Source organism: Strongylocentrotus purpuratus, unplaced genomic scaffold, assembly GCF_000002235.5.
Source record: "Strongylocentrotus purpuratus isolate Spur 01 unplaced genomic scaffold, Spur_5.0 spur5_scaffold_13, whole genome shotgun sequence".
Classification (NCBI taxonomy): domain Eukaryota; kingdom Metazoa; phylum Echinodermata; class Echinoidea; order Camarodonta; family Strongylocentrotidae; genus Strongylocentrotus; species Strongylocentrotus purpuratus.
This window is the reverse complement of record NW_022145598.1, coordinates 16,603,757-16,888,078: the sequence shown is the minus strand read 5'-3', so window position 1 is coordinate 16,888,078 and position 284,322 is coordinate 16,603,757. Positions and strand designations below refer to the sequence as shown.

The 284,322-nt window shown below is 37.6% G+C and overlaps 7 protein-coding genes across 20 annotated transcripts in view; 6 read left to right on the top strand and 1 right to left on the bottom strand.

Moving 5' to 3' along the window:
* The first annotated feature begins 227 nt into the window (after positions 1-227).
* Positions 228-27,278, top strand: LOC587169 (transmembrane 9 superfamily member 4). 2 transcript variants are annotated; one of them, XM_030983035.1, is made up of 19 exons: positions 228-531; positions 2,430-2,540; positions 4,776-4,886; positions 5,222-5,260; positions 9,751-9,860; positions 10,709-10,811; positions 13,630-13,688; positions 14,497-14,636; positions 15,447-15,602; positions 16,712-16,779; positions 18,130-18,262; positions 18,673-18,754; positions 19,530-19,605; positions 20,513-20,692; positions 21,396-21,475; positions 22,199-22,262; positions 23,657-23,776; positions 25,220-25,309; positions 26,319-27,278. In XM_030983035.1, exons 1-19 carry the CDS (start codon positions 529-531, stop codon positions 26,466-26,468), a joined length of 1,875 nt encoding a protein of 624 aa, XP_030838895.1. In that variant the 5' UTR covers positions 228-528; the 3' UTR covers positions 26,469-27,278. The 2 variants fall into 2 exon arrangements, with proteins under 2 accessions (XP_030838895.1, XP_030838894.1); XM_030983034.1 differs by lacking the exon at positions 5,222-5,260 and having other exon boundaries at positions 4,776-4,925.
* A 16,356-nt stretch (positions 27,279-43,634) lies between these two features.
* On the top strand, positions 43,635-69,554 carry LOC100889997 (retinal-specific phospholipid-transporting ATPase ABCA4). Its single transcript, XM_030983566.1, has 10 exons — positions 43,635-43,882; positions 45,897-46,022; positions 47,330-47,423; positions 62,342-62,477; positions 63,956-64,098; positions 64,980-65,110; positions 66,054-66,251; positions 67,549-67,760; positions 68,687-68,814; positions 69,406-69,554. Exons 2-10 carry the CDS (start codon positions 45,957-45,959, stop codon positions 69,552-69,554), a joined length of 1,257 nt encoding a protein of 418 aa, XP_030839426.1. The 5' UTR covers positions 43,635-43,882; positions 45,897-45,956.
* Positions 69,555-69,939: 385 nt separating this feature from the next.
* LOC100889906 lies at positions 69,940-87,465 on the top strand. Its single transcript, XM_030983565.1, has 21 exons — positions 69,940-69,966; positions 70,482-70,676; positions 71,250-71,485; positions 72,209-72,339; positions 72,494-72,618; positions 73,304-73,483; positions 74,299-74,561; positions 75,234-75,364; positions 76,037-76,167; positions 76,723-76,908; positions 77,807-78,024; positions 78,494-78,550; positions 79,218-79,354; positions 81,088-81,206; positions 81,978-82,166; positions 82,982-83,202; positions 84,017-84,168; positions 84,635-84,765; positions 85,515-85,703; positions 86,388-86,512; positions 87,285-87,465. The coding sequence occupies exons 1-21, from the start codon at positions 69,940-69,942 to the stop codon at positions 87,463-87,465; spliced, it is 3,324 nt and encodes a 1,107-aa protein (XP_030839425.1).
* A 451-nt stretch (positions 87,466-87,916) lies between these two features.
* On the top strand, positions 87,917-197,527 carry LOC100890089. 13 transcript variants are annotated; one of them, XM_030983023.1, is made up of 103 exons: positions 87,917-88,045; positions 88,877-89,065; positions 90,078-90,220; positions 90,879-90,997; positions 91,645-91,781; positions 92,557-92,751; positions 93,215-93,444; positions 94,118-94,254; positions 94,779-94,900; positions 95,693-95,872; positions 96,862-97,046; positions 98,301-98,440; positions 99,365-99,498; positions 100,021-100,215; positions 100,967-101,205; positions 101,872-101,999; positions 102,680-102,816; positions 103,321-103,533; positions 104,035-104,162; positions 104,714-104,844; positions 106,328-106,461; positions 106,808-107,002; positions 107,648-107,775; positions 108,115-108,245; positions 108,821-108,954; positions 109,509-109,703; positions 110,173-110,300; positions 111,097-111,224; positions 111,848-111,981; positions 113,403-113,597; positions 114,780-114,907; positions 115,338-115,468; positions 116,135-116,268; positions 118,617-118,811; positions 119,876-120,003; positions 120,423-120,553; positions 121,403-121,536; positions 121,852-122,046; positions 122,472-122,599; positions 123,550-123,680; positions 124,441-124,562; positions 125,281-125,490; positions 125,767-125,963; positions 126,603-126,728; positions 127,808-127,935; positions 128,752-128,876; positions 129,608-129,790; positions 130,151-130,347; positions 130,848-130,978; positions 131,617-131,738; positions 132,504-132,701; positions 133,614-133,792; positions 134,174-134,313; positions 135,412-135,548; positions 136,357-136,572; positions 137,220-137,428; positions 137,988-138,139; positions 138,671-138,801; positions 139,594-139,788; positions 140,432-140,637; positions 141,793-141,920; positions 142,809-142,930; positions 143,712-143,906; positions 144,728-144,928; positions 145,322-145,433; positions 146,877-147,016; positions 148,065-148,178; positions 148,682-148,801; positions 149,669-149,913; positions 150,649-150,825; positions 151,649-151,763; positions 152,504-152,694; positions 153,341-153,482; positions 155,528-155,732; positions 155,932-156,075; positions 157,442-157,625; positions 158,279-158,410; positions 158,996-159,076; positions 160,181-160,377; positions 160,769-161,065; positions 161,590-161,804; positions 162,896-163,022; positions 164,232-164,273; positions 165,214-165,237; positions 167,161-167,362; positions 168,180-168,275; positions 169,050-169,310; positions 170,389-170,443; positions 171,210-171,312; positions 182,827-182,884; positions 184,222-184,402; positions 184,911-185,026; positions 185,936-186,074; positions 187,180-187,445; positions 189,520-189,649; positions 190,443-190,514; positions 190,844-190,950; positions 191,327-191,435; positions 192,002-192,136; positions 193,186-193,289; positions 193,913-194,114; positions 194,924-195,061; positions 195,713-197,527. In XM_030983023.1, exons 1-103 carry the CDS (start codon positions 87,938-87,940, stop codon positions 195,878-195,880), a joined length of 15,723 nt encoding a protein of 5,240 aa, XP_030838883.1. In that variant the 5' UTR covers positions 87,917-87,937; the 3' UTR covers positions 195,881-197,527. The 13 variants fall into 13 exon arrangements, with proteins under 13 accessions (XP_030838883.1, XP_030838881.1, XP_030838882.1 ...); XM_030983021.1 differs by lacking the exons at positions 118,617-118,811; positions 119,876-120,003 and adding exons at positions 116,555-116,749; positions 117,139-117,266; XM_030983022.1 differs by lacking the exons at positions 118,617-118,811; positions 119,876-120,003; positions 120,423-120,553 and adding exons at positions 116,555-116,749; positions 117,139-117,266; positions 117,700-117,830.
* Positions 197,528-204,935: 7,408 nt separating this feature from the next.
* LOC105441189 (40S ribosomal protein S21) lies at positions 204,936-218,999 on the top strand. The gene is made up of 6 exons (XM_030983020.1): positions 204,936-204,989; positions 205,119-205,184; positions 216,138-216,201; positions 216,915-216,986; positions 217,940-217,995; positions 218,800-218,999. Exons 2-6 carry the CDS (start codon positions 205,135-205,137, stop codon positions 218,807-218,809), a joined length of 252 nt encoding a protein of 83 aa, XP_030838880.1. The 5' UTR covers positions 204,936-204,989; positions 205,119-205,134; the 3' UTR covers positions 218,810-218,999.
* Positions 219,000-223,841: 4,842 nt separating this feature from the next.
* LOC100890130 (muscle M-line assembly protein unc-89) lies at positions 223,842-258,603 on the bottom strand. Its single transcript, XM_030983019.1, has 4 exons — positions 258,429-258,603; positions 245,189-245,550; positions 232,796-236,801; positions 223,842-224,146 (listed from the first exon to the last, which is right to left on the bottom strand). The coding sequence occupies exon 3, from the start codon at positions 236,757-236,759 to the stop codon at positions 232,827-232,829; it is 3,933 nt and encodes a 1,310-aa protein (XP_030838879.1). The 5' UTR covers positions 236,760-236,801; positions 245,189-245,550; positions 258,429-258,603; the 3' UTR covers positions 223,842-224,146; positions 232,796-232,826.
* A 20,081-nt stretch (positions 258,604-278,684) lies between these two features.
* Positions 278,685-284,322, top strand: part of LOC115923020 (low-density lipoprotein receptor 2-like) — a 7,683-nt gene continuing 2,045 nt past the window's right edge. The window contains exons 1-5 of the mRNA XM_030983018.1: positions 278,685-278,954; positions 279,849-279,887; positions 282,286-282,510; positions 283,317-283,500; positions 283,982-284,112. Of these exons, the coding sequence (XP_030838878.1) occupies positions 278,804-278,954; positions 279,849-279,887; positions 282,286-282,510; positions 283,317-283,500; positions 283,982-284,112 (730 nt within the window). The 5' untranslated portion in view covers positions 278,685-278,803. The remainder of the gene's footprint in view (positions 278,955-279,848; positions 279,888-282,285; positions 282,511-283,316; positions 283,501-283,981; positions 284,113-284,322) is intronic.

Genomic DNA, 284,322 nt, shown 5'->3' with positions numbered 1-284,322 from the left:
TTTATTCAATCAATTATATATTCACTGTCTAGTCTATTCGGTCTTTTTTATATACATTTTTTAATTTCTTTCTTTATTTAGTTATGTATTTATCCTTTTTTTTTATAATTCATTTATTGATCTCGTATTAGCCTACATTAGATTTTTGTTGTTTGTGTTTTAGTGGTGATACCTCTACTTGCGCAGCTAGTCGAGTTCAATATGTGTGAGTTGAGTCAGGACGAGTTACACTGCATTACTCATGCAGTGCCAAGTGCCAAGTTGGATTCCTCCATCCTTCCTCCACGTATGCAAGCGTTACACGGTACACTAGTTAGCGACCTATGTAACGGATCTTCAGCTCGCGCTCATCATCAGTGCCGAGACTTCAGGCGACAGCCAACGTCAACGAAACCGGTCAAGAATTGAATTTTTCACCGCGGAAAGTGACTGATTAGTGTCTGTTGTTGGCAGTTTTGAGAGCTATAAACAGCTTAACCGTAACGCATATATTTGATCAGTTCTATTCCAGCTCGCAAGATAAATGAAATGGTAAGGATGAAATTCTATGTTGTCGGTTGTATGATTGAATTTGATTTTAATTTTTATAAAAATTGATTGTCGGATTGAGTGACATTCACATTGTTGTCAGATTGTGACTTTTGTGTCTTTGTCAGTTTGTGATTGTCAATCAAAAGCTATTTCTATTTCTTTTTAATATGACTGGCAATATCACTGACAGTCGACTAACCTACACTAGATCTATAGACTCTACCTAGATCTACAGACGCGTCCAAAAAAAATATGGATCATCCGCATTTTCACTGACAATTCTGATTTTCGATCAGCGCATTGCCGATGATTCCGCAATGATATTCTTGATGCATTTTACATTGACTTTGTACAGAGACTTTCATTTTATGAGCGATAATCCTCGCGAAGACGGACAACCAGGACTAAATGTCGACGGCGAACTGGGAGTAGACTATTTCATTAAGACTAAGACTTAAGAGGAATCCGTTTTGCGTGGATCGTGAACCCGAAACCCACAGAGCTCCGAAGAAAACAAATGTCAGTGAAAATGTGGACAATCCTTACTTTTAGGACGCATTTTGTCCGCTCATACCATACCGAAATACAAGGATATTCTCCTTTATGCAAACGATCTTCATTCTCTAACCAGCGGCCCTAAGTACTGGTGAATTGTATGTCATTCAATAATTTTAGTCTTTACTTGGCTGCAAGTTCAAAATCTTCAAAAATGAACAGTTACGGTAGGGGCGCTTATCCGAGAATAAGGATCGTCCGCATAAAACAAAAGAGGATATCCTCATAAACGCTGAGAAATCGCATTTTAAAACATAAGACGATCCTATTACCGATCAGTGCGTTGGCGGTGTGAAAAACGGATTCCGTGATGATGCCCCTAGACTGAAATTCTGTCTTTTTCGTTCGTTAGCCTCTTATTTTAATTTGGGTCGGATCGGCTCCTCTCTTTTTACAGACAGAAGCAGACCCTGTCTCTAAAGAGAAGAGCCGACCCTACCCAAATAAGAGGCTAACGAACGAAAGAGACACAAATTTTGGGTCTATGATGCCCATGTGCAAGTCTCACTTAGGCAGCACAGAGACTTTCATGTTATGAGCGATAAATCCTCGTAAAAGTAGACGATGAACTGGGGATATTTTATTTAAATCTAGATCTACTGTTCCGATACATATCCTGGCCAGACACACAACTTCTGGGTATATACATGTACTGTAATACTACCATTGGTGATAACTGTAAACTTCACCATTATTGAACGTACCTGTTTGTGTTTTGGGAAGAAAAATGTGAATTTTCTTAGCCCGAACAGAGACTGTCTTCATTGTCAGAGATAAATGTACATGAACATATGTAGATTGGTGATTGAAAGATAATGATACTACATGTACATATACTTTTACTATTATCACCAAGTCAGGCCTTAAATTTCAATATTTTTAGGGCAAGGCCACTTTTCTGTAGGGCACATTCCTATATTACAGCACAAATAGGAAGAATTGGAAAGGGCGCACAAAATCTCCAAGGCCAATGAGAGGGGCATTAAGGTCAATCAAAAGGGCATCCACGGCCATGGCCTTGGTGGCCTTGGATTAATTTAAGCCCTGCTAAGTGTTCATCGTTTATTAATTCTGGTGATATTGCAATCTCAAAATTCTATGTTGGATCAACGCATTTCTCATGTCCTTTTGTGAGGTAAATCATTAATTTGAAACACTCTCTCTAAAGTGGGGGCCTTGCACCTCAACTTCCAAACGTATAAAATTTCCTAATACCCAACTTCTTGGGCAGAATTAGCACAGCTACTCATGCCATGGCAGGTGTTCATGTCTTAATTTTTGTTTAATTTATTACATCATATTTGAACCATTAATGATCCATCATTTTTTATTTTTTTCTTCAGATGCTGTCAGTTGCAGTACTTCTGCTCGTAGCCAGCAGGCTAACCGATGCCTTCTATGTTCCTGGTGTTGCCCCTGTAGAGTTCACAGAAGGTCAAGCAGTAGCCATCAAGGTAATTTCATTTACATTGCTTGTATAAAGGCATTTAAAGATAAAGTTGAGTTCTGGTCATGCGATTGCATTGTGAAAGAAACGTTGTGGAATCGATCAGAAAAAGTTGATCATACTGCAAGGTTCTGGAAGCATCAAAAGGATAAGAATTTTGGCCTAGTCTTGGTAAACTTACAAGCACTGTACACCGAAAGATGTGTATGGGACTACACGAATATGGGGCATACAAATCTGTCCCGATTTTTATGATGTTACATGCCATATTTAGAATATTAAGGCATTTGAAGAGCCATGCTTTTCAGGGAACATTTTTTTATAGACTGATGTTCTTTCACACTTGCATAATACAATGATAATGCTCACAATTTTTTTCCTCACCTCTTCCCAGAACTCATCCTTCACTTTAAAGCCATATAGGTCAACTAAGTACAGACTGGTTAAAAGAGAAGGTTGAGGTCTCAGGTTTGGGCAAGATGAAAAACAATTTCTTAACGCTGTATCTGAACAAGCCTTTATCTGTACTTGTCAGTCACTTCATTAAACTTTTATTTCCCTAAATTCCTTGAACATTTTTTCTCTCTCTCTCTGTGTAGACATTGAACTAGTAGAATTATGTACAAATAAAGATTAATTTCAGAAGGTATATCTGCACAATAGTTAGCTAAATTAGTTATCTTAAAAATAGTGTTCAGGGAAAAATGACAGCTACATGTACATGTAATGAGCTCTTTTTTGCTGGTAATAGTTGAATGCTTGGCATATTTGTGTTCACAGACTACATCATACAGTACATGTGATGTACAGGTGTACACGTGATATTTGAGTCACTCTTTGTACAGGTAATACCAGTAGAATTTACAACCACTAAATGTGATGGTGTGTAAGAGCCACAGGAGGCAAAGGTTAGAATACATCATGTACATGCGAGAAGCTAATTAATGAACAGCCATTGATCTTGAATTTCATGCCCATTTCATGGTTTAAATTTTCATTCTACTAAAATCCTAGTTTCGGCGGAAGTTGCTTAAATGGACAAAGTTTTTAATGAGCTTTGTCGTTTTGACATTTTTTCAATATTGCCTATTTATACCCTCATTATACTGGTCCCCCCTCCCTCCTTACATAATATGACGTCATTGGGTCATTCCATGTCAAACCACCCAGCAATTTTTTATTTTTATGAAATTTAAGTGTTCTTGTTGAGTGTGATCTCATAGCACCAAATCTCAAATTTTATGTTCAGTAAATAGGGTGAGGGTTTGTCGGTTTGGGAGATACAGCCCATCAAATTTTGAAATTTTCTGCAACAATGGGCATGGCCACATACCTTTGAATCCATGTACCTCAGGAACTAATCGGTCAATCTTCACAAAATTCAATAAGGATTCCAAATCTACCATCATGTTGAAGATTGGTACATGTTGGGGTACCTTGACTTTACTTTTGACCTAAGATTTGACCTTAAAATTGACCTTGTGGCTTGTGGATCATGTGACATTGACAATATTTTCATGAAATGTAATATCTGACATGTTCACTCTTTAGCTATTCATAATATTTCATTTACCCCTTAAAATGTTTATTGTATTATGAGCCTGTACATTTCGATGATTGTAAGATGGAGGTGTTTTTTTTTTACTGTATTGTAGATAGGGGTTTGGGTTATTTTCAACTGAGAGTGAATCTAACAATTCTTATATTCTCTAAAAAGTCTGTTGGAGAGCTATTGCTTCATGTACACCTGTACATGTACATGCACATTGTAGATACCAGGGGCCTGTTCCTCGAAACGTCTAACTTCTTGACAGTCCCATTGAAATGCGTCTAATTCTATAACACACGTTTTAATGGGATAGTCAAGAAGTTAGACTTATGACGGTTTTCAGGAACAGGCCTCTGTACCCCCCCCCCCCCCCCCCCCCTTTCACCTCCATAAATACTGCACACCCTGTACATGTCAGGCATTCATACAACAATAAATATTTTGCACATCCAAATTTTAAAAAGAAAATTCAGCAATTTTTTTTTTTTTTTTTGGGGGGGGGGGGGGGCTGTTTATTGCATCATGTCTGAATGAACCTTCAGAATGTCAGGCATTCATACAACAATAAATATTTTGCAACATCCAAATTTTAAAAAGAAAATTCACCAACTTTTTTTTTTTTTTTTGGGGGGGGGGGCTGTTTATTGCATCATGTCTGAATGAACCTTCATTTTATTGTATTCATTTTTACAGGGAGTGAAGCTGACAAGTACAAAGACACAGCTACCTTATGAATACTACTCTGTGAAGCTGTGCCCTCCTGTTGCTGGTAACATCGTCCATGAATCCGAGAATCTCGGAGAGGTCTTGAGAGGGGACAGGATTGTCAATACCAACTATGTGGTTAGTCCATTTGCTATTAAAGTCTCTCTGCCACAGTCAAACCTGTCTATAGCGACCACCCAAGGGAAACACAAAAAGTGGCCTTTGTAGACAGGTTCCTTTGAAACATGATTCAATGAGAAACCATTTTCAAGGGAAACAATAAATGTGGCCTTTGTAGACAGGTGGTCTTTGTAGACAGGTGGTCACTAAAGCAGGTTTGACTACACTTGACAAATGTGGTCCGTTTGGAGCCAGAAGGTTGTTAACTCTGTGTGATATGGTATGAGTTAATGCCTTTCTGGCTCCGAATAGAGGTCTTGAGAGGGGACAGGATTGTCAATACCAACTATGTGGTACTTAAGTCCCTTTGCTTCTTGTCAAATGTGGTCTGTTCGAAGCCAGAAGGCTGTTAACTCTGTGTTTCATGATATGAGTTAATGCCCGTCTCGCTCCGAATAGAGGCCTTGAGAGGGGATAGGGTTGTCAATACCAACTATTTGGTAAGTCCATTTGCTAAGTCCCTCTGCTACTTGACAAATGTGGTCTGTTTGGAGCCAGAAGGTTGTTAACTCTGTGTATTTGGTATGAGTTAATGCCCTTCTGGCTCCGAATAGGGGTCTTGAGAGGGGATAGGATTGTCAATACCAACTACAAGTACATGTACATGTACATGTGTGTGGTAAGTCCCTTCTTGTCAAATGTGGTCTGTTCAGAGCCAGAAGGGTGTTAACTCTGTGTGATATGGTATACAAATATTGACTGCTCAATCGGATGATGGTGGGAACTACGACTCCCTCGGTGGTGTTCACACCGGCCCTTCTATCACCCCCTCGGCTTTGCCTCGGGGGTGATAGAAGGGCTGGTGTGGACACCACCGAGGGAGTGGTAGTTCCCACCATCATCCGATTACAGAGCAGTCCATATTTGTTTTATATACATGTACCTCATCCTTTTTATTGATTCATGATTAGGTCTAGCTGTAGGTCTAGATAGATCTAGCTCTAACAACAGGAAACGAGATCAAGAGGAATTTACTCACCAGAATAAGAAAAATCCAAGGCAAGAGTATTGAATTCCTACGCGCTGCGCGTAACCGTGTGATTGCGGTAGCCTAGCAACTAAAAAACTTGGTGTGCGCAAAAGTCGAGGAGGGGTTAGGAGTCCTATCCCAGGGTTTGATAGTAGCTATCAAACCCTCTGACGCAATGATACTTGATAGATCGAAATGCTCCTTGTCATGTGATATAGTTTTGACCAATCACTGAATGACAATCTATGTACGAGGTATATAATATGAGTTAATGCCCTTCTGGCTCTGAATAGAGGTCTTGAGAGGGAATAGGATTGTCAATACCAACTATGTGGTAAGTCCCTCTGCTTCTTGACAAATGTGATCTGTTTGGAGCCAGAAGGATGTTAACTAATGCCCTTCTGTATGTACAGCATGATTGTGCCTGAACATGTTACTTTAGAAAATTGGAGGTCTGAAATGCGACAGTACAACCTGTAATACAGTGGCAATATTGTTAATGTATTGAATTAAATTTGCGATCGGTGAGTGATAAGCAAAATTCTCGAAAAAATAAAATTCATGTGAAATAACAGCCTAGATTCAGTCAATGCATCTACATGTGAACTGTGCTGTAATATTGTATCATGGGCTTGGATACTGTACACTGTAGTACACACCAACAGGAGCTTACATGTACCTGAGAAATTTTACTATTTTGTCTAAAATCACAAATTTTGGCACATTTGTGAAGTAAAATACTGATTAATAACAGATGTGAACGCAGACTGTTCAAGAAATGGTTTTCAGCAATGCCTTTCCATGAAATTGTGATGTTTTTCTTGTACTACTCGACTAGTAAAAATCTCGGCGCCCATAAAAAGTTAAAAACCTTTGGATACTACATGTACCACTACATGATAAATGGATATACACTGTAGAGGTCAGTGGGAAGGCATCCCTCTACCAGTAATCACTTGAGATTCATTCCCTTTCAGAAGTTAAACTATAACCTCTGAATTCACCTTAGGTCCCGTATAATCAATGCATGTTTCTAAAGAGAGCAGAGCTTGATTCGTAAACATGGTATTAAACAATAATGCTGAAAATAGCAATGATATTTATTCTTGTCATATTTTTTTTATTGTGTGAAGGTATCATTTATGATTTACTCATGAACCGTGCAGTCTGGAAATATGAAGCGTCCACTCAAATCAAACAAAAAAAGTTCTTTGTTTGTTGAAAGATGATACAGAGACGTATTCAGGGAAATTCTATAAACCAAGCTGGCTCCCCATTTATGGGCCCCAAAAATTAAAAAGCTAGACAAAAATAAAACACACTCATTCCTCTGAAAATTATTTACATGTAGCAGGGAGCGCCTCACAAAATCAGGAAATTGTTCATGTTTGAGTTAAGGAGGAGCATACATTTGAAGAAGAAAAAACATAATGAATGGTGGTGGTTATTTTACCTGACTGCTAAGAAAGCATAAATGCTTGTAAGTAAGCAATCAGAGGACCAATGGCTTTAGGTCCTCTCCGAGAGACCTGGTAATGAGGATTAATGCCTTACCAAAGGGCACTAGCGCATCGCCTTGGTTTCGAACCCGGGTCACCGGATTACGAGACCACTGCTCTACCAACTGAGCTATCGCGCCTTTCACATGTTACAAAGTGAAAGGAAACCACACCAACAAAAGCAATCAGTAACGGCATTGAGATCATGAGAAATCTTTATTATTTACTCATTAGTATTGTTATTCATGTGATTTTTATTAAAGGTTTAATTAAGGATTGTAAAGAAAAATGAAAAAGGGAGGGGATAACATTGCAAATGTAGAGTACTGTCTTATGGGGCATTGCGAGAAAGTTGCAATGAAGTGCAAATCCCCAAAATCAAGCATAAGGCCATTAAAAAAAATATACATGTTTAGCGTCCCCGCCCGCTTCCTTTTGGGGGGCCGCCTCCTATTTTTTTTTCTTTTTTTTTGAAATTTTTTTTTGAAATTTTTTTTTTTTTGAATTTTTTTTTTGAAATTTAAAAAAAAACCCATCAAAAACACTGCTAAAATGGATCTATTTCTGATATAAAAAATAAATAAAAATTGTTGGACGCCGTCTTGAAAAATAGCCGGAATGTCAGAGAAAATTTTGAGGCCATGGCCATTTTGAGCGGCCATTTTGAAAGAAAAAAAAAAGGGCCTCCTCCTTCCTATTTTTCGAAAAAACAGGATGCTAAACATGTTTTTTTTTTATTTGGCCTAAGTGATCAATTGCAAATTTGCAATTGATCACAAATCAACTTTCTTGCAATGCCCCATTATTAAGAGAGAGGGAGATAGAGAGAGAGAGAGAGAGAGAGAAAGAGGAGAATAAAAGCTACATGTAGATCTAGTTAACTTAATTTAATAGTTAAAACTTAAATCCTAACAAAATCCTAGGAAATCTAGGAGACTAGTGGGGCATTGCGAGAAAGTTGAGTTGCAATCGATTGCAAATATCAGTTGCCAATTTGCAACCTGCAGTCAATAGCAACGCCCCCGTTGTACTCATTAGTGCTGCACATGTTAGAGACATTGAACATGCATGTACCTTCAGAACACTATGCCTCAAATTATTACCACGTGGCAGTTGATGGCACCAGTATATTCAGAGAGCACTGTTTATCGGTCCAATAACTTTCAATTGCCACCAAATATTGACTCTAGGTTTCAGCAGTATTGTCACAGCCAGTAGAGCAATTGTTGCCGGTATGAGTGTGAGAGCTTACTTATAAAGAGGTGAAATCCAGGGTAGGTGAATGGTAATGGGGGGGGGGGGGGTGGGGTCATGGGAGACCATGTACATGGCGGTTGTGGCTCATTGATTTGATAAACCGGCATGAACATGGGTGAAAACTGTATTATAATTCATTTAGAAAGTTCTATGAATACATGTTTATCTGTACATTTAGTTCAGTTCAGTTCATTTTATTGGACATACATGTGTACAGGTTGTACGCCAGGAGTGTCACGTATATACTATTATTGATTATATAAATCATTCTCTGGCTGTTTCTGTAAAAATACAAAATGTTAAATGACATGCATTAACACATGAAAATAACACATAACAAATATACATGTATACAACAGTATACATTGTATATCACATTATAATTATATCACATTGAAAATGTATATATAAGACAGAAATATAACTAATTTAACATCCAGTTATATGTCCATGAAAAAGTAAATAGGAATTAGAAACACATCACAGTAGTGTTAGAGAAATCAAAGCCCAGTGACTTTTAATAGCACAGTGTACATAGTTACATTAACTATTGCCATGTTGTAGAACATGGTCTACATGTACATGTAGACAGCTGATCTATTAATTAATTGATTGATGGATTGGTTGGTTAATTGGTCTGTTGATTGACTGATTGATTGATTGATTGATTGATTGATGTGTTGGTTGATTGGTTGGTTGGTTTATTGATTGATTGATTGATTGATGTGTTTGTTGATTGAATAATTGATTGATTGATCAATCAGTTGATTGAATCAGTTGATTGATTGATTAATAATTTGATTATTAGATTGTTAATTTGTTTTTATTTATTCATTTAGACTTAGACAGTTAGACTCCTTTAGACTTCTTTTCATTATTTTACGTAATAAGATTTCATTATTTTTGTTCTTTCTATTTTTTCATTACTGTCCTTTTTAAAATTCAGTGACTCTTTTGTTCCCCTACAGTATTTCCCAGGTACCTGTACATGTAACTATTTTCATTCATTCATTCATTCAATTTCTACATCCTTTTTCTCTATTTTTTCCTGTTTTAGGTGAAGATGAAGACATACCATAGTTGTCTGGTCCTGTGTGAAGTTGAGTTTGACAAGAAAGAGTTAAAGACTCTGGTTGATCGCATCAAAGAAGATTACAATGTTCATTTGTAAGTACAGCCAGTATTTTTGTATACTGTCTTAATACATGTAGTTTAAGATTTATGGAATCATACAGTGAGTACATGTATTTGGGTACATCTATTATGTACAGGCATGTCACATACATGTATGTTTATACAAAGTGTTATTAAATTGTATTATAGAAATGTGGACATCATTGATTTTAAAACACCAGTTTATGTGACGTTTGCCTGATCCAAGATCTAGTACTGTAGGGATATCAGTTTAATACAGTTATCATAGAAATGCATGTATTACACTGTATACTGAAATCTCGATGTGGTTAGTAACAGTTGTGACAAAAAAGCTTGGAATCGCCCATTTTGCAATTTATGAAGTATTGTTGTCCAAATTGGAGATTCAATATTCATATTTAACCCTGTAAGTTGTGGCTTTGATCGGATCGGAAGATCAGAGCGACACCCTCGCACCTTTGATCGGTATCGGATCGGAAGATCGATCAAAAAAATCGGCCAATTTAAAAAAAAAAATTTTAAAGACGAAAATTTTCAAGTTTTTGGCTATCAAATGCTAAAAAAAATTCATGGCTGGGATTATTTTGTCATTTGGAGTTGTTGTAGACCATGTTTGTTGATATTTTGTGCCTTTTCATGACTTTGAAATTAATAATATTGGTCTAAGAGCAGAGGCAAAACATGCGGGCCGCCATCTTGGACTATAATGCACCTACATTATAATATGAATATGAAGTGTTCAAAATGGCTGCTCATTTGTTTAGTATCATGATGTAAACAGATTATTGTTGTACTGTACATCAATGAAGTTAAATAAATACAATATAATACATGGTCAATTTTACCACGCTTTAATACAGGATCGCAGACAACCTTCCAGCTGCTACCAAAATTCAAATAGACAAAGATGAGGAGTTTCAGTACGCTCATGGCTACAAGATGGGATTCGTTGCTAATAAAAAGGTGAGTTGAGTAGTCCTTCAGCTCTTCGAACCCTAAATCATTAATGATGAGATAATAATACAGGCCTGATAATTACCCGATTTAAATCGATTTCCCGATTTTTTTCCTGATTTCTTTTCTATTTTTTTTCTTCTCGACTTTATCCCAATTTTCCAGATGTTTCCCTTAGTTTCTCTATTCTTCCCTATTTTTCCCTATTTTTTCTCCAATTTTCTTCATCAAAAGGGGGGAATGTTGTTCGATGCCATTTTTTCCCGCAAATTCTCCTTTTTTTTTTTTACTCAAGGGGGGCGTGGTAGAGGAACCCCCCCCCCCCTTTTTTTTTTTTTAGTGCTCACTATCACCCCTGATAATAATAATAATATTTGGTTCTTGTATAGCTCATATCACATTATATAACGTCTCTATGCGCTTCCAAAGAGCTTTGGATATTATTACCCTAGCTTTAGCTCTGGCAGCCATAATCAGCGCACAGTGCATTTCAAGGAATCCTACCCGGTACCCATTTACCTCACCTGGGTCGAGTGTGGCAAATGTAGATTAATATCTTACCAAAGGACATAAGAGATGCACATCTACTCCATGAATGTGTGTGCTTAAAGGGAAATCCAATCCTTGTAATAAGTAGATTTGTATGAAAGCAGAAAAATAACAGAAACAGAATGGCAAAAGTTTGAAACGAATCGGACCCACAGAAAGGAAGTTATGAATGTTTGAAATATGAGATCACTAAGTCTATGGGTATCTCAAATTGGTAATTTGGTTTATAGTGAATTGTGACGTAGGATGTGGATAAATCTCCCATTTGATGTGTACAATTTCTCGTAAGTTTCTTCTCCATTGGGGCACTACTCAAAATATATTATAGAAAACATATTATTATAGGTCCTTTAAAAAGAATAGACCCCTCCTGAGCCATGTATTTTTGAAAGATTTAAAGTTTAGTTATTTTATATGTTGGAACAGATGGGAAAGTAGCCGGCACTACATCACATTGACATTATCGCTTCAGCCAATTTGAAGTGCCCATACGTGTAGTGATTACAAGTTTCAAACATTTATAACATTCCTATATTTAGTCAGATTTAATTAAAATTTTCATCAGTTTGCTTCTCTGATTTTTTCTGCTTTCGTTTATTTTCCCTTTAATTACAAGCTGGGTATAGAAACCAGAATCTTTTCACATGAAACAATTGATTTTGACAGCTGTTCTCTGTTTCATGTCGTGATTTAATCAATCAAATTTGAACGATTTGCAGCATGATACTCATCAGTCATTCAGAAAATTAATGGGGATTCTAATTATAAGTAAATCTGGACATGTTTTTTTTTAGCAGATGTTTCTGCATATATTGATAAATCAAATATAAAACATTCAAATAACAATAACAGTATATAATATAATTGATTTACATAGAGAGTGACAAAATACACATACAACCCCCTGTACATCAAAATGCATATATTTTTATAATTGAAAGCTTGAAAGTATGGAGGTAAGTAAAATAATCAAGATAAATGCAGAGGCCAACTATCAAAAGCAAGAATGTTTGAGTCAATAGCATTCAATCTAAGCAGCCTTTCAAATCAAAATTAAAATTCTTTCTACTTGATTCTTATACTATGTGTTGAAAGATGATATAGAGAGTTGTATTCAGAATAGCTCTGGCAGAGCTGGCATACCCCCTCCCCCCCCCCCCCCCAACCAGCTCCCCCCTTATAGACCTCCAAAATTAAAAAAGCTAGATCAAAATAAAACACACTCATCCCCAGGTTCTCATCCCTCTGAAAATTAAAGTGACTCAGTAATTTTCTCAGATTTTGAAACAAAATCCTGGATTAAGCTCATGCTGCAATCATAATTATAAACCTTTAGGTCAGTCAGGAACCCTATGACTTGTTTAAGCCGACCGCCTGTCGGATTATCAAGATATTTATGATTAGAAATCCAAATCAAATTTTCTATTTTCATAACAGTACAGTCTATTGGGGAAAATGAGTATGGTAAAACCGGTCACTGAAAGATTTTTACTTTTTTGAGGCACTTCTTTATCATTTTGAAGCGCAATTTTATTTAGGGCATCAATATTATACCATATCACAGACACTGATAACACGTAGGGCCATGCATCTCAGATTTAACATCGTTAAGTGATGCCTTCAAGAACAGGTAGTAGGAAGCACCTCACAAAATCAGAAAATGTTTCATGTTTGTGTTAAGGAGGAGCATACTATATCGCAATTATTTGAGGAAAAAAAAATCATATTACAAAGGGAAAGGGAACATCACCAACAAACACGATTAGCAAGACCAAAGATATCATGAGACACGACAAGCTGGGGGCGTTTCACAAAACTTGTCATCAGTGACAAATGAAAGATTTTGTTATAAGCTACTGAAATCCTTGCTTCTGATTGGTTAATTTTATCAGCAGATTTGTCACTGATTTTTGTCATTTGTCATTGAAAATAGGCTTTGTGAAATGCTCCCCTGGAGTCTCTGCAGATCTTAGAAAGGATGTTCATGTATAGTACATTATGACAATAAAACGTACAGTTAACAACTTAATTATTCATACCCCTTGTAAATTTGATGGTTTTACGTTTTTTGTAACTCAACAATGACAGGCGGACTGGTTGAATTCAGCACTTTGTTGAATACTTTTAGATGTAAGCTTTAATATGTCACATTCTCAAGATACATAAATCAAATTTTCACATAATTAAAAAAATATGAAACTTGGTAAGAGTATGAATAATTTAGTTGTTTACTGTATATATATATATATATATATTTTTTTTTAAATTTTGATTTCAGATTTACTTGAACAATCACCTTGAGCTGGATATGAAGTCACATAAACTCACCCCAGAAGGGTAAGTTTTGATAGAAAGAAAAAAAGTTTATTGGTTTGTGATTATTAATTAATATAGTGTGACAGTTCCTTCTCAGGAATCTAAGTGTGATGCTTTGTATCTTTACAAATGCAACCCATATTCAAGATTGATCAATAAAATACATTGGAACTGTCTCATACATGAATGACTGAGTAAACACAAAGAAAGAAATAGATATAAGCTAAATAGCAGTTTTTCCCTAGATGCTTTTCATTCTCTGTTTGAACTAAATCGCTTGTCACTGTTATTTCTACCTGTTTAATACATTTACGTTGTGATTGAAGGGGAAGTCCATCCTGGTATAAAGTTGGTTTTAATAAAAGCAGAAGAGTGAGAGGGACAGATCAGTGAGTTTAATACACTTTAAACCAATTGAAAAGATGTGAAAATGAACTGTCTGCAATGGGTAAAAGAACAGTTCTCTGGGGGGTGTTTCACAAAGACTAAGACTTTAAGTTGGACTTAACTGTGGCAGGCCACCATTATGATCTTTAGATAATTGTTTCCCCTTCAATAATGAATTATCAAAAACTGTTAATCCTGTAGATTTGTGACCATGATCTGTACGTCTCTTGAGAGACCAATGCTAGTAAATGGTGAGAGCAAACAGTGGCATGAATATCCTGCTATAGTTAAATAGTTAATTCAACTCAAAGTCGATCTTAGTCTTTGTGAAACACCCCCTGGTCCTGTTTACATGTAGATATTGCTTTTAATCTGCCTTTTGTTGCTAGTAAGAAGTAGAAGCAATCACTTAGAAGTTTTGATTTTTCTCGTTTTCATACAGGAATGAGTATCGCATCGTTGGCTTTGAGGTTCGTGCTCGCAGTCTCAAGCATGAAACAGGCAAGAAGGCGGAGGATGAGTGTGTCGCCACGCCCCCAGAACAGGAGCCCCCTGCAGATGCCATGGAAATAATAGAAGGAGGTCAGTAATATTAAATAATTAATTATTTTCAAATTGACAAATTGATGTGAGGAGGCGCGATAGCTCAGTTGGTACAGCAGTGCTCTCGTAATCCGGCAACACGAGTTTGAAACCAAGGCAATGTGCTAGTGCCCTTTGGTAAGGCATTAATCCTCATTACCAGGTCTTTCTGATTGCTTACTAACAAGCAATTTATCCTTTCTTAGCAGTCAGGTAAAATAATCACCACTAATCACCACTAATCAGTTTCCTTTAGATTATACTCTCTGCCAAGCATGATATATTGACATTTCTGAAATGGTATTTTGAAAAATTAATAGTTCAAAGTGAAGTTGAATGCTTAAAGGTGGATGTAAAGGGTGAAAGCGGAAAGTCCTTATTTTAAATGTTACAGGTTTTAAATACAATGACCCTCATGAGCACTATTAAGATAAGAATCGGAGAAGATTTCATGCAACCATGATAATAAAGAGTGGATTATGAAAATATGATTAGTCAGGAAAAATCTTAAATTGATACACCATGTGTGTAGTTCAACCTGGGATACATATCGTTTTTAGTTTTATCCTGCCTCATGTACCTCACCATGCAAACCTTTGAAGAACAATTGGAACTATAATTGTGCTGATAGTCGTTATCGTTATAACAGTATTACCCTTCAAAAAGAAATCACTATATTCTTTATGTGTTTTGAGATATTTTATATATATCAAATGAATTCACTGATTCCTGCTGTCATCTTTGTTTTAGTTATCGTCACAGTATACTAATATATTCCTTTATTTCTATTCTCTTTCTTTGTCATACCAGCTGAAAAGCAAACCATTGTGTTCTCGTACGGTGTTCACTGGGAGGACAGTGACATAGTCTGGGCATCACGATGGGACATATACCTTGCAATGAGTGATGTACAGATTCATTGGTTCTCAATCATCAATTCGCTCGTCGTTATCTTCTTTTTAGCTGGTAAGTTGATAGCGATTCGCTTTGAAACCCCACTGCACTACTTATAGCTACTTGCGCCCTCTATATAGAAAGCAATACCTAATCAGTGCCCATTGGTCCCCCATGATTCCCTTTTTCTTACGTTAATTAAGAACTGAATTGATGAGATAACCACCTGTCGGTGAGCTTGCAGGGAGGTCTAATCCCCCCTGGCCAAACTAGTGCAGACAGGCTTTAAATGAAAAGATGTGCTTCTAGTTTTGATTAAAAGTGATTTCCTCATTTCAGTTTTAGGGCTTGCGCATGCAAATGCCTTATTTCCCAACATTGAATTTATTATATGTGATGGGGATTGCAATAAGGGCTATCTTGGGAACTACACAGGTTGTGGGTATGCTTGTGAAACTTTAGTTTAAACAATTCTACAATATAACTAGGGGCTTGGCCGATTAGTGCAGAAAATCAACAGAATTTTGAATGATATATTTTGAAGAGATGTAGTGGTCTAGTGGTTAAGTCTCCGGACTGTGAACCTTAATGTACAGGGTTCGAGTCCCACTGCCTGCAGCACTAATGTCATTTGGCAAGACATCAATCTACATTTGCCACACTAAACCCATGTGTAGTAAAGTGGGTAAGGTTAGGATTTATTCCTTGAATGCTCCGAGTGCTACGGTTGCCGGAGCTAAAGTCGGGGTAATATCCAAAGTCCTTTGGAAGCACATTGAGACGTTGTATCATAATGTGATATGTTCTATACATGAACGGTCTACTGGTATTATTATTATTTATGTATTTTTAATATTGTTCTAATAATAATAGTAATAATAGGCATTTCTACAGCGCCGTCTATCTAGAAATTCTATTCCGAGGTGCATTTATTATTACACCGGCTTTAGCCTAGCTGCCATTACAGTGCTCCAGCATTTCAAGGAATTAATTCTTGCCAGGTACCCATTTACATCACCTGGGTTGAGTGTGGCAAATGTAAATCAATGTCTTGCCAAGGGACATTAGTGCCGCGGCAGAATTCGAACCGTGGACCTTGGGTTCAACAGTCCGGCGCCGTATCCACTCGACCACGACACGTCTAACATAAAAATGATGTGGTATGCTTCCTTCTTCTACAGGTATACTGACCATGATTATGATCAGGACACTCAGAAGAGACATTGCAAGATACACCGATGAAGATGGGGTAAGTCTTATTAAAGCCCCACTGCACTACTGATAGCTACTTCCGCCCTCTATATAGCAAACAATGCCTTATCGGTGACCATTGGTCCCCCATGATCCTCTTTTTCTTATGTTAATTGAGAGCTGATTGGATGAGATAACCACCTGTCATCTGACTTGGCAGGGTGGTCTAATCCCTCCTGTCTAGTACAGATGGGCATTAAATAACCTAACCAATGAAAATACAACTTTATATCAATGGAAAGTTATATGAAATTATAACAAAAATATAAAAGAATAAGAAATGATTTCCCTTTAGTATTGCACAAAAGCAAATTAAAATCTCTTTTTCTGCACCCCTCCAAATTACGGGCCAACAGGGTTTAAATTTGCTGCAGTTACTGTAAAAAGTGGTCAAAAGAGATGATTGGCACTACAAAATCAATGAATAGCAACAAACACAGACATACTAAAAATTTCTGTTTCAATTAGCGGAGTAAAACTCCCAAGAATGAACAGAAATTTGAAATCAGACAATATAAACAGGGGGGCTGTTTCACAATGAGTTAAGTCCGACTTAAAGTCATGCGTAAGTGCCAATGCACATACACTTAACATGTAATCTCATTGAAAAGACTTCTAATACTACAGTGTATTAGTAATAACGCGGGCCTCTCGACCTTGATCTGACCAATGCAACGATGTGTAATATACCGCGCTCAAGTAGAAACTTAGGCGTGACTTTAAGTCCAACTGAACTCTCTGTGAAACACCCCCCGGAAGTATTTTTGCGATTTACTGTGACGACAGACCTGCCAACCAGTACGATTTAGTCGTATTTCGTACAATTTTTAGAAGCAAATACGACAGTAAGATTTTCCTCGATAAAATATGATTTTTAAAAAAACAATTTGGGGGGAGGGGGGGGGGGGGGTTGTATTTTATTTTGTGTGTGTGTGTGTGTGTGCCATTTGCAATGGCAAAATGCCCATTCTGTTCTGTCAAGTATCCTACAAGCATCTCACATGGACAATGTTCATTGGTTCATCAAACACAACAGTCGTGGCGAAATCATGCACATTCAACCAATGATCCATAAAAAAAATTCTTCCTGTATGTAGGAACTGTATTACAGTTCCTACATACAGGCATTGATCCGCGTAACAGTACATGTTTATTTTTAAGAATACAACTTTTCTCAGTAAAATTCAACTTTGGGGAACAAAGAATACAGTTTTTGAATTCCAGAGGATGGCAGGTCTGTGATGTGTGCAAGACGAGAAGCTATATTATTCTTAAAAAAAGTGATCCATACACATGAATTGTCCTGTCTCCTGTTGTGACCGAATGAAATCTTGTGTTTGGTTGGCAGGAGGACACGACAGAAGAGACCGGTTGGAAACTGGTTCATGGTGATGTCTTCAGACCACCCAGGTACAAACAGCTCTTAGCAGCTCTTGTAGGTGCTGGGGTGCAGATCTTCAGTATGGCTCTTATAACAATAGGTAAGCTGTTGGTAGGTACTGAGGTACAGTTATTCACTCAATTTGATATCATTGTGTCAATGGCTCTGCTCTACAGTACAATATTACCTTGATAAATCATTACATTCTGGACTTGGGGTCTGTGCAGACAATTTTATATATGTGAACGCTTATGGATGCATGAAATAATCTATAGATACTACTTAAATTTGCAATATCTCTTTATAAAAGTAACATTTGAAGCTCATGTTTTGAATATAGCAAAAAGGAACGTCGAAAACTGAACATAGAAAGCAAAATAAATTTGATGATTGGTACATTTGTGATTTGGTGATTTGACCACATCCATACACTTTTTTCTATGTATACATGAGCTGCTCTTTTCCCTAATGTGACCCTCTTTACTCATTACATTTCTAATTAATTTACAGTGATCGCTATGTTTGGTATGCTGTCTCCAAGCAGTCGAGGAGCTCTGCTGAATGCTGCCCTCTTTGGCTTCGTCTTCTTTGGGTAAGTCAAGATGGAAGTGATAATTTTGTGACTTGAAACCAACCTGTTATTGTGTTGATTTGTTTAGTCTAGCTGCATGTCACTTGGTCAGCTCTCTGTCTTCGCCTACAAACCGGCTCGGGCGACCAAGGCTCAAAACTGAGTCACATCTTTTAGATGGTGACGTTAAAGGACGATCCCCTGACGTAAATAATCATATCTGATATCTGATACAAATCGATTACACACACACATACATACAATGAGATTTATTTATTTCTCTTTGTGGTCCTTTTCCATATTTACCTTACAAACTGCTTGATACATCATCAAAGGAAAGGTATTACCTTATAGTGTTAAATAAGGATCATAAAGAAGGAGGGTTAGGAGCCGCTCAGCATGTTTTACAAAGTAATCCGTATTTTTAGCTTGCCTGTACTTTTGCTCTAAACAAGATATACCGGGTATGTTATTTTCAGAACACATGATGTGAGAAAGGTTCTTGCAAAAGTTTATGAATATATATCACTGAGAGAAAAGATAAAGAAGTGCTCAGAAAAGCAAGAGTAAAGACATCAATACCAGCTGATTAAGAACAGCAGAGAATGGAAAAAATTCAGTTGTTGGCATTACATAAAGCACATGAACAATATACAATAGAAAATAATATACACAAATAGATAATAGACAGTAGCAAATTTGTGGAAACACAGATATAAATCGTTTCACGGCTGTGAAATGTATTTGTATATGGGTGACGTCACTTTCACATTTTCTTGCCTTTCGTTGTTTCCAGTGTGTTTGCAGGCTACTTCTCTGGTAGACTTTACAAGACGATGAAAGGAACAAGATGGACTACAGCTGGTTTCATGGTAAGATCATAGACATACTTGGGCCCACTGGGAGTGTCGTGGTCGAGTGGTTTAAGGCGCTTGACTGGAGATGCGAAGGTCGAGGGTTTGAATCCCGACACGGCACTAATATCCTTTGGCAAGATATTAACCTACACTTGCTACTCTCCACCCAGGTGTTAAAAAAATGGGTACCCGATAGGATGCGACCGTCATCATTGGTCAAACAGTTTTTGAGCGTCAAGTCATGCCTGGCTGGAATGCTCCCCAGGGAGTGGAGATTGTGCATACAGTGTGTGGGGGCAAGCACTGAATCCAATGACCGGGGTAATAATATATCTGTAAAGCGCTTAGAGACGTCTGAGATGTATTAAGCGCTATATAAAAACTGAATATTATTACATAATTATTATTAATTCACAAAGCGGCTTAACCTCCACAAGTATAGTACACACGTATCCTTGCATCCAATGAATATATGAAGGAATATATACAATTCAGTATGCTTGGATTACACTTATTTTAGTTCAGAGTGAGGTTTAACTTGTAGTTTAAACAGTGGGTAAAATTTAAAAATCTTTTGTGAATTTGGCCCTTTGATGATAATGACCCAACAATCATGTGTCCGTTCCTGACTCTCCTTGGAAATTTGCTCCACATTTATGAAGAATAAAGTACACATCTACATGTTTCATTTGTAGTTTAACAAAGCCAGGGCTCCGTCTTCCAAAGAGTTACGATCGATCCAAATCAATCGCAAGTCCTCCAACCAATCGCAAGTTTGCAGTCTCCTATCTCTATGTACATAGTCACGGTTGATAACAAATCTTTGTAAGACGGGGCCCTGGTGTCCTGGTATTCACACACTCTGGAATATCAATTTTCTGTTTATACAATGTTCTGAAATTTCTAATCATTATTCTCACAGACTGCAACCATCTATCCTGCCATCATGTTCGGTACGGCGTTCTTCCTCAATTTCTTCATTATGGGCAAGCATTCGTCCGGAGCCGTACCGTTCACGACGCTCCTAGCCCTGCTATGCATGTGGTTTGGTATCTCACTACCTCTCATCTTTGTGGGGTACTTCTTTGGCTACAGAAAACAGGTGAGACGCAAAGCTGTAGTGAGACAGAAAAAGAGATGGAGAGATGAAGGGGGTAACAGAGAGAGAGAGAGGGAGAGAGAGGGATAGAGAGAGAGGAGGAGAGAGATAGAGAGAGAGGAGGAGAGAGAGGGGGAGAGAGGGAGAAAGAGAGAGGGATAGCGAGAGAGGAGGAGAGAGAGGGGAGAGAGAGAGAGAGCGAGAGAGCATGAGGCCATTCACAATATGGTGTGGTGTGGTGTGGTTCAAATTTTCAGTTGTCTGCTTGTCTTTATGGGGTTTAACTTTGGCTACAGAAAACCGGATAAAACCGGACCTGTAGGGACAAACATTTAAAGCAATAAAACATAGAAGAAGAGCAACAGTGTATGAGAGAAAGAGAGAATTAAGTGGATTTGGGTACAGATGGAAAAAAGTATTAAATAGACTCTCCTCATGGGTGGATGATGTTGATAATAAAGGTGATGGGGTGATGAGGCTCTGGCCAGATAAATATTTAGATGTAGAATGTTATCAAGAAGGCCTTGAAGGATTGGGATATTGTGCTTTTGTGTCAGTGTCATTGTAATTCTGCTGTTTATTTCACCCGTACAAAGACGAGTCCCTGAACAAATCATGATTCCATTAAGAAGGAGTAGTACATGTACATATAGATTTTGCTGATGTTGTTGATGTTTTAATATAACTTGATTGCATTTTATTTCAGCCATACGACCATCCGGTGAGAACCAATCAGATTCCAAGACAGGTCCCCGAGCAGATCTGGTACATGAATCCCTTCCTCAGGTGAGAAACCCTCCAACCTATTACTGCTCCAACATTTCATGTTTTCATGTTTTATAAACACGGATACAAATGCGTACTAGATTTAAGATATGACAACACTAATTTGAATGAAATAATATGTAACGCGGCACTTAACAAAGATTTGAGCTTTAAATTTTAATACATTACGAAAATGGCCTATTGATGTGTCATGGTATGATGGAGATGTCATGGTGGTTCATTGCCTTGACTCTCAATCCTAGGGTTGAGGGTTCAAATCTCAGCCCAGCACAAATGTCCTTGTTCAAGACATTTTTTTCTTCTTTTTTTCTTCTTTTAAAACTTTTATTATCAAGTAATTCGTACATACATCATGATAACAATAATCATAAAAATCACTGCACCATAAATACAAAAGGTTAAAACAGATGAAAAACATCAAACAATACAGAAATAGTGGGTAACAATTTCTTTTCTACAGTGTATATCATAGGATTATAATCAAAATACTTCTTCCACAGGGGACCATTTCTTATAGTGCATTCCTTCTTTGTCAAGACATTAATCCACATTTACAACTCTCCAACCAGATGTAAATGAGTACCTGGCAATTGCTGGGTAATTACAGGGCCCTCGGGAATAACAGCAATGAAGCTGATGAGGCTACGCTGGGTAAACAAAATATTATGATTATTAATTTTGTTTGATACCAAAACATTAACTTTCTTTGTTTTTCTTCGGTAGTACCCTGATGGCTGGAATTCTACCGTTTGGAGCTGTTTTCATCGAGCTCTTCTTTATTCTCACCGTGAGTAAACATTTTACAATCCTCCTGCGATCCGATTTTAGAAGAAATGGCAATCACGTTAGACATGGAAATCCAAACAAAATTCATCTTCCCGATTTACTTTCTGGAAGATGATAAGAGTTTTAACACTCCAAATGTTAGGGCATTGATCTCTTCTAGACTCAATAAAAGCCGTATCAGCTTTAAATCGTAGACTTTCGCACTTTTAGTTAAAAATAATAATAATAATAATAATAATAGCCTAATAGTCCACTCCAAATTTTATTGAACCGAAACGGAAATTCTTTTTGCCCAATTGATCGTGAGCCCGGCAGTCACTGAACAGCGCCAGATCGACGTTGCTCTATCCCTTATTGTTGAATGCCAAACAAGGTAGCAATTACTCCCATTTTTTAACGTCTTTTGGTATGACGCGGCCGGGGTTCGAACCCACGACCTCCCGGTTGTGAGGTGGACACTCTACTGACTGAGCCAACACTCCGGTTTGATGTCACTGTAATTCTGTGCCGATTTAGCCTTTTTTCCCCCTACAGGAAATCTTGACATCCATTGAATTTTAGATTTTATTTATCATATGACTATCCAGATCCTTGATCATTAAGATTTTAGAATGTTGAATGTTCACATCAAATACTTTTGCAAATCGGATTGTAATCAGATCGTATAGTGTGCAGTAGTTTTAAAATTAAGATTTTAAAACGTTGAATGTTCACATCAAATGCTTTTGCAAATCGGATTGTAATCAGATCGTATAGTGTGCAGTAGTTTTAAGATTAAGATTTTAGAACGTTGAATGTTCACGTCAAATGCTATTGCAAATCTGATCATAGTCCGATCGTATAGTGTGCAGTAGACATATGAGAGTGTTCACAAATTGATTCTTTGTGTAGTTTCTTTGAATGTTACTTTGTTGTTGAGTTTATGTAGTGTAGTGACACAGATCCAATCAAATGATATTGAAACAAGATATTGGATCATCTTAGATTGTTTACGGCAAGTTTACCCCATCTTAGTTTTGCTAACAATTCTGGCATAGATACCTCTGCAATTCAGAGTTTGGCCATGGCTGAAATTGACTGCCCTACAAAGTGATGATTCTGCAATAGGATACTGGAATGTTGTTCAGTCACCATTGTTAGTTTTACTACCAACATGCACCATGACTCTTTTTGTGAATAATGTGAATAATGAATAATGATACAAATAATAGATAGTAACAAATCATAGATATGACTAGATGGTTAATAGTATAAATACAAGTGATAGAGACAACTCATACGAATAGAGATGAAAATTAAAATAAATGAATTAAATAATATGAATATAAATGATATGCTTGAATGTGTTACATGGATATATCTTGCTATGTTTTTGTTTTTATTTTTGTTCTTCAGGCAATCTGGGAGAATCAGTTCTACTACATGTTTGGTTTCCTGTTCTTGGTATTTGGTATCCTCATCGTATCGTGCGGACAGATTGCAATCGTCATGGTTTACTTCCAGTTATGTGGAGAGGTCAGCAAATTCAATTCAATGTATTAATTTCATAAAATACGAAGATATAATATCTAATTAAATTGTGCCAGGGAAATCGCCATAAATAGCTAGTGGCTTCCCCTTACAATCATAGTGACAAAAACAACAAGTACAGAATACCAACAAAGCGTAAAGGAAATCATTAGCACATTACAAACATTAAACAAGTAAATAAAGAAATGTAGAACATTTTTTATATTTATATATATATATATATATATATATATATATATATGTATGCATGTTGTCAATGATGGAAACAAAAATGGGAGTGTGAAGCTACATGTAGTAGATACATGTATGTATAAAGGTTTGATTAAACTTAGATTTAAACACCTTTTTGGAGCGTATGTTTTTTAAATGAGATTCAAGAGCATTCCATATTTTAGTACATTTATTAATTACAGAGTTTATTCATGGTGTTGAATTTAAATAGCAGTATGAAAAGATAATATCATGTTTATTTTGTGTATCAAATGAAATTAGTCAGTGTATTGAATGAATAGTAATCAGCTCCAGCAATTTCTCAAATAGCTATGATAATCTTTTAAAAGATCTATTGTGAAAATTAGAAATTTTGGCTGTGCAGGAGAATGATGCAAATACTATGTTCACTTTGATTTTTTTTTTTTTTTTTTTGCTCTCTCTCTCTCTCTCCCGCACTTCATTTCCTGTCTTAATACATGTATGTTGATGTTTAATGTTCTTGTTATTGTACATCGCATAGACTTAACATAACATTTGAAGAATTTGAGCTCATTTGCTTAATGAAGTGTAACAACTGTGATTTACGCTCATGATTACTAGGGAGTGAATTTGAAAGAAAGTTTGTTTGCGATATCTAATTGGACTTACCTGTATGATCATTGCCAAGGAAATCAACATTCTTTTAACACCAATTATTTGTCGAACTGACTTAAGTGATTGCAATCACCTAAGTAATAGTCAGATTTTCAGATCCTTTTACCGAATGGTCGTACGTTTTGTGCTGCTCAAAGATTCAATCAGTTTAATTTTGGCCATTACCATTAGTGGGTTATTGATGTAGACAAATGCTCATGTACCTGTTAGATCTCATTTTATGTATATTACCAAAGAAAAAAAGATGTTAGTCAGTCAGTCACTCACTAGTGTCTGACAGTGAAGTCTAGAAGGTAAACATGTTTCCTTGCATAATATGAATATTAGGACACTGCTAGCATTTAAATTTCACAGATAGGACATACATGACATATTCATAATTCCTTCAAAGTTCTACAGAATTTGATGTTGGCTGCAAAAGGGAAATAGTATCTTTAAGCAGTATTTGATGATAAATTTAAATACAATTCCATTAAGTACAGTACATTATAAGGGACTATGTTCAAGATTTTGGTGCATTTAAAGAGATTTAATGAGCCTTTTGTTTTTATTTGTTAACAGGACTACCACTGGTGGTGGAGATCCTTCATAGTATCTGGTGGATCAGCATTTTATGTCTTTATATATTCCGTCTTCTACTTCATTACCAAGGTAAGTACTTTGTATTTTCTTCTGCTAATCAGTAGTTTTAAAGCCCCACTGCACTAGTTTGTCCAGGAGGGATTAGACCACCCTGCATGGTAACTGACTGGTGATTATCTCATCAAATAAGCTCTCAATTAACATAAGAAAAAGGGGATCATAGGTTAGGCATTGTTTGCTATATAGAGGGCACAAGTAGCTATAAGTAGTGCAGTGGGGCTTTAAAGATGTATTGAAAATGAGGTATACTTTGGAGGATGGTATGAAAAAATAGTTAGGGGAACTGGAGAAATTGTTGTGAAGACTTGAAAGGATGCGCAACATCTGTTTTGTTGGGAGTTACTTTGCTTAGATGCCGACATACTCTGAATTATGATTTGCAACGTAATGATTTTCTGTTATTGATACTACATGGGGAAAGATTCAGAATAACTTTAAGGCAGCTTCTCTTAAAGGGAGACGGTCGTCACTTTCCATGTGCAGTAGTTCATAATTTGCTAGAACCAGACTCTGGAAATACCATTGATGGGTATACAAGTCTCTCGACACAGCAAACCCGTAGTCCCATCAAAAATATCCCCCAGTCTCTCGGAGAGTCCTTGGGTGAGGGAATGTAAGATAATGACTTTCCCCATATGGGTATGGGTGGTAAATGCAGAGCATTTAAACATAAAGCCTGTTGGTCATTAAACTAAAGGCTAACCCTGGTGATTGAAAAAACCTGTTAATTAGATTAACGCCCAAATTGTATCGAATTGCCCATTAGAGCCCACCACTATGCGTCTTTAGGCCTGGCAGCTGGCACTATGCGCTAACGCTTAGCAAAATATCTTGAGCTAATTTCTTGAGGTCGAGTCTCGAGCTGATGAAGACGCTATTTGTAACTTCAGGATTATTTTCCAAATCAGAAATTAGCAGGCTATTTGGCAATCGCGAGCTGACGAAGACATACCTTGAGAGATAAAATGCAGTTTCATTTTGATTACTTACAGTTTTATTTGATGATTTATTTTTTCAGCTTGAAATCACCCAGTTTGTTCCTGGTCTCCTTTACTTCGGTTACACCTTCATGATGGTGCTTACGTTCTGGATATTGACCGGTACGATAGGATTCTACGCGTCTTATTGGTTCGTATCCAAGATATACAGCGCCGTCAAGATAGACTGAACACACTGTTAGGGGTTTCCCCCACACCCTGTCAGGGGATTCCCCCATACCCTTCCCATCTTTTGAGCGAAAGACCTGTGGTTGTACATAGTAAATAAAGAAGTAAATAAAAGAGTAAATAAATTGGTATACAGACCTTCTATCGTTTTACCACAACTAGTGCAACAACGGTATCGGCCCATGAACCTCTTACCGTGCTTAAACAACGTTGTTGGTCTAAATCCTAGAGATTAACAGATTTTTTAGAGTGATGTTAAGTTTGGCAGCTTTTGGTGTATATTTATATTAGAGCTCTCTGCCCTATTAGATTAAATTTCTTTTCGATTTGATGTGTGTCAGGCGAAGGGATGCAAACGATTGCTTTATCGATGAATGTACTTATTGATGATGACACATTTTAAAGTTCAACCTTTAGGCGACTATATCTACACAACACTTCATAGTCTATATATCATCTAAATTATTACCAGTGATCGGTAAAGTATGCTTGTATCTTTATTATTTGTTCATCCTTTCCTAAGAAACCAAAAAAACAAAAATATGACAGCAGTATGTATTTGAGCCTTTCTACCGAGAACACACAATGAATGTTGCATATATAGGAAAGAGCACTAGGAAATGTTTCTTATTCACACTATGGCTTAAAATTTATTATTTTCATTTTTATTTATGTAAGTGAAGTCTAGTTCAGTCTTGGATAGTTTGTTTTTATTTTCTGCTGTTTGGGTGATAGTTTGTTGTAGATGCACCTATTTTGTAGATAACATATATTTTTAAAGTGGAGAACATGGCCAAAAAATGCTCTGTGTGGCAATTTTTTATACTATGGAATTGACATGTATGATATGAATATTTAAATAGTACCACGGATGAAGAACATTATCATAGCCTTTATTTACCAGGCTTTTCTAAAAGGCATTAAATCAATGATCAATACTAATGTAGATAACACCTCAAATGTAATTACTTTGATTTTATTAATTTATTAGATTAGAGTATTAGATGATTTCCATAAGGTCTTGTAAAAAGAAGAAGGAACATTAATGAAGCTCTCAATGTGCTATACATTCAGCAATATTAAAGCCTGTCTGCACTAGTTTGGCCAGGATGGATTAGACCTCCCTGCATGGTCACTGGCAGGTGGTTATCTCATCAAATCAGCTTTCAATTAACATTAGAAAAAGAGGGTCATGGGGGACCAATGATCACTGATTAGGCATTGTTTGCTATATAGAGGGCGCATGCAGCTATAAGTAGTTGCAGTGGGGCTTTAAATCTATTGTAATCAAGAGCGACAGCCTTGGAGCATTTTATGTAACATAGAGAGTGCATGATGGACGCTGCACTACATTCAGATATGCTACGATAAACTGGCAGTTTTTATGATCAGGTAAAGTGTAATACACATCACATTTCTTTATTATATGATACAGAGCTGAGTGAATATGCATGGGAATTTTGTTGCGCACAGTTGCCATTTTTTCATATTAAGAAATAAAAAACCACCACCGTTTACTGGGGCATATCTAAGTGAGCCTTGCTAGACATTACTTGTGGTTTGAATAAAGGTCTGGTTGATTTATCACTTGCATATTAAAGAGCGAGACATATGAAAGCGTTAAAATACATATTCAGCTTGTATTCCTACACTACCGCACAATAACCTCATCCGTTTGGAGCTCGAAGGGCATCAACCAGGGGGGTGTTTCACAAAGAGCCTAAGTAGAACTTAACTCTAAGTTGGACTTAAAAATTATGGACAGCCATTGGATTCTTAAAATGAAATATATTCAAAAGCAGAAATTCAAGTATTTTAGACTTTTTATGAATTCCACATCCAGAACATGAAATCTCCTTGATGATAGACAATAAGGATGATTTGAATAAACAATTAATGCCTTTCAAAATAACTTTTACAAAATATTTTCAAAGATGCTAATGGCTTTCCATAATTTTTAAGTCCAACTTAGAGATAAGTTCAACTTAGGGTCTTTGTGAAACACCCCCCTGGTCCAATTTGCGCAGAGTTAACTCCCTTCTGGCACCAAACAGATGATGTGTTCGTTTGATGATGCTGAATATTGAAATCCTTTGTTGGTTTCCTGTGTATGCAGATTGGTGTGTCGGCTGTAAAGTAATATTTTGGTCTGTAAATTTTGGATGCTTGCAATCTTTGTCAAAAGACATCATTTTGTATGTACCTTTTTTCTATTCTCGTGTCCTGTTGTCTATATCAAAGACATTTTATGCATGGACTTAGTTTATAAGTCCATGGGTTATGTAAGTTTATACTTAAGATATGCCGGCATCGTATAATAGGCTGCATTTGTAACTAAGTATTAAATTGAGATGTACTTCATGAGAGTAAAAATGATGAGAACATTTCGTCGCCCGGCTGACAGAAGGGCGTTACCGACTCGAAAACGACTTTTCAAATTATTCACATTTAAAGATTTGTTTTATATTAAAATTGCTTTCCATCCCGAAAATTGGTTTAAAACTTAAAAGACTACAGGTAATAGAAATGTTATAGTAGAACACGGCCACAATTTTTTTCTCGGAAATAAGTCAGTTTTATAAAAGTTTGAGGCAATTTAGTCCTAACGCCCTTCTGCTTAGCGCTTCGTTTTTGACCTGAAATTCGAGCTAACACCCTTCTGCCAGCCAGGCGACGATTTGTCATAATGTAGAATGGTTCTTAGATATATTTGACATTGCTGAACCACTTGGAGTATTACATATGTATGAGCCTTGATCTAAACTATTATGTTCATGTATCCGTCTCACACATTCTTAAGATCAGGACAAAAAAAGTGATCTGAATCAAAAAAATAAAGTATTAAGCTTTGCAATTTGTGGCAATGTAATTGTTTTCTTCATCTATTGCGAGGCTAGAGTCGGTGTCATTGTAGTACACGGAGTAGTGTATGATCTACGTGTGATGGATTATGTCGATGTCAATGATACATTGTAACATGTCATTACATCTAATAAATCTACATGATGTGGAAATCAAGATTATACATTCTGTTTGACCATTACGATTCTATAATTCTATTTTTTTTTAAAGTTTAATTTTAAGTGTATTAAGTTTTGATTTGTAACAAAAATATGATTTTTAATTTTTATTTGTTATGATATATGAGCAGCAGTGCTTCGATGCTGGTTTGTCAAATGGCATTTTACTACAGGGCCAGTATTCAATTCAATACTTAAATTTGAAATATGAGTATTTTACTTAGTCTTCGGCTTAGATAAAATACTTAGCCAATTTTGGTATTCAATTCAAACTTTTGACTTGGTATTTGACTCTAAATTTAAGACAGCTCCCTACCAGACTTGAGCCAATTATTTGGAGGCCTTGATTGGCAGGCATATAGTTTTCTAACGCAGTATCATAACTTGCGCATAATTATGTTAGCGCGCATTTATTGTGATGCATTAATTGCGCATTACCGGTACTTTTGATTGACCTTGTGATGTCACAATGCTAATATCAGTAAGTAGTCTACTTAGATTTTGTTGTATGTATGTTAAAGTCCAAAATGCGATTTGAATGCGAAATAAGTTAAGTTCTTAGCTTAGTAAATTACTTACATTTTCTAAGTATTGAATTGAATACCGGCCCAGGAGTTCAAATACCTTTCAGTTTGGGACTTTCCAGAGTTTTCCAGGTACACGTTTCTGTAGAAACGCACCGTAATGTGATTAAATCGCTAAAGTTAACAGAAAAGCTTACCCGTCTCCAGAGGTTGATTTTTCTTGTATGCTGGCTTTCATAGTTCTCTAGAAACGTGCCTCTTATTAAATAGGTCGTTACACAATATATTGCTGCGTCCAGCGCCTACTCTCCTGACATCCAGTCAACCCGCTGCTAAACACTACTAAAATCAGTTTCTACAGAAGCGCAGAAGCTGAGTTTAGCTGTCTTTGGAGGGCTGTCTGGATGTTTGGATAGTGGTCCTAGTAGCAAAGTCCGCTTTTGTGCGCTTCCGTAGAAACATTCCGTTAGCATTTATTTCTCCGGGTCCATTCTGGGTTCCTTCAATGTCCGGTTCTCCAGTAGAAACGTTCTGAAAGAAAGAAGAAAAGCCAACATTTTCATGATAAATAGAACCTTGTATTTGCCTAAGTGAATCTGTATCAAAAGTGCTTGCAGATCGAGTGCTTGTTTAGTACCACATTTGATCTGTTGGAAAGCAAGAAGGGCACTAACTTGTAACACAGAGGTAAAGCCCTTCTGGGTCTCAAATCTCAATGGATTATTTGTTAATCGGGTTATAATATTCTTTATCTGTATGGACACACTGTGAACTCTGTACACCGATGTTTCTCCTAATCAATTAATCGATCAGTCATTCGGTCAATCGTTATTCTATCTATCAAGGTACATGTTTCTGATTCTCAATGGACTATATGCTAATCAGGTTATAATATTCTTTATCTGTTTGGACACACTGTGAACTCTGTACACTGATGTTTCTCCTAATCAATTAATCGATCAATCAATCGGTCATTTGTTATTCTATCTATCAAGGTACATGTTTCTGATTCTCAATGGACTATATGCTAATCAGGTTATAATATTCTTTATCTGTATGGACACACTGTGAACTCTGTACACCGATGTTTCTCCCAGCTCAGATGCTAATTGCAACATTTTTTAATCAAACGAGAGAAAAAAGAAGAAAAAACATACAATGAGTCGAGCCTTTGTTAAGCGTCATTATACGAGACACAACCCAAACTTCCTTTCAAATTCATTCCAGTAGACATGAATAGCATACTGCCCCGGGCTATTTATCATGAACTACATCTTTCAGAGTTATTCATCTCTGTACCCTTGAATAAATGATGATTTGACTTAACCAGTGCATGAATTCTAAAATATTTAAGCGGTAAACAATTCTTAAATAGCTGAATGGGTTCTGTTCCTGCATGTATCATGCTGGTATTGTGTTTGTGGAATTCATCTACGTTCATGTTTTTCAGTTGTATGTGTCTCTTATTTTGACAAAGGAACCAATGGCATCTTTTGATCTAAATGCCTCCTCAAAGTTTAGTGGAAAATGTTTTGGAGACATAAATGTCGATGATAATAACGTTGTGCTGTGTACACTGGAGTTGTATCAGAAAATTTATGCTCATTTCTTACTTTGTAAAGCCTCGTTAAGTTATGAGGCGTTTTTAAATTATTGTTTTCATTATGACCCAAGTGTAATAAGCTTCATCCTTCCGTATCTTATATTAAACACAGAGCTGAGTGAATGTGCGCAGGACCTTTTTTTTGTGTGCAGTAGTCATTCACTTACACCTTTTTTTAAAACTGCAGCAGTTTAGTTTGTTGTCGTTGTTTTTTTTTTGGGGGGGGGGCAGCTGTGTATCGCGTCATATCTGAACGTGCTGACTGTTTGAAAATGCTTTTGTGTCTTTGTAACATAAATAAAAGAAATTAAAAAATATTTGACTACTTTGTCAAGACTTGATGGAAGAATGTTTTGAAGACAGAATGTTAAAGATGATAAGGTTATGAATGTTTACACAGTTAACTAAATTATTCACACCCCTTGTAAACTTGATGTTTGTGTGTTTTTTATAAATCAGAATGACAGATGGACTGGTTGAATTGGGGCCTTTGTTGAATGCTTTTAGATGTAAGCTTCGATATGTCACATTCTCAAGAAACATAAATCGGCACAAATTAATTTTTCATAATACTTAAAAATATTACAAAACTTGGTAAGGGTATGCATAATTCAGTTGTTAACTCTATGTGTTTTTACATGTTGAATGATTAATAAATTGAAATTGAAATTGAACATTGAATTAGTTAATTTCACACAAGCTCATCCTTCATTTCATTCTGTCAAAGGAGCTCATTTAGAAACCATTGAATTTCTCTGTATCGAGAATCACCCATCAAATAAGAAATTAATGATCCATGTACATCCTATGAAATGGGCGTTCGGACTCCCGCATATATCCGTTGGTCAGGATTGCATGTGCTCCAGAAAAAGACAGAATATTCTCTTGAGGACTTTATCAAACCATATAGATGGGAATTGATTGAAGAGAGAGAACATTATAGAGAGTTTGCATATTTATGAGAAAAAATATGTATTTGACATACCGTACAATGTATACATGTATGTTTGTGCTACACATACATTGACGTAGAATGTATGTGGCGGATTCCATGTAAACTAATCAGAAAACATTGAGCCTTTTAACATTTTTAACTCAGTTTGTGTATCTATATTTGCTGTCTGTCTCTTTCTCTCTATCTCTCTCTCTCTCTCTCTCTCCCTTTCTCTCTCTCTCTCTCTCTCTCTCTCTCTCTCTCTATCTCTCCCTCCCTCTCTCTCTCTCTCCTTTTTTACCTACTTTTAATATTCCTCTCTTCTTCCTGTATATTATGTTATATTCCCTCAACTTTTTTTCTTTCTGTGAAGTGTTTCTAAAAAAAAGAACTAAAGTGGAAAAAAAATATTGAGAAGTAAATCAAATATTTGATAGCAATTTTTCTCATTGTCACCAAATGTACTTTGTCCACCACAAGAATCTGGCTTGAAAGTCTTTTTCTTATTTGGTAGTCCTTGATTACCGTTTGCTTAAAAGTGCAAATAATACTGAAACAAATACAAACAGAGATACAATGCATGGTCTGTGCTGCATTTTATCATACAGACCGTGAGACATAGTTTAGTCAAGGCATGTCACAAAAACTCAAAAACCCTGACCAAGGAAAACTCTTGTTGAGTACAATGTCAAGTAACATGTGTTCTATGCATACACAGTATTTATTCTATGCTCTACACTAGTCAGACTTCAGTTTTAATTTTGTCATTCAGGAATGACAGTAGGACATAACAGAATCAGCATCACTTTGGCCCTTAACCCCTTTACCCCCCCCCCCCCCTCTCTCTCTCTCTCCTCCCCCTCTCACTCGATCTGTGGAACAACTAACCTTTGTAGTTAAAAATACAACATCATTTTAGAGAGTTTCAAGCCAAGTTGAAAAGCTACCTTTTTGTAGCAATGCTTGACACAAGAACATTCTATCTATCTATTTTTACTTGTGCACCTTAGAATTTAAGTTCTAGATAGATGGCGAAATACAAATGCCTATTATAATTAATAGTATTATTATCTGTCTGTCTGTCTTTCCTTCTCTCACTCTCCTTGCTCTTTATTCTACTAAAATTTAAATCCGAATCTGGTTAAGCTTTTGTCCAAAATCTGTTTTAACAAAGGAAGTTAGCCTGAGGTCTACGTTTTCTGATATTAAATGTTATCATAGACACTAGGTCAGGTTGAACTGAATTATTATAACACAGAGTTTTGATTATTTTTTCTTCATATTTTTATTCTTATTCTGAATCTGTTCCCGAACAAAATGATTATTTGTTGGCCCTATGTAGACGTGATTACCTAATAAAGAGATATATTATTAGTAGTATTAAAGCATTTAATTCATGCTGCTGAGGTATATACATTTTAAATTATATATTTTATGTATAACACTGAGAACACATAAGCAAAGACTTTTGAAAAATCGACCTAAGGCTGATTTCAGTGCCCTCGCCTATCACCTCCAGAAATTTTCAAACATTACAGTAAGGCATGAAGTAATCTGAACTTGATTTCTACAGGCTGTACCATAAGGTATTGGAATCGCTCTTGGATCGATTTCTTGAAAGTCTTTCTGATTGCATTTCAAGTACTGTACATTACGATGATTGTTTGAAGACTGGAGTCAAAAGGGGATTCAGTAGTAATTATGTCAGAAAGTGAGTTTTGCCAAATGCAGATTTTAAGTGAATACACCATTGCATACCAGGTGGATAGTATGAAAATCATTGCTTTAGCACAATTCCTTGTATGAGATTTTTTTATTCAAGAATAAGGTATATTTCTATTGAAATCATACTAATGAGGTTGCTAATGTGCATGGTTATTTCATACATGACCAAATTATTGTAAAGTTTTACAATTAAGATTGTCAAGTAATGATTTCTTTCATTTTCTGCTGAAGCATGATTATGAGATGTCTAAATATTTTTTGAAGTCTCTATCCGTAACGATATTTACCAATATAATAATATAGTTCTTTTGAAAATAATTTCTAACTTTTCAGATAACTTCTTGAAACAAAGGTGTATGAAAATTTACTAAGAATAGTTGATGTGAATTATATTTTTTGTTAGGTATTTTAATTTGTTTAATGTTAATCACAAATGTTAATTAATGCCACATCTGAAAGCTGGAACGTTTTCAAGTAATGTAAATTTATATTTTGATTCACCTAGTCTTCATGGGATTGGATAAGAGGGGTGTTTTTGTTTTGTTCATGCTCTGTTATTTCCTGCTTTGTTGTGAATTAAATGGGACAAAGATGTACATATTTCTACACAAAATACATCACAGATTGAGTGCCTTATTGTGTCCAAGTATTTGTCTATATCTTGAATGCCAGTCAACATTGTGTTGTATTAGCTAATCACTTGACATGCAGTCAAGATTGAGCTAAACAGTTCTCCATCTCTTTCTTTCTGTCTCCCCCCCCCCCTTCCCCCTGCCTCATCTCTCCCCTCGATCCCTCCCCTCTACCTCTCCCTACCCCTCCTCTTCCTCTTCCCTTTTCCTCTTCCCTCTCCCCTCCCTCCTCACTTTCTATAATTCCAACTTGCTGCATTGCTATCTTTATGAATGATGTCATACTTTGATGATGCCATTAAAGGCACACTGTCCTACTTGCAGCTACTTGCTCCCTCTATATAGAAAACTTCCCCAATCGGTGCCTGTTGGTCCCCCATGATCCTCTTTTTCTTATGTTAAATGAGAGCTGAGTTAATGAGATAGCCACCTGTCACAGTGACCTCGATGGCTCGCGGTGTGGACTAATCCCTTCTGGCTGAAGTAGTAAAGCCTCCCTTTAAAGCTACAGTCCCATATACGTCCCGGACCGTCCCGGACCATCCCGGACCCCATCCGGTGTGATCCGGGATTCGGTCCGTGTTGACACCGTGTTGGCACCGGGGTGGTCCTGGATGGTCCTGGATGGTCCTGGATGGTCCTGGATGGTCCTGGGCGGTCCGGGAGTCGACCCCGGATGTTTTTGACGGTCAAAAACTGCCGGGGTGGTCCGGGACGGTCCGGGACAATAGTTTGATCCGGGGTGATCCGTGTAGCCACCGTGCTGGGTCCGGGGTCATCCGTAGTGGCGTCGGGGCGGTCCGTGTTGATCCGTGGCAGTCCGGGAGTGAGTTATTGACCGCCCAGGACCATCCAGGACCATCCAGGACCACCCCGGTGCCAACACGGTGTCAACACGGACCGAATCCCGGATCACCCCGGATGGGGTCCGGGATGGTCCGGGACGGTCCGGGACGTATATGGGACTGTATAGCTTAAAGCCCCAGTCCCATATAAAGCCGGACCAGCACGGACGAGCACGGACCACTCCGGACCATCCCGGACCATGGTCTGGGGTGATCCGGGATGGTCCGGGATGTTTTGTTCAAAAAAGTGTGATGCTTTTAAGCTACAGTCCCATATACGTCCCGGACCGTCCCGGACCATCCCGGACTCCATCCGGGGTGATCCGGGATTCGGTCCGTGTTGACACCGTGTTGGCACCGGGGTGGTCCTGGATGGTCCTGGATGGTCCTGGATGGTCCTGGATGGTCCTGGGCGGTCAATAACTCACTCCCGGACTGCCACGGATCAACACGGACCGCCCCGGCGCCACTACGGATGACCCCGGACCCAGCACGGTGGCTACACGGATCACCCCGGATCAAACTATTGTCCCGGACCGTCCCGGACCACCCCGGCAGTTTTTGACCGTCAAAAACATCCGGGGTCGACTCCCGGACCGCCCAGGACCATCCAGGACCATCCAGGACCATCCAGGACCACCCCGGTGCCAACACGGTGTCAACACGGACCGAATCCCGGATCACCCCGGATGGGGTCCGGGATGGTCCGGGACGGTCCGGGACGTATATGGGACTGTAGCTTAAAAGCATCACACTTTTTTGAACAAAACATCCCGGACCATCCCGGATCACCCCAGACCATGGTCCGGGATGGTCCGGAGTGGTCCGTGCTCGTCCGTGCTCGTCCGGCTTTATATGGGACTGGGGCTTAAGGTAACAACAAATAATCTAGATTTGAACTTCGTACCAATCAAACAAGTTTGTATAAATTATTTTTTCATGAAAAGCAGCCGAAGTTTAATCAATCAAATCATGTTTGCATGTGATATAAGAACATGAACTTGAAATTGAAAAAAAATAATGTATTATCCTGTCAGGATTTCTAACAGATTTTGCGTCCAGGCAAATACCAAGGACAACCATTATGTTACTGCACGTGATGTCTCTCTGCCTCGTTGGTTTGTGAAGTTATTTTTTTCTTTATAAAGTGAATTTATGATGTTCAATTCCCACCATATCAATATCCTCCCTCTTCTCTCTCTCTCTCTCTCTGCTCTCTCTCTCTATCTCTCTCCCTCCCTCCCTCCTTCCCTCCCTTCCTTCTTTCTGTATGTCTCTCTCTCCATCTCCCCTTCTTTCTCTCTCTCTCTCTCTCTCTTCCCCCTCTTTCTCTCTCTCTCCTTCTCTCTTCCTCCCTCCCTCCTTCCCTCCCTCCCTTCTTTCTGTCTGTCTCTCTCTCTCTCCATCCCCCCTCTCTCTCTCTATCTCTCTCCCTCTCTCTCTCTATCTCCCTCCCTCTCTCTCTCTCTCTCTCTCTCACTTTGCATGTTCCTCACAAAACGATCACTACTTTCGAAAAATCAAGCTAAGGCAATTTCAATAGCCTTGTGTGTCACCTATATGAATATGCAAAAATATGACGATGAGGTATTACGTAATCCCAACGTGATATATATGGGATGTACAATGGGGTATTGAACATGCCATTTACGTAATGTAACCAAATGTAAAGCATTCGTCTTTGTGAAGTGCCTCAATACATATTATTTCATTCACCTGAAAAGAATAATAGTATTTCAATAGACAGAATCCGAACTGCATACATTAGTTGTTGCCCGGTTGGACAAACATTATGGCTAATTGACCTACCTAGTAACACTTAATATATGCAGTTTGCATTCTGACTATTGAAATACTATTATTCTTATCAGGTGGATGGAATACCTTGTATTGAGGCACTTCACAAAGACTTATGCATTACATTTGGTTACATTACGAAAATGGCCTATTGCCCTTGAGTTGAATTGAACATAGTTGCCATCATGTTCCCCTTAAAGTAAGCTCAGAATACAAATATATCAACATGGTCACCTACAAGTGACTGTCAATTCAATTTTCATCAGCATAAACCATTTTTTGTGATGATGTATGTGGTACCTGGATGCAAAAAATAAATTTGTAAAGAATCCTTCACAATGTCAAGTGAGACATTGAAGGCTTTTCTGCAGTAGTACAATAATGTACAATAATAAAGGCCTTCATCGCTTTGAATACGATTGTGTTTTCAGTCAGGACTTGGTGATGATGATGAGGAGGTCTGGTGGTTAACAATACAACTTTTACAAAGTGGAACATTTTTTCTGACTCACTCTGTACATGTGAAGCTCAATGTCGTGGGAATCAAAGATCATGAATTCAATTTGTAAAGAGAAAATGACATAAAAACCACTGAGGCAAAGACACATCACGTGCAGTAACATAATGGCTGACCTTGTGACCTTGGTACTAAGCTGGAAGCAATTCCTATTATTAATCATGACAAGATAATATATTTTTTTTTGGATACATTTTTAGTATGATATCTGATTGTTATTTATAACATGTTCTTATCTTTGTTAAAGGCTTACGTCGAAACATCGGGTCATCGCGTCCGGTCGGGTGGTCTCGTCACCTTTCGTAGATTTGCCTTGGGTTTTTTCCACAAAGTGTCGGGTATATTTGTACGAGACCATTTGTAGATGAGAGGGTTTATTTCACAAACATTACCGCCGACATTTCGTGAATAAAGGACCATGTTTTATCACTAAAGGTCGGGTAACCCGATGATTGAAGTAAGCCTGAATGATCCAGCTTCGGCTGCTTATCATGGAACATAATTATTTGTACAAACATGGTTTGATTGCATTAGTAAACCATTGTTGAATTCAATTGAATTGAATTGTGTAAGGTTAATCATACGTGAGTGACAGAGATATCTTTAAATCAAGACATGTTTATATAGCGTGATTAAACTTTTTGTCACGACTAGAATTGCCTCTCTACCCAAAAGGAAAAGTAACATTTATTCCTATTTTCTCATCCCAATTTTTCGAAACGGGTGCCAGGGTGTTCTATGTGTTTAATATTTTCCTGTATTTATACAATAATAATGAGGATGGTGATGACAATGATGATGGTGATAATAATAATGATAATAATAGTGACAATAATCGAAATAATATTAATAACAGTAGTAGTAGTAGTGGTAGTAGTAGTAGTAGTAGTAGTAGTAGTAGTAGTAGTAGTAGTAGTAGTAGTAGTAGTATTAATAGTAGTAGTAGTTGTAGAAGTAGTTGTAGAAGAAGTAGTAGTAGTAGTAGTAGTAGTAGTAGTAGTAGTAGTAGTAGTAGTAGTAGTAGTGGTAGTAGCAGAAGTAGAAGTAGTAATAATAATAATAATAATTATAATAATAATAATAACAATAATAATAATAATAATAATAATAACAATTATAGTAGCTCATGAAGCCTTGTCGTACAACACTCGTGTCTTACCGACTTGACATTCATGTAAAAAGATCACATTCTATTTTCGAAACAAAGTCACTATATTAATGAGCCTCAATGACATCAAAAAAGTATGACATCATCGATAAAGATAGCAGTGATAAAATGATAAAAGTTACCCGACTATACATGATTTCTCTCCGTCTCTCTCTCTCTCTCTCTCTCTCTCTCTCTCTCTCTCTCTCTCTCTTCTCATCGATAAAGATAGCAGTGATGAAATGCAGCAAGTTGAAATTATAGAATTCACCTGACTAACAATTATTTTAATGCCTATTGGTGCATGGATGAGTACGTTAATTAGGATGTCATTGTTATCAGTGGTTCAGGGTATGACATTGTGGTCTGTGGGTACAAACCGTTTGGGGAAAAAAAGGGCTACTTGTCATTAGTGTGACTGCCAATATTGAAAACAAAAGTGAAACGCCCCGGACTCTCAGCTTAATATATTCAGGTTCAAATTTTGAGAGGAATTATAGTTATGTCGAACTGTGATCCTAATTCGCTTGTCTGATTTTTTATCTCTCACTCTCTCTCTCTCTTACTCTCTCTCCGTTTTACCTTCTTTCGTTTTTTTTTGTTTTTGTTTATTCCTCTCTTCTTCCTGTATATGTTATATTCCCTTTTTTATGTGAAGTGTTTCAAGAAAATTCCTCAAGTGAAAATAAATATTGAGAAGTAAATCAAATATTTGATAGCCTTTTTCTCATTGTCACCAAGCGTACTTTGTCCACCACAAGAATCTGGCTTGAATTTCTTTTTCTTCTCTGGTAGTCCTCTCTCTCTCTCTCTCTCTTTCTCATCGATAAAGATAGCAATGATGAAATGCAGCAAGTTGGAATTATAGAATTTACCTGACTAACAATTATTTATTGTGTATTAGTGCATGGATGAGTAAGTTGGTGATGGTATCATTGTTATCAGTGGTTTGGAGTATAACAATTGTGGTCTGTGCATGGGTACCATGATGATAAGTAGTTTTTTCCCACTGACGGTTTGCCCTGCCTCTGTAACATTTTCACGCGTTGGGTATCAAATCTTATACCGGATCTTTTAAAGTAGCCTACATAATTATGTTAGATTTACATGTCATTATTAATATCTGAAACAAAAGTGAAACGCCCCAGGCTCTCCGCTTAATTAATATATTCGGGTTCTAATTTTGATCGAATTATAATTATGTTGAACTGTGATCCTGATACGACGCGTTATAGATAACATAAGTATGCTTATGCTATACTTGATTGGTGGCTAAGTTTTAAAGTATGATCGATAACAGTAGAGAGTGATCGAGTGGAGGAGAGTAGAACCAGATGGATAGATAGATTGACTGATTGAGAGGTGGTAAGACATAAAGAGAGGGAGAAAGAGAGACAGAGAGAGAGAGAGAGACAGAGAGACAGAGAGAGAGAGAGAGAGAGAGAGAGGGAGAGGGGTGCAGGTATAGGCCTATAGAGACGGGAGAAGAAAAAAGGGGAGGGAGGGAAATACAGCAGAGAGGGGAAGGGGTGGATGGTAGTAAAGGAGGGTGAGATACAGAGTAGGAGATGGAGTCGGGGAAAGAGGGAGTGAGAGAGATAGAGAGAGACAGAGAGAGACAGAGAGAGACAGAGAGACAGAGAGAGAGAGGGGAGAAAGAGAGAGAGAGATAGAGAGAGAGAGAGAGAGAGGTGGATGAGAAAGGTCTCCGCAAATACAAACCATTAACATTCTTCGGTAAGCCAATATAAAAATTAAGATATTACAATATCACCATTTTATGACATATTAATGTTGACCCAATCGTCCGCAAGCTAAATACATCGAGATGGAAGAAAAAAATGCCTTGTGGCAACAATTTTTTTCACCGATACATAACTGTTGGTCATAGCAAACGGATTATAAACCTTAACGAGTCGGTAGCCTCTTATAATTACGATAAATGACCATCAACTAGTTTGCTCAGAGAAGAAATTATTGCTAGTTGTAAACATCATCATCAATACGGAAACAACTGTGATATAAATACACGATTACTCAATAGGGGCTGAGTTGATATTTATAACTGAAAAAGACAAAAGACAAAGACAGGCATGTAAAACGATTAGACGGCTTGAGAAAGTATGCAATATAAACCATCACCAAGCAACAATATAATACTGGAGATAGAAATAAAAGGCCTACATGTTTATTGTTTATATTGCATATAAGGGTCACATGTTCAATGTCGTTGAATGTTCACATTATAAATGTATTTTGCACCATGCGATATATTGATAAAGACGAATAAAGATGTCACTGTTTGGATCTAAATTATCCTGATTGATATTCATGAATTCATTCGTTATTGTCATACAGTGTCCCTTTCAGGGCCAAACCCTTTCGATACAAAAGAATTAATCATCACTTTTTTGGTATCCCAGACACAAGCAAAGGCTATTACCGTCAGCATTCGGGTTGGCGTGTCTCCACGTAAAGCAATCAATTTAAGTGCAGGAATTATTCAGGAAATTGAACAACATGAACCCACATAAAACAAGGCGCGAAACAAGAATTAGTAACATTAGGAAGGGGGAGTTACTAGGTATTAATCTTTGACAAGCAAATTACTAAAAGAAAGATAGGGGGGAAATATATATATATATGTCCTGCTGCCTTTTAGGACTAAATTTTTAAAACACAACAAGGACGGATCAGTTTAGTCTTACGATATGCACGATTGGGTTTTAAAATTTGAGGGAGGGGGAGGGGCACGGGCCTCTTTTGCCCCCGAATTCCGCCAATATCCCGAATTACCTTATAAGCTTGTGCTCGCGGCTTGAGTCACCAAAAATGTCTTTGACATCAATAATTATAATACTTCTGGACACTGTCTTATAAAGTTGCGATTGATCTAAATCGATCAAAAATCCTCTAATCAGTCGTTATTTTGCAGTCTGCTATCTTTTGTGTACCTATGAATACGATTGATATCAATCGCCCAAAATATAAAATTATAAGGCGGTGATATTAAAAAAAAAAAAAAAAGTAGTGTAACATACTCAGTTAATTTGAAAAAATGATTACAAGTAGTTCTTAAGTATCTGCCTCTACATTGCCATAACGTCATAAGGGAATTATCTGCGATACCACACCCTTAATTTTCCCTCACTTAATTAGTGTAAAGCAGAGGCGGCAGATCCATGGGGAGGAGGCACAGTGATCCCCTACTTTTTCAAGAACCCCCTAAATTGCCCCTTTTTACTTAGTAAAAGGGCCTCCTTTTACTTCAGATAAGTACCCCTTTTTATTTCTTATAGGTGCCCGTTCCACATATCTTATAAGTGCTCCTTACCACCTCTGATAAGCGCCCCCTTCACCAATAATAATTGCCCACATTCAAATCTGAGAGGTGCCCTTTTTACTTTAACAAGTGCCCTTTGCATTTGTAATAAGTGCTCCCTTTTCATCTCTGATAAGTGCCCCTTTTAACCTCTGATAAGTGCCCTCTTTTTCTAATAAGTGCCCTTTTCCCTTCTGATAAATGCCCCTTTTCTGTTTTGATAAGATCTCCTTCCCCTTTTCACAAATGCCCCGTCTCACATCTCTGATAAATGCCTCTATTACAATCTGATAGGTGTCTCTTATATTTTGACAAGTGCATCTCTCCCTTTGTATGCCCCCTTTTCAATCTTATAAGTGCCCCTTTTTCATCTCCGATGAGTGCCCTTATTCAAATTTTAAAGGTGCCCTTTTTACCTTTGAAATAATGGCCCCTTTTAATCTCTGATAAGTGCCCTTTTATTTTGACACGAGCCCCTTATCCTTTCTAATAAGTGCCACTTTCTTTCTGATAATCGCCCCCTATTTCTTTGTAATAAGTGCCCCTTCCCCGTTCTCACAATTGTGCCATGTGTCCCATTTTCACTTCAGACAATTCCACATTTTACTTTGAAACTTGCTTCTTTTCTTTCTAATAAGACTCTTTTCCTTTTGGATAAATGCCCCGCCGTTTCCTTTTACCATAAAATGTACCTCAATTTAAGGCGACTAAGAGCACATTTTTCTGTAATGGGTCACATGTCAATATATAAACAATATGTTGGAGTATAATGTCGTTGAATTTTCACATAGTAAATGCATTTTGCACCATGAAGGCGTGGCAATATATTTCATACACCTCATAAGTTTATTCGTACTCCTCAAATCATAGGCGTTCCGCACGAAGCCTCCTCGCTTGAGCGCACACATTTTTTGACGCAAATATCACGTCAACACGCGGGTTGCTGTCAGAGCTATTTTTGGTCGTCATACTTTCAATGACGAAATGAATAACGAAAAAAAAAAAATCATCCACTCTACATAGAATCTCTTTAGATGTACGCTCCGGTAAAAAGCTGGTTAAAGTTCATCAAACTTTTGTTTGAGAGGGGAGAAATCAAACTTTACTCTAGATCAAGTGGCCCAACGGAGTAGAGAGTGAGGGTCTTTTTCCATCAGGTTTCAGTAGCCAAGCGGAGTGCGACCAAGTATACACTGCTCAGTACCGGGCGCCGCTTTTAATGTAATCGATGATTAAAAGTCGTATTGCATAGGACGGTGTTTTATAGTGTGTTCTCAGTTGGTTCCTGAATATTATTGGGGGAAATTACCCTGGATTTACGTTTGTATCTTGCATTGAAGAACCACAAAGGTGAGTTAAACAGTATGTATTTAAAATTTACTATATATTGTTTAAGATTTATCACATTTTTTTAAAAGATACCTTATAATATAGCATGTGGTAGAGATCGAGAGGGGGAGCAAGAGAGGGAATATAATGATAATAATAGTAGACATTGGTAAATTGCTTAATATTACGTTTCTAAGCGCTAAATTAATTTCCGTCATAGTACATTGTTTGATCTTTTCCCAGTGCTGAATTAATATTCAATATTATTTCCAGATTTCTAAAAACACCCATCACTTTATTTCATAACTCCCGTACACTTATATAAGTTTTCTGTGTCAGGCGTATTTATATCAACATAGTTTCATTTTCATCATCATTATCATCAACACTATCATCATCATCATTAACATCACCAGTTTTTATTTGTTTTTAAGTATCCTTTTTAGAAAGATGAAAAAAAAGAAAAAGGCAGAGACGGGAAATAATTGAGGGAGCAAGAGAGAGAGTGGGGGGAAGCGAGGAGGAGAGAGTGGAAGTGAGAGAGGATCACCAGTTTTTATTTGTTTTTAAGTATCCTTTTTAGAAAGATGAAAGAAAAGAAAAAGGCAGAGACGGGAAATAATTGAGGGAGCAAGAGAGAGTGGGGGGAAGCGAGGAGGAGAGAGTGGAAGCGAGAGAGCAAAAGAGAGAAAAAGAAGAGGAGGGAAGAGAAAGAAAGAGAGAGAGAGAGAGAGAGAGAGGGGGGGGGGGAGAGGGGGGGGGGGGGGAGGCTAAGAAAGGTTAGATAGAAGAGAGAAATGAAGAGAAAGTCGAACACACATTACATTTTCGTGTGTTTATAAAATGCATATAAAAAAAAGTGTACCCAACTTTGGTAGCTCCTAATTAAAAAGTCATAACCAATATGAATTTGGACTTGATTTCATGATAAAGAGTAACCCTTTTTCTGCCCAATGATACCCTATTCATAATATTTATGCCACTGGTGACTGAGCACCGGGGTCTTTAAAAAGTGTTGCCAAAGTCGCCTTGTTCCAAGTTTGGGCTTAAGGAACCAATGAGGGTCAGGCCAGGCATATTTGTGCTTCTTTGGTCTTTAATCTTTTTAAAAGTTAAATTAATATGTATCGTGCTTCAGAGCTTCATTGTTTAAAATGGTGCAATGTATCTAGGCTTTCACAGAGCCTTGTTTCTATCTTCAGGATAACCTTTAACTATTTGTAAAAGCCTATACTAACTTCTTGTGTCATGATATCTAAGTTTTGTCATCACTTGTCCACGGCGCCATTTCACACGCGTATTATGATGAGCATTCGGTGTTTATCTCGATTAGCGAATGAAACTCAAAGGTTAATACTAAACCCAAACGCCAAAAAGAACACATGATGATAAATATCCAAGAATATATTGACAGCAGACTTTCATGAAAAAAGATAACATCCCAAATAAATGTTATCCATTGTGTATCACTCAATGAGGAGGTAACCTTAAACAAGGGATGAAACTGAATTCAAGATTGTAATCATCATTTGCTTTTAATAAATATTTCCTAGAGTTTGATTTGATATTACCACCATTTTTTTAATCAACTCCCGAATAGTCGATGTAAATAAATGCGCAAATATTGTATTGGAACGATAGCACACACTTTTGACCCACATTCATTGCTTCAGTTCAAACTTGGTTCAAGAGGATTTTGAGAATAATTTTTGAAATGCCTGCTGTTCAGTCATCCTTAGCAGCATAATTATAAACATGGTATCAATTGACAGGGTATTAGTTCTTCCTTACAATAGAATATGATTCAAAGTCACAAAGGTTAAAGCTTTTTATTAGGAGCTACCAAAGTTGGGTAAACTTTTTGTTATACGTATTGTATAGGCCTAAACGTATATACAAATGAAATTGATTTCACGAGCAAACAAAAAAAAAAAAAAAAAACAAACAAACAAACAAGCAAAACACATCAAAAGGTTCACAAAATAGCATTAAATCAGTTACCGCGACATTAAACCTTTCTTCCCTCTTTACCTAGACAACCGAGGTTCACAAACCAGCAGAGCAGGGAGAATAACTCCCACCTCTCCCTTCAGTCATGGGTGTATTCGCTCAAGTAGGACTGCTTCTCTGGAAGAATGCTAAACTCAAGATCCGAAGCCCGGTAAGATTTTTCTCCATTTCTGTTAAATTTTAAAATGGTTGTGTTTTTCTTACACACATACACACACACACATCCCCTCCTCTCTTCTATGTCATTATATTCGAATGACATTATTGATTCGACTTGATATTTTATTAATATTACTAACTCCATAAATAATCCAGAAGCCTTTCTAGAAGATTTTTTTTTTTTTTTTTGGGGGGGGGGGGGGCCTTGAGTTGAGCCGCCATCCCCAAATCATCTAGTTTTGCTACTGAAATAATCTATACATTCAGCTGAAAAATGGATGATCAAGTAAGAAAACAAAAAAAACCTTAAGTCATGAAATAATGAAATGATTATACATGCATATTATGCATATTCATAAGACAAAATTGGGAGATGAAATAGAATTTTGGTGCATTTTATAGCACCACCGAGAAGTGTCTTTTACACTGCCACACTGTCATGAGTGACAGGAAAACATTTTATAGAGTGGCAACACATTTTTACTATGTTGAAACATTCATGTTGTGTTGATCTCCCTTAAAAAAAATAACATGGTTTTATTTCGTCCTGTCTTATACTCTATTATGATTTATAATCACAAGATCGACATATCGGAAATGCGCTAGGTCGTAAAAGAACCATAAATGAAGAACCATAAATGGTGGACTTTCGTTATAATTATTATCTCAGAAACCTTGCACGAAATGTCATTGGCGGCGATAGGGGTGGCAAGGGGGGGGGGGGGCGCTGTGAATTGAAAATGCATTCCCGATGAACATGACCAACATGATAAACTTTTTTTCCATACGTGTCAGCACTTTCCAAGACCTGTGTCCCCCACCCTATAAAAAAACCTTCTGAAGCCCCCTTCCCAGTAATATATTACTGTCCATGATTATAGAGATGGAGCAAAGTTAAAGATATAATACTGTACAGGTAAAAAGCCGTGCCTCAATCCTTATTCTTGTGCACAATTCAGATTCAATGTTCGAAGATTAAGGCAAAGATTTAAATCAATAAAGTTTGAATTTGAATTGAATTCGAATTTATTTGTTGATGGGTCGTCATGGGAGGGGGTTGCTTGGTATTCACTAGTCTTCCTATAATAATGGATGAGAAAATCTGGAAAGAGGCCATACCTTCACAAAATTATTTCCGCTTTACCCCCCCCCCCTTTTTTTTCCTCTCTCTCTCTCTCTCTCTCTCTCTCTCACACACTCTCCCCTCCGTTGATTTAATTCATACTTATGGTGCCTCATTTTTGAGCACTTTGAAATCATCATCCATAAAACCCTCACTTTTGACTTTCAATTCCACAGCTTCTGACGGTCACGACTCTTCTCTGGCCGATCGTGATCTTCGTCATAATCGCCGTCATACGAGACAAACTACCACCCGTACCCTCTAGAGAATGTAAGTATTTTAAAATCCAGTGGCGTATCCAACATAGGATGACGCCCCTCCCTGTTTGAAAGATCTTGAAAATACAATGAATAATTCCGTAGCTTATTACAACTAGTGAATAGGCGATAGGGTAAAGACTAGACCCATCCGTTTTTGTTGACCAGAGAAGAAGAAAATACCACTGCAGCAAGCATGGCCACCCATATACATTTTGCTACCATCCCTGTTTGTAAATGTGTGTGTGGAGGGGGGGGGGGGGGGGGAGTTCCACCCCATGGTGATCAAGAACTGGATATATACGCCACTGAACATAATAGAGTTTAATTGAAAGATATTGTGTCGTTTTAAACCTGTAATAGCCTAAGAAGTCGTTGTCTGAAAATTTCCAATGAGCACAAAACTTTTGATTGGATGAGGAGGGGTCATCATAATAGTATTCTGCGCTCATGTGTAATGGGTACAGGAAAAGGGGAGGTCATAGGAGTTGCTCAGGCTGGAAATGTGACACCTCTATACCTTTCCGGTCGACATACTTGATATCTTTAGAGCTTCACAGCATCAAGATGAGCCCTTAATTGCTATTACATTTTTTGCTCGTTGGAAATCTTTTTTGAACTTCTATCGGCAAATTTCGAATGTGGGAAAGCTTTTTTGTATCCCTTGTTGGTAATTTGAAAATCATACATCTTTACTTGGTGGCAGTGGTGCTTATAGCGACGGTGTGTGATCGTTCGGAGAGACACTAGGGCTGATTTGGACTGAATTATCAGTATTTTACAATGTTCTGAATACTTCGAACTTACTGTTTCATTGATAATAATAATAATAATGATTTAATGATTATGATGATGATAATGAGAACAAAAACAGCAACTTCAATAATCATAATTATAATAAAAATATTGATTATTATGATGATAATGATAATCAACATCATCGTCATCATCATAAGCATCATCATCATAATTATAGTAATAACATCGATTATTTAGGAGAGCTAAAAACAAAAAAGTACCATAGCGCTCACAAAATCACAAAACATATAGACTCATAAAATTATATACGTGCATCGCATTATATTACTGAGAGAAAATGTAGTATTATTAGCAATGTACAGGTAACAAAAGAACGCGCCTGTGCCAGGAGCCGGGTCTATTGTATGTGTGAGGATTCCCATTCAGAAGATAGGATACACCGCATCTATGCTGTCTGCGGTTATAAACTTTTGTTATTTAATTTGTAACGCATGACCCGGTGATTTTGGTTGAGGACAATTATGACTATTATATTTTCAATATCGCAGTGGGTTTTTCCACGCTGGTTTTACGTGACATTGGATCGGTTCACTAATTGTATACAAACGCTCTGAACAAAGTTCATATAGACGAATATAAAGATTGCCAGAGGCTTGTCTGACTTAGCAACAACTAATGCATGCAAGGTGGAGGCCATCCATTGAGATGCCGTTACCATAGGAGGTGAATCAAAAAGTTGGTAGCCTAGGCTTCGGGAGAGAAACATGCATACATTGAAATGCATTAGTAAACAGGTCTATTGCAAAAGCCAGTTCTTAAAGGAAACCTCACCCCAAGAAGTAACTTTACTTATTTTGATAGATCTATCATATTCTTGCCCATTAATCTACAAGATTCCCCTCCAAAGTATGAGAGAGGCCTAAAGCAAGAATAATGTACAGTTACTCAGCACGACGAGGCCATCACCAGTTTATTGATAACGTGACGTACTGTGTGAAGTCGTTTATCAAGTAAATGTATTCAAACTTATGGATGCTAACTTCCCAGGTGTGTGTGGTGATGAAGCATTTCATTCACCTGCTATTATCCTTTGTACAACGGTTGCCAGAACGCAAATTGCATAAATAAGTTGGTGCTCTTCTGGGTGAAGGTCTCTCAGAAATAGATTTGTCAACTGCTATGTTTTAGTATTTTTAAATGAATTGGCTACAATTCCTCCCCTATAATATATTATTCACCAAATATAATTTCTATCTTCTCAGCTATGATTTTTCCTCATTGAAAAGTAAAGGTTTTGTCATTGATTTAGAAAGTCTTTCCAACTGAAGCTTGGTGCATGATACATGTACAACTTTAACTGGTATCTGCGCCAATGTCATGTTAAAAGGCTTTCAGTGTCAATAGACAGGCTTACTAACATATTCAAATATATGGATGTGTCATTAATATTCATTTGCCACACTTGACCCAGGTGAGGTAAATGGGTACCTGGCAGGAATTAATTCCTTGAAATGCTAAAGGGCTGTAATGGCAGCTAGGCTAAAGCCGGGATAATAACTAATGTGCCTCGGGATAGAATTTCTGTATAGACGGCGCTATAGAAATGCCTATAATTCAGTATTATTATCATTAATGAATGAACTACAATACCTGGAATCCACTGTGCATACATTACTCGTTGCCATATGGGCATGCCTCGGGCAAGTTTTCAGGTTGTCAAGAACAACCTTTGTTGAAAAAAATTATGCATACAATTTGGAATATATTAATAAACCGGTCTGGTCCAAAGGATCTAGGTGCAGACTAACAATAGACCAGTTCACGGTTAGCACATTACTGCAATGACCCGGAATATCCACAGATCTTCAAAACATGAAGAGGTCCCACTTTGTACATTTTGAAATAATCACTCCTACAGCGATGGAGGTGCTACATAAATAGCCTTTGTTTCCCCTTTTCAAAGAATACTTCCACCTGTGTATCATGGAGTGCATAATTGAATAATGATTACATAACTTTCATGAGCACGTTTCCAGTATTTCGTCTCCGTGTATTTCACAATTTGTTCTGCAATGACCTTTATCTGCTCATGCGCAGACTGCAACCGTGAACTGGCTTATTACACGGGGAAGAGCTCTAATCAACAATAAGGGAGTTTACTGATACAATCTGCGCATGTGCAGATAAAGGTCATTTGTACTAAAATGGTAAAACCCACAGAGATGAATACTGGATATGCGCTCATGAAAGTTATGTAACCTTATTCATTTATGCACCAACGGTACATTCTATGATACGCAGGTGGAAGTATTCTTTTCAAGAGGGCAAACAAAAGGTATTCATGAAGCACATCTTTGGCAGTTATTATTCCAAGATGCTCAAAGTGGAACTTCTCCATGTGTAAAAGATCTGTGGATATTTGGGGTCATTTGTACCATGTGCTATCTGTAAACTCCCTTATTGTGGTTATAACGATTATGATAATCCACATTACTTTGAAATATATTATCATGATTATTATGAGGTGTAGGGATTAAGAAGCGATTTAAGAAGCGATTTATGTATTTATTTATTTATCTATTTAATTCTGCATGGTTCAACAGTTTACATACTATGAGCATGACCATCACGGTATACTAGTAAACACTAGATTACGACCATTATACATTTGTAATTGTAAATAATAAGGAAGCACACAGAAGGATGACAATATACAAGCTTAATGCTTGAGAGATTGCCACACATTATCATCTAACGACATATTTTTAAAGTGGTAGATTGAACCATGGACCTATTACGGATGGACATTCAACGTGATTCTTTCTTTGATCCAATGATAGTCACCGCCTTCTGATTATGTGCATCTTAATGAGAACATTCAGTTGTTTTAACAATAACGACTGCGTAAGCATTTTCAGTCATTGACAAAAGAGCAGTTTCCCTCTCTTGGGTTTCGTTTGGATGGTGTGCTCTGTAAGAGTGTGTCTTAAATAAAAACATACCCAATTGGAAGCAGCAAAGTTGAAAAGCAGACAATTTTGGTGATATGAAATATATTATTACTGATTTGCAAACTTTCGCACATACCCATGACCTTATAAAACAATTAGAAAGCCATGATCTTTATAAGCCTTGTGCGTTGTAACTCTGGAATATTTTGAGGAAATTGGAGGAAACGGATTTTAAATCACAACCATTCCAAATATAACCTCTATCTGGAAACATCAACATGTTTTTCAAAATAAAATACAGTACACGGAACAACAATTTCCGATTATAAACCAGAACTGCACATCGATTTTCCATGATTTAAGCGAGTTATTATCATCTGCGCATGTATGTTAACATGTGTAAAATCACTATCTTGATTCTGTCCCAGCTTTTTGGCGGTGACCATCATGAGATCAAAGTGAAGAGACATGTACAGATTGTCATTGTGACGACATTGACGGAGACAATCACAATGAATTCGTTAAGAAAACGATGAATGTCCATCCTTAATAAGTCCATGATTGAACTTATAGATTTAACATCGGGATGAACGGAAGTACCAAGGCTATTATGAATATCAATTGATTTAAACGAGGAAACTTCTTTTGTTTTCACACAAATTGTATTTCTTTATTCCAAACGTACAGGTAATGTTGGGAGTATAATTTTGTACCCTAACTACTCATTATTCTTTTTTTAGATTTCATTTAACAACACAACAATTTGATTATGAATGGAATCTATTGTTTCTGCCATAGTATCATGATTGATATCATTATTAGTATTTTTCAATCTATTTGTTTACCCCTTGTGGGATGGATAACCCCTCATCAGAACGAGTGCTGTTTTCCATAGGGGCCCAATGATTTCACAATAGGGACTTTTAGATTTGCGTGGACAGATACGTGTGACGTCCATCCAAGGCAGTGCATTAAAAGGACGTCGATCGTAGCAATCCCCAATGTCTTCATGCGAATCTAAAAGTCCCTATTGCTCTGAATATTGATGTATGCATATAATTAAATATTCAAGATCATTATTTCAAGAAAATCATTCAATGAAATATAACCCTTTATCTTTACAATGTGAAAACCTTAGTCTGATAACTTTTTAATCATTAACAAACAAAAGTATCAGATGCGGTTTTTTGCTTACAACTTTTACGAATATAATTGCAATTCATGCTCGCCAATTAAAATGATGAGGATTTCGAAAACATTCTTTCTATATTTTGCTCCTTTCCCTTGCTCTTCTGGAATACCATGTACATGTTCTTCTTATAGCAATGACAATGCACAAATACAATAATCGCGTAAATATGAAACGCGAAGTCTAAGAACATCAAACATACCTTTTGTCGATGCTCCTTTAGACCTTGGCTAGTGTTTGTTCAACTAATATTTGACTTCTACTTTTCAGAATTTGGTATTGTTCTTTTTCTTAAGAATATTTCCCGTGCATACTTTCTTGAATAAAAAACTACTTCTGTACAAGGCTGTGACAGCCAGCACAAATAGTAAGCATGGTTAATACATTCCTTCTTAACGATCTATGATATTCTAAAATGCCCATTAAAAACAGGATTTCGAAGGCCTGACATACATAATCATCATAACTATATGCGAATTCAATTTTACGTGTATTGGTTGTTCATTTTGATAGCGTTATGTAGCATTTATAAGGTCTTTAAAAACAAAATTCAAAGTTGATTATTACAGTATCACGTCCACAGTATACATCTCTCCACCCAGCTTAGAATGGGTACGCGTTAGGATACGACAGTCATAGTGGTTTGTTTTGCAATGTGAGGGTGTGGCGCGGCGCCTTCCAGGAATACTCCCCAGGGAGTGGAGAAAGTGCACACGCTGTTTGTGGATTTGCAAGCTTGAATCCGGGATTATGATATATCTGTAAAGCGCTAACCCTGAGACATCGTATATTTACACGGTTGTCCATAAAGTTAGATTTTGTTTTTTCCTTTCGGATGATAAATCTCCAAATAGTTTTAAAAGGTAAAAAAATAAATGAATAAGTGCCTTTAACCTCACTTAAGAAATCCAGCCATCTGATTGGTCGAAATTGCATTCATAAACTTTAACAATTCCTGTAAAATTCCCGGTAAAATTCCAAACCCATGTAATAGTTCAAAAAAATAGTTCTAAAATCCCAGTTACCATGGTTACCGGGAAAAAAGTTCCAAAAATTAGTTCGAAAATCCCAGTTACCATGGTTACCGGGAAAATAGTTCAGTCTTGGTGAAATACCCATAGGTTTACATGTTAAAAAAATGGTTTGAGCGATCGAGGATACCATACGTGTGCGAAGAATTGGTCGGTATTTTCATACAAGACAAGACAATTCCAAACAAGACAAAAATGGCTGAAGAAACTCTCCCAAGATTTCAACTTTTCAAATGCAAGACTCGCTGACAGCAAGAACAACAAAAAGGGTACGTGAAATTATCCATAAACATGTTCGTTAAGTTGCTGAAAATGCTTTTGACGAGTACCAGCATAGACGTAGACGAAAATATTAGTCTAGGGTGTGTGATCGCGCACCCGATGCTGTGTGCTAAAATTCTTCCCATAGAGATTGCACGCAATGCAGTCTCCGTGCATTGCGCGACCATGCAAAGAAAGTCAAGTTTTTTTTTTTCAATTCGAGATTCAAACCTTTATCTGTTGTGATCCTGAAGGTGATACTCAATAAGTGAGGTGTCATATGAAAGCGCAGGTTTTTTCCATAGTCCCCACAGGGCCGGCCCACCCCCAAAATTGTAAAAATATCTTGCTTAGACTAGAATCTATATCTAGTCTATACTCTCAAAGATACACTCATAAAAAACAACCGTGCAGATAAACTAGAGAAAGGCCAAGGTGGTGTCATAAGTTTACTTTTTTTTTTGGCATATAAAAGTATTAATGACTGCTTTAATATTCAAGAAATAGTTGTTTTTATACGCTCTCGGGAAGGTTACAATTGGGCTATTGCCCTCGGCACGCCTCGGGCAATAGTACAATTGTAACCTTCCCTTGAGCGTATAAAAACAACTATTTCTCTCAAAGCAGTCATTAATACTATACTAGGCCATTTTATTTGTCTGTTCTTCCTCTTTTTGCTATTTTTGTTAAGGGGGAGGGGAGGGCGGGGGTCAGGGGTCAGGGTCGGGGCGTGACCAGTGCCGCCGGATCCGGCGCTGTGCATATTCAACCTTTATACACATTTTCTTTTACAATGTGACCGCAAGACCAGGGATATGGCACGTACAACTTGTTACAATAACAAATGTTTTAATTTCTTTGACAACTTTGCTCTCAGCCAATCAAATGCCCAGCATATAAGTAGCTTGGAAAAGTTATTTGAACTTGTTATTGATGACAAGTTTTTTTTATTTAAAAAAAAAAAAAAAACAGGACCCTGGAGGCCTTTGATCAACTTATCCTTGGGCAGATTAATAGTCGCGCTCATCTTAAAAAAAAAAAAAAAAAAAAAAAAAAAAAAAAATCGTATGGGAATGTTCAAACTTTAATATATCTCACACAAACAACTCAAAGTTTGTTCACCTTTTTAAAAAGTTCCTGCGGTTATCTTTCATCCTCACGACATTGAACAGCCTTTTTTTCCCTTCCCCATTACATCAAATAAAGGAACCCCATTGTTCAGCTTTTCTGAGAAAAAATGTTGCTTTATCAAAAGAAAAACGTCATTATCCTTGGCATCATGGATCTCTAGCTGAGAATGTTGTTTCCGCACCCACGTTTCAACAGACCGTGAACATGATGGATAACAAATAAAGAATGATTTTTCTTTTCTTCTGTTTGTATCAGCCTAAGATAAAGCTGTTTTAAAGTAAGCATTTGTATGAACTTTATCTACTTTTACGACCCGAAAGAAGAGCAATGCGAACCAGGGCCCCAAGAAATGACACAATGGCCATGATGATAACCGTTCCAGAAATGCTTTCGGACAACAAATGATAATTAAAATCACTGTTAACAATGTAGTTGATTTGATTCGTCTCAGCATCACGTGCATCTTCATGATCTGCTTGAAGATTCTATTTAAACCGGATAAAAAAGAATCGGAGCGGAAGAAACAAAGAAAAAGAAGAAAATGGGAGGAAAAAACGAAAGAATGAAGAAGGGAAAATGAATCGCCTGCAAAACATACTACCCTGGGACTATTGCTCCATAATGAATTAACGCCATCTACCCCCCCCCCCCCCATAAACTTGGGGTGGAAAATTTTGTTTGTGTATGTATGTGTGTGTGTGGGGGGGGGAGGGGTCAATATCCCTGTTGCGCAGGAGATATCATTCGCCTGACGTCAGCAGATATTAGGGATTTTTAGATTTGCACGTCGACATAGAGGACTGCTACATGTGACGTCCTTCTTAGGCACTGGCAGTGCCTTAAAAGGACATCACAGTGCCTTAAAAGAACGTGACACGTAGCTGTCCAGTATGTCGACGTGCAAATCTAAAAGTCCCTATTGGTGCGCCTTGTGGGAGTGAAAATAGCGTTATTTATCCAGAGTTATAAAGCCACATCAGTAATGAAATTGCTCGTTCTGCGGGCCACGCAATTGTTATTTATACCCAGCTATTGCCGGGTGTCCATTCACCCCTGGGTGGAGGGTGGTAAATGTGGATTAATGCCTTTCCAAAAGACATGAGAGCCGGACTAGGATTCGAACCCTCAACCATTGGATTGAGAGTCAAGTGAAGGAACCTCTTTACCACGACACCTCCACCTTATTCTACATAATAGGGACTTTTCTTTATAGTGGACTGCTACGTGCAAATCGAAAAGTCCCTTATTACAGTGAATGTAAAATGAACAATGTCGACTATGGTTCGAATCAATTGGCGTATACATGCGTTTATTATGATGATCGATTAGCGTATGTGATTAACGCAATCGAAATGACGCCCCGCGCGCAACAGGCATAGGGGTAGTTTACCGAGAAGAAATTATAAAAGGGGGTAGAAGTTCCTGGGTCCTGTGTTATAAAGAGTTGCGATTGATTTGAATCAATCACAACTTATAATTAATCGCAACTGTGCGATAGGAGTTGCGATGACAGGGGCGGATCTAGCTTTTTGCTCAGGGGGGGGGGTTTGACCAATAATGACGATGCGGAGCATCGTCCACGAGCCGCGAAGCGGCGAGCCGATTTTCGGGGGGTGTTTATTTGAACCCCGTAAGTGATGTTTTCTTGGCATCTATTAACACAATGGAGACCATAAAAAGCAGTGCATGATAACGTCTTTTTAAATCAAGTAACAGTTAAATACACAGTTATATCCAGAGTTATCGTGTGTTTGGTTAAGTTACCAGATGAGTTGAATATCTTCTCACAATATTTGCACTTGAAAGGGTTTCTCTCCAGCGTGCGTTCTTTTTTCTTTTTTTTTTTTTTTTTTTTTTTCTTTATTTTTTCCTTTTTATTTTATTTTTTTTTTTAATGTGGGGATTTTGGGGATGAGAATCGGCAACGCTGGCCTAGCTTGTCACTTAATTCGGCGGTGGCCCGTGTCCTCAAAAAAGCTGATGGGGGGAGGGGGGGGGCAAGGGACTCTGTGACATTTGTTCGCCCAACCCCCCCCCCCCCCCCCCCCCAAAAAGAAATAATAATAATAATAATAATAATATAATAATAATAATAATAATAATAATAATAATAATAATAAATGAAATAAATACATAGAAATAGAATAAAATAAAATTACAAGTTTAAAAAAAAAGATAAGATTTAAAAAAATGGTCCCCGGATTTTTTTTTTTTTTTTTTTTGGGGGGGGGGGGGGGGGGTTGCAACCCCCCCAAACCCCCCCCCCCCCTCTAGATCCGCTTCTGGATGAATTTCTAAGACGGGGCCCTGGAATCGTGTTTCACCTTATGAACAGTATAGCATGGACTACATTGTATGGAAGTTGTGTTGAATTCATTACATTAATATTAATCACTGGTGGTCCTTTTTAATCAATAACAATTGATTTGAACTATGTATCGTGTCTGTTACGCCTTGCTTTCGTAAATCCATGTACTGTCCTGGCTATAATCTGCTATTTCGTGTTATTCGTATGCGATCTATTTTGTTCCACTGTCTATATTGATTATCAAATCTAACATGACTTTTTGTAAGTATTCTTTGGCCCGTAAAATTTAAGCCCACGGCTGGGTTTAAGCGTTTATCAATCTGCTGCTATATGCAATTGAGTGCATCTTTTCTCTTTCTTCAAAACTAAAATGATATTTTCTCTTTTAAACTTTATCTGAAAACGTGTACGTTTATAAACCCGCTGTGCTGTCTGGTTCCTAATCTTTTTACTAGATACACATTCACAAAAAAGTTAACAATATCTTCTAACTCTCTTTTACAAACAATTTGTTTCGTCATTAAAGATAAGCTTCAGTTCTGGTAACTAATGATCGAAAATAAATTCTCACATAGTCCAACAAAACTTACACTGAATATTCAAGATTAAAAACGAAATCCTATTTTCAATCTTGTATTGAAGATATCTTAATCCAATATCAGGGGTTAAACGAAATATTATAATAATTATGGTGTTTTTACATCTTTGAATTTTCAAGATTGAGTGCATACACTTTGTTTCTCCTAGAAGTGTTCTGTATGTATCTACAGCCTACTAGCATATAGGCCATGTATAAGCATTGTGATATGAGAAGGCATTATGGGGTCAAATAGATTCTTATCATATATTTCTCTATCCATATAATATATACACTTTTATTACTTGACGTATTGAGCGGTAGGACACATAATTCAGCTTCAAGCCTAAGGTTTAGATTACCCGTATTAGCAATCAAGTCATTGATACATCTGAGACCTTTTTCATACCAAGATCTATAAGAGAAAAAACTGTTTTATGACCAATTTGAATAGAGCTTTCTCTCCAAAAGCTAACCAATCCTTTCCTACTTCTGGACTCAGCAAAGATAAGTCAGCAAGGACTTCTTTCCAAAAATGGAGTAGCAACTTCATTAGATAGAGCGGGAAAAAAATATGCATCACCGAGGCATTTTACAAAGGTTTAGTGAACGCCTGCATCAAATGATTCATATTGAAAACCATTCTTCGGATCCATGCATGTAAGCTCTAATTATTTACAAAAGCACTTAACATTTGGAATGTTTAGCCCCTCTTCTTCAAATGTGACCACAATTTGTTTTTCGACTGATTTTATCTGATAATCTGGCATTCTTCCACATGAAATTTACAGAACCTTGTCCTTTATGTCTTTCGTTAACTTTGCTAGAAGGACCTGGGATTAACATGAACAAGTTATCGAACTGTGGCAATAATAACGATTGGGCAACCGTAACTCTTCCGAAAACCTTACTACTCCGTCTGATCCAAAAAATCATTTGGTGTTTCACTTTGTCAAAGATTCTATCATAATAACAATCGGGAATTTTAGAGATGACAATATGAAAATCTGTACTTAGGTAAAAAAAAATTTTTTTAAAAACTCACCATGCACAAAATTAACCTGTATCTCGTACGTCTAATTCCATATCTTGGTTATGTTTTGATGCAGACCTGTTTAGACTTGCTCTGTAGAAGAACATTTTCAAAATACGTTTAGTATACAGATATATCTAGGAATGCGCCATGTAAAAATGAACCACAAAGTTGGCTCATGATGCAGCGAATAATCACTTTCGATACACCTGGCACACCCAAATCAAATAATCAACTCAATTAGAAAGTGCATAATAAGTTACACCAGGCGCGTACGCAGGGGGTGGTTTTGGGGTTAAACCCCCCCCCCTCGAGTTTTTTTTGTGTATGTTTTTCTATGCTATTTTGGAAACCCTCCCCTTTTGATTTAATTTTTTTTTTTTTTTTAAATAAATAAAATATATAAATTGCCAATAGGTGACCTTTAAAAGGTGACCTTACCCCCCCCCCCAACTGGACAAAATGTCAAATTTTCAAATTTCGAGACCCCCCCCCCCCCAAAAAAAAAAAGTGTCCCCCCCCCCCCGCTTATTCAGCGGCTGGCTGAGTCACGTGCAATCACGTGCTTTGTCAATAGAGCTTGAAGTTGCCATTAATAATAAAAGAATCAAACTGCCCGTGAGGACCTTTGTTCATTTTGTATAGCCCTTTTCTGACGTTGACTTTTCGATTATCCCATTCTTCATAACTTGGCCACATGACCTATTTAACTCTTTCTCCTTTCATGCCCGTGTCGAGAATGGAGAATCCCGCCGAATAACTAGAATGTTTAATTTGACCTAGAATCGCTTATGATTGTATCTCACCGAAACAGGCTCTAGTACGTTCAATTCTTTCGTTTTCATTTACAGAAGTGCGTACACCAAGTTTAACTACAAAGTAACTTATTATCATGAACAAATGAGAAGAAAAAACTCAAATTACTATTTTGTTAGGTTTGACGGTTTATTTATTTTTACCCGACTGCCATTAAAGAAAGCTCATTTACAGAAGTGCTTACACCAAGTTTAACTACAAAATAACAAATTATCATGAAAAAACAACGACAACAACAAACTTAAATCACTGTTTTGTTAGGTTTGATAGTTTATTTTACCCGACTGCTAAGAAAGCTTGTATATATGCTCGTAAGTAAGCAGCCAGACGACCGACATGTTGATTATGCGACTCTCCGGAAAGTTTTTGCGATCATGGCATAATTTTTTTTTTAAGGGCTATGATTGTCTGGGATTATTGTCCCCGGGATAATTACCCGGGAATGACTCTCACTTGTCACACCGCCAAAGCAAAGCCATTCATAATGTGGAAAGAGATGGATTCTTATAGCTATTCGGGGTAATGCTATTTTGTCTGATCTGTTGCATGTCTGTTGTGGGTGTTCTCGCCGTGACATGGTACAAGGTGGTACGTTATCTATTGTATATCTATTGGAGTATTGCTTACTCCCTAACTCAGTCCAGAGAGAGAGAAAGAGGGAGTGAGAGAGAGAGAGAGAGAGAGAGAGAAGGGGGAGGGGAGAGAGAGAGAGAGAGAGAGAGAGAGAGAGAGAGAGAGAGAAGCGAGATAAGAGAGAGATAGAAAGATAGAGAGTTGAGAAAGAGAGAAAGAGAAAGAGAATGGAAAAAACTAGTTTTTACCTGTTCTCACGCTGTCGGAGTCAACTGCAATCTTTTAGAACGATTATATAAACCCAATGGTCTGTAATCATGCAATTCATTTCAATTCAATTCACGATAAAAGGACTATTGAACAGTAGTCTAATAACACACATCAATAAGAAAAAGGCTCTTTTCATCAGGTATTCAAAGAGGAGTAACAGCATAACTATGGGGTGTACGTGCGAAGAAAATAATTAGTCATTGCCCAACGTGTTTCACAAAGTGGTCTTGTGCACTATCTTGTCTAGTAGTCTCTCAACTTCTTAAGACAGCATGATGTACAACTGTTGGAGCCATTTTCAATCACGGACCTTTAAATGCATCTTTGGTCCAACAATGTAAAACGCTTTCAATTCGTTCGTTCGTTCGTTCGTACGAAGAATATCAAGGAGTACATCATCTAAATAGGAAGAAGAAGAGGAAGATGAAAGAGAAGAAGAAAACAAATGATGAAGATGAAGAAGAAGAAGAAGAAGAAGAAGACGAAGAAGAAGAACAAGAAGAAGAAGAAGAAGAAGAAGAAGAAGAAGAAGAAGAAGAAGAAGAAGAAGAAGAAAAAGAAGACTGAAGAAGAAGAAGAAGAAGAAGAAGAAGAAGAAGAAGAAGAAGAAGAAGAAGGAGAAGAGGACGATGAAAAAGAAGAAGAAACAAATGATGAAGAACAAGAAGAAGAAGAGGAAGAAGAAGAAGAAGAAGAAAAGAAGAAGAACAACAACAACAACAAAAAAGATGATGAAGAAGAAAAAGTAGAGGAAGATTAAATTAAAAGACCCACAATCAGACATATATAGCTAATTTTGGGTCAATTATTTGAGGGCTCATGATGCTGTCCTTCGACGGTGCGAGCGCAATTTTACTGAAAACAAACATTTGTGAGAATGTGGAAACAAACTTGTTGAGCTCAAACAAAGAGTTTTGTGGACCTTGAACCAAGTTTGACAAAGAGATGTAATTCATCATGATAATGTATGTGTTTATTCTGCGAAAGCACCGTCTACAAATAAAGCACGATCCAGGTATTGTCGCTTTCATTCCCAACTCCCAAGGATATCATAACGAGTCGTTTGCCCGACACCTTTTGTACTTGAAGTGCAAAAATAACGATGTAATAATTGTGATTGCCTAAATTTATTTGAAGTCTGACATGATTGGGTAACGTTAAATGGCAATCACTCAGTTTCGACTATTATCACCAACAAATAATAGGTAGATTTATATTATAAACTTTCATTATAAAACTTCGATATGCTGTCGTTTCTGCTCCCGTTTGACACGATTAAAAAAAGTATTGGTAACTTAAAGGTACACGAGTAGTACACTCTAAAAACAATTAGGCAAAAAATTGCACACATTTTACCCAACATGAGGGCAATTATGTGTCCGACCAACTATTGGGTAAATTAAAGATTTTGCATGGTTTACTCAGTGTTGGATAAAAAGAAAATACCCAACTTTTAACAGACAAAAGTATACCCAATCACACATTCATTAAATTCTCACCAAAATGACTGTGTAGCGTATTAGGCACTAATTAGGCAAATAAGTTGGATAAAATCTACCCAACTTATTTTGAACATTTGATTGCGAAATACATGTAGTAAATGGTTGGGAGAAAATAACCCAATTGTTGGACATAAATGGCCAACTTTAATTTGCCCAATAACATTACCCAATTATTTTATCGGTAACTCTATGGTTGTTAGAAGAAACAAAAACAATTATTGGACAACAATTGCCCAAGTCGATTTGCAAAGTAACACCTACCGAACCAATTTTTTACTTTTCATTAGGTAACTTCATATAGTAAATGGTTGGGAGAAAATAATCAAATTATTGGACAAAATTCGCCCAACTTTCGTTTACAGTGTCTACGAGTAATTTCTTTACTGCTATTAACTAAATTGCAATGCATTATGATTGAAATTAAAACAGAATGTATTCGTGTTATTGGTTATTATTCAAATGGAAATGTAAAGAAGATGGGTACAGTTTTTGTTCGCCATACTAATTTTTCCCCCTCCCTTCTTCTACAGGTCATTTCAAGCCACACGCCCTACCCAGTGTGGGCACAGTGGACTTCCTGCAGTCAATGATGTGTGATCTAGAAACAAAATGTGCGAGCGCTGATGAAGTACCGAAGTCAAATGAACCGCCGACATACGGAGCAAGGTAAGATGGTGATGAGATGATTATGATGATGGTGGTGGTGATGATGATGGTGGTGGTGGTGGTGGTGGTGGTGGTGGTGGTGGTGGAAGTGATGATGATGTCGATTGTGATGGTGATAATGGCCGGTGAAGAAGGTGGTGATGACGGTGATGATGATGGTGATGATGATGATGGGGGTGATTACAATGATAGAGATGATGATGATGATGCTAATGATGGTGATGATGGTGGTGGTGGTGGTGGAAGTGATGATGATGGTGGTGGTGGAAGTAATGATGATGTCGATTGTGATGGTGATGAGGGTGAAGAAAGTGATGATGGTGAAGAAGGCGATGATGACGGTGATGATGATGATGATGATGATGATGATAATGATAATGATAGTAATAATAATGATTCTGTGATTGTTACTACTACCTAACACAAGCAACGATGTGAGTTCTACAGAGAAAAATGCCCAAGTACTGATTGTTAAGCTAGTCAAACGAGCCATTAACTTGCGGAGAATGGTAAGATAATAAGAATGGTGTGGTAACCATGGAGATCTGTTCTTGTCCCCGTTGCATAAACAGATGCGATTGATTCAAATCGATCGAAATTCTTTATAAGACAGAGCGCTGCTATATCTGTTCATATTTAATATTGTTAGCTGAGAGCCAGAATGCTGTATGGGAGAGTATACGAGTCAACAACACCTTTTTGGCTCGTAGTAGATGGCATGAAAGAGATTAAAAGTACCTACAGAATTGTTAGTAGACAGATCGATAAAAACACTGTCATTTAGACTTCGAAGAATTTCGTACATAAATTATGGTCATGCATATTTTGAGTTCACGCATGTTTAATTATTTTCCTTCCTCCCTCCTTCTCTATTTCGTTCCTTTCTTTTTTGTGGACCTCTAGGAAAAACACAGCCATTAAATTAATGGCTCTAAATAGAGCGTTCCATCCGTATTCTTTTGAGGTTTTTGTCATATGTATGTTTATATGTTTTTTATAAGGAAAATAAAACCTAACCAAACCAAACCAAATCAATCCACGTACCAAGGATCGAGAATAAAAAACGTGCTTAAGGTACAGAAGTAGTATATATATATTGAATATGTATATATATATATATATATATATATATATATATATATATATATATATACATATATATGGAAACTTCTCTAACAATGTATAATGCAGTTGGAGGGCACCGTGCCCCACCGGGCAGAGCTGAGGATTGAAATGGGTGATACAAAGGTTGCAACATTTTTATTGAGTATCCGATGGTATAACTCTATTATCAAATAAAGATTTACTTTACTTGTATTAAAGAGAACTGTTGCTGAGCTAGCGCCATGAGCGTCCCTGGATAGTGTGAGAGGTATATAGGTTACAATAATACATGTGCTGACGCTGTCTGAAATATTGTCCACTCTCTGAATCTGAAATATCAACATACGTGTATTTTTCTTTCTCTCTCTTTGTAGTATCGGTGCGTTGCTCGACGACGTGGAGCCTTTGTTTTCAGAGGAGTCGTCTATTGTCGACGATCTGGAGTCACTCTCCGAGACCCTTGGCCCGTTGATTAATCTCACACAAGCATTGGAGGAAACATTCAACAAGATCAGCGGTAATGATTCATTTTAATCACTCCTCTGTATAGTAATCTGGGGAGTGTTTCACAAAGACTAAGATCACTTTTAAGTTGGACTTAACTATGACAGGCTGTTCATGCAACTGTTTTCTCTCACCATTTACTGACATTGGTCTCTCAAGGGACGTACAAAACATGGTTACAAATATATAGAATTAACATTTTTTGATTATTCACTATCGAAGACAAAAACATTATCATAGCGGTGAGAGCAACCAGTGGCATAAATGGCCTGCCATAGTTAAGTCGAACTTAAAGTCGATCTTAGACTTTGTGAAACACCCCCTGGAGTTATACAGCGCTATGCCTATACTAAATGCCGTCTCTAAGCAAATATTATTACCCCCATCATCGGAATAATTATGTGCACCATCTCCACTCCTAATTTCTCTACTTGTCGCTATTTGTTACAGTTTGCACGATATTCTAGAGGTGTAGCTTTTAAAAAGATTGTTTCTGAAAAACTACTGGTTTTTCCAAAACTGTGTAGAATGATTATCCATTATGATGATCCACAGGTGGTACACAGTCCAACCCCATCCCCCAAAACAAAAATGTATACGCAGTTGAGGGGGAAATTGTTGTATATACAGAGGGTATGCCAATTAGTTATCGAGGAGAGGGGGGAGGGGTGGGACGCGTCATTTGTGCCCCTTTAATCTGTAATTATCTACGTGTGCAAAGCATTTGTGGATTGATCGGTTATTTCAACTAATTTCAGATGGAGAAACTGACCACGTAAGTAAAAATGAAAGAAACATATATTAGACTGGAAAGTTGTAAATGTACCGAAAATCTGAATGCAATAAGAAGCCACAGCTGAATTCATTTCCTTTCAACATTCCTTTTTATCATAGAACAAAACTTTGGTCTTGGGGATTTCTTTACGAATCGTACCAAGTTGAAAGAAGATTTATACAAGACCTTTGAAGGTGCAGAGGCTGACTTGATCGAGGCGATGCTGGGAGCAAGAATCAACGTCCTGGAGGTAAACATGAGGGGAATTGGCCTTTCCTTCTCTTTCTCTCCCATTTCTTCCTCTACCATTATTTGTCCTGCCCCCTCCCTCGCCGAAACCATCTATCTCCATCTCTTTCTCACTATCCACTTCTCTCTCTTAATCCTCGATCCCCTCTCTAGCCCCTCGTTTCGTCGGCCAAATTGTTGTACAAAAATTGATATCATATTCTTAAGCCAACATAATCACACACCCCCCTCTCTCTCCCCTCCCTCAATTTGCCCCCCCCCCCGTTTATAGATCCTTGCTCCTTTCCCCACCTCTCTATCCTACACTCTTCTCTTGAAATCCCTTCGCATTTCCCTCTCCGTATCTCTGTCCCTCCCCCTCTCCCACTTGCTATTGCTTTGTGTCCAAGAAAGATTTTTATTTGAAGAAATTACTTAGGAACTGATAATTGTTTGGTATGTTAATTAAATCAGTCGGAATTCGTTGGAAACTAATACGCTGGCAAAGTAAATTGACGGTAAATGCTTGTAAAAAACATATTATGTCATCAAAGACTGTTTTCCCAAAAGAATGTGTATATGTTAAGACCGATGTAAGCAAACCCATCTGTATGGGCCAAAGTAAAGTCTACTCAATTTTACAGATGGAACACTTTTAACTTCTTTTGTTTGACTCAAATGATGTCGCATTGGTAACTACATGTAAAATGAACATTAATGTGTAAATGCAGGGATTATGAAATAATATTAAGCTTTTATATAGCGCTTAATACAAATGTCTATAAGCGCTTTACAAATATGATGTTACCCTGGTCATTGGATTCAGTGCTTGCCCACACACACTGTGTGCACCATCTCCACTCCCTGGGGAGCATTTCAGCCAGGTGTTACTTGACGCTCAAAAACTGTTTGACCCGAACAATGAAACTTATAATATTATTTTTTATTAAATCATTTATTGCCAGCTTCTTGATGTGATCGGTTACTCCGACTCAAGCAGCTTGGTGTGTAACGCCACAGCCCTGCAGACCTATGTCATCTTCCCTCCAAACACAAACGTTGACAATATCGCCAGTGCTCTCTGCAATCTGAAGAGAAAAGATATCGAGAACATCATCAATATCATCCTGCAAGAACTCGATGTACATTACATTGCTGATGAGGTAAACTTTTACTAAAGTTGTCGGATGCTCGGAAAAATGTTGAATTCATTATATTAAAACATCGAAGGAAGCCTTAACTTTGAATGGATTCAAATCAATTGTCAACAACTTTATACTGAATATTTACTAATTTGATTGAATCTCTATACCTTGTCTGTTGTTCACCTCTTTGACTCTACATATAAATGCATATTTTTTCTTGTGCGGTAACTGTATTTGTATATTTCCTCTGTGCATAGTGTACATATACATTATGATCATTTTTTCCTTTCATTTTCATAGCCAAAACATGTAATGTTTACGACAATACTTTTTGAATAGTCAGGGGGTCTAGATATTTTAAGCGAACTATAAGCTTCTCAAATCCCCCTCCACATTTCCCCATTACTCTCTTGTTCTAGTTCTCAATCAGTTCATTATTATCAGGCTGTAGCTTTTCTCATATCACTGTAAATATCTGTTACAAACTTAAATAATTCGTTTGAATATTAATAAATAAAAATGAATAAATCCTACATATAAAAATAGTTTATAGTTACCTTATATTATACGAGAACTATACAATGTGTATTTTTTTATACTCAAGTTGCTTAATTAACTGAAGACTTGAAAAAAGGGAGTATTACCGAGAGGAGAGATCCAATCGAGGGTAATTGAGTTCGTCTATCCCCTCCGAGGCTCTCTACCTACAACTGCACCTATGAGACGATCAAGCTTTCATTGACCGGCTTCTCAACTATGGGCGAGAAAAGAAAGAATAGGTCAAGAAAAGAGAAAGTTGAAAGAATCTATTTGGAAGAAAAGAATAATCGCCACGGAGAGATTTGTGCTATCGACTCCCCCCCCCCCAACAAAAAGGGGGGGGGGGGGTACCCGCCTAATGGGCCGCCCTATCGGGTCACTTTATTTTTTCCAAAAATAAATTCTAAAAAATTGGGAATGATTTGTGTTGGAAATGGCCCATTTATAATTTATATAGTTCTTCGCCTGAAACATATATTATATTCTTCAGAATAATACCTCACCCATAACCTCTTTTTAAAAATTTAAGTTCAACATTATATGAATCATTTCGTTTACCGGTATTCTTCCATTAAAAGTGGTCCGAACCTTGTACACCCCCTCCCCTTCTACGGATTCAAAACACTATCGCCCCCCCCCCCCCCGGGAATCAGTCACGCGTGACAGGCGCACGCTGGGTTCTGGTAAATCAGGGCTTGTAATAAACTAACAAGCCCTGGGTAAATCTCATCTCGATCTCAGCTCTAATTCAACCAATCATTATATTATGTAACAGGTGACAGCGTTTCTTCGTGCATTGGATCCCTACGGACTGGACAACTTCACCCGGGATGTGCTGGAGATCAGAAACCAGTTGGAAAACATCACAGGTCTGGGAGACTTCGTGGATGTTCTGCCCCAAGTCTTACAACTTACCGGGCTGGTCCCCGATATACAGAGATTCTTGGAGGCGATACAAGAAGTCAATATTGAGGAGACTCTCTATGTGTACGTATTCCTCCCCGAACTCATACCCAGAGGTTCCCCGTGTGTAGCCGTCGGTAATTCCCATCTCCATCCATGCCCACCCGAGCTGTATAGTATGCTGTTACACCTGTGTGCGTTCATGTGATATGCGCTCTTGCTGTCAATACCATAGCTACTTTTGGAGAGATAGTTCTTCACCGGAAGTTGTTCTTTTCCTGTCAGGCATTTCATGAGCTCCATAAGGCCTACACAAAAAGCTTGTTGTATTAATTGCCCTTTGCGACCGACCCAAAAATCTTATTTAAAAAACAAGAAAGTTTTTAGAGAAAAAAAATATTGAAGCATTCACAACTTAAAAATATCAGCCCAATTAAAGAGGGAGGAAAAAAGAAGAAAAAAAAGGTAAAAAAAAGAAAAGAAGGATTTCTGAACGACTGTATTTAGGCCTATTCTTGCTAATAGAGATTGCATGTGGAAAGGAACTATTTGGACCCTTAATGATTTAACCTACTATGACCCGTCTCACATATGTGCATTTGTCACAACTATCTCTCTGAGTACGCTATGGTCAATACCACTGGATCTATGTGATATCAAGTGGTTGAGTAGATGGTGATTGGTGTAGCTTACAGTGATCTTTGCCGACTATATGTATATATAGCATGATTATGGTTGGCATATACTGTAAACTTACAGCAGTAGGCCTACTGTACAAGCATGCTAAATGGGAGATGGTTGAAGTCGAGTGGCAACTGTTGAAAAATATGGAAAATGTGTCTATATAAATATATATATATATATATATTTAAACCAATAGTATATTTGACAAAAATAAGAACAAAGTTATCAATATTTTTACTATCTCTGGTCAGGTTATGAAAATTCTGTAATTCAAATTCAGCTCAATTCATCTCTTTCGTGATCATATTTATAAAAAATCCCACCAGGTTACGAAGAATTATTGCTAGTATCGATTGGGAAGGCTCTCCACCATGGTGGTCAGATGTCCAGGATATCTTATTCCGCATCACCGACATCGTTTCATCCGCCTTTGATATGATTCTTGATAACCAATGTAAGTTAACAGCTAGTACACAGGTATTTTAATTATGCAGAACTAAATTGTTATAGTATAGCAGATGATGACAATTTCTTGAAGTTCAGTTTGTCTTACATTCCTAAAAAGTAATATATATTTGTATTCCTTGAAGAAAAAAAAAAAAAAAAAAAAAAAATCAGGTTTTTCTCTCTTTCTCTATAATCTTATTACCACATGTCATCTCGAAATTGGGTGGGTGGGGGGGGGGGGGGAGTGTATTTTCTTTCATTACTTTTGTCCATACTTCCTCTTCTGTTGAGTCTTTTAAGAAGAACCAAATCCCAGTCAATTTCAAACCTGTCTTAGTGGCCACCTGTCTATAGTAGTCGCCTATATCATTCTCTCTAGGAAGAATTGTGTGTTGTAGTACCTGTCTAGAAAGGCCACCTGTCTACAAATGCCTGTTTTCCTGTTTCCCTTAAGTGGCCTCTATAGACAGGTTTGACTAGCTCAGTTTTTAGTTAGTTTGTCTCTTTATTATTATTTTTTAAAATCTAAAACATATTGTGCAACGTTTTAGAGTTTCCACTATATACAATGCAAGTGTATGTATGTTCATATGTACAGATGAAGATGTGACCTTTAAGGATATCTTCAGTGATGGGAAGGTGATAGAAAATGTCCTGAAGGTGTTCAACGTGAGCAGGGATTCTCTCGCAGGACTTCTTAACAGTACCATCAACTACGACACAGTAAGAATCTGTATTCAGCTGTAATGGCAAAAAGCAGTGTGTCTATACCGTATGAGAGAGATAATGAGTTAGTATTTGTAGCTAATGTAGAGGAGTTATTCTTGTTCGGGAGAGGACATGAAGAAGGGGAGAGAGCTTTTTTGCGATGGCAAGGTTTTAAATTGAAGATGTCCTGAAAGTGTTCAATGTGAGCAGGGATTCTCTAATTACAGTACCATCCACTTTGACAAGGTAATAATCTGTATTTAGCTGTAATGGCAAATTATAGTTTGAACGAATGAGTATAGAAGGAGATGGAGAGGGATTATTCTTCGCCGGGAAGGGACAGGGAGAAGGGGAGAAGGAGAGAGAGGGAGAAGAAGAGAGAGGGAGAAGGGGAGAGAGGGAGAAGGGCAAGAGCTCTTCAGTGATGGGAAGTTTAGAGTTTGTCCTCAAGGTGTTCATCATTAGCATAGATAGATTCTCTTGCAGGACTTCTTAATCCTTTGCCTACTGGAACCGGGTGGTCTCTGTATTAAGTCTATGGGCATGAGTGAATTCAGAAGTCAACAGGTTAACAGTGCCAGTAACAGAGAGAAAGAGAGAGGAAGAGAGAGAAGGACAGAGAGAGAGAGAGATCAAGAGAGAGAGAGAGATCACTAGAGAGAGAGAGAGAGAGAGAGAGGGGGGGGGGGGCAGAGATCAAGAGATCAAGAGAGAAAGAGAAAGAAAGAAAAGAGTGGGAGGGATGTGATCTTGTTAAAAAAAAGGTAAATATACATGTAAAATCCCCACTATTATAATTATTATTATTATTATTATCACTATAATTATTATTATCATCATTAGTATTACTATAACTATAATTATCAATGATGATTATTATTACTTTTACTATTATTATCATTATTACCAATATGATATCATTAATTGGATGATCATTCATTTTAATCATCCTTCTTCTATGTACAGATATCAGATTTCATTGTACTTCTAAATGATCCTGATGCATACTGCCGGGGAGAGACCAGCCTTGATGGCCTTCTGACTACAGAGGTCGCTGTTGACCGATCGAAGCTCAAGGATGTGTTGTGCAAACTCCAAAATGGAACATCTTTCCTGGAAGCTCTCCTTGATGAATTCAGTGCTGGAAGAAGGATAGATGAAGTAAGTGCTTCCCTTTCTGTCATTTTGGTCTAGATTCTACTCATTCAGATAAATTGGACTCAGATCAAAGATCTTATTTAACAGAGAAAAATTTAGACCTCAAACTAATGTCCTGTATTAAACCAGAGTTAAACCGGTCTTGTTTGCCTTTGGTTAACTGAATCTCTCCATATCTCAATCAGCAGATCCTTGAGAGCTTGAAAGCAATGGATCTAGGCCCCGTTTCACAAAACTTGTCATCAGTGACAAATTACAGTTGTTGTAATAAGCTACTGTAATCCTTGCTTCTGATTGGTTATCAGCAGATTTGTCACTGATTTTTGTCACTTGTCATTGAAAAAAGGCTTTGAGAAACGGGTCCCCGGTCTAGATCTACATGTAGGACCACTGATCAAAAAGACTTGTGGGATATTCATGGACATACACCTACTGCTACTAATAATGCACCAATCTTCTCATCTCCTGATCTACAGATCCTGGATAATCCAAAAGGATTGTTTCAGCCTGTTGGACCTGGTCTAGATCTATATAACCACTGATTTTGCTTTCATCTTTTCATCTCGTAATGTACAGATCCTGGAGAATCTGCAAGGGTTGTTCCAGCCTCTTGGACCTGGCCTAGATCTAGGACCACTGATCAACCAGACCCTTGAGATCTTCGAGGACATAGACCTACTACCAGACTTCATCAAAGAGCTTCCGTCGTTGTTAACAAATCTAGACGATCCTCAGCTATCTCCTCTCATCAATCTAATCACACTCTTCCAGAACCAATCCATTGGCAACCTACAAGGAGTTCTTATCGATTTGTAAGTCTATTTTGGCTTTTTCATACAGCTTGTGTTTTTTAGAGCTAAGTCACAAAATGATCATACTCAAGGATTTTTAATTATTTAAGTTTATGTGATCCCTTCGTTTTTCAGTTTCAATTTCATGTGGTGTAGTGTAATACTTGTATTATAATTGTTACAGTGTACAGGTTATTCAAGAAGAAATATCACATGAGCAAGAAAAATATTACATCTTCATTTAGAAGTGTAAATGATGTGATGCTCGGTAGAAAAACATTTAACCCTTGAATACCCAAACCTTTTGTAAGGCCTCATTGAGTTATGATGCCACAAAACCATGGCTGTTTTTTATGATGCTATAAAGTGTAATACACTTCACATTTCTGTATCTTATAATACAGAGCTAAGTGAATACACGCTGGACCTTTGTTGAGCTGAGTTGCCATTCATTTATACATAAAAGACTGTGGTAGTTAACCGTGTCGTAACTGAACGAGTCTCCAGCTTCCAAAGAGTGAAATCTGTATAAAGACCGCTTAAGGGAGACAAGAAAAATGGTCTTCATAGGGAGAGGGTCTAAATATCCAGGTACATTTTAGTATGTTTCAATTAGAAAAAATGTTCAAAGGAAAAGAAACCAACCTCTTTATAGACAGGAGTTGTTTGTTTACAGGTGGTCGGTAAGACAGTTTTGACTATATCAATTAACAATTTTTTTTTGGCCAATTTTTTCATTGCCAGACTTGTCCAGGGGTCTACGTTGGTCGAAAGCGTGTTCACACCGTATGATTTCTGGCCGATGATACAGGGGCAGTTGGCGTATCAGATTGTCATCATGGATGCAGTAACAGCAGTCGTTAGGAATGTCATTGGTAGGTTGCAGAAACGTCTATTCAGGTTAACTCGTTTACATCTTGAGACGTTTTATGTTTTCATATCCAAATGTGTTACGTCTTATTTGTTATTTCATTATTATTGTAATTCCAATTAAGATTACCTGAAATTCTGTCAATCCTGTCACACTAGATGGCGCTCTTGTGGATGCCTTCAAGGACGACCCCTTCACTCAGGTCGGAGAGCTGTTCCTTGAGTTTGGACCAAATATCACTGAAGCAATCGTCTCGACGTTCCTTGATCCTGCAAAACTTGAAGTAATCACCACTCCTATATTTTAAGTATACACCCCATCATGCATGCTGCTAAGTTTCTGAAGAATTCTCATAGAACATCTTTTAAGAGTTATATATTGACTCTAAATGCTCTATTACATTGTTGAATGAGGCATAAAATAATGACATACATGTAAGATCCATTGCATTTCCCCGTAAATTGTATGTAAAGATTGATAACGGAAGAGTAATTGCCCATTGTCGTTGGTTCTCCACATTTATGTATTACATCTCTGTAATTGTTTCTTCTATTACTCAACTAAAATTGTTTTTTCTAAAGAGATATTTTGTTTTTCTAGTGCAATAAGCCTAATATTCCTGAACATGCTCAATTGAATTTACCCTTGAATATTTATTGATATTGCCTGAATTACTTTGATAACTAATTATCCGTGTCTTTGATACATTGTTCTAAATCTTTATATAATATTGGATGGCTTTGAGTGTGATACAAGAATATATTGCTCGAGCTATGACAATGTTTGATTAATATTGTCATAGCAAGAGCAATATATTCTTGTATCACACGAAAACAAAGACATAAAGACTGACATTGAAAAGAAAGGCAAAGAATCAAGAAAGACATTTTCATTTCACACATGTTTGCAGTGCGCTTAAAGGTATTCTTGTTCTAAACCAGGGAACTTTTTTCCTCCATTGCTTTCAGGAACTTTTGTCGATGTCCCCAGAAGAACTGCAACTAGTCTTGTGTTCAGACTTCATCGAGTATCCTCCAGGATTAGATGCGACCTATGCCAAACAGGAATTGTGCAAACTCAACCCAGACGAGCTTTATCCAAGTCACGTTGAAGTCTGGACTTCTTACTTCCCTGAAGTGGTGTATGCTGTAAGTATTGATAATTAACCCTTTGGTTGCTTTCTTCACCATCTGCAGAGTCGCTTATTTGCAACACGTGCAATTTTGCACAAAACAATTTATTTATCTTGTATCCGTTTAGTTGGAAATGTCTCATTAATTTTTCTTGAGAGCTTTAGCGGTGCAACTGTATGAAGCATGGGATAAATGATTTGATCAATTGATTTGAATTGATTAGACTCGTTCGTTCGTATCTCCTTAGATCAAGATTAATGTAAAGTTCCTAAATTAAAGTAAATTAAATTACGTTCTTCCATCGACAATGGCTGCGATGGCCATCTCATTTGCAAGGGCCAGGTCTTCATCTGATTAGACTGACATGTATGAAAAATTCACTATTTTTTAAAGGATCATTAATATGGAATAGTATACCTCAGGAAATTCAAAAATGCAAAACTCTCAATCTTTTAAAATTAAATATAAACAATTTCTGTTAAATAAGTATAATAATCAGTATTAATAGCATGGGCAAGTTTGACACCTTTTTTTACTCTGATTGTACATGACAGTATGTTTTAGTATGTTTTTTGTTTGTTTTTGTTCTGTTCTTTTGATCTTGTTTCTTTTTTTCCTGTATGTTTGTGTTTTTAGGGGTAGGCTTTCATATAACGAATCCCTCCTTTCTGCCTATCCCAAATGCTCTCATAAATGGCCATTGTTATTTCTTATCACTATCTTGTTTTTGTATCATTCCATTCTGTATTTGTATGTTTTAAATGTTTTCATGAAGAGTGTTGAATAAACTTTGAATTGAATTGAATTTAATTAATTATGTGTCCATTTAGATTGAGTTGGGCCAACTGGTGTTTACTGGAAACCTCTCATCATACCCTCCTGAAATCCTTGCCAATGCGACCTTCAAGAATGTCATCGACAAGCAGTTGGAATTCCAGGAGCTTCTTGAAATTGCTTTCCAGACAGAGATTGATATAGACGAGTTCTTCGCTCGTCTGTCGGATGGTGTTGAAGTGGCGGGAACAGCCGACGAGTGGAATGCCATGTTGAATAGACTCCTAGCAAACTCCTTACCGGTCCTACAGGAATCTGTGTAAGTTTATTAACACTTCAGTTCATTTCTTTGCCTCTTTGTATGTCACCCATTTTCCCCATGTACAGTTTTGCACAATACAGTGCGCACCTATGAATGGAAGAAGCGCTCTGTGGCAACACAATAAATTTGCAAAATCACAAATTTTTGGTCATTCTTAGCTCAATGACAACTCTTTGAACACTTAATCGTGCACTTGAATCTAAGTAGCCTCATTTTTGAGTATTTTCATGTCATGTCACTTTTCTTTTGCATCTTGAGCACCTTAGTCATTCCCTTTTTATTGTTATACAATTCTTAATTTGTCACAGACTGGTATCTTTGTTAAAAATATTTCCCTTTTGAGACATTTTGAGGTGTTTCAAGGACGGGTATGTGCATATTATAAATGTTATTAATATAATCATCATTTTTCACCCGTCTGTCTCAAACGTATGAACACTTTCCATGCTGTGACTTCACTCCGACAACAGCTTGAAAATATATGTGGAGTGCTTTACAGACACACGCTGTCATACCTCGGTATTTAACATGCAGGGCCCCTCACCAACTTTTTTTCGAAATTTTTGTTGTTGAAATTTTAGGGGTCAAGACTTAAAATTCATCACATGTGCCTGTAATACTGTTGAGCTAAAGTGATCATACGTATATGTTTTTTAAATTTTTTTATAGTTTGATTGGAGATTGGGAGTCAGTGTTGGACTTCATAGAAGACATTCCTGAGGTTCATTCCTTCATAGCAGCAGTAGCCATTCAAGACATCATCATACAAGATCTCAATGACGTACTATCACTCTTCAACTGTAAGTTCAAATCTCAAACTATGATGATGTTTTAAAAATTAATTTTATGTTTCCATAAAGAGATTTGAAATGAAATAGATAAAGAAAAGAAACAGAAAGAAAGAAATAGAAAAGAGAAGAAAGTTAATTCCTCCATAGTGACAGAAGCCATTCAAGACATCTTTATACAAGATCTCAATATCGTACTATCCATATTTAACTGTAAGTTAAATCTCAAAGCATGATATATTTGCTTCGTTTAATTTGTATCCCTACTCAAGAGCTTCAAATGAACTATGTTGACAGATTTGAGAGAGAGAAAGAGAGAGAGAGAGAAATAGAAATGAAGAAAGGCGGGGAATGGTGATGAACATTCCAGAGAGAGGGAAATATTTAAAGAAACAGAAAAAATTATGATATTTTGCAAGTGTTTGATGTTTGGAGTAAGTTTAATCTTGTGAAATAATACAATAGCTTATAGAATGTTACAAGGTGCTATTAACGAAAAATGGGGGAAAATAATGGAGAAAGTTCCTGGATTTTTCTGTTATCAAGAATATAATACTTTGAAATGGAACTATCTGGATGTTTTTGTACCCAAAGTAATTTTGACCTAAATTACATAGCTATACATTTATGATAAAGATCATTTTTAAGAGTAATTGAAGTTTGTGCTTTTGATTTATGTTGCAGCTTTGAGTAGAGGAGAAGTTCTTCCATATGGTGGAGAGACTGAGAAGCTGCTTCGAGGTATTGTCTTCTTGACTCAACAAGGAAATGCAATCCAGGCGGCCATTTTGGAAGCTTACCAAGATCCTGCTAAGGTAAGGGATTAAATGTGCTCTTTTATACACCAAGAGAGAGAGAGAGAGAGAGAGAGAGACAGAGAAGGGGAGAGAGAAGGGGGTGGGGTGGAGAAATAGAGAGGTAGAGAGAGGTAGAAAGAGAGAGGGGGCACAGAAAGAGAGAAGATCGAGGGGCCGAGAGAAAGAGATTAATCTACATTTGCCACTCCATACCCAAGAGGGAAATGGGTACCTAGTAGGACGACAGAAGCCTTTGTGTTAATAATTGCCATATGCCTGCACAGTGACTATATGGTAGGAATACTCCCTAGGGAGTGGAGATGGTGCACATCTTGCATGAATGAATCCAATGACTAGGATAATAACATCTGTAAAGTGCTTAAAGATGGTATTTTTTATTAAGTGCTGTATAAATCCAGATTATTAGTATCATAATTTTAAAACCCAGAAAGTGAAGGTACTTGTAATTTCAAAAGGAAGAAAACTGCACTCTGATATCGATGTTCACATAAATGTATAGAAAGCAGAAATGTATTTGAATAAGAACAAAACAAATTTGTGTCTGACCCCTAGGCTCTGGTACTCGGTAGTACAACAGACATCACCCTGATCTTGTGTAATGCAACTCTTCGAGACTCGCTCCTGGATCTGACATCGATCGACGTTGATGTCCTGGACTACAGTCTCTGCAGTTTGGACTTCGACCTCTTGCTTCAAGAGACTGTCGATCTGCTGCAGGTTCCGAGACTCCATTACTTGGTATGTTCATGTTTGTATCAACCAATTCAATGGTGAAATAATGTATTCCAAAGCTCCCTTTCACATAAGTGGAATTTATAGATATGTGCATATAGTGCTTTTCACAAACATACACACACACACACAAACACACACCCTCATGCATCAGCGCATTCATTCACTCACGCACTCACTCGCATCACCCACACACACCTACACCCACACCCACACCCTCATGCATCAGCGCATTCATTCACTCACGCACGCACTCGCATCACCCACACCCACCTACACCCACAACCCACACCCACCTACACCCACCCACCAACACCCACCTACACCCACCTACACCCATCCACACCCATCAACACCCACCCACACAAACCTTCGTCATTGCTAATATCGTATGAAGGGTTCAGAGAAGACCAGGAAAGTGTGCATACATTACATGTTCCTGTGTGTTATATGTCTTTTGTAATTGTACCAGGATGACTGCATTCTTTCAAGAATGTACATCATGGTTGTACTATAATGACTGTGGCATTTCATTACATTGTTTTATAGTTCACACATTTGTCATTTGAACATAATTTTTTATTCAATTACCAGTTTATCAGTCAATACTCCCCACATGAACTGAAGTACTTTTTGAGTACCGGTATGTCAGCCCCCCCAAATAGGGAGGATCTCCTTTGCTTTAAAAAGAATAGATTTGACTCGTTCCATTTAACTCCATTCCATCATTAGTTGATTAATGGAACAAATAGTGGTCTGCCACAGGCAACGTTTGTCACACTGATAGTCTACATATATCATATATTCCAAAACAACATGACATTGTAGGCTTTTGAGCCATAGTGAAGAAAGAATGATGCTTAGTCCTTGTATTTCGTAGTAAAAATGCCTTTTCTGTCCACAGATTTACTATATCAAAGACAACAGGAGTGATCCCATAGACCTGAACATGACTGCGGTGTCTATACACACCAATAAACTGGTGAAAACCATTGGAGAACTGGATGAATCCTGGCAGAATGTGATTGAACTGGTTGGGAACGGTTCTGACTGGCTCTCTCTAGTACCTCAATTTACACCACAGCCATGGATGGATACATGGGACATGATGTTTTATAATGCGTAAGAAACACATATAATTTGATTGGAATACACCTAACACCTTATAAACACACAATACTTATTCCATGTGTATGCACCTACCCCCTAATACGCACACGATGCTTATGACTGATTATTTGTCTTATAATTTAACTTTTAATGTGTCAAAGAGCCTGTTTGTACAGTACACCCGATATAACAAAATATATTACTTTAAATGGTGTTGAATCTTTCAAATAGGCCTAAATTAATAATTCCCAATTGGTATGAAAAGTTGAACCCCACAGTGCGGGGGAATATACAGGTGCTTAACGATGATGATGAGGATGATGATCTGATAAATTTGTTTTTTCCATTTCAGGACCTTGCACATTATTAAAAAGGAAGGACACATGGCTTATCAATTGTTCAATTTTCAGATGTGCGGTTACTATTTTATATTTGATTTTTTTCCCAATCGCTTATTCTTTTTGCAAACTATTTCCTTCAGTTCTTTCAGTTCCTTTGAGAATTTGACTGCAATCCTTCAAGACTTCGATCCAAGGAAGTAAGTTACTAAATCAGTTGTTTTGATTATGGTTTATTTTGTATACACATATGGTGTATATCAGCTGAACAAAGAAATATGCAGTATTTGAACTACTGATATGTGTAATACCCATTATTGTTGCCATAGCCAAAAGTCTCGCAATTTATAGATACTTCTCCTTTTACTCATTAATTTAGAAATACCAAAATCATTGATTTAAGTATTAATAAGTACATGTACTATTACATTGTTATTCAACTGTGACAAATGCAAGATTAATCTACGGATGATAAAAGGGTTGTCATGGAGCTAATTTAGACCGGAAATGCGTAATTTTGCAAAGCCATGGTTTTACAAAAAGCAATCCTTTTGTCAAGTGGTGCCTAATCATTATGTGCAAAATCGCATTCGTGGCAAACAGTGACCACGCAGAGAGGTGAAGAAGGCATCCAAAGCGTTCAAGAGCATACATATACGTTAGTAAGAGGCTCGAACATATGTTGATGTCTATTCATGCTACATGTTAATGTATCCGCATACCGTAAATCTCTGTGTATGAGAGGCACCTGTGTATAAGACACACCCCTATTTTTAATACCAAATTGAAGATAGAAATTTTTTTTTTGTTTGTTTTTGTTTGTTACTGATTGTCAAGAACTAATACGTGACTCTACTTTCCTTCTAGTCTCACACTTCTAATCGAGGACCTTGTTATAATGATGATACCTGGTGGTGAAGTGCTTCTCCACAAAGCTGCTACGATGGAGTATATCGGTATATGGGCTATGCAGGGAGCCAACAATGCGTTCAAACTACTTCAAGGTAATTCTTTCTCATGGGCACTTTTTCGGTTATTGGCCATACAAGGATGAAACATGTGCCAAAGATCACCGATGCAGTATTAAACTGTTACCTAATATTGGAAACCAGGGGGTGTTTCACAAAGATCCTGAGTTGAGCTTTACTCTAAGTTGGACTTAAAACATTATGGAGAGTCATTTGTAGCCTTAAAATGAAATATATTCAAAAGCAAAAAGGCAAGTCATCTAGACTTTTCATAAATACCACATCAAGAACATGAAATCTCCTTGATAATAGAAAATATGAATGATTTGAATCAACATTTTATGCCTTTAAAATAATTTGTACAATATATTTGCAAAGATGCTGACGGCTTTCCATAACTGTCAAGTCCAAACTTAGAGTTAAGTTTAACTTAGGATCTTTGTGAAACACCCCCCCCTGGTGATCCAGGTATTAGCCTATAGGAATGAGAGAATTCGGGAGTCAAAAGTCAAAGATCGATTTTGGTGGGATGGAATTTATTCAAGAATTTGTTTATATGGACTTTGCACCAAATTTAGGATTCCCGAAATGAAAATGAATTAATAAAAATGAATTTTTCCTCATTCGTTTTGCATAATATATTCTAGATTTTCTAAGCTAGTCATGACCAGCATAGCAAAAGATAAATCCTACCGTTGTGCGAGGATAGAACCCTGTTGAATAAGTTATACCGTAAATCTCTGTGTATAAGATGCACCTTTATCCCGCCGAAAAAAAATGAAAGTTGAGGTGCGTCTTATACATAAAAAAAGAAGAAAAGAAGTGTCGATTTTAATGTGCTCCTCCACCTGACAATGTCTCCCAACTCAACGGTGTGTTGACTCATCACTCGGAAACTAGAACAACACTACCTGTAAGGCCGGATTGCTGTTGGACTTAAAGGAAATTTGTCTGTTATCTTTAGTTTTAAAAACAACATTGTTACTTTTATTTGTGACAAGTTCACAAGCACAAATCAGCGCCTTCAACTGCACCTCGCAGTAAAATAAAGGCCCTTATTTTGTTTTATGTTTGCCCCCAAAATAGGGGTGCGTAAGTCTTATACACAGAGATTTACGGTACTAAGAGCCTCTGAAACACCTGCAGGTGGATATACTAGCATTCAGAGACATCACCCTTTTTTCATATTGATCTGATTTTTGACTTACTGATTGTTATGAGTCAATGGCAAACCGATGATGAGGGAACATAGGAGCCACACTATGTTTGTTACCCGGATCAAGCACCATCATCATTATCATTAATGTATATGATATGATATACAGTCAAACCTGTCTTAGTGGCCAACTCTCTATAAAGGCCTCAGTTCTATTGTGGTCATGCATACTGTCTCTCCTGAGAAAGGAACATGTGTTACATAACCTGTCCAAAAAGGCCACCTGTCTACAGTGGCAAATTTCTATGTTTCCCTTGAGTTAAAGGGGGTGTAGCATGGCAAATACTGGTCAAAGCCATCTACGACTTCTTTTGGACAACTGCACGTAAACGAATGAACTTGATTATAACGGTCAGCGTGCGCTAGCGTTTTGCGAAACAGACCAAAGTTCTCTGCACGCTTTGGTTTCACGTATATTCACACACGTGAATACTGCGGTTGAGTCGTCCGAAGTCATATTATACCCGATTGGCCTGGAGTCAGGTTATTGGAAAGACACACAGTCTTGTCATGCTACACCCCCTATAAATGTTGAATGGTTCTGTTTTTCTAGGAGTGAGTGAAGGAATGATCATCCCAGACTTCCAGGGAACAGCAGTGGCTAAGTTCATTGAAGCTCTCTTAGAGGTGGATCTTATCCAACTGAGCAACGCTCTCTCTGACCCAGAAGTAGTGAGTCTTCCAGCAATTGCTGATGTAACAATTTTAATGAGTTTTTTTGGAAGGAAAATACCAAGTGGTATGTTGTCATTCCACTGGCAGAGGTCATAAGTGCTCTGTTCAACTCTTATGTTAAGCAGGAGGCCATTGCATTTAATGCCCATAACTTCAAAAATATGTGCTTATTTGATACACAACTATTTAAACAGCATAGTTACAATCCATTACTCCTTTTTTTATTACTTGATTAAGAGAGAAATCCCTGTCATGTTTTACATAATGGTATTATAAACATGTATAGAGCACTTAAAACTTTAAAACAAGTTATCGTTAATGTGCTGTGTGGCATGTGCATATATGCTAACATACTTTTACCAGTGGCACACCAAATTTGTCTGAATAGTTTTAATGGTGAATTGGCTCATTTTGGCAGCATTAGAATATCACTTGAGGTAACTTTTAACTGCTATTAGATAAGTGTTTCTAAAAAAGTTTATCCGTGTCTACAGTGGTAAATCATCTATAAGTTTTTATTTTTAATTTTTTATAGATTTATGTGAAAAAGTTGCATAAATGATTAAAAATATAATAGAAGTTCGACCAAAAACCGTATTTGCTGAAGATTGCTCATGAAGTGAGTGAAACTTAAATATGAATCTAGTGAATTTATAGGATGTTTCTCTGTATGCTTTGACTGCTCTTTTATCTTTACATGTATAATTCCTTTTTCCTCTTCCTTCTCTTCTCTTTCTATCTCTCTCTCTTTCTTTCTTTTTACAACAGATTACTGTGGTGTCACGAGTTGGTGTTCTACCATTCTTCTGCAATGCCACAATACGTGATGTCATTTTGGACTTACCTGGAAAAGGGATCGACACCAGTCTTTTTGATAGAACCATATGTACTGTTGAGTGGAACATAGCTGCTGAGGAGCTTTATGCATTTCTCTATGGACCTCAAGTTGAGCAATTGGTGAGCAGGCAAATTGGCTCAGTAGTTAAAACATTTGCCTTTCGAATCAAAGATCATGGGTCCGAATTCAACCCAGGTTGATGACTAAAGCCTGTGTTGTGCGTGTATTTCCCCTCTCCTGTTTCATAGAAGCAGGATAGGTCACAGTGGAAAACAGCAGTGGCTTTATTATTTCACACTGCAATTTATGCATATCGACAATGATTCAGTACTTTTCTCGTGCTGTTAAGCAATATCTTTTTTTTAAACAGCTATATGACTTTAGAAACACTAGTGCCCCAGAAAAAAAAAGAAAAAAAAAGAAAGATATAATAACACATGCAGCCTTCGGACATTGATTGGAATTACGGTACTAACAGAGGTGTCGAAGTTGAGTGGTTTAATCATTTGGCTAGAAATGCAAAGGTTGTGAATTGGATCCCCGACACGGCACTACTGTCCTTTGGTAAGACATTAATCTACATTTCCCACTCCATACCTAGGAAAAAAATAGGGGGGGGGGGCCCTGGTGGATGACGAAAGCCTTTGTGATAGAAATTGCCATATGCCCTCATGGTGACCATATGGTAGGTATACTCATCAGGGAGTGGAAATTGAGCACATTTTGTGTGTGCATGAATCTGATGACCAGGGCAATAATAATAATATGCTGTTCTTGTATAGCACATATCACATTATGATATAACATCTCTATGCACTTCCAGAGCACTTTGGATAGCAATTATCTGTAAAGTGCTTAGAGACTGTATTCTGTACTAAGCACTTTATAAATCAAGACTATTTATTGTTATTAAACAATCCTTTTCTTTTTACAGCTACAAGAGTTTACCAATGCTTCCAACGGATCATTGAAGCCCTCAGACATAGACTGGAATACAGGGGCAGCCATCTTGGATATCTTCATCAAGAATTTGGCCAACGTCACTGGGATCGTGCAGGGTTTAGGAGAACAGTTGGACATCCAGGGGACATTGGCGTACTTCGAGAAGCAGTGGATTACCAATTTGATTGGTGTCTACCCAACCAATGAAACAGAGTAAGAATTTTGTTATTTTCTTACATATGCGCAGAAGTGTTGGACATGAGCAAAACACAAGAAACTGATTGTCTTGTGATTTTTGTTATTGCCCTTCCCCTGCCCCTTCCCCTTCCCCACTCAATCTGTACCCCACGTCCCCAATGTCATCCTCTTTCATTGATATCTGTTTGGAAGACCTTTTTTTCCAAACCAGTTTCCATTGGAAAGGGGTTGAATCTGCCCCCTCCAGCAGAAGGAGCACCAATGATGCAGGCTTCTTAGGGATACTTAATTTTTGGGAAGGATATTCCAATTTTGAAAATGGGATCATCATTTTAAACAAAAGGCGAATATAAGGAGTACAGAGAAGAGCAATGGGGCGTTGTGGCATGCGCCTATAATCCAGCTAACAATGGAAGTTACAAACTGATTCAGCCGAGGACGCAGGTTCGAAACTGAGTCTCGTCTTTCGGATGGTGACGTTAAGGTCCGTCCCCAGACGTAAAAAAGTATATCTGATTGACACACGTCTGTAAAAACCCAAATACACACACACACGCAATTGAGAAACTTTCATGTTAGGTTTGATGGTTTGTTTTTTATCTTAACGTTAAGAAAACACGTGTATGCTTGTAAGTAAGTAATCACAGGATTGATGGATGGCTTTCAGTCCTTTAAGAGGGACTTGGTAATGTGGATTGACCCCTTACTAAAGGCCACAAGCACAACTCCTTGGTTTCAAACCATGCCCCTCCCTCTGCTCTATCATTGATCCGTCAGGCCTCCAGCTCTTACTGATTTTGATGGTTGATTTTTTTTCTTCATCTTTCAGCATTTTAGATGTTCTGGCCCGGCAGCTTAGCATGGTCTGGATGCAGCTGGATGATTCTCTTGGTGATATTCCTGGATGGGATCAGTATAGGACAAACGTCTACATCATTCTCTCATCCATTGAACAGATTACCAGTGGGAACGGAACTACAGGTGAGTTCTTATCCAACGATTATATCGTTCAATCAACCATTGAAGAGATTACCAGTGTGAATGGGACTACAGGCGAGTTCTTATCCAACATTTATATTATTCTATCAATCATCGAAAACAACAGTAGTATGAATGCAATAGTGAGTGACTTCATATCTGACACTGACATTCTTTTATCAGCCATTGAACAGTATGGACACAACCAAAAGTGAGTTCATATCCAACATTTATATTATTCATTCAGTCATTGAACAGATTAGCAGTGTGAATGTAACTGCCGGAAATCTTTCAATCTAACCTAGACAGTTTTATAAAAGAACACCAATTGAGAGCTCTGAATATGAACAGTAGTAACAATTTCGTGTGATAGATAATGGTGATAATGGTATATTATTTTCATCTGCATAGAATGTCTTCAAGCTCACTAAATTATTTTGTTTGGTATGTTGTTTATTTATATTCACAGGGGTAGAACCGTTTACTTTGGCCAGTATTGTTCCCAATGTAACAGAGCTGGTCATCATATTGAGGGAGATACCAAACCTTGGTGATGATATCATATACCAGCTCCTCTATGCACCCATTGATCCTGTGATGGTGAGTTTGGTTGTCAGTTTTGACCGGAGGAGAGAGTAGATGAGGATTAGGAATAGATGATGGTCGTGATGATGATGATGATGATGATGATGATAATAATGATGTTCTAGTGATGATATCATATACCAGCTCCTCTATGCACCCATTGATCCTGTGATAGTGAGTTTGGTTGTCAGCTTCCACCGGAGAATGGAGTAGATGAGGATTAGGAATAGATGATGGTGGTGATGATGATGATGGTGATGATGGTGAAGATGATGGTGATGATGATGATGGTGATGATGATGGTGATGATGATGATGATGATGATGGTGATGATGATGATGATGATGATGGTGGTGATGATGATGGTGATGGTGATGATGATGATGATGAAGATGATGGTGGTGATGATGATGATGGTGATGGTGATGATGATGATAATGATGATGGTGATGATGATGATGATGATGGTGATGATGATGATGATGATGACTATGATGATGGATATGATGATGAAGATTATGACGAAAACGAATATGACGATGATAATGTTGATGATGACGATCTTTATGATGATTATAATGCTGAAGAGATTATGATAAAAGAGATGTTGGTGATGATGGTGATGGTGGTTGTGATCATTTTGTTGGCGATGCTGATGGTGGTGGTAAAGGTTTTGATGATGATGTAGTTGCTCCTTACCAGAAAGTTTCCAGTGATATGTTTGTTGTCGCAAATAAAAGTTCTTATAATTTTTTTCAATACAGCTGATTGAATTGGCATCTTCAAACAGTTGGAATGAGACCCTTTGCAATGCAGATCTTTTGAGCGGCATCTTCATCGAACCAGCGGGACTGAACTTGACGCAGCTCCAGGGGGCGCTATGCAACATTGACTTTGAAGCTCTGATTGGTCAGTTGTCACAGGGAGTAGGCATTGAACATCTTATTTCCATGGTAAGCTGGGAAAATCATTTCGCGCCAGAAAGGCATTAACTCATGAGCATTAAAGTGACTCGGTAACATTGCCTCAGGTTCTGAAACAAAATCCTGGATTTAGCTCATGCTGCAATCATAATTATAAACCTTTAAGTCAGTCAAGAATTCAATGATCTATACAAGCCAATCACCTGTCGGATTATCAAGATATTTATGATTGGAAATCGCAATTTCATTTTTCGTTTTCCTCACAGTTTTGTATAACAATACAGTCTATTGGGAAAAATGAGTATGGTAAAACCGTCACTCAAAGAATTTTATTTTTTTGAGGCACTTCATGATCATTTTGAAGCGCAATTTGTTAAGGGCTTCAATATTACACCATATCACAGACACTGATAACACGTAGGGCCATGCATCTCAGATATAATATTATTAAACGATGCCTTTAAAACAGAATTAACACCTACTGACTCTGAACATATGACAATTGAAAGGATGAAGCTTAGGATACTGAAAAAAGATCTGTAAAACACATATTATCCTCATGAACTGTTCATAGTTTCCCTCTTTTGCCCACATATAACTGATAAGGTACATGCAGATCTATGTTAAAGGATTTGAGTGAAAGGTCCCTCTGGTTCCTTAGACAAATGATATGAGATTAATGCCCATTTATCACTTAATACTTTCCACCCCCAGATAATTGATCAGATCACTAGCTTCAATGGAGGCGATGATTTTGGCATTGGTGATTATGATCCGGCCCAGTGGGCTTCCAGACTCGAGCAGCTTATTCAGTCATATGACCTACAGAATGTACAGGGGTAAGTTCATTTTCACTTTGTTTAATATCGTCTTTTTTGATAATAATGACACTAATTGGGTCACATATTCAAAAGTACCATGCTTGATTAGCAATCATGCCATTTTCTGGTTCCTTTTATCCTTTTATGTTATTGTATAAAACTGTTTTTACCTATTGTTAGTGTTTATTATTGCATAATAAAATTCAAGCTCAGTTCAGTTCAGTTCAATAATAGTTATTCTAGTGTTCTGTTCTTGTAGGTGCATATCACATTTTATACTCACAATTTATATAACTCACTTCTACATGTAGATCCTAATCAAAGGATTGGTCAAACGATGCAACGTGTGATTGCTGAGACTTTCCCATGTTTTTTTTTTCAGGAAAAAGCGTTCAATAGTTTCCAGTACTATCCAACAATTTTTATGTACGTATTTTACAGCACTGCGCTTACCTTAGTGCTGTGTTAGTGCTATTATACTGTTTGTGGGCCTATGCTTGCGCAGCACTGCACATAAACACATATCGAGGTAAGTGTTCTTATCTCTGTGTGCACGCTAAAAGTAAGCATATTAAACTTAGATTTATTTGTCAGCGGTAATCTTGAAAACAATCATGAAATTGATTCTTTGATTTGATTTGATTTGAGTTGATAATTTCAAGGTTCATCCAATCACAGGCAGAGAGTTCCTGAGGATTTATGAATACACTGACAGCCTGCTTGAAGATGTTATTTTAATGATTTGGTGTGATTTGTTGATTAATTTGCTTTGATTTGATTTGTGCTAAAGGTTCATCCAATCATTGGCTAGTGAGTTCATGCTGATCTATGAAGACATTGAAGCCCAGCTGGTGAATGTGACAGGTTGGATGGAATTCAAAGCCGATCTTACTATTCTCATGACCGTGCTCAAGTACACAACACCATTCCTAGGCAATGGGACCAGTGGTAAGCTGAAGATTGTGATATAGTTCTCTTGTCTGTTACACTGTGACCCACATGGCTGTCCAAACATTACATGTATCATTCCGATCATAGCTGAGCGGCCAAATATAAAGCACTCTAGCATATTGGTAGTTTTATACCTCGGTGAGGGGGTAAATGTTAAAGCCTGTCTGCACTAGTTTGGCCCGGGGGGATTAGACCTCCATGCAAGGTCACTGACAGGTTATCTTATCTTATCAAATCAGCTCTCAATTAACATAAGAAAAAAGGGATCATGGGTGACGAACAGGACCGATTAGGCATTGTTTGCTACTTAGAGGGCACAAGTAGCTATAAGTAGTGCAATGGGGCTCTAATTAATTGTATTCACATATTTGATGCAGTATCTGTCTTAGAAACAATTAGGTATGATATTTGCTGATAATGGAGGTTATTGGTGTCTTGAGTATGCACATTTCCCCCTTTCTCTCAGCAGGTGATGTGCCCATCTCTCTGTCAATGCTGGTCCCTAACGCCACAGCGCTAGAGTTCCTCCTGGCTCAGCACACGCCCTTCAGTCGTGACCTCATCGATGCTTTCATCTACACTCCAATCAACCCAACAAAAGTGAGTATATCAATGATTAATAATGATAATAATGACGATGATACCGATGATGCTGATGGTTGGGGTGATGGTGATGATGATGATGGTGATGGTGATGGTGATGATGATGGTGAGGATGATTATGATGATGATGATAATGATGGTGATGGTGATGGTGATGGTGATGGTGATGGTGATGGTGATGGTGGTGGTGGTGGTGGTGGTGGTGATGGTGGTGGTGATGGTGGTTATGATGGTGGTTATGATGATTGTGGTGATAATGGTAGTGATGATGGTGAGGATGATGATGGTGATGATGGTGAGGATGATGATGGTGATGATGATGATGATGATGATGATGATGATGGTGATGATGGTGAGGATGATGATGGTGATGATGGTGAGGATGATGATGGTGATGATGATGATGATGATGATGATGATGATAATGGTGATTTTGATGATGGCAGTGATGATGATAGTGCTGGTGATGATGATGATGTCGATGATGGCGATGATGAGGATGATGATGTCGATGATGGCGATGATGAGGATGATGAAGGACACTCCCTTTAGTCCTGACATCATCAATATTTTCATCTACACTCCTATAACATTTGTAAGGTGCTAAATCCACTAGATAGCAAATTCTCATGGCGCACTTATTGAACCCCCCCCCCCCCAAAAAAAAAGAGAAAAGAAAAAGAGATCACATAAAAGCATCTACATTATAAACAAAGGAACACAAGTAAGATAAAACATGCAAAAATGAATGAACAATTTATTACATGTATATGCCAAATTAAACACATATGTTTTTAAGATAAAAAATGTATTCCTTTTATGTTGTAGCTCATTGAGCTGGCTATATCAGACAACTGGAACACGACTCTATGCACTGAAGAGGGTCTGAGGATGCTGTTTGTCTTGCCGGAGGGACTGAACGTGACGAACCTACAGGGGGCGCTGTGCAGTGTGGATTTTCAGAAAACCCTGACGGAATTGCTGGAAAATGGTGCAATTGAGAACATTATTTCTGTGGTAAGTAAGAGATAGACATGAAGATATGTTCTGGCATCTGGCATTAAATCCACAAGACTTTTAGTTTTCTTTTCCCTTTAAAGCCCCACTGCACTAATTATAGCTACTTGCGCTCTTTCTATATAGTAAACAATGCCTAAGCAGTGACCGTTGGTCCCCCATGGTCCCCTTTTTCTTATGATAATTGAGAATTGATTTGATGAGATATCCAACTGTCAGTTACCATGCAGGGAGGTCTAATATCTTTCGGCCAAACTAGAGCAGATAGGCTTTTAAATAAAAATAATAAAAAAGGGATTGATTGTAAATCATCAACCAACTTTATGTTATTAAGCCATTGTCTATATGTCTAAAGGATCCTGGAGGTTCCTGTGTTAAGCCTGTGGAAAGGATAAAGCCCGGCCCTCCACTCAGTGTTATTTAGGGTACACATATGCATGTTCCCTCCTTTTGAAAACACCCCCTAAATCCGGCGTGTAAAGTCAATAGGGCCAGATTTTTGTGTACTACGAGCCGGACTTTGGTGCGTGAAAAGTACCTCTTTACCGGACATTTTGGTAACACGCATGGTATCCCTCCACAGGTTAAAATTTAGTGCCAGTTTAAATTCTGGCTGTGCCACATTTTGAAAACTTTGAAAAGCTTATATAGCATTTTGTAACACTGATTCTATAATGTTGATTCAAATCCTGAATTTAATCAAAATGTTGTACCTGAGTATATGTATCAAATTACAGAGCCTCAATCAAAACATGTGGGACTTAAGATGAGGAAAGTGTCGACTAAAGTTCCATGTACAGTCAAACCTGTCTATATCGACCACCCAAGGGAATCACAAAAAGTGGTCTTTGTAGACAGGTTCCTTTAGTACATGTTTCAATGAGAAACCATTTTCAAGGGAAACAAAAAACTGTGGTCTTTGTAGACAGGTGGTCACTAAAGCAGGTTTGACTGTATAAATATCTTTTCCATGTCTATTCCATGCTATTTTTATTCTAAACATTCTCTTTAGATTATTGACCAGTTGTACCTGAGTATCATACCAGAGCTCACTCTTCCAGACTTTGATTTGACAGCCTTGACAGACCTCATCCCCAGGATAATCTCTGGGGTACGAACCGGAAACATGCAGAACATTGGCCAGTACTTTGAAAGGTTCGAGGAATACTCTCATTTTTTTCAAAGTTGATTATCTTGATGAATTTTTAATGCACATTTGTTTAGATAATCGGATGGCATTGTTTAATGCACTGACAAGAAGTATGCCATTGGTGTTGGAGGTAGGTCTTCTCTCCCTTCTGTGCCATTGGCGGCAAATCCAGCCCAAACATTACAATCATCATCTTTAAAAGATCATTTGTCATAAATTTGTTTGCCTAGAAACTCAAATGTGTATGTATCCTTCAATTTGTTCCCACGCAAGAGATTTTATCCCAATGTCAAGAATTAAACATAGAATGATCATTCACAATTTGACTCTTGAAAGTCTGTGTACCGGTTCAATCTGATTTGCCAGTCATAGTTCCAAATCTTATGATTCATTTCAATAACTGCCCTTCCTTATCATGATGCTACAATCTCTGCGATTTTCTTGAACCAGCTTAAAGATGTATAGAGCTTTTCACGTTCAAGTTAAGCTTCTAAGTCTTTTATATGAATCAAGGTTTGTTTTATGTCCCCGCAAAAAAGAAACTAGATTTCAGCTGTAGAATATTTTCTTTATTTGTATTTTCTGTAAAAACTGATAAGTATTTGATGCTGGCATTAAGCTTAATTTTTTGTGTGATTTATAATTCTCATTTTTATCATATAGCTTGAACAGCCTAACAGTGATGTTTTCCAATGAAACATGGTACCAAGATACCATCAGACAGCTCCAGTTTATGGATTTCATCACAAAGACATTCGCAGATAAAATCATAATGCTGGAAGGTAAGATTGCTCTACTTTTTACACTTGGGAAACTTAAAAAAGGGATGAATATGAACGTCTCTGTGAATAAGAACATAAGCTGGAGAAGTTTGACATGATTATTATTTTTCCCTCAGAAGTTAGGAGGCTCTGTTCAATTATGTTATGTAAATTAAATCAAGAACAAATTCTGCATTATTCCCTGAGACCAATATGCTAAAGATTTTTTTCTTTCCGATCCACTTTTTTTCCTATTCATGCCATGTTGGTACCACAATTATGGGCTGTATATAGTAAAATTATTGTTCATATTTTTGTAATCCATTCATTTCTCATTTTGGGTGTCAATAAGAAATATTGTACTGAGTTATTTGATAAGACAGTCGCTAATAAGTTGCGCTTAACATCAACTGTTCATAAGACGGAACCCAGGACTATATTATTGTAGTACATTGCATGTTAAAGATACAAAATGGAATGAAAAAAGGATCAAACACATTTTTCCCTCGAGGTTTTCTGTAAATTGCAACATGCCACTATCCTTCTGAACTTGATTGTACTCAGGTTGGTAGTCACTCTTACTTGAGCATAAAGGTGTAGTGTCAGATCTTAAAAGCAGCATGACAGTGCAATAGAAACGGTTAATTTGTTTCGCTTTGGTTATTCAGGCCGCTCCATTACTTTCCCTGAACTTGGTAACCTGCTGGCAAACTCCTCTGAGATTCAACGGATTCTTCTTGATGATTACAGCGTGAGCTTTGGCATTGTGGAAGCGATGATGACCCTCAGCCTTCAACCTGAGAAGGTAAATTGATTCGTTTTGTTAATTCAATTATCAGCGCCATGTTTCATAGAATTCGTTATCAATAACGAATGCCAAAATGCTTTGATAAATTTGCTCTCAGCCAATCAGATGCAATGATGACCCTCGGCCTTCAACCTGAGAAGGTAAATTGATTCCTTTTGTTAATTCAATCATCAGCGCCCTGTTTCATAGAACTTGTTATCAATAACAAATGCTAAAATGCTATGATAAATTTGCTCTCAGCCAATCAGATGCCAAGGTTTCAGTAGCTTATAACAGTTATTGTAACTTGTTATTGATATCAGGTTTCATGAAACAGGGCCCAGGTTTGTTTAAATCATTAGAAATCAGTTCTCTGACCTACCCACTTTGGGATGCTATGTATGCTGTCAACTATTGATTTATTATCTTTTGCATATTCTTAATGCATTTATCACCAGTTGAGAGTAGGATGCGCTGGATGTTGTGTCAGACTTTTATGCAGGTCTTTCTTTGTTATGAATACCCTAGATAGTTGAAAAAAACATGTTAAAAAGCAAGCCATCCAGGCATTACATCATGGCTTGTTTTGTGAACCGACGTATGCATATAGGGTTATGTATAGGAGATTCTTGGTTTGCTCAACCAAATAATGACTGCTAAGAAAGCATTTATATGCTGTTTTGTTTTTGTTTCACAAGTGCGGCTCAAGCATTTAGAATTCAAGTTGAATCAGCGCCTTATACATATCACATATATCATTTTTATTATTTAATGTGCTTTTATTCTTTTACAGTTGATATCGTTTTTCAACATGTCGAACCCCTTCGTCACGCTGTGTGCTACTGGCCAGTTCTCATCGTTCTTCTACTCGCCTCTCAATCCTGAGTTTGACATCAGCAGCCTCGAGCAGGCCGTTTGTAAGATTGACTTTGAACAACTGGTGATGGAATTCAAAGATCTTGTGTCTTTCGATGAAATTCTGGAACAGGTAAAATAATATACAAACGTATTGTCTCTTTGGAGACAGAAGGGCATTTAACATGTCAAACAATTTAACGCCCATCTGGCTCTTTTTGCACCTTTGTATTTTCAGATCCAACTCTTTGCCTCCACTCGACAAACTGCTTTCCTTTAACTGGACCTGAAATATGTAATAAATGAAAGATTAAACCAGGCCATCTCACAGCTAATCATGAATCCTTTAAAGCCCCACTGCACTACTTGTAGCTACTTTCTCCTTCTATATAGAAAACAATGCGTAAGAGGTGCCCGTTGGTCCCGTATGATCCTCTTTTTCTTTAATATGTTATTTGAGAGCTGAGTTGATAAGATAACCACTAGTCAGTGACCAGCAGGGTGGTCTAATCCCTCCTGGCGAAACTAGTATGGACGGTTTTTAACACTCATAAATTCACTTACAATTATCAAATGTTGTGCCTTTGCAATTACAGATCCAACTCTCGGCCTCCACTAACCAAACTGGTCCCTATAACTGGACAGCGGCCTATGTAACAGACGAGAGGTTGACCCAGGCCATATCACAGCTGACCGTGAACCCTCCACAGCTGACCTTGGATGAGGTCTGGGTCAACAAAACTCTGGAAACATTGATTAGTTTGGGTGACCGACTGAACAAGGCCCAGGAGAGGCTCAGTGGAGTTTCACCTTCAGATATATCAAGGTAAGAACTATTTGAATTTATCAAACATCTCTTTATTGATCAAACTTGCACAGAAAGATTAGACATCATAGCTCAAGACAATATCAAACTACAGGTAGATACAGGGCTTTAACAAATGACATCTTGGACAGCATAAAGAACATATGGTTATAGTAAAAAAAAAACTTCTTGAACAAAGCAATACCATATGAATTACATTTATCATGGTGCAGTGTATTAGTCATACACTAAAGGAGAGGCTTGTCAAGGTAATATATCATTTATTTGGAGTTAGAAGGGCATTAAATCTGTGTTAAAAGTGTATGAGTTAATATCCTTTTAGCTGTAAACAGATGATATATACCTAGATTCTAGGCAAGGATTAAAAAATCGATATTAAACCTTAGATATTAATCCTCATGGAGAGGCTTATTGGAGCAGTATCTTTGAATCTACCAAATTATGACAAAAGATATTAGCAATTGTATGACAGGCTTGTCAAGGAAATTCCTTGGATCTACCAAGTTCTCTGTATGAATCAAAGTCATGAATTCTGGCTTCTAGACGCTTTTTGAGCAAACCTTAGAATGGATTTGTATATATTCTGCTTAAAATAAAGACGTATGTCATTTCCCAAATGTGATAATAATGATTCAGTTGCTTTTTCAGTAAAACCTAAGTGTTTTTTCTCCAGTTCCTTTGATAGTCTAGCTGAGATTCTAGAGCAAGGCATTATGGCCAACCAGTCCTGGGCGATCGAGATGGCTTCTTCTCTCAGGACAATAAATGGTGTGCTGGGATACACCAACAACAAACTCTGGCCGCTTCCAGGTATACTCTTTAAGGCTTGTTGTTCAGATATGTTGCACAGACAATTTCAGTAGCTTATTACAGGTATTGTAACTTGTTAGTGATAACATGTTTTATGAAACAGGGCCTAGGTTGACTTTTTATTAACCAAATGTCTGCAGGACCATAGTTGTCATTTTGTTAGTCCTATAGGGATATTGGAATTCAGTATTTAATGGTTAAACAAAGGGAAATGAAAAAATTTCAATTGCCAACTAGTTGACATGGCAAATTTATTCAACTTGGTGAAAGTGGTGGTTATTTTACCTTTCTGCTAAGATAGCATAAACGCTTGTTAGTAAGCAACCAGAGGACCGACGGCTTTAGGTCCTCTCTGAGAGACCTGGTAATGAGGATTAATGCCTTACCAAAGGGCACTAGCACATCGCCTTGTTTTTCGAACCTGGGTTGCCGGATTACGAGACCACTGCTCTACAAACTGAGCTATCGCGCCTCCTTATTCATATAACAGCTTTGATTGAATGTTTGTGATTTCTATCTTGAAGGGAGGAACATCACACTGCAGGACCTGCTGCCACCTGACATCGCTACCTACATTGAATCAACCTCTGACCTCACCCCAGATGTCATAGCATTGCTTCTCCATTCGTCCGTCAATACTGCTTCAGTAAGTCGAGGGTTCAGTGACACAATGACGTAACTCCATATTTTGCCAAACGAGTATCTGATATTAAAAAATGTTCAGAAAATTGTGGGCTTTCCAGGAAACACATAGACTTAACTCCACCCAATACCCAATTGAAGTCAATGGCTAGTGAAACATAGACTTAACTCCTGAAGGCCCAAGTGGACTTCTATCTTTAAACCACTTTTTCTCAAAACGAAAATGGAGTTAGGCCTTTGTGTCACTGACCCTTCAAAGTCTTCTTTGTATTGTGTTTCTTGTGGAGGTGTCGTGGTACGGTGGTTCATTCACTTGACTCTCAATCCAAGGGTTGCTGGTTCAAATCTCAGCCCGGCACTAATGTCCTTTGGCAAGAACATTAATCCATGTTTAGCACTCTCCGACCAGGTGTAAATGGGTACCTGGCAATCGCTGGGATAATAATTATTGCAGGGCCTTTACGAAGAATAGCATTGAAGCTGATGAGGCTTCACTAGGTAAATAATAATATTATTATTATTATAATTATTATACTAAATTATGCAGTTAATACTAATTGAATACTCTGGGTTTCAGCAAACCTGTAGGCCTATCAAGAAATAGCCCCTCGTCTGTCGGAGAGTTTTCAGGTGAGGGAAAAGTGAGAAAATGACTTTACCATATGGGGAAATGTGAGGCATTACATAAAACTGAGTTAATCCTGGTGATTTCCAACACATGTTATTGGGTAAAGACACACGGAACGGTGTCAAATTCCAAATGAGAGCAAACTTCTATGTGTCTTTAACTCCACAGTTGCTTGTTGCTAATGCTACTTGGTTAGACGCGCTATGCTCGGATGCTCAAAGCCTTCCCTTGATGCTTCAGCTGCCTCCCGATGTGGACGTAGATGCGGCCCATCAAGCTATATGCTATATAGACTATGATCAATGGACTGATTCTTACGAGCAGGAGATACAGAGTATTCTGATTGAGGTAAGAATATGCAATAGGGAAAATTGTGGAAAGGAGGAGTAGGGGAAGAAGGAGAAAACTTTGGATGGACAGTCTGCTGAAATTGTTAGAAGAGAAAGGAGGGAAAAGCTGGGAGGGGTGCTAATAGAGAAGGCTAGGACCCGAGGGTTGTGGAACAGCATGATCGTCAAAGTAAATTGATATGGCACTTAAAGAGAGAGAGAGAAGATTATGTGTAAAGTCTCGTTTAGATATCAAGTGGTAAACCACCACAAAAACTAACGCAGCAGGTTTTTATGGTAAATTAATGGGGAGTGCATGCGACAAAATCCTACGCATATTCACTTACACATGTACCTTGTGTTAAAAGATTCATAAATGTGAAGTGTTTGCACTTTTATACGTCATGACATAAAAACATAGTAGTTTTGCTGAGTCATATCTGTATGAGGTGTTGTGGTCTAGTGATATGTCTCCCTGCTAGTACATGGTTCATATCCCTGTCCTTAAAGACTTTGATGTAGACTTTGTATCAATGGACTGTAGCCTACGTGCAGAAGATACAGAGTATCTTGATAGAGATGAGATTATGTGTAAAGGCTTGTTGAGATATGACTGGTAAACCATTTGAGTAGTGCCAAAAGGGAGAAGGCACTTAGAAAAAAAGAAAAAAAATTAATGATATTTTCATAATGACAAACAGGAGAGTTATCCGCAACTACGCCACAAACCACTGACCAAACTGTCGAATTTAGATTTGCATTCAGGTTTTGTGTGAGGATGCTAATGGAAATATACAGCTTTTACTTTATTTGCCCTTAAATCTTATGAAAACTAGAGCGCTAACCATCATAAATATTTTAAGATTCATGAAATACTGCATGTAAGCTTCTTTAAACTAGTGTTTGAAATCAACTGCCGAGATAACCCAGCTGTTTGGATACGTGTCGTTATGGGTACACATGATACCTCAGCACAATATAAAGTATATTGGGGTTTATATCTTTCAGGTTGAGAGCGGGAAAGAAGTGAACTTCACATCTATCACAGAGAACTTCCAGAAACTATCCCTTGGTATCCAGACCCTCATCGAGAATCCACCGACGCTGCTCAAGTACAACGAAGAATGGTTCCAGAGTATCATCCTACGAACCGGGGCTATTCTTCAGACCACCTTTAACGACACCCGGTTCTAGTAAGAATTATTCACGGTTGATCTCTATTTCTTTGTCGCTTTATTTTCCCTTTTCTATTAGTCTTGATGAAATACTTCAGGATAAATATGCCTGTGCGATACACAGAGATAAAACTACACATTGTTTTTACACAACGCTGTATGAGGTACACATATATGTATATTTCTTCATCAACATTCAACAAAGTGATTTCTTTTTAATGTATGAACAAACAAACAAGAGATTCTTGCAAGCAAAATAAAAAAGTTGCCAATTTCAGCATGATCTCAGCTTTCTTACCCTTGATTTTCTTCCGAAATTTCAGGGACCCGTTATGTCTTGTTTTATTTTTAAACCTATAAGATTTTAGAGAGGATTTCCCTCTTGATATTTTTTTTGCGCTCATAATTTTGTAGGTACTTCAGCAACATGTAGTTGTATGAAAACACACCCTCAGAGCCTAACATGCACAGAAGTTTAATTACTACTAGGTGAATCACAGGTTCATATTTGACATACATGTATGTACATGTATCTGAGGAAATTAAGGCACAAAGGTGCGTTTTAAAGGGGCAAGTTCCCCGTATTCCAGAGGGCGTTCAAAATACGTACGCACTGGCGGACGGTGCTATAGCTGCCTATTGACACCAACAGAATACGGCTCTTACGCAGATGGCATGTTCCGATAACTACACTGGCGGGAACATGCCCCTTTAATAGGACAAGTATGTCCCAGCCCCATATCCTAACAAAATGGTCCTACTGTATACCTATGTAATAAAATAATGATTTTCTTATAATGTGCATATCGCATTTAGAATTTGTCCATTTTTGTGCCAAGCTATATTTTATTGAGTTACAGAGAAGGTTGAGTTCTGGGAAGAGGTGAAAAATAATTTGTGAGCGTTTTCATTGTTATTATACAAGTGTGGAAGAACATCAGATAGAACATGTTCCCTGAGAAGCATGGCTCTTCAAATGCCTTTATGTTCTAAATATGGCATGTAACAGCATAAAAATTGTGACAGATTTTTATGCCACATGTTCATCTAGTCCCATATACATCTTTCTGTGTTCAGTGTAACTTTACCAAGACTGGGCTAAATTTCTTATCATTTTGATGATTCAAGAACCTTGCAATACACACAAATACGTATATGCTGGATTATCAACCTTTTCTGATCGATTCCTCACCGTTTCTTTCACAATGCAATCGCATGACCAGAACTCAAATTTTATTTTTAAGTGTTGGTATTCCTCTTGTTCTTCTGTAGCACGGACCCTAATAGCATATCTTTACTGTTGAATGAGATGTGGAATCAAATAGCAGTTTCCGATCCGTCGCTCTTGATTCAGGCCAGGATGAATGATTACTTCACACAAATAATCCTCGATAATCTCAAGATGTTTCCAGGTATGTACAGCACTCAAAGATTAAAGTGACTCGGTAAAATTGCCTCAGATTCTGAAACAAAATCCTGGATTTAGCTCATGCTGCAATCATAATTATCAACCTTTAGGTCAGTCAGGAATCCCATGACTTTTACAAGCCGATCACCTGTCTGATTATCAAGACATTTATGATTGGAAATAAAAATTCCTTTTTCTTTTTCTTATAGTTTTTATAACACTACAGTCTATTGGGTTAAATGAGTATGGTAAAACCAGTCACTCAAAGATTTTTCACTTTTTTGAGGCACTTCATGATCATTTTGAAACACAATTTTTTTAGGGTTTCAATATTACACAAGATCACAGACACAGATAACAGGTAGGGCCATGCATCTCAGATTTAATATTGATAAAGGATGCCTTTAACGGTTTGATGGTTTGTTTTTTAGCCTTGAGCAAATGTCGCCAGAGTGAATGTTGGATCACAGGAAAGCTCTGATCTATATGTATGCTTCTGTAGCAATCGCTACAGGCTTTATAATGATGTCAAAGATACAGGGCTAGGTTTAAATTTGCACTTGGACATAAGGTTGGGATTATAAGCAGTCAAACCTGCTTTAGTGACCATCTGTCTACAAAGACCACATTTTTAGTTTCCCTTGAATTTGGTTACTCAATGAAATTGTACTTAAGGAACCTGTTTACAAAGGCCACCTGTCTACAAAGACCACTTTTTGTGTTTCCCTTGGGCGGTCGCTATAGACAGGTTACACTGTAGTATTAGGATGAGGTATAATGTTTGGTAGAGGATTGAAGTTCGGAATACTTAAAGGTGTAAACATCTTTCTTATTCCCAGAAGACAATACTTGTATGTTAACATGATTTATAAGTATATTTAATAAATCAATGTATCTAATATTCACGTTTATCTATCACATTGCGCAGGCCGCACCTACACCTTCCCAAAACTGGATGAGCTGTTTGGTGATACAACATATGTGAGAGAACTTCTCAGTCACAGTGACATCGCCCCTGAGATCATTGACACATTCATGATCCTTGCCGTAGACCAACAGAAGGTAAAGCTTCATCATGCCCAAAATTCTGAAAAGACTGAGAAGTTTTTGAAGTGTTAGTCTTGAGATAGAGATGCCAAGTTTTTAAGCCCCTTGCATGGCTTTTCAGTGCTAATGGAAGGTATTTCTTTTCTACAAAAGTGTTCAAATGGATACTTGATATGCTGGCAATCTCATTGTGGTGTGAAAATATGTCAGTCTGGTCAGTTCTCAGCATTCTTCCAGCTTTCAACTGACCCGTCCAAAGACAGAATATTCCACATTATATTCCAAATACTAAGAATCTTGCTCTACTATTGGTCAAAAGTAGATCATGTGATGAAAGATAGTTTCGCCCATCAATCACTCTGTTGTAATTTGTGTTTCGCTGATCTCTCAAATTAATAGCTTTGATCCATAGAGTGACAATGCGCATTATCACTATTTGGAGTATCCGAAATGAAGGTGGGTTGCAGTGTGTACTATGCCATTTTCTCTCATGCAGGACTTTTAACAGTGTCCGACACTCCTATTCTTGTCTTTCAGATCGTGTACCTGGCAAGCACTCCTAATGTGTTCGTCGAGCTGTGTCAGACTGGTCAGTTCTCAACGTTCTTTCAGCTCCCTCCCGATTCACCTACCGATATCACTCTGGTTGAAGATGCATTCTGCAAGACAAACCTCACGTTGGTCCTAGCCGAGCTGGACCAGAAATTCAAGTTCTCTGAGACTGCTACTAAGGTTAGAAAACTAGGGCCTGTATTTCAAAAAAAAAATATTCTCTCTTTGGGCTGATATTTCTCAGCTTTGAATACTTTAATACATTTTTTCTCTAAAAAAATGGTAATTTCTATTTTTTTTTTAAAGCTGACCATACTTTTCAAGATTTTTAGATCGGTCGCAAAGGACAATACAACATTTTTTTTTAGGCCTAAGATGTTGTCATCAAGTTGCTAGCTAGGTTTTAGGTCGTCAACTTCCGATTTTCAAAGCTATAGATTTTGAGTTTTCAGAGAGCTGTTACTCCTCTGACAGATACTAAAATAGCATATATTGATATTGATATTGATATAATCTTTGGCTTATAAGCTCTCCCTCGTTTATATAATTCATCTATTTAATTCTCACTTCCGACAGGGTCTTTAATCTTTATTTGGTTTGTAATGAGTATTTTCAAACTTGGTATTTTGTTAATTAACCAAATAGTGTTTCAATCATGTGTCACATTTGAGAACTTGTGAGACAAGTTTTCAATCTTCATGCTATTTATTTGTTTAGTCTTTGCTGTTCAAAGAAATTTACGTTTAGAATTTGGGAACTCGCTTTCTATTTCAATTAGAAATATAAGCCTCTCCTTATCTGATAGGAATGAATATGCATTTTTGTATGAGATTTTAGGTAGTTAAACCTGCTTTATAGAGTTTTTAAAAGTTCTCATTGACAAGGACAGTGTGATCCAGCCCTCATTATTTTATCCTATTTCTCCATGAAGTTCCAACGCATCATCAGCAGCGACCCCACCCTGCCTCCATTCAACCAGACCGCTGCTTCTCTTCGCATGATAGAGCTCTCAAACCTCATCACGGCCCTCATTGAGACCCCACCAACAGTGACCGTTGACCTTGTCTGGTGGGAGAACGTCTATAACAGGTCCGAAGTCATTGTCATGCAGTGGCTGCAGAGACTGACCGAACAGGCCATGAACGGTAGCAGTGTACCTGGACTTGAGCTGTGAGTTAGATGTTTGAAACGTAAACATTTTGTGACAACTACGATCATGAAAAGGGACATTCATATGTCAGTAATTTTTTTTAATTGAAAACACATCTCTTCCCAATTTTGTAATTCCTTTCAATTTAATAATAATGTTAATAATTAGATAAATTTATATAGCACAGCTACTATATAAATATACTCTAATATGATGTGATTAAAACAAACCTCCTAACAGTGCGACTTTACAGACACACAATAACAAAAATATTCAAAAGCTCCTGAAAGCAAGTGCATCTTCAATAAAGCTCTGGAGACAGCAACAAATGAGACTTTTCTTATGTCGCTGGCAGGTTATTCCTAAGCTTTGGAGTGGTGCGACTGAAAGCGCAATCTGCAAGAGTTACTTTTGTTTTTGTTTGAGGTAGCTTGTCCTGAGTGTGTAATTTGCAAGTTACGTGCATATGGATGTGATTTAAATGATAATAATTAAGACGAGTAAGTCAGGGCTTGACCATTCAATGCTTTGTTATTAGTTATAGTGTAAATGTGTATACAGGAGGATATAACTTTAGGTTTTCTTATCTCTGATAGCTGCACAAGTTGTGAATATTGGAATATTGACACATACTTGCACATAAGTGTATATAATTGTGAATTTTATGGAATATATTCTGTTTCTAGTGTGCTTGCTCAGCTCGGGACGTTGGACATTCCTGGTTTTGATGTGGATCAGTTTGAGATGTGGATTGGACAGACTCAGCATATCCCAACTCTTATTACACAACTCCTCAGTGGTCAAGCAACCAATGGTAAATCATGCCCGTATTGTCGTAACGTCACTGTAAAAAAGCAATAGGGTGAATTTATGATTAACAGCACCCTCACTGGCAAGCATCGAGTGGCCAATTTTTCAGCTTGCGGGTGAACATCTTTCAACCAGTCCAGTGTGGCAAAATGCTAGCCACCTATTGAAAAAAGCAGTGTGGACTGTTTTTTCTTCAAACTAATCCAATGAGATTGATTGTTCTGATATCAGTGCATAGTTTCTATTGAATTTGGATGTCAAAACCCACCTATCACTGAAAAATTTGGCCTGACTTGTGGGCAAAATCAATACAAATGGCCATTTTGGGCAAATGACCATATTGTCGTTGACGGTGGTCAATTTGACCACTTTTTTTAGCATCAGGACACATTCTTACATGGAATAAGCCCATCAAATCTCCTTTCTTGATAATAATGATTGGAAAATAACTCCTCACTACAGGAGACCATAATGGTCAGTTTGGCCCAAAGAAGACTCATTCACATTTTCATTGACATATTTTTATATTCTGTTTGTGAATGACATATGTTATACTATTTTCTCTACTTGGAAATGAAATAGTTATATTAATTTTTGTTTTATTTGCATCAATTGAGATTCATCATAACAATATACATAATCACACAATTTTTGTTTACAAATGATTTATTTGCACATTTATAGTGAGTACAGCTGTCATTGTACCCATACTGCAAGAGCTCTTCCCCGATCCCGATCTCATGAGGGAGCTTCTCAACTCAACAGGACTACCTCAAGATGTCATAGAAGTCTTTCTACAGATGAGACTACAGCTTACAAAGGTATGGTAATTGAAGAATATATTTTATTCTGATGACTTTTATTTGTGACAGTACTCTAACCATTTCCAAATCTATCTGGTTTTAAAGAAAAAAGGGAGGGGGGGGGGGGTCTCTTCCCAGAACCAATTGTCATTGGGGTGCTTCTCAACTTGACTGAACTTCCTAGAGCTGTCACAGAAATCTTTCTACAGATGAGATTACAGCTTACAAAGCTGCAGCAACAATAGAATATATTTTGTTTGAAAGACTATATTTATGAGAAATGTTATATCTGTTAAAGATGTAAGGTGTTAGAATGACAAAATGATTGAAGGAAGGACTTCCTCAAGATGTCATATAAATCTTTCTACGGATGATATCACAAATAACAAAGGTATAGCAACAATGCTTTTTTAGAATTGATAAACCTTTAGAATGGATTACATTCTTTAACTTTGTAACCCTTAAAAGTATTTGCCCATCTAAAATTGATTTATTCATAATCCGTGTTATCTGTTCTCATAGTGGCTTCCGATGTTGACGAGTCCCGATCCACTTACTGCGGTGTGCGAGGGTGGACTCTTCAAAGATATCTTCATTCTTGCAAACACGTCCATCGACATCCAATCCATCGACATCCAATCGATCGAGGATCAAATCTGCTCTCTTAATCTCACAGACATTAATGGCCTTCTCAGTGAACTCTTCACGTCGGACCTTGATGCTGTTGTTCTTGAGGTAGGACAGTTAAACATAAAATGCATTCTGAACACACCATCATTTTTTAATTTCTAGAAAATGTACATGGACTTCAGGAAAATGCATGAAGGATTTTAATTGTTAATAATTAGTTATCATGATTGACTTTCATCCCCCATTTGTGTATTTATGCCTTTATTCCTCTTGTAATGATCAATATGAATTTTAAATTATCATACATTTTTATCTCAAATTTATGTTTTTATGTTTGTATTACAGGTTTTGTTCTAAAAGAATATTTGTTTGGAGGGAGTGGAATCTAGGGGTTAAGGGGCTTAAGAGTTCTTGTATTCATTTTCATTATGTGCCTCAAATTTGTGGGCGGTCTTGAGCCCCCTTCCCAACCGCTACTGTTTTGGCATTTCTGTTTACATTGTAAATTACACTTTCAGTCCATCAGTCCTTGGGCTGCAAACCTGAATTTTTGTAGCCAATCCAATTCAATTTAATTTGATTCATTTCATTTCTCTTATGATGCAGCTTGTTAAGGTTTTCTATCAAGTCCCAGGTCTCGATCTCCAGACTGCCCTCAATGTCAGCCGAGAGATTTCAGCGATCATCTCCAATCTGATCTCAGACCCTACTAACTTTGAATTAAATCCAATGAGGTATGTCTAAACCAGTGTAAAAAAGTACATTTATGTTCAATGGAGCTCTTTAAGGATATTAAAGCCTTTAATTTTTGATTTTTTTTTTTGACCTTCCAAGAGCTAGATTGCTCACTGCTCCTGGAAATGTCTTTGTTGATGTAAAAGTTTACCAAAGTCTGTTTGTAGTCATCAATATACTTTGTTTTGATCAAAATGCAGGTTTCATTGACCAGCATGTGCACATTGCTTGAGGGTACCGTAGATTGATGCACATAAGTATGTTTATATGTACATGTTATGTACGCAAGACTGTATAATGTATACATTGTTTCAGTCCTTTTGTTTGTGTACATTTTTAAGTAAGCTTTAGTATCGTTGAGATCCTTGCATTTTGTTGATGAAATAGCATGTTAAAAATATGTTTATATGTTTAACAGGTTACAAGTTAAATTTCATTTTTAACAACACTTTGATTATTTTTATAAAATCTAGTTTTGTTGTAGTCTTTTGAAATGACAGTGGCATTTCGATTGCTCTCTCTCACACCTTTATGTGTTTATTTCTTTCAGCATCATTGAGTTACTGCAGTCCCTTGACATTCCTGGTCTGAATGAAACCTCGGTCCAGGACTGGTTGAAGCAGGTCCAACTCATGCAGTACATTAATGACGTCATTGCAGATTTGTTGGCAAGCAACAATGGTAATAATAATAATTATAGTTACACTGTTAAATGTTACACTGTATTATTATAATTATTCTTTTCTTCTTTCACTTTCTCTCCTTGACATTCTCGACATTGACAATAGCCGCGCAGCCCTGATAAATGTAAATACCCCATTAACATACACAGATTTTTCTTATGAGTCGATCCTTAGGGATCGCCAACTCATATTTAATCGCAAGCATTCGTAAATAACTTGCTGGTATCCATAAATAACTTGTTGCAACAACTCACAGACATGCTTAAGGATCCGTGAAAGGATAGAAAAATTTGTTGACATGACAAAAATGTTCTTTTGATTGTTCACAGATTAAGTTTTCTGTAAATAAGTCGTAACAATCTGTAAGCATCGTAAACGACTCGTAAACTGCACACAACAACATGTAACCATCCGTAAACTGCTCGCAAGAATCTGTAAATGACTCGTAACAATTTTGTAAACGATTTGTTACGGTTGGTTTATGATTTGTTTCTGGATTATTTACAGATCATTATGAGTGCTTACGTGCTGTTTACGATTTCATGCTGGTTGTGTTACTATGGCTTTAAGTATTGTTATGAGTTATTACAAGCACTTTATGCGTAGTTACAAGTAATTTACAAATAGATACGTATACTTTACATATTCTTACGTAGTGTTTACGATTTGTGGAAAGGTTTAAAGGCTGCAAAATCGTAAGGACTAATAAAAAACTATTCCTAACAACACAGGTCGTAACTAACACATAAAAGCTTTGATGAATAGTTACATTTCGTAATATACTTGTAACAATCCCTAAAAAGCTTGTACAATGCCCGTAAGTTGCTTGTAGTTAACCATGACAACTCGTAACAAATCATGGAATTTTGCCGTAAATACATCGTAAGAACTCATAATAATCCATAATAAATCGTAAATAGCACATGATAACTCGTAACAACTTGTAAATCGATCGTAAAAATAAGGATCCGTGAAAGATCTGTGAATTTGTGCGATCCGTGAGGACTCTGTGTATGTGAAGGTGGAATAAAACAATATGTTAAGGGCCATACACTGAAAAGACAGACCTCATGTATTGAAGTCTATGGGAATGAACAATTTCACTAGTCAGTTCATATCACTTACATCTGTGTGTGTGTGTGTGTGTTTGTGTAATTTGGGTTTTTCAGACCTGTATAAGTCAGATATGATAATTAACATCCTGGGACCGACTTTTAAAGTGACCATTCAAAAGACGTGACTCAGTCTAGAACCAGGGTCTGCTGAGTCGGTTTTCAGGCAAAGACAGAGAGTTGACTATACCACAGACAGCACTTGCATGCGGTGATTAATGAGTATGTCAAGATGTCAAGAAAGAAAATGGTACATTATTGATTACATCTCACTCAGAGACTGCTTATTGTTCTTTCTTTAAAATATAGGCCTACCCCGATACCCTACATGTATATTTCATGAAATTATTATTTTTGTAATTGTTACAGGGACAGAGTTTGCCATCCCAACCTTCAATGAGCTATTCCCAGATCCTACTATTGTTGTACAGCTGTTGACTGATCTTGGTGTTCCTAATGACGTCACTGAAGCTTTCTTATACATGGCTGTTCAAGCGGATCAGGTATGTGTACATGACTGTACAATAATGTTGCATAACCATATAAGGAGGATAGGAGGGGGATGTGCAGATAAATGAAGCACTAAAACAAACTTTACAATCTTTGTTCTTCTTTTGTGTGGCGGGCTTCAAAAAAATGTGCAGGCTGCTTCAAAAATAATTAAAGCAGTCATCATATATCTTTGTACGAAGGAAGACAATTTTGATTACTAATTTTGTTAATCTATGTTACACTCTGGACATCTATCACAGTCAAATCATTAACATGTCGAAGCAGATCAGTGAAATAGTCATTCTTCTCTGCACACCTCCAGCTCATTCAATTGGATCCATTTTTAATCTATTTTAGTGGACAGAGATATGGATGAAGCCCGACCCTCTCCAAGCTGTCTGCAATACAAGTCTCTTTCAAGACATCTTCACCCAGACTCTCAACTCCTCCATTGATATCCAGACCATCCAGGCAACACTCTGCTCTCTTAACCTCTCTGACATTGATGCTTTACTGAATGATATCTTCAACGCAAACGGTATGATTGTTCAGGTAAGTAAGCTGACGGCTGTATTGGTCAGACGATTACTTTATCAGCAAGTAATGCAGGGCGCAATAAACTTCTTGGAAGTCTTAATGCTGGAGTCCTGTGTAAAGATTTCAAATTTGTTTGGGTTTGGGGGCCCAGACTTACGTATTGTTTTAACAAAATCGGTGTGCGATGTGTGCTTTGACAGTGATTGATTTGTTTGATTTCAGCGATGTGAATTTTTTTTTCTCGTTAGAAAGCTCCCGGGAATTTGATCGACTTGGGCGATTATTCTACATACAAAATTTGACTTACAAATTGCGACAGATGTTTTAACACATGTAAATGTATGATGAAAACTTTTGACTTATTATTTGCGTTGACTTGGGCAGTTATTCAACAGATACGAGGTTGACTTTTGCAAGGTTGACTGTATATATTTTATAGGGAGGAATTTGGGGTCTAGGGGGCTTGACGGTTCTTGCAGATTTCCTACATGTGTTCCAAACTTGGTTAGGCATGAGCCCCCCACCCCAATTCCTACAGAGTAACTGTTGTTGTGTTTTTTTACATGGTAAATGCCACTGTAATTCAGTCCTTGGGCTGCAAATGTGAAGTTTATTTTTAGCCAATCCAATTTAATTCGATTCATTTCTCTTATAATGCAGCTTGTTCAGGTTTTCTATCAAGTCCCAGATTTTGATCTGCAGACTGCCCTCAACGTCAGCCGAGAGATATCAGCGATCATCTCCAATCTGATCTCAGACCCTACTAACTTTGAATTAAATCCAATGAGGTATGTGTAAACCAGTGTTTAAAAAAAAGATAGATTTTTGAAGAAATGTGATTGTTTGAGTGATAGCTAAGTTTTTAGTTTTCTTGGAGCTCTTTTTGAGCTTTCAAGAGCTATATCGCTCAACGCTCCTATTAATATTTTTTCCGATGTTAGCATTTCCCAACGTCCTATGTAGTGATCAATATGATGTATTATATCATCAAGATAGCATGTTAAAAATTACAGAATAATGTGAATAAAGCAAATGAAACAAAAAGAAAATAACATTTAGCTGCTCTGACTTGTATACATCATATATCACTGGTTTTATTGATACCTTTATGTGTTTATTTCTTTTAGCATCATTGAGTTACTGCAGTCCCTTGACATTCGTGGTCTGAATGAAACCTCGGTCCAGGACTGGTTGAAGCAGGCCCAACTCATGCAGTACATTAATGACGTCATTGCAGATTTGTTGGCAAGCAACAATGGTAATAAATACAAAAATGATAATAATTCTTCTTCTCCTCCTGATCCTCCTTTTTCTCCTTCTCCTTCTCCTTTTGCTTTTTCTCGTTTTTTCTCCTTCTTGTTGTCCTCTTCTTTTGTTTCTTCCTTTTCTTCTTTTTTTCCTCTTCTTGTTCTTCTTAGTCATCTTCATCTTCTTCTTCTCTATTTTCCTCTTCTTCCTCCTCCCTCTTCCCTTTTGTTTATTTTATATTCTTCTTCTTGTTTTTCCTCCTCTTCTGTTGTACTATTATTACCCTGGTGTTAGCAAGGCAGCCCTGATAAGGAAACAATGTTAAAAAAAGGCATACAGACCCATGGTACTGAAAATACGGGAGCCTCATGTATTGAAGACTAAGGGAATATAAATGGCACTAGGTAGTCAGTTCACATCACTTGCATCTGTGTGTGTGTAATTTGGTTTTTACAGATGGGTATCAATCAGATATGATTATTTACATCTTTGGACCAACCTTTAATGTCACCATTTTTTTTGTTCTTTCTTTAGAATATAGGCCTACCCAACATGAAATGAATTTTTTATATTAAATTGTTACAGGGACAGAGTTTGCCATCCCAACCTTCAATGAGCTATTTCCAGATCCAACCGTCGTTGTACAACTGTTGACTGATCTTGGTGTTCCTAATGACATCACTGAAGCTTTCTTATACATGGCGGTTCAAGCGGATCAGGTATGTGTACATGACTGTTCAATGTAGATGTGTAACCATGGTGATAAGAAGGATGAGAAGGGGATATGCAAAAAAAATGAATCAGTAAAAGAAATATTACAATCCTTGTTATCCCCTAACCGACAAAGTCGGAGGGGATATAGTACGATGCCGTTTGTCCTTCTGTCCGGAGTTCCGTAACAAACCTGGTTTCTGTTCGATAACTTTAGTACTGTTTGACGGATTTCAATGAAATTCGATATGAAGGTACATGGTATAAAAACACAGCTTAAGATCAATTTCGGAATGTAGTTCAAAGGTCAAAGCTCATTGAATATGCACAAAATTGTAAATGTAGGCCATGTTTACCCAGCGAGGGGCTGCTACGCTTTGCATTGACTTGTTCTTCTTTGGTATGGTAATGCATGCAGGCTGCTTCAAAAAATAATGAAAGCAGTCAGCATTCATCTTCTTGCCAGGGAAGGCAATTATTATTAGTATTTTCTAAAGATCTCTTTTACTCTAGACATCTTTCACAATCAAATCCAATTGAATCTATTTCAAATTAATTTTAGTGGACAGAGATATGGATGAAACCTGACCCTCTCCAAGCTGTCTGCAATACAAGTCTCTTTCAAGACATCTTCACCCAGACTCTCAACTCCTCCATTGACATCCAGACCATCCAGGCAACACTCTGCTCTCTTAACCTCTCTGACATTGATGCTTTACTGAATGATATCTTCGAGGCAAACAGTATGATTGTTCAGGTAAGTGAGCAGATGGTGGATTACCTTATCAGTAAATAATGCAGGGCGTCACATCAACTTCTTGGAAAGGGGTCCTTATTACGTTTTGGAGTTTTTTTTTCTGGAGTCCTATGTGAAGATTTTAAAATTGAGGGTGGGGGCTGGAGGGGGAAGGGATGCCAAATAAAAATAGTAATTGTAAGTTATCATAATTGACCTTCATACCTCGAAGAATGTTGTTGTTGTTAGGGGGGGGGGTAAGGGAAGGGGGAGGAGGGGGGCAATTTTGGGGCTTTGGGGCTTTGGGGCTTGAGAGTTCTTGCAGTCATTTTGTACATGTGTTTCAAACTTGGGATGGGCTTGAGCCCCCAAACGCTGCAGAGTAACTGTTTTGGCATGTCTATAAATATTGTAAATCTCACTTTAATTCAGTCCTTAATTATTTTTTAGCCCATCCAATTCAATTCATTTCATTTCTCTTATAATGCAGCTTGTTCAGATTTTCTATCAAGTCCCAGATTTTGATCTGCAGACTGCCCTTAACGTCAGCCGAGAGATATCAGAGATCATCTCCAATCTGATCTCAAACCCTGCTAACTTTGAATTAGATCCACAGAGGTATGTGTAAACGAATGTTTAAAAAAAAGATATGGTGTTGAAGAAGTGTGATTTTCTTGTTGATATTTAAGTGTTTGTTACATTTTTTTGAAGAGCCCTTTGAGAGCTATTAAGAGCTATATCGCCCATTGCTTTCGTAAATGTCTTTGCAGATGTAAGCATTTTCTGAACATCCTATGTTGATATCAATACGTCATAGCATGTATTATATTATCAAAATAGCATGTTAGGAAATCACAGATAAATGTGATTATAGCAAATGAAAACATCATTTAGTTGCTTTGACCTACATGCATCAAACACTTGGTTTTATTTGCCAGCTTTTGGGTAGTGCTTGAGCGTAGATCCATTTATATATATATATATATATGAGACTAAAACAGTTGTGAGGCAGTTGACATTAGAAAATAGACAAGTGAAGATTGAGTGTAGGAGATACAGAGTACACACATTTTTGTCAAGCCTTTGTTAGAGTAACATGAGCATGTTTACATCTATATATGTACATGTTATGTACACAACACTGTATAATGTATACAATTTTCAATTTCTTTTATGTTTGTGTATATTGTGAAGCAAGCTTGTGTATTATGGGAAGTTATTGGTGAGAATCATGCATTTTCGGGACAAAATAGTACAAAACATGTTACATGTTTAACAGGCTACAAATAGCTATGATTTATTTTTAATGACACTTTGATAACTCATTTAATTTTGTTATTGTAAACGACAGTGGCCTGCAGTCATCACAAATTTAGATTGCACTCTCATGTTGTTATGTCTTTATTTCTTCCAGCATCATCAAGTTACTGCAGTCCCTTAGAGTTCCTGGTCTGAATGAAACCTGGGTCCAGGACTGGTTGAACCAGGTCCAACTCACGCAGTACGCTAATGACATCATTGGTTGGTTGGCAAGCGGCAATGGTAATTAATGAAAAAGAAATTAATTCTTCTTTATTTTCTTCTTCTGCTTCTCCTTATTTTCTCCCTCTTCTTCTTGTTCTTGTTCTTCTCCTTCCCCTTCTTTTCTTTTTTTTTCTCTTTTTCTTCTTCTTTTCTGCTTTTTCTTCTGCTTCTTCCTCTTCTTCTTTTTTTTTCTTTCTACTTCTCCTTTTCCTTCTCCTTCTCTTTTTTCTTCTCCTTCTTCTTTTTCCTTCTTTTTCTTTATTTGTTTTTTATTTCTGGAGATTTAATGATAATTTCTTCGCTCTAATCCACAATAAAATATTACAGATTTCAATATTAATTATTTCGACTAATCTATGAGAGTCTTTGGGAGAAAGATAAAATTTGTGCAAAAAAAATTACAAAAGACAAAACATCAGATGATTGACAAAAGTCTTTGATATATAAAATTAACAAGAGTGGGCCTAATATGCTACCTTGTGGAATGCCACAATTTATATTACAGAGATCTGAGGAGTTTTCATTTAAAAATGCATACTGCTTTCTATCCGAAAGATAGCTCACTCAGGGACTGCTTATTGTTCTTTATTTGAAATGATGGCATACCCTACCTGAAATTTCTTTTGTTTAAATTGTTACAGGAACAGAGTTTGCCATCCCAACCTTCAATGAGCTGTTCCCAGATCCTACTATCGTTGTACAACTGTTGACTGATCTTGGTGTTCCTTATGACATCACTGAAGCTTTCTTATACATGGCTGTTCAAGCAGATCAGGTACGTGTACATAAAGGAAGTGTTGTTGTAGTTCGATCCTACAGTTCAATGCTGTGCCATCACTATAACCCAGATGACAAATAGTGAGAGTACATTACTGTTGCAACTTTGTAACCTGGATTACAGATTATATAATCTAGTACAGTTTTACTGTGCCACTTCAAATAACTTCCTACAGTATCTTACTAGAATAAGACTGCCAAACTTCGGACACTTAAGACAAAACGGGGGAAAACATTAAATTCTTTTTTTAATTATTGAAAGATCAAATATACTATTATTGTGCAAATACTGTTTATGTATGTCATGAAAAGAAAATTAGTAAAGGAAATGGAAAACTAGAATTATTTACTTACCCGCCGAACCTGTTTTCATGCCAAGCTTCGGACGCACTTGCCAAGCTTCGGACGTTCATGTGTAGCGCACGTATAACGCACGTATAGCGCATAGCGCACGTACAGCGCACTTATGGCGCGCGCGCTAAAGTGCGCATTCATCGGAGGTTTGGAAACCGGATCAAAAATCGTTCGACGGGGGTAAGTTTGACTGCGTTGATTTCATGAAAAAAGTATTATTTTCTCGTTTTGGGTAGATTTATTTTAGGTAGAACTATCAGAAAGGTGTTTTTCACAACACTCACACAATATTTTGGTGCTAAAATCTTACGAAAGCGCTATTTTTGCGTAGTCAAAATGACACTCAATGTTGCCTGTCCGAAGTTTGGAAGAGCGTCATCATCTGGTAGGGGTACCTGTATAGTACCCCTAGGTCCGTGGTAACGGCCGCCATTATAAAATTTTCGCGATAGAGTGAAAAAGTATCTCATAAGCTCCCATAATTTTGGCAGAAACCACCTTAAATATGCCAACGATTTGTTTTTAATCGATATATTGGAGGCTCTATACCTTAACTCCCCTGTTAAGGAACTGTAAAAATCCAGGTAACCTGAAATCTGTCTCTGAATTCGATGTTTTTTGTGAGTTTTGCAGACGGCAACCTGCCCTAACTTTCTGTACTAACGATGTAGGTTAGTAGTAGTATCAAATGCATGCAAGTTACCCGCCTGACCTAGGCTCATATTTTGCGTTCGAGCCGTTGAAGTAATTTTTGTCCAAAGTTTGGCAACGTCCGAAGTTTGGCGGTTTTACTCTATGACTGTATTTGTGCAAAGGGTGAGTCAACACACCTTGTATGACTGAGCTGGGAGACATTGCCAGGCACAGTGCAGGTGGAGGAGGCATAAATCAACACTTAAATTATTATTATCTTTTTTTTGTACCTGTGGATAAGACGCACCCCCGATTTTCAAGAGAAGATCTTTCCACCCATGTATAAATTGTCCATAATTATCATGAATTTCCTTCAGATGACTACTTTAAGGAAATAGTCATTCAATTGAATCCAATTTTATTCCATTTTAGTGGACAGAGATATGGATGAAGCCTGACCCTCTCCAAGCTGTGTGCAATACGAGTCTCTTTCAAGACATCTTCACCCAGACTCTCAACTCGTCCATTGACATCCAGACCATCCAGGCAACACTCTGCTCTCTTAACCTCTCTGACATTGATGCTCTACTGAATGATATCTTCAAGACAAACGGTATGATTGTTCAGGTAAGTGAGCTGATGGTTGTTTTGGTAGGTGGATTACCTTATCAGTAATTAATAGCCCCTTCACATTCACACATTTTTCTTACGAGTCCTTACGAATCGCACAAATTCACGGATCTTTCACGGATCTTTACAATTTGGCCACTTATGCGATGGATTTAAGAGTTGCTACAAGTTATTATAAGCCATTAGGGTTTATTATGGATTATTACGAGTTATTACAGTGTATTTACGGCAAAATTCCACGATTTGTTACGAAATCTGAGAGCAACTAAAGTGTTAGTTACAACCTTTTTATGTGTTGTTACAAGTTAGTTCCAAGTATTTACGAGTCCTTTAGATATTTAGCCGAAAAATAACAACTGAGAATGTAGTGTTCGAATTTGCAGCTTTTAAACCTTTCCCCAAATCGTAAACAATTTGTAAGAAAACTTAAAGTGCTTGTAATAACCCTCTACAAATTGTAAAGCCATCGTAAGAGGACCCAAATGAAAACCATAAACAACAGGTGAGCACACGTAATAATCCGTAAATTAATCGTGAACTAACCATAAAAAAATTGTAAACAAATTTGTTACAAGTCATTTAGGGATTCTTGCGAGCAGTTTATGATACTTACAAATTGTTACGAGCTATTTGTAGAAAAATCAATCCGTGGACAATCGTAAGAAGATTGTTGACATGTCAACAACTTTGCCTCTCCTTTAAACGGATCCTTAAGAGTGTCTGGGAGTTGTTGCAAGTTGTGACAAGTTATTTACGGATGCTTACGATTGACTACGAGTTGGCGATCCGTAAGGACTCGTAAGAAAAAAACGTGTATGTAAAGGGGGTATTATGCAGGTCATCAGGTTAACTTCTTGGAAGGTGCTCTGAATTATTTTTGGAGTCTTTATGCTGGAGTCCTGTGTAAAGATTTTTGAAATTGGGTGGGGATGGGGGGGGGGGGGATAGGGGTTCCAGACATAGATTTTGGGTTCCCATGAGTCCTGGGCGCCTATCAGTTTCAACCCCTGAATGATGGGACCAATAATCTACTTCTGGAATACATCGTTGTGTATCAGGCAGACGGGTCTTAACACAAGTCAACTATCTGTTTATATTGTAAATTTCACTTTAATTCAGTCCTTAGGCTGTAAATGTAGCCAATCCTATTTAATTCAATTAATTTCTCTTATAATGCAGCTTGTTCAGGTTTTCTATCAAGTCCCAGATTTCGATCTGCAGACTGCCCTCAACGTCAGCCAAGAGATATCAGCAATCATCTCCAATCTGATCTCAAACCCTGCTAAGTTTGAATTAGATCCACAGAGGTATGTGTAAACCAATTTTTAAAAACAGGATATATTGTTGAAGAAGTGTGATTTTTCGAACGATATTTAAAAGGCGCCTCCAATCAAACAGGCTAGAAATTGAAGTAAAAAAGAAATGTAGAAGAGTTTTTGCCAAGAGATTTTTGAATTTGACAATGAAATCTTCAATAATTGTGGAATCTAGCTTTAAAAGAAGACGACTCTGACCATCAATGGTAATAGAACCCTGCATTTTGTTGTCTAAGTAGTACAAAATATGTTACATATTCAACAGGTTACAAGTTATATTTCATTTTTAATGAAACTTTTATCACTCACTTTACTTTTTGATGAAATCTTGTTTTGTTGGAATCTCTGGAAATGACAGTGGACTGGATTCATGATGTATTTAGATTGCTGACTCGAACCTTTATGTGTTTATTTCTTTCAGCATCATTGAGTTACTACAGTCCCTTGATGTTCCTGGTCTGAATGAAACCTGGGTCCAGGACTGGTTGAAGCAGGTCCAACTCATGCAGTACATTAATGATGTCTTTGCTGATTTGTTGGCAAGCAACAATGGTAATAAATACAAACATTATAATTCTTATTCTTCTCCTCCTGCTCCTTGTTCTTCTTCTCTTTCTCCTCTCCTTGTTCTTCATCTTCTTCCTCTACTTCTTCTCTATCCTCCTCTTCTACCTCCTCTTTTCGTATTTTCTTGTTTTTTCTTCTTCTTCTTCTTCTTTGCATTATAATTATTTCTGTGTCATTAACAGTGCACCCCTGGTATTAAGGGTACTATGTAAACAAAATATCCAATGCCATATACTGAAAATATGGGTGCCTCATATATTGAAGTCTATGGGAATGAAAAATTTCACTTGTCATTTCACATTACTTGCATGTGTGTGTGTGTGTGTGTGTGTGATTTGGGCTTTTACAGATGTGTATCAATCAAATAATTTTCACCTTCGAATCAACCTTAACGCCATCGTTTAAAAGATGAACAGGGGTCCGCTGAGTCATTTTTTAGGTTAAGACAGAGATCGAGCTGACCATACCACAGACAGCACTTGCATTTCACATCATATCTTCAAATCCAGTCTTGTTTTGATACAGTAAATGATGAGTTGATAATAAAACTGTACATTGATCAATTTATGTGACTGAGGGACTGCTTTTTGTTCTTTTGTAAAAATATAGGCCTTCCTTACATGAAATTGGTTTTTTAATTAATTGTTACAGGGACAGAGTTTGCCATCCCAACCTTCAATGACCTGTTCCCAGATCCGACCATCATTGTACAACTGTTGACTGATCTTGGTGTTCCTGATGACATTACTGAAGCTTTCTTATACATGGCTGTTCAAGCAGATCAGGTACGTGTTTATTAAATTCCAATGTAGATGCGTGGGGTTGTGCAAAAAAAATTAATCATTACATTTTTGTTGCAATCCTTGTTATTCTTTTGTGAGCTGATGCATGCAGCTTGCCTAAAAATAATGAAAGCAGTCATAATCTAATCTTCATGCCAAGGAAGACAATTTATATTGTTACATTTTGTATATCTCTGCTGCTCTGGACATCTATCACAATCAAATAAATGTAATTCTTCCTTGGACGTTTTCAATTCAATCAATTCAATCCATTTTTAATGCATTTAAGTGGACAGAGATATGGATGAAGCCCGACCCTCTCCAAGCTGTCTGCGATACGAGTCTCTTTCAAGACATCTTCACCCAGACTCTCAACTCCTCCGTTGACATCCAGACCATCCAGGCAACACTCTGCTCTCTTAATCTCTCTGACATTGATGCTCTACTAAATGATGTCTTCAAGGCAAACGGTGTGATTGTTCAGGTAAGTGACTTTGGTCCGTGGATTACCTTTTCAGCAAATAATGCAGGGCATCACATTCTCTTCTTGAAAGAGGGTCTGTATTACTTTTTTGAGTCTTTATGCTGGAGTCCTGTGTTCAGTTTTCAAATTAAGGTGGGGATGGGGGGGGGGGGGGATAGGTGTTCCAGACATAGATTTTGGGTTCCCATTAGTCCTGGGCGCCTATTAGTCTCAACCCCTGAACGATGGGACCAAAAATCTACTTCTGGAATACGTCGTTGTGTAGCAGGCAGATGGGCCTTAACACAAGTCAACTATCTGTTTATATTTCAAATTTCACTGTAATTCAGTCCTTGGGCTGTTAATGTAGCCAATCCTTTTTACTTCAGTTCATTTCTCTTTTAATGCAGCTTGTTCAGGTTTTCTATCAAGTCCCAGGTTTTGATCTGCAGACTGCCCTCAACATCAGCCAAGAAATATCAGCAATCATCTCCAAGCTGATTTCAGACCCTACTAACTTTGAGTTAAATCCACAGAGGTATGTGTAAACCAGTGTATAAAAAAGGATATAGTGTTGAAAAAGTGTGATTTTCTCAGTGATATTTAAAGTGCCCCTCCAATTAAAACGGGCTAAAAATTGAAAAAAAGAAGACATTAAGAAAAGTTTTTGACAGAAATTTCGAATATGACAATGATTTTTCTTAGAAATCATCAATAATTCTGGAATCCAGTTTTAAAAAATGACCAGTCAGACCGTTAATGGTAATGAAATCGTGCATTTTGTTGACTAAGTAGTACAAAATATGTTTCCACATTTAACAGGTTACAAGTTATACTTCTTTTTTAATGAAATCACTCATTTTACTTTTTGATGAAATCTAGTTTTATTGTAGTTTTTGAAATGACAGTAGCCTGGATTCATTATAAATTAAGATGGCTCTCTCACACCTTTATGTGTTTACTTCTTTCAGCATCATTGAGTTGCTGCAGTCCCTTGACATTCCTGGTCTGAATGAAACCTTGGTCCAGGACTGGTTGAAGCAGGCCCAACTCATGCAGTACATTAATGACGTCATTGCAGATTTGTTGGCAAGCAATAATGGTAATAAATACAAAAATGATAATAACTTTGCTTCTCCTCCTCCTCTTTCTTCTTTTCCTTCTCTTCTTGTTTTTTTTTTTTCTTCGTCTTCTTCTTTTGCTTGCTTCTCTTCTATTGTACTGTTATTTCCCTGGCATAAGCAACGCAGCCCTAATATTAAGGGTACCATGTAAAAAAATATATCATGGGCCATTATACTGAAAATGTGGGTGCCTCATGTATTTGAGTATTATAACTGTACATTGTAGAATATATGTGACTGAGGGTCTGCAATTTTGTTCTTTTTTAAAAAATATAGGCCTACCCTACATGATTTTTCAATATTTTTTTATTTGTTGTTACAGGGACAGGGTTTGCCATCCCAACCTTCAACGAGCTGTTCCCAGATCCAACTGTCATTGTACAACTATTGACTGATCTTGGTGTTCAACGTGACATCACTGAAGCTTTCTTATACATGGCTGTTCAAGCGGATCAGGTATGCGTTACCATGGTGATAAGGAGGATGGGAGTGGGATGTGCAAAAAAATGAATCAATAAAAGAAATTTTACAATTCTTGTTCTTGTTTGGTGTGGTGATGCATGCATGTAGACTGCTTCAAAAACAATTGAAGCAGTCATCATTAATCTTCATAGGAAGAAAATTTGAATTAAAGGGACTATATTTATAAATCTCTTTTAATACTCTGGACATCTAATATAATTCATTCATCATGTCAAAGCATTCCGGAAATATTAATTCTTCCCTGCACACCTCCAGTTCATTCCATTTTTAATTCATTTTAGTGGACGGAGATATGGATGAAGCCCGACCTTCTCCAAGCTGTCTGCGATACGAGTCTCTTTCAAGACATCTTCACCCAGACTCTCAACTCCTCCATTGACATCCAGACTATCCAAGCAACACTCTGCTCTCTTAACCTCTCTGACATCGATGCTTTACTGAATGATATCTTCAAGGCAAACGGCATGATTGTTCAGGTAAGTGGGCTGATGGCTGTTTTAATCCGTGGATTACCTTATTAGCAATCACCGCAGGGCGTCACAATGAATTCTTGGGAGGGGTCCACATCTTTTTTTAAAAGAGCCTTTATCTTTATGCTTGAGTCCTTTGTAAAGAAATTGAACTTTGGGTGGGGGGGGGGGGGGAAGGTCCACTATATTAATACCCTCCTGGAATACATCATTGTCAATTAGGGTGTAACACAAGTCAACTGCAAAATAATGATGCAGAACCAATATCAACAAAAGAAATAATATCACAAAGCATTGAATCAGAGCAGTTTTAGTCGTTGAAAACAAAGTTTGTAGCTTATGATCTCTCCTTAACATGTGTTGGTGGTTATTTTACCTGACTGCTAAGAAAGCATAAATGTTTGTTAGTCAGCAACCAGATGGCCGACGGCTTTAGTTCCTCCCCGAGGAACCTAGTAATGAGGATTCATGCCTTACCAAAGGGCACTAGCGCATTGACTTGGTTTCGAACCCGGGTCACCGGATTACGAGACCACTGCTCTACCGACTGAGCTATCGCGCATCCTCATATTGCCTTTCATCTCCTCTGATATCAATACTGCTCTTCAATGATCCAACTATGGATTAGACGATGATGGGGAACTTTAACAAAAAACACATTTTAACACAACAGTATATTTTAATTTCTAGAAAATGAACTTGTTCTTTAGTAAAATGCAATAAGTATTTTCATTGTTAATTGTTAGTTATCCTAATTGACTTTCATCCCCAGAAGAATATATATATATATAATAATTGGGGGTAGGGAGATATGGGGGGCTGGGAAATTTGGGCTTGGAGGGGGGGGGGGAGGATCAGGGGGCCAAGGGCTGGAGGGTTCTTGCATTTATTTTCAAAATGTGTTCCAAACTTGGTTGGTCTTGAGCCCCAAATGCTAAAGAGTACCTGTTAGCTGTTTTGACATGTCTGTTTATATGATAAATTTTTCACTTTTATTCAGCCCTTGGGCTGCAAATATGAATTTGTTTAACCAATCCAATTTAATTCAATTCATTTCTCTTACAATGCAGCTTGTTCAGGTTTTCTATCAAGTCCCAGATTTTGATCTGCAGACTGCCCTCAACATCAGCCGAGAGATATCAGCGATCATCTCCAATCTGCTCTCAGACCCTACTAACTATGAATTAAATCCACAGAGGTACGTGTAAACCAGTGTCTAAAAAAAGGATATGGTTTAAAGAAGTGTGATTTTCTCAGTGATATTTAGGGCCCCTCCAATCAAAATCTTAAAATTGAAAAAAAGACATGTAGAAGAGTTTTTGACAGAGTTTTTATATATGACAATGATGTTTCACAATGCACAATAATTCTGGAATCTAACTTAAAAAATGACGAATCAGACCGTCAATGGTAATATAACCCTAAATTTTGTTGACTAAGTAGTATAAAATATGTTACATATCCAACAGGTAATATTTAATTTTCAATGAAACTTTGATCACTCATTTTATTTTTGATGAAATCTAGTTTTGTTGTAGTCTTTTGAAATGACAGTGGCTTGGATTCATGATGTATTTAGATTGCTCTTTCACACCTTTATGTGTTTACTTCTTTCAGCATCATTGAGTTACTGCAGTCCCTTGACATTCCTGGTCTGAATGAAACCTGGGTCCAGGACTGGTTGAAGCAGGTCCAACTCATGCAGTACATTAATGATGTCATTGCGGATTTGTTGGCTAGCAACAATGGTAATTATATTAAAAAAATGATAATAATTCTTCTTCTGATCCTCCTCATCTTCTTTCTTCTTCTCCTCTTCTTGATTTTTCTTTTTCTTTTTCTTCTACCACATCGTTGGCGTCCCAGTTCATCGCAGGATGAAGATTAATCATTTTGGACTTTTCACCCGAGTCCGAAGACGTAAACTAACGACGCTAGAAATGTCAATTTTCGGGCATCTATTTTTCCTGAATCACAACAAAAGCATGTTTTGGGGTTATATCCCACCGCTGCCACCATGTTATGCCTTAACCCGTTGATTACTGAATTCTCTAATCCATATAGGCTTAACAAAGGGAACACCCGGTTCCAGTAGGCAATGGGTTGATGTGTTCTACGAGTCACTAAAGTAGCCAAGTTAGACGTGATGTTCAGGATTAATGTGTGTTTATTTGCTCCATGTTTTTCTAGTTGTCTGCGGAGTAATACGTGCATGCATACGTTTGCAATCGGTGTGTGGTGCACTAGTGGGATACATGTAAATACGCAAGAAGAAATATAGTTCTTAATCATAAGATATAACGTGTATCAATCAGGTATGATTATGTACATCTTGGGACTGACCTTTACCATCCAAAAAAGAATCGACTCGGTCTCAAACGGGGGTCCGCTGAGTCAGTTTTTAGGTAGAGACAGAGAGCTGACCATACCACGGACATCCAGTTTTGTTTTGATGCAGTGAATGATGAGTTGATGTCAAAAAAGAAAAACTTACATTATTAAACATATCCCACTCAGGGACTGCTTATTGTTCTTTAAAATCTTGGCCTACCCTACATGTATATTTCATGAAATTTATTTATTTTCAATTGTTACAGGGACAGAGTTTGCCATCCCAACCTTCAATGAGCTATTCTCAGATCCTACTATCGTTGTACAACTGTTGACAGATCTTGGTGTTCCTAGTGACATCACTGAAGCTTTCTTATACATGGCTGTTCAAGCAGATCAGGTACGTGTATATGACTGTCCAATGTAGATGTTAACCGTAGTGATAAGGAGGATGGGAGTGGTATGTGCAGAAAAATGAATCAGCAAAACAAAGTTTACAAAGATTGTTCTTCTTTGGTGTGGTGATGCATGCAGCATGCCTTAAAAAACTAATCAAAGCAGTCATTATAATCATTCATGACAAGGAAGACATTTTTATATACTATATTTTTGTATATATCTTTGCTACTTTGAATATCTATCACAATAAAATAATAGTGATTCTTCCCTGCACACTTCCGATTCATTTAATTAAATCTATTTTAAATCATTTTAGTGGACAGAGATATGGATGAAGCCCGACCCTCTCCAAGCTGTCTGCGATACGAGTCTCTTTCAAGACATCTTCACCCAGACTCTCAACTCCGCCATTGATATCCAGACCATCCAGGCAACACTCTGCTCTCTAAACCTCTCTGATATTGATGCTTTACTGAATGATATCTTCAAAGCAAACGGTATGATAGTTCAGGTAAGTGAACTGATGGTTGTTTTGGTTTGTGGATGTAGGGCGTCACATTAACTCCATGGAAGGGGGTCTGTATTACTGTTTTAGAATCGTTATGATGGAGTCCTGTGTAAATTTTCCATTTTTTTGTAGGATAGGGGTCCAGACTCAGATTTGGGGTCCCCGTGAGCCCTGCATGGGTGCCTATTGGTTTCAAGCTCTGAATAATGGGTCCAATTATCTACTCCTGGAATACATCGACATGTAGGAGGCAGAAGGGGCCTAAACATAAGTCAACTGCAAGATAATTATGCAGAACCGATTTCAACGTAAGAAATAATCACAAAGCATTGAATCAGAGGACTTTAAGCCTTTGAAAACAAAGTGTGTAACTTATGGCCACCCCTTAACATTAAAACACCTGTTTTTCATCTCTTCTGACCTTAAAGATATCTATACTCCTCTTCAATGATCCCACCATGGATTGGGCGACGGCATGGAACATCAGCATTTACTTCAGTCAAATGTTTGATGAGCTATTCCAGAATCCTCCCATGATAGAGCAAGACATAAAGCAGTAAGTATTACACAACTCACTCCTAGCTCCTAATAAAATGATTGAAAATGAAATAGCTCGTAACAATCCGTAAGTATCGTAATCCGCTCGCAACAACACTTAACCATCCATAAACTGCTTGCAAGAATCCATAATTGACTCGTATTTATTACGGTAAGTTTATGATTTGTTAAAGGATTAATTACGGATTATTACAAGTGCTTACGTGTTGTTTACGACTTCATTCGGGTAGTGTTACAATGGCTTTACGGATTGTTACAGGTTATTACGAGCACTTTACGTGTAGTTACAAATACTTTACAAAAAGATACGTGTACTTTACGTAGTCTTACAAACTGTTTACGATTTGGGGAAAGGTGTTAAAGCTGCAAATTCGAACACTTCATTGTTAGTTGTTATTTTTTGGTTAAAAATCCTAAGGACTCGTAAATACTTGTACCTAACACGTTAGTTGCTCATAGTTATCCGTGACAAATCGTAATAATCTGTAATAACCCGTAAATAGTTTGTAATAACTCATTGCAACTCTTAAATCGATCGTAAAAGTGGTCAAATCGTAAGGATCCATGAAAGATCTGTGTATTTGTGCGAACCGTAAGGATTCGTAAGAAAAATCTGTATACGTGAAGGGGGTATAAGGTGGTTGTTACAGTTTAAATACTAAACAAATTCTGATAAAAATATGTCAAATTATGTCTTTTGTATTCCAGGCTAACACTTTCTCTGTTTGGTGAACTGGAGAGTATGTTTAAGATGTATGGTGTTTGGGATGATGCTAAACATTATCTAAAATATGTTGAACTTTCTCTTCTCTTCCCTTTGCATTCCAGGCTAACACTTTCTCTGTTTAGTGAGCTGGAGAGTATGCTGAGGATGTATGGTGTTTGGGATGATGCTAAACATTATCTAAAATATGTTGAACTTTCTCTTCTCTTCCCTTTGCATTCCAGGCTAACACTTTCTCTGTTTAGTGAGCTGGAGAGTATGCTTAGGATGTATGGTGTTTGGGATGAGGCTGAACATTATCTGAAATATGTTGAATTCTATCTTCAAGTCGTAGGACATCACCTCGGCAACTCAAGTAAGTCATTTCTTATTGTTATTGTTATAGGGGATAGTAAATGGATAAGGGGCCAATAACCCATAGTAATCAGTTTATGGTTGTGTGCGCCATTTTAAACAAAGCCAATGACCTAGAGGTCAGTGGTATTTATGCGTAAATTAAGATTGTGCCCATGCAAATTATGATGTGAGCGCACAGAGCAGCGCACAGACAGTGATGTCATCATAATTTGCATGGGCGCAATCTTAATTTACGCATAAATACCACTGATCTCAGGTCATTGGCTTTGTTTCAAAGCCAATTACAAGTCTGCGCATGCGCACTGATGTAACCGTAAACTGGTGTATTCAGACTTTTTTGAACGTCAAAATGAATCAGCTTTTTCTCTTCAAATTGGCAACAATAATTTGTAACATAGTTACAAAAATCAGTAACAAAATAAATAAGTAGGAGTGTACATCGAATGAAACAGTGTGCATGAAACTTACAACAAAAAATTATTTCTGATTTTTATATTAAGAAAGAGTGATTATAGATTCATTTTTCATTGCTGATTTACAGACTTTAATGATTACTTATACTTTACAATTTTGAACTTGTTGGTATGTAAATTTCAACTGGATCTATGTGATGGAGTTAATGCAATTGAGATTAGAATATACTTTTTTTGGTGGACAGTTGCTAAAATCGATTTTGATTTATCATTATTGATTCACCAATAGAAGCCATTGGACATACCATGATCACTGTTGATGATGATTTGTTTATACTCTTTTAGACAACTTCTTGAAGGATTTATTTGATCCGACCGTCTCGCTGGATACCTTGGTACGCTACGTTGGCATGTCACCGGAAGAAATAAGAACCGCTTTACTTGGAGATGTCACAGATATATCCTTTGTATGTATACAAGTACACATGATATTAAAAGATGAACACCAAAATCATGTGTCATAGATTATGTTGAAAGCAAGTTGATATATGAATTAAAGCCCCAGTGCACTACTTATAGAGCTACTTGCGGCCTCTTTATAGCAAACAATGCCTAATCGGTGACCATTGGTCCCCCATGGTCCCCTTTTTCTTATGTTAATTGACAGCTGATTTGATGAGATAACCACCTGTCAGTGACTGACCATGCAGGGAGATCTAATCCCTCTTGGCCAAACTAGTACAGAGGGGCTTTAAATGACATGAAGATACTTTTAATCCTATGTGAGAAAACGTGTTATGATTTTACGTGTACATGTATTATGGTAGAGTATTATGATATGATATACTAGTTGAATTTAAGATTGCTATTTTATAGAGATGTTTACACGTTGGAGAGATTGTCGGAAGTGTGCATTTTCAAACGATGGCGTGACAGATGCCCTTGTGATGATTGAGGGGGGTGTTACACAAAGTCTTTTTTCAATGACAAATGACAAAAATCAGTCACAAATCAGTTGATAACCAATCAGAATCAAGGATTTCAGTAGCTTATAACAAAACCTGACACTTGTCACTGATGACAAGTTTTGTGAAACGCCCACCAGGTTCACTTTTAAGATGAAATTCCCAACTTCAACTATTGACCCAAAACTGTTATCTTTTTTTGTGGTTATTTTCTCCCTAGCTTGCTGAACTGTACTATGGGGACGGGGACTGGAACTACCTATTCTATTGCGATGACAAAGAACAGTTTGAATCTAATTATAACACTACCAACGATGGGTTCTTGGACCTGTTTGCTGTCAGAGAGGCCTTCTGTTCTCTGAACATCTCAGAGTTCTTTGAGACTGCCAAGAATATCTATGGCTTTGATTTCCTACGACTGGCAGAGCTGGTGAGTGTTGGATAACGCTTCGATCGATCGATTGATTGATTGATTTTATTTGTGAAGTACTTGAAAAGTGTCATTACATTTAAATCGTGAAAAAAACCTTTTGGATTGGACTGGATTAGACACTGTATAACTATGTAACATGACCTGTATTTGCGCTAATGTGAAGATATTGACTTGCCTGCACCTTTTAATGTTTTTTTTAGACAGAAATATGGCACCATGTAAATGCTTAGAATCATCATCATTTTCCTCATTGCTTTTTTAAATCCTATCTAGGAATCCATAAGGAGTAGGAACGGCTCAAGTCCTGGTCTTGATATCGAGTCTCTCGTAGATGTTGCAACTGACATAGCTCAGATGATCACAGATCTGGCTAATCTACCATCTATGCTGACCAAAGACCTGGACTTGGACTTCTTCTTGATGAGACTAACAAACTTGTCTAATGCGATTGACGAACAGGATTATGAGCAGTAAGGATACACATTGATTGTTACATCTTAAAATATAAAAGAATGATAAAGTACTTCTTCAATTTCCAGAGTTAGTGCATAAACCTGTATTTGGTTGATTTGATTTGATTTAATTCAGTTGACAGACCCTGTTCGTTACTGGCATTGAGTTTGTTAGGATGTTCACATTATTCTAGCAGATGGCAGGTTCGAATCCCTCTGGTTTTAAGATTTTTTTCTGACTTAATTGTTTTCAATTACAGATCGATCAATTAATCTTTATTTACTGGTTGTAAGCCTCAAATATGTTTAAACAATTGAAATTTCTCCCTGGAAGCATTACATTTATAAAACTTATTGTACTAATGGCAGACTGATGAATATTAACAAGTCAGAATGAGACAGGAGAGCTTGGGTTTTTGTTTCTTGTTCATCGTGACTGTGCCATGGACCAGTGATGGCCTGGTGGTAGAGTCGCTGCTCGGCAAGCAAATGATGGTTGGTTCATATCCCGCTGGTTACAAGATTCTTTCCGACTTGTTTTCAATTACAGATCGATCAGTTGATCTGTATTTACTGGGTGTAAGCCACAAATATATTTAAACAGTTATTCTAGCTGTTCTTTCAAAATGCAATGATTTGAGCATCATATCTTTTCAGGCTGATCGCACTCCTGGGCGAGCTTGCTCCGTTGCTTCGATCACCCGACATCGTCTACCAGATCCAGGCTTCTCTTATGTCAAGTAGTGATATCTTGTCATGGTTTGAATCTATAGATTCTACAGAGTGAGTGTTGGAATGATAATAATAATAATGTTGGAATATTAATAAATTGTTCTATAATAGAGCCACTCCTGCCACCCATCCTTTCCAAGCACTATAGTTCTCCTTAAAACTATAAGCTAAGAAAGATAACCAACAATCTTTCTCAAGACTACACCAACAGTCCTTTTCAGGACTACACACCCTCAAAAAAGATTACTGAGAGTCCTGAAAAGGACTAAATCCTCAATCCTCCCTCTCTCTCACATGGTGCATCCGCAAGCCTACTTCATAAATTGTTCTTGCATACATTACATTTTAGTTAACAGCACTATGTAATTCCTATTGGGTTGAATATTAGAACTCTAGCTTAAACTCCCATAGCTGTTAATGTACATGTACCGGCTCACAGTATTTTAAGGAATAAATCTTGCCAGGTACTCATTGGACTCGTAGGTTGAGAGAGAGAGACAACTGTAGAGTGCCTTGTTTATATTGTCAAAAGAATAGGGCTAGAGCTAGAGTTGAAATTGGATTTAGGTTAGATTAGGTTAAGGGTTAGTGTTTGTTATATAGTATCTGGTGCAGAGTTGAAATTTAGAATTTGTCTATTGTAGTTAATAGCAGTTTGTTACCAGTGCACATTCATGTATTTCACAAATGAGAAGCATATTCATATATTTCCAAAATTTGAGGAGACACGATGGGTCAGTGGTAGAGTAGTGATTTTCGGGAGGTCCTGGGTTCGAAACCAAGTCAATGCGCTCATGCCCTTTAGTAAGGCATTAGTCCTCATTACCAAGTCCCTTGGAGAGGACTTAAAGCCGTTGGTCTCCAGGTTTCTTACTTATAAGCAAATACATGCTTTCTTAATAATAACAATATTGGATATTTATATAGTGCACATATCCACCATGCAAGGTGCTCAAGGCGCTCCAATATTACCTGGCTCTGAATCAGCGCTCACAGCATTCAAGGAATTCCTTCCTCCTGGTACCCATTTAACACCTGAGCAGTCAGTAAAGCAATCCCCATCAAACAAATCAAACAAATGTACACTGTATCAATGTGTTTTGAGTTGTACATAGTTTATTTTTTTACAGCCCTGTGACGTGGTTAGAGCGTATCGAGGGAGCACTGAATGAAACACTCTTATGGCACACCATTCTCCCTGCTCTCAATTTTGTTGATCTTCTCATCGAAGTAGACCTTGATGCTCTCAACCCCCTTGGTAAGTTCCCTTGATTGGTTAATCAGCTATGGTAAGTTCCCTTGATTGGTTAATCAGCAATGGTAAGTTCCCTTAATTGGTTAATCAGCAATGGTACGTTCACTTGATTGGTTAATTAGCAATGGTAAGTTCCCTTAATTGGTTAATCAGCAATGGTACGTTCCCTTGATTGGCTAATCAGCAACATGTACGTGATGGCCCAAGATGGTGGGTTGTGGTCTGAGTGTACCTGTTGGTGCGCCACAATCTTGCCTTTCCTTATTAAATTGTAGATGTTCCTTCATTTTGTGCAAAATCTCACTGTAGAAACAAACTTGTATGTATTTTGAAATAGCTTTCAGTGAATCATAAGATTTATTTGAAGGTATGAATCAAACAAATTGAGACGATACAACTCTTGATTGGACGATGAAAAGTGGTTAGAAAGCGGGAGAGGGCAGGTGGGGGGGGGGGAAGTGGTAATATGGGCTGGTCAAGTGTTTCAAACTAAATATGCATGCTGGCCTATTACCTCCGTACAGCGAATGAGACATTAATTGGTTGATCATCTATTATCTTATTTGCCACTTAAAGCTTGAACATGATCAGAATTCTTCTAGCTATTGGCCTAGAGACATTAATTACAATTTAAAGGCTGAAGTAAAGACCTACCTTTTCACCCAGCAGAAAATTATCATTATTATTAATGTTTACTTGATTTCATATCTCTCAAACTTAAAATTCTTATCTTTAAATGTTTTGTTTATCCTCTAGGTTACAAGCAATATTAACTGATAAACATAAGATTTTTGTTGTTTTGTTCTTTAATATGTCTAGGTTACAAGTACTATGACTTGATAACCAATGAGACTGCCCTTCAACAGTACCTGACCGATCTTCTAGGCTTGGCCCCAGAGTACGCAGAGGCAATCACACTATCTGGAGTCAAAGATGTACTTGTGGTATGTCTGTTTGCTTTCGCAATTTTGTCTGATCTGTTTTTACTTAATTAAAATAAACAAATAGTGTCATTTTACTCTTGTGTACCAATTAATTCCCGAAGATAAATAATTGGTGTAAAGCTAGAATGTATAACGTCATCCTCAAAATACTTTACCTGGCATTATATCGACCACGGATAAGGAATATGAATGAGTTAAAGAATGATTCAAAGTCCCGCGCAAGGAAGCCAAGTTGGACTTGGGTTGCATGCAGGCCATATCTGTGAGCCCGTACAGGTACGTCTTGCAGTCTACTTGCAAGTCTCTTTGATAATAATTAACTCTTTATATGAGTAATATTTGAAGCTCATGTTTTGAATATCATGAATAATTGCCTCATGGAACCCCTAGCATACGGAACAAGATATTTTGTTGGCGATTGGTGCTCTTTAGACCTGAAAAGTGTTAATACGATTGTCATCCAGGTATGAGAAGTTTAGACTTAGGATAGCCAATACTTTTTTAAACAAGCTCTGGCTGTCTGACTGAATTCCAAATTTCCTAGATCAAACAATATCTAGAACCCTAACCTTGAATCTAATGCTAAAATAACATACATTCATTTTCTGTTTTCCAAAATATGTCCTTGAGAAAACAACAGCGGGATAAGACGTTTTTGCCCGTTTACTTTTATCTTCTCTGTTTTCCATGTCATATTGTTTATCTCTCTAATTTTGTTTCTGTATGTTTAGCTTGCCGATCATCACTTGTCCGGGACATGGGAGTCCACCTACTGTGTCACGGTAGATTCAGCTAATGGAACAGACTTGAACCTGACTGCAGTCTACTCACTCCTATGTAACCTTGATCGAGAACAGTTCTTTGAGAGCCTGAACACTCTCATGGGCATCGATGTCCTAAGATTGACACAATGGGTAAGATGGTGAAGATGATAATGACATTGGTGATGGTGATGGTGATGGTGAAGATGATGATGATGATGATGTTGGTGATGGTGATGATGGTGATGATGATATTGGTGATGGTGATGATGATGATGGTGATGATGATATTGGTGATGGTGATGGTGATGGTGATGGTGATGGTGATGGTGATGGTGATGATGGTGATGATATTGTTGATGATGATGTGTGTGTGTGTAATTGGGTTTATAAAGACGTGTATCAATCAGATATGATTATTTACTTCTGGGGACCGACTTTTAACGCCACCATCCGAAAGACTGATGATGATGATGAATAAATATACATGTTCTTTATTCTATTTCTTTAAAGATTGGCGATGTGACGAACCCAGAGAGAGGTGTGGTGCAGAGGTTTGACTGGCAGACACTGGTAGGCAATGTACAGTCCCACATAGATACGCTGACTGGCCTCACTAGCATAGGACAGATAGGAGGTGTTAATGTGACCCAGGTCGAGAATCTTATCCAGAAACTTCAGCAGGGAATCGAGCAGTTTGATTACGAGGTGTAAGTATAACCACGTGTACATGTATCAGATAAGATGTTTAGTGGTGATGATGATGATGAGATGGTGATGGTGATGATGGAGATGGTGATGGTGATGACAATGATGATTATAATGTTGATGATGGTGATGATGATGATAACTGATGATGATGATGACTGTGAAGATGATGATAATGATGGTCATGATCATAGTGATGATGATGAGAATGATGATGATGTTGGTGTTGATGATAATAAGATGATATATTCAGATAATAAATTAGGTAATCATATAAATATGATGTAGAAATAGTGATTGTAAACAAAGTACATTTGAATGCCGATTGTGAAGTTGTTGGGTGTGTAGATGATGAGTAATAATATTGACTAGGAAAGGGATGTATATAACATGAAGACCACTGATCTTCCTTCAAGATTTAGAAAGAGAGAGAGAGAGAAGAAAGTTACAGAAGATGAAAAAGGAGGGGTAAAAGGTAAAACGTTTTTGTCTTTTCTTTCAGGTTGATTGAACAAATGGAGATTCTAAACCAGATTCTTTACTTGAATGGTGAATGGGACAACATCAAAGGTTACATAAATGCTGTCACTAACATTGTTGAATGGATTAATCCACAACTGGAGAATGCACATGGTTAGTCAATATATCTCTCTTTAATAGTCCATTTAGTTTTTGTATGAAGTGCAGTTGGCAACTAAATTATTCATACCCTTACCAAGTTTTCCTGATAATTACCTGATTTAAATTGTTTTCCCGATTTTTGTATTTTGTTTCCTGATTTTATTTTTCCCAATTTTTTATTTTTATTTTTTATTTTTTCCTGATTTTCTTCTTCTTTTTCTTCCTGATTTTACCCCTATTTCCCTGATTTTTCCCTATTTTTTCCATTTTTTTTTTGGTGCTCACTATCACTCCTAGTTTTGTAATATTTTAAGTATGTTAAAATTTGATATGTCCCATTTATATCTTTGTTGAGAATGTGACATATCAAAGCTTACATCAAAACGTATTTAAACAAAGGCCCTTTTTGAGTTGTATGATACATATACATCTTCACTGATATCAAGAGATATGGAAGTGTATACTTTAAAAGTGCATGTATAATAAGGTTCATTTGTTTGTCTCTTTCTACATGTAATAACATTACCCTGCTTGCGTTGGTCCCCCATCATGCAACAGCTATCCAGAATCTCTGCCATACAAAGGGCATGTCAGACACAATATTCATGGATGATATACTGATAATACAAATACACTCTTTCTTGTTCCAGCTAATAACGTTACCCTGAGTGAGTTGATTACCCATCATGCAACAGTTCTTCAGAATCTCTACTACGCCCTGGGCAGCGACCTATTCCCTCAGCTCATTACAGCATTGGTGAATCCACAACAGGTTAGCTACAAAAATCATGTAAAATTATTCTCAAAAGCATATTTATTGTTCAAGATTGTAATTTTTTAAAACTTTTGCATCTAAATTTTTTTTTAAAATCTTTGTCAAACTCTCACAACTATGTTTTTCTCACATTCTGTTGTATTAAAACCCATGAAAAAACGAGTGGACAGAAATGAGATATTTCTTTATTTTGATCCATTCTTTTTTAAAGAAAATTGGATACATCAGCTTTCTCGTATACAGTGAAAACTGCTTTAGCAACCACCTGTATAGAAAGACCAACTGTCTATTAAGACTACATTTTCCATTTCCCATGAATAGTGTTTCTCAAAAAAACATGTATTACAAAATGTTTACATTTTCTGGTCTCCCTTTATTTTAGATTGTTACAATTTATTACAATTGTAACAGTGACATTATCTAGTATAATCTCACTGGTGTTTATATAGTGAGATGTGAAGATAGATGACTATTAAAATCTACATGTATTAATATTGTCTGATGAAATAGGAACCTCTAGAAGCACAATTTATGAGAATGCATTTACTCAGCCTATTGAATTATCTTTTTCCCCCATATACCATTCATTATTGGTTTGGTATTTTAAAGTTTGGAATTCTTTTCATGATATAACGGCATACTTATCATTAAAAAACTTATGATGTAAGAGGAAATTGTCAATTTTTTTCTTCACCTACGTATCAATGTAGCATTGATTGGTAATCTCATATATTCCTTACACCATCTTTTTCTTGTTTCCAGGCAATGACACTGAATACCCATGATGATATTGAGACGGTAGTCTGTGACGCAGACTCCTTCAACGAGCTTCTCAAACCCACCCTCTATTCTGACACGAACTCACTCCAGACGTCGCTGTGCTCTCACCTTATGTCGGGTCATCCAACCATAGCCAATGACCTAATGACCCACTTCAACATAGCTCCTCTGGAGCATGAGGTAACTTTCAATAACAAGTTATAAGCTACTATAAGTGTTATAAGCTACTGAAATTATGACATTTGATTGGCTGAGTTCAAGTTTGTCATAGAAATTTAGCATTTGCTATCGATAACAAGGTGGATGAAATAGGGCCCAGATGTCACTTTTGTAGGTTCAGCTTAAATTAGGATTACTTTTTTTAAAGATATTGATGAAATTTATATAATTGCATAAGGGAAGGTTAGATCAAACAATTTTATAAAAAATCCCGCCTGCATGAAAATGCTCAGAGTAACAATTAAGCTTCTACGATTGTCATCTGCATGACTCCTGGTTTCTAGTGATACATAACTGGCCATACTTATAATAATCACAGGGACAGAGAACAGGCAATTAATTCAGTGTGCATGATTCTCAGTAAGGTATGTCTCGGTAAGATTGATTTGTTAGGCATAAAACACACCTCATTGTATATATATGTATTCAACCACTGTACACTGTGTAGCTGTTTCTTGAACATGCACCAGAGTGACTTAAAAGAAAACTGCCAATAGACTTTTAGGTACTTCTTAAAGGCATCGTTTAACAATGTTAAATCTGAGATGCTTGGCCCTACGTGTTATCAGTGTCTGTGATATGGTTAAATAGTTAAGCCATAAAAATTGCGCTTCAAAATGATCATGAAGTGCCTCAAAAAATTCAAAATCTTTGAGTGACCGGTTTTACCATACTCGTTTTTCCCAATAGACTGTAGTGTTATAAAAACCGTTAGGAAAACAAATTCTGAAATTTCTAATTCCAATCATAGATATCTTGATAATCAGATAGACGATTGGTTTGTTAAAGTCATGGGATTCATGTATAACCTAAAGCTTTATAATTATTAAACGCTATTTGGCTAAAACCGCCGTTTTAATACATTTTTTGCAGATTACCGTCCTCGCTACGAACAACTTCGACTTAGGTTTCCAGGACCAGGACATTGATATGCGTCGTATGGTTAACGAATTTGAGAAGCTGTCAAATGGATTAATTTTAATAACCATCAGAGACGTTATGAATCATGCTGGTCTTAACATCACCATGCTGCCCACCATAGATAACCTGGAGTAAGCTTTCATTTTTCTTTTTTCTTCAAGTTTTCTTTGATTTCTTTGAATAGATATTGTATTAAACCAAGTCAATTTTACCACTTTCGTGATTAAGATGAAAGGACAAATATATGAACTTGTATTGATATTCCCAACTACTTTACTTCACTGCATATAGCTATTGCTGCTAAACCCATCCTTCCTTTTTAATTTCAGTGATATTTTAATAATGATCTCTGGATTTCTGACCCAACTTGGCCATGATTATGTTTAGGGTTAGATTAAGGGTCAAGGACAGTGCTAGGTCCTGGTTTGAAATTAGGAATGTGTTTAATATAGGATATTCACTGTGTAACATAGCTATTTCTGCTCAACCTAGCCTTCCTATTATCATTTCAGTGATATTCTAATGATGGTCTCTGGATCTCTGACCAGCACATTACCCGCCCTACCCCTATGGGATGAGGTCTTCTACCCCATCCTGGGAAGGCTAGACTTGGCCATGATTATGGTGGAGGATCTGTTCTTCTCACTACCTGGTAAGTTAGTGTATAGATTTATTCATTTATATATTCATTTTTGTATTCATTTATTAATTATGTATTCATTTATTTATTTATTTATTTCATTTATTAATTTATTTACATTTGTATTAATTAATCAATTAATTAATTAATTCATTCATTCATTAATTAATTAATTCATTCATTAATTAATTTATTAATCAATTAATCTATTCATTCTTCCAAGTATTCTACAGTGGATGCAAGCAAACACATTTTGCTCAATGTATATATTTACATTGGGAACATAACTGCACAATGAAGCTACATTGGCTCGTATCTGGCTCTTTGGGAAGATTCATATACAAATAGTCATTCTTTATTGTATAGGGTGTGTAGTAAAAAAAAGTATGGTTCTTTGTACATTGCTAAAGGGTTAATCTATTATAGAGAGAGCTTATCATCATATTGTGAACATGAAATATTCAGTCTTGATTTTGTCAAGAAAATGAAGAAATTTGAATAATGTCTTCCCCTTGCAGATCATAAACCTGACATACAGGCTGTCCTAGATACCGTAATGCCCCAAGTCCAACTTTTTGTTGCTGTATGGAAAGTAATAAATAGAGCTGCCAACTAGTATGGATTTCCCGTAATTGGTACGGAAATTAATGATCATTACAGCAGTTAGGAATGTTGTCTTAAATTAAGGATTTTTTTTTTTTGGTAGCGAGTGCTGTGCAGTATGGCAGCCATCCAACCCTCGCAGAGAAAGACGGAAAAGTATCAAGTATTCTCTTCACCAATTTTTCATGGAAAACTAATGTGTTGTGATGACCTGAAAATCAATATTTAGCAAACTGGTGTGAGTAAAATCACCAAAAATGTTGAATATAATGCGTGCATGCGTCCCATTATTTTAGATTCTTAGCGACGCATAGGACATAACTGATTTATTCCCAAAATTACTGATTTTGAGCCTTGTGATTACTGATTTTCTGTTCTGGAGGTTGGCAGCTCTGGATAAAGTGTTAATTAAGGTCAAAGCTTCATTGTCAATGTGCCTTTCAAGTGTGCTTATTTTTTAGCTCGTCAGAGAATGAAGAAACCTTGATAATGTCTTCCATCTTGCAGATCGTGAAGCTGAGATACAGACCGTCCTGGACAATGATACCATCGTTAATGCTGCAATACCAGTCATCCTGACCGAGGTTCCTAAGGTTATAATGGCATGGAATGAAGTGATGGAACAACCTTTACAGATACCTGTGGTAAGGAGAAATTTCATCTTAAGGAAGAGAGAGGGAGAGAGAGAGATAGAGAGATAGAGAGATAGAGAGATAGAGAGATAGATAGAGAGAGAGAGAGAGAGGGGGGGGGTGGATGAATGCAGAGAGGATGGAGAGATAGAGAGATAGGAAAGAAAGAAAAAGAATCAAGAAGAGAGATATCCTTTTGTTAAAGCTGTGATACCAGTCATATTGACTTACGTATCTAAGGTAGAGGTGTAATGGTGGAGTGGTTTCGTCACCGGACTGTCGATCACAAGGTCAGCGGTTCGAGTCCCACCGCGGCACTAATGTCCTTTGGCAAGATATTGTTCTACATTTGCCAAACTCAACCCAGGTGATGTAAATGGGTACCTGGCAGGAATTAATTCCTTGAAATGCTAGAGCGCCGTATTGGCAGCACAGCTAAAGCCAGGCAAATAATTTCCAAATTTGTTATTATTATTACATAAGGTTATAATTGGATGGAATGAAGTGAGGGAACAACCTTTACAAATACTTGTGATAAGGGAGATTTCATCTTAAGGAGGGAGAGAGAGAGAAATAGAATGACAGAGAAAGAGAGAGAGAAAGAGAAGAGACAGAGAACAAGATAGAGACAGAGAGAGAGAGAGAGAGAGAGAGGAGCCCCCTGTAAGTAGAGAAATGGAGGGAGAACAATTTGTGAAATCAACCAAATCAGGAAAAAGGGAAAGAGTGTGTGTATTATCAAAGTACTTTGGTCACAATCACTTCCCCAAGTCAATGCTCATGAAGTGGAGATGCTACATATCCTCTTCCCTACCAACAGCTCAGTAAATTGATCATAGAACTGCTGAAGGGCTCTTTTGAAGGCATCTCTGAATTAGATCCCTCTTTCCTGAGTGACTTTTTGACACCAGGTAACTCCACCAACGGGTCATCTACAGCAGTATTTGATCTCATCGTGAGTCTAAATACAATGCTTGTCACTGACTTTGGGCAGCAGCTTTTGGATGTCTTCAGGATCAGAGAGAATGCTGAAAGGGTGAGTTACAGTTAGAGCTTAGAATTAGATTGCTATACTTTTATCAATCTTACAGATACAGGTTATATGTTACAGTTTAGATTGTTTGTATGTAGTATAGTTTAGTTTGTTATACTCTTTGTCAGATTTGTCGTTATTATACTCATCATGTTTATACTCCGCTCTTTTCCCTATATATGTAGTATGTAACATATGTTTTATGGCTGAGTCTGAAAGAAAGTTCTGAATTGAATTGAATTGAAAATTTGGAAATGACATTTATTTATCTATTCATTTATTTATTTGATTTATAATTCTATTAAAATATTTTGGTGTATATAATTTATTTATATTCATACTGATTTATTCATTTATTTATATATGTGTTTGTTTATTCATTTAGTTATTTTCTTTATTCATTTATTTATTACTGGTAATCATCTATTTGTCTGTTTGTTTGTTTATCTAAAATTGAAATTGAAATTAATCATTTACATGCAATGTCCATTCAGAAATATATTTTCAATGGTATAAATTTACAAACAAAGTTACAAAAAAGAAATAATCATAGCCATTGTCAATTACAATAATATATACAATTCTCTATTTATTTCTTCATTGATTTGTCTACTTTCATTATTTCATGATCTTCAATATTCTCCTCATAGCTGGACATCATTACTGACTTTGACAGCAAGGACCTTCCCCCGTTCGATGCTGCATTCATCGGTCGTTCCAAAGACTTTGTAGAGAAGGCTATGGACTGTGCCGCGAATCCTGATGGTTGCATCGTAGATCTCCAAGCTCCACCTACCCTAGACCTCCTGGTGAAGTTGATCGAGATACCTAACCAGTTGCCTGAGGGCAGCTTGGAAAGGTGGGGGTGCAGGTCGATTTCAAGCATTATGGAATGACATTGCTAGAGAATTTTCAGTTTTGAAAAAAGAACATTTTAACAATAATCTTCAACTTAATGATATTTTACCTGTACATGTAACAATGATAATGATAATTATATTTGGTTCTTGTAAAGTGCATATCACATTATATAACGTCTCCATGTGCTTCCAAAGAGCTTTGGAAATGATTACCCTAGCTTTAGCTCCGACAGCCGTAATCACCGCCCAGTGCATTTCAAGGAATAATCCTACGGGTAGTAACTAATATGAAGTATTTATGACAACACATGGGTTTCCAATCAACCATTCATCAAATTCATCAAATATTGAATTTTAAATAGCTTTGTTGTGGAATAACTGTGGATGTGTGCGCTATGAAATATCCAATATTATTATTATCATATTGTTATGATATTTTTCTTTTTCTTTATGCGTACAAGTACATTAGTTTCATTTTACATGTACACTGTATATGTGACGACACTTTATTTACCACATATCCTTATTTTGTCTTATCTTTCTATCTTACATGTGCAGCCTTGGGGATGTGTTTGTTATCTTAGCTCCTGTTGTAGAGGACTTATTTCAGCAGCTTGGGAACGGGACAGGAGAGTTTGGAAACAGCCTCAACCTGGTTTTCTCCTTTCTTAGGACAGTCTTTGAATCAAACAAAGTTCCTCTTACTGATGGTAAGTATCGATCTCAATCCTTACCTCATGTACATGTACATGACATATTAATATCAGCTTCTTGTCCTATTTTCTATCATGGTACTTGTACAGTAATTATTCATACCCTTACCAAATTTTGTAATTTTTTTAGTATGTGAATTTTGTTGTTGTTGTGTGTGTTATTGTGTGTTCTCAAGCAAACACTGAAAGAGCTGTTTGTCTTTGTCCAATCTTCTTTAAATGTTGAAGTGTAGTATAGGCCTATTAAATCAAGAACTATGATGCACTTATACTGATAGCCGTATTGTGTAGTTCCTTTTATAGTTACGGACTTGTTAATTTAATTACTCATTATTTCTATATATCATTTGAGGTGTTCACACTTGTACAAGCATTGCTTTTTAGTAGACCCCACTATTTGCAACATGTATTTCTACATTTGTTTTAAATGCTTACAATTGATTTGTAATGTTTTGTTGGAAACATGAATAAATTGAAATTGATCGAATAGCCACCAAATAATGTTGGTTTTATTTGTTGTATCTCCAGTTCTGTCTATCTTCGAGTTCGAGGAGGCACTGTTGAATGGCTCCAGCATCTATCAATTCTTGAAAGAGAACACCGACCTGACCGAGATCGATCTCCTGACCCTAAGGAATAGTTCAATCAACGCTACAGTGGTATGACATGACATGGTTTTTTCAGAATTCTTGTGTGGTAGAAGGTGTAGGTGGCAAAGGCAAAACAAAAAAAATACTCTAACATTTTAATATTTCAGATGCTTTTTGTTCCCCACATATCAGACAAGTATTACCCCCCCCCTACAATTATTTTACAGATGCCAGTTACTAAGGGGTACTCCAGGATCATACATGGGCCCTTGAAAAATAGTAATAACTTGCACCAAGTACGCGCCACTACAATATTATCACAGCGTTTGCAAAAAAACAATACATAATATTGAATTACAAATGTTAGTTGAATTTCTTTTTCAAAAACCGTATTATACCTTCAAATTATTCAGGATCAAAGAATGGAAGACAAATGATTCTTTGCAAAGCCCTCATGGAAGTTATCTGGAACTTGGAGTGAACTTCCGTGTGTAGTGTGCAAAACATTTCCCCAATCTTATCCAAAAGTGGTCTTGACATTTATTCAGAATGTAATCTTTGTAATTTTAAGTTGTAATGTTGCTTTACAGGATATATATTTGAAGTTAATATTTTTAATACTGTCAGTGGTAATACAACTTATATGTTGAGTACTTATAATTATACATATAAATGTACATGTAATATTTGTTGCTTTATTAATTGCTTAATACATTTTAATATCATTGTAATTATTATTATTGGTAGTAGTACCTTATAGTAGTATTAGTAGCAGTAGTAGTAAGATCCTTATTATTATTATCATGTTCATCCCTTTTATCTAATGTTGTTCTGCTTAATCCATTTTTCTTCCTATTCTAGCTATTCAAACTCTTTGATCTCGGAGTGAAAGACTCTGTTAATCTGCCTTGCAATGAAGCCTTGCTCGATGATCTTCTCCTCGATGTCGACTCCACACTGAAAGAAGAAATCCTCAAGGGATTGTGTAGCAATGGAACACTCATTGCAGTAGAATTCTTTCGCACCAACATCGACTTGAAAACAGTTATTGATCTGGTGAGCAAATCTTAATTTTACAAGATTTTCATGTATGTAAAGCAGTATGTGTGTATTGGGTTTGTACAGACGTGTATCAATCCGTTATGATTATTTACGTCTGAGGACCGACCTTTAAACATCACCATCCGAAATATGTGACTCAGTTTCGAACCTGTGTCCTCGGGCTAAATCAGTTTGTAACTTCCATAGTTAGCTGGATTACAGGCGCACCCCACAACACCTAGTTGTCTGTCAAGAGCTGTATAAGGGTGTTAAAACCATACTGTACGTAACAGAAGCACGTACTACCACAAAACCCCCTCTAACGCCATCTCAGGTCAGCTGTAGCAGTATGATCCTGTACCTTGGTGCTTCCCTAGCTGCACTTTTGGTTCTGGCATCTAGTCCTCTGTCTGCGAATTAGGTATTGGGTTACACTCTGTTAGCAACTTGACCATGAGATGGCGCTTTGCAATAAACAGTACACTAGGGCAAAATGTTCTCGTCAGTTTATTATTGCTTTAACTTGATGTGAATTGATATAGAATGTTGCCCGTGTATGGTCTCATGGTGTCATTCAACCAATTAAATTGCCTACATTTTAGAACCCGTTTTGTAACCAACAGTTCCGTTATTATGTCTTTTTCTTGTTTGCTTACAGATTAACAAAAATGCTGGACAAACATTTCCGGAATTCCTCTTGGAGACCTTCAATGCCATCGGGAACTTGTCTGAAGTAGATTATGAGGCGCTTGGAGAGTTTGTAGCTATTGTCCTTCCAGCCCTCTTCGATGACGGTGTCCCGACGATCTCTGATCTTGATACACTGGCAGAGAATATCAACATTACGATAAGGGCCCTTAGAAGGTGAGTATATGTGTAATTGGGTTTTTACAGACGTGTATCAATTAGATATGATTATTTACGTCTGGGTACTGACCTTTAACGTCACCATACGAAAGACGTGACTCAGTTTCAAACCTGCGTCCTCGGCTGAATCAGTTTGTAACTTCCATTTATAGCTGGATTACAGGCGAACACAGGTCTTTTAACAGGTTGACTACTGAATCGTCTAATTCCCATAGGCTTCATACAGGAGCCACCCGGTTCCAGGGGTCAATTGGTTAAGAGTTGCGGTTGGTTCAAATTGACTGAAACTTGACCGGAAAGGCAAAGGTCATGGGTTTGAACCCTGATTTTGCATTTAAGTCCTTTAGGAAGCATTAATCTACAATTGTGTGTTCATAGATGGGTAAAGATTGTTGGGAATTCTTTGAATTCTGTGAGCTCTTGAATTATTAGCTTAGCTAGAGGAGGGGTAATATTAGAGCATATTTAGCTTCTTGTGTGGAGGATTTGTGCGCTGTAAAAATACTTATTTTTTGTTGTTTTCATTATTATTATTTTTCTTGTTGTTGTTGTCGGTGTTATTTTTGTTACTATTATTATTACTTTTATTATTATTAATATTATTACAATTATAAATACAGTCAAACCTGTTTATAGCAACCGCCGAAGGAAACACAAAAAGGGGTCATTGTAGACAGGTGGTCTTTGTGGGCATGCAGGTTCCTTTAGTACATGTTTCAATGAGAAACCATTTTGAAGGGAAACAAAAAATGTGGTCTTTGTAGACAGGTGGTCTGTGTAGACAAGTGGTCACTTTTTTGTTTAAAGCGACCGCCGAAGGAAACACAAAAAGGGGTCATTGTAGACAGGTGGTCTTTGTAGGCATGCAGGTTCCTTTAGTACATGTTTCAATGAGAAACCATTTTCAAGGGAAACGAAAAAATGTGGTCTTTCTAGACAGGTGGTCTGTGTAGACAAGTGGTCCCTAAAGCAGGTTTGACTGAATCATTATTAAAATCTGTGAATTTTCTATGTACATGTAGATGCCACTACATTCTTCTCACCTTCATGTGTACCTGAATACTAGTTGATCATATAAACTGCAGTTTATTCACAGAAAGTCACTCATTCATAGCTTACAATGTATTTGTTATTTTGTTTAATCTATCAAAGCGTGGATGCCCTGTTGACTCTTACTGAAGGATTATTCAAAGACTTCCCGACCTATCGCGATGTCCAGCAACTGATTAGAACTCTACTGGACAATATCTACGTTCTTGAACTTTTGGCTGAAATCCCAGGTAGGTCTAAAGCTTCAACTTCTCCTGTGGAAACACCTGCAAATGTGGTGATGAAAGTGACAATTGCTCCAGCTGTTTGTTGTTAGAAGTATAAGATAAGGGTTGGGGTTGAAATTGGGTTTAAGATTAGATTTAGGTTTAGGATTAAGGTAAGGTATAGTGCCTGGTATACTGTTAGATATACTGTTGGGTCCATGATTGAAGTTAGTTATTTTGAAACTACCCCAGAGCAATTTTCACAGAAGCATGTGCCGTTCAACAGAAGAAGTAAATTATGATTGTATTTTGTATCATTGTTTCACTTGAGGTAGATTCTATGCTCTCAACCAATGTGAATTAAGACATTCTCAGATAAACTCATTTAAACTTTGTTTAATACATTTTGTACTTTTTCCTAATTTGTGTGTATCAAATTATTCATTAGTACATTTCCGTTCAGGTTTTTTTTATAAGTGGAACACACGTAAGTTGAAATGGAATCTACCTCAGGCACGATTAAGAGATTTAATCCAACTGCTGTGCAATCACATGCTGAATGCATCTTAAGAAAGCAGGATACAGAATCCGTTTGGAGAGTTTGGACAGGTTCTGATTGCACTTAGCCCTAAGTAAGTCAGGAAGAGTCTCCCGATCAAGATGCGAATGAGCTGTCTTGCAAACAGCCAGATGAACAAACACGCGAATGGTTGGATTAACAACGATCGTTGAAGAAGAGCGAACGGTGTCTGAATACCCAAAATGTGCCAGACGGAATTTAAAAAGGAATGTTTGATTTCGTACTCTTTATCCTTCATAGATTTGACTGTGAACAACATTCTGAATGTGCATCTGAATACTCAATTTTAATACAGAATTTAAATGGAAATTTTTATTTTGTACCCTTCACAGATTTGACTGTGAACAATATTCTGAAGGATGAGCGTGTACTCCAGGACTTCTTGGTTGAGAATACAGCTCTACAACAGAGTGAGGCCAGGGACATCACGTATGCTACCTTCAATCTGGAGGAGGTAAACAAAAAGTCCTGAAGATAATTATTACTTATAGCACATCTGTCATGTATATACAGGTATACCCCTCAAGGAGCGGAGCGAGTGCACCATCATGTGCGGATTTGCAAATGAGTCCATTAATTATCAATTAATTTAACTACACAAATGTGGTACTGCTGACAATTATTACTCGTAGCACATCTGTCATGTATATGGAGGTATACTCCCCAAGGAGCGGAGAGTGTTGAGAATACAGCTCTAAGGCAGAGTGAAGTGAGGGACATCACGTATGCTACCTTCAATCTTGAGGAGGTATAACAAATGTCCTAAATATGATTATTACTCATAGCACATATGTCATGTATATAGAGGTATACTCCTCAAGGAGCGGAGGGAGTGCACCATCATCTGCGGATTAGCAAATGAGTCCCATTAATTAGCAATAAATCTAACTTCACAAATGTGGTACTGCATGATGATAATATTACTCATAGCACATCTGTCGTGTATATAGAGGTATAGTCCCCAAGGAGCGGAGAGGGTTGAGAATACAGCTTTAAGGCAGAGTGAAGTGAGGGAAATCATGTATGCTACCTTCGATCTTGAGGAGGTATAGAAAATGACCTGAAGATAATTATTACCCTCATGTATATAGAGGTATACTACCCAAGGATTGGACCATGTGCATGATCATGTGCGGATTAGCAGTCAAATCCAATAATTAGCAATTATCTTCACCATCATCGTTATCATCATCATCATTATTATCTTGATTCTTATCACTTTTCCTCCCAATCAGCTCTTCCTGACCGAAATCACCAAGCTCCTGGAGAAGCTTTGTGATCCCGATTACTTGAGCACCATCCTCATCTTCTCAAATCAAACCAATGCTACGATCCTTGCCGATACCATGTGTGGTCTCTCAGGTGATCAGGTCGCCACGCTCATTGAAACCGCCCTCCCGTTTATCGATGTCAGTGCCATCGTGAATGTGGTATGTAGATTTGATTTGACCTGTACAAGTTTTTTTTACCATTTGTGAAACCACATATGTAAGTTGTCTTTCTGTCAATTAGTTTATGACTCATCTGAAATCAACCGTCCTCCGGTTTATCGATGTCAGTGCCATCGTGAATGTGGTATGTAGGTTTGATTTGATTTGACCTGTATAACTTTTTTTTACCATTTGTGAAAGCATACATGTATAAGTGGTCTTTCTGTCAATTAGTTTATGACCATCTGAAATCAGCTATCCCATGAATAAGTTGCTATGATTTATCAGTCGAAGCTTGGTTTTTCTTCAGGTAAGTGCAATTTGTATAGGTGGTCCAATTTGTATATAGGTGGTCCCAAACTCTTGTCAAATGAACCTTAAACCCTGCAATGATAATTCATTTCAGCAGCTAGAAGCTATCCCGGGACGATGATGATGATGATATGCAGAGCGTCAGTGTGAGGTGCCACGGTCGAGTGAATACAGTTATACCTGCTTTAGCGACTACCTGGATAGAAAGACCACATTTTCAGATTCCCTTGAATAGTGTTTCTCATTGAAATGTGTACTACATTTGTTTTTACATAAAGACCACCTGCCTATAAATACCACATTCTTGTCTCCCTTGAGTGGTCTTGATATACAGGCTTCACTTTAATTGCATTTCCACATAATTATGTACAATAGAATGTGAACGTGCATCTTGCGAGTAAAACATGCCTCTGTTCTTACGAAGATGTGGAGTCAAACATGTATGATGTTAGAATCTATAGATCTGTAAAAATAGTCATGTACAATATGTTCGCTTGTCTTTTTAATAGAGTTATTTGGCCGACAGTTTTGGCGGGGCATTCAGCATCAGCAACGAAACTATCAGTCAAGTGATGCAATCCATCGAGTCCTTAGAGGCGGTTACCATGGCATTACCGGCCTTGCAGGAGGCCATCGCCAGTTTCAACGATGACCCAGCTATAGAGAGGTTGAGAGAAATGGCTGAACTTGGATTCTTCACAGGAGAAGAGGTGAGAGGAGAGGAAAGAAGTATTTTTAAAACTCAAAGACAAGAGGAAATACATTTTTTTAAAAGGTGTTGTGATAATAATAATAATATCGAAAATAATATCGCTAGGGACATTCGTTTGTCTCGCAATAAATCCGCAATGAGTAATATATCTAACATTAATAATAATAGTAGTAATAATATTATTATCATTTTTATTATTTTGATAATTCCAAGTTAGGAAGAAAAAATGCAGGGCTTCCTTAAAAAGCAGATCCACTGTCTTCCAGTGAAACTGAATGAAACTACCCTCTTAAAAGAAATCATGAATAAATAAATAAAATGAATAAATAAAATAAATAAATAACGGCTATGCATTTGTAAAATATAAATCTGTTGTTGTTCTTTTACCTAGATCTCTGCAGTCACTCAAGAGATTGTTTGTGGTAGCACCAGCTTGAGAAAACGTAGAGCCACCGAAGATTTCATTCGTACATTTGAAGATGCTACTATCACTGAAAATAAAGGTAAGTGCAGTGAAGTTTACAAGATTGTTTGTCACAAAGGACTTTGCAACTGCTAATCCCATTGCAACCAAATAAGTTTCAAAGACAATCATGGCAATTGCCAGTAAAAGATAAATTTGCATACATTTTACCAAGTGCAGAGATGCCAACCGTTACGGTTTCACCGTATTTGTTACGGTTTTAATGCTCTTGTTACGGCGTTACGGTAAACAATCAAAAGGTTACGGGGAAACGATAAATAAAAGTACATTATAGCGAATGCCGCCTTATCACATAGCCTCCGTACACTGTGCTGCATGTCGCACGCATTTACTCATAAGTTCACTGAATTTGACTACACTGGAAAGGCACTTTCGCGCACGTGGTCCGTCCGCCGCCATCTTGTTTAATTGTGAAACAACACGGCCGCCGTCATTACTGCTACGTGCGGTCGTGCGTTTTTGGGGGAGCATGGTGGTGGATGATCGTGCGCGTGGCGCCCGCAATACCCATTCAAAGTATAGTAGCGAAGACTTCGGTGATTCAGCAGGCGCATTGCAAGTGTGGTATACGGTGTGTTGTTGTTCATGAACGCCGGGCCTAGCGGCCTGGGCTGGTGTGTCTGTGGTAGTGGTGAGTGTACGTGTGCGTGTGTAGAATATGAGTTCTGCCATTTGACTGTGGATTCGAATTTGTGGTTCGACGCTTGAACGAGGTGTTTTCTTCCTGAATATTATCATGGATTCATTCAAAAGAGCGAGTACCCGAGGAGGAGATCCTTTGACTGCAAACCGATTTTTAAAAACGTTTTCATGCACATCTTTATTTTGGACTTAAAAATGGTAGGTTCGAAATGCAGTAAGAGTGATTGGGTGTTTGACGTTTCGCGCGAAAATTATGCTGCAGTGTCTTGCGTTCCGGAAAGACCCCCATTCGTTACGGACAAATTTGGTAAATGTTACTGACAGCCCTCCTATAGGGTTGGCATCTCTGCAAGTGCAACCAAAGGTGAGTCAGATATGTTCCCTGAGAACTTTCATATAATTTGTTCACAGGTGGGTGAGACATAATCGCCTTGTTGTAAAAACGAAACAAAAGAATAAATAAGTGATGATAGAGAAACCACAACCTACCATGGTGAACAAGACAATGTATGAAACAGATATATATTTGTATATTTTGTTTTTCTGTTTTTCTTAAATCATCAGATGACTTTTGTGAAAACATCTCGACAATGTACATATCTGTGTATATGTTTCTTTGTGCATTTTTGTACAGTATGAGCTGCTATTATGGGTCATCACAATTCTTTAGTGAGAACATCTTCACCTTGTATGTTTGTGCTCTTTTTACCTTAATATTATACCCCAACTGTTTTTATCACCAGATTGTGAAAACCTCTTGACTATGTGTATAATGTTTGTGCATGCAGTGTTTATATGCTAACTTTTTTATTTTCATCAGATGACTTTTGTGTGAACATCTTTAGTTCCATTGTGGATGGTATTGATGGACGTCTAGTCTGGGCTTACCTTAAGCCTATCGTAGCGGGCAGCATTCTCTACTCTCCGGATATTGCACCCGTCAGACGCATAATTGAAAAGGTGAGATGTGTTCACAGGCTCAATTGCTCTATAATAACAATTTCTAATAATCACATTTGTACAGCAATTAGTAATACATTTCTCAAGTGCTTTACATTATAATTATTGTTACCCTGGTCCTCAGATTGAGTTGCGAACCCACACATGATAGTGCACATGCTCTGCTCCCTTGGGAGTATCCCAGCCAGGTGTATTTTACAAGCGCACACATGCTAATCTAGCCACATTAACGCTCCCATCGTACCGGGGACCCATTTAATTAAACACCTGGGTGGAGAGAAGCAATGTAGATAAAATGCCTTGCTTAACCACAACCTTGCATTGTTAGTCAAGTCTTTAAACCTCTCGACTATGACATCTCTATGTGTATGCACACAAAATTCATAATAGACCCACTGGAACCTCAGTTACACCGCTAAACGAACACCAGATCAATTCTTGGCCGTACGGATAATTCAGTTTACTGTTTGATCTATTATTGGTCAGGTGTCGGTCTTGTTGGTGTTTGTAGCGCATACCAATATTGAATATGTATATTTCGTGTTCTATGAAGTACAGAAAAAATGGGTTTAATTGCCCTCATTTTTTGTGAATACATGTCTAGAAATGCATACAGCCCTGCTTTTGAAATAGCTAAACAGTTTGCTTCATAAGTAGATCTTGCTCAACTTTTTTCAAACTGAATGTATTACATGTAAAAACGAGGTGTAGAGTATTAAACCTTTAATAGCATCAACTGACTACTTGCACCGCAGGCATTTCCATACACTCACTGACGGAAACCGTTACATGTTTAATATTTTGCAATTGTAAAGATATATGTAAGCTGAAAAGCTCTTTTCCTTGCCGGAAGCACTGTGTTTTCATGTTGTCCACATATGTCCATCATGTTATTGCATTAATCTAAAAAAATCATTTTGATGTATGAACTTCAAACTTGGTCCAAGTACTACCATTCGCAATGTTGTTGATAATATTGTCGTAGTGTTACCTAATTCTAAAAAGGAGTTTTTTGTATTTTTCAATGCATCCACTTCTCGTTTCATAGGCAAACAGAACCTTTGAGAACATTGCCCTCACTCAGCGGTTTGCTAAAGTCTGGTTGAGGAGCGAAGGAGACTTGGGAACAGCGCTCGATCCCGACACGCTTACTGCTACCATGGTAAACTTTCTGTTGATTCCTAACTTAACAATGATGATTTGGATGAGAATGACGATGATGGTAATGGTGATGAGATTGATGATGATGATGATGATGATGTTGGTGATGCTGATGATGACAATGATGATAACAATAATGGGTGTTTTGATCTTGATCCGAACACGCTTACTGCTACCATAGTAAACTTCCATGTATTCATAAAACTACCTGTTGCATATACATGTAGTAGTAGTAGTAGACGTAGACGTAGACGTAGTAGTAGTAGTGGTAGTGGTAGTGGTAGTGGCAGCATTAGTAGTAGTAGTAGTAGTAGCAGTAGCAGCAATAACAGCAGCAGCAGTAGCAGTAGCGGCATTTGTAGCAGTAGTAGCAGTAATAGCAGCAGTAGTGGCAGTGGTAGTTGTGACAGTAGTAGTAGTAGTTATATTGTTGTTATAATTGTAGAAGAAGTAATGATAATAATTACAATGATAAAAATGATTTGAAATGTCTCTGCTCAACAGACATTGCTAGAGAACTCTTACGTCCAAGGGCTCCTTGAGGATCAGTATGGCATCAACTCTGACATGTTCACGGACGTCCTCAGTGGAAACCTTACATCTATGGATCCAGGCCAAATCCAGGTATGTTCAAATTGGCAACTTCAAGGGTCCTCTTTACCCTTCTTCCGGTTTCTCTAGTTAATTTCTTGTTTGCACTCTGATGGGAGGTTTCACATGCTCCCCTATTATATTACCCCCCCCCCATGCTACACCCCTCCATCCATAAACTATCATGAACAAAATTCTGGTCTCTACTGTCTTGATGATGAGAAAATTGATTTGCAGTGGTCTATCATTGTACAAGTGCTCATCATCTCCAAAGTTCTACTCAGTCCATGAACATGGCAGTGAGAATAATCTGTTCATGCCACTAGTTCCTGTAACCATTCCTGGCATTGGTTTCTCAAGGGAAGTACAAATCATGTTTACAAATCTACAGAATTATTATTTTTTTGATAGTTCATTATGGAAGGAAAAAATAGTATCTAAAGATCATAATTGAGAGACCAATGGTGAGAGCAAACAGTGGCACGCCATAGTTAAGTCCAACTTAAGTGGATCTTAGTCTTTTTGAAACAATCGCCTGAAACCAGTCAGCATTAACCTCTAATTTGTTAACAAGATCGGAAAGGCTCTCAAGAAATCGATGACAATGACTATGTCAACTTTGATGATGATGATACATTATTTCGAGGGGTCAGTGACATGAAGACCTAGAGGAGTTAAGTCTCTTTTTTACTAGCCATTGACTTCAATGGGGTGTTGGGTGGAGTTAAGTCTTTGTGTTTCCTGGAAAGCCCACATTTTTCTGAACATTTTGATATCAAATACTCATTTTGGAAAAATATGGAGTTACGTCTTTTTGTCACTGAACCCTCGATTTCATTGTATTGGAATTTTGAAGGATTGATGTTTTGTTGAGTCTCTGGGATTTTGTTCTTTTAACAGACTCTGAATCTGCTGGCAGAACTGGTCAGCAATTTGACGACATGCTTCAACTTGAATCGGTTCATTGGATATGACAACGAGGCAGCCATGGTTGAGGACGCAAGGAGTTTTGACAAAGATAACACTCTGCTCGCTGCTCTAGCCTTCGATATTCCTGCAGATGCTACGGAACTGCCTGCGCACATCAAATACAAGATTCGTATGGACTCGGACAATACACCACCTACGGACATGCTGAGAGACATGTATGTGCCTTCTTTTTCTTCTTCTGCCTGTTACTCTTTTCTGCTTCTTTTCATTCTACTTCTTTTCCCCTATCTTCTTCCTTTTCTTCTGCTTTTCCCTCTGCTTCTTCTTTTTCTTCTTCTGCTTCTCCTTCTCCTGCTTCTCTGCTTCTTGTTTTTCTCTTTCCTCTTCCTTTTCTTCTACTGTTTCTTCTTCTGCTACTTTTTCTTCCTCTTCTACTTCTTCTGCTGCTTCTTATTCTTTTTCTTCTGTTTCTTCTGATTTTTTCTGCTTCTTCTGGTCCTCTTCTTCTTCTCCTCCTCCTTCACTTCCTCCTCCTTCTTTTTCTTCTTCTTCTTCTTCTTCTTCTTCTTCTTCTTCTTCTTCTTCTTCTTCTTCTTCTTCTTCTTCTTCTTCTTTTCCCTCTCCCTCTTCCTCTTCTTCTTCTTCTTCTTTCTCTTCCTCTTCTTCTTTTTGTAATGATACAGTTTTAAAGTTAGGAATAGGAATAATGTAAGGAATTGGCCACAGCAATTATCACTAGAGTATATGATGTCGTATATTTTAAATGTATTTATACATGTGTGATCAAATCAAATAAAAAAAAAGCTGTAAATTTATAGTTGCATGTACACTGGTACGCACATGTCTGTATATATTCTTGTTTATATTATGTACTGGGCCACACCCTAATCCAAAAAGACGTGTCTTTGCATTGTAATCAATCCGTGTATCCATCCTGGTTTAATTCACAGCTTTCTAACACGTTCATCAGCCAACGACTTTGTATTTGATTTACGCTACCTGCGTGGTTACATTATGCTTCAAGATATGGTTGAGGGCAGCATTGTGTCGCTGCAAGCCAGCCCTGATATACAGCCTCCCGGAGTCTATCTTCAGATGACACCATATCCATGCTACTTGAATGATGAGTAAGTAGTCAACTTGACGTTATTTTGATGAACCTAGAAAAACTCTGTCCATTAAAGTTGTTTGTAGATATACGATCCCATGTTGTTTCCAAACAATTGCAGCTTTGTTGCCCAAAAGGCAGTTGTGAGCATTTTGCATAATTTACATATATTAAAATGGCCACATGTATAGGCATATTAAACAGCCCAAGAAAATTTAGACAAAATGTACGCACTGCACCCATCGCAAACAGTATTGTTAATCTTGAGCAATTAATGAATCCTGTCACACAATACAATTCCATGATATAGCCCCTGTTCATTGCATCACAGGTCGAGATGCACATCCGATTTTGATATGCAAATTATTCAAATTGTTGAAGTTTGCCCCTGAAACTGAAATTGCTCTTTGACCACTTTTGATCAAAAGTCACTTCATTTCATTTCATTTCAATAATTTTCATATTTCTCATGTTACATATACATTTCAAAATATAGTACAAATTGTTTTTTGAGGGATAAAATAACAATCAATGAGACATAAGAAATAACATAAAGATAAGTGGTTAATAACGAGTACTGATTTAACTGAGAGAAGTATGATGGGACATGAAAGCAAGCTTGTAGAGCTGTAGGCCCCAGTGAAATAATTTGTGGTAATGAATGGAGGACGGATTTGAATACTGACCAATCCAAATAAATACAAAAATTTAAAAAAGGGAAAGAAAAAAAAAACATGCGGTGGTGATGTTTATATTGTCCCTCCCTTTCTTACAATGTAGACAAAAGTACACATACTTAAATTATAGTCTACAACTCTGTCTCTCTGTCTCTCTGCCTATAGGTTTAGTGCCATCTTCACCCTGGTTCTACCGCTTGTGATGACCATCAGCTTTGTGGTTCTGATAGGGGTCATGACCCATCAGCTCGTCTATGAGAAAGAAAGAGGAATCGAAGAGGTAATACTCCCTACCAGCTGATATCTTCGGATACAGATCTTGTCCTGCAGAAACACAAACATTTAAAAAAGGGGTGTAGCATGACAATACTCTGTGTCTTTCCAGTAGCCTGACTCTGGCCAATCTGGTATAATACCACTACAGACGACGCGACTGCAGTATTCACGTGCTGCAACGTACACGAAACCGAAGCGTGAGGGGAACATCACTCTGTTTCGCGAATGCTTGCACGCGCTGTCGTAGATGGCGTAAACCAGTATTTGCCATGCTACACCCCCTTTAAGTGAAGATACTGATTATAGATGGTCAATTTATCAGGTTTACAACCATGTCATTCTTTCAAAGGAATAAGAGCCCTGAAAAAGGGCGGGTGACCTCCGCTGAGAGCTCTTTCGTTCTCGACGTTTTGATTAGTATATGGAGGGGTCAGTGACACAAAGACGTAACCCCATTTTGGCCATTTTGAGAAATAGTGGTTTGAAGATAAAGGTCCACTTGGGCCTTAAGGAGTTAGTGTATGTTTCACTAGCCATTGACTTCAATGGGGTGTTGGGTTGAGTTAGTCTTTGTGTTTCCTTGAAAGCCTACATTTTTCTGAACATTTTGATATCAAATACTCATTTTGGCAAAATATGTAGCTACGTCTTTGTGTCACCGAACCCTTGACATGCTCTACTCGCTAGTTTTATTTTTGTAGTTGTAACTGACTAAATTTGTCTCTTTCGTTCATCCTGATACAGTTGATGAAGGTGATGGGTCTCCCGGCGGGTGCAAACTGGTGGGCGTGGTTTATTTCTAACTCCCTCCTCCTTGTCCTACTCTCCTGTGTGGTTGTCATCATCATGACATATGGGAACATCTTGCCAATGACGGATTGGTCTCTCCTACTCGTCTTCATTTTAGATTACTTTTTCTCTCTTATCATGTTCTGGTAAGTAATTAATGATGATTAATTAATCTTGATATGTGTACAATGCTTTGAAACTTTTATGTCACAAGTGAAATATAATTTTTTTGTATAAATATTATTATGATAATACAGTGAAACCTGCTTTAGTGAGCACCTGTATAGAAAGACTCCCTGTCTATATATGGACCACAATTTCCATTTCCCTTTGTGTCTCATGGAAACGTGTACTAAAAGAAACCTTTACATAAAGACCACCTTTCTATAAATGTATAATGACATGTCTATTAAAGCACTTGACAGATAAACCACGTATAAAATATTGCTAAACTTCTGCTTTCAGAAGCTAATTTCATTCATAGTATCTTGTAATTGATGCAGGGCCCAGGTGCTTATAGCATATTGCTTGTTCTGCCAGATTTACAGACAAAATAACTATCTGAATTATTCCTTTTGAAAGTTGCCCTTATAATGTATTGCAGTCCACTGTTTGTTCCATTGGTGGGCAAAGCCTGCAAATAATTAATTCAGGAATTCCCTTTTTGAGATCGACTTGCATTACATATATAATGACTAGCCCAAAGTCATGTAGTTCATTGTGTTTCCCTTCTTGCATATTGTTATTTAATTCTTCTTATTTTATTTCCCTATATTATCTTTTTCTACCCAGCTATCTAGCTAGTGCTGTATTCCAGAGAGCAAGCATTGCCTCCCTGGCTTCAATTCTAGTATATTTGATCTTCTACCTGCCATATATAGCTATCTTTGCCTCAGAATCATTGCTTGATGCCTTGTGGAAACTCATTGTACCGGTAAGCTCTTATATACATATGTCAAGCATGAACACTGTGTCAAAACCCAATGTACTTGTCTGCTTTTATGACTTCAATTCTATTCAATTCAATTCATTTATCCACTCAATATATAAAAACAGATACATAAAATTGCCTATGAACACATATGACAAATATAAAAAGATGGACATAGGAAAATCAAAAGTTGAAAGCACAAGTAACATAAATTGAGTGCCGGGGGATCAGATTAAAGATCTATTTAACCCTTACTGTACTGGGGGGGGGGGGGCCTGGGAGGCCCCCCCCCCTCGACATTTTCGGAGATCGCGCCGCAACCGCTTGGAATTTTAAATTGTTGTTTCATGACTTTTTTCCCTCAAGTCTTGCGCACATTTTGATACCATTTTCGTGAAAATCGAATATACCTGTAAGGTGTTACATAACAATTAGTATGCGCATGTCATCAAAAAAGTGCTATAATTACATATATTCATGTACAAGCAGAAATGTGAAGATATGAATTGATATCAAATTGCTTTTATATGTTTCTCAGAGTAACTTGATGTATTCCAGAACAAAAGAATACATTAGAATTAAAACAATTGATATAATAAGAAATAAAAAACAATAAAATACATAAGAAAATAAATGGTTGAAAATCGCATCAAATTTGCATAAATTATCATTATTAATTACATCAAATAACTATTTTGTGTTAGAAAAGAAGTTTCATATGAATAATGAGTGTCAACATTCAAAAAGTGGAGTCTGACAATTTTTGTAGTGATTCTAGTTCCCTAAATATAGTTCCAGATTTGATATTCATGAATGCGTAATTTGCGTATTCATAATTTATGCAAATTAATATATGCATTTTCAAATATCATAAAAATAATGAAACCTTATGAATTTGAGATGAAGGAAACATTTATTCAATACATTTTCAAGATTCTTCACAAGTCTACGGACAAATATGTAGAGTTTTCCGTAAAATGCATAAAATTAGCATTTTGCATAATTAATTAGGCTATAACGACAAAAATTTGCATATTATGAAAAAAAAATTATACCATCTTGTTCCTTACGTAAATATCTACAAAAATGCAAATTTTTGTGTTCATCAGACATTCGACGGCCGAGATCATGGGGGGGGGGGCCTCCCAGGCCCCCCCCCCCCCCCCCCCCCAGTCAGAGGGTGCTCAAAATAGCCCAGTACAGTAAGGGTTAAAGATCTTGTTAATTCGACCCCATTGTGATGTATAAATTGCATTGAATATTATTTCATGTACAACAACAAGAGGGAGAGAATACATAAATAGCTGGGTCATAGACGAAAATAAAAGAGATAGAACTGTATATTTACTCGTAGTGGTAGTATTGTTTTTATTTATTTTTTTTAAAGCAAAAATGGCTAGTCTTGTCAAAATGCTTTGATACAATGTGTATGTAGTAGAAGGTATGAATAGTATTTGTAAATATGTCTCTGTTTTGTACTCTCATACTCCGAGAGGGGTGTTGAAAAAGTCAATAAATGTTATGTTATGTTATCATATTTATATACATGCATGTATATTAAACATAAACATCTTGCAGAAACCAATTTTATCAAGAAGCTCCTATAAATACATGTACATAGTATCACACATGAAACCTTACATGAACCCAATTTCCTGATAAGCTCCTATACATACCATTGCCTGATACCTAATGGAACCCATTGTGAAATGGTAAGCTCTTATACACCTACATCAAGCATGAACTATAATACTGTTCTTCCAGAGTCCCTGCAATCATATTATTACCCTGTTTTTAGCCGAGCTACCATGATAAGGCGCTCCAGCATCTTCCTCTCAGGTACCAATTCACTACACAAGGGTGGAGAGTAGTAAATGTAGCTTAATATCTTGCCAAAGGACATCAGTGCCGCAGTGGCACTCAAACCGTGAACCATGTGGTTCACAGACCAGCGGCGTATCAACTAAACATATGACACCTCTACATAGTGTGTTCTTTACAAGCTGTATAATATATAATGAGCCCTTCTTTCTGATTCTTCCATGCAGTGTATATTCTTCCCGTCTACGTTCAGTATTGGTTGTCTCGTGATCAGTCAGTTTGAAAACATGGGCGTTGGCGCTCAATGGCATCTGATATGGAACAATGCATTGGATGAAGAAATCAGCTCCATGGCCTTCGTTCTCATTGCCTTAGCTGTAGATGGCGCTGTTTACCTCATCTTGGGCTGGTACATCAAGACCCTCTTCCCTGGTTAGCATACTTTGATTTATTCAGCCAATTCTATCTCAATTTTTTTTTTTTTATTGCTGATGATTTTAATTATGCCTTGTAGTTTCTTAGTTTCTTGTGCAATGTTAACATCTTTCTTTTCTCTCTTCTTCTTGCTTAACTTGTATACTATAATGAATTGAATTATCAGTTATGTCTTTTTTTCTATTTGTATGATTAGGTAAATATGGTGTTCCAAGGAAATGGTACTTTCCCCTGCAACCCTCGTTCTGGTGCCCTTGCTCGATTTCTAAGAAACACGACATGCAGCAGTACATCAATTCAGCTTTTGATCCAGAGTCTGGAGTGGCCCTAACTAGTCAAGGTAAAGGCAAGTCACTAGTTATTCTGGGCCATGTTTCACAAAGTTGTTTTCAATAACAACTGCCACAATTCTATAACAGAGTTCATAGCCAATCGGATGCCTTTATTTCAGTAACTTGTATCAAGGATTGTTACATTGATAGTTGATAGTGGTGGTTATTTTACCTGACAGCTAAGAAAGCAATAAATGCTTGTTAATAAGCAACCAGAAGACCGACGCCTTTACGTCCTCTCCAATGGACCTTGTAATGAGGATTAATGCCTTATCAAAGGGCACTAGCGCTTCGCCTTGGTTTCGAACCCAGGTCACCAGATTACGAGACCACTGCTCTACCGACTGAGGTATTGCATGATGACAGATTTCATGAAGCAGGGCCTGAATGGCGTGATCTTGTATCCCACTGCTGCCACTACAACATGATTGAATATTTATCAGTCACAAAAACAAAAAGGAATAGTATCGGTCCCGTGAATTGCACTGTGCTCATTTGCATAAGGCTAGTGTGAAATACATCTTGTCTCAAGATTGGCCAATCAGTTGTTTGCCATACAGATACTCTTAATGACAAATATAAATTATATCTGTTACAGAGATGTTTTATCACACTTTCTATGTTTTAAAGCTGTAATTAGAAAAAACATACGAACATGCTCTAATAACCATGACAATATTTGACCATTATCGATTCTTCTTTGATTGCAAAATATTCAATGCAATCTGTCCATTATCAATTATTATTTGATTGCATAATATTTAATGCAATCTGTCCATTATCAATTCTTATTTGATTGCATAATATTCAATGCAATCTGACCATTATCAATTCTTCTTTGATTGCTTAGTAATCAATGCAATCTGTCCATTATCTATTCTTCTTCGATTGCAAAACATTTATTGCAATCTGTCCATTATCAACTCTTATTTGATTGCATTATATTGAATGTAATCTGACCATTATCAATTCCTATTTGATTGCATAATATTCAATGCAATCTGACCATTATCAATTCCTATTTGATTGCATAATATACAATGCAATCTGTTCATCATCAATTCTTCTTTGACTGCATAATATTGAATGTAATCTGACCATTATCAATTCCTATTTGATTGCATAATATACAATGCAATCTGTTTGTTATCAATTCTTCTTTGACTTCATAATATTGAATGTAATCTATCCATTATCAATTCTTATTTTATTACATAATATTCAATGCAATCTGTACGTTATCAATTATTATTTGCTTGCATAATATTCAGTGCAATCTTGTCCATTATGAATTATTCTTTGATTGTATAATATTCAATGCAATCTGTTCATCATTGGTTATTCTTTGATTGCATACTATTGTTTCTTTGACAGATCCAGTGGTAGAAGAAGATCCCTCCAATCATCCAGTCGGGATCGCCATCTTGAATCTCACGAAGGTCTACCGGTCATGCTTCAAAGAGGAGAAAGTTGCCGTTGATAGCCTTTCACTCAACTTCTTTGAGGGACAGGTGACAGCAGTACTAGGACACAACGGAGCAGGAAAAACAACCACCATGTGAGTAGTGGTCCAGGGGAGTATTTCACAAAGACTAAGATCGAATTTAAGTTGGACTTGACTATGGCAGGCCATTCATGCCACTGGTTGCTCTCGCCATTATGATCTTAAGATAACATTTTTTCCTTCAATAATCAAACTATCACAAAATTTGTACGTCCCTTGAGAGACCAATGCCAGTAAAATGGTGAGGGAAAACAGTCAATCTTTGTCTTGTGAAACACTCCCCAGGCTTTATTTTGTGGAAGGTACAGGGTTTGCGTGAGGGTTACAAAATCGCCTTAAGTTGTACATGTATTTTGGGTTAGGGTAAGGTGTAATGATTGGTACAGGATAGAAGTTAGAATTTGGTTGTTCTGGAAATTGACTGCGGAGCAATTTACGTTCAACAAAGTCGGCCACTTTCTCTTTTAGCCAAGCTAGGTAGGACAAACATTATGAATTTCCATAACTAACAGCACATAAGATTTGCAATTAGCATTCTGACTATTGAAATACAATTATTTGTAACAGGTGAATTTAATAATTTGTATTGAGACATTTAACTATGAATTTGGTTACATTCCGTTTTATCAATCACAAGTATTGCATTTTCATCTTTCTCTTCTCAAACCACGCTGAGTGATGTATATTTATTTTTCTTGTTACCATAGTAACATCATCACAGGTCTCTTCCCTGCAACCTCTGGCAAGGTCTACTTACAGGGCGTCAATGTCTCTAAGAAAGCCATGTCAACCAGAGAGAACTTGGGTGTCTGTGTCCAGCACAATGCCCTTTATGAAAAGTAAGAACTCCTTTGCACATGCATTATCAGTTATGAAGATCATAAAACCAACTTTATGAGTAATTGAGGCTCGTCAAAGTTTCATGATGTGAGATAATTGAATGAAAACATAATGATTGCAAGGTGTGACCAACTTGCTAAAGTTATACCTTTCCTTATCTACTTTTGATGTATATTGTCCTGACTCGTAAGCTGGAATCTAGATCTAGTATAAAATCTATTTGGTACTGTGTAATAATTTGATTGTATCCACCACATAAAGTAGTTAATCATCAGTATGGGTACCACACACTTTGTAGAAGTAATTCAGGTTGGTCCAAACTATATCTGAACAAGCCTTTAGCCATCAGGTGGAATAAATAATTAAGGCTCATTAATATATGCCACCATAAACCGGTACATTGTTAAAAAGGAATGATTTCCGGGAGGGGAGATTTTGAGTCCTGTAGCCCCTCTCTAGCAGGGCTGCTCTCTAGAACTGTTACCAGTGATGGCGCTTTAAAAAACCCATCTAAAAGTATGGCGGTTTACCTCAGCATATGTGAACAATACTTGCATCTCTCAATCCTATCACCTTTGATACAGCTTGACTGTGAGAGAGCACATGGCCATGACTGGAAGGGTCAAAGGTCTCCGTGGAAAAGCTTTGGATGATGACATCTACAAGTAAGTCTTCTTGAGTTTTCACCATTCAGTATTAAAGATAACTTGGAATGTAAGGCGTCCAGGGAGAAGTCTCAATTGTTGAAAAGAAACTTTTTTAGAAGTCAATGATCGCATGCTTGACCTTGTCATTGAAAGCAAGTCAGAAAAAAATCTTGTAACCAGCGGGGGGATTGAACCTGCGATTAACTGCTTACCGGGCAGCAACTCTACCACCAAGCCATCACTGGACTGGCATAGTCACAAAGATATGCAACAAACTTTATTACTGTATGTTGCTCTGGTTACATGATACTTGCTCCTGCAGTTGCTCCGTGATAATTTCCTACCCTAACCAAATTCCTTAATTTCACCCTGAGACCCAACACTACATTATACTTAAACCTAACCTATCCCTACACCTACACTTAAACCCAATTGAAACCCTAGCCCTATATTTACACCTAATAATAATAATAATAGTGGGTTCTTATATAGCGCTCATGTCTGTCAAACTTGACACTCCTGGCAATCCACAATTATGACCCCAGCTTTAGCATGGCTGCCATTATGGCACTCTAGCATTTTTGAAGGAATTAGTTCCCACCCTGAAACTAAATTGCAACCATAACCCTTACCCTAAAATTTTGCCAAAATAATCGTGGAGCACTCGTTGTGGAAGCAAATGTGTAGACACTGTTGCTCGTGAAAAGGCTCAGTCTGCATTTTTAAATTTCTCTCTGTTTCTGCAAGTGTTGGAGTTATTTTTTGTTTCATCTTGGATTGGTTTTTTCTCAAGAATTGGTAAATTATATGAAATCAAGGACAACGAACAGCATCTAAGAACCAGAGGGGTTATGTACTAGTAATGTTTCATGTCTGCATGAATCTTATTTTACAATATTATGGTAGAGTTTCTCAGCAGTTAAATGTAATTGCTAGTATAGTTTGTGAATTTCCTGTTTTTCCTACAATTTTCTTTGCATTTAATATGGTTTCATTCTTCGCCCTCTGAACTGACCTTAAGATCAACTTTTAATGTAGACAAGACTGTGTGAATGTGTGGAAGATAAGAAAAAGTCCTCAGATTTGGTGAATGAACACCTGACATTTGTCCTTTCTTTTCAGTCTTCTGCAAGACGTTGGACTCCTCAAGAAATCAGAGGAGAGGGTCAAGAACTTGTCCGGTGGAATGAAACGCAAGCTTTCCGTTGCCATGGCGTTCGTGGGACACTCTACGATCATTATCTTGGATGAACCGACAAGTGGAGTAGATCCTCATGCCAGACGCGCTATCTGGAATCTCATCATGAAGCAGAAGACAGGTAAGTACAGCAAACTTGTCTTTGTGGCACCTCTCTATGAAGGCCACCTGTGTATAACGGTCACCTGTCTGGAAAGGCCACCTATCTACAGCGGCCATTTTTCCATTGAGTGGCCTTTACTTAAAGATAGGAATGTGGTTAGTGTACAAGATTGTTTCATAGAGCAAATGTTACTATATATGTCGTGTGTCACACAGCCTCTATCAAACTAAATTATATGTACATGTATTCATGTACCTTTTTTTTTGTTGAAAATATTGAATTCTGCTTGTACCTCAAGAAAATATACATGAAAACACAATATATATATTGATCCTCTGTACAAGAAGCAATTATTTTACAAATTTTCGCCCATTATTGTCTTTGGTTCTTATCCTACACACGTATCCAGGTCGTACCATCGTGCTCTGTACACACTTCATGGACGAAGCGGACATCTTGGGCGATCGTATCGCCATCTTGGATCAAGGTCATCTCCGTTGCTGCGGGTCGCCGGCCTTCCTCAAGTCTCGTTTCAGCTCGGGTTACCGTCTCAGTCTGGCCAAAGAGGCTACCAGCGGAGGAGGCACTCCTACCGACCATGGAGCAGAGGACTTCAAGACTGAGGCTGTTCCCAACATCTATGACACCATGAGGACTGCAACCAGTGATGTACCAAGCACTTCCAGTGGCATTGCAACTGATCCAGGTAGGGACAAACTTCTATTTTGACCTGAAGCTAATTATTAAATAATCTTGAAGTCTTGTAATTCATATTTTGCCATTCAAATCATTGTAATGATTGATCTCTAACCCTAAACTGATTAAGATCAAGAAAAGAAGAGGTAAAAGACATCAAAACAATCAATGTAGATTTATGTCTTCCCAATGGACGTTCCTGCCTTCTCAGGCATTTGAGCCACATGCAAACGCACGTGTGAAAATAATAGCGTACATCCACATCTATATTGCTCAGAAATCCATTCTAGGGGATCATTGCTCAAGATGCCTATAAAGAACATATATCACCCTCCAATGTAATAATGATAATAATAGTGTAAACTTATAGAATGCACACACCGTCCAGAAACGCTCGCGGCGCTAGCTCAGCAACAGTTCTCTTTAATACATGTACATGTACAAGTAAAGTAAATGTTTATTTGATAATAGAGATACACTATCCCCTGTACTGTTCCACACCAGACATGTACCTTTTTGTGTTCTTTCCAACAGGTTCATCCTTTGACACTAGCAACGTCACGGATTTCATCCAAGCCCGCATCCCTTCTGCCAGGCTACAGGATGACATCGGTACCGAGCTGGTGTACGTACTCCCGGTCGACAGCGGAGAGCGAGAAAAGTTCCAAGAACTGTTTGAAGACCTTGACAGTAGTCTTGGAGAACTCTGCATCAAGAGTTACGGCATATCCGACACCACACTCAAAGAGGTATTATGAAAGTTTTCAGTATATTTTTAAATGATGTCTCCCCTTTTCAGGCCTAAACAAATAAAAAGTGGTGTATAGACATGTATCCAACAATTGTTACTGAGAGAATTGCTCCGGGCTTCATTTAGTCGAAGGTATACGGATGGGCTTTGGGTTGCAATTTGACTTTAGGATATGTTTAGGGTTAGGGTTGGGTACAAAGTTGGGTCCAGGGTCGAAGATGAGAATTTGGTTAGTGTAGGAAATTGATTTGGAGATCGATATTGTTAGATAAGCGAGTGTCGTACATGAACAACATATATGCAGCTCCATATTGAAGTTATATTGTTAAATGAATTTCTACAGAATTAGATTAGTTTCGTGAATAAAACCTGAGTCCCTTCAGTCTAATTTTTAAAAGTGAGTTATGTTATTTTTTATTCTACATGTAGTTTAATAATGGGTACTTATTATTAATATTTAATTCAAACTTTAATTTTTATTCTGAATGATTTCATCAGGATGGTCAAATGATTTAGGAAAGAGTTTTATGACACTTTCATATTTACTTACTACTGTGGCAGTTTCCTTGTCTAGGTACAGACGCATTCAGCAGAAGCATATTGGCAGACTGAAGGTAGCTACCAGTTTCCTGATTGCCAAAAGATGCCGTTTTGGCCATTGCCTTGTCGCCCCTGTCCATGTTTTTCGGTGTTCTCCTGATTTCTATTGACTTTTCAAGGAACTCAAGAGTGAACACTCTTTTAGAGGTTTCATAGTCGGGTAGTTTTAGCACTTGATTGGGTTTGATCCCCAACATGGCACTATTGTTCTTTGGCAAGGCATTAATCTATGATTGCCACTCCATACCAAGGAGAGATATTGGGACCTGGTGGGATGATGAAAGAATTTATGTTTGTAATTGCCATATGCCCTCATGATGACCATATGGTAGGAATTCTCCCCATGGAGTGGATATGGTGCAGATTGCGCTTGAATAAATCCTATGACCGTGGTAATAATATCTGTAAAGCGCTTAGAGACGGCATTTCATATAAAGCACTATATAAATCCAGATTATTAGTATTACTGTTGTTTGTTTACTTTGAAAGGTGTTCTTGAAGGTGTCCACAGGCACAAGCAGGTCTGTTGATGAAGAGGCAGGGATACTCAAGAACAACAACTGGAGCCTGAGGAAAGGTGGCCAGACGTTCTCTATTGCAACGGGAATCACCCATGGTAAGTTACCATGGAAAGACGTTGATGCATTCAAACGCAGGGTGAATGGGCTATCTACTATGTATCTAGAGGTTTATATGGTTTATTCTTTTTGTGTACTGTATTATGCATGTGGTATGGAGATATCTGCATAATTCATACAATCTGCATTGCTCTTAACACATGGACTACTTAATTAAGTCCATCGCTTCCATAGGCTTAATACATGAACCAACCGGTTCATACTGGCAATGGATTAACATTTTAAAACATTTTAATTCTTTAGCGATAAATAAAGGGCTTGATTCGATTGATGCGTACACACCTGGGATAAAGGGCTATTCTATTTTTTTTTTAATGCAAAAAACGGTACTCCGACATCGATGCTCTGGTCCATATTTCGTCAAATATATAAGCTTATGGTTACGGTTGCTATTGAGTTTTAGGTGAGGTTTAGGATTAGGATTAAGGTTAGGTGTAGTGTTTGGTCCAAGGTTGAAGTTAAGAAATTTGGTTTCAAAATCAACCTTGGAGTGATCATCTCTGGAGAAAGGAATGGTCGGAGTGAAGTACCTTGTGAAACGTTGGGTTGAATGCTTCCACTTAATTTACTAATCTATCTGATTGTTATCATTAAAAAGAGATTGATTATTTTGAATATCTGGAAATTCTTTCAATTTCCTGAGTGTTTATAATACATGTATATTCATGTACATATAGATGTAATTGAAATTACCCGTACTAACATCCCAATTCAGCAAAGCATATTTTTTTACTGTACGTGTCACAATTTTGTAATTTCTTCTTTGCTAAGAAGTACTAACGCCATGTATATTTATGGCATATTTATGCTTTCTTTGCAGTCAGATACTATAACCACCACTCAAATCATTATGTCTAGATTTGTTTAGCAAAAGATAGCCTTTTACTTGTGGATAGGAAGATGGGAAACATTCAAATCCCAGCCCGGCACTCGCGCCTTTATACAAGACATTAATCCACATTTGCCACTCTCCACCCAGGTGTTTAATGGGTACCTGGCAGGATTTGTTCCTTGAAATGCACTGTGCGCTGATTTCAGCTGCCAGAGCTAAAGCTTAGGTAATAATATCCAAACTTCTTTGGAAGCACGCCTAGGGAATTTATATCATGTGATATGCGCTTTACAAGAACGGCCTATTATTATTTATTTATATTTTTCTTTATTCTTGAACTTCCACATTTCTGAAGAAGACAAACCTTACCAACCATATGGACATTTAGTGAAAGCAGGTAAAAATCCATTGCAAAATGTTTGCCTATCAATAATATTTGATTAGAAAAAAAAATATCATATCATCCTCAAATTGTGCTTTAATTCTAAATGCCTGTTTGAGAAAACTTAACCTTTGTCAACATCTTATACAACAATTTCAGTAACAAATTGTATTATTGATGTTCATTATTAAGCTAATTGTATGTGAAGGGTAGAAAGATTGAAAAATAAAACACACAAAAAACAAGAATTATTATTGTTGATTTCAAAATAAATACATAATGTTGCTCAGAACAAATTTAGAAATCCAAACTTGCTTGAAGTCACAAACTCAACCTGCGGCCATAGTAGATCATTATACTCTGTATACCCTAAGCGACATTTAGGTTTTACTTGATACACCTACAGTGTACACCTCTCCCCTTTTTACTTTATTTTATCTTCATGAGCTTTGAGCTTTTGATCCCAGAATTTGTAGAGTATTTGAATCACATTGGATTATCCAGTATGTAGATTACCTGTATAGTTAGTAGTTCGTTTCGTTGTGGATTGTGTCGTTTGTTCTTCTGCATCATTTGTTAATGCTACCTCTTTCTCAAGCTTTAACCCTGTAGTTGCTTTCTTTGCCTCTCTGCACAGTTGCCTATTTGCCACATGTGCCATTTTTCACAAAACAATAAGCACCATTGAGAGAAGTACTGCTTTGTGCAACACAATGGCCTTGCAAAATTACTTATTTTGGGTCTTGAGTTAACACCAATACAGGGAGATCATTTGTGTGGCATGTAAAGAGTTAAGCTTCATACATCATAAAACCCAGCTTCTGTAATCCAACCAACTTTTTTTTATCTAGATAGATTAACTAACAACATTGTATTTGATCAAAATGGAAACACGTATTAACGTGGTTAACATATGTAATTTATTCTTGTATTTTCTTCCATTGGTAAATAACAGGTCGTGCATCTGACAAAAATTCTGGTTTGTGGATTTATTTAATATCTAAAGCGCTTCTAGAAAGAAATACTGCCTCATGATATAATTAAAAAAACTATACATTCATATGTGTATGTGTTAGCAGTCATTGTAAATGCAAACATGTAGTTTTAAGTTTGTCCATGTGGTATTGTGACCTTTATCATTTTGCAATGTTATTATTTCAAGAACATCAGCTAAAAGAGAATATTATTCCATGCCTGTTCATGTTTGTTTTATCTTAAACCTTTATTAATCATTATAAAAAAGAGAGTCAGATATGCTTAAAAACATATCAGATATTCATTTTCTCAGTATTTGTCTTATTTACATGCATGTTTTACTATCCAAATAGAAAACAAAATTTCATCATTTCATTAGTGTTTTAATTACCAATTGCCTTGTTCTAAATCAATCATCATCAGAATCTCTTTGCATTCTTTATAACCAATTCACTAGATGTCAATCCTTGAGTGAATGTTCTATTACAGTGTATACATATATACTACTACAGTATGTGTTTCAGTAGACTGTGAATAGTGGCTATTATATTTCTGAAAGAGAGACTAGTACACTAGACTACAGACGTTCCTGCAGTTAAAGTTAAACTGGTTGAAGGATTAATGGAGACAGAGAATGACGGAATGATGAAAACATAGAGGAAGATAAATCATCAGATGAATTCATCTCAACAATCCATCTATCTACCAATGAATTATTATGATGTGTGTTTGTGCTGTACTTCATGTAACTCAACATTTCTTTCAATCCATTAATCAACTAATTAATTCTTCTGATGGGCATCGCTCTGCCACCTCAAACATTCCATAGTTCTGTCCATCTGTCCATGTATTCATCCAACAACCAATAAGTTCTTGTGATGGGTAATCCTCTATGATACCATTCCATCCTTCTGTCTATCATTCTTTCACCCATCAACGAATGAGTTCTGATGGTCAACATCGCTCTGCCATCTAAACAATTCATCGTTCTATCTCTCCATTACCCCATCTGTCAACCAATCCATTCTTCGGATCAGTAATCTTCCTCTACCACCTCTACCATTCCATCGTTCTGTCTATCCATTCATCCATCAACCAATAAACATTGCTCTGTCATCTAAACACTCTATCGTTCTATATCCATTCATGACTTCATCTGTCAACCAATCCATTCTTCGGATGGGTAATCTTCCTCTACCACCTCTACTATTCCGTCGTTTTTTCCATCCATCCATCCATCACTAATTAATTCATCTCATGCGTAATCTGCTATATACATCTCAATATTTTATTTTTCTCTCCATCTATCCATTCTTCAACCAATCCATTCTTCGGGTGGGTATCCTAATGCTCTACTTCCTGAATATTTCACCGTTCTGTCTATCCATCCATCCATCAACTAATGATTTCATCTGTCGGCTATCATCGCTCTACCATCTCAACATTCCACCGTTCTCTTTGCCCATCCATTCTTCAACCAATCAATTCTGATGGGCAATCTTCGTCTACCATCTAACATCTCCATCATCATTCTATCCATCTGTGTTCATCTGTCAACCAATGGATTGGTCTGATGTCCATCCATCCTATGCCATCTCAACCGTTCCCTTATTCTGTCTATCCATCCATTCATCCATTCCATCATCCAATGTGATAATGCTCACCACCAACACCACCAAATCACCTGTCTGCCGTTTTGTCCATCTCTACATGCGTTCTGATGATCATGAATGAACTTTGCCATGTCCATGCTATATTATATATTATTACCATCCATCAACTATCATAACCACTTTCATGCGATAAATACAGAACAAAACCATGTTGACTGTGCATCTATGGATGCAAGAAAGTTACCATAGATACCAAAGATCTATCACCCCCATCGTTCCCTCTCCTCCTCTTCCATCCCACTTCCGCTCATCAGTTCTTCTCAGCGCCTGGGGTATGCTGATCAAGAGGCTTCACTTTGTGAGACGTGACTGGCAGGGTTTGATCTGGACTATTCTCATGCCCGTTGTCTTGGTTGCCTTAGCCATCGGCTTCTCCCAGCTCAGTCAGCTTGACCCAGAAAACCCGAGACAGCTCACACCAGCCATGTTCAATCCTAACAGCTATGCCTTCTTCAGGTAAAATTTCCTTTTAAAACATTTGCCAGCATGAAACATTCGCAAGTGGTTTAGAATTGTAAAAGTTATCAGGCTGCACAAATTTTTATATCATGACTGACAGACATTGTTACATTGAATTTGCAATTGGCAAGTAAAGTTTCTTGCTGCAAAAAAGCTGATGCTAACAAGAAGCTGAAAGTTTCTTGTCAGAAAGGTTTTTGCCATTAGGTACTCTGGTTCAGTAACAAACCATTGATATTTAATACCAGAATGATGTTTTCAATGAAAGTTGTATTAAAAGGAGTTGACATAAAACTCTGGCGATAACAATGCAAAATGCAATATTACAGTTCAGATTTATAACTGTGTTCACATCAGGTGTATTACACATTTGATGTCTACTGATAATATGGAATTTGATTTCGTTCAAGTTTGGCTGTCATTGGAATGGAACATATACATAACAGGCTTTTTAGCGATATAAGTTGATTATATTATTTTACCAACGAGCATCTATTTTATTGTTAAAAAACTCAACGAAAATGTAGATGCACAAAAGACACATCAAGAACACAAAATAAATAATTTTTGAAGAAAAAAAAAGTCATAATTTTATCACATAAAGTACAAATTAAAGTATACTACATTGATTTCCGTAAGTTTGAAACTTAAGTATTTGTAACTACACTCGACTAGGTCTGGTATTTTGCATTCTGGATACATCTTTTGTGCAGCTACATTTTGCTACGCTATATGTTTTTATACTAGTGTATAATAACTTCTGTTTGTATCCATTACAGGTCATTTAATAAAATTGTATTTCTTTTGTTTGCAGCGATGAGTCAGAGGGTGAAATAGGACAGAGATTGACCGATGCCCTCATTAACCCTCCAGGACTTGGGACAACATGTATGGCAGATGCTGACCAAAAGTAAGTCTGTTTCCTACTTTTAGAAAACTATATACCGGGTATATACAAAAAAAGCTGGTCAATTTCCTATAAATCAGGTCCCCCAAATACACAAATTCTTTCGGTGAGTTCCCAAAAGTACTATTTCAAGTTTGAAATTGTGTTACCAAGTTTGTCATACAGTGTATTTTAGGCTAGTTTTCACAAACTGGTTGACTGAAATGAGAGAATGTGTTAAAAGGTTTGACAATATGTTTGAACAATCCCAATGCCTAATCTCGTCCTAGGTTTGCAAGTCTGTATACCTTCCTAGCATCCAAAGTTTGTAAACCTTCCCCACCATATTTGTTCTAATCATATGAGTGTTTCACAAAGATGCTAGTCAAACTTAACTCTTAGTTGGACTTATACATTATGGAGAGCCATTTGTAGCCTTAAAATAAAATTATATTCAAAAGCGAAAATTCAAGTATTTTAGACTTTTTATAAATTCCACATCAAGAACATAAATTCTCTTTGATAATAGAAAATAACTTTTACAAACTATTTTGATAGATGCTAACAGCTTTCCGTATTTGTCAAGTTCAACTTAGAGATAAGATCAACTTAGAGATAAGTTCAACTTAGAGATATGTTCAACAAATGTTTGTGAAACACTACCGAGCAGTGCCTGCTAATTGATACAATCATGGATATACTAGTAGGTCGGTCATATTGAACTAAGGAAGAAGTGCTCTATAAATAATCCATTCATTGATATTATCATTACAATTCATGTATGCTTGTTTTTTGCAGGGACCTTTATCCTTGTGTGGAATCCAATGCCCACCTGATAGATCAACTCTACAATTACAACCTCTCGTTATTGGCTGAGGTACCGGAGGACCAATGTCGATGTACCGAGACAGGCTTTGGGCAGGAGTGTGAAGCAGACGCTGGAGGCATCCCGCCGCCCACGTGGCTTACGGATACCCAAGTCTTTCTCCAAGACATCTCGGTAAAAGAGGATAAAGATCGGTACCTCTTGGACACTCAATTGCAATTTAGAAACTCAAGGTATATACTGTAAATAAAGTTAATTATTTGATTGAAGGTGGCCTGTCCTTTATAGCTGCTGTGCGGTGAGTGGGAAGTAACTGTAAAACTACTAATAGTTAAACAGTGCTTTTTTCTTCTCCTTATCTTTTGCTTGCATCTTCAGATATTCCTACCAAGTATTTGCTAAAAAAAAGGCAAATACTTGTCTATTGCATTCCAAGTTTGAGTCGATGATGAAGGCTATAATGTTGTAAAACAATATCAGCTGCTAAACTGTGTCCCTGATATAGCAAGAGTCCTAGCAATAACTTTTACCTGATAACTGTTTCATACTTAGAGCTGAAGTAAATGCTAGTTTTACGAATTTGACCCTTTACATCTTTGTTGCCATTTTTGAAGCTGCAAGCAAGTAGTATTATATATATATATTTTTTTTAATTATGCTAATAATGTTGATGATATTGATAATAATATTGATAATGATAGTAGTAATAATAATGATACTGATAATAATAATAGTAATAATTATAATAATAGTGTAATTATGCTACTACTTCTACTACTACTTCTACTATTACTACTACTACTACTACTACTACTATACTACTACAACGACTACTACTACTACTACTAACTACTACTACTTCTACAACTGCTGCCTCTGCTACTAATAAAAGTAAAACTAATATTGAAAATATGAGTATGTCTAATGATATTAATAATTTTGAAATGTACATGTATATACATGTCTATTCATGTATCAAAGTATCCATGTATCCATGTATTCCATGTAAATATCACAAATTTAAATTGCTAAACATTAGGACAATAATGATGAACCTTCTTCTTCTTATCATTATTATCATTAGGAACATTTGCTGTTTTTGAGATTGAGCATTCATTGTTAATGTATGAGCTGAGAACCTTTTCAAAGTCTTTCTAGTACCGGTATTACTGGTACATACCGGTAAACATTGGATGACAGATTACCTCAGTCTGCATACACATATTATAACTGACATTATTGCAATGTTAAAAAGTATGATTTCAGCATTTTAAAATAGTTTTTTTGTTTGCTTTGTTTGCTTTTTTAAAGGTTTGGAGGTGTTAGCTGGTTTGATGATATGGAATCAAATCAGACGCAAGCCAAGGTATGTATTTTTTTGTAGAATTATGTATAGATTATTTTGTAAAACAAATACATGTATGCATAGTGTTTTTCTATGTTACATATATTCTCATCAAAATTCATAATTTCGTGCATGCAGTTGTAATTTGACCTCAGTCTGCCGTCTCTGTGAAATATATCATCAGCGGAGTGCCAGGAGAGGCAGACATGAGATCTATACAAGACTCCTCTATTATTTTGTACTTTTGTTATCATTCAGAAATCCTGATTTTGTCGGTTCATACATTTCATTATATTGAACTTTAGACCATCCAGTAGTATATTCTAAACATCAACAGTATAACCATGTTATACGTCCGTCTAAAGCTAAAAATTACAGATGACAAAAGCTTTCGTACACCTAAGATAAACTGATTATCTAGCATTTTTGTCCGTAGGTGTCTTGAAAGTGACTCTGTAACATTGTTGAAGGTTGATGACAAAAAATGTGTAATTTTTGTATGAAATGTTATATTATATTCCTTCTACTGCACTAACCCTCTAGCATGCAATAAATCCTGATTAAATTGTAATAATATAGTTGGGAGAAATAAGGAATAGGTCAGATCAGTTTTTTCCAATTTTTATCGTTAATAATGGTCTGGTTTCACTCAAACTTTCAGATTATCTTTAATTGTACATCTAGCATTGAAGTCATAACCTTAGCACCATTTTCTCTCATCTGAACAATGTTACCTTTAATAGTTTCACACCATAAAACAATAATTTTTTATTGTTATTTAACACAGGCTTGGTATAATAATCGTGCTTACCATGCCATGCCAACATTCCTGAATGTCATGAACAACATCATACTGAGGGCAACAGTCAACAATAACTCACATGAATATGGTACGTACGTCATACTGACATGTACATCTATATGTGTGTGTGTGGGTGGGTGGGTGGGTGAGTGAGTGGGTGGGTGTGTGGGTGGTGGTAGGGACTGAGGTAGGAACTACATGGACAACTATATGTGTGTGTGTGTGTGTGTGTGTGGGTGAGTGGGTCGGTAAGTGAGTGTGTTGGCGTGTGGGTGATAGGTTCTGAGGTAGGAACTACATGTACAACATATGTGTGTGGGGACGGGTGAGTGGGTGGGTGGGTGTGTGGGTGGTAGTGACTGAGGTAGGAACTACATCTACAACTATATGTGTGTGTGTATGTGGGTGAGTGAGTGTGTTGGTGTGTGGGTGATAGGTTCTGAGGTAGGAACTACATGTACAACTATATGTGTGTGGGGGTGGGTGGGTGGGTGATAAGTTCCGAGGTAGAAACTACATGTACAACTGTATGTGTGTGTCTGTGTGCGTGTGTGTGTGGGTGAGTGGGTAGGTGAGTAAGTGAATGGGTGTGTGGGTGGTAGGAACTGAGGTAGGAACTACATGTACAACTATATGTGTGTGTGGGAGGGTGAGTGAGTGGGTGGGTGTGTGGGTGTAGGAAGTGAGGTAGGAACTACATTTACAACTACGTGTGTGTGTGTGTTTGAGTGGGTGGGTAGTAGGGGCTGAGGTAGGAACTACCTGTACAACTATATATGTGTGTGGGTGAGTGGTGGGTGGGTGTGTGGGTGGTAAGAACTGAGGTAGGAACTACATGTACAACTATATGTGTGTGTGGGTTGGTGAGTGAGTGTGTGGGTGTGTGGGTGTAGGAAGTGAGGTAGGAACTACCTGTACAACTATATATGCGTGTGGTTGAGTGGATGAGTGGATGTGTGGGTGGTAGGAACTGAGGACACTCATAAGTACTTTACCTTGACAACCACTCGCAAAACAAGGATGTCATTGGTTCGAGAACTCTGTAAATTTGCTGTAAATTTTAAGCCTTTACATAATAGGGGTACGTTGATTTAGGTGCTCAGGGGGGTGTTGAGGGCAACTAGGGGCATGAATGGCTTGGCATAGTTAAGTCCAACTTAAAGCCACCTCTCTGTAGTGGCCATTTATTTTGTCTCCCTCGAGCAAGAAATGTGTTTTGTAGAACCTGTCTAGAAAAGCCACCTGTTTAGGGTGGCCACATTCTCAGTTTCCCTTGTGGCCTTTATAGGCGTACAGGTTTGACTGTACGTGTAATATTTAATGGCAATTTGAGTTGGATTCAGGGGTATGTGAAATGTGTGTGATGATGTGCATGTTTTACCAGTGAAATATTCTTAAAACTAGTGCAATATACCTTTGTGCCCAATGAAAGATAAGCAAGTCATCACGGTTGTCATTGGTATGTGTAATAGTAGAGGTGTTGTAGTCAAGCAGATTAAGCACTTAACTTGAAATGCTAAGGGCGTGGGTTTGATCCTGACATGGCACTTATGTCCTTTGGCAAGGCATTGATCTACCTTGCCACTCGATTCATACCCAGGATGGAAACGGGACCGGTAGGATGTTGAAAGCCTGTGTAATAGTAAATGCCATATACCTCACGGTGACCATGTGGTAGGAATACTCCCCAGGGAGTGGAGATGGTGCAAAGTGTGCAGCAATGAATCCAATGACTGGGGATATAATACCCGTAAGGCGCTTAGAGACGGTTTTACGTATTAAGCGCTATAAAAATCCAGATCATTAGGTGGTCTGTTATCAACAGACCACCTATTGATTTCGTCAGAATTTTCTTTATTTATTTATTTATTATTATTATTTATTTTTATTTCTTCCCGTCTTTTGTGCCCAGGATAACTCACAGTTTGGTTTGGTCAATTTGATTCAATTTTAGCACAGTCATAGGTCATTGTCATGACCTATGACCTTGAAGATTTTCAAGGTCATCAAGTCATCGTGACGTCATCCAGGCGCCATTTTGTGAAATCACATTATCCATCATATCTTCATGATGCATAAGCAAAGGTCATTCATATTCATATCACATATACTTCAGGTCAAGGGTCAACAGGTAATGTCATCAAAGGTCACATAAAGGTCATGACGCGCGCGTATGTGCGCGTCAAAATTTAAAATTGCTCAAAATCACTTAACTATTAAACGAGAGTACGAATTAGGTCATTTTAAGCATTTCAAAATTTTCCGTCCGTTCATGTCCCCGCGCGCGGTGTGCGCGCTCACAGCGCGCGGAAAAGGTCAAATTCAAAATGTTTACATGATTTGGATTCCTCTTAACGTAATTGACAATTTACATTAATTTCAGTCACTCTTCATATTTCATAAGGCCGTGAGCGTGCGTCAAAGTTCAAAATCCGCGCGTACTGCTATGGGCAATATAGTGCAAATTTGATCAAAAACATGCCATTTTAAAAATCGAAATAGCTCTTCAGATAGTCCATTGACCCCCAATTTTTATATCATGGTTGGAGAAAGCATGAGTTGGAGATATGATTTCATACCACCCTGACTCGTACAAAGTAAAATAAAGTCATCATATTGGCATCTAAACTCAAACAAATGTATTTTGTTGATGACGTCATTTTTGTCTTTGTTTATTTGAGATTATCTCACTTATCGGTGATCGATTTTCTCCCAGATTTTGATATGTTGTAGCTGAGATAATTTTCTTTTAGAAATATGTCATTTATTTTTCATTTATCTGACGTCATCATAGTAAAATATTCGATTTAAGGCGACAATGCATAATTTGTCATATTTGCGTGTTATGTCTATGGGAGGTCACTTATTTCAAAACATGAATCTGCATGACAATGTGTTTCAACCAGTATCTCGGTTCTTATTCAACAGTTTTTTCCCAAATTTTAGCATGTTGTAGCTGAGACTATTTGCTATCTATATATTTCCTCATTTTTTTCAATCAGATGTCAGGATCATGCTTATACTCATCATCGTCATCATCATCATCATCAATATCATCATCATTATCATCATCATCAATGTCACCATCATGATCATCATCATGTTCATCATGATCATCATCATGTTCATCATGATCATCATTGTTTACATGTCTATATAACTTCTCCCATTCTCAAATCTATCATAAGACTTAGACAGACCACCTTATTCGTCTTCGTGACGAATTAAATTTCTAGTTTTTATTTATTGTTCCCACTTTTTTGTGAACAGGATAACTCAAGATCGGTTTAATCAATTTCGTTCAATTTTGGCACAGTCATAGGTCATTGTCATGAGACGTCAGTGTAACATTTTCAAGGTCATCAAGTCTTCATGACGTCATCCAGGCGCCATTTTGTGTTTTTTTTGGTACTTTTTATTCATGATCATATCTTTATAACGAAAAGGCATTTCTCATTCATATTTATCATGATTAAGGTCAATATCCGTCCGGTCAATTTCAAGTCAGAAAATGCACGCGCATGCGTACGTCCGCGCGTCAGCGCGCGCGCAAAAAATAAAAATGCTCAAAATCGTCCCAAATTCATTTTGCATACGTTTCAGGCCATTCTAAGCATTTTTCAAAAAAACGCGCGCACGCACATGCGCGCGCGTTTTCGCGCGTACTGGTATTTTTCAACATAGAATCGCCAAATTTTCTCTGTCATCGTATTTGGCACATTTTTCCAAGCATTTTGATACCTTTTTCACCTTTTTCTGCCCATTAATAACGGAATGAGCGTCCGTTTAAGATAATTTCCGTGCGTGCGAGCTCTTGTAATACATAGCATACATGGGCAAAAACATGCCTATACAAAATCCATTGTAGCGCTTAAGGATGCAAGGTGATCCCAATTTTGTTTTCATATTTTGATAGAGTATGAATTGGAGATATGATTTCATGTCTCATTTGACCCTCAATTAACTCATGACGTCATCATAATGGCCTCCGAACTCAAAATTTTAATTTTCATATTTTGACGTCAGCATATTTTTGGAAAATTGATTGTATCTCTGTAAATGTTGACCGATTTTCTTCCAAATTTTGATATGTTCTAGCTGAGACAATTTTCTACAAATGCATTTGGCACGATTTTTCATTTTGACAAATGGATCATGGCGTAATTTGTGATTAAAGGGGGCATGTCAATTTTTAACATTTTGCGTGTATTCTCTACGGGACATGATTTTTTCTCAAAACTGGATTCTACATTCCCGTCTTTCGCGAGCAATATCTCCGTCGTTTTATCTTTGTTCATGCTGAGCTTTGATTATGTTGTAGCTGAGACAATAAGCTATCATAAGTGTGCCCTTTATTTTTCGATCAGATGCCGGGATCATACTCATATTTCACTTGCAAAGTGGGATTTGAGTATTTCATTTTCCGTTTACGTGTAATCTCTATGGGAAATGTTTTGGTATATCGGTAACGCACTTGACTTCCGACCTCGAGGTCCCTGGTTCGAGTCCGGGCGTCTCCAACAATTTTTTTTCTTCATTTTTTTTTCTTTTTTGACTTTTCAATGATCAAATTGAAAACAGACCACCTAATTCGTCCCCATGACGAATTAAATTTCTAGTTATTTATTATTCTTTATTTTTATTTATTGTTCCCACTTTTTTGTGAACAGGATAACTCAAGATCGGTTTAATCAATTTCGTTCAATTTTGGCACAGTCATAGGTCATTGTAATAAGACGTCAGTGTAACATTTTCAAGGTCATCAAGTCTTCATGACGTCATCCAGGCGCCATTTTGTGTTTTTCTTGGTACTTTTTACTCATGATCATATCTTCATAACGGAAAGGCATTTCTCTTTCATATTTATCATGATTAAGGTCAATATCCGTCCGATCAATTTCAAGTCAGAAAACGCGCGCGCATGCGTACGTCCGCGCGTCAGCGCGCGCGCAAAAAATAAAAATGCTCAAAATCGTCCCAAATTCATTTTGCATACGTTTCAGGCCATTCTAAGCATTTTGCAAAAAAAACGCGCGCACGCAAATGCGCGCGCGTTTTCGCGCGTACTGGTATTTTTCAACATAGAATCGCCAAATTTTCTCTGTCATCAAATTTGGCACATTTTCCCAAGCATTTTGATACCTTGTTCACCTTTTTCTGCCCATTAATAACGGAATGAGCGTCCGTTTAAGATAATTTCCGTGCGTGCGAGCTCTTGTAATACATAGCATACATGGGCAAAAACATGCCTATACAAAATCCATTGTAGCGCTTAAGGATGCAAAGTGATCCCAATTTTGTTTTCATATTTTGATAGAGTATGAATTGGAGATATGATTTCATGTCTCATTTGACCCTCAATTAACTCATGACGTCATCACAATGGCCTCCGAACTCAAAATTTCAATTTGCATATTATGACGTCAGCATATTTCTGGAAAATTGACTGTATCTCTGTAAATATTGATCGATTTTCTTCCAAATTTTGATATGATCTACCTGAGACAATTTTCTACAAAGACAGTTACCACAATATTTTATTTTGACAAAGGTATCATGGCGTATTTTTGCGATTAAAGGTGGCATGTCAATTTTTCACATTCTGCGTGTATTCTCTATGGGACATGACTTTTTCTCAAAACTGGATTCTACATCCTGTCTTTTGCGAGCAATATCTCCGTCGTTTTAGCTGTGTTTTCGCTGAGCTTTGAGTATGATGTAGCTGAGAGAATAAGCTATCACAAGTGTGCCCTTTATTTTTCGATCAGATGCCGGGATCATGCTCATATTTCACTTACAAAGTGGGATTTGTGAATTCTATTTTCCGTTTACGTGTAATCTCTATGGGAAATGTTTTGGCATATCGGTAACGCGCTTGACTTCCGACCTTGAGGTCCCTGGTTCGAGTCCGGGAGTTTCCAACAATTTTTTTCTTCACTTTTTTTTTCTTTTTTGACTTTTCAATGATCATAGAATTGAAAACAGACCACCTAATTCGTCCCCATGACGAATTAAATTTCTAGTATTTTAATTGAATTTGTACAAAAACACAATTCAATTAAAATAAATTTGTGACCACTATTTTGTGTGCACGATTACTCAAAATTGAATCGTCCAATTTCTTTCAAATTTGACCCAGTCAGAGGTCATTATATTAAGACGTGACAGGAACATTTTCAAGTTCATTAAAATATCGTGACGTCATCCAGGCGCCATTTTGTGAAGTACTCTGAAAGTCAACTCATTATCATATCTTCATAACCGTAAATCATTTCTCATTCATATTTATAACGATTAAGGTCAATATCTGTCCGGTTAACTTGAGGTCAATAAACGCACGCGTACGTTCGTACGTTGGTGCGCGTAAAAATAAAAAATGCTCATAATCACTTTTTAATCAAATTAGAGTACGTTTTAGGCCATTTCAAGCATTTCGAAAATTTTGCGTGCGCACACCTTTGCGCGCGCATAAATTTGCGCGCACGTTTTTGTTCGTAATGATCGAACGCAAACTAAAATCGTCATTTTTTGTCTATCATAGTATTGCCCATTTTTTTTCCGAACAATTTGATACCATGTTTATCTCTGTTTAGCTGAGATAATTTTCTTTTAGAAATATGTCATTTATTTTTCATTTATCTGACGTCATCATAGTAAAATATTCGATTTAAGGCGACAATGCATAATTTGTCATATTTGCGTGTTATGTCTATGGGAGGTCACTTATTTCAAAACATGAATCTGCATGACAATGTGTTTCAACCAGTATCTCGGTTCTTATTCAACAGTTTTTTCCCAAATTTTAGCATGTTGTAGCTGAGACTATTTGCTATCTATATATTTCCTCATTTTTTTCAATCAGATGTCAGGATCATGCTTATACTCATCATCGTCATCATCATCATCATCAATATCATCATCATTATCATCATCATCAATGTCACCATCATGATCATCATCATGTTCATCATGATCATCATCATGTTCATCATGATCATCATTGTTTACATGTCTATATAACTTCTCCCATTCTCAAATCTATCATAAGACTTAGACAGACCACCTTATTCGTCTTCGTGACGAATTAAATTTCTAGTTTTTATTTATTGTTCCCACTTTTTTGTGAACAGGATAACTCAAGATCGGTTTAATCAATTTCGTTCAATTTTGGCACAGTCATAGGTCATTGTCATGAGACGTCAGTGTAACATTTTCAAGGTCATCAAGTCTTCATGACGTCATCCAGGCGCCATTTTGTGTTTTTTTTGGTACTTTTTATTCATGATCATATCTTTATAACGAAAAGGCATTTCTCATTCATATTTATCATGATTAAGGTCAATATCCGTCCGGTCAATTTCAAGTCAGAAAATGCACGCGCATGCGTACGTCCGCGCGTCAGCGCGCGCGCAAAAAATAAAAATGCTCAAAATCGTCCCAAATTCATTTTGCATACGTTTCAGGCCATTCTAAGCATTTTTCAAAAAAACGCGCGCACGCACATGCGCGCGCGTTTTCGCGCGTACTGGTATTTTTCAACATAGAATCGCCAAATTTTCTCTGTCATCGTATTTGGCACATTTTTCCAAGCATTTTGATACCTTTTTCACCTTTTTCTGCCCATTAATAACGGAATGAGCGTCCGTTTAAGATAATTTCCGTGCGTGCGAGCTCTTGTAATACATAGCATACATGGGCAAAAACATGCCTATACAAAATCCATTGTAGCGCTTAAGGATGCAAGGTGATCCCAATTTTGTTTTCATATTTTGATAGAGTATGAATTGGAGATATGATTTCATGTCTCATTTGACCCTCAATTAACTCATGACGTCATCATAATGGCCTCCGAACTCAAAATTTTAATTTTCATATTTTGACGTCAGCATATTTTTGGAAAATTGATTGTATCTCTGTAAATGTTGACCGATTTTCTTCCAAATTTTGATATGTTCTAGCTGAGACAATTTTCTACAAATGCATTTGGCACGATTTTTCATTTTGACAAATGGATCATGGCGTAATTTGTGATTAAAGGGGGCATGTCAATTTTTAACATTTTGCGTGTATTCTCTACGGGACATGATTTTTTCTCAAAACTGGATTCTACATTCCCGTCTTTCGCGAGCAATATCTCCGTCGTTTTATCTTTGTTCATGCTGAGCTTTGATTATGTTGTAGCTGAGACAATAAGCTATCATAAGTGTGCCCTTTATTTTTCGATCAGATGCCGGGATCATACTCATATTTCACTTGCAAAGTGGGATTTGAGTATTTCATTTTCCGTTTACGTGTAATCTCTATGGGAAATGTTTTGGTATATCGGTAACGCACTTGACTTCCGACCTCGAGGTCCCTGGTTCGAGTCCGGGCGTCTCCAACAATTTTTTTTCTTCATTTTTTTTTCTTTTTTGACTTTTCAATGATCAAATTGAAAACAGACCACCTAATTCGTCCCCATGACGAATTAAATTTCTAGTTATTTATTATTCTTTATTTTTATTTATTGTTCCCACTTTTTTGTGAACAGGATAACTCAAGATCGGTTTAATCAATTTCGTTCAATTTTGGCACAGTCATAGGTCATTGTAATAAGACGTCAGTGTAACATTTTCAAGGTCATCAAGTCTTCATGACGTCATCCAGGCGCCATTTTGTGTTTTTCTTGGTACTTTTTACTCATGATCATATCTTCATAACGGAAAGGCATTTCTCTTTCATATTTATCATGATTAAGGTCAATATCCGTCCGATCAATTTCAAGTCAGAAAACGCGCGCGCATGCGTACGTCCGCGCGTCAGCGCGCGCGCAAAAAATAAAAATGCTCAAAATCGTCCCAAATTCATTTTGCATACGTTTCAGGCCATTCTAAGCATTTTGCAAAAAAAACGCGCGCACGCAAATGCGCGCGCGTTTTCGCGCGTACTGGTATTTTTCAACATAGAATCGCCAAATTTTCTCTGTCATCAAATTTGGCACATTTTCCCAAGCATTTTGATACCTTGTTCACCTTTTTCTGCCCATTAATAACGGAATGAGCGTCCGTTTAAGATAATTTCCGTGCGTGCGAGCTCTTGTAATACATAGCATACATGGGCAAAAACATGCCTATACAAAATCCATTGTAGCGCTTAAGGATGCAAAGTGATCCCAATTTTGTTTTCATATTTTGATAGAGTATGAATTGGAGATATGATTTCATGTCTCATTTGACCCTCAATTAACTCATGACGTCATCACAATGGCCTCCGAACTCAAAATTTCAATTTGCATATTATGACGTCAGCATATTTCTGGAAAATTGACTGTATCTCTGTAAATATTGATCGATTTTCTTCCAAATTTTGATATGATCTACCTGAGACAATTTTCTACAAAGACAGTTACCACAATATTTTATTTTGACAAAGGTATCATGGCGTATTTTTGCGATTAAAGGTGGCATGTCAATTTTTCACATTCTGCGTGTATTCTCTATGGGACATGACTTTTTCTCAAAACTGGATTCTACATCCTGTCTTTTGCGAGCAATATCTCCGTCGTTTTAGCTGTGTTTTCGCTGAGCTTTGAGTATGATGTAGCTGAGAGAATAAGCTATCACAAGTGTGCCCTTTATTTTTCGATCAGATGCCGGGATCATGCTCATATTTCACTTACAAAGTGGGATTTGTGAATTCTATTTTCCGTTTACGTGTAATCTCTATGGGAAATGTTTTGGCATATCGGTAACGCGCTTGACTTCCGACCTTGAGGTCCCTGGTTCGAGTCCGGGAGTTTCCAACAATTTTTTTCTTCACTTTTTTTTTCTTTTTTGACTTTTCAATGATCATAGAATTGAAAACAGACCACCTAATTCGTCCCCATGACGAATTAAATTTCTAGTATTTTAATTGAATTTGTACAAAAACACAATTCAATTAAAATAAATTTGTGACCACTATTTTGTGTGCACGATTACTCAAAATTGAATCGTCCAATTTCTTTCAAATTTGACCCAGTCAGAGGTCATTATATTAAGACGTGACAGGAACATTTTCAAGTTCATTAAAATATCGTGACGTCATCCAGGCGCCATTTTGTGAAGTACTCTGAAAGTCAACTCATTATCATATCTTCATAACCGTAAATCATTTCTCATTCATATTTATAACGATTAAGGTCAATATCTGTCCGGTTAACTTGAGGTCAATAAACGCACGCGTACGTTCGTACGTTGGTGCGCGTAAAAATAAAAAATGCTCATAATCACTTTTTAATCAAATTAGAGTACGTTTTAGGCCATTTCAAGCATTTCGAAAATTTTGCGTGCGCACACCTTTGCGCGCGCATAAATTTGCGCGCACGTTTTTGTTCGTAATGATCGAACGCAAACTAAAATCGTCATTTTTTGTCTATCATAGTATTGCCCATTTTTTTTCCGAACAATTTGATACCATGTTTATCTCTTTATGACCATTAATAACGAAATGAGCGTCCGTTTAAGGTAAATGTCTCTGCGTGCGAGCTCTTGTAATACATAGCATATATGGTCAAAAACATGCCTATATGAAATACATTATAGCTCTTTAGGATGCAAGTTGACCCCACATTTTTTTGCGTGTCAAACTCGTGAGAAATAATCGAGCCAGTTGTTAATAACATCGCGCACCAGCTGCTGGTGACAATGACAATGTAATGCGCACCATGCACGAACTCTATTGTGACGTCACAATCAGACCCTTTGCACACTATTTGCAGTGTATCGAAAATTCGTCAAGCACTGGATGCACAGTGCTTGTTTGACGATGTTTTTGCAACTTCTAATGCTAGGAAATCCTGTGGAGTGTAGGCTACATAATTTATAAGATAGTAATTTATAATTGATAAGATAGTATAAGATAGTAAGAGTTTCTTGTTTGCTCTAGATATCTGATGTGGTTAATAATAGAAATATTTACTGCCTAATTCAGGGCAATACGACTTGCCATATATCATCCTCACCTTAGGTTCAGGCGATATACGTCATATTGCCCAGAAGGCAGTCAATATTACTTAATTATGCATCATCATAATTGCTCAATATTTCGTTCATCAGTTAAGCTCATCAGTTTAGTTCAGTTCATCAGTTCATCCGTTTAGCTCATCAATTCAGTTCATTTTACATCAGTTCAATTTATCAGTTTATCAGTTTATCAGTACTTCATTCATCAATTCATATCTTAATACATAATTTTACATTAATATCAATTTATAAATTAATTGAATTGAAGATGAGCATGATCATAAGAATTGAAGACAGACCACCTAATTCGTCCCCATGACGAATTAAATTTCTAGTTATTATTATTATTGAGACAAGCACCTTAGTTAATCATCATGACTTTGTATAGTTTTTAATAGCTTGCCCATTTAAACACAGCGATTTTTGTTCTTGTTGTTTTTGTTGTCCCTACACATTTTGTAAGAGTTGTGGGCATACATGTATATCACATGAGTATATTAGGGGTATCACAGGAGGGGTTTCTGCATTAATGCATATCATGTTTTGTTTTGTTTTTCTTTCAGTCTACTGCTCATGTTACTGCAAAAATATTCTTTTGTACCTTTTTGTTATTTGAACAGGAATCACAGCGTACAACCATCCATTAAAACTTTCCAAACAGGACCTTGGCATTAACATGTAAGTAATACTACTATACTAGTGTCGTGGTTGAGTGGTTTAAGGCACTTGACTGGAGATGCGAAGGTCAAGGTCCAAATTCCGACACAGCACTAATATCCTTTGGCAAGATATTAACCTGCACTTGCTACTCTCCACCCAGGTGTCCAATGGGTACCCGGTAGGATGCGGCCGTCATTGTTGGTCAAACAGTTTTTGAGCGTCAAGTAACGCCTGGCTGGAATGCTCCCCAGGGAATGGAGATTGTGCACACAGTGTGTGCGGGCAAGCACTGAGTCCATTGATTCAGTATATTTGTAAAGTGCTTAGAGACATTTGTATTAAGCGCTATATTAAAATTAAATATCATCATTATTATTATTATTATTATTATATGCATGAAACACTAAAATGATGTTTTTTTTTAGACACTTAACAAACATGAAGCCTTCTCTTTTGCCTTCAGATTGCTGAAAAATATACATCAAATAGCTCTAACCATCATGAATATTTGTTCTTTATATTGCCCAACACAATAAAGTCTTACAAAATTTGTACAATATTGTTTGTAAACTTCCTCAAATCGCTGTTTTAAGTCAACTGTCTGGATACACAACTTGTCTGGACACAGGACGTCTGGGTATAATCATAATTTTTATAATGTCATCTATTTATTTCACAAAAATATGAAACAAATGGGCTGTGTGTCACAAAGACTAAGATTGACTCTAAGTTGGACTTAGGCCGCTCATGCCACTATATCCTCTAACCATTCCTGGCATTGGTTTCTCAAGGGACGTACAAATTATGGTAACAAATCTACAAAATTTACATATTTTAATAGTTCATTATTGAAGGAAAAAATTATCTAAAGATCATAATTGAGAGACATAATGGTGAGAGCAACCTGTGGCATGAATGACCTGCCATATGCAGTGCCCACTTTCGAGACATCCAGTGAACCGGCTAAACTCCACTAATATTTGTTAACTGCATTCTATAGACTTAGACTGGCTAAATTATGATAGGGGTTACTTACTGGGTCTAATGTGTACAAGATTGCACACACATAATCCTTGATTTAAATGAGGATAGTTCAAATAAAACACATTTTAGGAGGCAAAAGATAGGGCCTAGTCTTTTAGTTTATAGGTCTTCTTTTACATGTGCAATTGTGACAGTATTTTGATAAACTATACGAAACAAAAAGATGTTCTACTGACAAATGCTAGTATGACAGTAAACATGTAAACAGTAAGTTATTTCTATCATAACATATACTGTCCTGCCCTTTATAAATAGAAATACCAATTTCATGATAATTATTCTTAATTTTATCATTTGAACTTATCCTCCAGCTGGCTGGATGCGGCAAAGACTTTCGGTATCGTTATCGTCATCGTTGCTGCCCTAGTGCTCATCCCATCTGCGTTTTCCATGTTCCTCGTCAATGAAAACATCAACGGATCCAAACGGCTTCATTACGTCTCGGGCGTCGGCACTCTCACTTACTGGCTTACTAATCTCTTCTGGGATATGGTACGTTTGTTGATATGACATTTTCTCTGAGGACTGTTGCTCTACGACAATTCCTTCAGTGACAATTGCTTTGTGACATTGGCTCCTGGCTTTATTCTGGCAATGTGTTATGAATTTAAATTCTTATTGATGATTGTACATATTTATGATGGTTATGTAAATGTACATGTATGCGCCTGCAGATTTAGAAGAGTTGGTGAATGAGAGCTAGACTTCAATAAAGCCCCAGTCATAGTCAAAGCTTTTATAATTTCTTAGTTTCTTGTATGTAAGTGTGGGGTGAGAATCTGACGTTGGGTTAGGGTTGGATACAGTGTATATTCCATGATTTGAAGCTAAGATTTCAGTTAGTGTAGCAAATTGGTTAGCAAATTTGTGGAACACAGAGTTATAGCACCCTTCTGGCTTTAAACAGACAACCATTAACAGTTACTATTCACTCTGGACAATGTGGTGGTCAAGCAGTTCGATCCATAGCAAATAATGATTTGTTATTCCTGTATTACAGCTGAGTTTCTGTATCCCAGTTGGACTGATGCTGCTAGTCTTTTATATCTTTGACTTCCGTGGTCTTATCCTGACTTCAAACGTCGGTGCCTTTGTGGCCCTTGTCTTCTTGTATGGGTGAGTGCTACATAATGATAATGATGAAGATGATGATGGTGATGATGATGATGATGGTGATGATGATGATGATGATGGTGGTGATGATGGTGATGGTGGTGATGATGATGATGGTGATGATGATGATGGTGATGGTGGTGATGATGATGGTGGTGATGATGATGATGGTGATGATGATGATGGTGATGATGATGATGATGCTGATGATGGTGATGATGATGATGATGGTGATGATGGTGGTGATGATGATGATGGTGATAATGATGGTGGTGATGATGATGGTGATGATGATGATGGTGATGATGGTGATGATGATGATGGTGATGATGATGATGATGATGCTGATGATGGTGGTGATGATGATGATGATGCTGATGGTGGTGATGATGATGATGGTGATGATGGTGATGTTGGTGATGATGATGATGGTGATGATGATGGTGACAGAAAGAATAATATAATATCATATAATAATATCAAAAACTCTTTTGGTTGTTGCGCTTATAGCCATGGTAAAGGTTTTATTAGAGATGGCTCTCTGTCGTTGAGGATGATGAGGAGGAAATTGTATTCCAGATTACATAAAAATTAGCTCCTTTGATATTGAACTTCAACATAAAGAACATGACACATAAATATGTAATCTCATATAATTCTACATGTACATGTATTTCTTCTACTCCTTACACAATACTTTATTAAAATCTTAAATCTTTTTTTACCATCTTGTACTTGTCATACCTGTCGTTTGGCTCACTATTGTATATTTACTGTATTGTATAACTTGTAAACATGATCAGTTTTGGTCCTTGGACCTTTGAATCATGTATACTTATATGTTTTTTTAAACCGAAATAAATTAAAAACAAATAAATAAATAAATATTATTTTTCCTTTTCTTCATCACAGATTTGCCATCATGTGTCAGATCTACATCTTAATTCCTTTCTTCAAAGAGTCTGGTACAGCGTTCATCTTCCTTTTCTGTCTCCTGCTTCTTGCAGCCGTTATCACCAACCTTCCCAACTTTCTCGTTCTTGTTAATGCGGTGAGTGGAGATTGAAAAAAATATCTTTCCCTTTGTCTTATCTATATCTTAAATGATAGTTTTCATAAGAAGTATTTATTTTCAGTAATTGTTTGTTCCCAATATATATAATATATAATTGTAATTAGTGATTTCTTTATCTGTCCGTTCTTTATAATAATAATAATAATTATAATAATAATACGTACCACTTATATAGCGCAATTCCTGTCCTAAGACATATCAGTGCGCTTTACATAAATTACATTACCCTAGCTTTAGCTGCGGCAGCCATTATCAGCACACACTGCATGACAAGGAATAATCCTACCAGGTACCCATTTACCTCACCTGGGTTGAGTGTGGCAAATTTAGATTAATCAATGATAATAAGAGCATTTATATGTCACCTAATACAAATACTTCTAAGGACTTTACTATGTTTACCCCTGCATTAGCCGAGGGGCTCTGATATTAGAGAGAAAATTAGAGATAATTTTTAAAAAAATGAAAATGAAAATATAAATAAACAATTGAAAGTGAAGCATAAAACATGGATACATATCAAAAGAAAAGCAATTTGAAATATAAGTTATTACAGGTCAAATATCCATTCATGAAAATGTATAGTTAAGCTTACAATTTCTTTTTGCCACTTGGTAACTTGTTAGTATTGATATAAGCTGTAAAGCCTGGAAAATGGGGGGGGGGGGGGTGGAAATGGGGGTCTGTTGACCATTACAGTGAATATTATTCTTTGTATCACCAACTTTATTAACACCACCACCATCACAATCACCATTATCATCATCATCATCTTCACCATTATTATCATCATCATCATCGTCATCAATATCGTCATCTTCATTATCATCACCGTTATCATCATCATCATCATCGTCACCATTATTATCATAATCATCATCGTCATCATCATCATCGTCGTTGTCTTCGCCACCATCGTCATCACCATCATCATCGTCATCGTCGTTGTCGTCGCCACCATCGTCATTATCATCATCATTGTCATCATCATCATCATCATCATCGTCATTGTCGTCATCATCATCATCATTTTATTCCAAATCCATCCTCTGACTTATCCTGACGTTGTTCCCTTCTGCAGGTGTCTGAGAGGGAAAAGCAGGTGTTTGAGATCCTCAATTACGTCTTCTTGGTGTTCAGCCCCTACTGCCTCTCGTCTGGCCTGCTGGCTCTGATCCAGAACCAGGCCCTGGCTGACATCTATCAAGCCTTTGGAATGGAGGAGGGTATCTATGAGGACCCCTTCGTCTTCCTCAAGTGGCACTTCATTGCCTTGGCTGCAGAGGGCGGGTTGGCTTTCCTGATTCTGCTCATCGTGGATGCTGTCAGGAACAGCGCTTGCAGCAGGTGAGTTCTGATTCACTTTCATTAGATTTTACATGGTGTGTTGATTATTATGGAAAGAAGAAGAGGGGAAAAACCTCGTGAAGGCTTTCTAGATGATTTAATTGCAGAATGTGGAGCAACAGGATATGAAATGCTCAAACAAATGGCTCAAGACCGAGGTACTTGGAGAGACACTGGATGTAAATTTCTGATTTCGGTCACTGAACCTGTCATAAACTGACAGATCACTATTGATGATGATTGATTATTTTAAAAAATCTTTGCAGTCATAAAAACTGAGCTTGTGAGTGTTTTAAACAATAAATTGTTGGAAATGAACAACTCCCTGCATTTCTAGGATATGGCATTTTACTTGACCCCTTGCAACTTGTTCCAATATGCCATCCTAAGCTGCAGTGGTTTACCAAAGGCTTGTTATAGCATACTTAGGTAGCTTAACAAAATGTCATATAGCATATAAAGACGTGTTAGGAAAGCTAGATGCGTAATAGATTGTGATGTTTGTTAGTTAAAAGGTTTTTTTTTGACATACTTGGATAAAAGTTTAGCTAACATTAAATCTCATCAAGATGGTATATGTGACCCGGCACCACAAAACCACCAAAAAGTCGCAAAAAATTATTTTCCTGATTTCATCTGATTATGAAAGAAGAAGTTCTCCTCATTAAAATGGTATATTACTTGTCCAAATTGAAGCTTCCTAACCCTTTCAATTTAGTGAATGAAAAGAGCTGGTGAGGGAGGTTACTGGTATTAAATTGTGAGAAAGAGAGCTTTAAAGTTTGGGGCTATTCAAGCATGCGGAGCAAGCAAACCACAGGGAAATCAATAGAAGGGTGAATCAAAAGGCCATAGCAACCACTATGAAGAGATTTTCAGATTAGGCTGAAATTTGGCCTGATGGTCAAACATAGTCTGTTCATTATGTTTCTGAGGTCTCAATGTGTGGACTTAAGTCTTTCAAAAGTTATTATGTTGTAAATGTATAGAGTTGTAATTGGACAGATTAAGTGAACTGCAACATAGTGGCGAGACACCTGCACTAGACAATGCCTATTCATGGTGGACCCGGAGTCTTTTTGTTCCCCCTTACATAACACTGCTGGAACTCGGATGTGAAAGCGGATACAAACAAAATGGCGCGCCGCACTGATTGCTATAACGGACCAATCACAGCCCGCGTAGCACGACCCGTTAGCAACGACCGACCATTTCCGGACTACGATAATTTCGCTCGGGAAAAGTGATCAAATTTTGGAAGAGACCGAAGGCTGTGCGAAAAAAACTGGTCTAGAAAAACCGTTTAAAACACATCTTCTACTATGTTTTAGACTTCCAAATTTTGATACTAGGTACAGAAAAGACCACTCTTTCAGAAAATGCAAAAAAACAAAAATCTATTTTTTTCACCTAAATTGACATTTTAGCTGATTACGGAGAATCGCTGGTTGCGACTTTTTGTTGGTTTTGTGGTGCCGGGTCACATATGCATTTACCAGCTCAATATCCAGACGATGTGGCTCTCCCTTTGTAGTGAAATTATGATTTTTTAATATTTATGCAGTTTGCGTTGAAAACGTATCTTTTTGTACAATTTATGTACAAAGAGAGAGAGAGAGAGAGAAAGGGAGAGAGAAAGAATGTGACATCAAAGAGAGGAAGAGTATTTGAAATATTCAGAGGGAAAATATGATCGCGCGGGAAAATATTCCTCCCTCGCTGTCAAAAAAATATTATATTAATCACCCTACCGGTCAATATTTGTTTAATATATGAAATAGCTTTAATTACATGGAGAAAGAGAGTCATGGGAGATTAGTGAAAAGATAGCGTATATAAAAAAAAAACTTAATGAGGGAGAGAGAGGAAGAAAAGGAAAGGGAACGGAAGAAGAAAGTTAGTAAAGTAAATACATTGTGTACAGGTATAGTAGTGCAGTAGTAAAGCACTCTCCAATGAATGAATGAGAATGATAAACATGAGTGTAACAAAAATTACTATTTCAACATTTTTTTAAAGATTATTTGAATATACAGATAAATAGAATGTAATGATGTAACAATTTACTACTCAGTTGCTTGGACCCTAATGTGGATAACCTCCTACCCGGTTACCATGACAACGAAGATGTGAGGGAGGAAATGGAGATGGTGAATAGAGGAGGAAGCAAGGAAGACACCTTGGTTCTGACGGAAGTCAGAAAGGTAGGTTTGGTTAAAATCAATGTGTGTGCTACAGAGGACAGTGATATTTGTGTGTCATGATGATGATTGGTGATGATGATGGTGATGATGGTGATGATGGTGATGATGAAGATGACAATGATGACGATGATGATGATGATGGTGATGGTGATGGTGATGGTACTGTTGGTGATGATGATAGTGAAGCCCCCACCCCCCCCCCCCCCCCCCACTCAGTGTTATTAAGGGTACGCGCACCGGTATGCATGTTCCCTCCTTTTGAAAATACCCCCTAAAGTCCTGTGTGTAAAGTCAATACGGGCCAGATTTTTGTGTACTACGAGTCAGACTTTGGTGCTTGAAAAGTACCCCTTTACCAGACATTTTGGTAACACGCTTGGTATCCCTCCATTCACGGAGTGGGGGAGGGGGGGACGGGTAGTGAAGGTGGTTATTATGGCATTGATTTTGATGGGATAGTGATGATTATGACTATGACAATAATGATGATGAATTGATGATCATCATCATGTTGGTGATGATGGTCATGAGAGTGGTTGTGATAATGATGGTATTGGTGATGATTAACTAATGATGATGATGATGATGATGATGATGATGATGATGATGATGATGATGATGATAATGGTGATGATGATGATGATTATGATTATGATGATGATGATGATGATGATGATGAGGATGATGAGGATGATGATGATGATAATGGTGATAATGATGATGATGATTTAAAGTAGCAAACAGTGACATGTTAATGAGTGTTGATCAATTCCATCTTTTTCTTTGCTTCCAGGTGTACCGAGGTCCAGGTCGTCAAAAGATCGTAGCCGTCAATGATCTCTGCTTAGCAGTATCCAAGGGAGAGGTAAGATTCTTTGACTTTGATGCTGCATCATTGTGTTTGCTGCTCTAGTGAGGCATTGCTATGTTAATAACTGTTCTATGTTCATCCCTCTTCAGCACTACAGCAAAATTGTAAAGTTGGGTCTTGAATAACAATTTTTGTCCATATCTTTGATGTATTAGAAGGCTAATTCATAGCTTTCATTTCCCTTTGGTGTTCACTCTGTTTACATTTATTTTCAACTTCAAGAACTTTGAAGAATTTTTTGAGTCGTCATTGGAGTCAAATTTATCTCTTTTGGATGCACTTCAGTTAATTTTCGAGATTTGTCTTTGTTTGATTGATTTCAGTGCTTTGGATTACTGGGAGTAAACGGAGCTGGGAAGACGTCTACTTTCCGTATGATCGTCGAAGACCTGTCACCAACAGAGGGCACCATCAAAAAGAGAGCTAAGAGGTAAGATATTCATGTCTCCTTTAATTTGCTTTGAATGATTACAGGGAGACTGACAAAATTATTTTGATATTTCCATAGAAATGTGTCTAAAAAAAATAAAGGTATCTCATGGTGTACTGCTCAATTTATTTGGTGATTCAGTGGATTTTCTATCCATGTTGACTCATTGAATCTCTTCCCCTCTCTTATATTGTTCTTTTTCCTCTTCTCCCGAACCCTCCCTTTGTATGTCACCTGTGTATCTCTATCTCCCTCTATTTCTCTTTATGTTAATGTCTTTTATTATGTCTCTGTCTCTCTTATTCTCTCTTTCTTACTATCTCACTATCTCTCACTTTGTCTCACCGTCTCTTTGTCTCTCTCTTTGTTTCTGTAGCATTGGCTACTGCCCTCAAGAGAATGCCATGTACCCTCAGCTGACTGGTGAAGAGCTTCTCTACTGCTATGCCAGGATGAAAGGAATCAACAGCTCTGGCATGAGCAAGGTAAATTATTCACTCTTCTTAAAGATAAAGTGGAGTGTGTGTGTGTGTGTGTGAATTGGGTTTTTATAGACGTGTATCAATCGGATATGATTATTTATGTCTGGGGACCGACCTTTAAACGTCACCATCCGAAAGACGTGACTCAGTTTCGAACCTGCGTCCTCGGCTGAATCAGTTTGTAACTTCCACTTTTAGCTGGATTACAGGCGCACGCCACAACGCCTAGTACTGGGCCCCCGAGTCAATCGCAAGTTTGCAGTCTCCCATTTCTTTTTTACATAGTTGCGATTGAGTCTTTATAAGACGGGACACAGGTAACCCAATTGCAAGAAAGAATATGTGTGGCAGTGATTGTAATTTTTATGAGTATTATTATATTTCACAAAGGCAGCATGCCGGGTTCAAGTATAATTGCGAAAGTGGGAAAATGTGAATTTGGAGATGACTAGATGGTGTACATGGATCTTATATTGACAATATTGTATAAGCCTACTGTATAATACCATGTTAGATTTTCAATCAGCCGTTGATATCCTGCATAATTATACATACATATGTTTTTGTAGGCTATTGAAGAGATCTGCCAGGAGTTGGGGATGGAGAAATATCTTAGGAGGCGTATCTCAACATACAGCGGTGGTATGAAGCGAAGCTTGGCTGTGGCTGTTGCACTCCTCGGCAGACCAGAACTGATCCTCATGGTAAGTGCAGTCCCTCGTCATGAAAGACCCATGTTATTTATTTACTGTATGTTTGGTTTTGATACGGAAGTCGACACACATTTGACGTACATGTATATATTAAGTAAGGAATATTTCTAAATGACTATTCTATTTCTTTGTTTACTTTCATTATGTAGTTTATGTTACATGTATATATATGTAATATAGTATAGTAAAAAATAGTTTGAAAATTCTTGCCAAAGACGGAACCAGACTCGACTAGCACTTGTGCTAACTTCTGGTACCCCCTTTAACAACAAAAGTGTACACATAATCTTTTATTCCATTTGTGTACAACATACTTTGTAAAACAATGTTTATATTATTCATGTGTAATGTTATCGATCTTGTGTTATATTGTTATATTTTACGTAATCATGCTTGATACATTATGTTTTACTTGTTATTATTTTTGTTGTTAATAAACTCAAACTCAAACTCAAATGTATACTATTAATACTATGCTATGGTTTTTGTCAGAAATGGTATAATAATATGAATATTTATATAGCGCCGGTATCCGCCAGGCTCTGACGCTCATGGCTCTGTACATATTACAATCACAAAAAATTTAACTCTCTTAACTAAAATAAAGTAAACTAAGACGACACAAATCATTACGCTACATTGAAATAATTAAATGTTTAGAAAGAGGATATAGTGACAATTTTGATGAAAACAGTTAAAGGAAACCTCACCCCAAACAATAAGTGTAGGTATGCTGAATAATGAGAGGTATTCCTGACTTTGATGTACAATATTCCTTTAATACGAAAGTGTACAAGAGATACATCGTACGTCACGTCATCAAGAAAATGCCTTTGTCATGCTGAAAAACAAGAGATATGCTTTTAGCGACAAATAATCACAAATAATTCCGGCCATTTGCTATCCTGAATTTAAGGCGGAAGCATATAGGAGACAGTCGAATTTGTCTTGTTTAGTTTTAGGAACAACAAGCATTTTAGAATTTTGATGATCATAAATGTATGGGATGATAACTTTTATTTGGTTGTTTTTATACAAAGGATGAACCAACAACTGGAATGGACCCTATCACCAAGCAGAGAGTCTTGAACAGTATCGTCAATGTGGTTAGGGATAACCGCTCGGTCATCCTCACTTCGCATAGGTACGTTATTCAAATACTACGGATGGCCTTTAGGTCAATTCAAGAAATATTGGACAAGATCTGCCAAAATGTTGCACAAGTCGTTGATGAGTCAAATATTGTTTGCATATCAAGTTTAATATTTCATATGTTTCTTGTATTGGCTGAATTAGACCATTTAATGTTATAATTAGGGCCAATAATTCCTATATAATTTTGAGCTATATTTTACACTTACATGTACTTCATATGATCTGATGAGCAAACTTTACAAAGTATTTGAATGTAGGAGCTAGGCCTCTTCATCTAGTATACAATGAAACCTGCTTTACCAACATACAGACCACCTGCCTGTAAAGACCACATTTTAATGTTCCCCTTAACAATTGTTTCTCATAAAAACCTGTACCGAAGGAACCTGTTCATAAAGACCACTCCTCTTGTCACCCTTGAGTGGTCTTTCTGGGCCCCGTTTCACAAAACTTGTCATCAGTGACAAATGACAGTATGTGTTATAAGCTACTGAAATCCTTCTGATTGGTTATCAGCAGATTTGTCACTGATATTTGTCATTTGTCATTGGAAAAAGGCTTTGTGAAACGGGTCCCAGGTTTCACTGTAGTACTTATTGTTCTGTTTTGCAGTATGGAAGAATGCGAGGCTGTTTGTACCAGATTAGCCATCATGGTCAATGGCCAGTTCTGCTGTCTGGGAAGTCCTCAGCATGTGAAGAATCGTCATGGTAACGGCTACTCCCTGGTGGTGAGAGGTCAGAAGATGGGGAAGACAGACATGAGCCTTATTACTGAGTTTGTGCACAGGAGCTTCCCTGGGGCTGAGCTCAAGGTACAGTTTGGCAATGATGGTGATGATGATGTTGGTGATGGCGATGATGGTGGTGGTGATTATGGTAGTGATGATGGTGATGGTGGTGATGGTGATGATGATGATGATGATGATGATGATGGTGGTAAAGGTGGTTGTGATGATTAGGATGATTGTGATGTTGGTGATGATAATGATGATGATGATTTCAAGATTTCAAGATTTATTCATTCCATTTAATAAAAAACATATATGTATATATAAAAGATATTACAAGTGTAAAAAAGAAAGAAATACAAGTTATACAAACATCAGAAGGTCACTGATCAATACATTAAAAGGAAAAGAAATCAAATGGAACTTGTCTAGGCTGTGCCAATGTGGTAATGTTGGTGAGGATGATGGTGCTGGTATAGTGATTGTAATTGATATTGCTTTCTTCATCATGATGATGATTTTAGGAGTAAGCACTGAGGGAGATGACAATGTAGCATGATCACAAATTTGTGAAGATCAAGTAGAGTACTTACCCCGGTACAATTCTCCTCCATGCAATGGGCAGTAAATCCCACTCTAAAATAATGTTGAATTGGACTACCTAACTTTGACTACATTTTCTTCTTACGCCAGAATAATCCACCATATTCAATCGTCAAGTTATCTCATGCTATGTATTTCAAGCCTGCTTTTAGTAATGAAACTGCTTGTTGAAGTTCCTTGAAAGTGCATTTAGAGCAAATGCTTTAAATGTTGGTGGAAATTTAAGGGTCATTTTTATTTATCATTTTTTTTAAATGATTCAAACATCATCCTTCTGCTCCATCTCGCAGGAACATCACCACAACGTGGTCCGTTTCCAGTTGCCTCCACACAACATCACTGTGGCAACGATCTTTGGTATCATGGAGAGAGAAAAGTCTACCCTCAACCTTGAAGATTACTCGGTCTCTCAAACAACTCTCGATGAGGTAACATATGTAATTAATAGGAGTAGATAGTCTGTAGTAGAAGTAGTAGTAGTAGTAGTAGTATCATGATTGTAATTATTATTAGTAGTATAATTATCATTATTAATATTAGTAGTAGAAGTATTATTATTATTATTATTATTATTTTTATTTGGTGTCACCTGGACTAAGGAGGGGGTTGGGCAAAACTTAATCACTGTTTGGTGATAGAAAAATTGGAAATGATCACGAACCTTGAATTAGTTTCAGAGTTATTAGGGACTTTTAGATTTGTGTGGACTGCTACGTGTGACGTCCTTTTAGTGCCTTAAAAGGACTTCACACAGAGCAGTCCACGTTGTCGTTGTGCAAATCTAAAAGTCCCTATTGTAATGCTGCTAATAACAATAACAACAACAATAATAATGATAATGATAGTAGTAATTATAATACTAATACTTTCACTAATGATAATGATAATAATTATGGCACTCAAGTATATTAGCAAATAAATCTTGCCAGGTACCCAATTGTTCACCTGGGTCGAGGGTGCCAAATGAAGATTAATGTCTTGCCAAAGAACGTTAATGCTGTGGCAGGGATTTGAACCCGCACCCTGTTGTTTCCAGTCTAGACTGCAACACCTACATTATCCATTTTCCATTATTTCAGGTCTTCGTCAACTTTGCCAAGAAGCAAACTGATGGATTAGAAGATGAAACATCTTCTACCGCGAGCGCTCACGAAGTCAGCATCATCAACAGGGCCTTTGAACCAGACCAAGATCTTGATGTCGATGTCTTCCCAAAGAACACCAAATCAGCTGCAACACACCTGTAGACGGTATACTGCTCATTGTCAGCCATGGACTGAAACTCTGGCCTGCCACACCTATGGGAGGCTAGTAGTAATGCACTTTACATGTATGTGTGACAAAAGTCAACCATGGCAGACCATTTTATTCCTTAGGTCGACCAAGGCCGGTAAGGAGTTTAATAAAATTTGGACTGTTACCACCGCATAGGAATTACATTTAACAGTAAAGTGTGGTATAAGAGAATGGTCATTTTAGAATGGGATATAGGGATCTACAGTATAACTCATTGTTTTTGGACATGTGTTTTAATAAACAATTATGTAATCTTTGCAGTGATGCTAACATATTACATGTATATGCTTGACAACCCATTTTGTACCATAATCTAACCATTATTTTTAAACATTGTTAGGTTCAAGATCTTTAACAATAAAATACATATTGCGGTATATATTCTGTATCCAGTGAAGCAAGAGTCACTGTATAAAAACAAATTTACCGAGCTTTAGAAATTAGAATAAGGAAGAGCAAAGAGTCGACTAACACAGACAAGGTTACAATTGAAATTGTGAATCATCTATGCCATCACAAGGGAAAAGGTCAATATTATAATATACTGTAATTACTGAAATAATTGTATTGATAATAAGATATTGTTTTTGTATAGCACATATATCACATAATATAATGTCTCTATGAGCTTCAATACGACTTTTGAATTTCATTACCTGTACTCCAGCAACCATAGCACTTGGTGTACCCTACCAGGTACCCATTAACTACATCGGGGTCAAGGGTGGTGAAGGTAGAATAATGTCTTGCCATAGGACATTAGTGCTGTGACAGGGATTTGAACCCCATACTTTATGGTTTACATTATGGTGTATATAAATGTTACTTATAGGCCGGTCCTCTAAGAAAAAAACCTCATGATTCATTTCACCAGTCTGCTTTTCTGATATTTATGTTTTTTTTAGAGTTGTTGTCTATTAAGGTTGGAATTCCCTTAGTTTCACATAAATATCGTACCAGGCTATAATGTTGATATCATTTGTATGTAATTGCTCCAATCCATCCATTAAACTTTAGTATTTCAGTATTGCAAGTGAAAATATCAAAAAGAAAATTAAAAATACATATGTGTAATTTGTTATAAAAATTTCATGTTTCAAAGACGTGATAATTATGATAAAAATACATCATGTACCGCATAAATATTGATTATTCAGGGGCACTAAAACAAAACATATAAAATCACAGAATTTGAGGAGAAACATAAAAATACGTACATGGACTCCTGAATTATGATCATCACTGTAAATTACTGATACATTGTCTTTCACAAAATCTCTCAGTACTGACTAGTATATTCATTTTTTCATGATTTTATATGAAGTGTACTTTATAGATCTATGAATATCCATGTTCTTGTCAGAAAGCTTCCATTGTATTGAGTAGAAAATGTAGAATAGAACAATTTCTTTCAAATTCATTTCAGATTATCTACTCAGAATATTCATAATGTATATTGGAAATGCTGTACCTATTGTTTTTACATATTAACAATATTTGTTTTTTCAGCAAAGAAGATTGCTGAATTGTAAAATATACATGTAGGATGTTTGAATAAATGTGATTCAAGAAATAAAGTGCTTAAACACTTGTGTGAATCTTCACCTGTAATTGTTTTTATTTTCTACAATTGCTGCATTGTAATTACCAATATACTATTGTAATAGGAATCATTGTTGCCCATGACTTATTTTGTGTACCGGTATTGCTGCACGATCTATCTATGTTGATAATTAAAATCATCCTGTTGTTTTCTGTTGTAATTGTACATTTATATTTCCAATTTCCAATCATTTTGGCTACTTTAAGATGCAAGGTATTTTACATTGCATAATATTTACTATGTTTTAAATATTGATCTCTGTTTCATTCTGTATAAGAAAATAACATATTTTTATTGTTGAATTTGTGTATCTAAATAAAGGTTTCATGTACTGCAAGTACATTTAGTAGTTATAATATGTGTGGTGTGTGTATGCATAGTGAGACTTTTAGACCTGATAAGACATTGTTTCTTAATGCACATAAATACAATGTAAAGTAACTCAATATAGTACTAATTAGTATACACATGAAATTTGTTTTTTTTTATTAATTGAAGCATTTTTCAATAATCACCCAATTAATATTATGAATTTGGTATCAAAAAGTGTGTTAAAATCAGGCTTTAAAGTCATGAAAGCACAGCTAGTTAGGAGCAGGAAAAGAATTCTACAAAGTATTGTCATGGAAAAGCTACAGGTGGAAGGAATCCGATCCCCAATCCGGCTGTTTAGGGTTTGAATGAATGAGTTATATAGACAAAATTAATCAGTAAGTGTATTCCATCTGTGGACCATCGGTATCACAAACCCATGTTGTATCACGGAAACTACCTTGTTATTATCAAGGCTATACAAAATAATATATGAAAAACAAAGAGATTGGGTTGGCAAAATAACCTATTTAATCTTGAGTTTAACCTTTCCTTTGCCACACGAGCTGATTGACACGACTACTTAATTGTTTGCCAGTCATGCAGGTAGGCGCAAAACGATAGACACCAAGGAATAGAAGGATTGCTTTGTACAATACTAGCACTTTGCAAAATTACATGTTTCCACCAGTTTTCGATTAATGTTGAATGACAACCTCTTAACACATGACTTCCTTCTTTTCATGATGTAATATATGATACTCAGAAACTAATATTATATATTTTTTGTAGAAAATCATGTAATAATTATGATATATGTACTATTTAAGGATGATTTCGTACATTTTTTATGTATTGATAGCTGCATTTTTAATGAGAAATTGCATTAATTTTCAACATAAAACACATGTGTTGATGATATAAATACTGTTAAATGAATGAATGAATATCATTATTGATGATAATAATATAATGGGTTTTGTATGGCGTTCTGTATGTATTCTCAAGATATTTTTTGTTTCATTAATTGGTTTTCAGATGAAGGATCAATTAGTTTTTGTATTTCTTAATGTATGAATAAAGATTTGCAATAAAGATTATTAGTCCCTTGTTATGATTTGTTGTACTTGTATTTATAGTATTAGTAGGCATCATCTGATTTTGATCAAACATTTAGATTTTGGATAATTAAGGCAGATAATAGATCTAGAGCAACGGAAGAATAATGAAAAATGGAAGCATGCGAGACACAGTAAGACATCGGAGCTGAATGGGCCCGGTTTCTTAAAACTGGATATCAATGACAAATGCTTAATTTCTGTGATAAATTTGCTCTCAGTCAATCAAATGCCATGATTTCAGTAGCTTATAACAGTTATTGTAATAAAATAAAAAACTAAAAAACTAAAAGAGATGACCTTACGCCCCCCCTCCCCCCAATGTAACGTAATGTCGATCGGCAAATTTTCAAATTTCGGGGGGGGGGGAATGTCTTCTTATACCCCCCCCCCCCCCACCCAGGGGCGTCGCTAGACCTTTTTCAATGGAGGATGTAGAGGCCAACGATCACCGACAAAACTAGCCACCAATTACCGACAAAATTAAATGTCCCAATTTCTACAAATTTAACCCTATCTATATAGTACTTGCGTATGCGCAAATTGACATTTTCCTCGACGACTTAAATATACGAATTATTTCGTCAACTAAGTCAGCATCATAGCTATATATTTTAATGCAGGCGCTGAGCTATAGGATCTGTTTTTAGGGAGGGGCGGTAGTGAGCAGGCGAATCACTTAAGAGCGCGCGTCGGTGATAGGCCTCCCGTACTGGACATTAAATTATGAGAAAAAACAGACGATTCGGTGTACGTACTGTTTACGACTCTTAATCCTTATCTGAATTCAGTTAAATTATTAGGAAAAGAAGATGATTTATTGTATTGTTAACGACTGTTAATCCTTGTCTGAACGAATTTTTCCCCCCTCCCGCGTGAAGCGCGGAAGCTTTGGCGTTTCATTAAATTATTAAGAATTAAAGAAGACGATTCGTTGAACCGTGCTCCACTCTTAATCCTTGTCTGAATTCAGTTTCATTAAATTCATTAAATTATGAGAAAACGCAGACGATTCGGTGTACTGTTCTCGACTCCATCCTTATCTGAATTCAGTTCTCCCCCCTCCCGCGTGAAGGCGCGGAAGCTTTGGCGTTTCATTAAATTATTAAGAATTAAAGAAGACGATTCGTTGAACCGTGCTCCACTCTTAATCCTTGTCTGAATTCAGTTTCATTAAATTCATTAAATTATGAGAAAACGCAGACGATTCGCTGAACCGTGCTCGACTTTTAATCCTTATCTGAACTCAGTTCTCCCCCTCCCGCGCGAAGCGCAGAAGTTTTGACGTTTTATTAAATTATTAGAGAAAGAAGCCGATTCGTTGTACCGTTTTCGAGTCTTATTAATTAAGCCCTATTAATTTTGTCTGAATTCAGTTTTCCCCTTTAACGCGAGGCGCGGAAACTTTGACGTTTCCTTAAATTATTAGAGAAAGAAGACGATTCGTTCTACCGTGCTCGACTCATCTAAAAGAAGTTTTCCCCTCCCGTGCGAAGCGCGGAATTTTTGGCGTTTCATCAAAATATGGAGAAATGAAGACGATTTCGTCGTACCGTTGTTGACTCTTAATCCTTGTTTGAATTTAGTTTCCCCGAAAATTTTAAACCTCTGATTTCTTTAGCTGATATTATAGGAAAGCGAAACTTCGAGAACATACAATTAGTTGTAGTCACTCTCGAAGTCGTCACAGCGGATAAAAAAGTCACAGTTCGTAGGGAAAAATCTTGTCGGCCGACCGACAATATACATCTCACCGACTTCAAACTTCTGCATTGATAGGGTACAAGAGGATCGATCGAGCAAGAATACCGACACAGCTGACCCGACACAGCAACGTGTTTAACCGTACCTTTCTTGGTCCCTTGACGAGACGACTCCACCCAACAACCCCCTCTCTCTTTTACTCCCACTCCTCCTCTCTCAGACTCTTACCCCCCCCCCCCTTTCTCCTCTCTTTCACCCCCCCGTTTCTTTTGTTTCCCTTTTCTAATTTTTCTTCTTTTTTTTCCTTTTCTTTCTTTTCCTTTCTTTCCTCTCCTCCCTCTTTTTCTTTTTTCTCCCTCTTCTTCTCTTTTCTAAATTCCTTTCTTTTCCTTTCTTTCCTTTCTTTTCCTTTCTTTCTTTTCTTTTCCTTTTCTTTTTTTCTTTTCTTTCTCTTTCCCTCTCTTTTTTCCCGACGGCAGCGCGATTTTACCGACAAAATCCTGACAGGTGGGGGGGGGGGGGGGTGTCGCACCCCACACCCCCTTTGACGACGCCCCTGCCGCAACCCCCCCCCCCCCCCAGGCGCGGATCCAGGGGGGGGGGCCGAGCGGGCCTTGGCCCCCCCCCCCCCGCAAAAAAAAAAAAAAAAAAAAAAAAAGAGAGAAGAAAGGAAAAGAAGGGAAAGGGAAAGAGGAGAGAAAGGGAAAGAAAGAAGAGGAAGAAGAAGAGAAAAGGGGGAAAAAGGAGATCGGGGGGGGGGCGAAAGGGCCTTGCCTCCCAGGCTGTTGACCCCCCCCCCCCCCCCTCCCCCCAATCAAAAAAATAAGAGAGAAGGAAGGAAAGGGAAAGAAAAAAGGAAAAGAGGAGATACTGGCGTACCGATGGGGGGGGGGGGGGCTTGGGGGAAATCAAATTCAAACGTGGTTTATTTCTAATTCCACAACGGTGGATTACAAATAATGCTGATATGACATAATTTCCGAGATTTTTTCTCACTTTTTAGTAAATTATACGTTTGTATGTGTTTGTTGGAAAATGACAAATTCCTAAATTTACAGTAGGCAAGAAATATGATTCTTGAGATTCCTACATGTCAGTGCCCGAGGTACGGCGGGGATCGGGAGCACCGAGCTCCCCCCCCCCCCCCCCCACCCCCACTTTTTTGAAAAAGTATATTAAAGAGAAATAATATAGAATGAGAGCAAGAATGAAAGAATAGTTAACTGCCAGTGTTAAAAAATAATGAGGCATCAAAATATGCCCATCTGACCGTGATTAATGCCTAAAACCCCTAAGCCTCCGGGGGCTCTGCCCCCTGGATTCCACCTAGGGCCCTACGGCGGGCCCTTAGATGATCATCTGACGGTAATTTAATGCCTCAAACCCCTGATTTTTGGCGGCTCCGCCCCCTGGACCCCACGCCAAATAGTGACCTGCCAGTGTCACAAAATAATAAGGTATACAAAAAAATGCTCATCTGACCTTAATTAAACGCCTAAAACCCCTGAGCTTCCAGTGCCGGCTCCGCCGCCTCGACCCCACCAGGGGCCCTAAGACGGGCCCCTGAATGCTTATCTGACCGCTTGCGGGGTTAGACAAGGTATCAAAATGTGTTTATCTGACCGCAGACGCGTAGCCAGGGGGGGGGGGGGAGGGGGGGGGCGGTCCCCCCAAATCGGAAGAGGACGTAGGAAGAAAAAGGAGCAGACAAAGAACATCTTTGAAATTCAGACAAGGATTAACAGTATAGAGAACGGTACAACGCATCGGCTTCTTTCTCTAATAATTTAATGAAACGTCACAGCGTCGCGCAGGAGGGGAGGGGGGGGGGGGGGGACTGAATTCAGACAAGGATTAAAAATCGAGAACGGTACAACGAATCATCTTCTTTCTCTCATAATCTTATGAAACGCCAAAGCTTCCGCGCTTCGCGCGGGAGGGGGGAACCTGAATTTAGACGAGGATTCAGAGGCGAGAACGGTAATACGAATCTTAAATGGCTTAATGAAACGTAAAAGCTTCCGCGCTTCGCGCGGGATGGAGGGAGAACTAAATTCCGATGAGGATTATTTTCGAGAACGGTACAACGAATCGTCTTCTTTCTCTAATGATTTAATGAAAATTAAAAGCTTCCGCGCTTCGCGCGAGAGGGGGGAACCTGAATCTAGACGAGGATTAAGAGTCGAGAACTGAACAATGAATCGTCTTCTTTCTTTAATGGTTTAATGAAGCGTCAAAGCTTCCACGCTTCGCGCAAGAGGGGGAGGGGGGAGACTGAATTAAGACAAGGATTAAGAGTCGAGAACGGTACAACGAATCGTCTTCTTTCTCTAATGATTTAATGAATCGTAAAAGCTTCCACGCTTCGCGCAGAAGGGGGAAAACTGAATTCAGACGAGGATTAAGAGTCGAGAACTGTACAACGAATCGTCTTGTTTTTCTAATGATTTAATGAAACTTAAAAGCTTCCGCGCTTCGCGCGGGAGGAGGGGGGGGGGGGGAGGGAGAATCTAAATTCAGATGAGGATTATTTTCGAAAACGGTACAACGAATCGTCTTCTTTCTCTAATGATTTAAGGAAATTTAAAAGCTTCCGCGCTTCGCGCGGGAGGGGGGGGGGGGGGGGGGGGGAGGGGAAACCCAAATTCAGACGAGGATTAAGAGGCGAGAACGGTAATACGAATCTTTAATGGCTTAATGAAACGTAAAAGCTTCCGCGCTTCGCGCGGGATGGAGGGGGAACTAAATTCCGATGAGAATTATTTTCGAGAACGGTACAACGAATCGTCTTCTTTCTCTAATGATTTAAGGAAATTTAAAAGCTTCAGCGCTTCGCGCGGGAAGGAAGGGGGGGGAACCTAAATTTAGACGAGGATTAAGAGGCGAGAACGGTAATACGAATCTTTAATGGCTTAATGAAACGTAAAAGCTTCCGCGCTTCGCGCAAGAGGGGGAGGGGGGAGACTGAATTTAGACAAGGATTAAGAGTCGAGAACGGTACAACGAATCGTCTTCTTTCTCTAATGATTTAATGAATCGTAAAAGCTTCCACGCTTCACGAGGAAGGGGGAAAACTGAATTCAGACGAGGATTAAGAGGCGAGAACGGTAATACGAATCTTTAATGGCTTAATGAAACGTAAAAGCTTCCGCGCTTCGCGCAAGAGGGGGAGGGGGGAGACTGAATTTAGACAAGGATTAAGAGTCGAGAACGGTACAACGAATCGTCTTCTTTCTCTAATGATTTAATGAATCGTAAAAGCTTCCACGCTTCACGAGGAAGGGGGAAAACTGAATTGAGACGAGGATTAAGAGTCGAGAACTCGACAACGAATCGTCTTCTTTCTCTAATAGTTTAATAAATCGTAAATTTTTTCCGCGCTCCGCGCGGGAGGGGAAAAATTAAATTCAGACGAGAATTATTTTCGAGAATGGTACAACGGATCGTCTTCTTTCTCTAATAATTTAATAAAACGTCAAAGCTTCCGCGTTTCGCGGAGGAGGGAGGGGGGAATCGCCCCTCCCTGCACCGACCCCCCCCCCCGCATTACGTCATTGTTGGTCACTATTACGTACCAATATTTGGCTCGCAAAATTTTAAATTTGGCCCCCCCCCCTAAGAAATCCTGGATCCGCGCCTGCCCCCCCCCGCTTATTTAGCGGCTGGCTGAGTCGTTGCGATTTTTTTGGCCCGATTTCAAAATGTTAATCCTGCGTACGCCACTGCATGCATGCAGTTAACAACTAAATTATTCTTACCCTCACCAAGTTTTGTAAAGTAAGTATGTGCACAATTTATATGACGTGATGTATTTTTTAAATTGCAAATGTAACATAATAAAGCGTATCTGATAATATTCACCAAAGGCTCTAATTATTCAACAGTGAGACAACCTTTCATTCTTCGAGTTACGAGTTTTGAAAAAAAAAAATTAAAAAATGGGTGACCAAGAAATGGTGTCCTTACCCCCTCCCCCCCCAACGGAACGAAATATCGATCGGCCAATTTTTCAAATTTTCGGGACAAAAAAAAAAATGTGCTCTTACCCCCCCCCCCCCCCCGCTTATTCAGTGGCTGGCTGAGTCGTTGCGCGATTTTCGGCACGGTTTTCAAATTTTAACCCCCCCCCCCCTTTCGAAAAAATCCTGCGTACGCGCCTGATGGGAATTTCAACGCCCTCTGGCCCTGCTTTTATTCTAACATCAGCATCTTGACCAAGCGTGGATCGACTCTGTTTATGGGTCGACTTTTACAAGGAGTATAAGGACGAGCTCAAAAAATATCGTCCCGAAACCGTCCTTTTTTCTCTGATCCGTCGAGCATGTGAGTACATTTGCGAAACACTGTCCCTTTTAAGTCTATTTATGATAATTTTAATGTATATTAATGAGTAAAGATGATATAGTTGTCAGTATGATTAATTTCTCCTCATATTTGGTGTTTCTGTTGTAGATAAAATCCTGTCAAGATGCAAAACGAAGGAGGAGAATACGTGGATATGTACACTCCACGAAAGTGGTGAGTGAATTTGCGTGTGTAGAGTTGTACGCAACTCGGTAGGGAATGCGGTGCACATGTGTTGATGAATGCGCGGGCGGGTGCCTAAGACAAGAGTGTGAATAATGGGGTTGTGTGTCGTAATGCTTGCAAAAATATGTTAAAATCTGTCAAAATCAATATGTTAGCGGCTTTTATGACAAAAAGTAAGTCGGCGGAAAGAAAGAAGTAAATGCAGATGTCACCGGTGGCTGTGTTCACCTGGTGTTGGGTAAAAAAAAGGAGAGATGGGAGAGAGAAAGACAAAAACAATTAGGCCTAGCCTAAATATCGCTGATGTTTCCAGCTTTCATGATAAAACTCAAAGTCGAATAGTGTGAACGTGGAAATATTTGCGATAGAGTAAAGAAGGGGGTTTTCCTATTTTTGGGACTCTTTACTTCCTATTTAGATCTAGAGTAAAGGAGCCCGGGGCCATAATCAGCTAGACTAGGCTTGAGTCGGTACGGTCGATCACACCGGGACCCGACCGTTGCCGTCGGGTCCCGGTTTTGTTTTTTGAGAACCGGCGCTCCGAAAAAAATAATGAAATATGTAAGAAATTGCAGTTTTGCACACCACTAAAATCAATCCACCCTAAAACTTAAGTATTTAATTGTTACCAATCGTATTCTAGCTCATCCAGAATCAATCCGAACTGCTGATATAAATATGGGTTGCAAAGCAGTTCGCCCCATGGGGTTGTTGTTGCCAGCTGCTAGCTAGCTACTGTACTGGCCGGGTCTCTCGGCAGGATTAATAAATCAGGTTGAAAGAAACATTAATGTTTGAATAATAAAACGACTTTCTAAAAAGTACTTCTTTACAACATACCGATCGAATAATTTTTAAAAGACAAAATATATATTTTTTCTTTGATTTTGAACACCGCATGCTTCTTTTAAAAGCTGAAAATGACTTGGTAATCACAAGAAGTTTCGATACGGATAGCTGTTGCAATGCAAGTTGAGACTAGTCTCGGAAAATGCGCAGTGCTCCTTGTTAGCTATAATGCGTGCCAGAACGAACCCAAACAAAGACGTGATCGTAACGAGAAAAAAATCATTAAAAACTACGAGAGCACAATTGGAAAGACAACTACTCAAAATGATCGTAAGCAGATACATAACTTGGAGGAAGAATACAATAGTTGTCCAAGAAAAGCCACATAAATAGTGATATTTAATGAGTTACTATAGGTACAATCATTATCGGAAGGGCCTGCATGCTGCAATATATCTAAACGTGTTTAAATTGAACACGAGGCAAATACCGCCCTCTACGGTAAAAAGCAGTATAACAAAGGATTCGAGTATTTGCAGCTAGCAGGCCCCTTGCGATAAAAATGTACCCAGTAACTCCTCGATTATCACAATTTCTGTGGCATTTCTTGGGCGATTATTGAATTCTTTGTCCAAGTTAAGTATCTGATTATGGTAATTTTGAGCAGTATATCTTTCCAATTGTGCTCTCGTAGTTCTTAATGATTTTTTTCTCGTTACGATTACGTCTTTGTTTGGGTTCGTTCTGGCACGCATTACAAATAACGAGGAGCACTGCGCATTTTTCCGAGACTAGTCTGAACTTGCCTTGCAACAGCTATTCGTATCGAAACTTCTTGTGATTACCAAGTAATTTTCAGCTTTTAAAAAAAAGCATGCGATGTTTAAAATAAGAGATAAATATTTATTTTTGTCTTTAAAATATTATATGATCGGTATATTGTACAGAAGAATTTTTAGAAAGCCGTTTTATTATTCTAACATTCATATTTTTTGACCAGATTTATTCAACCTGCATAAATCAAAATGGCGGCTCGATTGTAGTCTTTATATTTTTGCTCGAGTTTTTTTACTTTTAGAGGCACGATAATGGCACTAAACATCGCCAATCATGGATGAATATAATGTCAAATAGAAGAATATACCAATCTGTGCCGAGGTATGCATGTGTTGATTTATTTGACTGATAAAAATGTCACTTTTAAGGGACGTACTGATGATATGCGCTTTTTATAGAGGCAAGTGACAAATCCTGCGAGCTGATTTCGGGACACCGGGTCCCGACCGGTGCAAGGCCGTCGGGACCCGGTTTATGAAAATCCCGACATGACTCAGGCCTAAGCTAGACAGCAATAACCATCTGATTTGGGTCATTTCTTTAATAAAACTGACATTTGTTGTCATTCCCCAATACAGATGGCAACCCAGAGATCTCGTACCGTGGGGGTAGCTATAGCCAACAATGGCAGCTTTTTTTGTCAAAACATTTTCTCCGCGATTTTCTTTATTTAGATCTAATTTTCTGATTTCTAAATCAGATGTAAATTAGGTCGGTATGTCATTTGTCCTAATTACAGTTATCAAAATTTGATAACTTAATATTAAATACTAGGCCTGAGTCGAAACGGGTCCCCGCCCGGGCCCCGACCGTCGAGCTGAAACCCGGTTTTTGGTTTTCGGGTTTCGGGTTTTTCAAAATTAAATTTCACACTGATATTTTGAAATATAGAACTAAAAATATGGAATTCACAAACTTATATTTCAATATAATCAAATAAATATGCTTTAGAAATAAATGGATATTGTTTCAGTTGACGGTAGGTGTTTTTATCGCTCTAAAATTGAGGCTGCAAGAAAGGAATCACGCTTCGTGGTACCGATCGGGTGCGTTCAGAAACGGAAGTGGAAATAGATCTATGACCCACTGAAGACAGAGCAAGAAAATGCCACACACAAGACTAAAATATTGATCAGACTATTGCAATTAAATCGTAATACTAAGGGCATTAATTTAATTGTCAAAATATATCCACAACATATGGTTTATCCTTGATAGTTTGATGAAGAAAATAAATTAGAGCTCTTGAAATAACATCGAAGTGCCTTTCGTTCGTTCTAAAAATGCGTGTATAACGGCAAGCAGAAGTTACGAGTCGAGCTTGATATGCACGTTTAAATCCCTACACCGTCATCCGACCTGATCGGAACAATAAGCATTAAACCAATTAAAAAACATCACGTAAGACTTTAAGGGACTCCAATTCAACAAAATTACCGTAAAATAATTATTTGCTTTGACAAATAATACTATAGATATTCATAATATCTTACAGAAATAATGATATTTCATGAGCTACGTACTCGATATCGAGTTCAGCTAGCCATCATTTTGAAATGAGACGTAGTTGTCATGCATGCAGCGCAGAATGCGGCAGCTCGCAGCTAGAGAGGAAAAAAAAAATCACGTAATAGTCACGTGAATATCACGTGATCTCAGGCCCGCGCTTTTTCCTCTCTTCTGCATACTGCCCTCTACAGTCTACTGCATGACAACTACGTCTCATTTCAAAATGATGGCTAGCTGAACTCGATATCGAGTACGTAGCTCACGAAATATCATTATTTCTGTAAGATATTATGAATATCTATAGTATTATTTGTCAAAGCAAATAATTATTTTACGGTAATTTTGTTGAATTGGAGTCCCTTAAAGTCTTCTGTGATGTTTTTTAATTGGTTTAATGCTTATTGTTCCGATCAGGTCGGATGACGGTATAGGGATGTAAACGTGCATATCAAGCTTGACTCGTAACTTCTGCTTGCCGTTATACACGCATTTTTAGAACGAACGAAAGGCACTTCGATGTTATTTCAAGAGCTCTAATTTATTTTCCTTCATCAAACTATCAAGGGTAAACCATTATGTTGTGGATATATTTTGACAATTAAATTAATGCCTTTAGTATTACGATTTAATTGCAATAGTCTGATCAACATTTTAGTCTTGTGTGTGGCATTTTTATGCCTCCGCCACCGAAGGTGGTGCCGGAGGCATCATGTTTTCGGGTTGTCCGTCCGTACGTCCGTACGTCCGTACGTCCGTCCGTACGTCCGTACGTCCGTCCGTACGTCCGTCCCGTTTGACCGTTATCACAATATCTCAAGAACCATTTAAGATTTAAACTTAAGACTCGGGAATAGTATTTATCACCATAGGAAGACGATCTGATTAGATTTTGGAGTACGTAGGTCAAAGGTCACAGGTCACAGAGGTCAACTTATGAAATTCCTTGTATTGAGTTTGTTAGCGCGATATCTCAAGAACCATTTGAGATTTAAACTTCAAACTTAAGGATAGTATGTATCACCATAGGAAGACGATCTGATTAGATTTTGGAGCACGTATGTCAAAGGTCAAGGGTCACAGAGGTCAACTTATGAAATTCCATACATTGAGATTGTTATCATGATATCTCAAGAACCACTGGAGATTTAAACTTCAAACTTAGTGATAGTGTGTATCACTATAGGAAAACAATCTGAGTACATTTTGGAGCACGTAGGTCAAAGGTCAAGGGTCATAGAGGTCAACTTATGAAATTCCATACATTGAGATTGTTATCATGATATCTCAAGAACCACTGGAGATGTAAAAACTTCAAACTTAAGGATAGTATGTATCACCATAGGAAGACGATCTGATTAGATTTTGGAGCACGTAGGTCAAAGGTCAAGGGTCACAGAGGTCAACTTATGAAATTCCATACATTGAGATTGTTATCATAATATCTCAAGAACCACTGGAGATTTAAACTTCAAACTTAATGAAAGTGTGTATCACCATAGGAAGACAATCTGATTAGATTTTGGAGCACGTAGGTCAAAGGTCAAGGGTCACAGAGGTCAACTTATGAAATTCCATACATTGAGATTGTTATCATGATATCTCAAGAACCACTGGAGAATTTTCACTTCAAACTTCATGATAGTATGTATCACCATATCATAATATCTCAAGAACCACTGGAGATTTAAACTTCAAACTTAATGATAGTGTGTATCACCATAGGAAGACAATCTGATTACATTTTGGAGCACGTAGGTCAAAGGTCAAGGGTCACAGAGGTCAACTTATGAAATTCCATACATTGAGATTGTTATCATGATATCTCAAGAACCACTGGAGATTTAAACTCCAAACTTGTTTAAATTGCTCTATGGCGGAGGCATCATTTTCGACTGCGCGCAGTCAAAATTCCATCTAGTCTTGCTCTGTCTTCAGTGGGTCATAGATCTATTTCCACTTCCGTTTCTGAACGCACCCGATCGGTACCACGAAGCGTGATTCCTTTCTTGCAGCCTCAATTTTAGAGCGATAAAAACACCTACCGTCAACTGAAACGATATCCATTTATTTTTTAAAGCATCTTAATTTAATTCCATTGATTATTTTATTGTTTTGAAAGCAGTAACTGTCTTTTCCGTCGCATTATTAGAACAGCAACTTAGTCTAACTCCCGCCGCTGCATGCACACGATTTTTAGTGTCAGTGCAGTGGTGAAAATTTCGGGTACCCGGTCCCCGCCCGAAATTTTCAAGTCAAACCCGGGTTCGGCAAAACCCGTGATGACTCAGGCCTATTAAATACGTAATTTACGGACTTACTTATATGAATTATCCAATTTGTATCTCAGATCCGCGAAGCAGTACGTTCATGCATTCGAAATATTACCCGGCGGCCGATATATTTCCGGGTCCACCTACCAAAACATAGCCAAATGGCCAATCAGAGCACTCGTTTCGTGGGAGTTCGTTGGTCAAGCTGGGCCGACTCGTACGTAGCTACGGTAGCTATTGGACGTTCGAAAAGAAAAAATGAATATTCATCAACTAAAACCAAGACGGATAATGTTGACGACGAGACTTTCTCGGATTAATCATTAATTTAGGATCTAAATGAGCAAGCTATCGTAAGTCAAATAAGCTATATATATGTTATTTTTAATTTGTGTTGTAATTGCAGCAGTTATGAGGATGTAAAGAGTGAAAATCTCGTTGCATATCTTATTCATAGCGGTCCGGTCGAACCGAACCATTTGTTCCGTACAGTGCCTCACATAAAGAGGTCCCCAGACTTCAGTCTCTATAATCGGAGGTCTAGTGGAGCCAGACGTAGTCTCAGTGGAACAACCGACGATTAGAGAGACTGAAGTTTTCGGTCTAGTAATCGGCCAGCTCCAGTTTTCGGCCGATTGGTTGGATGCAAGGTAAAATCACTCTAAAATACATCGCATAATAGCATAACACATATCCCACACATACTATACCATGCCAGTGTCACTGAAGAACCACATTTGCAATGGAAAATATATCCTAAAATATCACATTTTAGCGATGTAATCGCCGGTCCCGCTACCCAAATCTGAAAAATCGAGTATCTTACGCGTGTCTGTAAGAAATATGGGTACCATAAAATGAGCTTTATTTCAAGTATTTTTCAGATTTAAAGCCCGATTTTGTGCTGGTCGCAAGCTCAAAAGTATCTCATCGCATGTATTAAATCAATGCAGCCGCATACCGCGACGCACACACGATATCTCTGTCTAATTCAGATTCCAACTTCCGATCACCGCTGTGCCCGTCTTCGGCCAGGCGAGCACCAGGGAGCTCCGGCGTGGGGATACCTGCTCCGCCCGCTTGTGCTGTACATCAGCGCGGAAACGCACGGCGCGCGCGAGCGCTTCCCATTGACTTTGTACATGCGGCCGTAAACTGAAACGCTCGGCCGATAACGGGCTCCAAAACAGTGAAATTTGAAATGAATATTGTCATGGCAATTCGTGATTTTTTTCTGGGATTCTTTTTTTGTTTAAATAATAATAATATTTGCTTCATGATTTGAACAAGAAATGATAATAAATAGGAAGTAAAGAGTCCTAAAAATAGGATTTTGTCTTAAGTGGCCGAAAACGGGCTCCTTTACTCTAGATCTAGAGTAAACAGTAGGGGCGCTGGTCCGAGAATAAGGATCGTCTTCATAAACGAGGATCGTCTTCTTTTACACTGACCGATGCGTCCTCAAAAATAAGGTTTCGTATTTTTGATTGGCGCATTGGCGATGCAAAAACCAGATTCTGCAATGATTTTCTTGATGCAATTTACATTGACTTTGTACAGAGACCTTCACATTATGAGCAATAAATCCTTGGGAAGACGGACAACCCATAAAAGTAGACGGACAACTAGGGTTATTTTCCCCCGGGGAATCCATTTTTGGCATCGCCAGCGGGCCGTTCTGTAACATGAAACCCCCAGAGCGCCGATGAAAAAAAACGTCCTCGAAAATGCAGACGACCCTTATTTTTGAGGACACATTTTGTCTTCGTTTATGAGGATATCCTTGTTTATGAGGACGATCCTCATTCTCGGACCAGCGCCCCTACTGGTAAAGGAGCCGGTAGACTAACAGGACAGCTCCAGTTTTTGGCCGATCCATTGGATGCATGGTAAAATCCCTTTAAAATACATCGCATATAGCATATAACATATCCCACACATACCATACCATGCCAGAGTCATTGAAGAACCACATTTGCAATGGAAAATATATCCTAAAATATCACATTTTAGCGATGTAATCGGCGGTCCCGCTACCCAAATCTGAAAAATCGAGTTTCTTACGCGTGTATGTAAGAAATATGGGTACCATAAAATTAGTCCGAAAGCTTCAGTCTCTATAATCGTCGGTTGTTCCACTGAGACGACGTCTGGCTCCACTAGACCTCCGGTTATAGAGACTGAACGATCCCCTATACCATCGTAGAGTAAAGGAGCCGGTAATCGGCCAGCTCCAGTTTTCGGCCGATTGGTTGGATGCAAGGTAAAATCACTCTAAAATACATCGCATAATAGCATAACACATATCCCACACATACCATACCATGCCAGTGTCACTGAAGAACCACATTTGCAATGGAAAATATATCCTAAAATATCACATTTTAGCGATGTAATCGCCGGTCCCGCTACCCAAATCTGAAAAATCGAGTATCTTACGCGTGTCTGTAAGAAATATGGGTACCATAAAATGAGCTTTATTTCAAGTATTTTTCAGATTTAGAGCCCGATTTAGTGCTAGTCGCAAGCTCAAAAGTATCTAATCGCATGTATTAAATCAATGTAGCCGCACACCGCGACGCACACACGATATCTCTGTCTAATTCAGATTCCAACTTCCGATCACCGCTGTGCCTGTCTTCGGCCAGGCGAGCACCAGGGAGCTCCGGCGTGGGATACCTGCTCCGCCCGCTTGTGCTGTACATCAGCGCGGAAACGCACGGCGCGCGCGAGCGCTTCCTATTGACTTTGTACATGCGGCCGTAAACTGAAACGCTCGGCCGATAACTGGCTCCAAAACAGTGAAAATTGAAATGAATATTGTCATGGCAATTCGTGATTTTTTTCTGGGATTCTTTTTTTGTTTAAATAATAATAATATTTGCTTCATGATTTGAACAAGAAATGATAATAAATAGGAAGTAAAGAGTCCTAAAAATAGGATTTTGTCTTAAGTGGCCGAAAACGGGCTCCTTTACTCTATGTTGAAGATATCACGGCTAGATTTTAGCCGTTAGGCCCCTCCCACAAACATGACAAACTTGCCACGGCCGTATTGTTATGCCCCCAAAATCCCCCAAAATGTCATTTTACCTTGTGTATATCCAATTTTAAATTAGGCCTAGGCTATAATACATTGGTTCCACTTACTAACTTGATTGAAATAATCCGTTTAATGGTCCCTTTTAAGGAAATTATGGGTCAAAATCGACATCCATGTTGAAAATCTTGCAAGCCGTGTTAAACTCTCGCTGCCGTCAATCTCATCCCTTCTAGTCTACGCCGAAGGCAAAATGATTATGAAGGAAAAACTGTGCGCCATCTACACGTTCGTAATGGCGTTATCACAGGGGCGCGAGCGCTTCCTATTGACTTTGTACATGCGTCCGAAAACTGGTTCGCTATGCCGATAACCGGCTCCAAAACAGTGAAAATTGAAACGAATATTGTCATGGCAATTCGTGATTTTTTTCTGGGATTCTTTTTTTGTTTAAATAATAATAATATTTACTTCATGATTTGAACAAGAAATGATAATAAATAGGAAGTAAAGAGTCCAAAAAATAGGATTTTGTCTTAAGTGGCCGAAAACCGGGTCCTTTTGTCTATTATCATTTCTTGTTTAAATCATGAAGCAAATATTATTTAAACAAAAAAAAGAATCCTAGCGAGCCAGTTTTCGACAGCATGTACAAAGTCAATAGGAAGTGCGCGCACGTTTCCGCGCTGATGTACAGCACAAGCGGGCGGAGCAGGTATCCCCACGCCGGAGCTCCCTGGTGCTCGCCTGGCCGAAGACGGGCACAGCGGTGATCGGAAATTGGAATCTGAATTAGTCAGAGATATTGTGTGTGCGTTGCGGTGTCCGGCTGCATTGATTTAATACATGCGATGAGATACTTTTGAGCTTGCGACTCGCACAAAATCGGGCTCTAAATCTAAAAAATACTTGGAATAATGCTCATTTTATGGTACCCATATTTCTTACAGACACGCGTAAGATACTCAATTTTTCAGATTCGGGTAGCGGGACTGCCGATTACATTGCTAAAATGTGATATTTTAGGATATATTTTCCATTGCAAATGTGGTTCTTCAGTGACTCTGGCATGGTATGGTATGTGTGGGATATGTGATATGCTATTATGTGATGTGTTTTAACTCTTAAGCTGCCACCCATACAATGCAACCAGTGCCACAGTGCTAATTCCTATTGTGCCACAGTGCTAATCTCCTGCGTGCCAAGTTAATTTTAAGGTTGGTTCAAGTGCGTGTTATTTAAATCTTTACAAAAAACAAATCGCTGAATTACTCGAGAAAATCCAATCTGACTGTTGTATACAAAGACGCGTAATCCAAAGCCGATAATCTGATGCACGCGATGGTACTTTCAATAGCGCTGCAAAAGCACTCAGCACGGTGCAATGGGCATGAACAATAACTGTTATTACATCTGCGCGCTAGCGCGCACAAAGCACCGTAGCGGTGGCTCGCTAGCATGAACGTGGCTTTCAATCGATAGCACGCACATGGCACTATAACAATAGCGCGCTAGCAGTCTCATGGCAGGATAAGAGTTAAAGGGATTTTACCATGCATCCAATGGATCGGCCGAAAACTGGAGATGGTCGATTACCCCCACCTTTACTCTACATTAATTTTTCACGGAATTTGCCCTAAGATCGGCAAGCGGAATTTTAGAATTTGTGAATATTTTTATTCGGGTCACTCAGTGCGAAAAATTAATCACGCGAAAATAACAGCATTTACAGTAAAAGCTTGGAGAATAAATTGATAATAAAAATCTACAAAAAAAGTGATAAAAGAAGTTGCTAGAATATTCTTTAGTCTATATTATCACTAAAATATGAAAAATAAAAGTAAGATTCGAAGTTATCACTGATACAAAGATGTCTTATGATCAACAAAAATCGCAATCAAAGTTTCAAGTGTTTAAAATAATCACAGATGGATTATTATAGTATTCAAGTCACCAATATCAGAATCATTGTCGACATGTTGTTTTCCTAAATTTGATTTTTGTTGAAAAAATGTTGACAGCACTAGAAAGTGCCCATCATTTGTGGTATGTTTTTGGAATTTTTGTCTTCTTTGCTTTCTTTGACCTGGAAAGAAAACTTACAGAGGCAGCAAAATGATTGATATATTAAGGGACATAATCCTTGAATTTTGTTGTTGGCCTTTATATCTTCATCAGTCCCACCGCGGAACGAATGCCCTTCATCAAGACATTCATTTACATTTGCCACTTTCCACTTGGTTGTCAAATAGGTACCAGGTAGGATGCGAACGATAGGATTGGCATGAGTGTGATTGTAAAATGGCAGGGAGTGGAACATGTGCACTATCATTTGCAGATTAGAAATTGAATCCAATGACCGGGGTAATAATAATTGCAATGCAAAGTGCTAAGAAACGTAACTAATATGGCCATTATTATATTATTATTATCAATATTATCTTTAACTTTGAATAGTTGTGTAAACTTTTGATTTCACTATGATCTCCTTTTCAGTTCTGAGAGCAACAGGGTTATTGGTGCTAAGGATCATGCATCAATCCAGATCAATGTAGGAGAGGTAAGTACAGGGCCCCCCCCCCCTTTCAAATTAAAAAAAAAAAACACCCTACTATAAATGAATCTATTTCACATTTTCATTCCACATTCATTTCTTTTGGGAGATTTTATGTTTTGTGATCCCATGTGGTCTCCAACCAATTCAAGCCTTTTATTGTTATCATTATTATTCTTATTAGTAGTAGTGTTTATGTTTATGTTAGTAGCACTCTGCTCTTAACCCTAAACAGGGCAGATTATTGAGGCCCCCACTCAGGCATTTTATAAACTTGGTGTCTACAGATGTGTTTGAATTGGGGCTTTAAAGTTCTGAAAGCAAGAGATAAGAAGAAAAAATCCACAAAGTTATCTCTGAAAACACTCTTGGCAGATCTGGATTTAATTTGTGTATAGTCTGCTTGAAGGGGCCTGTGTGAAAATGTCTAAATTTCAGTTGTCTGGACTATGAATTTGGGTCCCAGGCGCTGTTTATACTAGAGATATTTTCCTTGGCTTTTATTCTTTTCAAGTCACTCCTATCGGTTCACCTTTGACCCCTGGTTTACCTTTGACCCGTGGTTTCTCAATTGTCGTCTGGATTCTTCCATTCTCTATTTCTCTGTAGTTAGTTTACTTCTTCTTTCATTTGAATAACTGTAATTTAATTTATGTCAAACCTATGACAAGCCCTGTACATTCACAATGTAACCACACAAATTTTATTTCTTTTGACAGGTTGACCCTGTGACTGGCATCTACACACGTAGCTTCAAGACCTATGCCATCTGTGGCCCCATCCGTGGAATGGTACGTATGGTGGTGTGACCGTAGTTTGCGCATAACTTTTATTCGCGCACAGCTCCATATCTCTTTATTTAGCGTAGTGACCTGATCTTAACCTAGGTGTTCACACTTGTACAAGCATTGCCTTTTAGTGGACCCCTCTGTTTCCCACATGTATTTTTTACATTTGTTTTAAATGCTTATAATTGATTTGTAATGTTTTGTTGGAAACCTGAATAAATTGAAATTTTACCTGTTAAGCATGATTTTATTTCATAATAATCCTCGGTTTTAAACACCACAGCCAGCGTTATAGCAGGCTTTGCATGCAACAAGCCAATAGACTATTTTCAAAATGAAATTGGTACACGTTTACCTAATGATGGGTTATTATATTATATTCACCTGTTTATGTCATTGCGTCTCAATAGTCAGAATTCAAATTGCATACTCTAGTCTAGTTGGCCAATTATTATGGCTTGCCCTACCCAACAACAATTTGCAATTTAGAGTCTGAATATTGAAGTATAAATTATTTGTAACATGTGAATTTGATAATTCATAACCTGGCACTGACAGAGGCCTATGCATTGACTTTAAATACATAACCCAAAAATGGCCTATTTGGTAGATTTCAACTACATGAACAGGCATGAGGTTTCCTGTTTAAACAAAAAAAATCTTGATTAATTATAGTCCATCGGCTTAAACCCTGGCCTTTATTGATGAAACCTTCGCAGTTTCGAGAGACATGATCAATTACATTGATCAACATTGGTCAATGTCACCTGGACCCCTGTCTGTTCGATCATATTAACAAAAATATTTATAATTTGCCAGTTTTTTTCAACGAACTCCATTCACATGCCTGCAGGAAAATTATGTGTGACTTTGCCAAAAGCACAGTTCTCTACAGCCTTTTAGCAACTGCTTAAAAATCTTTGTGTCAATTTTTCTTCAAATTCGTTTGTTTGTAGGGCGAGTCGGACGACAGCATCAACAGGTTGGCCAAGAGGGACGGATACATTGCAAGGTTAGTTATGCCCTCATGAAACTATGCACACGTTAAGGGGAAGTCCACATCCTGATATTTTAATAGGAGCAGAAAGATGAGAGAAACTGGTCATTGAAAGTTTGAGCAAAATCCTGACTAAAAATAAGAAAGTTATGAATGCACATCCATAATCAGTTATACGGGGAGGAGAGACCAAGGGTTACAGTGATTCAGTTCGCTTTTTCCTTCCTAGGCACAGATGATGCCCAATACTTAATAATTGTGAGCACATGTAGGACCTTTGTTGCACTGCCACAATTTTTATGTTCATGTTCATTCGCCATTCTCGTATAAAATTAAAGTCTGCCGTGGTTTACTGCGTCATTTGTCACGAGCCTTTAAAGAAGTGGTTGGAAGGATGTCCAGCCTTACTTTTCATTATCATTAAGATACTTGTTAATACTTTTGAATATTGGGGAAATTTCTGAAATATCCAACAAATTCTTTAAATCAGTTTCATTTCTCTCTGTATTGAATTTGAATATTTTCATCTGGTTAGTTTGATAGCTTGCATTCTAATGATCATAATGTTTGTGGTTTATCACAGCGGTAGTTTATTCTATGGGATTGTTTTATACCTTCTGCATCCTGCTAAAAGCAGTTATGGGATGAAAGTTTGGTCGAGTGAAACATGCAAATGTTTGATCAAACTATGTTAATCTAATTGTGAATTTACTTGATTTCTCAAGAACAGTGCAAAAGTTTGAACTGCTAATTGAATACATCTCTATGATATCATGATTGTTAAATGATTTGGTAACGTTTTATTCTTCCTCACTGCAGCAACTTCTAAGCACTTTGTGATCGAACGCAGCGGAAGATGTCGTCTATTTTCCAACAAAGATGGCGCCATTCATAGCCGACTTGTCCAGAATCAAGATCAACGTTTCACTGTATGTAAAGGGGATAGGATTTATCACAAGATGCCTGTCAGGCCTGACTTTGTTGAGGAATAAATGATAGTCTTCTGACACAAAAAACAACGTGAATGTCTGATTTAACACTCGTCTTTTCAACTATAATTATCGTCTCCATATTGTACTATATTACAATAGGCCATTTTCGTAATGTATCCAAATTTATTGCATAGGTCTTTATTCACGACTTTTAGATGTGGATACATTACGAAAGTGGCCCATTAACATCTACACACAACACTTATTCTGAAATAACTTTCACTCAAGAGGATGCACAATACACTAAATTTGTTCATGTTCAATACTTGTTTATTGAGCGACACCTATATTTTATAGTTGGAACAGTTTTCCTCTCTGTAATAATACAGAAATCAGTCTGTACATGCAAGTACTGTACCAGTGCAAAACATTCTCTCGACACACTGAAAGCTCTACAGCAGATGCAAAATATAAAAATTGGCAAAATATAAAACTTTTGCAAAATATCAAATTTCGCAAATCAAAATCAAAATCTCAACCGATATATGCAAACTCGCTCATAAATTTTCTTTTGTTTATGTAAATACATGTATTCGCCTTTTCATGGCATTTGCAAACATAGCAATAACGGGTAGAACCTCTAAAATGTGCAAGTAATTTGGACTGTTCTGGGTGAATATCCAGTCAAACAAAATATGGCTCAAAATATGTTTTGCAATTCAAGTTTGAGCATTGATGTCTCTCTTGTCAATGTATTATCATACTTTATCATTGAAAAAGGCTGTTTATACGACTCTTCAAATAGAAACATTAAGTACACATAAAAGAATTCATGATCCACGACAAGAGTGGTTCATTCTCGTAAGCATCAAAGTGGGCATGAGATGGTATTGCATGGTGTATAGGACACCAGAAAATAAAAGGAATAAAATTTGAACATGAATAGAGAAATTGACTAGGGAAATGAGATGGCAAGTTAGTGAAGGGAGGCAATGGAGGAAAGCTGGGAACTTTGCAAAGATGACGGGAACGGATTGGATGATGAGAGATATTATAGGATGAAAAGAAATCTGTGAAGGACTCCTAAGGAGATGGTAGACAAAAGCCACAATGTATGAGTTGAGGTAGGAAAGAGGATTGACTCGAAAGGTCATTTCGTAATGTACCGTAATCAAATTGAATGCACCAATATTTGTTGAGTGCCTTGTTGCAAGTTATTTTATTCACATGTTACAAAAAATTGTATTTCAGAAGTCAGAATGGGAATTGCATACATTTCATTGACTGGCTTAACTTTCGGGAGATACCACATATATTTCCCTCGCAAGAACCATATTGCCCTCGTCTTTGACTCTGGGCAATATGAGTCTAGTTTGGGAAATATTATGTTGTATCTCCCTCAAGGCCAGTCCATATTATATAAATATTTGTTCTACCTAGCAACAATTCTCGCTACCCCAAATAGCGATTCTGCCGAGATCCGGGGAAAATCCTGGAAACGCGCATTGCATTATGGGATAGCTTTTCGACATTACAGCTTCCTGTGCAGGCGGCGCGATAGCGCAAACGTAAAACGCCGTCGCCACACAACGTGTATGCACCGAATATGTCGTCTGCTCGGTCTTGTTTTTTTTTCGCAAATATTTCAACGTTTATTTGAACATTTCATTCGTTGTTTTTTGCGTCTTTTGACATCAGTGACGATGGTTTTCTTTTGTGAGGCTGCACAGTGCTGGGCTCATGATTCCAAGCGTAAGAACCCTGAAAAATGGGGGTGGATGAAGGCCGTGACTTGGGATGGGACTCTATACCGGAAGTTGTAGTGACGACCCGAGAGAGTGAAAATTACCTCGTCTCGCGAATTTCGAGATTTTCGTACCTATTTAGGGTAGCGAGAATTAATGATGTAATTCGCAATCCGACTTGTAATGAATAATTTGTAACGAGACACTTCACAAAAATTGGTGCATTACATTTGATTATATTACAAAAATGTCGAACAAAGGTCGAACGAAAAACCATGAAGGTGCGTATAGAGACAGAGTGATCATAGGCAATGTATGCGTTGAATAAGGAAGGGTGAATAGCAATAGAGCACAGAGATGTGAAAGGAGCAGATGAAAGATGAGAGATGGATCGCCATGGAAGCGAAGGAGTGCATAAAGAAGTACATGTAGTAAACAACCACAACATACAAACTGTATATTAATACCAAGCGACTACACAATGTCATCTCTTCGTTGAGAAGCGTCATGTTGAAAGACACGTTTAAAGAGAAGGTAGAGTTCTGGGAAGAGGTGAAAAATAATTTGTGAGCGTTATCATTGTATTATGCAAGTGTGGAAGAACATCAGATACAACATGTTCCCTGAAAAGAATGGCTCTTCAAATGCCTGCCTTAGTATTCTAAATATGGCATGTAACATCATAACAATCGGGTTGGATTTTTTCGTCACATGTTTGTTTAGTCTCATATACATCTTTCCGTGTACAGTGCTTGTAACTTTACCAAGACTTTGCCAAATTTCTTAGCATTTTGATGATTCCAGAGCCTTGAAATACACATGAATACTTATATGCTAGATGTCCAATCTTTCAGATCGATTCCACAACGTTTCTTTTACAATGCAATCGCTTGACCAGAACTCGACCTTCTCCTTAAACCAGCAATTAGACATATGGGCAAGAACTTCATATGGGCCAATGAAACCTGTGACACCTCCAAACCGACACTAAACCGAACAATTCTCAGCCATTTACAGTAATTTCATTTCTAGCTCGGGCTGTCCCCGGTCTTGTGTCGGCCTCATGTTTAATAGTCTTATTGGTATGGGTAGATAATGAACAAATATAACATGGTCCTAGCATACTTCATACTTGATTAAATCTTGCACTTAGTGTAACTATAACTTGTTTTCAAAGCATCAATTAACAGTAATATTACATATTATATTGCATTTAAAAAGTCAAACCCAGGTGCCAGAACCCTTGAGTTCAACATATACACACTGAATATTCATATAGTATTTATCTTTATATAAACAGACACATTTCACAAGATATATCATTACTTTTAAGTTCTTTGTACATTACATATTTGATTTTATACATACATAAACATTGGATTATCTGGATATATATATATATATATATATATTCCTTTCTTACAAAATGGTACAAGCATGAGTGAATAATTGTATGAGATTCTTTTTAAGCCATACAGAATATTATTTCAAATTTAATTGCTGCTTAGGAGAAATGAGCCTCTGCATTTTCCTTGCCTGGGTGAAATATTTCCTGGACTAGACTGAATTACATATTATTTTCCCCAAATTGATATCCTGATTCTGCTGAAATACCTTAACAATACATCATTCAGTGAAAGATCATCTAAACTGAAAGGTGCTAAATATCTAATGATTGCAATTCAACATGGAAAATGTTGTATGGAAACACTATAATATACATCACAAAATAAATAGTTGTATGATAAGTTAACATTACTCTCAAACAAAATAAATAACTACTGTATAAATGTTGGGAGATGGTTTTCATTATAAAACAAAACTGATTATGCACCATAACAATTAGACACACATGATTCACATGAGAGTAACAAGTAAATCCCTCTCCCGCACCACATAATGAGAACCTCTTAAATTGGCAACACCATCACATATGGGCATAAATACATGTATCTTTTCACCGAGTGATTTTTTTCATCGGCAAAAAGAAAGACAAACGTTTTGAAATTGTGGCACAGGGATAAATACAATAGCATTAAAAAGAAAACAATAGATTTTTAAAAGGATATGTCAAATGAGATAAAGTAATAATAAAATAGTTTGAATATGGATCTATTGAAGCTTTGCGACTATAGAGGGCGGCATATTGTTCTATGTCACAGGCATAAATTAATCTCATGTAAGTCATTCATTAGGTAAGGCTAGCCATCAGCAAATCTCACTTTTTACTCATGAAATTACAAGCAGGAATGGCATGAAAATGAAACATATTTTAATAAAAGTTCTTTGCTCACATAGCAATAAGTACATCTTTAAGGACAACAAACTGAAGATATTACAACAAAAAATGCTTTATAGGAATATGGTATTCAGCGCTTTGTAGATGTAAATGTTGCATATTATTATGAAAACTGAACTGGAGCAAAAGAAAGTGAGAATATTTTAGTGGCAAGCAATGCAGGATATGTCGGCATCAAATGCTAAATTAGAGTCAGAAACTTGAACAGATTTTTTCGACATGGAGCTTTCATGAATTTGAACCCCTTGTTAGTTTTTACCAAGGTTTATTGTATGCAGAAGTTTTTTGGTATAACAGTGAAATACATTGAGGACTACAATAACACCTCAAGATCGGAAATTAAATGGAAAGAAAATCGGCAAAAAAATGAATGTAGCTCTACGACACGGTAACAAATAAATGTGACTTGTACGAACCACAATCTTTATCACGCTAGGATTATTTATAATACATGAAATTTCCTTAGTTTATTTTGGACCGATGGTTCATTCACCTTCAACGGACATGCACTAAATTGCGAACAGTATGAATACCGGTAGCTCTTTGTGGAACTACAATTTAGAATTCTAAGAAAACTTTAGAGCTTTTTAAAATACATTCCATACTTTGCCAACAGCAAAGTCTACTGAACCCCACAGGCTCTCCTACTCCCGACACAGCCACAAGCTGGCAGAGTTAGGATCAGCTCATGACTTTACAGATTTGTATTTAACTTGGTGACAAATTAAGAGTGTATGCGTCTGCAGTCGTACCCCACCCCACCCCTCCCAACCCCTGCATCACTTTCCTTCACGGAAAAAATACTTTATAAATTTTGGGGGCTACTTTTAAAGCTTGCTTGAAATTAAAAAACACTTTTTAATTTGTTTTGCATTGAACTCCATGCAAATTTTTTAGGGCTTTTTTTATGACGTTCGGGGACTTTTTTTTGCATTTTGGGGGCTAATTTGCCCGAGCCCCCCGAGTATTTTTTTCACTGCTTTCCTTCATCTGAACAGAGACTTGGGTGCTCTTGACGTACAACTGCTCTAGGAATACAGGAGGTCACTGTTCTTTTAGTGGGTTGAAGGACTGATTTCTGTCGTACCCCTCCCCACCCCTGCATCGATCAGTTTCCATCATCTGAACACAGACTTGGGTGCTGGTGTCGGCCGGCTGGCAGGCATTCATGTCGGGTCCATTGCATAGGTCTGGATAAGGAACACAGGAAGAGAAGAAAAGGAAAGCGTACATTAAGAATTGGAATCTCCTGACAGTACAACTGCTCTAGGGAATAAAGGAGGTCAATGTTCTTTTTATAGTGGGTCGAAGGACCTATTTCAGCTCATCAACACATTTGCTGTGTTTCTAAGCTTAGAATATGTGGTTTAGGGGAAATGAATAACTTACTGGAGGGAATTTGTGACTGATTGAGGAAATTAAACACATGGGTTTACCAATCAAAGTTGGGGATTGTCTTTGATACAGAGGTAACAACATGTTGCACTGGTAACAAATCGTGTCTTCTGCACTCCATAAGTCCTGTGCTATGGCTGCTCTTAGTTTACACAGCAACGAACCAACAAAATCATAGATTTAATGAACTTGGGTGCTCTCTCCTTCGTCGAAATAACATTCTTCACACGAACACTCTGGGGTACAAATCCAACTTCCTGGACAGGTGGCTAGAATGTCAATGCCATTTATAGCGTGCCTAATTAATAGGTACCCTTGTGGACCAAGAGTCATGAGATAGAAGGAGAAGTGGATGCATGGTTTGTAGCTCACTAATACTAATGACTTATTTATGGCAAGCAAACCGCCTATTGCTTCAGTCAAACCTTTGCGTATTTGGCTTGCGTATTGCTGCATATTTATGGCAAGCCGTTTCAACATTTATTCCTATTTTTTATATCAAGAAATAGGAATAAATGTTAGAATGTTGAATAAATACGCAGCAATACGCAAGCCAAATACGCAAAGGTGTGACCAAGGCATATAGAAAAATGAACCTTAAAGAGTAACGTACCCTTCATTCTGGAAGAAATTTGTACAAAACTTGTCTGTAGGAACGTAAAAGTGTCATCTTATAGCCAAAGGAGCATACATAACTTGATAGCAACATTATACATGATTGTATATACAGGAACGGATGACTAAACTAGTTTTTAAGAAATCAGATGATACCCTCATCGTCATCAGCAGTAGCAGCATCACACCACAACTTCCATCATCATCATTAATTTGACATGTACCATGCATTTACATCTACGTCATCATCACCATCATAATCATCACTGTCATCACCTACCTCCTCTCCCTCCTTCCATCATCATCATAATATCATCCTCACACCACCTCCATCATCATCATCATCATCATCATCATCATCACCATCATCATCATCATCATCATCATCATCATCATCATCATCATCCTCATCATCATCATCATCATCACCATCATCATCATCATCATCATCATCATCATCATCATCATCATCATCATCATCATCATCATCATCATAATATCATCCTCACACCACCTCCATCATCATCATCATCATCCTCATCATCCTCATCATCATCATCATCATCATCATCATCATCATCATCATCACCATCACCACCATCAGTATTCTGAACACTAGACCTCCATCGATCATCACCATCACCATCACCATCATCATAACTGTCATCACCTACCTCCTCTTCCTCCTCCCACCACTATCATCATAACATCATCCCCTGTCATCATGATGACTGACAAGTATTTGTTAATAGACAATGTCCTCTTTAAAATACCAAGGATAGCTTTCCATCAACGACGCACTATCCTAGAGCATGACTTACTCCTCTGCAATGTATCACATGACGCATTGACATTATCAATATCACTATCATGTGTGAGATATCCTTAATTTGAAAGTGCTTTGCACTTGCAAGGCTAGCTAATGAAACCAAAGTGTCTCTAACAATGGAACAGAATGTCAAGATAAATCAATGTACATGCAGTACTTGAGAGTAAAAACTGAAAATACACATGTAGTACTCGACATCAATTATAGCACATGGCATGCGATAGGTTGGGGAGTGTCATACATAATTGGATTGCATTTTTTTAAAGGGCACATACCCACAACGCAAGGTACTCAATGTGCTCTGCTAGGCTACTGAATCCCTTTCTACTAGTACTCCACCTGGGTAGAGATTGGCAAATGTAGATTAGGGTCTTGCCAAAGGACATTAGTGTCCAGGCGGGACTTGAACCAGTACCCATGTGATCCACAGTCTGTTGGTGTACCCACTTGAGCACGACATTTCTACACGCGTGTGTAATTACAAGTAAATTGCACGGGACTGCAATATACCATGAAAAAATATCAATTTAAAAAACAAAAATAAAAACATCACCAGCAGCAAAGGCCTACATACAAGAACATGGATGTGAATAAAATGTTGCTCCTTTGTTGCTTTTCCATTCGTAGTATATGCTTAATAAGCTCAGGTCTTTCAATTTTTCTGTCTGAATTACACATTGATGTACGTGTACCATGAATCACCCCCCCCCCCCCTCCCTCCCCAGTCACACATGGTGTGTCACATAACACTCATCGCATAGTTTGGGACAGCATTTGAATGGTGATGAATGACTCTGATTGAGGCAATTTCCTTTTCAAATAAAGTTCATCAAACCCAATAAAGGTGGATTTTTAGACCTCACACTGCGGGCTCTTTATTATAAAAAAATTATATAAAAAAAATTGCCGGCATAACATATACTGGTATATATGTCAGTAACACAAAAAGCAAAGCATAGGTCCTGATTCAGTCCAGTCTGGGTAGGGGTGCATGTGGGTATTGACCATATGCAAGGGACAGTAGTCTTTATTTTAGATTCTGATATATACAGATAGTACATGAAAGTCATTAATTCCTTAACTGCAAAGATCTCAAACCATGCTATACCGTACATGTTCTTGCAAATATCAGTAAACCTAGGCCCCGTCTTAATATTAATCGTAACTGCACGTTTTGTGAATGATATCAATCACAACAATGTACACGAAAAGTGCAGAAGTGACGTAGTCGAGTGGTTTAAGTACTTGACTTGGAATTTGAAGGTTAAGGTTCGATCCCCGACACAGCACTAATGTCCTTTGGCAAGGCATTAATCTACATTTGCCACACTCGACCCAGGTGAGGTAAATGGGTACCTGGCAGGAATTATTTCCTTGAAATGCTAGAGCGCTGTAATGACAATGTAGAATTGTCTAGCTAGATGACGCTATATATATATGCCTATTATTGTAGAGGCCTTTAACGTTGCGGTTGATTGGAGGACTTGCGATTGATTTGGATCGATCGCAACTGTTCATTAGATGGGGCCCTGGCCTACCATAAGGAAATAATGGATTGGTAAATGAGGAAGTGTGTTAATTAAAATCTACTAATTATATCATCAATGCAAAAATACACTCCGCATTCTCCTTTCAAACTCGCAGGCTCACAGAGCACACTAGGTTAACCCTGACTTAGGTCACTGATTTAGGGGTTAGGGTTATAGGGTTGGGGTCAGGGGTAGGCCCTACAGCAAAACACATGCCGACCTCCCTCCCCCCCCCAAAAAAAAAAAAAAAGCACAGCTAGACCTCTCAACATTGGCTGTCAAGAATTCAGAGTCCTTCTCCCCAAAATATAGAATTTTTCATGAAAATTTAGAATATCATTACGGTATCTGTAGGAAATAATAGCTTGTATATCCTGGAAATTTGTGTCGCTGCAAAATGCATTGTGTGAGGTATTACATAAAATGAATACGGGCATAGCGCCTATTGAAAATGTGACTGTATTCAAAATGCACATACACATGTACAGGTGGTACGTACTTCACATGTTAAAAAGTAACACGCTTGATTGATGCGTGGCAATTGATGACTCAGGACTTCTTTGTTAAGACAATTTAGGTACATCAAAGTTGTGATTTGGCAGAAATTTAAAGGCAAAATCAGAATGGGGGAAAAGAGGTGAAAAGAGGGAATTTTTTAGCCACAATTGGGAGGGTTGGAAGGTTTGAAAGTACAGTATTATATAGTTACTTTCTATGACATTCTACATAAGTCTTATCCTTTGTGTATACACCTCTTTCACTATACAATGATAATGATGTTATCTTTTGATCCAAAGTGCTATGAATTACAGAATGAGCAATATTCACAGAAAGCTTTGAGTCAATTTCTAATTAAGGCAGTGCATTATGCTTTTCGTAACTAGAAATTTTTCTATCGTCATCATTGTAAAGTCTCTTAATCAGCAACATAGTATAACATTTATACTAGCTTTTACTGTTAAGACATTAAGAAAACTCTAAATGGTTTTATGGATTAACAAAATATGTATGAGTGGGAGAAAAGACTATTTGTCGCCAATTTGAGGACATACCGATATATCTAGACTGCTATGGGTTAAACAAATATTCTCCTATGTTAATGCAAGTTGCGGGTGTCTTAGATAGAAGGAGGCCAAGACGGCCTCTCTCCTCCCACATTCAATTATTACATCAGCATTATACCCTTCACCATTCTCTCATCAAAATGTCAAAAGTCACAGCCTCCTAGAAAAGGGCAACACGATTAAACAATGCTTTGCCACGAGACGTAATTGGAGATGAGGAGCTCGAGGCTCGTTACATTGTGTCTGACGAGGATTCTTACTCTCTACTATGTAAGAGATCTTTTTAATATTCACATGCCCCAAGGAATACTCTACATAATGAACAATTAAAGGCGAAATAACAACTTCATTTGTTGTTACCATGCCTGTGTAAATAAATGCAAGGTGTATTTGTACAGGTACGTCACAAAATAATCGTCATGACATTTCAAATGGGACATTTAATGATAATGATAATTCACGTACAAATATTGGGTTCTTGTATAGCGATCATGTCTGATCATGTCTGTCTCCTGGCACTCCATATGGTCCTCTAGCATTTCAAAGTATCTATTCCTGCCAGGTACCCATTTACATCACCTGGGTCAAGTGTGGCAAATGTTGATTAATGCCTAAAAGTGCCAAGAGACATTTGTGCCGCGGCGGGATCAAACCATGGACCATGCGATCCAGTCCAGAGCCGTTTCCACTATTAAAGCCTAAACTCTAACTGCTAATGACAAGTTTCATTTGATCGCATAAAATCAAACAGTTGTACTTCCCAGAATGCCTCTCCTACCAAGTCTTCTGACTGCCTTTGGAAAGTACCCCCTTAACTTTGACATATTGCATGTAGGTGGATAGAATTTAGCACTAAGGCAATTTCAGATCAGAACTGATGAAAAGCACTTTACTCAGCAATTACAAGGGTATCACTGACTGCCAAAAGATCTTTGACTTCAATTTCTTAGCATTCTCTTAATAGCTGATTTGGATGGATTCAGAATAGAATTAGATTTTGGCAAATTTGATCGAACAAATACTAGCTAGACCTTTGTCCGTTTGTTAATCCACCCACAAAACCTGTCATGAATGGAAGCAGAAGAGTGTTGGTGATTTAGTTGGAATCGTAGAAGAGTTTTGTCTGTTTTGCTCCAAGAAGTAGGCTAGTCTAGCAGACCAATCGTATGCCAACTGATCTTAAATTGAATCAAGGAGGGACTGATAAAATCAAATTAGGGTCAGTCAGAGCCAACTTTGGGAAGTTCAATTAATCATGAATATTGCTCTATGTTGCAAAACATCTTTTGATAAAACCTTTTTTTTGCCTGTGAAATGTTGCTTGCTTGGTACACATGTAGGTGCCTTGTCTGTTCCAGACTTTGGCGATCAAGGCCTTCCATCGACTTCTATCTCTGGTTCTTTGTAATGTGACGTTACTTCTGTTACCAGTCAGCCCAATGAACTTATTCATGTATGTGATGCACTGTCTCCCTCTGCTTCTCAACAAATTGGAGATGTCTTTTCCTTATGATCTTAATAAGAAGGGATCTATCAACACATGCCTTTATTACTGAGCACTTCTTTGTTTGTGAAATGTAGCGGTGGAAAAATGTACTACAATGCGAGTTCACATGTGAATGGTTCAAGTACATATACCCTGACTGATTCCTGAGGCTTTGTATTTTCCAGACGATTCAATGGTTCTACACATTAATATGACTGCTAAAAAGAAGATTTGTAAATCCTTTCAGGACAATCATTCCAAATTTTGTGGTTTAGCTCAATAACTTTTTATTTAGAGCCCTACAAAGTACAAAATATACCAGATGCATGAGTAGAAAGAGCTTGAAAATTCTGCACATATTTGAATCCATCCCTCTTGCATGACCATTGGGTTTGATGCCAGGAATATTAAAAAGGAATATGAAAGCTTATTAATCCAAAAATCCCTAAATTGGCAACACCTTTTAGGTTAAAAATTCCTATTTTCGATCAAAATTCTCAATTTGTGAAAATGTTTTGATCAAGTCAATAGATATTGCTTTTAAAAACATTTAATTTTATTGGAACAATAGCACAATGTACATTTGTTTTGTAGCTAAAAAAGAAAAATGTTGTTGTTGCCAATTTGCAGAACAACATGTGACTAATGTAGCCCTCAAAACATTTCTTGAAAGGGTTAAGAGGGCAAAAATGTGGATATGCTACACCTATTGTACAAGTACATTTAAAAATGTTACTTCTTGCTCACTAACCTAAGAATACTCTCACTTCAAGCAATTTGGAATATGAGAACGAAACAAGTTCATGAAGTCTTTTATGTTTGTAATAAAGAGGTCAATGTCATTACAGTGGACTACATTCCATTACAAATCAAATGGACTTGTGATGGTAAATATAACCAGTAGTCTACTCATCTAGACCTAGTTACTGCTCTATTTAGTGACTTGGGCTATCGAAACTGCCTGAACACTCAGCAGGTATTGTTATTGTTGGGTTTTTGTCATTTTATGATCATTGGTAAAATGAGCATCTTTCTTTTTGAAATTTATCAAGAAGTTAGCCATCATTATTCGAAGCAGAAAAAAACCTTGTTTACTGCTGCAGCAATTGTTACATATTCTCCTTCATATCAACCCCATCCTCTTTCTTCTCTATCCCTCTCTTCTTCTTTTTTCCACCTTCTTCTCTAGCTCCCTCCCTCCAGTCTCTCTCCATTCCTTTCCCTCTCACACTCACACCCCCCCCCCCCCCTCCAGGTCTCACTCCACTTTTCCCTTCAATAGCATCTCAACAGCAATCTCCATGTTGCAAGAAGCTTGGATTACAAGACTAGCAAGGAATTTCATTCCCCAGAAGTATTAATGTTAGCAACATGTCAACACATTGCTCAATGTTTGTGTGAAAGACTCCAGGGAGGCTGAAAGGTCTGACTATAGTTGGGTTCACACGAGAATCGGTACAAGGTTATCTTGTAGTTACGGACCCTGCGGACACGCTCATGGTTACAAGACTCAAAGTTTACTCACAGTTACATGTATCTACCATGAGCAATCTTGTAGTTAACACGATACGTGATAGCAAGACACTGCCAGGGACAATTAACTTTGAAGTTTCTAACAATGACCAACTGACAATGATGCAACTTCAAGCAGCATTGAAACAATGACTGTTGTCCAAGGTTGTAAACTATTAGCCAAGCAAGTAAGGTGGCGAATTAAAGCTCAGTGAACTATGTCTGCTAGGAATCTAACTTGAAGAAACAATCCTGCCCCCCCCCCCTCTCCTTGCTTAAATACCATGAGATTGCTCGAGGTTTACAAATTCAAGGAAACATTTAGTTTCTAAAACTATGAGGACGTTTGCAGTCCTTATGTACAAGAAATCCTCAAAGTTTCGATAAGAAAACGTATATAGCTAGGAGTTAAACTTTAGGTTCACAATCTGTTATATGAACCTAACTCATAGCTGAAGAAAAGATGCCTAGCAACAGCGTTGGCCCCCAGTTCTTTGCTTAGTCAATAAAAAGGAAATTTGAGTGTCACTCTACATATCACTTGAAAATGCAAACGTAACAATCTAAAACTGATAAGATCACTTTGCCATTGTACCATGAAACATATCTTAAGGGACCCTGGTGATGCCTTAATAAAGACGACTTGCGAGTATAATTTTCAGAGCTGACAATACTCGGTTTGCAATCGATACATGACGTCTATTTTAAGGGCATCTTAGTCTTAGTCATCCTGTCAAGAGATATCAGACAGAGAATCAAGTGGATCTATCTATAGAAGACAGCTCCACCTGCTACAGAACCTTCTTTGTGAAGTCAGTTTGAATCACAGGGCCCTGTTTCACAAAACTTGTCATCAGTGACAAATGACAGTTTTTGTTGTAAGCTACTGAAATCCTTCCTTCTGATTGGTTATCAGCAGATTTGTCATTGATTTTTTGTCATTTGTCATTGACAAAAGGCTTTGTGAAACGGGTCCCTGATCATAAGCATTGATCTATCATAGATGGAGGAGAGGGGGGGGGGGGGGGCAATGTTTCAAGTCTACCTCTAGTCTGCCCCCCCCCCTTCCATTGTGATATCATAGTACACAACAAAGTACAAATAAAGTGGTGAAATGCCAGACAGGTTGGTGAATGTTTAACACAGCATTTCAAATATACAGAGGACCAGAGAGACATGTACCAAAACTATCAATAGCATACAAACTTTCAGATGTACATACACATGTGTCAACTCAAAATATCTGTACTAGAAAAACAGTGGCTTTGGTCCGATTATTAAAAACAGGACATATATATTAAAATGGAAGTTATCAGAGTGAACAAATAGCAGTTTTGGAAGGGAAACCCTATCATCATTGGAATGGACAGTTTACAAGTGCTTCTTTATAGAAAAAATGAAATACTTACATGTGTAGGGTTATGAAGCAGCCAGCGGATGTCATGATATGCTTTGGTTCCTAGCTTTCTTGCACTGGCACATCCACTTGATGACCCTTGCATTCTTGGTGACAATGGACATAGACTGGTCTGGGAGCTGCTTGGTGAACTTCCTCAAGTTCATCACCCCTTCCTCGCTGACATTGCTCGTCTCTGACATGGCATAGGAGGTGTTGGAGTCATCGCTCTCTGATCCCCGGTGTCCTCGCGTCCTCCATACGTGCATTTCGTGGAAGACCTCTTCTTCGTCGTAGATGTGTGGTTTACCGACCACCTTCAGGATGCTGTCATCCAGACCCATCCTGTCAAAGAACTGATCAAGTTCATGGGCAGATGTGGCATTACTTGGTTCTGATTTGGAACGACGCATGCTGGACGATTCCATAGAGGCATCCCCATCCCCTGAAGATTCGTAGCTCTCAAGACGTTGTTCAATGGCTCGACCAGTCTTTAGTTTACTGTTCGGTACTTGTATGTCTAGTTGGGCTTTTGTCTGCCAGAAGGACTTCCGCGTGTATTCCTCGGGTATAACATCTTCATCACTGCTGAAGTTCTTGTTACGGAATGGTCTTGCGTTGTAGGGTTTTAAATGTTTAACCCTTCCTCTGGTCGCTCCTAACCCACAGTCATCGGACCTTGATGATGTGTCATATTCTCCTTTCATTCTTGCATTACCCGAAGAGGATGTGCCACTTCTGTGCTTCACTTCAGAATGACCCTCATGAGGTACACCTTTGTAATCATGGGTTGGAGATGTGTCCAGGTCTGTACTCACAGAAGCTTTCCTGAAGTCCACAAGCTTGGAAGTCTTTGGGCAATGTCTGCTGGCACCACCTCGATTGTCATCTGAAGATGGTTCCTTATCCAAGGACTTTTCAAGAGATGGCTCTGGTCCTGGATCATCATACAATTCAACTAACATCTCAACCTCTTCAGTTTTGGTCAACTCTTTGCCACCTTCTGCCTTGAGCGCTGCATCTCCACAGGAGTCTTCAATGATGTTTGGAATCTTGTCCTTTTGCACAGCTCTGGTGCCTGATAGTGAAGATGAATTATGCTTTGACCTGGGTGAAGCTAATCGAATGGAATTGGAACTGTCGATGATGATGGTCTCTTCCACTAAATCTTTCTTCAAGTCCTTATTGTATTCCACTTCATCATAATTCTGATTCAAAGGTGTAATTGAAACCTTCCTAATCAAGGGTTTCTTTTCTGACGTCTTTTCTGTTGCCTCTGCTAATGCACTGTCATCAAAACTCACTTTCTTTTTCAGTTTCCCTGATTCACAAGAACCTTTGGTTGGAGAGCTCCCCGGACTGTCATACGCCTTGCTCTTCTTCAAGAACTGCTCAAGTTTCTTACTTAAATCCTGCTTTTGTTTCTCATGGGGCATCTGGAAAGGTGCGTGGCTCAAAGTTACTTGTCCTTCAGACTTGCCCTTTGTTGGTTTGTCATCACTCATTGATGTAGCCAGGGAGGTATTATCAGACAGAGATGTCTTCAACTTTCGCTTCCTTTTCAAGTCATCCCAGCTGAAAGACTTGGAGTGTACAGGTAGCATTAATTTAACATTCTTGCTCTCACTATCATTACTTTTTTCACTCTTTACTCCCAATTCTCCAGAAGAATTCAAGGGTGTGTCTTCATCATTTTTTTCTTTTAAACCATTACATTTTAATTCGCCAACTCTTTCCTTGCACTCTAACCCCAACTGAGCTGCTAGCTTTCTCTGTGTAGGACTTTGGTAATTCATCTTTTTGCTATTTTTAGCGAAAAGTCCTGACTGTTCATCTGGCAAAATCTGTTCGGTGTTCCCTTCAGAATCTTGCTGCTCCTCATTGAGTTGCTCTTGTTCTCTTGGGATAACCTGCGGGTCCTTTTCCCGTAAGAGCATACCTTTTAACCTCTTCATGTGGCTACTTAATGAAGAGAACATCGAGGCCTGTTTAGGATCATCCTTCCCTTCTTCCCTGTCTTCGGCCACAATGGCTACATTATCAGGTTTGGTGGATAAGGAAGGCTGGGCAGGGTTAATCACATGTTGGACAATCTCAAAGGATTCTTCTGGGTCACTGAAGTGCGCTGGATTCTCAAAGACATTGTCCTTTGGATCAACAGCAGTCTCCTGAATCGGCTCCGGATTAGGATCAGTTACTTCTTCATACAGATGGTATGACAACCTTGTGCGTTTGACGATTATGGACAAATCTGGTTTCTTTGGAAGTGCAGGTTTACCAGAACTTGATGACTTGACCAATAACCTTGATGTTTCTGCCTTACTCTTAAGACCAACGTCTGCAGACTTGGACTTCCGCAATGGTTTCTTTGAGAATGGTTTTGTGTCTTCATCAAAAATAAGTCTGGGATGTAAGACTGGAGTTTCCACATCTTTGTCACTTGATGAAGAACAATGGCTAGCATCTGATGTTGACGATTGCATTTTGGGAGTTCTAGTTGCACGTAGATTACTTGGCTTATGAGGTAAGGAATAAATATCTGATGGATCAGGGACTATTGCAGACCTTCCTTTTGGTGATGCTTTTCCTTCAATCCCCCTGGGCGGTTTAACAGGCGAATGATTTAAAGGAGTTGTGGTGCATACTTGGCGTTCAACTGGATATTTCCCTTTTGATAATGAATGATTACTACTGCCACCAACGGATGGCATTTGTTCATCAGAAGTTGCGTTGGATAATTTCTTTGATATGGTCTTCACTAAAGATTGCTTTTTGGAGAATGCCGGTGATTGGAAAGATCTGATCCTAGCTTTGACAATGTTTGAATCATCACTCTCTGTGCTGGTGAGAAGGTCCAAGTCGTTCAAGTCCTTACTTCGAGGTCTACTTCCCTCTGCATCCTTGGCCAGCAGATCAGCCAGGGAGGGGGTCGCTCGACTTGTTGGTGGACATGACTTTCCTCTAACCCTTGCACCACACTTCCTCAAGTTTCTCCTTGGAGTTTCATCATGGGATGAAGATGAAGTACTTGTTTGCTGATGAAGAACATTGAGGACATTTTGAACATGAGATCCTGTCGGGGATTTTGGATTCACAACCTTGCTTCTTGGCTTTGATACGTTGGGAGTTCTCACACGCTCCCTGCCCCTGACTGCTGGAGGTCTTGCGTTGCGAGAGAAGTAATCCCCCTTACGTGGTAAGACTGGGCTTGTTTCACTTGATTCACTGGACATAAAATTTAAATTTCTCTTTGGTCTCTGTCTCCCCGAGTGATCCAGTGATCTGGTAGGAGTTTCATCAACTGTCCTTTCATTTGAAGTCTCACTTCCAATCTTAGAGACCATATCTTTCACAGAAGGTCGAGGGGAGGCCTGGGACCTCGCTTCTGATCTGGACCTTCTACTTTGGAAACTGGATTCTGCATCATCTGTGGTTCCACTAGTTTCTCCTCCATTTCTACTTATTTTAGGAGTTCCTGCTTCTTTCAAATTCTTATCATGCTCAGGGGAATCCAGCGATGCCTTCTCAAATGCTATTGTTTTATTACTATTCCCATTTACATCATTACCACGGTCTTTCATGCGCTTCTTCGATCTCCGATTGTCCCGGTTCTTGTCGCGTCCTCTCCGGCCCTCCCGCTTCTCAAACTCATCAATCCTCTCCTGTCTAATGACTTTGTCCTCATGAGCCAACGGTGATACTGTCCTATCTCCAGTCTGTTTGAGATTACTTCTATTACTATCAAGTCGACTGTTGGTGCTGTGATTGTTGCTGTTGTCGTTCAGCTGCTTGTGAGGGGCAGCAGGGTCCCACTTCAAGAACTGGGAGCGGGACTCAGCCAGTTGTTCAGCTGCGGTCTTCCCATGACGTCTCTGGTTCCGTAGTGCCTGCTGCCTGAAGAACTCTGGACCTTTGTTCAGGATTCCCAGAGGGGTGCTCTTGGCATTGTGGGCTTGTTTCATTTCTGCAATGGGCATGGTGTCCTCTTGGTGTCCTCTTAGATTAGACCTTGATTTATTCTGCACAGGATGATCAAAACAGAAATAAACACTGATTAGTATCAAATATGTAAAAGCTGACAACGGTTTGTGTACATGCACACTAAAGGCTCATTTAGATTACGAAGCAGTACCGTGGTCGGTTTTCACAATGTAAATGAATGTCAAATGCGCACAAAACAGGTCCAACGGGTAGTTGCCGAGCCGTGTGTTATCTAAAAGAAATGCGAAGTGTATCTTTTACAACTATGTCATCATAAACACAGAAAAAAAATCAAAGCGAAAGTGATATACATGTAGTTGTACAAAAGACATCAGTATTCTTTACCAGTTAATAATCAAGGCAGCTGCCTATACAAATGTAATTTGAATCTTGATGGAAGAAGCAAAATTTAAAGCACAAATAAATACTGATGAGAAACTATAAAAAACTTTGAACATGAAACCGAATCCTCTTCAGTGCTTTCCAATAAATCAACAAATGAAGGTTCCCACTCTACAATCCTATGGATAACATTTTATTTGAATTTAACAGCAATAAAAAAAACTCTAATAGAGTACTAATGGAATGCTTTACACAATAGATTCTTCCTGGTACGTACTTGTACAAACCAGATTGTAAAGAATTAACTTTTTTAAGTGATGCTTCAGATGAAAAATACACAGTCCATCATCCGCACTTGACACGAGAGATAATGAAACTGAAATATCAATTAGCATACCACATGTACAACAAATTGAGAGCCGAGATTAAACAAATTGCGTGAGTAATCTGTGCAGACAAAGCTCCAGTCTACTAAAAGCATACCAATCAAAAAGAAGGTTGAATTCTCGTACAATGTACAGATACAAAATAACTTGAGAACTTGCTGATTCTTTTTAAGTCAGTATGGAATATCATAGAAATTATGTCTCTTGAAAAGGATTGCTTTTCAAATGCTCTCATATAAAAAAAAAAAATATGACAATAAGTTTGGACAAAACATTTGTATTTTCAGTATGAGTTGGATTTTTCAGGCCTATACATGTACACCTGTATGTGTATGGGGCCCATGAATACTGGCCCCTACTGGCACATAGAGCCCCCCCCCCCCCTCTAATACTAGAACGTCAAGTGTGTATGGTAAACGATGGATGTACCCCTTACAAAGATAATAAGAACCCTTCACAAGAGACAATTTATTGGCGTTGTTAGTTTGACAAATTGTGCTACATGTAAGTACTGTATAATTAGACCTGCACAGTGGCGTAACCCAAGTCTATCCATTAATACAAGGGGGCACTGAAACGATCGGGGGCACCAGTCTTACGAAACTCCTGATTAGTGGGAGGGTGCGGAAGGTGGTGTAGGCATCTTCCTTTCTTGTCCTTTTCCTCTTCTCTCTTTTCCTTTTTCTCGCTTTTTCTTTCTCTTATTTTGTTTTCACCATTCAAGTGGGGAGCGGGGGGAATAGATCAGGAATAGATCAGGGAAAAAAAATATTTAAACAATATCTGGGGCTACTTTTCAAGCTTGCTGGCATGAAAATAACACTATTCAATTTGTTTTGCATTGAACTTTGGGGGGGGGGGGGAGGGTCTTTTATGACATTCTTTTTGGCATTTCGGGGGCAAATTGCCTTGAGCACCGTTTATTTTTTGCTGTGGATTAGATGCCCCCAAGGCCCCTGTACCTAGTTACTAGCTACACCATGGGGCCTACAGTTTCATCAGAGGTGAATAACATGTATACCTTGAGAGGCATGACTAAATGTCACACACCTACAAAGTCCTACATACATTAGACGCTATCTCAAAATAGTCTCTCTTGAAAGGGAGTGCTCATTAAACCATTCAATGCTAAACAGGGGTTTCGATAGCCATGAAGCAGGGCTGGGCTTAACTCTCTTGATCCAGTTTCTATGTATAAGGTCAAACAATAATTGTTTAGGGGAATAATGAATCATGTGACTTGGGTGCTGCATTTCACACGATGCAACGAACAGACTTTGAAAGTAAACATGTTTGAAAAAAAAGCATTCATCTATTGTAGCTCCATATGGGTCATGGGTATGCATAGCCCACACAAGAATAAATGTGAATCAAAAATTGTGTTTGGGTTATTAAAGAATATCCACCTTTTTTCCTTCGAGAAACAGAAATGGGTACCTTCAATGAGCAGTCTATTCTTGAGGAAGACATCTTTTGCCTTATTCAGTAATGGGAGAAATGCAGGGGGTATATTCACAAAGATCCTATTAAGTCAAACTTAACTCTAAGTTGGACTTAATCATTATGGAGAGCTATTTGTAGCCTTCAAATAAAATATATTCAAAAGCAAAAATACAAGTATTTTAGACTTTTCATAAATTCCACATCAAGAACATGAAATCTCCTTGATAATAGAAAATATGAATGATTTGAATCAACATTTTTTCCTTTTTGAAATAACTTTTACGAAGTATTTTCAAGGATGCCAACGGCTTTCCATAATTGTTAAGTCCCACTTAGGGATATAAGTTCAGCTTACATATATGTAGGATCTTTGTGAAACACCCCCCAGAAATTTCACAGATAGGACTAGTCATAGGACATACTGTACATGACATATTCATAATTCCTGCAAAGTTCTACAGAATTTGATGCTGGCTGCAAAAGGGACATAGTATCTTTAATATTTGTCAGTCAATGTGTCATGATTATTTTGGTGTTTAATTTCTCTGTGTGCATGCACCACATGACTCATCTTCAAAAGCGAATGTGAAATACAACATTATTGAGGAAATCCTAAATACACTTGCACATTCAATCCCATCCTTCCTAATCCCTCACACATTTTTTAAGCTCTCATTTCTGGTGTATTTCCTGTGTAGTAGGGGTATAGAGTGGTGAAGTGTGACGTCATCAAAAACACTATTTTTAGAATTTCTCAATTTGAACTTCTTTTTCCGAAAGAGCATCAAAAAATAATGTCCATATCAATTGTAAAGTATTGGCTGAGATATGACCATCTGAATAAATAGATTTCCTATAGGAACTCAGTGTTATTTTGCTCTGGTTCATAACATTACGAACCAGAGCAATATAACACTGAGTTCCTAACTTCCTAGGAAATCTTTTTATATATACTGTAGATGGTCATATCTCAGCCAATACTTGGTTTTTTCGTCATCTGGACATTATTTTTGATGCTCTTTCGGAAAGTGAAGTAAAAATTGAGAAATTATAAAAATATATGTTTATGATGTGTTTATGATGGCCTCCTCTTTCCTTCTATTCAAAAAGCAGAACGCTTAACATGTTTGTTTTTTGTTGGCCATATACAATTATCAAGCTTTCACAAGATATGCAAGTGGTTTTAGGTTGCTGTGAATGAATGGAATCACAACTAACATGGCACTAAAATTTTGCAATTCACAAAACTCCTCGCCGCAAAAATGACCAATGTTTATGAGTTGCGAGTTTCATATCACACAAGTTTCTGGTTTTACGATATGCGCCATTACATACAGTGTAGTTGTCAGCAACCTTCTGGACAGTGTGACCATATAGTTGGCTTTTATTTCATAAATACAAGAAGGCTTAAATTATATTTAAGGGGAGTGCTTTCCATAATGACACCTGCACGCTTGATTCGATTTCCTTATTGAATGAAGCAAAGATGGAAGCCAACTGTTAAACACTCAGTGATGAATTGTAATCGTAAAATGAATCCTGTCTAACTCAATTAAACCCTATCCCCCTTATGTGTTTAATGACTGGACACAAGCTAGGTTCACAGTTCACACGACAGTGTACTAATTTAAAGTTTACATTGTGGTTTTACACCGAAGGTATCTTGTACATTATAAAGTTTATAACCATAGTAAGGGATCATGTGGACAATTAAACCCATGGTTATGAAACTTAAAGTTTAATTAAAGTTATTTAAACCGCTAGTAATCTTAAGGTTAGTGCGATCTGTGGAGATGCAATTAACTTTGAAGTGATGCCAGCTATTAGTAATACACGGCTTGTCATTTAAATTTTTGAATACTTTTTGTTTCGATCCCGTACGAGCCCTTGTCATTGTTTAACAGTAGATTGTCGTTCGTAATTTGAAGATTTCGCCATTTTAATGATAAAGTTGCTTCTGCAAGGTTCTGGAATCATCAAAATGAAAAGGAATTTGGCCCAGTCTTGGTAAAGTTACAAGCACTATACACAGAAATGGGACTACAAAAAAAGTGTGGCATAAAAATCTGTCCCAATTTGTATGCTGTTACTGTACATGCCATATTTAGAATATTAAGGCATTTGAAGAGCCATGCTTTTCAGGGAACATATTTCATCTGATGCTCTTCCAAACTTGCATAATAACAATAATAAGTAATGCTCACAAATTATTTTTCACCTCTTCCCAGAACTCAACCTTCTCTTTTAAAGTTAAAAACTTGGACAGTCCAATCCCGTGTGAACCTACATGTAGCTATGGACTCTATAATCTGAGATGACCAGAGGGAAACCCAAGAGAACGATCATCCACGTCCCACGAGAAAAGATGTTACAATCAGGCTGTCACAAAGCGATCCTGTCGTTGCAGAGTGATTAACAGCTCTGTAAAGTAGGCTTGGCGCAGCGTTCAGGAAAAATGATGCTTCGTAATGATACAGTTTTGGAATTGTGAAGCTAAAGAGAGAGCATGACAGTGACACCAACGGAATAAAACTTAAGTCTGGTGCTATAAACAGTATGTAGGCCTTCAAATTTTGGTCCTCTAAAATTTTGAAATTTATCCACAAGTTCCATGAAGAAAACACAAAGGCAGGCCCTGCTGGAGCTATTACATATCATCAAATAACAAAAATTTACACTGTATTAAAAGTACATGTACATGATTTAACACCCTTTTGGCTCAAGAAAAATGACATACATGTACGGTTGAAATATTCAGATGTTATCCCCTTAAACTTTTAACTCTCTTTAAAGAGATTGTTAATTACAATGGCTTACAATTGATTACAAGGATGTGGGGAGAACATTTTGCATTATACATTTAACTCGTCAGCAGAGTACTATTAGAAGTCTGAAATCCTCTCCTCATTTTCTGAATTCAGAATATTTTTTATTTTCATGTCATGTACAGTGTACAAGTACAGGTATACGTGCCATCGGTCATGTAAATAATTAATAGCAGGTTTTTGTATAGCATTAGCACTCACGTTGACTCGACAATCCTGACACTGCACCGTTAGTACCCCGGCTTTAGCATGGCTGTCATTAAGGCGCTCTAGCATTTTAAGGAATCAATTCGTGCCAAGTGAACCACCTCAACTTGGTCGAGTGTGTCAAATGTAGATTAATGTCTTGCCAAAGGACGTTAGTGATGTGACAGGGATTCAAAACCAATAACCAATGGTTCACAATCACATTCCAGCGATTAATCCACTAGACTACAATATATTTGAATGGGAAATGGGAATACAAAAATCATCTGTACAGTACATGTATGTACTATACAGTAGAGAATTTTGAAATCAAATTTCTTCCGTGTTTCAATCACTTGAATAGATAACTCACAGCTCATATAGAAACTACCGGTTAGAGCTACTTGAGAAAGTTTCATTTTCCATAATGACTCCATATTAACAATCGACTTTGTAATACCCTTGATAACTAATTGATTGTTCTAAGACCATGTGACCTCTGGTATGTTATGAAACTAAGAATGAATTTCTTCATTGATTGATTCAACTGTCAAAAAGGTCCTCATAATTGCCTTCATCATTATGTATCACCTACAAAAATTTGTACCGCCCAATTATGTTTTCAACACGTGTTTAAAACATACATGTAAAGAAAACCTTCAACAGATTAAATTTTGTACCCCCCCCCCCCCCCCCCCCCCCCCACCTAACATGCTGTTTAACAAGCTCCTTTGGGACACATGGTTTGTATGCCTGCCTGCACTAAATATTAGACGCATCAGCATCATTGATTCAATATATACCGGTAGATGACAAAAAGTGATACGATTTCCCCCTTGCAAATAACAAGGAAATATAATATAACAAATTCCTGCCATTTCCATCTACACCTGTATATGGAAAAAGGAAAACATATGAAGAGATAAAATTTCATTTCAAACCAAATTCTAAAATGAAAATTGATTTGCTGTCTGAATTGTAAAATTGGAACTCCCTTATGATCAAAAAATGTAAAAGAGAACCTCCAAATCAAAGACCCCCAAACCAGCGATTATTGACAGGCTATTTAAACACTGATTATTTGGCATTAGAAGCTGATTACTGTAGCCAAATGATCTGAAATACTGGTACTTTGACAGGAGTGTATAGTAGTACAACTATAAGTACAGTTTACAACTGTATTATTCATACCCCTTCTAAATTTGGTGTCATCTATGTTTTTTGGTAACTGAAGAAGAAAAGGAAAAGGGGCATTTGTTGAATACTTTTTGGTGTATAAAGCTATTTCTAATTCTCAAGAAACATAAAATCAGGACAAATCCTTTTGTCACACACTCAAAAAAGTTGGAAAACTTATGAAGAGTATGGATAATTTAGATACTATCTGATTGTGTACATGTACAGGTGTACATACATGTACAGTGTACATAAAAAACAGCTAGGAACGAATTCAAAATGGCCTACTCAGATTTATAAAAAAATGTATTTATTCTATTTCCACATTAGACTAAATAAGATTAATTCCTAGTTTCTTGTCCCCTCCTCCTTTTTTTCTGCCCACCTCAATTTGTTGTTGTTTATGTTTGATATTCTGTTCTGAAAATGATCAATAAGGAACTGACTAGACAGGACATCTTTGTAAATACAAATCAATACATAGACTTCCATTTGACTTTGTTTTGAGCCTTCACAATTTACAAATGAGTTAAAAGTGAAATAAACAAGACAAATTCTCATGCTTATGAAGTCTACCAAATGCAGATATTTTTAGCATTTCAACCCTCTCTTGTCAAGTTAAAGCAATAGCAATTCTTATAAACAAGAAAAATATCAAACATTGAATAAAATGGATAACTCAATCCCCCCCCCCTCCCACCCCGGCCCCGCCACTCCCTCCTAAAATTTGAAAATTCACACAAGAGACTGGGAATCATGGCCTTTAAGGTTTCAGCATGTTGCTAAAAGTAGCCATCTACGAAAATTGAGACCCCCCTTTGTGCCCTTGGCCTTTTAAGGCTGTACTTTCCAACCGAAACTGTTTTTAGAAACAACTGTGAGACTGTTCAATCTGCATTGTCCTTCCTTTGTTCTGGCACCTCCAGCTTAAAGGAAAGTCCACAGAGTTTGGAAGGGTAGAACTTTGTAACAGTGGCTGATATTGACGAAACACCCACTTTAGAACTCAAAATAAGCTTTAAAGGGAAAGTCCACAGAGTTTGGAAGGGTAGAACTTTGCAACGACGGCTGATGTGTTGACGAAACACCCACTTTAGAATTCAAAATAAGCTTAAAGGGAAAGTCCACAGAGTTTGGAAGGGTAGAACTTTGTTACAGTGGCTGATGTGTCTTGACGAAACACCCACTTTAGAACTCAAAATAAGCTTTAAAGGGAAAGTCCACAGAGTTTGGAAGGGTAGAACTTTGTTACAGTGGCTGATGTGTCTTGACGAAACACCCACTTTAGAACTCAAAATAAGCTTTAAAGGGAAAGTCCACAGAGTTTGGAAGGGTAGAACTTTGCGAAGGCAGCTGATGTGTCTTGATGAAACACCCACTTTAGAACTCAAAATTAAAGCTACATGTTTCATTTAAAGAGAGCTCACAAAATGTTTGGGTACAGTTTGACACTTCTTTACAGAAAAAAAAACATGAACAAATTTGGCATTAAAACAAACTATTAAAAACAAATATCATAAATTATACAAAAAAGACCACCTCTCGGCCTGGATATTGTTATTTCTAATATAATATTCTCAAGGGGTTGGGGGGGGGGGGGGGGTACACCTGCCTGCTCCCTCCTGGGTTAACTAATGAAATTCCAGAACAGAGCACAATAATATAGTATACGGTACCTTATTTTATAAACGGAGAGAATTGTACAGTATGTAGTCTTGGTCTAAATGTGACTGAATGTTTCCTTGACAGATTTTACTTCCTCATGAATTGATGCTTGATAAATAGCAGTATAGCACGCATGATCTATTTTATGGGCTGTCTCCTAAAAATAAATCATCACAAATTGTCTAGTCATCTGTTATACTTAGTGCTGAGATATGTACATTGTAAGTCATACTGATACACATGTACACGTACACTGCACATGACTATTACTGGAACTTATTTGACTTATAAATAGTGACACGTAAAATACTTAAAAATAATAATAATAATACTAAAAAAAATTTATATAGTGCATATTCTGCATCTATGCACTTTCAGAAAAAGAAAAAACATTGCACTTACCGGTCAGAGTTAATGATATCCCATTACATTTTTCCAGGCCATGCTCAGTCAGTCTGAGAAGCGTTCCCCGAGTTACAGGCCTCCCGTACGTCTCCGCTCTAGCGGTCAGCGCGCACCGTCCATCCCCCTGTCCAGCCAGTCTGGAACTGACCGACCCACCAACCAAGGACAATGTGTAATCCTTCCTGGCAATTAAAGAACTGTAGACGTGCTCACCGACCCTCTCTGAAGCTGCGATGAGTCAGGATCATCAATGTTTACATGTGATGGCTATCATCCCGATGAGGCGAAAGAAAAACTCGAGGACATCCAAGCAACCCAGATAGTCCTTCCCTCATGTGCGCCAACTCATCTTCGACTATCTGTGGGGGGGGGGGGGGGAATCAAGAAGAAGCGACACGAATGTTATTCCTGGCGACACACACACGCAGAATGGATCAGACGGTATATCTGTAACAGATCTTGGGGAATTAAAGACAGAGGGGGCTCGAAACGATCAAGTTCCTGTTACCTACGCTTGACAGATCGGTGTGGACGTCTTTCATTGCCTTCTTACTCACTCATCAAACCTGAAATTTCTCATTGATCGCCATGGCGATGGAATTGTCAATTGATGTGTGATAGACGCAGTGAATGATTGACAAGATTTAGACCAATCAGTTGGTCTTTTCTTTACATGAATAGGGTTTCTGCTTACATGTATAACTTCCTTGAAGAAGCTACTTCAAAAGAAGGAGGTTAAACTTGAGTAAAAGAAACTAATAATTTGCAAGCTTTCCCCTTCTTTTTAATTATTCTGTACAGGAATACCAAGTGTCTTCTCCTGAAAAGTATTTCTCTTAAAATGTTCCGACATCCGAAATTTGACTATAAATATGCCTGTCCTCATCAGCTCGAGACTGCCAAATAACCCACTATTTTAACAGCTAAAATTATCCGGCTAATTTGCGTCTTCATCAGCCCGCAGTTGCAATTAGCGGGAAATAGCGGGCTCTTTGGCAATCTCGAGCTGATGAAGACATGCCTATGGTTGCTATCACACACCCCTTTCTTTTTGTATTGCTGTTTACTGTATGTGATTTATTTTCAGCAATTTGAAAAGCATTATTTATAAACACACAATCAGTCTTACTACATGTACATTTACATGGTTTCTGTTACATTGCATTCCACAAAAAGTGTGAAAATCTGAAAATAGAAGTAAAACATGTACAAGTACATGACCATGTACATACAGTGTATACCACTAAATAAAAATAAAGATTTAAAAGAGTAAGATTGTCAGAATCATGTGAAAAATGCTCAAAGGCAGGTCCATAAAAAAAACTAAGAATAGCTGTTACCGGTATTGTGACATAATTGTTGAATTTATCCGTTACAATTACAACATTTACATACATGTAACACATACCTGTACAACAAGCGCCCCAAATCATGAAATTTACACATTGCTGGCTCACAAGGTGCGACACTATTTGTAAAAAAATTACTGATAAACTAGAGTTACAAAAGATCTAGTTCAACACATTTTCTGCTAAGCTAAAGCACCTCTACTTCTACTTTTGTATGCTAAATCAGTGAGCTCACCACATAGTCAGGTGGGATGGGACGTGCTTAATAAAATAAATTACTCTAAATTTCCTAAATATTTTAAACCATCAGATATCTTGGTATCAAAAGATTGGCTGGGCCTGAGCCCGGCGATCTCCTAGCTCCTCTCCCAAATTGAAGCCTGACTAACAAATCTCTCTAGGGCGATTTCAAACGCGTCAGAGTTGCTCTTCTCTGATCGCCGCGAAGCAAGGCTGGCATCGCAGATCACATGACCTAATCTAGTCATTAAACCCAATGTTTAAGGAGGAAATGACGAGTACTGGTCATGCGATCGCACTGCGAAAACAATGTTAGTAGACCGGGATACTATTCCAATGCTACACCCTTTTTAGACAAATGCTGTTCTTGACCACCTGAATGCTTGCTTGAGGCTTCCCCTACATAGCAACATGTAATGAATGTAGACTGGATTCCAAGTATTGTAGTTTATTCATTAATAACAAGTGAATGGAATCACTTGTCACTATACTGTACATGTAGGTCCCCAGGAAAGATACATCCATAAATTTGAATAATATGGAGGAAACCAGTCTATTTGGAAAGGTTACTCATGAACATTGTACAATGTATTCTACAAGTACACCTGTATGCACCTGTACATGCACCCAACTACACATGCACCATTATTTTTCACATACATGTACAGTATACCGGAACTCCACCTTTAACCCCGGCCCCCCCACTCAGTGTTATTTAGGGTACGCATATGCGTGTTCCAACCGACCCCCCCCTTTTCAGCAAAAGTCCGGTGTGTAAAGCCAATACGGCTCGACCTTTTTCTTTTGTATACGAGCCTTTTTCCGCACCCCCCCCCTTTTCAGCAAAAGTCCGGTGTGTAAAGTCAATACGGCTCGACCTTTTTCTTTTGTTACGAAAAGGACATTTTGGCAACACGCATGCGGTCATTTTGAAACCTGAGTGGGGGGGGCCGGGCTTTAACCTAGATGTTTTAAAAACATAAATATGTACATCGGTGAGATGAAATATTCAAACTCAAGATAGAGTCTGGAAATCCAGACTAAGCCAGACCGCGAAGACTTAAATCCAGCTTTAAGACTTGACGCATTGCATTCCCCGTATGCGTTCTATATGTCACTCGTGTAGACATAGCATTTGCAACCTTACGAAAAACATGAAATCTGAGCTTAACTTTCAAGGTTTCGATGTTTATGTCGGGTATTTTAAGGTACAGACTCATGACACGACATAAATGTCCACCTTTTATGCAACCTAATAAAGGCACGAAACTGCTCAAATTATATTCCATCATGCATTCAAGTTACTTATTAAACCAGGAAATGGCAAAAACTTTAGGATCCCAGATTGGGGTATAATAAATACAAGTACATGTACATTGTATATGTACGTGCTTACCAATCACCTTTCGCTATCTAGACTTGATCAGGTGACCAAAAATTTAAAGCCACATACTGTACAGGTAATAGTTGATGTCCATGTGTATTGCATCACAATTCGCTGATACCAGATTTGATTGAATGACCAATTAATGTGTCTATGCGTGCGAAGGTCTCTAAGGGCGCGTTCATGCTTGATTTTGACGGCCAGAATCAGGCATCTGTTACGCGTTTAGTTTAAAACACGATTGCATTCATGCTCACTTTTGTAGAATCACCGAAAAACGGCGATCACGATCGCCGATCATAAACTCACAAAAAGATGCGTTTACAAATAGTTTAAATGGGGTCAACGCACTGACCTCTAGTGGGTCTACGTAGCATGCGCACACAGGTTTGCGAATCCAGCTGAAGGCCACCCAAGGAGAATTGCCTGGAGAAGTGAGCATGAACACTGCACCGTGGAACTGCGATTACGATGAGCATTACAAATCGCTCATTCTGCCTTCAAAATCAAGCATGAACGCGCCCTAAAGCAGCGAACCTGTGGTCCCACCAGAAAATTCTCAAAACTTGCCCTTACATGTTTATCTCGAGGGTGAGGGAAATTTGACATGATGAGAAAATTTGATACCCGGTAGTCTAGGGCACAGAGCATTACACAAGACCTGTCTGTCATAAAAGTGAAGTCCACTCTTAGTGACTGACAACACTTGTTATGGGTAAACACCCGAATGGTTTACATTTTCCATGAAAACCCACTATTATGAGCCTTTAAAAAAAAGACAAAATCAGAATCTGTAGATAAGTTTTTAGTTGAATTATATTATGTGAAATTTCGGGATTTCAAGAGTTTTACATGACAATTTTCATCTCATTTCAAGTGGCCACATAATGTAGGCTGACCATGTCAAGTGTATTTAGTTAATATTGTCTAGATCATAAGATTAATTGGACTGAATGAATAAGCAAGGTAAATTCAAGAGGTGCTGGTACATTGAACATCTCTACTACATGAGCATGTACATACATGTAGCCCTGAGAAAATCGATAAAGACAACCTCTTTTTTTTCTAGAAAATTGATGAGTATTCATGACTCATGAGTAGACCTTCTTTCTGCCTAGCAGTTTTCAAAACATCTAAACTAAATCTACACTTATATGCTAATAGTGTGTACAATATATTTCTCTGAAGTAAAGGTCTCCATGTACGTTGTACACTGTAGATGGTTTTACATCTGTGTATATTTTATACAAAAGCCCCAAAAGGCCTACTTTTGTCATTTTCTTATCAATCATCTTTTATTATTACTGGTAACTGCACATGTCATTCAAAAATTCTTTAACAAAGGAAGAACAAACAAACAAGTTCCCTGTTGTATTTCACCATCAAATATTCCAAATAATAAAATTCTAAAAATATGCCTTCAGATCCTTTGTTTGGCCGTACGTGGAAGAGATTTTATGATTGACCCATGGGCATTTGACATCCATAGCAGTACTATACTGGTATTTCAAGAAATGTGTCCCAAACAAGCGTGGCTTTGCTATGTGTGATTTCATTAAGGTTATATTAGAGGTATTTGAGCGCAAAACGAGATGAGTCATCGGTGAGTTTATCAGGCAGGTATTTGATGAAGATAACCCATCGAGGTGAAAACAACCCTGATAGACGATGTGTGTTCAGCCGTCTGCCTATTTGTGGAATCCACCGGCAATGTTCATATCTTCAATCAATTACGCCGTGTTCACATGTGCTTCATGTGACGTTCATTGCCACAAAGAATGCTTGGCTCGGCTGTACTAATACTGTTTTCACACTGGCAATATTTTGCTGAACCCCGTACTATAGGTGGGGTTAAGGGGGGGGGTCTTAACCCCACCTATAGTACGGGGTTAAGCCTATTCCACTTTCTGTTCAGACTGGTTTTTACCAAAGTGGGCTAAAGTTGGCTAACCCCACCTATAGTACGGGGTTAACTAACCCTGCAAAATAGCAGGGCTAACTCCGCAATTGTGGTGCTAACTCCTGCTAACCCCGCAATTGCGGTGCTAAGCAAATGAATGAGAACAGAAACGAAAAATAGTCCGGTACTACGCAATGGAGCGTATCGCAGCTGGCTAGATGCGAAGTATGTCCTATCATAACATACACGATATCCGGGGTTAACGAAATGCAGTGAGAACAGCGGGAATTTTCTTATTCCGGAATAGGCGCTAGTACGTGACTAAAAACAGCGAGTGTGAAAAGCCAAAAAAATAGTCCGGGGTTAAGGATAGTACGGGGCTAAGCAAAGTACGGGGTTAAGCAAAACCAGTGTGAAAAGAGTATTGGTCCTAGAGATGTACTTGGGACTTTTCAAGGAATTTTGTAAACAAGGCATTACATTGTATGTACAAATATAACACAACCCCATTTCATAAAACATACCTGTATGTTATCAAATATCATTAACAAATGCAAAAATTGAAATTCTATGATGACAAATTTGCTCTCAGCCAATCAAATGCCACAATAACAATTATTGTAACTTGTTATTGATAACAACTTCTATGAAACAGGGCTCCGTTGATGTCCCTTCATATAACGCATGATCGTTAGCGGAGTAAAAGCTCACAACCAAGATGAAAACTTTCAAGAACATTTTCTACAACCCATGTGGTCTATTGGTTGTTTATGTAGTCTAATTTTCATTTGGTATTATAATTCCCTTTTCCCAGTTTGTGTAATATCTATTTTTCCACTTTCTATATGGTCTAATAATCATTAAATCATAAACAATAATAACAGTCCTACTTTCCATCTTACTTCTGAGTATAATACTCGTGCTCAGTACGATTGCATACCATGCTTTAGTGTTACACAGTATGAGTAGTCGTCTGGTAACCAATTCTATTACCTTCACAGACAGGGGCATTAAAAGGTTCCTTCAATGATACTGTAAATGCCATTACAAGGTACCTTGGCTAAAAAGGTAGGGGAAAAAAGAGGATTAGGATTCGACCCAAATCCCATTCTATTCCGATCAGTTTGTATGAAGCGTACCTTTCAAAGGAAGACCATCGTCCTGTAAAAGTAGATTTCCGTAGAGTACATGTATGCATGGATACCTGTCCATATGCAGCTCATATTCTGTATCAAAATACTATGTATTTAAAGATGGAATCAATTGCTACTGTATGTACATGGGGGTGTTTCACAAAGATCCCAAGTTGAACTTATCTTTAAGTTGGTCTTAACCATTATGAAAAGCTGTTAGCATCTTTGAAAATATTTTGTAAAAGGCATAAAATGTTGATTTGAATCATTCATATTTTCTATTATTAAGGAGATTTCATGTTCTTGATGTGGAATTTATGAAAAGTCTAAAATACTTGAATTTTTGCTTTTGAATATATTTGATTTTAAGACTACAAATGGCTCTCCATAATGTTTAAGTCCAACTTAGAGTTAAGTTCTACTTACATGTAGGACCTTTGTGAAACACCCCCTGGTCATACAAAGTTTGGTGAATGGCACTGTCTGGAAGCATTTTTTTGTAATGTAATCAAATTTAAAGCGTTGACATCTTTGTTGCCTCCTTACAAATTATTTTATTCACCTGTTACAAATAATTTATTTCAATAGTCAGAATGCCAATTGCATACATTAATTGTTGAGAATGCTAGGTAGGGCAAGCATTATGGCTTGTCCTAGCTGTAGTTCCTAACAACACATAATGTATGCAATTTGCTTTCTACAGTAACTACCGGCATTGAAATACAATTATTTGTCAAATGTAACAGGTAAATTAAATAATTTGTAACATGGCACATTACAAAGATTTATACATTACCGGTATTATGAAAATGGTCTATTGGAAAAGGAATCAGGATAAAAACACTTTACAATATAGCAATATAGCATGTAGTATGAAATAATGTACGCTGCAATATATTAGAAAATCAAATTTAAAAGATACACTGTATATTGATTGACCTATCTTGCTGTAAAATCAGATGCACGGCACACAGAAATGAGTATATATGGGACTACATACACACATGACATGAAAGTTTGGTCCAAACATAGACTTTTAAATTATCACAATTATGTCCCTGGTCCAAAAATTATCGGGGAAAAAATTAATATTTATTTTTTCTGGGGCTACTTTTAAGCTTGCCTGCATGAAAATTACATTCTAAAATTTGTTTTGCATTGAACTCTAATTTGTTTTGCATTGAACTCTATGCAAATTTACAGGGGCTCTTTTGGCATTTCAGGGGCTAATTAGCCCCGAGCCCCCGTGTATTTTTTCACTGAACATAAAGCTACTCCCCGCCATACAAGTATTGAGAATACGAGGGCATTTGAAGAAAAAAATTCTCAGGGAAAATTTCTTCTGACGTTCTTCGTACTGTACAGTGTACAATGTATACACTGTATAAAGAATGAGGAAGCGAACAACTTATTTTTCCGTCTTTGATCTTTGATGCAGAACTCGTGCATCTCTTTATAAATGTCACATGCAGACAGCAAATCAGTCAATCTGTCAAACTTGACACTACTAATAATAATTGATTGGTACTGTAGCCTAAGGCAGAAACAATCCCATGCATAATTCCCATCTTGCTCACTACCATACAAGCTGCATTATAAACAGGTGTAGTGGTAGGGCCAATTATCATTTGACAACTCTAGCTCAGGTGTAAATTAGGTAAATTATATCATTAAATTATGGTATACAGCCGAGTACACCTGTGTAACATGTAGCTGAAGCATTTGCAGGCCTACGTATGGTACATGTACAGTAATTTCTCAAATCAATACCGGTACCTTTTTATTAAAGATAAACTTTAGTACTGGTAATGCGATTGCATTGTGAAAGAAAAGGTGTGGAAAGGATCAGAAACAGTTGATCATGTAGCATGTAAGTATTGGTGTGCACTGCAAGGTTCTGGAGTCATCAAAATCATAATAAATTTGACCGAGTCTTGGTAAAGTAACAAGCACTCACATAGAAAGCTATATATGGGACAACACACATGGTGTCGGGGCTAGTACTACCTTGATTTCCTTGTCTTTCTATGCTCATTACTCAGCCAGTATACATTTTCTTCCAAAATTGTTTGGCACATGTCATTTATTTGTAATCTTGAACATTCAGTGTAAGTTTTGTTTGATTCTGTGAGAATTTTTTTTTTTTTTTACCAGTACTGGAGTTTATCTTTAACATGTAAACAACCAGAAATACATGTACATGTAAGTCTTGGTTATGAGTATCAGACAAATCTCATATGAATAATAATAATTTTCAGTACACATACATGTATCTATTAAAATGTCTATCCTATGATTTAAAATGCCAAAAATATTTTCAGTTGTAAACCCGGTATAAGTATCAGTAATTCAGTATCTATACGTACAGTAGTACAGTGTATATCAGAATCTTGCAAAATACAAGAGTTTACATGTATGCAAATCTTCGCAGCATTTCATTAGCAATATTAATTTCTTCATTCATGTCAGGAGTGTCGGGACTGCTTGTACCAGTGTACAGATCACAATAGGCATGTATGTAGCCGTGTATGCCAAATTAACGGTGCAACTATAAACTGGAAGGTCAATTCAAAAGAAGTCAGATAAGGTGGAATTATTGATTCATAAATGACCTTTGTTCGACAATGAAATAATGAGAGTTCTATGCCAGGCTATACACTGTGCGCTATTTGAATGTATGCAATGTACATCTGTATGTCAGTTTATAAGCTAATTGTTTGAACTGAGAGATGTACAATATACATAGATACATGTAGGCCTACAGGTGTGATTAACTTACAGTACATTGTACATGTTTAGAGTAAACATTACAATGTACATGTACGTATTTGAAAATAACATGGCCTACGAGACACATATTGGACAGAATCGGCCTGAATTGAATTTACAACATTAAAATAAAGCTGTACACACAGTGTAGATCTTTCTTCGATGACATCATCGTGTCACAGCTTATTGCTCTAATAATATAAAAATCATTCACTTCGTTGAACTGAATTAATTTCTGTTACTACTGTATGTCCTCATTTTCCTGTATACTGGTAGTAAAATACAATTTAGCTTTCTTTTGAAGGCCTGCATTGTCCATATTGATACTAATGTATTCAGAATCTTGCTACTATTTATCTCAAAAATTTGATTTTCAAATATTGTCAACCATTTTTTCATTTTTTTCCTGATTATAAAATAGTAATGTAAACTTTACAATGACATGCCAATCAAATGTATTCATGTAGTTTGAACAATATTTTGCTTGTTGACATTCTAAACAATTTGTATACATAACAGTGTATACAGTGAACAAGAATAGCTGAAGTGTGGCACGTGAATGTAAATATTTTAAAGACAAATTTCCTGCAACTTTGATGCTGCAATGAAAGAAAACAACATGTTTTCAAATATTTCATACAAATTTGCATTTTACAAGATAATGAAAATGGTAAACAGGCCTTTGTGAAAGTGTTTACGAGTGACTGATCTTCAAATATTGTTTGTAAACTTTGTTGAAAAATTTACTGATCCTCATTGTGTTAGAGTAAGCAGATCATTGCTTTAATGGTACATACATGTATCACTGTACTTAATTACACACATTTTATGCTTAAAATACAATGTATGACAGTACAAGGTTGCTTAATAAACAATTTGTTGGGGTACAAGTAGTAGTTCCATTAAGTACCTCTACGCTACACACTATTAACAATAATTACTAGTTGTAGAACTTTTAGAAGCAGTACTGGTACAGTGGTACTGGTACTAGTAATAGTACTAGTGATAGTAGTAGTAGTAGAAGAAGTAACAGTAGTAGTAGTAGTAATAGTAGTACTTACATGTAGTAGTAGTAGTAGTAGTAGTAGTAGTAGTAGTAGAAGAAGAAGAAGAAGAAGGAGTAGTAGTAGTTAGTAGAAGAAGAAGAAGGAGTAGTGGTAGTGGTGGTAGTAGTAGTAGTAGCAGTAGCAGTAGTAGTAGTAGTAGTAGTAGTAGTAGTAGTAGTCATAGAAGAAGTAGGAGTAGTAGTAGTAGTGGTGGTGTTGGTGGTAGTACATGTACATGTACACTGTAGAAAAAGTAGCAGTAGTAGTAGTAGTAGTAGTAGAGGTCAGTAGGAGTAGCAGCAATATTGTACATTAGTTCAATGACCCTTCCTCATGCCCCCCACCCCTCCATGATATATAACTCCCTGATATATGAATGAATCTGTCATACAATGTGTACTACTGTACATCTTGCATACCACATAATGTAAGTTTTACAAAAAAACGTAACATACATGTAAATGTACACCACCTGCCAATCAATCAATGAGCACTACAGTTCAGTTGTACAGTACTGGTTGGTAACAAATAAAACAAAGTGTCAAAACCAACATACCAAACTGTTAATTAATCTCACCTTCTGTTCACGTTCTTCTTCACAGAGTATAAGACTCACTAATTAACAATTTCCTATTTGTTCTGGCACTGGCTAATTTTCACAATTTGTAAGATCAATGACGGGAGGGTCTTCCATTTTCAATAGACTGGTACATGTATGCTACAACTGTACTATGCTACGTATATATTCAAATTCATGGACGTTTCTTTCCCAGGGACCTAGTGACGACTTATCCATTGATTAAAATGTTACTTTTGAATCGTGAATGAACTACATGGAATACATGTACAACTATACAACCATACGTGTCTGCATACATGTACATTACTTATTTATTGCTATATGCCAGGCAAGCCTCGGGCAAGCTTTCAGATTGCCAAGAACAACCATTGTTTAAAATGTATGCATAAAATTTGAATACGTTGGTAAACCGGTCTATTGAACCTATTTAAATTGTAGCCATCCCAATTTTGGCCATTATTATTTCAATTTCCAAACGAATCAAAGACCCTTTATACAGCATACATGTACATGTATGTCTTGAATCAAAACAATAACAAAGCAAAAACAAAACTTAGAGCAGTGCTCCATACTTACTTTCTAAACAGGGCAAATAGAATAAAATATTAAAAAGATGTGCGCAAGATGGAACTCAGCATTAAACTATGAAATCTATGAGGGACCAGCGCCCAGGTTATTGTACATGTACAGTACAGTTACCATTATCCATAATCTGGAATACCAACAACCTATGTAATCAAATTTAAAGCATAAAGTGCCTCAATACAAATTATTTCATTCACCTGTTACAAATAATTGTATTACAATTGTCAGAATGTGAATTGCATTGGACAAAGATTATGGCTTGCCCTGCCTAACAATAAATCTCAGACTATTGAAATACAATTATTTGTAACAGGTGAATTGAATTGAATTGAATAAGGCACTTAACAAAAATTTGTGCATTAAATATGATTACATTATGAAAATGGTCGAAATGGCACTTTCGTAACATGAAGTTTGCAGTATACAAACTTTGCAAAGAGCTTCATCCTTCGCACCCGACTAATTTTAGTGGCAAAAAAGCTTTGAGCTTTCAATTTCTATCTTACATCATATTAATTTCTAGGTGAAAGCTGGTTATTTTTAGAACTGTGGCCTCTTCTCAACGTCAACAGTTATCTGGTGCAAGTGACAAGACAGCACAAAGGGCTGTCAATTGACCGATTCCTTTCTTCCCCTTACCTCACCAATTTTTATTTCCTTTTTTGAGCTTGTTCCAAGTTCTGGTCGCCTCAACTCGTAATTTAGGAAGTGGTGACAAAGCAGCGAGTCAAGGCTTTTCACCTCCCTAAGTCCCTATTCAGGGTGACGTAAATAAATGCTTGCTAATTAAGTCGTGCTTTAGAACGCATATCTGCCAACCTCCTAAGTAAAATTTACTATCATATAATGAAATGGCTGATAACTAGTGGTTAGGGAGAGAAACATGCATATACATTGTACATGTAGTTAACAGATATTACCCTGAAAAGTGTGCTTGACATTTTGGACCTCCAAAGTACATGTACTAACATGTACCTACATGTAATGATGTATTTGATAAAGCCTGAAATGGCCTGGAAAAACAGAAGTGACAAGGCTTTACAAATCAATGAAAAGCTTGTAAACTGGCATCCCTGCATTTTGCTAGCATTTAACATTCTGGGTGCATTTTCCGCCCTCTGACTGCAGACCTGCCAACCTCTCGAGTTCAAAAACTGTATTCTTTAAACCCCAAAGTTGTATTTTACTGACAAAAGTCGTATTTTTAAAAGATCGATATCCATGATGAAAATCTTGCAAGCCGTGTAAAACTCTCGCTGCCGGAGTCATCTAAATCAATCTCATCCCAGTCTACGCCGAAGGCAAAATGATTATGAAGGAAAAACTGTACGCGCCATCTACACGTTCGTAATGGCGTTATCACAGTTTTTCCTTCATAATCATTTTGCCTTCGGCGTAGACTAGAAGGGATGAGATTGATTTAGATGACTCCGGCAGCGAGAGTTTTACACGGCTTGCAAGATTTTCATCATGGATATCGATTTTGACCCATAATTTCCTAAAAATGGACCATTAAACGGATTATTTCAGTCAAGTTGGTAAGTGGAACCGAAGTAGTTAAGTTTTAACCTAATTTACAATATAAAATGCATCGGATATGCATCCTGTGAAAGGAGTAATTCGGGGATAAGTTTTGCAAGTTTGGTGTGCTGATTTGCCCACATAACCCTACACATTTCGCGGGATAGTCTGTTTCGGTCTCTAAAGAGAGAGCCGACCCTACCCCAATAAGAGGCTAACGAACGAAAGAGACAGAAAATTCGGTCTATACCTTAACCAGTTCACCTAGGCCTCTAGACCTATTTCTAAAAAAAAACTGACCTAGATCTAGATCTAGTCTAGACTAGTCTAAATTATGATAAATGTGCACACCGACAATGCAACATTGCAAGTCACATTGCCTTGGTGAGTACATGTAAGTGATCATATTCATAGCTGACCAAATCATGACAGTTCACAATAGATCATGATTTTCATTTTTTTTTCTGTATGTTTCTGATGTTTGCGCCGCGCGCCCAGGCCACTTCCACTTCAGCACCGTGCTCCACGGTTGCCGTGGGGCAGCGCAGCACGGCGGCGCGGCATTAGAGACGGACAGACGCAGTCCGCAGAAAATGACAAGAGCAACACATCAACATTACACCAAATGCGGTACGTGGTACAAAACAAAAATAATACCCGCGGTAACAAAAAAGAGCCTGTCCAGATTACAACATCTAATCTACTTGTTGAATGATTGTTAAATTCTCACCTCAGTCGCATAAAATATCCAAGAAGAAAATAATCAGTGAAAACTGAAAAGTCACTTTGATGATATTAGAAATTGGCTCACTTTTGCAAAATAGTATGGGTGGATGAGGAGCGAGATTCAAACAGCTGGGAGAAATTCGTTCTGCTAAAGATGTTACAAGCCACAAGTTAGTTGTGCACGCTTATGACGGGCGGATCGCGCCATAAAGATGACAACTATACAACTATACATCCATCGAATGGATGTAGGGTTTTAACCAATCAGAACGCAGGAAACTGTACAACTATACAACTATACAACTATACGACTATGCAACCATACAGCTATAGAACGTATGTAAGGTTGTTACGTTTGCGGGCCGAAATGCCATAATTGCAAACAACCATACATCCATTCAGCTTTATGGTTGTACGGTTTTAACCAATCACAATGCAGGAAACTATACAGCCATGGCGGCGAGAATGTCTGTATAGTTTTATGCCTGTACGGTTTTAACCAATCATAATGCAGGAAACTATACAGCCATGGCGGCGAGAATGTCTGTATAGTTTTATGGCTGTACGGTTTTATCCAATCACAATGCAGGAAACTATACAGCCATGGCGGCGGAAATGTCTGTATAGTTTTATGCCTGTACGGTTTTAACCAATCATAATGCAGAAAACTATACAGACATGGCGGCGAGAATGTCTGTATAGTTTTATGGCTGTACGGTTTTAACCAATCACAATGCAGGAAAACTATACAGCCATGGCGGCGAGAATGTCTGTATAGTTTTATAGCTATACGGTTTTGATCACAATGCAGGAAATTATATAGACTAGCCATGCATCGCTAAACTTATGCAATAAGGCAAAGAATTTGTTGTTTAACCGAACGATATTCTAAATAAACATACAAATATTACTCCCCAACTTGGAAAAAGATGGGCGAATTGCACCAGTTCATGCATTTCAGTCCCATTCATATAAATTCATCCAGGTCCAACTGCAAATGTCCACCAAAGTTTAATGTTCGGTTAGGAAAGGTACAAATCAATTAATTTAATTTATTCGTGCAGTTGATAACAATGTAGGTCCTCCACGTCATTAGGAATAATCATGTTGTAGTCTATATATACATTTGCCGATGGGTCTGTTGCTTAGAGAGAGATCTAGACCCTATATACCCTAGACTAGATCTAAATAGACCTAGGTCTAGATCTACAATTGCCGATTTAGGAAATTAGATCTAGATCTAGACCTAGTCTAGTATTAGTAGATCTGAATAGGAGTAAATCTAGGCCTATAGTCTACTAATATTTCTATAATAGACCTAGATCTAGTCTACTAGAGTAGATCTAGGTCTAGTCTATAGTAATAATAGTCTAGTCTAGATCTACTATTTACTAGTAGGTCTAGGTCTATTTATAGTAATAGTCCACTAAATTAAATAGAATAGTACTAGGCTAGACCTAGTAGTAGCAGTACTAATTAAGCACTAGATCTAGGCCTAGTACTAGTACTAGTACTATAGCTATCACCTAGTCTAGATCTAGTTCTGGTCAACTACTAGTAAATCTACCACTAGATCCATTATTATTTAGTACTAGTAGGCCTATAAGATCAATTTTTATTTTTATTTATTCCATCATTGCTTTGCTATGTTCAGCATTCAATGGCTGTAGAGGCATAAGTGTCAGCTAAATTCAGACATTCTCACCGCCATGGCTGTATAGTTTCCTGCATTATGATTGGTTAAAACCGTACAGCCATAACGTTAAAACTATACAGACATTTCCGCCGCCATGGCTGTATAGTTTCCTGCATTGTGATTGGATAAAACCGTACAGCCATAAAACTATACAGACATTCTCGCCGCCATGGCTGTATAGTTTCCTGCATTGTGATTGGTTAAAACCGTACAGCCATAAAACTATACAGACATTCTCGCCGCCATGGCTGTATAGTTTCCTGCATTGTGATTGGTTAAAACCGTACAACCATAAAGCTGAATGGATGTATGGTTGTTCGCAATTATGGCATTTCGGCCCGCAAACGTAACAACCTTACATACGTTCTATAGCTGTATGGTTGCATAGTCGTATAGTTGTATAGTTGTATAGTTGTACAGTTTCCTGCGTTCTGATTGGTTAAAACCTTACATCCATTCGATGGATGTATAGTTGTATAGTTGTCATCTTTATGGCGCGATCCGCCCGTCATACACGCTATGCATGTGTAGCATGCATTCGGCGTATGTAAGTAGCGTCCCGACGTAAGCTCATTGAACAATTCAAATAGAGATGCATGAATAACAAAGAGGGAGAGAACCGTTACTCATCGAAGAACCCTTAATAAGCTGGACTCCCCCTCTTGATCTTACTCCCCTCCGATCGACATTCACCCTCTCTATCTCTCGTCTTTCTCACCCTCTCCCTCTATGCTAGCTGGGGCCATTCTCCTGGCCCATTTTGTCCGGCTCCTAGGCCATCTACGACCCCCCCCTCCCCCGGGGTGAGGGGCAGGGGCGTAGACAACGGGGGGGATGAGGGGGATGCATCCCCCCCACCTCACAAGGTGGGGGGATGGCATGTACAATCATCCCCCCCAGGTTTTTGGGAATGATATTTGCTTACTTAATAAGTCATAATGATGATAATAATAGTAATAATAATAATGATAACAATTATAATATTAATAATAATAATAATTATGATGATGATAATAATAATCCTCATCATTATTGTAATTGTGTTTATTATTATAGGATTTCCCGGCCAAATTCGCGTGTTTGTCATTCGAATTCATTTACTTTGCATTTAAGTTAGCGCAGATCGGCTTTGCCATGCCAATTATCGTTCAATTTTCCAGTTTTTGTATTTAATTTGGGATTTTGGTCGAAGGGTTTCATAGATCTGTCATTCAATTTAGAAACTGTTCAACTAGCATTCAAATTAATATTCACTTGTCGAAGCGTAATTTTTATCATTCAAATTAACACCTGTCATTCGTATTCGTAATATTTTTATTCAAGTTAGGAATGTTAGGGGGAAGAATTGCAACAAACTTTTACAGTTTTTAAATAATGCAGTTAAAATGCATGATTTGTCATTGGGAGCTAAGCTGTCATTCTATTTATTTATTTTCAGGACCATGCAGACATAAAGTAAAGAAGGGGCGAAATCAAGGGATATGGCATTTCTGCACGGACATGTTCATATACCCGGGAAGTGTGGGGGTACCCTCAATCGCCCCTTTTTACTACAGACTCGGAATTTTACAAAAGTAATTCACATCGTCTCTTATACCCAGCACACCCCTCTGTTTTTCTAAAAGAGTTTCATAGTGTACTTGCCCGCCAGCAGATCGATGGCTAAAGACATGGCTCAATAATGAATCATGTTCAAATTGTTGACTCTAGTCCCTACCCCAGTCACAATATTGTACCCTTCTTCCATAATGAAATTATGATGAAAATTAATTATGATAAATTTATGATGAAACATAAGACAAACAACTTCCTTACATGAACATTTACAAATATACTGAGACCATCAGGTCCGCAGATCCAAGTCGTTTTTTCTTCTTAACAATCAAACTTAAATGCTGATGAATATCAGATAAATCTAATAAGTATAAGTGTATAAATGCAAGAAAATGAAATATGATGAAATACACATGAAAAAACAATCTTGAAAGAAAAAGAATGAGCTATAAAAAGTGTGTAATAAACAAGAAATGTATATTGACCATCAATTTAAGTGCACAAAGTGCTAATTGAATGCCACAAATGAATTAGAATGTTAGAAGTACACCGTCGCGTTGTCAGAAAATCGTTTTGCGCCAAATCGAATGACCAAATAGCGAAAGAAGCACATTGTTCATTAATTTGAATGAAACATACGTAGATTCTAACGAAAATTCCCTAGACTTGAAAACTAGAAAAGGGAATATAAACTCGAGATATACCTGACTGCACTAAAACTTTCGAATTTGAACGCAAGACAAGTTAATTTGAATGACAAACTCGCGAATTTGGCCGGGAAATCCTATATTAGCCGCATTCACACGGTGAAAGCCAATTCAGACGGTAAAAAAAAGAAAATCTTACAAGTATTTTGTGGTTATCTTGTGGTTTGGAAACCACAAGATAACCACAAGATTAAACAAGCACGGATCTACGGGGGGGGGGTTAGGGGGTTTAAAACCCCCCCCCTTGGGCGGCCCAAAAAAAAAACAAAACAACAAAAAAAGGGGGAAAAAAGAAAAAAAGAAAAGAAAAAAAGAAAGAAAAAAGAACGCACGCTGGAGAGAAACCCTTTCAAGTGCAAATATTGTGAGAAGATATTCAACTCATCTGGTAACTTAACCAAACACATGATAACTCTGGATATAACTGTGTATTTAACTGTTACTTGATTTAAAAAGACGTTATCATGCACTGCCTTTTATGGTCTCCATTGTGTTAATAGATGCCAGGAAAACATCACTTACGGGGTTCAAATAAACACCCCCAAAAAAATCGGCTCGCCGCTTCGCGGCTCGTGGACGATGCTCTGCATCGTCATTATTTTGGTCAACCCCCCCTTAGCAAAAAGCTAGATCCGCCCCTGAGTTATCCCCCCCAGGTGTACGAACCTGTCTACGCCACTGGTGAGGGGTTCTCTCTCTCCCCTCTCTCTCTCTCTCTTTCTCCCCCTTTCTCTCTCTCTCTCTCTCTCTCTCTCTCTCTCTCTCTTGGTTCTTTATTCTAGATTGTTATGATTTGTTGTTGTTGATGATTGAAGCGCCGACACAGACCAAAAGCTTAACTCCCAAAGCCACCCCTTCCCCCAAAAAGGTGATCTTCAGTAAAACCGCGCCTGATTGAAAACAAGGAAAAGGGCAAAATTAAGACCTCTTTAAAAATGTAAACATTCACTATCAGGCATCCCGAAAAGATAAGGGGATATGCCTCTTTGGTCTACATATTCTTTAAAATGATGATATTATTATATACGGTAAAAAGCTAAATTATTCATACCCTTTTCAATTCTGTAAATTTTTAATACGTGAAAATTTGATTTGTCCCGATTTATTTTCCTTGAGAACGGGGACATAATACTGAAACTTAAATCTAAAAGTATTCAACAAAGGCCCTCACTCAACCTGTCAACTTTTCATTCATGAGTTACGAAGAGTACTCAAACATAATTCACAAGCGGAATAAATAATTTAATTGTTAACTGTACATGTATCTCCAGAAGATCTTCCGTCCCTAAAAGGAATAAGAGAAAGGAGAAGAAGATGACGAAGGAAAAGTCAAGAGTTGTTATTATTTGTTAACTATTATTATCATTATCATGATTATTGTCATGGTTATTATTAGTAGTAGTGGTAGTATTTCTATTATTATTATCATTATTATTATTATTACTACCACATCGTATTAGTATTAGTATTATAATTATCAAGAAGAGGATTATATAAAGATAGGCAGTTAGATAAATAGAAACATAGATAAATATACAGATAGACAGATAGAAAAATAGATAGATAGGCAAAAAGGTATTTAGATATAGATAGAAGAAATTGACAAAAGCCAGGGAAATTCCTCGCCGATCGACATCTGTTTGCAGAGTAAAATGACTCATGCCCTCTTTCGTTTAGAACATTAAAGTCTAATGCGTCTTTTACGGTACTGTACTTGTTTAGAAGGTTCTTTCTTTCTCCTTCTTATTTCTTACTTTTGAATACAATCACCCATTACAATTTAGGTGATAAATATAAATAACAAGAGAGAGAGAGAGAGAGAGAGAGAGAGAGAGAGGGAAGGAGGGAGGGGGTGGGGGTGGGAGCAAGAAGCTTGGGAAGAGGAAGCAACGGCGGCAGAGTTACTTCCAAAGACGGGGGGGGGGGGGGGGGGGGGGGGGAGGGGGAGGGACCAACAAAAAAGGGCACCTTCAAACGGAAATCTCAAAACGAAAATATTCAAATTTTTAGACATTGGTATGTACCCCTATATTGTGATTACATTATCAGGGATGATATCAATATTAAACTAAGTGCAGAATTGGCAAAATGCATCGAATGGATGACAGACAACAAGCTTAGTTTACATGTTGGAAAAACAGAAAGTATTTTATTTTGTTCGAAGGGAAAGTTTAAATATACACGTGACTTCAAGGTTACCTATAATAATCAAGTGATTGAGAGAAAAGATTCAGTAAAATATTTAGGAATAAATTTAACTAGTGATCTGTCATGGACAGGTTTGGTAGATTCAATTGCCAAAAAGGCTAATTCTCGCTTAAAATTTTTGTATAGATACCAAACTTGTATGAACATGAAGTCAAGACGTATTTTGTGTTTTGCTTTGATACAATGTTTATTTGATTATGCTAATGCTGCTTGGTACAGTAGTCTGGGCAAGATGGATAAGAAAAAGTTAAGAATAATTCAGAATAAGATGGTAAGATTTATTAATTGCTTAGGCCCAAGAACACACGTCGGGAAAAATGATCTTGAAGCAGCAGGTATACTCCATGTAGGTCAAAGGTCTAAACAACTCGTGTTACACCATGTCCATAAAATATACTACTCAGATGTAGATCATTATATTACTAATAATTTTACTCGTGTCTCAAATATATTTATGGATACGATACAAGAAATAGTCATTTTAATTTTGTTTTACCCAAGCGAAAAGGACAAATTGGAAACTCTTTTTATTTTAATGGTATCCAATTTTGGAATTCTCTCCCAAAACATGTCAAAATAGTTAAGAATTTTTCACACTTTAAAAGTGTATTAAAACAATACCTAAAGCATGAATCCCTTCAAGAACAGTAATATCAGTTATCTTAAATCACAGTTCATTATGTGTAGCGCATGTTTTTAAGTTTAATCTTGCATAATATATCGTAGATCATTGTTTGCTATAAGTTCTAGAAATTTTTGTTGTTGTTTATGTTATATTATTTATTCGTAATATTCGTAGTAGTTATTAGTTGTGATATTTTATTCTCATGCCGTACTGTACACGTACTTAATAGGACCCCGTTGGAAATAAGCCTTTTCCGGCTTTCATGGGTTATCCTGTCAATGTATCTTCTCGTTCCATTTGCTTTATGTATGCATTCAATGTACTATACTTGACGAATAAAATCAATCAATCAATCATTGTTTCTCTATACAACACTAATAAGATGTTGCCTAAGCATCATACTTTGCAGTTGGGTGTAATGGTCTGAAAATTCATTTGCGAGCGAGGAAAATGTTAAAGATTTGTGAGGTCGCAGTGCGAAAAATTACATCTTATAAAGAGGAAAAATCCAATCCTGAAGGGGTTATAAGCACATTCTCATAACGGAAGACTGAAAAGACCTTTGGTAAGTTACATAATTATAACATCTATAACTGCGAGCGTCGCGAGCGAGCTTTTAGGGAAATTCCCTTAGTCGCTTGAAATGAGGGGCACGTTTAATGATGAGAGGAAAAGGGGACACTTATTAAAAGGGTTAAGATACTTATTAGAAAAGAAAAGGAGCACGTGTAAAAATACAAAGGCTAATTATCAGAGGTCAAAATGGGGCACTTCTTACACCTAAAAAAAGAGGCGGGCACCAGGGATGAAAAGGGATTTGATGAGAATGGGATATAGGCATTTGTCGACGGGAAAAGGCACCCATCAGATTTTGATAGGGGCATTTATAAAAAGGGGATATGCCGATATGTTCCTTATTAGAAAGGAAAAAGGCTCATATCATTATAAAAAGGGTAATTATCAGATGTGAAAGGGGGCACTTATCGCATCTGGAAAGGGGCACTGGCCATACATGAAAAGAGGCACTTATGAGAATGAAAAAGGGGCACTAATAATAATGGGAAATGTGCGTTTGTTGAATGAAAAGGGGCACCAATCAGATTTTAATTGGGGCATTTATCCGAGGTGAAGGGGGGCTTTTATGAGAAGGGGGAAGTGGCTCTTATTAAAAAGAAAAAGAGGCACATGTTAAAATAAACGGGGCACTTATCAAAGATGAAAAGAGGCAATTAAGAGAAAGACAAGGGGCACTTATAAGAAGGGAAAAGAGCATTCATTAGGAAGGAAAAGGGGGACTATCAAAATAAAAGGGGCATTTATAAGAGATGAAAAGAGGAGGGGAGGGGGCACTTGTCAAAGTAAAATGAGTATCTCTCAGAATTGAATAGGGTCATTTACAAGAGATGAAAAGGGGCACTAATGTGAATGAAAAGGGGCATGTATGAGAAGGGAAAGGGGCTCTTTTTTAAATGGGGGCATCGGTGTGTTGGCTCAGTCAGTAGAGCGTCCGCCCCACAACCGGGAGGTCGTGGGTTCGAACCCCGGCCGCGTCATACCAAAAGACGTTAAAAGACGGGAGTTGCTGCTACCTTGTTTGCCGTTCAACAATAAGGGATAGAGCAACGTCGATCTGGCGCTGCTCAGTGGCTGCCGGGCTCACGATCAATTGGGCAAAAAGAATTTCCATTTTCGGTTTAACTTAATAAAATTTGGAGTGGACTTTAAAAGATTATGAAAAAGATTATAATTATTATCAGAAGGAAAAGGGGCACTTTTTAAAAAGGAAAGGGGGCACATGTGGAAATATAAGGTGCGCTTATCCGATCTAAAAAAAAAGGATAGTTCTTACAAGGAAAAGGGGAACTTTTCAAAGCAAAAGGGGAACCTCTCAGATTTGAAAAGGGCAATTATCAGAGGTGAAGGGGCGCTTATCAACAGTGAAAAAGGGGCTCTTCTCGTACCTGAAAAGGGAACTTACTAGAGATTAAAAAAGACACTTATGGGAATGGAAAATCGACACTTATTGCAAAGGAAAATGGAAACTTGTCAAAGGAAAAGGGGTACTTTTCCTATGTAAAAAGGGGGCACTTTTGGGGTATTTCAACAAGTGGGGGGGGGGGGGCACTGTCCCATCAAGCTGTCATGGCTATCTTTTGCTTCGTCATTTTTCTCCAGATTTCCCAACCAACTATATACCACAACAACACACCTGTAACTATTATCCTACCTGAGCCAGTGATTGCGATAAAAGTTCGAATTTAACCACAGTCCTGGAACGACAGATCTACACTTCGTTATTGTTATTGCGTCATTAATTAGCCCACACGTCCACAATTTAGCGTAAACACGATATCGACTATACTTTCGACAAATCAACCTAAATTAAGACCAGTTTAATAGCCTTGTGCGCCACCTACTGAAATGTGCAAACATAACAATGACGTATTACACATCACCCGAACATGGTTTCTGTGGGATGTATACACACTATGAATATGGCGGACAAAGAAAGCGCACAAAATATACAGTTCCTCAGGTAGATAAAGAAACATCCATTCACTGCTATTATGTAAAAATGTGTAGAACAAGTGAAGATGCATGTGACACCTGTTCCACACATTTTTACATAAAGGCAGTGACGGGATGTTCCTTTGTCTACACGAGGAACTGTATATTTTGTCCGCTTTCATTGTCCGTCATATTCATAGTGACAATAAGGTATTGAAATCGCCCTTGGGTTGATTTTTTCGAAAATTGTTGCTGTTCGTACTAGCTGCATTATTCGAGGCCCGCCGCGGAACTAATGTCCTCTGACAAGACATTGATCTAAATTAGCCACACTCAACCCAGGTGATGTAAACGGGTACCTGACAGGAATTAATTCTTTGAAATGCTAGAGCGCCATAATGGCAGCTCAGCTAAAGCCTGGTAATAATCTCCAGTTTGGAAGCGCTTAGTGATTCAAATAAGCGCTATATAAAAACTGAGTATTATTATTATTATTATTATTACAATCCCATGTTTGGACAATGTCCCCCCCCCCCCTCTCATGGTACGCCAGAGACAGCACAGCGGTCGCTGACGGAGTCCTGCGTCAGGTAAATGAGGCCGCGTGTAAACCAGGGCATCATGGAGAGGTCCCACCCGGCATTCACCCTGTAGGTAAAAAAGCTCTATCCCGAAGTGATGACGGAATATGCCTTTAAATGATTTCTTTGAATAGAATACTTCAACGCGTTATGTATTTCGGTATTGTTGGTTTATTACTGATGATGATGAAATAACTTTCATGAGAATTTATTACTTCAATTGTTTTTGTGTTAGTTGTGTTAGGATCCAAATGCCTTCTCATTCAAATAATAACTACGAATTGGCACTCCGAAAAACTGCAAAGTGACAGGTCTAAAATTACTTCTGTGGCTGGCTTCAGTGGCGGATCCATGGTGGGGGCCCGGGGGCCCGCCCCCCCCCCCCCTGGCAAAAAAACGTGTACCCCCCCCCCCCCCCCCACACTGAGCGACTTTTCGGCCGGCGCGATTTTCATATTTTCGGGAGCTAAAAAAAAAAAAATAGTGTTCACTTCCCCCCCCCCCCCCCCCATCCTCACTGAGCCTTTTTTTCGGCCGGCGCGATTTTCAAATTTTCGGGAGCAAAAAAAAAAAAAAAATTGGGGCCCCCTTCCCTAAGAAATCCTGGATCCGCACCTGGCTGGCTTCATATGTTTGAATAAATGAGAAGTTGTATAACTTTGAAAAAAAAGACATTGTAATGCGCTATGTCTGCGTATACATGCATGTGTTATTAAAATTGTCGAGTCAGGCTACAAATAAGAAATTGTAAGGAAGAGTTTGGCCTATTAGTAATTCACCACGGAAAATATTACTAAACAGTGGAATCATACCGTTATATAATCATCATGTTGATACTCATCGTGTTCCTTTGCAAACAAATTATGCAAAGAATTGCTATGTCATCGAGTTGATTTGAATAAAAGTCGTTTTTTAAACCGAGTGAGTGAAAAATTGATAAAAATCCGAGGGAAATGGAGGATATCATTATTATCATGGTTATTATTACAATTATTAATAATTATAATCATTGTTATCATTATTATTATCATAATTGTTGTTGTTGTTGTTGTTATTTTCATCATTATTGTCATCATCATCGTCATCATGAATGACATCACCATGACGACATTATGATAATCATCATATCATTCTAAATATGTATTGGAATTTTAACTATCTGTACCGTACGCAATCTCTGTGCAGCGCTTTAATAAAAAAATCATAGAAGATTATTTTATGTTCCCATGGACACTATTTAACTTCAATTCAGTTTTCGGCAAAGACACAATTCCGGTTTCGTGGCAGGGTCTGCTTTGTCCAATTGACAAGATCAGTGAATAATATCTTAACTACTGTGATGTCCACATAATCATTAGTTGAAAAAATGAATTATCTATATAACAAAAGAGATTTTGAGATGTGACAATATTGGTAAGATATTGATGTAGGCCTACTGTAAAAGAAAGATGGATATTTTGAAAATGAAATAAATTGGCTTTTCAACTTACCCCCATAGATAATACATCTATACGAGAGAATTCTTGAAATTTCCTTAACTTTATAAAGAATCTGATCATCCGATGATGGTTTTTAAATTCCTTATATCTTCTCGTTGTCTAATAAATATATATCACTTGTTTCATAATGGGAGCATTTAAGAAAAAAAATCATGTTTGGGTTAACCTATTTCAATTCAATTTAAATCAATTCTTATCATTTATTTCCAAATTCCTACATCAATTATAGGAATATGTAACAAACAGTCAATGTGCAAAAAAATATTAAAAAACTATGACATTTCAATCAAACGATTAATTAAGAAGATAAAACGCAAACAAGTATAGCATTCAATGAGAAACGAGGTAAAGAAAGGGGAAAAGCAGACCGTATAACAAAATTCAGTTTTGACAGACTACATAATAAAAATAAGTGGATAATTGGAACATGACGAACACAATGAAAGTCAGGTTGGTGGCTTATTTCCCATATCAGCCGTGACAATCAGGACGATCGCAACACGCCAAATTCGTGTCCTAAGCAACTTTCTTCTGAATGCTTCCTTGGTTACTAATAACAGAGGGACAAATAATATGCCTACTAATGCTCGTCACACACGATGTGTCATAATTATGCCGATAAAGGGTTGCGTCAAAATTTGACAGTAATATAGAGATCAAGTAATAACATACAGGCAAGCTTGTCAAAGCCCCGGGTCAAAGCCTGGCGTCGCGGATCTAATGCTGTCAATTGACCATGTGCGTATATAGGGAAAGAAGACAAGGACATCATAAGAACTGCGTCAGTGACGGGCACGGTCTTTGACGAGCCATATATGTGGGAGTGATATCCATAAAGAGAATGCAAAATAATAAGCGAAAATGTTGATTTGAATAACTGGCATACAAGCCAATTTAACTTCACAACCTCGAAAAGGGTTGGTAAACTTAATGACGCCTGCATGCCGTGCACGGTGCATCAGGTATTATTAAGTCTTTTCGGCGCACAGTACATTGCATCATTTCGATTGCGTTATTTCCTAAGCAAAATATTATATGTAGTGCATGCACCAGCAATTGAACTAGATATTTGCACTGCATATCTGCATTCATCTTTTGCACGATATAACTCTCAAAGGCGCACGAATGACCGCGCTCGTCACTGACGCGGCTCTGCATCAGTTATACTTGACGCCCCGGCAGCGTTATTTTTTCTGCGGCACAGATTGGGGTTAGGTGCGTGTTGATCCTATGGGAAAGTTTAGGGTTAGGGTAAGGGTTAAGGTTAGGGTTAAATCAAGACTTCTTTAAAAAAAAAAAAAAAAAAATCTGTGCCGCAGAAAAAAATGACGCGCCCCGGCATGACACATCGTGTTCAACAAGCGTTACATAGTATGATGCCTCCTTTACAGGCATCTTTTAACAATGTCAAATCCGACATGCATGGCCCTATGTAGGCCTTCCTGTTATCAGTGTCTGTGATATGGTGTAATATTGAAGCCGTAAAAAAATTGCGCTTCAAAATGATCAAGAAGTGCGTCAAAAAAGTAAAAAATCTTTGAGTGACCGGTTTTTACCATACTCGTTTCCCCTACTAGACTGAAGTGTTATGAAAACCATTGGGCAACGTTGCAGCATGAGCTAAATTCAGGATTTTGTTTCGAGATCGCTTGACATATTTAATAGGATATTATCTGGATTATCAGGCTCTGACAAGCCGCCTGAGTGAATGTAATTAATTAATCTCTATATAATTACTAAGTTTATTAATCAACGATTATGGCACGATCATCCTTTACTCTTTAAATAATTACGTATACCTTTATGATGTTGTCATAGCAACCAGAGCAAGAGTATACTCCGTTTAGTGACATGATCAACTATTAATCTAGCACACGCCCACCATATTCCGTCAGTTCAAATCAGCATTTACAAACCGTGGTGACAATAATGGAAGAAATCTTAATCAATACTATATTTTAAGTTTCCACACGTCATTTTGTTATACAAGTTCAAAATAAAACTAGGGCTGCCATGCTCTGTTTCAGTTTACTTTCTTTAAATCCCCACTGCTCTACTTATAGCTACTTGCGCCCTCTATAAAACAATGCCTAATCGGTGACCGTTGGTCCCCCATGGTCCCCCTGGTTCCTGTTTTCTTATGTTAATTGAGAGCTGATTTGATGAGATAACCACTTATCAGTGAACATGCAGGGAGATCTAATCCCTCCTGGCCAAACTAGTACAGATAGGCTTAAGGCACAAAATCTTTGACTTTTAAGTTACTTTCAATAAGATTATACATATCAATAGGAATATTACCATTATTATGCGTATGATTATTAAAACAATTATCAGTATCATTATTATCATTGTCATCATTATCATATCATGTTTATCATTTTCATGATTATTATTATTTATTATTATTAATGATTTTATAATGTTATTATCAAACTATTATTATTATTATGAACATTATTATTATTATTACGAACATAATTATTATTACGAACACCATTATTATTACGAACATAATTATTAATATGAACATAATTACATAGTTATTATTATTATGAATATCATCATTATCATGAAATTAAACTTCCTAATATCAATTAATTTTATTGGTTGAAGTTCAGGGTCTGTCAGTCCTACATTCTATATTGTCTTCCCTTTGTAGTTGTTTCTCATGGGTAATCAAGCAATATCCTGATAAAAATCCTCACTCCCTAAAACCCATCGCATGCGATTCCTCATGGAATCAGTTTTCTGAACATATACGAATTATGTTAGATATAGAAATCTACACAAATATCAGCGTCCCTTTCTTAAGGTTCTTAATAGAACAGTGACGATTTTTTTTTTAATGCATTTAATTTTTTCTAGTCTAAGTAAAATCCAGATCGCCTTTCAGTCGTAGACGGTCGCACTCCTGGTCTGACGTCACTACGATTCTGAGCAGATTCAGCTTTTCCTCCTCTGCGGATCATACAATCCATCGGAATTTTAGGTTTTATTGATATCATGTCTATTTTGATCTTCTTTCATTAAGATTTTACTTGATTGATTGTTCATATAAAATGTTGACTGTTCATATATCAAAATCGGATCGTAGTCAGAACGTATAGGCTAAAAGTTTGGAACGCGATACTGGGCTGGAAATGTGGCGCTAAACATAAGGGTTGACTTTCTTTTGACTACACTGTCGCTCCTATAGTTCATTTAGCTCCGTTTAGTCTCATTTGACAACACCCCTATCGTCAGAGTCAGCAGCCTAACATGTTAGCCTATGGAATTAAAAAAAAAAAAAAATCGTTAAAAATTCATTTTTTTTTTTAAACGAAAAGCACATCCACCCAGACGTACGTTATCACTAGCTCTTTCATTGGAACCCTCATGTCCCATTGACATTTGAAAGTTCACCCACCGTAATTTGGTCAAAATAGGTTGCAAGCTCGCAAATTGCCTATATAACACATGTGAAACAAGTCGAACTTTGGACTCAGTTTGCCAAGCGATTGTAAGATTATAGGTCAAGCACACGAAGGATAAGAAGCATGAATTATCATAGATCCTTTCTGCTTGGTTCATTATGTCCATTTCATCCAACCCCCACCGTAATTTTTCCATTTAGTAAAAGCAAACATTTTGCCGAGGTAAGCAAAAACATGAATATTCATGATCACCATGAACTATTCGATTATTTAAAGAGGGGGTGCACCACATCAAACTCCCCTACGTTAAGTCAGGTATTTCATTGTATTATGTAGTTTGGTAGGTTTATTTTAATAACTGTTTAATTATCAGATATCAATGAAAGTTTAAAGATATGGAAAATGTATTTTATATTTAGCAAAGCAATCTCACATACAAATTCACTACCAAGTGTCGTCTAATCCGCCGATTGTCGTCTGCTATATACGTCCAGCGAGCGAAAATGAGACAACGGGAGCAATATGGGAATATTTTGGCCTTGAGCCATAATGCATGGCCGTACAGAGGATTTTTTTTCTGTAGGGGACCGGGGAGAAATTCAATGAATTATTGATAATTTATTGCATTAAAAAAAAAATGTGGGAACTGCCCCCTACCCTAGACCCCACTGCGTACAGTCATGGTCCAGTGGCAAAGCAATGTCCTCGTAATTGTGAGGCCCCAGGATAAAAACCGTGTCGATGTGCCATATTAGTGCCCTTTTGTGGGGCATTAATCCTCATTAATACTGTCATTTATGACTCAAGGCCGTAGTTCACCTAGTTGATAAGCACAGTAGCATACACATGCTTTAGCAGTCACGCAAAACAAACACTGGCAAATTATTATTCAATAAAACCTGAGAATGTATACTATTATCTACATCTATTAGGAATAAATCATTGTCAAAATAATTCCATAAATCGGGGTCACAAAAAAAAATGAATATACAGTGTATATACCTCTCTAGTAATTAATATTTGTTTCGATTTGAAGGTAATGGCAAATTATATAAATTCTGCTCCATGTTTCAAAATCAATGGATGGGGAAAAGGGAGAACAGAAAAATAAAAGAAAGTAAAAAAGAAGAAGAGGAAAATGGAAGAGAGCGAAAGAAAGAGAGAGAGAGAGAGAGAGAAAAAAACCGCTACCCTGAGTATCGGGTAGGCAACGTATGGGATGGGATGGAAATTCCACCTCAATGCAATCATGAATTTTAAATCAGTGGTGGATCGGGGGGGGGGGGGTAGGGGCATATCGGTAGTGACCTTCCCGTTTTCTGGCAGCCAGAAGAAGGGAAAAGGTGAACACAGAGAGAAATTCTACCAACAAAATAGAGAAAAAGAACGAAGGTAAAAGAGAAGGAAAAAGGAAAAGGGGAGAGAGATAGGAAGAAGATGAAATTAAAATTTAAGCAAACAGATTACATTGCCGATGAGTTGGCTTGACATTTTGCTACGAAGATTTCGGACGAAATAAGATCCAGGGAGGATGTTTTCCTAGGTAAAACAGTTTGCGAAAACCAGTTTTATAAACAATATTTTTAGAGATGAAATATTCTAAAATGAAATGATAGGGGCTGTGTAAATACCAAGGAGAATTATTTCGTAGATAGACTCTTTGTATCGCCAAACTGATGTACACGTTACAGTGAGTACAGGTACACATTATGCAGCTCTCTGATTGGTCCGATGGTATTCAACATCAACCACACAGAATGAGCCAGCCATTGTCTGTAAAGCTCCTTCAGCAGGAACACACCCGCTCTATAACATCTCGAACAGAAAGAAATTGCGACCAGCCGCCAAATTGTAGTGTCGTTCGCGAAAAGATCTACATGTAATTTTTGCTCTTCGGATCAGCGTTTTACATCTATTAATTTGTGTGCAAATAAGCACCCTTCTACGCGTTTCAAGACAAGAGCAGAGTACAATTTCTTTGAAGGTAAGACTCATCAAGGGTCAAATAGGGTTTCATCAAATAATCCGATGAGTATGATCAATTGTATTGGATAACAAGTTTATGGATAGCTGCATTTTATACATGTATATTACACAAAAATACATATAAAACTCAAATTAAATGAATCTCTTTATTTTATTTATTTATTTATTTATTATTTTTTTTTTTTTGGGGGGGGGGGGTAACTGTTTTTGTCAACTTTTCTCATTTGTTAGAAGTTTCAATTTTGTTATTTCTACCTTACATTAATGACTCCATTTAGCATATTTGGTTATTAAAATCATTAAGAATATTCGCAAAGCGTTCTATGTCAATTTTTTTTCCTTATCTGTAAATCAATCCAATAGTGTCAGAGCTTCATTTTCCTTTTTCTACATCATTTTTCGTAAGAGTGAGAAAATGTTATTATTTTACAGTGCTGAATCCCGGGATATGTTTATGTTTCTTACTATACAATAGATGCCTAGACATAAATCCGTTGTCACCCTGAGATGCATGATCCTACTTCTCTGCACTTCATCCGTCATTGGTGAGAGTTAGAATGAATTTAGTCTTTTATTTAAATTTAGTAAGAGCATAATCGCGGGCAAGATACGGTTTCAGGAAATTTTGCTCCATTTCCTTTCGCTTGCCTCTCGTACATGTAAGCACTGTGTATTGCTCGTATTATCAGGAGAGAGGTAGCGAAAAGTAATCATATGCATCATTACAAAACCATATTTCCCTTTGAAAGTGGCCCGTTTAATAGTTGCAGCCAGGCAGGAATCTTTTGTCTACGTATCTGCAAGAAAGATTTACTTAAGCATATGCCTGACATATTCTCTCCTGGCGGCATCGAAGATGGTACAAAGGGAATGAGCTAGATATGACTCCATCTCTTTAAACTCATTGGTATCGACGTGTACAGGAGACCTCCGAGCAAAATTTTAGGTTTAATTCCTGGAAAACATTCTGCTGAAAAATAGTTGCAGCCATATTTCAAAATAGCTACCAGGATTGTGTATGTAATATTGAGCCGTTTTGAAGATGACCTTTGAACACAACTATAATTTTACTACGTGTCAGGTGTTAGTGTCATTTGCAAGAGAATTTTAAACAAAATTGCAAAATGATTCCGCATTTGGTAGGCTACATGATAGTTTGCATAAAAATACAGAACCAAACATATGATTTTCACTAAATTTTCCCCATATTATATGAATTGCGCCAAAAATTGCATTTTCTCCACATTTCATAAATTATTTTCACTAAAGGCCCTTTCTCACTGAGCGGCAAATGCTTGCGAACGTAGCGAAATTGGGGTTTCGCCAGGGTTTGTAAAATGTTGCTAAATGTTGTAAGAAAGTTCGCAAACAGTTCTCATTGTCGCAAACAGTTTTTCTTGTAGACATTTTGAACATGTTTAAAATTTCTTTGCGAATTTACTTTTCCGCAAACATTTGCAGGCGTTTGCAAAAGTCGTAAGTGTTTGCAAAACATTCGTAAGCCTTTGCAAACGGTTGTAAGACTGTGTCGCTCTTTGTAAATATGGATTTATTTTGCATTTTAGAGGTGAAAAGCGTGTAATTCTAAACTTTTGCCTGTATGATTTGATTATAAATGTTTTGTAAATTCTTCGTGGTCTGTTTTGGAAATTCTATGTACTTTTGAAATAAATGATGCTTTACACCAGTTTCTCTCATTGATTTTGAGAGTGTGTATGTGTGTCGGAGGGGGAGGGGGAGGGGGCGTTGGCATGACACGGAAACGGTAGTGGCGTTTGAGTTGCAGATTCTGATTGCTTTCACCAATGTCTTTCAATCTAGCACACACAAAATGAAGCAAGTGTACAAGTTTTGGACCAAACCGTCCAGTATCGCCATTAGATTAAAAATGGCTTTGTATCTATTGGATTAGCCCAAAGTTTTAAAGTGAAAATTATGGAGGGGGCGGGGCGGAGAGAAGTATAACCCGCTGTCAGACATTTTTTTTTTTTTTTACTATAGTCTACCAAGAAATTTTAAAATGCCTTGTGAAGATTCTGTGACCTTTCTTTTGTTTGCAATTTAGTTTATGAATATCCCTTTGCACAAGTTGCTCTAATGTTTTCCTAGGAGGGGGGGGGGGGGGGGGGTCACAGTAAGAGGAAGGGTGCAAATTCTGAACCCTACCATCCATTATCTTCATGATTGAGACTGAAATGATGACTCACCTCGATCCAGATCTCACTTTATGTATCATTTGATAGACAGCCTCCATTCTTTCTGAACACACATCATGTCCTACACAACATACTGCCCCATCCCAAAATTAGTCTTTATATTAATTGGGGGGGGGGGGGGGGCATTTCACTGGAGGGAAGGGGTAGGGTGAATATTCTGAACCACACTATGCACTATAAACATGTTTTAGACTGCAAATCATGTATGTCACTTGGAGCAGGTCCTATTCTATGTATTATTTGACCTATATCCTAATTTGATTTCTGAGAACACAATATCGGTTGCTGGGCATACCGTTACCATAGCAACAAGGACTAAGGTAGATAGAACAATAAATTATAATGAAATTGCATCATCTGACATCATACTTCCTATCCAAGTATTCATTTGCGCGCTGATAGCATCTAAATCGCAATATATTCTATTTTTCACGCCACTATGTTACCGTTTGCTAAGAAGTTATTTGCCCTAAGCAACCAAATTTACCACTTTGGCTCAAATCAAATTATCAACTTTAGACCGCTATAACATATTTTTTGTTGAAAAACAATGAACTTGGAATTTAGATATGATATCAATTATGTTTTTTAACAGTTTTTCAGCAAGTTTCAAGTCAGTAGTCATCATAATCTATTAATTATTGACCAATAGGTATTTTTGGAAAAAATTGTAAAAATCATCTTTTTTTTTTGCTCGAAACTTTTATGCAAATCATCCCCAAGGTCTATTGAATGTGGTATCCTTTTGTAATTTTTTTTCTTTCATATGACACCTTACACATGGTAAAATGAGGTACTTTTAAAAAGTGATTCCAAGAATTGTACAACTGTACAGTAATACACCAGTTTACGGTTACATCAGTGCGCATGCGCAGACAGGCTGACCTCGGGTCATTGGCTTTGAAACAAAGCCAATGCCCTGAGGTCAGTGGTATATATGCGTAAATTAAGATTGCGCCCATGCAAATGATGATGTGCGCGCACAACGCAGCGCGCAGGCAGTGATGTCATCATAATTTGCATGGGCGCAATCTTAATTTACGCATAAATCCTTGTTTACTCGCCAATTAAAATGGCGCCCCTAACCGTAAACTGGGGCCCAACAGCCAATCAAAATCAAGGTTTTCCATGGTAGTTACCGTTGATGCCAAAGTTACCATCAATGGTAAGTTTTGTGCAACGGGGCCATTTTTGAAAATGACCGCCATTTTGTCAGGCAGTATATTGTCAAGGTATTCCACCTATATAAAAATTGTGCAAGACGGGCTCCGGCACACGCTGAGACCAAATGACCTTTTAAAACATTCCCTGTCTCAAAACCCCCCAAAAGTGTAATACTGTATATTTTGATGTGATTTAGCTCTTGCGCGGGGGTCTACGAACATGACCGATGAAGGGTTGTATACAACGGATAATCCTTGCCAGCCGATTCTTGTTAATGGTGAATTGATGCCTACAGTGCCAGTTCTAGATCAGCCCTCGTTTCCAGTCTCATTGAAGGGTATTAACCGTCATCTCGTTTGCAAGTTATCTGGTGAGTTTTAGGTTTATAGTGATGATTATAACAATCATGATATGTCAGTCCAACTTGCAAACTTATTTAAAATGTCATAAATCATTGGACTGAAGGGTAGGCACTGGAAAATTGAGACTCTTGAGCAATGAGATTAATTATAATAGTAAGAACCTATTAAAGACTAAAATGTATGCATGTGTTGTATAAAATTGAGACCTTTCTGAGGTCAGAGAGTAGTCAATGTCGAAACATTTTCAGAAGACAGTAGAGATATTCTACTTCTACTTCTATGGTGATACTCATCAACGCCTGTTCAGCATCTAGATGAGGGTAAATGAGGGTAAATGTAGATATGCATTAGTAAATAAAATATTGAACAAGCCAGTACAAAGGTTAGGCGTTAAGTATCATGATTATCTCTCTCTTTCTCCTCACCCCTCCCCTGTCTTTCTATTTTACTTTCACTTCCACTGAAGTAGAATATGCCACAACGTGAAGCAACATCTGGTATTTGGCAGTCGCCGAGGTGTCAGAATTTAGTGATATGTGATGAATTTTCCAGTAAAATGTGTATGGAATTGCGACAGTTCTCCTTTTTGCCGTTCTATTTTTATTTCCCTGCGGGCTTTGTTAAACAATAACAAACAAGGAGAATAATTCTCATATGCAGTATGAGATGATAACCGTTCGGAGCTTGGTTTCCTTTTTTTCCAGTGTCTACATGGATTATAACAACAAATCACAGACATTAAATTAAAAAAAAATCTCTTTCTTATATCGATGAGGCAAATTCCTCATTTGTTTGCTTGTCTGTTTATGTCTGTATTATTATGTAGTGCGATTTGTCAGTACTTGATTATTTATTACAAAAAAGGATTTTACCGTTAATATCTTTATATTGTTTTTCTGTAGCCCCGACGCCTTCAACTACATCAAGCCCTACAACTTTCGGTAAGCAATTTCCATTGCACTCGCTCCTCCCTTTCTCTCTCTCTCTCTCTCTCTCACTCTATGTGTGTGTGTCTCTCTCTTTCTCTCTCTCTATTCCTCTCTCCCTCTCTCTCTCTCTATGTGTGTATGTGTGTCTCCCTCTCTCTTTCTTCCTCTCTCTTCTAAATCAGTTCTTCCATTTCCCCCCTTTTTTTTATTTCATGAATATTTCTGCACTTTTGTTTACTGTTGCTTCCATAGACCATTTTTTCAAAAAGTTTTAGACCAGTTTTGGAAACGCCCCCCCCCCCCTCTCAAAAAATGAAATGGAAGCTTTAACTACCAATCATGTGAAAGAATATGTTTTGAATACTACGTGATGATACATAATTTGCCGGGAAACCGCCAAGTAATTGATTTATTTGGTTAATTATCATATCGAATCGGCCTGAATAGATATCGCGAATGCACTTCAACATTGAACATTTTGGCATATATTTCCGCTTTTTTTGCAAATTTAGGTTAAATTATTGTCATCTAAACCTCTGTAGGCAATATTTCAACAATATTGAGTGGATATTTTGCACCCAAAATCTTTGAACTGCAATTTTACCACTACCGGTCTATATCTTTAATGTTAATTAAAGTCCATACACATTTTCTTCTCCGATATTGCATCAAGATTGTGTAAGCAACATTTGTTATCATGGAATTCATTATCATCATCTTCTTTATCATTATGTCATGGTAAATTTTGCCAAAGAACTTTATCCGCCCCTCAAGCAATGGGGAACTTTAATAGAGCTTCGCACCATTATGCCCTCAGTTTCATTTCTCACAATTATATTTGTATTTATCTTCTTTTATTAGTAGAGCCATTAATTGCCCGCTATACTAGCTTATACTTTCCAGTCATTTCCTCAAAGTATTTTGGACCGGAAAATTTCTCGCGTAAGGCTTCAATTGAATTTGCCTCAAACTAGATTATATTCTTTGAAAGCGATTGGAGACTTTGTATCACATTGTGATATTCGCTATAACAGAACAGCATTACTTCGCACTTCGCACTTCGAGATATAGGCTGGATCAGAAGGTGGATCGCCTACTAGCGGATGACATCATTGAACCAGTTCAATATTCGAACTGGGTGGCTCCAATAGTTCCTGTAGTAAAGGAGATGGTCGATCCGCATTTGTGGAGACTATATACAAAACCGCGATTAATAATTCAGCCGCGCGTTCCGACACTTACCAAATACCTCGAGTAGAGAAGCATCAGGAGCTGTTTGCAAGGCTCGCAACCGGGAAGCGCCTCACAAAACATGGACCTCTCGTATGCACATCAGCACCCTCAGTGTTCCAGCGGACTATGGAATCGTTGCTGGCTGGCATCCCAGGCAGTCTACCTAGACGACCTTCTTATCACAGGAGAATCAATGGAGAGACACCTAAAAAACCTGTATGAAGCGGGTCTTGGACGCGTTCTTCACAGAGAAGGATTACGCTTATGACGAGGTGGATTACCTCGGCCATACTTTCACTGCGAATGGTCTTCGGATCATCCCAAGGGAGACCAAGTGAATGCGGTCACCAAGGCACCAGAGCCGACAAGTGTAAGAGCTGAGATAGCTCCCCCCGAATTGCCGTGATCTATAGCTAGGCCTACATGACGCTCACCCCAGAATAGTTCGGATGAAAACAAGTGCGCGAGGATGCGAATGGTGGCCTCAAATCGACAAAGTTTTGGAGTAAAAAGTAAAATCTTGTGAAAAATGTCAAGCACAAAAATTCTCTTCCCTTTTTTTGTTGTTGTTCTTCTTGTGCTTTTTTTTTGGGGGGGGGGAGGGGGGGGGGGCTACACGCCTGGTAAGAGGGACCCCATTTAGGCACACTTCAAATTGCGCGCCCCCGCCCCTTTCCCGATTAAAAAAGACATCTTTTTATAATATCTTCACCCTTTTTGTCTTTTCTGTCTCATTATTCTCCTTTCCCCCGTTACTCTTCTCCGTCTATCCCCCTTTTTTTTTTTTTACTTTTTCGCCTTTTCTTCTTCTTTCTCTTCCCTTTTCTTTCTTTTCCTCCTCCTTTTTCTTTCCTCCTCCTTTTTCTCCTTTTCTCCCCTTTTGTTTTTTCCCCTTCCCCCTTTCCCCCTTTTTTTAACTGGGGGGGGGGGGCACGTACCCTGTGCCCCCTGAATCCGCCACTGGAATAGTTGTATAGATTCACAGTTTCCTGCGTTCTGATTGGCCGGCTGGATAGACGTAGAGTTGTATAGCTGTAGCATGCTTGGCCCGCCATATACCCCGCCATATTTACCTCGACTTACTCTTAACACGACCTTTACCCTAGAGACTAGTGTCATAGTTCTGTTTCAGCTGATTGATATACGTTTTATCTTCTTTTCACCTTTTTATTTTTAGAATCGACTGCAAAGATCTTTGTGATAAATGCAGACGGGATTTTTGTTGCAGATCTACAAGCTGACTTAGACTTCACTTCTATACCATCCACTAAATATCCCACTACTATTACCTATGACTCCGTGGAGAAGAAGATCTACTGGACTGACCGGACTGATAAACGAATTTATCGTGCAGATGAGGATGGAGGAAACAGAGAGGTGGTCACATTTGAAAGCACCAATGGTATGGTGTAGAAAATATCCCTATACAGTGCGTCCCAGACAAATTGAAACCGGGAATTATCGATGTTTTATCATAACTTAATCACAATTAAAATCAATAAATGACACATATTTGTAAAGCTTAGATCCCCCTCTTTCATTTGATGCAACGCATGATTGATTAAAAACAATTTGAAGAGAGGAAACCAAAAAGTCATTTGGCGGGCGGTATCTAAATGCACAAAGAGGATGAAAGACTTGATGCATGGCTGATCGACAACGAAACGGAGTTAAGTCTTTTGTCAACTCCGTTTGATGCTACGGGAGGCAGCCAGTAAAAACGAGCTCGTTTAATGAAATTATGGAAATGCAAACATTACTTTAAACAAACAAAACTTTGTTATTCCTGGCTCATTCTTCCTGATTGAGGTGTCATATAAAAGGCCAGGAATTGACCTTTCTAGATATGTGATTCTCTCCCCCCCCCCCTAACAAAAAAAATATCAAGATGTTTTATTTTCATAGGTTTTTATTCATTTCTCTCATATTAATTGTACATAATTTATAACATTGTATACAAACTAACAAAATAATTTCACATAGGTCTAAATAAATTTGCAAGTGAACTTTTACATTAACATACAAGGTTACAACTAAAGTTACACATTTACAGATGAAAATATTCACATAAACAAAATTATATTTTCACATTAAAAAAAAAAAAATCGCAAAAAAAGTTTGAACTATTTTCTCGACCAGTTTGCTAATAAAACTCAAATTATTTATTTTCTTTTCCACAATATTTTTTTCCCTCTTAATTTCCTTTAGCACCAGAAGGAATTGCGATCGCTGAATCATCTCGCATGCTGTACAGCATCAGATTAGTATCCTCCGGGAAAATACATATAACATCTCTGGATATTGGACAAGGTATCGCATTTCCAAGGAATGAAGCGATTTTTGTTACTGGAGTTTACGCTTCTTCCACCTTAGTGGTGGATGAAGAACAGGGGTAAGTTTAATCACTTAATCATACTGATGGTTCAGAAGGAGAGGTGGGGGTTGTTAATTGACCCACCGAGACCCTACCAAATAGTACCCCTAATATACATGCAAGTCAATTAAAAATACCCTGCTGTTTTGCATTAACTGTTTACATGATTTATCAAAAAATAATAATAATGATAATAAAAATATTCATGATTAATAATAGAATAAGGCAAGTACATGGAATTGCGAGGCTTTCCCTTTTATGTACGATTTTTGATACTGATACTTAAGAGGCCATTTTTAATAGCGCCACGGCAATACTTTTAATTTAAAAAAAAAAATAATAATAATAATTTAGGGAGTTCACACCAGGTTTACTCAAACAATAATGCAGGAAACCTTTCATTTCTATTAATAGTCATTCATATGACAGGATAACGTCATGACAATTTCAGATTTTCTTGATGTTGATACGAATTTTCAGAACACTCTTGATTTTTCAGATTCTTGTATTGGTCAACGGGTGGTTTCGACAATATCGTACGCAAACTTCTCAATGGATCTGGAGGCACGGAGACTGTATACTGTAGCACCACTCTAAACAATTTCTACATGATGAGCATTGATCTCAGCCGTACGTATTTCATATTTAAAAGAGTTCCGTGAAATGACATGTCATTCCAGATAAATGAATGGAAATTAAACAAGACAGTTAATCTGCATGGCTCCTCTCCACCCAGGTGTGAATGTCTGCCTTGTATGATTCGAACGTCATTATGCTTGGATCAGTATTTAGGTGACTAATTTAAACACCTTTATCACGGAGTGGAGAATGTGCATTGTA

Excerpts from the sequence above, each read along its gene's own strand:
- LOC105441189 (XM_030983020.1), top strand. The coding sequence starts at position 205,135 with ATGCAAAACGAAGGAGGAGAATACGTGGATATGTACACTCCACGAAAG. Across the intron at positions 205,185-216,137 it reads ATGTACACTCCACGAAAGTG|TTCTGAGAGCAACAGGGTTA; the intron begins GTGAGTGAATTT and ends TCTCCTTTTCAG. Across the intron at positions 216,202-216,914 it reads TCCAGATCAATGTAGGAGAG|GTTGACCCTGTGACTGGCAT; the intron begins GTAAGTACAGGG and ends TTCTTTTGACAG.
- LOC100889997 (XM_030983566.1), top strand. The coding sequence starts at position 45,957 with ATGGGTGTATTCGCTCAAGTAGGACTGCTTCTCTGGAAGAATGCTAAA. Across the intron at positions 46,023-47,329 it reads AACTCAAGATCCGAAGCCCG|CTTCTGACGGTCACGACTCT; the intron begins GTAAGATTTTTC and ends TCAATTCCACAG. Across the intron at positions 62,478-63,955 it reads CCGCCGACATACGGAGCAAG|TATCGGTGCGTTGCTCGACG; the intron begins GTAAGATGGTGA and ends CTCTCTTTGTAG.
- LOC587169 (XM_030983035.1), top strand. Across the intron at positions 5,261-9,750 it reads TTGTCAATACCAACTATGTG|GTGAAGATGAAGACATACCA; the intron begins GTACTTAAGTCC and ends TTCCTGTTTTAG. Across the intron at positions 21,476-22,198 it reads TACATGAATCCCTTCCTCAG|TACCCTGATGGCTGGAATTC; the intron begins GTGAGAAACCCT and ends TTTCTTCGGTAG.
- LOC100889906 (XM_030983565.1), top strand. The coding sequence starts at position 69,940 with ATGGGAAGTTTAGAGTTTGTCCTCAAG. Across the intron at positions 74,562-75,233 it reads CCGGTCCTACAGGAATCTGT|TTTGATTGGAGATTGGGAGT; the intron begins GTAAGTTTATTA and ends ATTTTTTTATAG. Across the intron at positions 86,513-87,284 it reads GACCTACAGAATGTACAGGG|GTTCATCCAATCATTGGCTA; the intron begins GTAAGTTCATTT and ends TTTGTGCTAAAG.
- LOC100890130 (XM_030983019.1), bottom strand. The coding sequence starts at position 236,759 with ATGCCCATTGCAGAAATGAAACAAGCCCACAATGCCAAGAGCACCCCT.
- LOC100890089 (XM_030983023.1), top strand. The coding sequence starts at position 87,938 with ATGCTGGTCCCTAACGCCACAGCGCTAGAGTTCCTCCTGGCTCAGCAC. Across the intron at positions 158,411-158,995 it reads CACAATGCCCTTTATGAAAA|CTTGACTGTGAGAGAGCACA; the intron begins GTAAGAACTCCT and ends CCTTTGATACAG. Across the intron at positions 161,066-161,589 it reads TGGCATTGCAACTGATCCAG|GTTCATCCTTTGACACTAGC; the intron begins GTAGGGACAAAC and ends TCTTTCCAACAG.